Source organism: Phyllopteryx taeniolatus, chromosome 17 (genome assembly GCF_024500385.1).
Source record: "Phyllopteryx taeniolatus isolate TA_2022b chromosome 17, UOR_Ptae_1.2, whole genome shotgun sequence".
Lineage (NCBI taxonomy): Eukaryota > Metazoa > Chordata > Actinopteri > Syngnathiformes > Syngnathidae > Phyllopteryx > Phyllopteryx taeniolatus.
In genome coordinates, this window is record NC_084518.1 from 19504473 (window position 1) to 19727849 (window position 223377).

The 223377-nt window shown below is 41.3% G+C and overlaps 1 protein-coding gene across 3 annotated transcripts; it reads left to right on the forward strand.

Annotated features, from left to right (window-relative positions):
• Positions 1–4836: 4836 nt before the first annotated feature.
• On the forward strand, positions 4837–217545 carry tmem132e (transmembrane protein 132E). 3 transcript variants are annotated; one of them, XM_061751910.1, is made up of 9 exons: positions 4837–5633; positions 156972–157929; positions 189545–189685; positions 194257–194449; positions 196815–196958; positions 203722–203927; positions 210087–210366; positions 212823–213017; positions 216158–217545. In XM_061751910.1, exons 1-9 carry the CDS (start codon positions 5567–5569, stop codon positions 217262–217264), a joined length of 3291 nt encoding a protein of 1096 aa, XP_061607894.1. In that variant the 5' UTR covers positions 4837–5566; the 3' UTR covers positions 217265–217545. The 3 variants fall into 3 exon arrangements, with proteins under 3 accessions (XP_061607894.1, XP_061607893.1, XP_061607895.1); XM_061751909.1 differs by lacking the exon at positions 4837–5633 and adding an exon at positions 155345–155763; XM_061751911.1 differs by lacking the exons at positions 4837–5633; positions 212823–213017 and adding an exon at positions 155345–155763.
• The last annotated feature ends 5832 nt before the right edge of the window (positions 217546–223377 follow it).

A 223377-nucleotide genomic window follows, 5' to 3' on the forward strand; every position in this document is an offset into this window, starting at 1 on the left:
CGATGGGGGGAAAAAAGAGTATATTTAGCCAAGCAAGGTATATTTAATAAGGAGTTGTGCTTAAATCAGTCTCACTCAGCCAACAGCACACGGGAAGGAAGCAAACATAAAGGGCGTGATGGGTCATATAGCAGGTATCCTAGCGCCTCACTGTTTCACAAACATAATAGTGCACTGAGGACATTGATAAGTCTCTCAGCAATAATAATAAACATAAAATAAAATATATAACATTAGTACGGAATAGTAATTTTAGAAATAATAAATACAATGATAAAAAGAGTAAGGTACATATTTAGGCAGAAAAAGATGAGATAGATGAGATTGGAACACGAATGGATGTGCAGTGAACCCGCTTATATTTGCACTTTGGCATTCACAATTTCGCCAATTCACAGATTAGTTTTTTTGGGGAGACTCACCTATTTGCTTTGTTTAAATTCAGTTCAAAGCCATGTCTAATAGAAAAATGTTGCTTTGGTGCTATCTTGTGGCATCTTGGTTCCAAGCACCTCTAAAAGCTTTTGAGAGAAAAAAAAAAGTGTCACCAGATGGCGGCAAAGCACTACTTTTGTCCAAATGAAACTCGACTCAATTCAACATAGTTTCTCAGCACCAGGATGCCACAATAGGGTGACAGCACTACTTTTTGTAAAATCACAATTCCCCAACTGCAAATATGCGGCTGGGGTTCACTGTAATATTGTGCCAATTTGGATGAAGGGGGCCAGGGTTGTAAAGAATGTACGGCGCGTCTGCAGCTGGCACACCTGACAGGCGCACCTGCTCCGCGTTGGAAATTCTTTGTGGCGTGTTTCACAGCAGCGCAGGTGGCGCAAGATGAACAGGCGCGGAAAGACAGGATCTTGACACGGGATCAAAGGGGAAGGTCAAATACGTGCCTGTTAACATAGCTGCGGAACGCCTTTAATTAGCGTTTATCGGCACTGTTCCACAAAAAGCATGCATCGCTGCATTTTCGGAGCAAATATTTACTTGAGTGAGAGTAAGAAAGTACTCAGTGAAAAAACTACTAAAGAGTAAATGTTGAGTAACTTCTTTTTTAAAAAAATTAAAAGCATGTACATCAAATAAAATAAAAAGTAATAATATACGGGAGTCCACACACACCTGCCGCTATTTCAAATTTTAAGGGCCCAGAAACCAACAACACATGCATTGGGCCCTACAGAAACATTATTCACTTAAAACTCATTCACTGCCAGCCTTCCCAGTTAACATGGATATTTGACTTCTAAAGCCGTCAATGGCAGCGAATGTGTTTACAGAAGAGACTTATTGATATCGAGAGAGCGCGATTACAGCATGGCACCTATCCCCAAGAAGCATGTTTTACAGTGACTAATGACCGTAAAATATGGTTACTGTTGCCAGAGGCACTGCCAAAACAACAATAGAAACATCTGCAACTTACCACAAGGTGTTTCCTCAAGCTAGAACTGGGCTTAAATGTCCACGTTTAGGCAGACACTGGACTACATCATAATCACCCTCTGCATTATAAAACTGTTGTCTTTCGGAGTCTTTAAAGTAAAGATTCGTGCGGCTGTATTTGATTGGCCCGCGAAGGCTTTCAAGTGCGGTCACGTGACTACCCTTGTGCCGTTTGATTGTTGAATCGGAGTCAAATGACACTAGTGATCACGCTGGATTGGCGCAAGGGCGCCCTATGCGGAAGTCTAAAAATAGATCGCACAAGCAATAAAGGATGAATAAAAGTAGCGATCGGCATGGCGATCATTGTAACGGAGTAAAAGTATCGATTCTTCTGAACATAAACGCTCAAGTAAAAGTACAAAGTATGGTGCATTCAAACTACTCGGACAAGTGCAGTTTATCCAAAATGTTACTTGAGTAAATGTACGTCTGCCTTTAAACGACGGATATATGAACACAAAGGGTGCAGCAACACGTTGACAGACACTATAACAATACTCACAGGCATATATTCTTTATCGTCTGCGAAGAACGATTAATGTGACTGCTGCTTACAGAGGAGTGACCGCCTCCACGTATTTCCACATGTATTTAATCCGGTGAGTTTAATTGCGGAACAGCCGCCTATTAGCTACTATTTGAGGTAATTAACAATGTAATTAATCATTGGGATTCAAGGAGGGCGTGTATATGAGGTGTGGCACTTATGCAAGTGAATGTGACAAATTGGAAATGTAGCAGTTTATTTTTTCATCTGTAGAGTTTACCAGTCGTCCATTCTGGCCAAGGCATTTTTTTATTTTTCATAATTGTGACACCCCACCTGTTCTTTTTTTCTCCAGGCATCTATCCGAGGTGCGGCTCTTATTAAGAGAAAGTGTTGGCGATTAGTTCTGGACTCTAACCACGGAGATTACGAAGCGACTATTAGAGGTAAGGCATTCAGTCGTAGTAGTAATTACCCACAAGGCCTTTGCCGCTGAGTTAAATCGCCTGTTAATTCCTTCACGCTCAAATGGAAAACAAATGATGTACGACAGCTGTTTATTAGTTTTTTTGTTTTGTACATTTCTGATGAAGCACGCTGTCACTTGGCAAGCACGCCACATGCAAGCGGCGAACAATTAAAAATCGAAACGACTTAAGCCGCGAGTTAATTTTGTGACTTCTGGGCAGCTCAGGCGGGAACACGACGCGCCGGTGAGTCGGAACTCAGACGGAGGAGAAGGAGAGAGCAACAGATGCAAAAAGGAAATGTTTTTTTGGTTGTTTTTTTTTATCACCTCGCACTGACGGAACAGCTGTTAATTCAATTGAATTCAATTTCAATTAATTTAGTTTAATTTGCGTTAATGCCTTAAAGACTGTGGCTTTTAGGCAACAGTATTAGCTTGTCATTATCAAAAATGTTTTTTTAAAGATCTAGTAATTTCATCAAATAAAGTTTTATATACAATCCCAATTCCAATGAAGTTGGGACGTTGTGTTAAACATAAATAAAAACAGAATACAATGATTTGCAAATCATCTTCAACCTATATTTAATTGAATACACTACAAAGACAAGATATTTAATGTTCAAACTGATCAACTTTACTTTGAAATATTTAAACATATTTGTTTTGTTTGAACTATTTGAAGATATTTTTGTGAATTTAATTTGTTGCTTCGTCATCATTTTGTGCACTTTGGTTCTTTATGAAAATTAATATCAATGACAAATTGGAACTCTTTTATTGTAATCGTAGCAAACCAGACATGAAAGCATACGGTCAACGGCGGTTATTATACGGTATATAGTATTTTTATAATAAAACAATCACACAAACACCTGAACAATAAACATTTACACACCGTATCATCTCAAAAATGTGAACAACAATAACAATTGACGGTTTAGGGTAATGTTATTTTCATTGTCAAAGTAATTTTTTTTCCCCCAAGAAAAAGTTTAAAACATTTGGATATTTGTGGGGCCATCAAATTCAGAATTTTTCCATGAAAAATCAGATTCTTAAGTTTCTTCTAACCAGGATAGGCGGTGTTGAAGATGGATGGATGGATGGATGGATGGAGGTGGTGAAATTCTTTACATCTTTTTGGGGGGTGGGGGATAAAATTCTGAGTATTAAGTCTCGAAGGCAAACTGACAACCATTAAACTTAAGACTGAGTGTTTTAAGATGCACTTAACTTATTTTTACACATGTAAATGACAACTGAATAGCCATTAGCCTCACCGTTAACATCTGTAGTCTCAGTCGTTTGACTTCACATATCCGGGAAAAAAAGTAATTAACAACATGGGTACTGCTGTAGTGCAATGCAGCCATTAATAAAACCATTAGTTGCACTGAACCATTAAATCAATGCTCCTTTCATCAATAACGTCTCACCATGTTAATTCAATAAAGGACAATCAGACTAGCTGGCTCGTCCGCACCACTTTCAAGATTAATTTTTTTTTTTTTTTTTTTTGTGTCCTCAAGTTCGTCAAGCCAAAGCTGGGCAATTTCGGAAACTGGACTTTCGGTTTATATAATAAAAGCACACCTCTCAATCAAGGACTGGCGGTGGCAATTCGGGTAAAATTCCAATTAATACATGTCGAAAATATTATTTGGCATTGCCAAACTAATGATTGGCATTGGTAATTAAATATTGGGAATGTTTTTTTTCTCCAAAGGGTGTTACAGAAAAGAAACTACTTAATAGCATTATAAAGCAAATATGCTCATAAAAAGAAACTTCATTGTTCAGATAATGGTTTTCGTCCCCTAAAGCAATGGCTCTGTGAAAAAAATGCAATCAATTATTATGTCATATAATTTTAAAAAGTACATTCTTATGTAGTCCAGCAAGCCAATTAAACAAACTAAACAAACCAATTACTCTTCATTATTCCTATGTCCTTTATGTATTAAAACCTTTGAATCATTATATAAATTATAAAAACACAATCGCGACTTCACCTATTTGCGATTTTTCTTTCTGGAACCTATCCTCCGTTATTCGCCCCAAAAATCTCTCATTTTAGCTGTTTTTTTTGCTCAGGCCAAAGCAATAAAATGACTTGTGGCATGTGCCAAGGAACTAAGTTGAAGTGAATTGAAGAAGCTTCATTGAGACAGGCTGGTGCTTTGCCTCCATCTTGTGGCATCTTGGTGTAAGTCCAGGGGCCATTGTATTCGTTAAAATAAAGAACATTAGTATTTGTATTTATTTTATGAGCGTAAGTTATTATGCTTATTTGTAAAACAGCTGAAGACAAGGAGTTACAAAAATATACATAAAAAAAATTATTTTCCTAATCTCGATTTTCTCGTCTTTATTTTGACAGCGCCAACCGGAACCCGGCGGTACAACAACATGGCGGACTTGACCACTGAAAGCAGCTTTCTTGTCAGTAAGGTGAGCACGTTCACTTTGAGAGCGCTTCGATAGGCGGAACCGGCGAAGCCCCGGTCCCCTCCGTTATAACAGCCCGGTCAGACGACCAGCGGTCCGGGTGTCCATGAGTCAAAAGACCGCTCGAGTTGGTGGGACTCTCCGGTGACCGCGACGATGCTCCGCGCTGCCCGCATCCACAGCCCCAAAGTAAAACGGGTATAAGCGGAAAAAAAACAAAAAACAAAAAAACTCGCCGGACTTTCCTCAGTTCTTTTTTTTCTTCTTCCCCCTGAACAACGAGCGACACCGAGCGAGCCAGGGACCCTCCGAGTCGGACGTGACCACCCAACCGGGTTTGTTTTCCTCTCAGAAAGGCACTTCCAGCCCTTCGTCCTTCCTCGGAAGAAGCCCGGCAAGTGTGAGTGACAGCTCGGCCACGGCGGTGCGGATTCACCCAGTGTTTCTTCACCCTCAAGGAACTCATTTTTTGAAACATTTCTTACAATTTCCTCCAATTTTTCAAATTGAATTAAGGACATTTTCAGCGCGGACGACGACATTGTCTGTGTGATTTATGATTTTTGGGGTGTCGCTTCGGAACTTCCAGAGGGGGGGCCGCGAACGCTCTCTTTTGGCCGGGAGAAGATCGCATCGGCGGGGCTCCGGCTGGTGATCCACTCATTCTAGGATTAAAACCTCCACCTGCTGGGAATTCTACCATGTCAGGTGCACGGGATTGCAGACGGACGCTCCTCATCTGTGTGGTGGTGGAGGCGCTTTCATGTGGTGAGTAGCCCCCCGTTGGGGTGCCCCCCCCCCCCCTCACTTCCTCCCAGTGGGGTATCACATTTGTGTTGCATAGAGGAGTGATAGTGCCAAATTTGTGCAACTGCAGAGGTAGCTGCTGCTGCTCTGATTGGTCACTCTGGGAGATGGACATATTGCTGTAACACTTTTGTTTTTTTTGGGGGTGGGGGGGTGGGACTTTTTGATGATGACACAAAGTGAATAGGGTGGACAAACATACACATCACAAATATAAACACCGGCCATGTCACAATTGTATTATCGTAAAACGATCCTTGTTTTTGATTTGCTTGCTGTCTCTTGGTCCCTCTTATACAAGAGATAATCCGAGTAGTCAGTCCCACATACACTGGTGGATGCACAAAGATGATTTTTCAGCGTAATCCGGAAAAAGAAATCTTGAATCCTTATGCCAAGGCAGAGAAGAAGAGTGGTGTGGCTATTCGGCACGAGTTGAACTGCAGGGAGGGGACTAAGGCTTGGATGAAGGTACGGTGGCAAGGTATGGTTATCAGGATAGGACTAGGTGAGAAATGTCAGTAAACGGGTATAAGTAAGCGGTATGGACAAGGGTATCAAGAGTGGTATAGGTGCTATACTCAGCATCTAACAATTAGTATTTCCATCAAACAGCACAGTAGTCTACGTAACGATCAAATACTGTACTCCAGGGGTGTCAAAGTCATTTTTGTCACGGGCCACATCGAAGTTATGACTTCCCTCGGAGGGCCGTTATTACAGTGAACCCGTATGAAGGAATTATCACTTCATATAATTAGATATACACAACAAATTGATGAGCAACTAGTTGTGAAATCAGAAGGTGATGAGTTGCGTTTTTTGGGAAGGAACAAAGGTATGACGTTTCTCACTCAACATTCACTTCTGCCGCGGCGGGCCCTGCTGTTTGAGCGCAAAGAAGTAACTGGACCTTCGACTCCAGCAGAAAGACATGATTCCTTGGTGAAAACTCCAGACTTTGGCTGAGGCGCATATGTGTGACTATGTACAAAAATTGTAGACTTATATTTGGGTGCAGGTATGTGACGTTGACCATGGTACAATTACTGTATACCTGGACTCTGGCACAGGGATTAGATTTAGACTCCAGCAGAGACATAATTCCTTGGTAAACCCTGTTGACTTGGACTCAGGCGCAGGGATGTGACTTTGACTCCGGTACAAAGAGGGTACACTTGGATTCTGGCACAGGGATTGATTGGACTGACTCCATCAGAGATGATCCCTCGGTAAACCCTGTTGCCTCGGAATCAGGTGCAGGGAAGTAACTTTGACTCTGGTACAAAGGTGGTACACGTCGACGCGGGACACGTTCTGACGGACGTTTTGCCCGACCGCAATACATTCATCAACGGGGGGGAAGGGGAGGTTTAAATGCCCGCCGAAAACCTTTTACTGATCTGTTTTAGCTGTTGTTTCAGAGAAAATCCTGTACATGTTTGCAGTGTTACTTCACAAAGACGCAGCACCAACCAGCAGCACGGCATGGGCATTGCAGCCTTTTCAGTCGTTATCTTGAGGGCCAAGAATTCTTCCGACGGCTCGACTGCGATTGTAGCACCTGAGCCACAGCGGCTCCACTGCCTCGTTGCCTCTTCCCGTATAATTGGCTGCATAATGCAGTTTGCACTGTGTGTATCGGCTGCGCGGTGTGCTCCCATTCAGGCATGGCTTCACAATTGCCCCTCTGTCTTACTCATTTTCTTGCCTCAATTTCATTACCGCACAAAAGAAACTCCTACGTGCGCACAAAAAAAAAAAAACCCCAAAAGAAACCCCAAAAATTATATGCTCTCCTTGACGGCCTCACACAGACACACACACACACACACACACAAACAAACGCGCATGGTGATCAGGCCACTGTGGTCAGCGTTGTTAGCGCCACCTTCGCTGGACAACCGCGCCGCCGCTGTCAGGAACAATCGCGATCAAGGGTTTGGCACGTGGCCAGCTGCCTCTGAGCTTCCGGGGATCCGCGCCTCAAAAGTTTGACACACACAAGTTAAAATTTACAATCCATTACGATGACAATATTTTTGTAGATAATAGGCCTTTGGCTTCCGCAAACTAGTCGAGACTTCCCACGGAAAGTTTCTGATTTGGAATATTACCACAATTATCCTAGTTTAACTTCCCATGGAGATTTACCAGCAAAAAATCAGGACATTTACTGAAGGCTTTCCACCCATTTGCAACCGAATTCAAGTGTTTACTGTATATCACACGTAATGCTCTGTGACCACCAATTTTGGTTAAGTCTCCACCTTGTCCACCATTTCGGGAAGTTGACACTGCTTTCATGTCGATCAGTGAAACTGGTGTCGGGGGCTACATTTATTTCAAGGTGAGCTTCTGAGTGAGTTTTGGAGGAGGGCTCACTGGGAGAGACCAGTGATTTCTGACCTCCTTACTGGGCCAGACATGAAATAAGGTCTGATTCCATTGGGCTAATTTGCAGTGTATTGTACATCAGTTCAGTGGCCTTGGAAGCTTGAGGTGTTCTCGATACCCTTCAATGCGACAACCGCATCAATTTGTTCTCTAGTTTTTGTATTGAATTCTAAAGAGATGTCTTTCATCAGAATTGAAAAGAAGCTTTTCTCAAGCACTTCGATTTAAGTGTGCTCCGCGAGACATCCAAGCTAAGGCCTCGGGAGTACTGAAAGGACAGCAGCCCTTTTCTGGCCGCGAGTCAATTGTTTCAGTTTTGAAGCATTATGCGAGGATATGCCGTGTTTTTGCCCAGAGCAAATGTTTTATTCTATTCAATTTACCGGGTTAGATATACAGTAGCCTGCACGCCAAGTTCAACCTTCTGAAAAGAACTGATTCTCGAGAGCTGTGATTAATAAAGCATTCATTGTCGGTCTCAGACTCTTCAGTTGGTTTTTCGACGGCTCACGTTTTCGTTTTAGCGATCCAGTATAAGCTAATAAAGAACTTAACACTGTACATGCACCAAGGCTGTCAACTTGATAGTCAGTCACCTCCGCTAGCTATTCTGTTGGTGTTTCAAACACGTACCAAAGTGGCCTTCAAAGATCCCGACTTGCCGCGTATGAACGCAAAAAAAGATTGTTGTACATTGCTGAGCGTATACCGGTCATGGTGGATTCATATTCATATCCGGCTTTCATCCACGTACGATCAAGGCCAAACTTGCTTAAGAGGATCTATGATTGTGTGCGTTTTTTCATCCTTAGCACTGCCTTGATGCCGAGAGGTGGCAAAAGTACTCACACTCCGTAGTTAGAGGTAGCCTTGAAGTACCGCAAGACTGGTAAAAGTAGAAGTACCTATTCAACTCCTGCATTTTGAAAGTTAATCATACACAATACCCTTTTAAATAACTTGTCACAATGGAAAAACAAAAAACCTGCACACGAAATAGTTTACCTCTTTTAGTAACTTCCATACAAACGCATGACTTTGTGAACTGAGTAAAAAAACAAAATAAGCTAATTTAGTTGATAGTAACACTTGAAAAATCCATCCTGTGTTTTATTCAGATTAGCCGGATCTTATTTGAACGCCAGAAGCTGTTTTTTTTTTTTTTTTTTTAAATTTACGGGTTGCACAAGACGGCGCGAGTTCGCCAAGAATCATTCTTGTAACCGACAGCATCAAAAAAATTATCGTCAGTAAGGCCAGATGGGCTTCTCAGAATCTTTTGAGTCATCGTCCTTAATACGTCCTGGTTTATTTTCCCATAGGTCGCTTCTGTCCCTATTTTCTTAATCAACCGATAGATTTCAACTGCGGATGACTTTACCTCTCTCTATTACCATCTTTTTTTAGGCGTGCTGTCAACGGTGGAGGTTGAAAAAGTAACAAACCTATTTTGAAGACGTGAAAATTGCAGATATCTGTTTTCAAATATGGGGAATCAAAGTAAAAAAGAACTAATTCTGAAAAAAATACACAAGTACAGATACATGAACAATCTTTCACCATGGCATAGCCATATCCGCATATCCAAACCGTGCCATATCAGAGAAAAAAAAATCCCCCCCACAAAAGAATGGCGTCGTGGTGTTGTCCGCACCATATGACCACATATTCGTAACAGTTTGTACTGGACTAAAGTAGTTGTTACCTTGTTTTGATACGCACAATCACACAATCAGTAGTCCTTTCTCAAGACGAGTGACCCCTTCAAGGGCAAGTCATCTTTCCCATTTTTTTTCTTCTGGGTTGTTACGCCGGTTTAATGGCCGTATGTCTAATTGTGCCGTTCCTGTGTCGCGACAAGGCCCATACATCAGCGCGTTAAATAAGTTATCACTCCTGGCACAAGTGTGTGGGAAAAGGTTAAACTGAAGGTGGCCCCCTTTTTAATTCCTCCAAGCGTACTGGTCGGAATACAAATTTGAACAGAGGCGACGCCGCTTGACATTTTCTCCACAAAGACGTCAGGAACGCACCCGAGGAGCCTTGCAATTTAGCTGTCTAGAACACCTGCTGCCTATCGGGGCTCATTCGGAATTAAGAATCTGAACTTCCTTACGGGAGTTTGTCTAAATCCAAGCCCAAAATGGCAGCTTCAAATGAACTCACTAGGCAATGTTTGTACAGTGGACGCCAGCTATTCGCGAGGGATAGGGACCGGGCTGGACCGCGAATCGCGAAAATCAGCGAATAATTGACGCCCATTATACAAACAAACAAAAAAAAAAAGATAATTGTTTTTAACCCCCCGCACCCCCTCCCAAAAAATCTTTAATAAGCATAGATAAACTGCCACTAAGCGTTCTTGGGGTTGGTTCCACCACCAAAAAATAAAAATAATAAATAAAATGTGGGAAAAAAATTGAAAACAATTGGGATTATTATTATCTTTTTTTTTAAACAATTGAAAAAAACATATCTGCGGTTAGGGCGGGTGCGGGAGTAGGCATGGGCACACTGTACGGTGTAACCACAAACCTCAAACCTAGAATGGGGTAATAGAGGCGGGAGAGGGGGGGGGGGGGGGGGTCGTCTCATACAGCCGATTGTCCATTACACTACAGCACTTTTTTTTTTTTGAGGCCATATGCAACTATATTACTGTACAGTACAAAATAAATGTTTTGTAGGTTTTTTTGTGCTCTGAAACGCCGAGTACAGTACAAAGTTATTGGAAATAAATATTAAAAAAAGCTTGAAAATGTTTGAAAGTTTAACATTTTATCCAAACTTACCATGCCGGCGTGCTTGGTCATCGTAACATTGTTGACGTACGGTACTCATCATAGGCGAGTCGCTTTCATGAGCTTTGAGGAGTTAGTGTGCTTCTAGTTCCGAATCTGTTGCCAGAGGCGAACGGCATGACAAAAAAATATTGTTACTGTACCAAAAATAGCATGTTCCAGACTCCAGAGACTTGTTTTGCACTTTTTGTTTTGAGTTATCGCCGCAGCCATGCCGCTCTCTCTCTGCTCTATGTACAATAGACAATAACTATAACCATTGTCACATGGCCGCCACGTCAATGCCCCACATTCAACATGGCTGCCACGTAGGCACCTCTTTTGTAATTAAGTATTAGTAATATTTTCTTTTTATATTTAGTGTCTACCGTATACATTCCCGCGGTGGCCCAGTTGGTGGCGCAGCGCAAATCACGTAGCAGGAAATGACGGCACGGAAATGAGGTATTTTGCCGAGCAATTGGCGGAGCACAGTTGTAAAACGCTCACTAAATATATTATTTTGTGTGTCTGTAGCACAACATAGACATACAATAATTACTTTGTAAAAGGAAACCATAATAAAAATTACCGCAAAGGAACAACATTTACCTCTTTTCGAGGCGCCATTGCCTGCCAGCAGCTTAACCAACCTATTATTTCATAAAAATCTTACTTTCAAAAATTTTGTATGTACATTGTTTATTCTACTAATATTTTTTGCTTGAAAAAATTGCAAAAAAACAAAACAATTACGTCATATAATATTTTTTACAACTAAATTTGTTTATTTTTCACACGTTTTATTTTTAAAATTACTCGCACTAAATTAATTAACCATTTATTACATGGAATAAATTAATATAAAATAAATAGAAAATGAATACATAGAATTTCATTAACTAAACTTAGGGGTGAAAAATGGCTTTATTAATCCAACAAATAATATAGGACTGTCCTCGATAATGTAAATGCTTGGTGAGCTGGATTAAAGCCACACCCCTAGTCGTCATGCCAACGAAACAAAAGGCATGAGACACGACCAACCCCTCAAAACAGGCTAATTGCAGCAAGGGAAAAAAAAAATAAAAATAAAAAATGCACATCTCTTACGTTTACAACTGATGACCCTCGAGTATCTGGAGGAAGTTTATCAGAGAAGGTTTACAGCTCTGAAATTAATTTTTCTTTCCTGGAATGTAGGCTACTACCCACCTCCGCCAAAGAATAAAAACAGCAGTAAATGCCTAAAGCCAGCGTTAAGTAGGTGGGCAGATGCAAAGTATTTTTGCGCATAATGAGGCAGGCGACGCTGGAACATTGACGGCCTACAAACCTCAAAGCATCACGATCGGGAAGCAGCTAAAGCTATAATTAAATATCCATTTGCAAAAACTGTTGGTGCGCTCGGAGGTGTTCATTTTAAAGGTGGTCGTTTAACCTCTTTTTGTGTCGTCCGGGAGGAAACAACTCGAACGTCGGGATGCAAGTAATCAGCGCAATGGCTATAGTATGGATAGCGCCGCACGTGACGGCGGCGCCGCGATTGCGCCGCTTTGAAACGTTCTGCTGCTGGAGTCAGGGGAGCTTTAATCCATGTCGGCTGGGGGAAAGCTACGCTGTGCTTGACCTTAGCCCCTTAGACCTTAGTAAAAAAAAAAAAAAAAAAAAAAAAAAAAAAAAGGCAGGATTTTTCTTTGAAGTCAAATGCATAAAGGCAGTGCTTAAAAAAAACAAAAAAAACAACTTAACTCTCCACCATAATGACCAACGTTAAAATACATTAACATAGTAGGCCGTAGTGTTCATCAAAAACGAGGCAGAGGGTGTATTCCTTAAAAATATATGAATTATTGTAAGCCACTGTAACATTAAAACACAGTTTAAGCATTAACCCTGATCTTAAGTATAGGAAAATAAAAACGATACTTATAATACCAGCACTTTAAGTGCACTTTGTTCTTGTATTATGTTGTGGGTATTGTTGTTTGAAAATGCATTTTTTTTTTTTTTATCCAAGTACTCGATTAATCGCTGGGATAATCGGTAGAATAGAATAGGTTCTTAAAATACTAGATAGCCGCAGCACTACTCGGGAATTCACCTATTCGCTGATTAAATTTTTTTTTTACATTTTTTTGGAACATATCACACATTATTCGCCAAAAGGTTCGCCTCTTTGCTTTCTGAAAATCCCTAAATTGCCACAAGATGATGCCAAAGGCCGTCTAAGAGAAAAGTAGGACTATTTTTCTATAAATACAGAGCTTTGGCGCCATCAAAATGGTGGCCAGGGTTTGTAGACTTCCCTAAATGAATGCCAGGGTTGACACCTCAAGGTTGAATGCGAAGTGGGTCCACTGAGCTTTAAAAGGCTCAGAAATGGGCGCAATTTACTCATGTACGGAAAAAGGGAGTCGTCCTTTCAGCCATCCCCAAGCCTGGGCTTAGATATCTCAGAATCAGAATCATCTTTATTTGCCAAGTATGTCCAAAACACACAAGGAATTTGTCACACTGTATACTTAATTGAAGTTCTTGATAATAGCATTTTTTTTTCACCGCGAATGAAAGACATCTCTCTTTAGAATTCTATATAAAAAATCTAGAGAAAAAATAGTGACGGTTACATTGAAAGTTCTTTAAAAAATAAATACATAAAGAGCATGTAGTGAAGGAGTGTGTTAGAAAAATAAAAATGAAAAAAATCAGTCCCTGGCACTAGTTTCACCATTCAACACGAAATTGGTTGGACATATCTATCATAACAGGATGCACAAAAAGGTCTCAAGACCCATGCCCAAAATTGAACAGAAAGTTGGCCATTTTGGTTTCAAATCGGCTATTCTGAAGAACTCCCATCGGGGAATTCGTGCTCATGACCCCCGACCACACGCCATTAGCACAATCGCTCCTATTGTGTCTAAAAGGACTGAAAGTGCCCTTTTCCATCGTGAGTTTGATGCACGTATCCACCCGTTAACCTGCTGTCAGGACGCTTTTGTCGAGCGTGCCTTTAACATGACAGCGTTGAGCGCTTTGCTGACGTTTTGAGTGGCAGCCCACTCCATGTTGTGCCCGTTTTCTGTACGGAGCCACATACTCACTTTGTCTTTGTTGTGTAGCACGGCGGGGAGTTGTGATTATGACACCCAAAGCTTTCACTCGATTGTTTTTTTTTTTTTTTTTTTTATACTAGGGGAATTTTATGTTCTGGAAAATGTTTTTTTCGTTTATGTAACCAGTGGTGTTTGACTCTACATTGTGTATTAAACTAGTTTTGATGACGCCAGGATTGCTTGCTGAACAAGTCGGCACAAAACAAAATCCTCCTGTCAAAGGTGGCGATATAATATGCCCCGACACAAATTAAACGACACAGGGATGTATTAGAATACTTAAATAAGCTTGTAAATAAAAACAAACAAAGTTGCTCCAGCTGTAATGGTGCTTACCTCGCCGATGGAGGTCGACAGAAAAAGGGGAGAATTAAAGCTGCGCTCGCGCCAACCCAATTTAAGAACTTTTGATATTGGAGGCTGCATTAAAAGAACGCGTCAGGTGACATAGCATTAAACAGATTTTGTGTAATTACAATACAAAAATAACATATGATACATATTATTTCGCAAATTAGTGGAGATTAGAATCAACAGCGCCTCTGCTGGTTGCGCTCACATTTTTACATTACATTTTTGTCTAAATTGCTGAAAAAAAGGGAAATGGATAAATGATTTAGTGTAGTGTGTGCACATCCCCTGGAATTACATTTCAAGTCTTGGTCGTATTGATTTTAACGCGCGGAAACAAAAGCCTCACAAATTAGGCCACCCAAAAAATCGACCACCGCTGATTCGCCTGACTTCCAGTGAGCGTGTTTTGTACAAAATGACAAAACCAGGCGCCCACCCATCTTTTTCTTCTTCTTCTGGTCTTGCCATGTTTAATTCAAAGAGTCGTTCTTGTTCTGCCGACAATAGGGAACTTTTTCAAAGCCTCACAGAAAACTGTGATGGGAAATGACACTGCATGGAAATTGAGTGTCGTTACCGATGATTGGGTACAATTCAACTCAGAATATCTTTCTGTCCACACGCAAGCTTTATTCCACTTGAGTAGGTCAATATGTCTAAACAAATCAAGGCGAGATTAGCTAGAATTTGTAATCAACATTTACTGGACTAACCATCTTTGATAAATATCTAAAACTCAACAAATAAACCCGATTCTCAACCTTAAACCCAACATCCTAACCGAAACCCTTACACTGAACTTAAACCCTCAACTCTAACCCTACCCGAACCCTGACCCTCAGCTCAACCCTAACACTAAACCCTTAATCCAAAATCATAAACATTAACTAGGGCTGTCCCGATATAAGCATGAACATAGTACGGGGGATTGCTCCGAGCGCATGGTAAACAATACATTTACCTCGTTATTTATTAGTTTAGCGTGTGTCTGAAGGCTGTAATGTTCATGCAGCTACAGAGTTGGTGGGACACGTCACGTGCGTGACTGCGCTCATCTCCAAACGACACTATTGATTGCTTGTCAATAAAGTAATTGACACTTGTTAAACTTCTATTTCAAGTCGTTTGAATTTGTCACATCTTTTTCACAGACGCTTCTACATGTACTAAAACGACAACAGAAACGTTACATTGTGTAATATGAAATGAAGCTAGTACTGTTCCATTTGGCTAGATCTTTGGACCTTTGGATTTGGTCACTTTTTGACACTTAAAATGTCAGCAAGTGAATAAAAAATAAAAAAATCACATGATCAACCCCGATTTTCGATCACATGATCGGATCGGGCCATTCCTAACGTTAACCTTAAACCTAGCTCTAAATGCTCTTGGTAGATAGGTCAGTAGATACTTTATTAATATTAGGCTTTATACAATCAGGATTTTTGGGGCCGATGACCGATCACCGAACAGCGAGTTTAAAAAATCGATAACCGATCGCTGATCCGATCACAAGATGGAGCAATGTGTCTTATTTAAATGACCTGTTCATTTACTGTATATACTTGTGTACTTAATTGCTCCAAAAATTATATTTACAATTAATAATGTATCTTTGTTCATCTATTTATGCCAGTGAGGCATAGTGACAGACACAAATGAATGGTCTTCTATTAGATGGCAGAAAGTACATACAGTAATTCATGTATCCACTTTTTGTGACATTTTTGTTTGTTGGTGTGCCGTGAGATTTTTCAATTATAAAATATGTGCCTTGGCTCCATAAAGGTTAGAAATCACTGCTCTAGTCAGATCGTGTATTCTAATCAGTCAGGTCAAACATACAACAATAATAACATATAAATATATAAATAATGGGTGCTAACGTACTGTAATTAAATTACTTTATTTTTAATTAAATTACTTCACCCACGGCAAAACTTTAGAGCATGATTCGACAGAACGGCGGCAGTCGTCGCGATCCACTCTTGTTGTCGTCGCCACGGTAACGAGTGTATCCGGTCGCATTTGAGTTGACAAGATAAAGCCAATGATCGTAAAAAAAGGGATACGGTGGTATCTGAATACAAGATTTTATTGCAGTAGTCTGGCATAGTGCAATCTTGAAAGAGCAAATTTGTCTTCTAGTCTGATCGGGCATTACGTGTTGTCTGTCCCACACTGCCGACATGTTTTTTTTTTTTTTTTTTTTTTTTAATAACTTTATTGGCCGTCAGATATTTACAGGACAACGCCAAAAGACATGCGACAAGGCTAAAAATAAAACTAGCTTTGGGATTCAAATATACTGTGCACGATGGCGACGCGGAGTAAATGTCTTTTGCGGAGCCGATCGGATCGGCGAATTATGATATTAAAGCCGGTCAGCATAAAATGCTAATTATCGGTGGAAAGTCTAATTAATTAATATTGTAGGAAATTATAGCCTAAAACTAATCCTTACCTCTAACCCTAACCCTAAATCTACACGTAAACTCAATAACTACCCAAAATAAAAGTAATCCAGTCGCATAGGGTCCTCTCATTAAATTTACAATCAGGTTCTGTGTGACAATAGGTGCACACTTGGCTGTTCTCCCGTCTCCATCTCGCTTTTTTCTTTGTCCTGCACAATGCTTTGCATGTTAATATGCCCCTTGTGGTGTTGTTGTTGTTGTTGTTGTTATTTCTTTTTTTTTCTCCCCAAAATAGAATTATGGATGGAACCGGGCACAGTGTCCTCACTTGTACACGGTTGTTTTTGAAAACAAATAATCTCTGGGATCAAAACAATCCCGCGGCTACACTTCAGGATGTGCATTCAAATGCTTTTGACTCTATGCCAAAGCAAGCCCTAACACCATGGTCATTTCGGCCATTCAGAAGCCTAGACCAAAGTCCATCCATCCATTTTCTGAGCCGCTTCTCCTCACTCGGGTCGCGGGCGTGCTGGAGCCTATCCCAGCTGTCATCGGGCAGGAGGCGGGGTACACCCTGAACTGGTTGCCAGCCAATCGCAGGGCACATAGAAACAAACAACCATTCGCGCTCACAGTCATGCCTACGGGCAATTTAGAGTCTCCAATTAATGCATGTTTTTGGGATGTGGGAGGAAACCGGAGTGCCCGGAGAAAACCCACGCAGGCACGGGGAGAACATGCAAACTCCACACAGGCGGGGCCGGGGATTGAACCCGGGTCCTCAGAACTGTGAGGCTGACGCTTTCACCAGTCGGCCACCGTGCCGCCTAGACCAAAGTCATTACTGGAAAAGATGAAAAATGATCAAATTGACCTAAACAGTGTTGTTTTTGTTTTGGGTACATGCTGGTTCTGCCAACAGTCCATTGATTTCAGGATATCATCCAAACTGTGTCAAACGGAAATTCGTCTTGGAATCATTAATGCTAATGAATGAAATTCCCAATCAGAATCTGCTCACCCATTTTTAAAGAATTTTTGTTATCAATCCATGAGAATGCAGGTGCGTCATAAAATGGCTATGGGCAGGTCTGTAAATATTATTTGGTCCGCTTGTTCTGCTGTAATACGAGTAGAATTTTCTGTCCTGACTTGGCTCAGAGCTACGTTTTTACCACTCGTTGCGCGGTCTATGAAAATGTCCTTTCTCTTACCCCGCAGCCCGTTTGAATCGATTCTTTTTATTAGGCTGCATTGGCTTTGAGAGAAAAGGAATCCCGGCGTGTTGTAATAGCCTACCTAGCTGACATTTGTCATCTTTTTAAACACAGGTCTCTGAAAGAGGATTTAAATCACTGCTAGCGTTTCTATATTTCTTCATTTGTATCCACATCTTTTGGGTAAAGTAAACAAGCGTTTTAATACACATTTTCTGGTCTTAACCATCTTTAATGAATGCATAGATTACAATAAATAACTCAAAGCACAAAGCCAATAACTCTTGAACCAGAACCTAACCCGTAAAACTGAAGCGAAAACCCTATCCCTGACCCCGTAGGTAGGTAGGTTGGTTCTATCGAAAATTCTACCCTAAACCTTAACCCTAGCCCCAAACTCAACACGAACCCTGAAACCATAGCATTAAACCCTAACCCCTAGGTAGGTAAATGGGTACTCTGCTGATCCCGTGGGAAATTCTACCCAAAACCTAACCCTAAATCTAACCTGAATCCTAATCCTAAACCTTATTCTTAACCCTATACCTTACCCTAATGCTAAACCTGACCATAACCCTTACTTCCCTTCCCTAACCGTGCCTGCGCCTGGTCTTCCCCCAGCGAGTGACCCGATTTATGAGCGTTTAGTTTTTCGGGATGTGAACCGTCGGTTGCCTTAACGTCCGCTAGCTGAATGCTAACACATAATGGGAAATGCCTTTGACGGGCTAACAAAAAGCATCTGCATGGCGGTGTTACTTTAAGCAACAGATGTTTGAACGCAAATGGTGGAGCAACTCATATAGACAAGACAATATAACAATCCTTACATGAATATATTTGTTATCCTTTGTGAAAAATGTCTAAGAAGGAGCAACACAATGTTCATTGAATTGTATTTAAAATGTGGCATAAACTGTTTCATTCTTTACATTCCATTTAATTGTGTCATTAGTGTATGTTTTTATCAAAACTAAAATGACAGAGTGGTATTTTTCTTATTAAAAACATTTTGTTTGAATGCTGTCACAGATTAATGGAATTTTTATTCATTTCAAAAGAAAAAGATGATTTGACGTTTGAGTTGCGACTCTGTGCACGGAATGAATTTAACGCTTATCTCAAGGCACCACTATTTTCTGCAGCTTAACTTCCCGTGAAAATATACCTGAAACTTTCTGCAAATTTTCCAGAAATATTCCACCCATTAGCAACCCTGTAGCGTTACTAACACGACATTGGATTCAGCAGTTTCAAAATATAAGCCCTTAGGGCATCACCTTTCGAGATTTGGATTAGAAGTGGCACTCTGTGAATATGAAAAGCCTCAAATTGCCTGCCTCGCAACACCCAAATTGCACGTCTCGAGGTTCATTACCCGCACGTTTTGGCCTCCAGATATCCCAGTGCTAATTTGACAAGTTTATATATTTGTTCAACTGTGTGACCTCCAACAGGCAACGAGCATCTTGAAACGGCTCCAGCCGAGTGTTTGTTTGAGAGGGCCGGTGCGCAGATGGGAACATTTGTTTTGGAGAGCGCAAATCTCAGCTTCCGGCCAAGTAATCACAGAGTCACTGCTATTGATTAAAACCCTATCAAACTCCCGCAAATAGATAATAGTTTCTTTTCAGCCTTGGGAAAGGGAAGTCTTATTTCTCCTTTCGAGTAGCGCGCCGCTGCGTTCTGTTAGCGCGTGATTAATTGCGGAGAATAAGTCCGGTGTTGAAATTTGCATAAAGTGGCAAAATGAATGGGACAGCGTGGTTGATGACGAGAGCTAGCCGACTAGCCAGCCAGTGACCTAGCTAGATAGAAAGGAGGCGGTGGCTTGGCTGTTTTCTCAGAAATTGAGCTACCTTCTTACACCCCCCCCCCCCCCCCCCCAGCCCCCCCAACCAACACACGAAAATGACTGTAATTCCCACACGAATGGAAAAACAGATTGCTTAAATCCTGACTCATTTGGGCTCGGAATGAAATTGTTCCACATTCCTTTGTACCCCGGTGATCATACCGCTTTTGAATGCTGAGCGTAAGAAGGCTTATAATGATGAATTAGTCATAGAGATCTCCGGGGACACACGTTAGGGTGCTTTGGTGGTGGTGGGGGTGGGGCTGGGGGTTTGGCCTAAATGCGCAACGTTTCATCGTCAACTTCATTAGTCTAATTCCGGAAATGTGTTTGCAGTTTACTTTAAATTGGACTGAATTTCCAAGTAAAAAGGATAACTATATTCCAAAAGGCTCCAAACGAAACTTGAGGGCGGGTTTGTTTGAATATTAATTACCATCAGTAGCAAAGCTAAAGGTCCTGCGCAATCTGTTGCCATGGTCTACAAACACCAAGAACGTTTGTGTTTATTGACACTTGTTACTCGCCCTCCAGAAAAGAGCTGGCTTAATATATCAACATTTGGCAAAATGCCCAAAAAAGCCAAAACTGATTGACTTAAGAGCATCTTGTTGCATTGAAAGTGTCCGTTAGAACCCATGGGATGCGGAATTGAGGCTTAACCACCCATTTTTTTTCCCAACTCAACATCACTGGCGTTACGATTCGTCGTCGCCCTTGTCAAAATATTTTAATTAAATCGTCATCTCGCCAAGAACCCGCTTTCCCATGGATGAGGGAGCAAGACTCCCTAAGGCGCTCCGTAGGGCAATCAATACAAACATCGTCTCCGAAGTATTCCCTAATTTAATCACTTTGCTTTTCCAAACGATGTTATCAAATATGGGGGGAACATGTTGCAAATTTCTGCGCAGTACGAGGGCACCCATCAAAACACTCCATCATCTGTTCCACCCACTCTCCCACTTTAGAACGGCTGCCAAAGTGCGGGGTAATATAGCTGACCGATGATGGGGCGCATCATTGCCATAATTAGTTATTAACACCAGATGTCCGCTCCAAAACTCTGATGCGGTTAGCATTATGTCAAATGGCTCATCGCTGGGTGAAAAAGACTTTGATGACAAATACAGCATCAGTATAGGGAAGATGAGAAGAAAAAGTGGTGGAAAAATTCTGGTTAATTTCAATGGGGAGTTAAGATGGAGAATTTGGGAAATAAAGTGAATTTATTTGCAAATTTGCAAATATTATTTTTGCGCACGCTTGTGGCATCTTGGTAGCTGAGGAGCTTCATTTAGTCAGGCCATAGCCTTGTCTAATAGAAAAACATGTTTTATCTATTGGTATTTACAAACCTTTTTGGGGGGGTGTCAATTACTCGCGGGAAATGCAATATTCCAAATTGAAAATTGTCCATGGGAATTTTAGCAATTAATGGGAATTAACTGGGGATTGTGGGTCATTTATTGGAAACGGATCATATTGGCGGAACACGTGCAGTAAATTTACAGCAAGTTTCCAGTAAATTTCCATTGGAAAAATATTCCAAATGGTCAGCTTTCCATGGGAAATACCTGGAAATTTATTAGAAATAACTGGGAAGTGAGGTTCATTTCATGGAAAGGTATCACGTTCAAGCATAAAATTTTTTTTTAAAAATAATAATAATGTTTTGCTATAAGCAGACAATGCGAACCAGATCTCCTTGCCCACATGCGAGGGGATAACAAAGTAGAAAACTTTATGCGAGCCAAAACTTAAGGTATTCGCAAGCTTCGGATACGCCGCCACTCAATTGAAGTTAAAAAAAATAACAACAACAAAAAAACAGTGCAATTAAGGTACTGTAATGCCCTCGCATGTGGGCAATTAGGTCTATCGATTTTGCATGGATGCTAGTGACAAAAATTTATTTTTTTATATTTATGTATGAATGTGATACATTTCCATTAAATTACCATAAATAAAAAATAGTCTTAAAATTACATCAAGTCCCTTTAACCTGATGGCTGTGATAATAAATTAGTCCATTGTTAATTTTTTTTTTTTTTTTAAATCTGTGAATAAAAACAATCAGTCGAGAAATTGATTAAGAATTTAAATTTGGAATATTTCCAAAATTCCCCATCTTAACTTTCCACAGAAATTTACTGATAATTTTCTACCCATTTGCAACCATATCAGAACAAGAGGAGGAAGAAGAATCGCTTGAAATCGGAAATGGTATTTTCGTTGAAAAAAATGAGCGATTTTGTTTTAAGGCCCTATCAGCTAACTGTAATGTAAATCAGCGAATGGACAGGAATTGAATAGCCGGCTGGAAACGACGTCATCCTGCCGCCTATAAATATCCCCGATGAAACGTGGCGTTGTCGTGCCAAAGCCGCACCGTTTAATAAATCAAAGTTAGAGCGCCCTCCCGGGAACTCTTTCCTTCCGCGTGATGACTACGAGGGCAAAGCATCCCATGACCGAGATTGAGGTTGGGTAAGAATCGACCCCATCTGACGTTTCCCCGCCCTGTTTGTCGAACGCATGTCGCATTTCCAAATTGTGTCTGATTGGCCTCGGGGGGGGCGGTTGTCGCAGCATATGCTCGTACATCATGCATCTTTCATGCTGATGATTGCGGGTGAAGGGACAGTCTGCAGGAGCGTGAGCAATGGCGCAAATGTTCTTCTCTCCCCCTTTTGCCCACTTTCATTTACATTTTTTTCCATATTTTTTGCATAGTTTTCAACAGTGAGGGCAAAAATTACATAAAGGTCTTAGATGTGGTATACCTCCAGTTTACGGATGGCTATGATAATTCATTAGTTGATTACTTGTTTTTTGAAAAATTGGTACAAATATTTCTGAAATAAATCTGTGAAAGATGTAGTATTTTCTGCCCGTAAAAATTGTAAAACATACATTTATAGAAATAGCAGTTAGTTCAATAGTTGAATATTCTGTACTTAATTACTACTATTAATACTAATGATACTTATTATTATTAATACTTAATTACTACTATTCTGTCGATTGTGTGTAATTGATGTAGTACTAGTTTCAACCAGCTGAGGTGCTGTTGATTCAGTCTCTACTACTTTGCGAGAAGAGAAGAACAAGGTGTCATATGGCCGTTTAATTGTTCAAATATTTGGTGTAAAATATTTTTTTAAATTCATACAACGGTGAAAAACATGCCTATATTTTCTGCTGTGTAGAATTAATGGAAAAAATGATATTAAAATTGTAATCGGTCAGTGAATTGTTAAGAATTCTGCCACTTGTGTGGAATTGTTATAGTACTTGGATGGAACCAGCGGAGGCACTGTTGAGCACATCACAAGCACATCACAACTAGTTTGCTATCCGGAGAAGAACAAAATCTCACGTATTCCATTTTTTTATGCTAAAATGTTTTTTAAAAAGATAAATATTCTCAATATTGATATATAAAACATTCTTGTACAACTATTTTCTTGCTGTTTAAAATGATCTTAAATTAATAAAAAAAATAACTAGTTGGTCGTGACGTGTGGGGGTTAGGTGAGTGTTAATTTTCCAATCGGCAATCAAGAAAAATTCTGTGAATGCGCTTTCCTACGTAATAATAAAAAAATATATATTAAATTACGGAACCTATACGTGTTTGAACATATTCCGAACTCTTTGCCAAATTTGCATGACTTATTACTATGCAAGGTTTTTCAAATTATTAGGCTAGCTTATCTTTGCACAAATATATCAACTGTGTTAGGAAAGTTAGTGCTCTTCCCGAAAGAAACTCTTTTAAATAGCAATGCCGCCAACACGCAGGGAGCTTGGCTTATACAAGTCGCTATACATTAGCTCAAAGTGTGGAGGCTAGCGCTTTTGTCAATATCTGTCGTCCATACGGACTGCTTACTCGAGCGAAGCCACCTTCCACTTGAGATAAACTAGTTTCTCACTTTGTTTTGTGGTGTGTGCATCTCCTTGGCATTACTGTTAAAAAAGCAAAAAAAAAAAAAAAAAAAAAAAAAAGCAATGTTCCGGTGAATGTGATTTCATGCTCGACTGGTCGCTTGAAGCCGAACAAGCTTGAGGCAGAAAGGCGGGAGACTTGCGGCAGAAACCCCCACTTCAGCAAAAAACACTGGCAGTCCATGTTTGAAATCATTGCAAATACAGCGAACCCCCGCATATTTGCCGATTGGCATTTAGGAATTCACCTAGTCGTGGATTTTTTGGGGGGAACCTATCCTCTGCTATTCGCTGAAAAACTAGTGTTTTCGCTGTTGCTAAAAGTATTTTGTTTGTAGTAATTTGTTTGCCCATGTGTGATGTCACGTCGGTTTGTGCTAGTGTGTTATTTAGGTTAGTATGCTAGCTAATACTATTGAGCCTCATGTGAAGGTGGTTTGTTTGTTGAAAAACTAAATGACTAAATACTGGCTCACGTGGGCAATCGAATTTGAATTGATGTCTGCCAATGACAAAACAAAATGTTTATATTTATGCTTGAATCTTCTTCTTTTCCTTTCGGCTTGTCCCGTTAGGGGTCGCCACAGTGCGTCATCCTAGGAGAGCCTATCTCCTGCATCCTCCTCTCGAACACCAACTGCCATCATGTCTTCCCTCACGACATCCATCAACCTTCTCTTTGGTCTTCCTCTAGCTCTCTTGCCTGGCAGCTCCATCCTCATCATCCTTCTACCAATATACTCACTATCTCTCCTGTGGACGTGTCCAAACCATCGAAGTCTGCTCTCTCTAACTTTGTCTCCAAAACATTGAACCTCGGCTGTCCCTCTGATGAGCGCATTTCTAATTTTATCCAAGCTGGTCACTCCGAGAGCGAACCTCCACATCTTCATTTCCGCCACCTCCAGCTCTGCTTCCTGTTTTCTCTTCAGTGCCACTGTCTCTAATCCGTACATCATGGCTGGCCTCACCACTGTTTTATAAACTTTGCCCTTCATCCTAGCAGAGACTCTTCTGTCACATAACACACTTGACACCTTCCTCCACCCGTTCCAACCTGCTTGGACCCGTTTCTTCACTTCCTGACCACACTCACCATTGCTCTGGACGGTTGACCCCAACTATTTAAAGTCCTCTACCCTTGCCATCTCTTCTCCCTGTAGCCTCATTCTTCCCCCACCACCCCTCTCATTCATGCACATATATTCTGTTTTACTTCGGCTAATATTCATTCCTCTTCTTTCCAGTGCATGCCTCCATCTTTCTAACTGTTCCTCCAGCTGCTCCCTGCTTTCACTGCAGATCACAATGTCATCTGCAAACATCATGGTCCACGGGGATTCCAGTCTAACCTCATCTGTCAGCCTATCCATCACCACTGCAAAAAGGAAGGGGCTCAGGGCTGATCCCTGATGCAGTCCCACGTCCACCTTAAATTCTTCTGTCACACCGACAGCACACCTCACCGCTGTTCTGCTGCCCTCGTACATGTCCTGTATTATTCTAACATACTTCTCTGCCACTCCAGACTTCCGCATGCAGTACCACAGTTCCTCTCTGGGTACTCTGTCATAGGCTTTCTCTAGATCTACAAAGACACAATTTAGCTCCTTCTGACCTTCTCTGTACTTTTCCATCAACATCCTCAAGGCAAATAATGCATCTGTGGTACTCTTTCTAGGCATGAAACCATACTGTTCCTCGCAAATATATTTATGCTTGAATATGACAATTTAATGGTACATTTCCACCCGTCGGTTATCCTAATGGCCAGCAGCTTTAATAGGAAAGTAAATATGTGATCATCTGCACGCCTGGTGCTAACACAAGCTCAGCTTAGCTTTGTTGCTAATGTCATTATCCGGGGCCTTCCGCGTATGCTCGAGGGAGTAAAACATGAAAGACTAGACACCCACTCTTGTCATTATGTCGATCGGCATTATTTTGTGTTCGCACCACCGGTGGTCTCATGTTGTTGGGCTAGCGTCCCCCCGCTGTGCTTTCTGGGGCTTGCTAATTAATTAGTGCCACAGCGTTAAAGTCGGCCTGTCTGTTCACACGCCGCGTCCCCCGTGTAAACGCTCCTGGCGTCGGGGAAGCTCGGGAATTTTAAATCGTGAGTCAGTGGCTAACTAGCAGTTAGCATGAGGCACTTCAGGTAGCAGTCTACATCATCACGCCTTTGTTCGCTAACAAAGAGCTGAATGGCAAAAGACAATCTGGTGTTAAGGGGCAGTCCTGTCTCATTTAAATGAGCCACTGCTCAGCCCCTTTACTCCAGGGTGTGCTCAAGCCCCGAGTCTTAAAAGTGAGTGTAACCGTGTGACTTCTACTTAGCGCCACTATATTTAGCGAGTATTCGGACCGACTTTTTGTGGTGTTATTGGAAACTTTTGGTGACTCTGAGACTGCAGTCAGAGCAGATGTTCGCCCCTTCGAGTGCAAACACCCCTCACCAAAGTTTTTTTCCTAAACGGGACTCCCGTCAAGATTTTTGTGCTGTTTTTGGAGACTTGGTGACTCACTCAGACTCCCTCCCGGCTGCAGTCAGAGCAGGAGACACTCGCCCCGCAACCGTGTTCACAAAAGATTGACTTGGTTGTTTAATTTCACACTTGATGGGTGTGCATAGACTCCAGAGACCCAACCATTAGTATCCAAGCAATTAGAAAGTCAATTTGCCATAATTTGTTCCCTCTAAGACGTTCCATCGCGGCTTAGCTTGGTGAAGGTACTTTATTCAAACCTTATTTTTTCCATCCGCCTCATACAATAGATGTGGCGCTCCTCCCGTGGGTGATCAATCCCTGACATGTATTGTGGCTTTACTCATCAAAATTTGGTCTTTTATAATCCAGCCTCGCCTCGCCTCGCTGTCGTGCGAAGATTTGCAGGGGATTTGACAGCCGTCAGAGACAAGAGAGAGTTATCCGGAATGAACGATGGGAGGTCCGACTCCCTCAAACAAGACCGCTGTGCCCCCCACCACCCTGCACTTCCCCCACCCCCCCCTAGGGAAATTAAAGGAGCAAACCGGGGAGCGGAAGGTTCATCGCCGCGCTGTTGAACAAGCGCGCCGTTTTCTCCGGGTGCGACGGCCAAGTGAACTCATGGCGACTGCCGCGGTTTAATGAGGATTAAAAGGCTGCCGTTGCTCCACTTACGGATTCCCCAGATGCCGCTCGCATATTTGTTGAGCCGGAGTGGCCCCGGAGCCAGTGGTGTCATCGCAGATTAAAACCGCTTCGTTATTTTGATAAACGCCAGTGGTGGGAAGTAACCAAGTACTGTACTAATACTTGGTGTATACTACGCATGAAAAGACAGGAGTATTCAGCTACCAGATAACATTTCTTGATGAACCTAAAATTCACTAGAATCTTTACAGATAGCCGAATTGACCCACGAAGCACAAATACAGCGTTACTGTACTTCACAGATGTATTTATTTATTTTTAGATATCTGTACTTGGTTATTTTTCTGACAACTTTTGACTTTTACTCCATACATTCTACTTTCTCCTCCTTATTTTGTCAAAATAGCCTGGTGCCTTTTTTTCAACTTCCGCAGATGACGACACGAGGTAAAAAAAGACATACAGTGGTAGCTTGACTTATAAGTTTAATTCGTTCCAAGCTTGCACCTCAATTTACTCAAACACGGAACTCCAGCTTATTCGTGGCGCGGCATTCGTGAATCCACCTAATTGCGGATTTTCGGGAACTTTTTGGGGGAAATTCTTTGGTGCCGTCCAGTGTCATCTTGGTGCCGAGGACATAATTTAAAGAGAGTTTTTATTTTATTTATTCTATTTATTTATCAAGGTAAGACAGCCTCAATTAGACAAAAGTAGTTATTTTCCACCCTCTTGTTACATCTAGAGGCAACTACGAACCCTTTTAAAGGGGAATCAATTACTTGCGGCTTTTCAAATAGCGGTGGTTCACTTATCAAATCAATTTCCCGCATTGAAATGAATTGAAATGCCATTAATCTCTGTAGCACCCCAACCTTCCTATTGTTCAATTTATGTGAAGAAGGGATTTGGTGCGAAAGATGTTTGTAATATCTAAAATGACAGAAAATGTCCAATATTTCAGAGAGCTCCATTTACCAAGAACTATGAAGCAGACACTATTTTCGTTTGAGGGCTGCCAACAATTATGTGGCTGTCCCCATCTGGTTCTCGGGTCTTGAGTTTTACACCTGTACCCTAAACTGTAACCCAAACTCCTAACTCTGGAGCTAAACCTGTGCGCTAGAAAATCTGATACTGTTTCAAAGTCAACATGGTCACCAAGTCAGGACTTGTGAGGTTATCATCGGACAGAGACGTTAATGTTTCTCATTAAATGGCGGACAGGTGGTTTACATCATCTGTTTCATCTGGTGAGCTTTCCGCCCCGAGCTAATGCAACACATATATCCGAACAGGATGCCTGGCTAATGGCAAAGTCAAAGCCTTATTTCCATAGCTGGTCACGGCTGTAATTTCCCATTAGACCAGCGCACCAATAACCGATGACCGCTGTATGATCGGACGCTAACGGCACGCCAAGAAGCGCAAGCTCCAGCTGCTGTTTAGCACTTTAGTTGGTAGTTGCTAGGTAGTGCGTGGTGGGTAGGGGGTGGGGGGGGGGGGGGGTGCGATGTCTCCAGATGGGGCCCACATGCCAGCAGCGTTGACTTTGCAGGGAAACATCTCCGCGTCGTCAGTCGTCAGCGCGCACTCATTAGCATTCCGCCGGCGTCTTTGCGGCGTAATGAGATGCTAACCGGGATGCTTCTCGCCGTGACACGTGTGCCCATATCGATTTGTCGAGGCGAGATCGCCTTCATTGTTTTTAATGTGAACTTTAATTTATGGATATAAGACCTTCGCCCTGCAAACGCTGAGATATTACCCTATCATGAGTAATATTGGCTAATTGGCGATCCTGGATTTATGGCTGCCAGCTCCTAATTACCTCCCTCAGGGCCCTTTGTTGTCTCAGAAATGATAGGATTCATCAGGTACAACATTCCTTGTTGTCTGACTATACCAAATATAGTGGTGTCTGTAATTTGTATATATAAAAAAATCCAAATATGGGCAGTTGGACTCATTTCAAACTGTCACCATCATAAATCCTCTCAAATTTGCTTTTATCATTGACTGTCATGCAAGTCCAACAAAATACTATTAAGTTTCTAGAAAAATAATGTATGGATAAACAGTATAGAAAAGGAAAGATGTGGATCCTGGACCATTGGTCGATTTTTTGAAAGGTTGTCCGCCCAGGAAACAATCGAGCCGTAAATAAAAGGTAAAATCGATAAAATGAGTTGTGTTGTGAATTGCAAAAATCTTGCATATAATATCGATGTATTACATGGTGGTGGTTTGAACTCTGAATTGTTTTTGCAACATATTCCCCGCCAAAAAGGTTTTGAGTAAAATTCTCAACTTTTTTTGGCGGGATTACACAAAACCGATCTTACCGATTTAAAAACAATATGATCCAATAAGTGTTTGCGATTTCTAAAAAGGTTTTTCGCATTGGAAATAATAGTCATCTACTTCTATGTATTCCACATAGTTTTGGCGATGTTGACAGCGATGTGTGGGCCACATTTGGTTCATTCATTCATGAAATCGTTCATTTAGGGTTTGGAGTGGGAGTGCAAGTGACATGTGATCCGCACTTTATCGGCCTTCTGCTCCTCTTCACTGCCATCTGCTTGTTAATCCACTATAAGTAGGTATTATAGTACACTGTTTTCACTATTCTCCCTTGTTTTTTTTGTTGTTGTTGCGGGGGCGTATTTCACCCACAGCTCGGGATTTGCTATTCATTCTGTGCTATCTTGAAAATATATGTAGATTACCAGTAGATACTAACAACATGCGTGGAAACTGAAGTGCGAGTATCCCGGGGAAAATATAATTCAGTTGCGCCCCCTGGAAAATCGTTGCAGACGAGTGGAAGAAAAATCCCCATTGAGCACATTTTTTTTTAGGAGGGAAATTATTAATACTGTACATCTAAAGAAACCAAATGAATTTTTTCTCCAAGCCTTGCCATTTCAAATGGACACCAGGGAGCTTCACAGACGGGAAGTGACAGCTTTTTTTTTTTTCCACTCCCGAAATCACTCCTCGTGCTTCGAGCAATGCCCATTTTATCTATTATTTAACTTTCTTTGTTTTCCTAAGTACTATTTCATCATTTTAAAATAAACACACTCAGGGGGGATTTCTTTCAACATGTGCACTTCCGACAACTAATGTGACAATTAACGATCACAGGAGTCGTTTTGTCTTGAAGCATTCTGGTGCTAAATTTATCCTGATCAGCGTTTTGGGTATTGCCAGCATCGTTGTTTTTTTTTTCTGCAGTAGATTGCTATAATAGTAATACAATAATTAAAGCTTCTGGATTGGATGATCATCAGATATTTTGCAGTTTAGCGTATTGTATTGTATATGTCGTTCAAATTTGGCAGCATTGAGACAAAAATTTTAGTACTTTTGCTTTTTGAAGGAACTCTGGAAAAGGCCAAAATGATCTAAGATGGCTGCTTCAAACTGAAATGGCTGACCTCCTGTTTGTTTTACAGCATGGGCCCTGATACTTTTTTGTGGGTCAACTCATGCTAGACAAGTCTAATTTGGAGGCTGAAATTTTTTGAACATTTCTTTTGAGTTTTTGAGAGAAGACGTTTAGTCTAGCTGTTTTATTAAGAGCCATCAAACTTAGCCGCCATGCTCTGCCCACACACAATGACGAAAACGCAAATATTTAGCATTGCTCATCTGTGTAGTAAATGAGGTTCAAATTTGGTAGCAATCAGGGAAAATCTATAGGACAAGTTCAATGGAAAATGGATCTTTGAAGGACCCCTGGAAATGGCCAAAAGGACCCAAATATGGATGATTCAAACCAAAATGACCGCTCTCCTGTTCGTTTTACAGCATGAGGCCTTGAGACCTTTTTGTGGGTCTACTCATGACAGACAGATTACCACATTTATGTTGTTAAGTTAAACTGGTTTCAGGTGCTGGATTTCAATCTTTTTTTCAAGATTAAATTTTCATCAGAATGAACACACGCCTGCAAAAAGTTACGTGACATTTTGAGTGCAACCAAGCCGTCAAAATGGCAATTTATTTCCTCTATGAATAACGACAAGGAGAGAACGAAGCTATTTCAAGAGAAACGTGTAAAGCGTATCCAATGAGACGTGTAATTAGCAGGTACGGTCACGATAGCCTTCGGCAATGCTCATGATTGCTTTAAATTGCAGCCACTGTAAATACCAAGGTACGAACAATTGCTAGTCGATTGAATTCAACGCGCATCCTGCGGGAAGCGCTTTCATTTACCACCCCAATTCCAATGAAGTTGAGATGTTGTGTTAAACCTAAATAAAAACAGAATACAATGATTTGCAAATCATGTTCAACCTATATTTAATTGAATACACTGCAAAGACAATATTTAATGTTCAAACTGATAAACTCGATTGTTTTTAGCAAATAATCATTAACTTAGAATTTTTAACGTTTATTGAATGTTGTTAAAAGAAAAGGTGATGTAACACAGCGGTAAACATGACCCTGTCCCAGCTTTTTTGGAACGTGTTGCAGCCATGAAATTCCAAGTTAATGATTATTTGCTAAAAACAATCAAGTTGATCAGTTTGAACATGAAATATCTTGTCTTTGTAGTCTATTCAATTGCATATAGGTTGAACATGATTTTCAAATCATTGTATTCTGTTTTTATGTTGAACACAACGTCCCAACTTCATTGGAATTGGGGTTGTATTCAAAGCGCCTCTCTCAGGTCGACTTTGTCTCCACTTCAATGGCTGCCTGTGATGCTTTTGTGCACCCATGTCGTCCGAACCATTCCCTGTGATATGTGCAATTTGCTGCTTCGTTACGCTGTATCTGGACAACAGAATGCCGAACAGCCTGGATATTTTGCATTCGTATTGCAAGGCCACCACAACGAAGATTAATGATTGTAATTTGGGGGACTTTTTGTATAAACAACTCTTAGAATGGTTGTTTCGGAGCTGGAATGACTGTGAAAGAAACCACTCATTGATTCTTTCCCACAGAGACCTTGCAAAATTACAGAAGATCCGTCAATAAGACCGATTTTGGCTAGCAAAGGTGAGAAATTACCACGACTGTGTACATTTTTACTCAGCAACAGGGTAGGAGAAGTGTGTGTGTTTGGCATTCCCAGAGCAGTCTCACCTTTGTTACGGCGGAGATTCTACCTCCGAAGGCAGAATATTCTATTTTGGGTGGAGAAACGTAGCTGCTCATGTTTCCTGACAGTTTGAAAGCGTCGTCGGGCGGGTGTACGGCGTGGAAAAACAATAAATACATTTTAAGAAAAGCCAAAAACCAAAGGCGCGGGAGGCTGTAATGTTCACACGGGGAGCAATGGGTGTCTGACAGCAAATCCTTCATTTTCTATAGAGTGCCTCTCATGGCACATCTGCAAGGGGGCTTCTAGCCGTAAAGTTGAAGTGCAGGAAACTTTACGACTTTGATGCAGTTTCATGGCATTCTGTTGGAATTTAACAGAGCACTCCTCAAAAAAAACAAAACAGTACAGTTGTTCCATTTCAATAAATTAATACCGAATGCCAAATAAACATCTTATTTTCTGCCCCTATCAGGGTAATTACGCTTTGGTAAGATTGATACCGATATTGGTAGACATATTTATCACAACACGTAGAGCAGACATTTAGAGGTGGGGTTTGTATTGCAAAGCTGGCAAAAAATAAATAAATGTGGGATTGCAAAAGAACAACTAAAAATTAAACGACGTCTGCCTCACTAGCGGGTGGGGAAAACAAGTTAGCAAGGAGTTAGCAACGAGTTAGCATTGACTTAATCCGGAAAAATGATATAAAAGAAAGTGACACAAAACATTTATTTTAATTAATTATCACAATTTATGGGTTGGGGAAAAAATATATATAGTTGAACCTCCAAAGTCATGCTAACATGCATAAATATCATACACGTGTAAAGAGAAGTTAAGCAGTGTTTTTATGGTTGCTTATAGATGCCAAGAAACGGCGACAAAGATCTACTTTTGTTTCAGTGAAGCACCTCAACTAACTTCAACATAGTTCCTTGGCGCCGATTTGCCGCAAGATGATGTCAAAGGACTCATCCTGTCCAAATGGAATTCCTCAACACATTTCAACATAGTTCTTTGGCGCCAAGATGCGAAAAGACGCTGACAAAGCACTACATTAAGCTCCTCAACTCATTTCAACCTTAGACAACACTAGTGGGTTTTTAAGTGAATAACAAATGATAGTTTCCTCCCAAAAATCTGTGAATCCAAACTAGTGAGTAGTGAATCGCGATTATGCACAGGAACACTGTGTCACCAAAATGTTGTCATAATGTTGTCATTTTCATGCTAGCTAATAGCCATCATGCTATTTACGTTAGCATCGGCTTGGTAAAATTACGTTACTTAGGTTAATTAGTAACGTTGCCCTCATCTTTTGGTATTACACCATTGTCCACAGAGGTTTGCGCAATATCATCCGTAATGCTATATTTTTTGGCATGATTTGGTAAAGGTACTTAAAAAATGGACTCTATTGTATTCCGATGAGGCAGCACGGTGACCGACTGGTTCGAGCGTCTGCCTCACAGTTCTGAGGACCGGGGTTCAATCCTCGGCCCCGCCTGTGTGGAGTTTGCATGTTCTCCCCGTGCCTGCGTGGGTTTTCTCCGGGCACTCCGGTTTCCTCCCACATCCCCAAAAAAACATGAATGAATTGGAGACTCTGAATTGCCCGTAGGTGTGACTGTGAGTGCGAATGGCTGTTTGTTTGTATGTGCCCTGCAATTGGCTGGCAACCAGTTCAGGGTGGACCCTGCCTCCTGCCCTATGATAGCTGGGATAGGCTCCAGCACGCCCCCGACCCTAGTGAGGAGAAGCGGCTCAGAAAATGGATGGATGGATGTATTCCGATGTATTTTTAGCAAAATCAGTTAGCCGACCTTCTTCTTTGTCAAATTAATGAATCAGCGATTAAGATTTAAACATGCCCCCTGGTAGACAAAAACATCTTACTCTCAGGATTAAAACACCCCCTACCCCCTTCCCTTCATTGCTATCCACCACCCTCGACAACAGATCCCCCCCCCAAAAGTATCTTATCTCCTTGGAGTGTTTTTAGGCAGAATGATCTGCTTGTTGACTGTTTTGATGCTCTTAGAGAGAAAAACATGTCACAGTTCATTTCCTGGATGAAAGTAATGCGAGCGAGCCCGAACTCTTGAGTTTTTTGGAACGTAACGAGACATGTTTCATTGGACAGCTTCCCAATTCCCAGTCATGCCTCGCGGTCATATATTGGAAAATAGAATAGAACTCGCTAGAGTAGAAAACGCAGACCTCGGCAAAGGCTCTATCATTCTAAAGTGGACCAGAAACTTCCTATGTGTGCCAGAGTGCAGAAGATTTACATCCATTTTACGAAAAAAGCCATTTAAGATAAAAGGCAATGAAGCCAATTGATCCTCATGCAAATTGAATTACATTTGTTGTACCTTGGACCCTGCTAACAAACGCAATTGTGATGGAAATATAAATTCCTTTGTGGAAGAAATTGAGTTTTTAACTAGTACCTTGTGAAATCTGCCCATACATTAGCCCCTGACTACAAAACTGAGGAATAATAAGGAAAATATTGAAAAATGAGAAAAAAGTATTCACATCCTAGCATTCTTTGCAGAGGAAATTGAGCTTTTCTACATACTCAAAGTATTCTTCATTTTCTACTAATTACGCTGCACACATAATCATACAAAATCCTAATAATGCTTGGCAGTTTGGGCCCTCAGATTAGCCCTTGAGAATCTTAATCTTCATTTTACAAGGCAACCGAAAAAAAAAAAATATTCTGTCATAAAAAGGAAAATATTGAAAAATGCTACCATGGAAAAATTCCATGCTAGCAACCTAACATTCTTTACGGAGGAAATGTACATTTTTTTCCAAGTATCTGAGAAATTACATTGCTCAAATTTTCATACAGATTCTTCCGAATTCCTGAGTTTGCAACCTCAGATTAACCCTTTACAATGTCAATCGTAACTGTACAAAGAAATATAAATTGTATGGAATAATAAGAAAATATGGAAAATGGTAGCGTCAAAAAAAACCCAAAGAATTCGCAACCTAACATTCTTTGACAAGGATATATCTTTTTCCCCCTAAATATTGCGTATTTTAGTACAAAATCCTACTAGTTCTTGTGAGTTTTTGCGCCTTGAGATTAGCCCGTGAGCATGTCATTGCTAACTGTACGAAACAATATAAAATATGGAATAATATGGAAAATATATTTTTAAAAAAAACAATAGTTGCATTCTAACATTCTTTGTGGAGGAAAGTTGTCTTTTTCCAAGTATTCCGAGCAATGACTTTGCACAGATTTCCGTACAAAATCATCGTAATTCTTGTGTGTTTGCGCCCTCAGATTCACCCTTGAGAACCTCAATCTTATCTGTACGAAACAAGAGAAACAATGCGGAATAATAAGGAAATGATTGAAAAATGCTAACGTGGAAAAATACAGTCATCGCGTCATTCAACATCCTACTCGTTCTCCACAGATGAATCCGTATGTCCGTCAAGAAATGTATTTGCTGGCGGCAACCAATGAACACGTGACTCGGCGTCTTCCGACCTCAGGTGTTGCGATGCGCATAATGTACGCGTATGTGCGACCAAACAAAACGGCCTCCCATAGCGACACACACGTGCTTTTACCTCCCCCCCCCCCCCCCCACCCTGCAGTCAGTGCCTGTCCTAGATTCATCACTCTCCCTCTCCAATGCACACTTTCGCTGGCTGGCTCAGTCATTCACCCACTTGAGCTACTTGTGGTGGTCTCCCACACTACTCAGCACTGATTTTCTTTTTTGTGTTCTGAGCTCTGGCTGCTGTGAATCGAGGTGCAATTAGCAAAGAAACATGCACGACTTTGAGGCTGTTCAGATCAAAATCACTTCCCCCCCCCCCCCCCACTATGTTTTTGTTAAAAGAAGTTTGTTGTCAAATTGAACATAAAATAAAGAGAAATACATGTCTATTTAAAACAATAATATGGATGTTGGATGTGTGCCTTTATAGGGGCGTGGCCTAATAGGTGATGTCAGAAGTCGGGTTGTCTAAGTTTTGGCCTACTGCTGCTCCTTGCGTGTGTCTTCATTTTGTATCTGTGTGTTTGACTGTTTGTCCCGTTCAATAAATGGCGTAATAAACGATTTAATAAATTTGTGTGTATTTGTATTTGTGTGTATTTTAGCTATACTCACGGAGTCAAGGACATCCACTCCAGTGGAGTTTAATGAAATACTTTGTAATTCATTTTTATATGCATCTTGGCAGTCTGGACTCAAGCAGCACGGGATTTTTCTGCCGTCTTCGACTTGCAGATGCCAGAAAATTCTGACGCGACCCACACGGCTGTTCGCTGTTTTTCGGGTATTAAGGTCAGCAGTTTGGAGCATGACAATCCTGACTGATTCAAATCTCCCAAGTCACTCATAATCTTGAAACAAATCTGCTTATGTTCCCCCCCCCCCCCCCCATCTCCTCCACCTACCACTATCTCGCTGCCTTTCAATTGTTTAGTTGTATTTATTTTTTTTATTTTTTTAGCTTTTTGTTTTGAACAGCTCCCAAAGCACTCTGCATTCCCTAACCTGTTCCCAGCTGGTTCGGGGAAAAAAAAAAACTCAAATCCTGATGTTATTTTTTTGGGGGGGGATGTCATCTGGACGGCTAAAACTCTGAGCGGTCAATTCAACAAACCCGTTTAATATCTTAATATTAAAAGACGTCATCTGCGCTGGAAATATCTGCCTGTGCTTGGAAGATCGGCTTTTACTAGCCTGCAAATATGTTATAGAACAAACAAAAAAAGAAAACGATGTTCATTTTGATAACAGGGGAAAGAGTGTCCATCGGAGGCTCTAAAGTGCAACACAATCAGATTATTATTTTATAATAGGAAATTTAATAACTTAGTGAAACAGCATATGGCTCATTAACCAGTATTAATTTTGTACCCACTTTTTGTGTCATTATTTTTTTTTATATTGTATATTATTTTTGGGATATTTGTGCCAACTAGCTACAGTGGTTATTCAAAAGACCTTGTATGCTGCATTTCGTCTGCTCGATGCAAACCCTCCTCTAAAATGCAACTCTGCGTTTTCGCAGTAATCGAGAAAAAAAAATTGCTACGATAACCCGCCACCTACAGCCCGAAGACGTGTGAACTAAACTTGTGTGCTTTTTAAATGCGCAGTAATTACTTTGTTAACCCGACTACCCTCCATGGGCATAATCCTGTCTACTATGGTTAACGTAGAATAAATATCCCCTGCGTTAAGTGGATAGCGCCGTACCCCGAAGCGACGTAACCCGGCGTTGTAGTCGACTGAAACGGCGTGCGGCTGCTAATCGGAAGGGCGGAAATGGTTTAATCTAACGAAAATGTCAAAACATGGATGTGATTCGCGTGGCTAAACGGGCGCGACACTTCTACGTTTGTATTCTCGCCTGAGGAAACGTCAATGTTAGAGTTTAAACGTAGATGACAGACTGATTTATTCTTTTTTTCAAAGGGGACATATTACGGAAAATTTAGTTTATAATAGCCTGTATACAAATACTGTCGTTTGGTCTCTGGGGTGCCTGCCCAGCCGTCAAGTGTGAAATTAGGCAACCAAGACAATCTTTTGTGAGTGCGACCTTGGGTGAACATCTCTTGCTCTGACTGCAGCTGGGAGGGAAAATAATCATGATTACAATCGATTATTCTACTGATTATCCCATCGATTAATCAGAAGAAAATAGGTTTTACATTGTTAAAGAATTAAATGCATGTGTAAGGTGCAGGTATTATTGTTCACCATTGACTTATTTGGGTTGTACGATTAATCGTTCTGGCCCTAAATTTATAGTGATAAAGTCGCGAAGTTGTCCTCGCACTTCGCGAATAAAAGGGACATAATATAGAAAATCCATCCATCCATCCATCCATCCATCCATCCATTTTCTCAGGCGCTTCTCCTCACAAGGGTCGCGGGAGTGCTGGAGCCTATCCCAGCTATGAACGGGCAGGAGGCGTGGGTACACCCTGAACTGGTTGCCAGCCAATCGCAGGGCACATTTAAACAAACAACCATTCGCACTCACATTTACACCTACGGGCAATTTTAGAGTCTTCAATCAACCTACCACGCATGTTTTTGGGATGTGGGAGGAAACCGGAGTGCCCGGAGAAAACCCACGCTGGTACGGGAAGAACATGCAAACTCCACACAGCCTGGGCCGGGGATTGAACCCTAGTCCTCAGAACTGTGAGGCAGACGCTCTAACCAGTCGTTCACCGTGCCGCCATATAGAAAATTTATATATATATATATATATATATATATATATATATATATATATATATATATATATATATATATATATACATACACATATATATATATATATATATATACATATATATACATATATATATATATATATATATATACATACATACATACACATATATATATATACATACATACATGCATACATACACACATATATATATATATATATATATATACATATACATATATATACATATATACGTATATATATATATATATATATATGTATGTATATATATATATATACGTATATATGTATGTATGTGAGATGGTGAAAAAGAGTTTTAAGGCTATATCTCAACATTTCAGTACTTTGCATATGTTTCCAGCACTTTGTAATTCTTACTTTTTACATCTTTAGATGACATCTTTATATGACGTACTTAGCCATCCGCCATATGGAGAAAATGTGGGGAAAAAAGTGCAAGGGTTCATAAGGTGCCACTCAACTGAACGACAGATGTAATCTGCGTTTACTTCCTGCCCTTCCCCAGTTTTAAGCCTCTTTTACACTGCAATATCCCACACTATTTATTTGATTATTTTATTGTTCGTATTCAGACCCCAAAAAAAAAAAAAAAAAAAAAAAAGGCAAAACCACTCCAATCGGAGGATTTTTTATGAGCGGCGACCCATCGCTTTAAGCGAGTCAGAGCTCACAGTGGGATTGCGCCGTAATGCCCTGTAGTTAGTAGACAATGAATAGAGTTGTTGGATTACACTTGAATCTCTTCGGTCCGACACAATCGCGGGTTTTTTTTTTTCTTGTCTTTTTCTACAGCTTATCCCATTCAAGGTCACGGCTGAGTTGGAGTCCATCCCGGCCGACTTTCTGGCGAGAGAGGCGGCGTCTGCCCTGGACTTGGGCGCCAGTTAATCGCAAGGCACATACAGTGGATATAAAAAGTTTACACACCCCTGTTCAATTGCCAGGGTTTGTGATATGAAGTAATGAGACCATTAAATGTGACCTAAAATAAATCTTTTTGAGATTGGAACGAAAAATAAACAAGTGAGATAATGTGATTGCACAAGTGTGCACACCCTCTGATAACTGGGGATGTGGCTGTGTTGACAATTAATCAATCACAAGCAAACATGTTTAATGTCAGCACACACCTGCCTCTGATTAGCACAAATAAGGTTCAGCTGTTCTAGTAGGTGTTTTCAGACATTTTTTTTTGGTTACCTTGGTTAAGTTACTTAGGTACAGTTACTTATTCACAAACTGGGGATGTGGCTGTGTTCAGAATCAACCAATCACATTCAAACTCAAGTTAATTGGGAATCGGCACACACCTGCCACCATTTAATGTGCCTCCGATGATTGAGTTCAGCAGTTCTGCCAGGCTTTTCCCAACATTTACAAAATGTACTGAAGTTAATTTAATTCAGTGAATCATTAGATAGAAAATATTTCGCATATTAAAATCCATTGATGTGTATGAAATTATTGTTACATGAAAATAAAATTGTCCTGGCAACCGGTTCAGGGTGTACCGCGCCTCCTGCCCAATGCTAGCTGGGATAGGCTACAGCACTTGTGAGGATAAGCGGCTCAGAAAATGGATGGATGGATGAAAATAAAATTAGCATCAATATATTTCGAGGCTTTTCTTGAAAGTAATACAAGACATACATTTTAAGGTGGTAGTGACATTTTTAAGGTGGTAGTGACTAATTCAAAGACTCCATGTCCAGTGGAATTAAAAAACTTTATTATATGTATAACTTAACATGAATTGTGGCAGTCCTAACCCTGCTTGAATGATACTTTTCTATTTATTTTTCGACTCGCCAGATGCCAGAAATGTCGTATGGTTTTGAAAATTCACAGTTTATTTTTTTTTCCCTCCATAATTTAGCGCGGCTGTTAAATGGTTTAATGCTGCTGCTGCTGCTGCTTTTTCTCCGACGTGCGGGGACGCTAATGGCGAATGAAAAAAACCTTATAATAAAGCCCTGCAGTGTGTTTATTCAGAGCAAGAGAAGCTGACCCCTTTGGTGATTTCTGCACCTGGCAGAAGAGCGTTATGCAGCGTATTAACACGCCATTGTAATAAATGCAGCTATTAAATGTTAATGTATCGTGCATATAATGCGTCATTAAATGAAGCTTCATTTTTTTCCCAAGCCTCTACACAACCCACATGAGAGCTGGCCCAGGCTTAAGAAAATAGCAAAAAAAATGCGCAATGCAAAGAAAGAGGTTATACATGCTGTATAAGCACATGGTTGTCTAGTTTAAACGTGAATTTTATGCAATGCCTTTTTAAAATTTGCCTTAAATTCAGAAAATTTTCCTTTTCAAGTAGGATGTGTCGACAATTTGGCCGTTTTTGTTTTCTTTAGCAATGACCCATTGTTCATAAAGCCATGGTTGGCTACAACAGAATTCATGTTTACTTGCTTGTTGTAAAATAAAATTCATCAAAACATATTCTTCCATATAATATTAATTTAAAAAATGCAGCAAAAAAAAAATCCATGTCTTGAGTGGGTTGAGTATTTAAAATTGTTGTTGATTGTAAAAACTATTTCATACTAATATTGTTTTGGTTTAATAATTAATTAAATGCTATCAAACTAATATAATAATAGCAGTGACAGCTTGATTGATTAACTTAATAAATGACAAAACTATTATAATAATAGTAGTGATTAGTGGATTAAAAGAATTTAATAGAACATTTTTTAATGTAAAGTATAATAATTTCATAAAATCGTTATCAGCTTCATGACTTCTTGATTAAAATCGATGACATTGAACTAATTACTATTATTAATAAAAAAATAAGGAATCCTTTTTACATTTCTGTGGAATGTATAAACAATTTCATTAAAAAAAAGAGGACGGCGAGAGTGATGCGCCGCCTCCTGTTAAAATTTCAATTTTCCAGCTCAGAGGAAGTTTGCTTCACATGAAAATGCATTTCTTGCGGGTTGGGGGCGTGGGGAATGAAACACCTTGCAGGTTTGAAGTAAATGCTGTAAATGAGGCAGAGAATGGGTGAAAACGATTTGGAAGCCTCCTTTTATATATATATAATCATTCAAATTTGGCAGGTTTGTAAACGACACGCTTTTCTGTGGTGTGCCAAATTTCGAAGACATTTATTTTGAACGCCAAACCTCACCTTTTTCCTAACCCGAACCGAAGTTTACGAATACAGTACTGCTCACCATTTTGTTTGCATTACTCCAAGCCGCAATTAATTAACAATCAATTCCACACTATTTTCCTGAATTCCTAAGAATCAATCAATTGATCATTGATCAAAAGACCGTTCTGTTCCGGACATTCAAAGGCATCTTTTCTGCAGCCGATTGAGAAATCCTCCATGTCTTTTGAAACGATCCTTCGTACCTATTTTTCAATTCCCTTTCAAATCTTTGCTGCGTATTCAGTAGACCACATCCAAACCTTGACGTAACGTTTGGCTCAGCCTGTCAGGGGCGGTCCTACTTTGTTTCACGCCACCTCTCTTCACGTCCACCGCTGACCCCCCCCCCCCTCGGCGTGAAATGATCTGAAATTCACCAACCTCCGTGCTAGCTAGTGAGGTGCCACTTCAAAGGCGTAGACGCCCCTTTATAGCTGCGGGACATGGCCCACTTCCTTCACGCTATTCCACCCGACACTGCACCCCTCCGCTTGTCAATCCCGCTAGTGCTTGGCAGGGGCCGTCATTCATGAAATGAACTTCTCTCCTGCCCGGTTTAGACAATCCTGTCTCTGGCAAGGACTGGAAATCCTCTGATGGAAGGACTTTTCAATTGTTTCCTTCGTGTGCCGTGACAGCTTTCATTACGATGCTCTGAAAGTCGAGTGAGCGTGGCTCTGACCCTTGATCTCTGACCTGACGTGAAAGGTTTCTGCAGAGACATGAACAGCAAAGCTGTCAAAACTGGTCAGTCGTCTGTGGTGTATATATTCTTTGTGATCTGAGTAATGTTTCCGTCAAGCAATATGGTGTCATACAATTTGGTTGGTTGAGTTTACGTTGTCAGAGGTCGTAAAGGTACGTAAACGACTAAAATGGAACCAAAGTACCCAATTCTCGGTCACCAACCAATCGCTGTTGGTATGGTATGTTGGTACATTGGCTGGATTTCAAAACATTCAGTAATAAAAGTGCATATGATTCATGCTGATATCATATCGGATCAATATCGGTATCGGCCAATACTCAAGGCTGCAATATCGGTATCATGTCAGAAGTCAAAAAGTTGTGCGGGGACATTCCTAAAAATAATTGCTCTCGTAACCAACCTAACTCTTTTCACCAATGAAAACATTTGCTGTTTGTTAGCATTACGAAAAGGCTATGGCTACGCTACGTCAAAGTTACGACAGGCTAAGAGCTTCGTCATTTCTCTCGACGATGGTAGGGAGTAATAATTGCTGAATTTGTTTAATCAATTTGATAAGCATTTTATATGACCATGTCATTCGTTCAAAAGATGGCAGTGGCTGGAGAAACAGGAGTTCAGAACATTCAGAGAAAGTTAAAAACTTTGCCGTATGTTGTCTAATTGCTATGCTATGTTGTTTCTCATCGATGACTATAACGATGGAATAATTGGTTAAGCGATTCGGTAATTGTTAAGAATTTGGAATGGTTGTGTTCACCGGCACCGGTGTTCACACAGGCTTGGAAACGGGTTCAGAACATTTGGATAAAGATTCTCCCGACCTATTGTTTTATGAACTTTTCCACAGTGTATTTATTTAGTTACATGCAAATCCCTAATAAGAACAAAGTGAATTGTTTTGGATCATTGCAAGCGCCAGTCATCCATTTTTCACTGGTATGTCATTTTTACGCGCAACTTCAAAGGTGTCTTTAGCATCCTCGTTCCTCCCTTTTTAGACGCATCAAATATAAAATGACATCACATCTGTGTGGGAAAACAGAAGCGCTCGGAACAGCTTTTGCATATTTATGAACGCTCTCTTGCGCTCACTCTCTTTTATTCCCTTTCCCTGTGTCAGGGAAAGTTTTACAAGATGCCTTGACAAATTACAGCAGTGCCGCGCTATTGAGTATTGAAGGACCAGAGCGTAACAAAGCACCAAAGTCAACTTTGAACAATAGCGAGTGCAGTTTTGACACCCAGTTGAAAATGTTCTCTGTGGAACGAAAGCTGGTTGACCATGTGAAATTTAGTAGCCATGTCTGTCAGTAGACTTACGAAAAAAGTCTCAAAGCCATGCCCGAAAATTCACAAGAAGTCTGACATTTTGGTCTGAAGTGGCCATTTAAGGACACGTTGGCCATTTACAGGTTGGTACTCTGCAATTATTATTTTTTTTTAATTCAGCCCCCGAAGTAAATGTCACTTAGCAACATGGAATTTGGTAGACATGTCTATCATGAGTAGACTCACAAAAGTCTACAGTAGAACTCATTCTGTAATACGATCAGGAACTAAATTAAACTAGACTAAATTACAAAAAGTTTTTGTCATTGCGCATGCGTGGAACATGTTGGCAAGTTTGATGGCTTGCAATAAAACACAAAACTTCACCATTTTGAAAATGTAGGCCTTAAAGCCGAACTTGTCCTCCAGATTTTTTTCCAATTACTTCAAAATTTTAACCTAATATACAAAACAGATAGATGACGCTAAATTGCCAAACATTTGAGTTTTTTGTCAGGCAAATGCATCTTGTTGATACATTTTTTCCCCAGTTTTTTTTCTTCCCGTCCAACTTTTGACCTGTCCTCGAATAAGATAAATAAAAACTCCAAGCTCCATGCTGCTTATTGCACAGCAGGGTGTCCAGTATATTTACCACATAATACTCTGGGGTGAATCAGCGTGGACCATGTCTAGCGCAAAGATTTCGGTTATCACGCATACGGTCCGACGGAGTTGCTAGGTCATCGCAAATTCCCGGGAAGCCGGCGGGGTCATCCCACCGGAGACTTAAGTGGGAACTCGCATTCCAGGGACACGGGAATTACTCTGCACTTATCTCTAGTTCACACTCGTTGCGGCTAATCTTATCGAAGCAGGCCTGCATTTAAGAGCACTCTTGTTATCCACAGGTAGGAAGGGTTTGGGTGCGTTTTTGGATTTGGATGAGGGAAGGATTAGCGATTTGAAATAGTCATTTTTTTTTTGTTTTCTCTTTTCAAGTGTTTTTTTTTTTTTTTTTTTTTTACCCGCCAGCCTAATAGATAATGAAGTACTTCAGTAGAACTTTACAGCAAGGTTGAAACATTGTTTATTTAATGTGGGAAGCTTGTTTGGAATTAGTTCAGCATATGTTTTATCCAGATTTTCCCAAGAGTCGAATACTGATTGTTAATGAAATACATGTATTTCGGATAAGAGATTATGCTAGCCTTTTAGAAAAAAAAAAATCCTCGGGGAGTAACTCACCATATGATATTATTGCAATATTTTGCTAACAATAAATATAAATGATCATGTGAAGATACAGCCATAAAGATATTTTTCGCCATCATTTCCATTACGATTTTGTGAAAAATGGAATCGGGGCACTTAAGATCGGAGAGGACGCTAGCCTTATGACGGGGGGGGGGGGGGAAGCTTTCGAATTATATAAACAGTTTTTATAAATGAATAATTTATTTTACAATTTTATAAAAAAAATTTTGGGAGGTTGGCACTTACTTTTTTCACTCTTCGTGACAGGACAGGACAGGACAGGGTGCTTTTCAAATGACGTAATTTCACTACTATCAAGTAGTTGCGATCTACGGCGCAAATTTGATGTGTTGGATTTGCATTTAAATACAGTCATTTTCGACGGTATGCGGTACAAAAATATTTTTACATGTTGCATTTGCATTTATATATGATAACATCTGCTTGGCGGAATGTGACGGCGTAACTTTAATATTTATATCCAATATCCAAACACTAAGGGCTTAATATGAAGGGCAGGTCTTAATACGAGGTTTTCTTGTCACTGCTTGCTTCATGAGCAAATAAGCCTGGGCAACATTATCGCCTCGGATCAACAATATTGTATATTGCTTTTTTTTTTTGCTTTTTTTTCCTTTTTTACTTCTTTTTTTTTTTTTTTTTTCTCGGCCATGTTACCATGGTATTCCACCATCCCTGACAGGCCTCTAGATGCATTGGCATGTCGCACTGATCATATCTGACAGCTTGTTTGCCACCGTGATTCTGCGTTATTTTCATCCTCTGCGGCACCTTCTTGGATAAACAAAGATCGTCCACGCTCTTTATTAAATACCGAGGAGATGATGGAGTGTCACTTGGTGGCAACGCGTGCCATGTTCCACTTGACTGTTAATCATTCACCCCCCCCCCCCCCCCGGGAATTCGTTTGGGGACTAACACATGGCATGCAGGCTCGCTCGCAAATGCACGTCTGTTGTGACGGCACATCTGTCTGGATTTGGAATGAGGATGCACTTATGTTTTTTCAGCTTGATAAAACAAACGGCCAGAAGAGAGTCCTCAAATGTCTGGAGATGTTGTCTGGATAGAAAAAGCCTTTTGTTGATATGCAATGTGCCGTGCTCACTGATAAATTGGCGCCTCCGAGGCGAAACCGTAGAGCCGTCCGTGCCTTTCAGACCGAAGTCGTCCAAGCAGGACGAAATGCGCGTTCGCAGCGTAGCCGATGCCTGTTAACAGTCTGCCCTTTAGTCACAAAAAGTAAAGGATTAAAAAACTGGAATTCAAGGTCGTTTGTTGATAAAGCCTTCCAAAAGCCAAACTAAAGTCCTTTGTTCACATATAATTTTTTTCATCAGTTATTTGTTCATAGAAAGTAATGTAAAAAATCCATACCAAACCCCAAAACGATTCATTAATTGATTGGAAAAAAAAAAATCATAAAGAATGAAGCCGATTGATTCCCAGATAATTACTAGGAATACGGTATTGTAATTTTGTTCACGTTTTCTTTCCCCCCCATCTGTCAAACGTCAAAGGTGTTGCTTTAAACTGCACTCCACACCTTCAGAATTAATACGACTGCATATTATATATACTCTATATAATACGTTTCTCACATAAGATAATGAAACCGTGACATTTTCCCGAGGTGAAAGTTCATCTGCACTACGTAATCATAACGTTTCGCTCCGCTGCCTCTGTGGCCGTAAATCAATAACGCCTCGCTCTTGCCAAGATGAACTCCATTAGACTTGAGAGGTCGCCGATGACCTCACGTTTCTTCTCCGACTCATGTATCAACACTCACTGATTAGAAAAAACAAAAGTTGCTAAGTACTGATGAGAAAAACTGAGTTTAAAAAAAAAACCCAATCTAAATAAAATGCAATTCAATCTAAATAAATGCAATTAAAACTTAAAGGATAACAAAATGTGTCATTAGATTATCCAAGATTTTCACCAAATTTACTCTTTTTCCAATAACAAGATTAAAACGTTCTTTTTTTCCCCATTATTTACCCGCCAAAAATGTTTCCAACCCTGAAAACGTGAAACAGGAAGTTCTTGAAAAAATCACGACATCAGTGTTAGAATGCCAATGGTATGGAAGTACCGTATTTTCACGACCATAAGACGCACATAAAAGTCTTACATTTTCTCCAAAATGGACGGCCCCCCGTCTTATAATGCGGCGCGCCTTATGTGTGCACCGAGTTCCAACATCTATAAATGTTGTTGTGTGATGAGCGCTCCGCTTGCCTTTTTTTTTTTTTTCGTCTTTTTTTTTCTTTGTCTTTTTTTTTTTTTTAAGCATTTCCTGCCGATTAACGGGGATCTTTTCGTCAAGGTTATACGTGAAAAAATACGTTTTACAAGCTCGTCGTCGTGAAAACCGACTGAGGAACTATGGTGATTAAAAGCCTCCCCGGCCAATCGCTCGCTTGTCTGACACTTGAAAGAAAAGATCGAGCCAACAATTTTTTCCCACGGATCAAATTTAGAAACAATTGAGCCCGTCAAGCTTTCGATTCAGGACTTTGACATCTGGAGTTTGGCGCCGTTGCTTTTAACCTACTGGCCTTAATGGAGTGGCCAGATTGGACTATCTTTTTGTTTGAGAGTAAGCGGAGCGAAGCCGATGTACTGGAGATTGAAGGGTCTGCGCTGCGCTCCGTCCCATTGTCAAAGTTTTTACACATTTTTTGGGGCCCGGGAGAAATACAGTAATTGGTGGCTCATTTCCTCTTCTTGTCACAAATAAAGCTAGAGGATTTTAATTTTTTTTTCCCACAAGGAAGCAACATCATAATGGGAAACTTTCAAAAACGGCACATCAGGAGTACAGTAATCGTTCAAACGATTAATATGGACAATGCACACAACATTGTGGACCAACCATGTCAATATACCGGAACGGTAATTGTCATGAAAGATGCCTTCTCAGCATTCTGCAATATCATCTTTAATATTATTTTCTCGCTTGGGTAGGTGCTGCCGTTTTGGTTGGCAGCAGAGTACGGACAGGTTTTGAAGACAAGTTTGTGTCTTACCGTTTGCATCTACGAACAAACTCAAGGGTGCCATATCGGTATCGGATCAGAGCTTGAAGAAGTTGGATCAGGACATTCCTAGTAATAATAACGAATTGCAACGTTTCGTAGACTCTGAAAAAGAGTTCCCAGACAGACTGTTGACGTGCAGAAGTGCTGCTGTTTTGGTTAGCAACAGAGGTCAAGACGGGCCCAGCAGTTGACCATTTAATGTCCGTGTGTGGACAATAGTGTCTTTTATCAATTGAGGTAATTACACCTACTGCCATTTCTTCCAATTTGCAAGACTGGCTTTCAGGCAGGATGTGATAAACATGCCCTGGTGGTTGCAGTAAACAACAAACCGCCAACAAAAAGCTTTTCACGCAATGTTTGACAGGAAAAAAATAGGTTTCATATTGCGCCTCGCCTTTGGGCCGACACGATGGTCTCTCGTGTTGTCATGCCGGCGAGGAGGAGAGTCCAAGTTGCGTGTCGTTTCAATTAAAATGACTCATCACTGAGCTGTCGCGTTGCGCCGGGCCGCACCGCCGCAACATGATTTACATTCCAAAAACATGCACACTCCATTTTAATTAACAGCCACGCGCACTCTGGCAGCCGAGCGCATTGTGGAGCAGAGTAGAGAAACGTGTGTATTGGACACGTCACCGTCATTGTTCTGCATCAGTCGTGCTTTAATTGCGCTGAGCTCTCTGTTTAGTCTGTCATTGAATTCGGGGGGGGGGGGTCAAGCGCTGGGGCGAGCGGTCGTACCGTATCTTGTTTTGTGGCGAGTCATCAGACTTCACCGCCATGCTCCGCCCACACGCAAAGACGAAAACTCTACATTTTCACAATTTAGTGTCGGCCATCTGTCTGGTATATTAAATCCCAATCTGATAGCAATCGGACCAAATCTGTACGATGAGTTGGTCTTTGAGCCAAAATTGTCTATCTCCTTTTTTTTTTTTTTTTTTTTTTTTTTTGGCACGGTTTTTTGAGACTTTTTTCGGGGCCTGTACACAAATTACAGAGGTGGTTTTTCCAAACATTTAGTTTTTTGGCGAGTCATAAAACTTGGCTGCCATTCTCCACTAGTAAAACACTCGTTCTACTCGTGCGCGGAATATCTGGATTATCTCAATTAAGATGGATATCAAGGATATGGGATAAATGCTCAAACGGCTATAAATGCTTTGACTATGCGTGTACAGTTAACTGAGATCACTGACATAGTTTTAATTTGTTCCAAATCTAATACGTCCCAATGGGAAATTTGTTTGAAAGTCGATCGTAACTAGAGGTGGAACCCCCCCCCCCCCCCCCCCCCCCCCACCGCCGTCAAGTACCTTGGCTTTAGCGTGTAATTTTCCATCAGTAGCATTACCTTAGCTGATCGAGTACTCGTGTCTTTCATCCCACACATCCTCCCCTAGCGTTGCTCAAAGCCCAGCCAGCTGCCAGCGCGCAGGTTTGCCTTGTGTCAGGGATGGCGGCCATATCGCGGATTACGGGCCCCCTCGGGTGGGACGGCGCCGAGCTCATCCTGAAGTTAGAGTTACGAGCCACCCCGCTCGTAACAAACGCCACCCCTCGCATTGATCTCTGGGGTGTTGCGGAAACAAGCTTTCTTTTGCCATCGCCGCCGCCTGTGTAGTCTGCACCTGAATTACCTCCCGCCCTCTCGCCGTTTATCACGTCACCGGTGTTGCACTTAAGAGCCCACACGGACTCGGACAAATCTTCGAGGCTTTGAACCCACTCGCTTTGACAGGCAGTCTCTCAGTCTGAGTGTAGGTAGTTTCTTAAAATACACTCGTCTCTCCGCTGTACTTGGAGCGACAGTACTAAATCCCCAAATCCATGTATTATTTCTTTTTACCATATTCAATTAGGAGCCGAAAATCTAATAAGTGACCCAAAAAAACTATGCAAATTGAATTTGAGCCTCAGATCAAAGATATGAAATTTAGGCCACAGGACTGAGTTTGATTGTAATATTTAATTGATCGTGTTTACGTGACCCGGAGGTTTGCTAACAAGAATTAGTAATACTACATTAGCTTGTTGGCTGCCACAATCAGTTCGGAGCCTGACCACGATCCATCGTATGATCCATCAGCCATATTATAACATGAAGAATTGAAGAAATGATCCGGGCATGGGTTATTGAGACTTTTTTGGGGGGGCTACTCATGATACATTTGCTTACCAAATTTCATGTTGCAGAGTGGAACTGGCTGAATTTTCAAAGGTTTGTCACGCCTCTGATGCGCTAATTTTCCGCAAAGGCAGTGTTAAAAGGGGCTCACATTAAAAAATGAGCTGACACTCTACGTCAGACCTTGGATTTATTTTCCTCTCGGATCAAAATGGCCGCAAAGTTCACTTTCCGTCACCCCCTACACTCTTCTTCCTCCTACCCCGCTATTAAGGGGCCGCCTCCCAAATCTTGTGCCCAGTGGGCGGTCGGCACCACGCTGAGGCCATAGTGCCTAACAGATGCTCGGCTGTCGCTAGGCCGTCTGCTCGCCTTAATGTTTGATAAGTCGGCGTTTAGTCAATGGCGGTGCCTTGCCTGTCTTTAATTGGCCAATGTTTAGACAGTGGGTGTGAATATTTCATGAGCTAGTCAGACTGAATGCACTCGACAATTAACCGCAGATGGCTGATCTCCAAAGACGGTCCGGTGTATTATCAAACACCTTTTGCATACCCAAATCAGATTTTTATATCGTTTCAGACGGAGACTCCTCGAGTGACAACTTTCATAAAAAATTACCGCCAACAAATTTTGTGACTTTTTGTTTGTTTGATTTCTGAAAGTGCCAGACAAGTGATTCACTTCGTGTTTTGGTAGGAAAATTGCAGATTTTTGCCTTTGTTGCGATTCGGATAAAAAAAAAAAAAAAAAAACTAAACAAAGAGCGTAGGAACATTTTTCTACTGTCTCTGCTTCTCGTCTCACTGCTATTACATGACGGGATTCAACAAATTGGCCTCCACTGCTCTCGTGACACGGTGGAGGAAATTACCCACTTAACAACGCTTGCCTCTTTTAATTTACAGCTTTTTACATATTTAATAATCAAATTACCCTCGCCCCACGACGGAACAATCTAGTTGTAACGCTTTCTATTGGCTTGCCGTCTTCACCGTAATTAACAGCGGAGAAGTAATCAAAGCCCAAATGATTGGAAGTGATGGAATTTTGCTTCGTAAGTGCTACCAGTAATTATTATATAACTTCAACTGAAAGACGCACAGATTTGATGGCAAACAACAACCTTCAAGATTGATCATTTCCCGTCACTGATTCGGTCGACTTCGAGCAAAACTAGACGGCGACTTTGTCACAGAGAGACGCAGCCGGCGGGCAGTTAAGAGAAATGCTAACCAATGGATGACACACTATGAATTGATGGAGAAAAACATCACGATGACGGTAAACACACGCCAAAAGGGGAAATAATACATCTGCGGAATGGCTTTGGCTTTTTTGTCATGTGCCTTCGTGATAACAGCAAGATTCTTTAGAGGGGATGATATATCGTCGCTGTTGCCTGTGGTTGCTTCATCTTCCCAACCGCTTTCTCAAATGTCTTAGAGCCACGAGCTGACTAAGCAAATTAATAGGCGGAAATGAATCTGCAAGTAGTTACCTTCGTGGCTGACCAGTTCCTTCTGCACCGAAGCAATTTCAGTGATATATTTTTAACAAAAAAGGCTTGCTCAAATGTATCTAACCTTCCATTTTTAATCGTTATCTTTCACAGTTGTGCATTCAAAAGAGAGTCTATAAATTTGTTCTCAAGCTATTTGACACTACGTCAAGAAATAACAGACGATCTAGGGACAGAATAGTATCGGCGTGAACAAATATTTGGACATACGGGGTTTCCGCCTGACAGCGACGATATTATGGCCAAGGGACTTTTTGTTAATAGCTGGGACTCTGCACATGGAAGCACAGTTAATGACAAAGCCAAAAGATGAGCAGAGCAGCAATTTTGTCGGATGCACAGTTAGCTTGTTCTAACCGGTCGGTGACAGGTAGCAGTCACTTGCAGAAAAACCCAAATGTATGTGCCGATAAGTAAGTAAACATTGAGCATGTAAGGCTTTGTTCCGCTGTACCTTCTCCGGCAGCCACGTTTCTCCCAGGATTCAGCTCGGTCGTTGTCATGGCAGCGCAAAGCCGCATTCACGGTTGTTCTAGATCACGGGTGTCAAACTCATTTCTGTCTCGGGCCGCATTGTAGTTAGGATTTCCCTCAGAGGGCCGTTAGAACAGTGAAATGTTTCATCACCAAATCATATTATTACCATTACACAACAAATTGAGGGATAACTAGTTTTGAAATCAGAAGACAAGGATAATAGTTTGTTCAAGTATTGTTTACTTTGCTGTAGAAGAAGGGTTTGGTAACAGAAAAATGCAATATCTCAACATTATTGTTTATTATTATGACAATTTGAAATTTGGGTACAGATTTTAGCAAAAATCACGGAAGTTGACGAGCATGATTTGCTTTCGCGGGCCACATAAAATGATGTGGCGGGCCGCTTCTGGCCCCCGGGCTTTGAGTTTGACACCTATGTTCTAGATCCTCGAGGTAGGCATTTTATAAAGAGACATATTGTGCATTTTTTAAAAACAGTTCCAGGTGTCTTAATATAATATCAAATTACAATGCAAGCTATTAAAAAGTTGATTTAATCGATATTTAACACTCACAATGTTGGTCACACGTATAAAAAAAAACACACACAACTCGTCCAGTCTTGTTTGCTAAGTTGATTTACAAGGCGGCCTCCACTCCCAATGTGTCTGTCTGACCACGCAATAAGCTTCCAGAGCGATGAGTCTCTTCGCCGTTCATCAATCACGGCAGATAAAGAGAGCGGACGCCCAACGGAAACAGTTTCCGTTCCCCCCGGAGAGATCGGACACTTTTTGTGTTATCGACACGGTGGAAGCGGCAGTGGCCTGCCGAGGCGACCCATTTTGAAGCCATTAGAGGGAACATTCACAAGAAAATAAGGAAAGTCTTATCAGCGTAATTGATGGCCGTGAGGCTTTTATTGCAAAAACAGCCTCGGCGTGTCAGCGAGGCTAACGAGAGCGTTAAGTGTGCCATATAAAAAAGGAAGAAACCAAAGAAGGGTGCGATATATATATATATATATATATATATATATATATATATGTATTTATATATATGTATTTATATATGTATATATTTTTTATGACACTTTGCTGTTTAGTAAGTTGTTAAATGTGGCAGATGGAAACTCCTTGCCTGAGTGAGCTTGTCGCTAAAAAGCTAGCACAAGTCAGCGAGAGGTGTGACCAAGAGGCGCAAATGCTAATGCGCTTGAGGAGGACAGAGCTTATTAAAAACAGACCGGGCTAATGAATGTAGCTTAATGGTCGTTTTGGAAGCCGCAGAGCAGTCGATAAAGATTCTGCCGATTGATTCATCTTGTCTGGCAATATGGGAGGGCACCGTTAACGCTGTTGATTCACTCTTAACCAGTTTGCTGGCTAGGCTAAAGAAGCTAATGTTAGTTTAGCTGCCGCCACAAACAATCGTGACAATCAATTTGTTGATTTTATATCTCGTAGACTGCAAAAATCCTTACTTGTTAAAAACTGTTGGGGGGGGAAAAATAAATAAATCAACAAATTTCAGAAATCAACCTGATCGTTAATGAAAAGAAATCCATTTAAGGATTTTCCATGGTCAATCTAAATCTTGAAAGTCAGATTGGAATCAGTTTGATTTCTGATTTCACAATTAAAGAAACAAAAAAAAAACAAAAAAACAAACAAAAAAACTTTTTAAAAGTTCACTCATTTCTTCTCAGAAATTCTGATCAACCATCCGATTTAAATGGAATGTACTGAACTCCTACCTCCATGCCAGCGTGATAGTGAGCTGAAATTTTCAACATTTTGATCAGGGATGAACCTTTGAGTCAATTTTCTTGATCAACAAAGAAGGATCAAATTAAAATATAAATAATGGATTGATTAGTTATTTTGAAAATATGATATTAAATCAGATGATAGAAATTCTCCCTTTGGTGAGTTCTGAATTCCTGTATCCACACCAGTGGAATATTAGACCAAATTTTTTCGAAATTTTGATCTGGGATGGCGCCACATTTGACACTTTCTCTCCCTTAGTTGTCATGGTAACCAAAGCTGTAGGCGACTCGCTGTTAGCCTCGCAGGAGAAAGGGGTGGGGAGATCAGGACAGGACCGCCCACCCCCAAAACAAGCTAATTTCAGCAAGGCTGCAAAAAAGCTGTGGAAATGATGCTGTAATTCTTGATCCTTGTGGTATTTCGATGAAACGTGTGTCAGGAATGTTCTGAAGACACCTGCGATCTGCTTTGAATTATGAAAATACACACTTGGCCCCGGCGGCCCGACAGCCGCCGTTTGTCACGCGTCTCGACGACCCCATCGATTAGCCGACAGAGCCGAGTCAAAATCCATGAAGTCCGGTCAGAGTTCGGTCAATAAACTCCCGACCTTTCCGCCGATCTCGAGGTGTCGCCGGGCTAATCAGATGAACCGCCCCCCCGCCCCCCCACCCCGGCGTGGCCGTCGATGTACACAGTTGTGCCAGTCCAAACAAAATAGTGTCGGGACTGAGCCTTCCTCTCCCTCCCCAGAGTACCGCCCGGATTAGCCAGCGGTGCGAGGGCAGCGTCTGAATGTGGGCGATAACGCGCACAGGCAAAGGGAGCGGTCGTGCGGGATCATCGCTTCCTGTCGCCACAACGAAGCCTGACTTCACTACTAAATAGATCCGTCAACCCGATGCGCCTCCAGACTCCTGAAGGCAAAAGCAAGAAGCGCGCGCCTCAGGCCCAGGTCGATACGGTACAGTGGTACTTGTATGCAAATTTTTCTGTGGAACCTATGCCCAGTCTATTGGCTGAAAAACTCACCCTTTGTGGGATTTTTTTTTTGGTGCTCATTCTGAAATGCCCGAAGATGCCACCAAGGCCCTGTCTAAAAGGAAGGTAGTCTGTTGATTCCAAGGAAGAATGCCGAAGTGATACATCTCGACTGAGAGACAAACTTTGCACGTTTGAGTGGAGCTAAATTTAGCCTGGGTTGTAAGCGTAAATGTTTGTAAATGTATAGCTTAAATGTAATGGGAGAATCACTTTCTTGGAATGTTTTGAACTCCTGTTTACATGCCATTGTACCATTTCGGGGGTGTTTGGAGTTCAATCGTACATGCATAACTCGGCTTTATTATTTCCAGTAATACTGCTGAAGCGCCAGGAGGTGACGGCATCGCTTTACATTCAATCTCCATTAGTCATTTGTCGTCAAACAAGTCAGTATTTTTGCTTTATTGTGGTTTTATTTAGTTTCATTTGGAAGCGGCTAACTTCTCTTTGTGCTCGACTGTAATAAACCCTCCCTCTCGCTTTAACGTGGCCATTGTAAATTTGCTCTTTGGGATTTTTTTAAAAGTGGCTTTAAATTTAGCTCCAAAAGCGCTAAGAGTTTAAACAGGTGGAATTCATTCCCCTGAGGTGTGTGAAGATATTTAATGCAGCCAGCTCGGGAATCATTTCTCTCCATTACGGAATTTACACCAAATCATGCCTCGGTGAGACAAATCTTTTCAAATGAACGTGGCTTCCTAAATGTCAACTTGTGAATGTACGCATCTATTGCGCAATGTTGGGGGAATAATTGATATTTTTTGGAAACCTGCGATATATATTAATTACCACGTGGGGGGGGGGGAATGTGACAACCAGCACACATTTCTGTTTTTCTCTATTGTTTTGACAGTTTATAATAGATGAAAATAATAAATATAAAAAAACTATGCTTAACAGAGCACAGAAGTATACTGACTCATTTGTGTGAAGTCTACCTCTATTTAAATGCATTGTAGTATTGAGGAGGTAAGAATCCAGCCAGACATGAAGTTTCTTTATTTCTTCAACATCACCGCTTTTGTTCATCATAATGTCCAAGTGCAGGAAGATTTCTACTATTTCAACTGGCTGTTGTCTTACATTGAAAGGGGTTGTTCTTCATATCGATCTTGCCTCGGTCTTTTCATTGCTGACGGAGATCAAGGCTCGAGAATGCAGCCTTGCAGCACAGCAGTCTCAATGCTGAAGAATTCAGTATTGCCAGTTTTGCAAGTTGAGTTGCGTTAGATGTTACGAAAGATGCCGGTGAAGTCTTGTGGAATACCGTAGAGTTCTGTGATTCTCCGCAAAGTCTAAACAAATATTTACAAAAACAGGGAGATTAACGAAAAAAACCATCCTGTTTATGATACGGCTCATATCGACCCATTTTTCATGGTGTTCAACTTTCTTTTTGATTTATGAATGGAATATAAATGATAGCATTGACAAATGAATATTTCTGGTGTGCAAAGAAAGGCAACAAAACAGGAGGGTTAAAGAAGAGGCCTGATTAAAAGCGAGAAAGAAGACATGGAACGCGGCCTCGCTAAAGAAAACGATGTGAATCATGCGCTCTGACCTTTCCACGAAATAAAAACAATAACCAACCAACCCACCGCCTACGTGAGATTTGGGTAAGGACGGCGTTCGAGTCTGTGCCAAGCAGCCCCCAAGCGCTTTTAGTGCAGCTCAGTAAAGACCTTAACAACAGTCAACAGTTGTTTATACATTAAGTGCGGGTATAGGGAATATTTTCCAAAGGTTTGGAGAAAATGTGTCTCCAGGGATGCGCTGGAGTTATGAAGTGCAAGTGTGTTTAATATACAGTAAGCATTTAGATATTCACTGTCATGCACACTTGATGATTGAAGTCTTGGCTTTGTCCATTTGTGTTAAACTTCCAGGTGGTGTTTTTTTTGTTTATCTTCTTTGTTTTTGTTTGACCCTTGGTAGTGCAAAGAAACTGGGATCATGTTTTAATCAGTGTTGTTAAATCCTTGATTTTTATTGTTATTTGTCTTGTTAGGATTAAGTAAAATCTGGGGTCATATTTTGATTGCAGGTAGTAGGATTATGGAACAAAACAAAAAACAAACTTGCATTATGTCTTGGATCAATGTCAGTGATTGCGATAGTTAGGTAATGAGTTTGTAGAATCACATAAAAAAAATATATTAGTATTGATTGGCATAATAACTGATTTGTTAAGAATTCAAATACTTTGTTGTGTAATCGTTTTGAAGGCAAAATGGAGTGCAGTCATCTTCCAAATAACAAATCAATTGCTTCTGATTACGAGGTGGCTCCATGTTGAGTCTGATTGCCGGGCAAAACTAAAATCTGTGATTAAATTCCTTTACAGGTGTAAGGCGCGGCGATGCGTGATTGATTGAAGACGACAGCTACGTGTGGTAAACAGCCAGCTTCTTGTTGTCGTGCGGCACAAACAACCGTTCCCGTCGAGTGAGGAAAGAAAGCTCACATAAAAGGGAGGCGGGCAGCCTTCTTTAGGAGGAAAAAAAACAACAACAACAAAACCAAGCAAAACAAACCAGATACACAGTAAGAGAATGAATGAACTGTTTTTTTGTACGTGTAAACAATTGCAGCGTTTCTAACAATAAGAGAAGAGCAAAAGCCCCAAATCTACAAGTGTGCGCTCTCTCTGGGGGAGGACCTGAGTGCGAAGAGCTCCTACCGCATGAATATTAAGTCATTAGTAAAGCTTATCTTTTTCTATTAGCCTCACCCCACATTGTGTGTCCTGTTATTACCTTAAAAGGAGCTCATTATATCCCCTTTATTTTGTTCACTTTATAATCGAGTGTAGTGTCGGTCCCCCATTACCTCCTCCGGTACAGTGAGACCCGAAGCTTAATCACAGTCTGCTGCCCAATTGGTTGGATCGCAGGAGGATTTCAAAACAAAACAAAAACTGGGATCATGTCTTTATTACAGTTGCTTAGTTAGTTATTCAGTTACTTGGGTCGTTCGTAGGATTACACAAGTCACGTTTTGATCACATTTAGGAAGTCATTCTTTCTGGGATTTAGTCTGTTGCGTGGTCAGCTGCTTAGTTAATGAGTCCATTACTTAACATCATAACTTAACTGACAACTCGAATCGGTTAGTCTCTCAGTCACTTAGGTTTTGTTGGTTATTTAGTCAGTAGGATTATAGGCAACTGGAATCATGTTTTGATCACAGTTATTCACCGTTAGTTGGACAGTCAGTTATTTAGTTGTTTAGTTGGTTACTTAGATAATTTGTTTGTGCATAGGATTACAGAAAACCCAAGTTCATATGACCTTAGCTACTGTAGTTGGTTGGTTTACGGGAAAACGGAAACTGTATTTCCGTATCAATCAATCACTCAGTTAGTTATTTAGTTCATGAGTTTGTTGTTAGTAAGTTTGTAGGACTATGGAAAACTAGGATTATGTTTTGATTACAGTAAGAGAGTCAGTCAGTCGGTGATATACTGAGTTGGGGAGTCAGTTGCTTGGTTAATAAGTCCAATAGTTAGCAGGACGACGGAAAACTGGTAAAATGTTTGGATCTGTTAGTTAGTCAGTCAAACAAGCCAGTTACTTTGTTGTCAGCTTATTACTGAGGTTAGTAAGTCAACTAGTTGTAGGATTTTGGAAAACTGGAATCTTGTTTGTTTTTTTCCCCCCCCAATCACAGACAATCAGTTGGTTAGTTGGTTTGTTAGCTGTTCAGTTAGTGGCCTGATACAAAACTGGGATCGTGTTTTGTTCACAGATAGTCAATCAGTCAGTTAGGTTATTGGTTGGTTAGTTAGTTACTTAGGATGACAGAAATTGGAATCATGTTTTCACCACAATTAGTTGTTGTTAGTAGTTTATTTGGTTGCATTACTTACTTACTTGGGTAGTTAGTAGGACTATGTATGTTGAGATCGCTGTTCAATTACATAATAGTTTATTCGGTTGTGTGTATAAGAAAGTGGGATCCCGTTTTGATCACCATTAGGGAGTCAGTCAGTCAGATAGTTAGGTAGTTAGTAGGCTTATGGAGAATAAGATTATGTTTGGAGTGCACCCAACATATAGCAAGAATAATAAAAGCTATAACAAGAGAAAGGGTGCCTGACACTCCATGTTGTGTGCGTGTGTTAACAGGAAAGGAAGTCATTTTTTTCCCCACACAGCTCCTGTCCCGTCATTAGCCTCCACCTCCTCAAGGTTTTCTCGGGCGGACCACCTCCCTCGGCGTCCCGCCCGCCCCTCCGCCGAGCGACGGGCACAAGGCGGGGTTCTCTCAGTAGCGATAACCCGGGTGCGGCGTCCATCCGTCTTTGACTTCATTAAGGCGGGCTGCCACGTTATCGCTGGGCCGTAATGATCCCACAGATCTGGCTCCCTTTTTTGGGAGATGTCATAAAAGAGAACACATGAGATGTGCGGGAAATGTGCGTGAATTATTAATTCCTTCATGTCCCTGGAGGAGGTTTGTACGTATGTGTGTGTTATGTGTGACTCTGCACACACACACACACACTGCTGGCTACTGCTCTCCACTTATACAGGTTGATTAACAATTTATGTTGCATCTTCCTTTGGCACAAGAGAGTTATTGCAGGGAGGAAAAAAAGGAAAGAGAGAAAGACAAAAAAAAAAAAAAGTTAAATGAAAGACTGCGGTAATGCGGTTGAGATGTACGGCACGCTGCGTCGTCTTTGCGTCCCGGGAAGCAAAATAGACGTAAGCGCAGGGAGAAAATAAAAGAACAAGATGAGGAGCTCACGCCGGCCAATGTATACACGAGTGAGGGTGCAACAGTTTGATGTGCATAGAAAAAAAAAAAGGGAAGGACAGTATGTGGTAATCCGGTTAGGCGATGATTAAAATGAATGGATAGTAAACAAGTTGTTGTTTAATACTGTGCTTGCTTATTGAAATGTTCTGAAAACAAGCTGTGTTCTATGTTGTAGGATTTTGGGAAAACTGGAATCATGTCTTGATTCTTGTTGGCTCGGTCGTTAGTCGGATTACTGGGGGGAAATGATCACATTTTGATGTTAGTAGGTCTCCGTTGGTGCAGCTCTACTTGTCGTTCTTTAGGGCCGTTAGCAAGTTGGTTAGTTAATGTGAGTTACTCATCTTATTAATAAGTTAGTGACTTAATTAGTTCGTTTTATCTTTTGTTTGTTAGTTAGATGAAGGAAAAAACTGCGCGTGTTTTCATCACCGTACGATAGTGAGTCAATTAGTCAGTCGGTTAGGTAGCTAGTTTGATAGTTGAGTTGGATGAGTTGGAACTCTTTCGATGTATTTTTGTCACTGTAAAATAGTGACTCAATTATTCAGTCCATTAATGAAATACGATACTAAGTCAGATTATGGGAGAACTTGATCATGTTTTGATCACCGTTTGCTAATTAGTTAATTTCGTAGTTTGTTGGTGACCTGGCAAATTTGGATCATGTTTTGACCACCGTTAGTCAGTCAGTGCGTTGCGGACAGATTAATCACGGCAATCATTTCTTTCACTGGAATTAGAACAAAAAGTTCCCTGTGCTGACGTGAAGAAAAAAGATAGCAAGAATAGCGTTTTTTTGGGCAAAATGTAGCGCTAACCAAAGCTACGCCACAAAAAATGAGAGCTACTTAACAAAAAGGTTGCGTGGAAGCTGGGTATATTTTAGGCTGTTTCACACCACTTTTTCATTCAAAGCTTAAATGAAATCCACCAAATGCGACATTTTATTTATTTTTTATTTTTTACACTTCACGCAAATGCAATAATTAACTGCTACCAGTCAAACAAATAAAACGCTTGCTCTCCATTTAGCCTGCGGTGAAATTAATGCAGTGACAAATAATTGGGGGGTGGGGGTTGTGGGGAGTAAAATTTCCGAATGCCTCCGGGTGCGTATGCGAGGGGCGGAGATGAAAAGCTTTTCAGACCCCGGTTACGATGAATAGCGGCGTTCAGTCCCTGAATTACGCTCAAGATCGGGAACATTCGAGTGTGTTTCATCCTATCTGAAATGTACCTAGCCGCAGTTTATTATTTATCCTTTTTTTGTTTTTTGTGCAGGGGGGATGATTTTGGTGTCTCGCCAAACCTTTCCACTTTGTCTCTCTCTCACACACACATTCACTCACACGGCGATTTCAAAGCGTTGCTGGAAACCATGAATTTTTAACGTTAAATCTGACCAGCGGCAGTCAACATTAATGCGTTCCGCAGCAGAAACATCGGATATCTTGCTTTGTTAATATTTAAGCAGAGAAGAACGCGTGTTGGAGCCACTGTTGACTGAAAATAACCACACAGCTAGTTACGTGAAAATTGTCTGTGCTTCACTATGCAATTCGGAATTGGAGCAAAATTATTGGAATACAGTCGTAAAATATGCATGAATTTAAAGTAAAAAAAAAAAGCATCCTCGTATTGGAAACAGTTGCTTAAGATCGAGCTGGGTGTTTTTTTATTTTTTAAGTCTCTTTCCCGACTTTTTTCTGACCTCCGTTCAGCAAACGTCCATCCATTTTCCGAGCCGCTTATCCTCGCAAGGGTCGCCGGGAGCGCTGGAGCCTATCCCAGCTGTCATCGGGCAGGAGGCGGGGTACGCCCTGAACCGGTTGCCAGCCAATCGCAGGGCACACATAAACAAACAACCATTCACACTCGCATTCACACCTACGGGCAATTTAGAGTCCCCAATTAACCTCGCGTGCATGTTTCTGGGATGTGGGAGGAAACCGGAGTGCCCGGAGAAAACCCACGCGGGCGCGGGGAAAACTTTCAAACTCCACACAGGCGGGGCCGGGGATTGAACCCCGGTCCTCAGAACTGTGAGACAGACGCTCTAACCAGTCTTCCACTGTGCCCAGCAAACATTTAAAGCTAAATTCAAAATGTTTTGCTTTTTCTTTGGCTTATATGCAAAAGGTCTATGTGAATGTTTTATCATTTTTAGGTTTTATTCATTCTTAATTCCGAATAACAATTAGCAGTTTGACCATAGTTTTGGGCAACAATAAAATGTCATCACTTACCCTTTTTTTTTTTTTTTTTTTTTTTTTAAACATCTAAAATCTCAGATTTCAAACAGCTTCATCACTACTTGTGATTAAAATTCTAGTGTATTTTGGTCTTGTTAAAAATGATTATTTTTGTATTTTTTGTGACAGTTAAAAATATTTTAGTTTTGAGTTAACATCAGTTGTCTTGTTTTTATACTTGTTAAGTAATACAATGTATCACAGGAGGTCCTTGGTTTATTACGGTACCGACATACGACGTTTGAAGGTATTTGCTGTAATTAAGACTTTATTAATGCGTTAGCGATAGACTATTTCATACATTCCGACTTACGTACAAATTCAGGTTACTTTGTTGTAAACCAAACACGCGAATGAGCGGCTACTTTATAATGCCGACAGTTTATGGATTACTTTGTTTATCGCGGGGATAGATTCCCGACCCAGGCGCAGTAAGTGAAAGCCCGCAATATATAGAGAAACCATCTAATTTTTTTTTTTTATATATCTAGTTTCATTCCTCCCACACACGTTAAACACATTTAAACTGATCAAAACACACTTCAATTTATTTAAACACACTTAAACGTAGTATTTCTCAGCGCCTAGAAGACGATCAATTCTACCCAAAAAAGCTAAACATGCTTTTACTGTAAAACTGACACATGTAACAAAAGAGAATTTTACAATGTATATTAAACACTACAGTAAAATGTTCAACCAAACCATACAAATTTGTGTAACAAAAAGTCTGTTAATGCTAACATAATGCAAAATGCCATAGACTGGCTAACAGAAAATAGCATAATTATAAACCTTCAAAGAAGTGCTACTTTGACGCATCCAAACGGAGCGGTCATATATTCTTGTTGCTGAACAAACTCAACGTACCGTGTGCTTCGTGTCAGATCTTAGCAGTTCCACCATATTAAGGCAACGGTGTGTACCTTATTTGGATGTATGGGAACGTTGTTGTTCTTTACCCGGGTGTTGTTATGCATGGTGGCTTCTATGTAAATGCCAGGGGGTATATGAGACAGGCCTGACCTTTTCCCGCAGAATCCTTAGTTACCTCGACCTTCTGTCAATAAGGCAGCTATCCCGCACCTGACTTTTGTGCCGCTCCATCACACCGCTGTGACGCTGCCACTTCCGGGCTCGGTTCTACCGCAATCGGTGACCTTTTTAACCGAGGGAAGAAATGGGAGTAATGTATTTGCAACTTGTCTGACAGCCTCAGCGCTGTTCAGCGAGGTGTGTTATATTTCACGCAGTCAAGCGCCGGTGATCCATTGTCATTTTTGGCTTTTTTTTTTTTTTTTTTTTATAAACAGTTTCATCGCTCGGCCTATATCGATTTTACTATCGCAGGACAGGGGTGTCATTTTACACGTCGTCCCGGCTTCTTTCCGTCTTCACGGGTAGTTTCACAGGCGGCTGTGTGAACGGAAATAGTGGAATTCTGAGACAGAGGGTTGAAGAATAAAAAAAATAAAAAATACATCGAAACAGAAGCAGTAGAAGTAAGTGTTGGGAGTTCAACGTAAGACCCAGGTGCTGGAATTCCACACAGTTCCCTTTCACAAAGCCGCATCCCTGCCTCTGACGCTACCCTCGAAGCCGGAGAATTTCGACTTTTTCCAGGCGGTGCATGTCTGTTTTAATGAAACACTTTCACAAATAATAATCGTTTAATTGTGGCTAATAAATCCTTCCTCGTTTTGTCTTTTTTTTTTTTTTTTTTTTTTTTTCTTTCATGCCTCGTCGTGACGTTCCGGGCCTGCGACACAGGTGAGTTAACTGAATTGTTCATTGTAATAACAATACGAAGAATCCATTGGTTTGCGTCTCTTGTTCTGAGTGTCGACGTTCAACAATTGCCCTGAAGCGACTGCTGAACTGATCTCGCGAGTGACAGCTTTTAGTGGAGTGGGGGACATCTCATTTAAAGAATTTCCACGGCAATTTCTTTTGATCATAGGTGTGTTTCTTGAAAGATATGTGAAGTTTGACGGAATGTGAACCACTTTGTACATACACGATGAAAGTAGCTTTGCATGTACAAACCAGGAACAACGGCTCTGTTGATAAAACAGAACTTCTTTCAACAAAAGTTTTGCGAATGTGTTGGTCTACCAGGGCAATGGCGAACTCAACATAGCTTTTGTGATAACTCTGAAAGTAATAATAAATATGAGGCATAACAATCAGTTCATTAATGGAACTATTGTTAAAAATCTGGACCGTTGTGTGGAATTGGGTGATGATTAATCATTTGTTTATTTTGACTGAAACAGGTTTTGAGTGTTCCATAAGAATCAAATTTGATATCGACCATAGCTAACTAAATATATAGTTGTTGTAATAACACATAAAGACTACATTTGCGCATAATAATCAATTGATTGAGGAAATAACGTTAAAAAAATTAGGATAGATTGTTGATTCATTGTGCCGTGAAGTAAAAAAACAAAAACAAAAAAGTGACCTCGACAGAACTGATGTTTTTTAGTTTTGCCTATGCAACAAATTTCGAATTTGTCGGCCTAATGTTGGCAGGGACCATGACAAACTGCAAACGAAACTTTTAACATTCGATTGTTTGATAATCCACCGTGCTTCAAAGGGGGAAAAAAAGTTAACATTTGTTTAAACTAAACTTGTTTTGGGAGTGCAATAAGTTACGAATTTGACGGTGTAACGAGGAAAATAACCATGGTGACGAAACTTAAGTTTTTATTTTATTGATTTTTTTTTTAAATAACAAATGGAAATTATCGTTACAAATTTGGACAATTGCAGGGAATTCATTATTGAACTTTATTCTTCAAATATTGTAATTTTCTTGTGCATTGTGATTTAACTGAAACTTTTTTCCTCGTATAGTTTTCCTTGTACAGTAACAGTAAAGTAAGACTTAATTTCCATGCACTACTTGGTTTCTACCAACAGGGGCGCTGTTGATTCAGTCTCATTTAGTTTGCTGTCTGTAGATGTGCAACATACTACGGACAAGCATCCTTTTTTTTTGTTGTTGTTACAAATCAGACAATTGTTGTCAAAGTGCGCAAACACTCAAAACATAAAAATAAAACACAACAAAAGTCAATTAATTTTTAAAAATCAGCAATTAATGGATTCATTTATTAACAGGTCGGCATATCTGCTGCCCCCAGTGGTTGACCAATGAACATTAATAACGACTCCCAAAGCACATAGTTTGCACCCTCCATTGCCGTTCCCCTAATAAGATAGACATTTAACGAGATTTCACGGTAAAGTTGTGATCTAGTATCTTGTTGTTTTTTATACAAGCGCTAATTGCCTCTGAAACCCAGACGGGAAAGCACACAAGAATACGCAACGGAGGTCATAAAGCGGGGGAGCCCGGAACCAAAAAAAAAAAAAGCCTGTTATCGTCTGGGTTGTTTAGTTGACGGATGGTAATAGCTGCGAAAAATGCTCCCCGAATAGCCAATAAAAAGAGCTCCGAGATGTCTGAAAAGGGGAAATTGGAGGAGCGGGTGGGCGGGGGATGATTGAGACGTGTTGCCCGCCAAAAAGTTTGCACCGTCAGAAATATGCAAATGCTTTCACGTCCCCCCGGTGAGACGACGTTTGTGTTTTTTATCATTGGGAATGTGACAAAGCAAACACATTAGTTTTATGGCTTTGGGCTCCTAATGGACTTGGAAACCCAAATTGATCATTCAAATCACAGCGTTAAAAATGGATGAATGTACTGGAAAACACATAAATAACATACCTGAATGTACGTATTGTCATTTCTTTCCTTTGTCGCATGTCAGATTAAGAAGTTAGAAAATCGGGGCTGTAGAAGAGCGTTCTTGTTAACGTTCTCGTAGTTGAGCTTTAAATTTGCACCCAGCTTTTTTGTTTTTGTTTGTTTTTTTAACGTCAGCCAAGTGGAAAGTGCTTCCCATGCATTTATTTTAAAGAGAGAAAAAAACATCCGATGTCAACATTTTTACAAAACTTTGCAAAGGTTGTCAACTTGTCACCATTTTGATTTGTCAAGTAGGGGTGACAAGCCAGGGTTAGGGTTTCAAACCAGGTTTAGGGTTTCAAATGAGCAATTTAAGACTGCGTTGGGGTTTTAAGATAAGGTTTCAAACAAGGCTCAGCATTTCAAGTTAGGTTGTCAAATGAGGGTTAGGGTTTCAAAGCGAGGTTTTGGGTTTCAAACAATAGTGAGAGGTTTCAAAGTAGGATTTCGAGTGAGGGTTTGGCTTTCAAATTTGGGGTTCGAGCCTGGGTTGGGTTAGGGTTTGAGGTTAGGTATTGAAATTAGGAGAAGGGTTTTAAATTAAGCTTTAAAGCCAAGGTTTGGGTTTGAAGCCGGGCCTAGAGTTTGAAGGACGCATTGGCATTTTCTGTTTGTCCAACTCGACTAATTCAGGCCCGAATCAACGACGACACGGAAAAGAAGAACCCGTTTGCGAAGCATTAATGAATGTTTATGATTGCTTGTCGACTTGCTGCTGCTTCTTTTTTTGCTGTTTGCAGTCTGAATCGCATCCGCCTGATTTAAGGCGGCTATTTTGCATGTGTGCGTGTAGCCTCATTTCTACCCGCCGTTTGAGTCCACTCCCTCTTTTCGCAAATCAAAGTCGGCTTCATCGAGAAAATGTTTTCAGGCGAACCGGCCAGTTGATGCGTCACCGGTGGCACCTACATGAATTATTCACGTCAGCGTCGTCACGCCGTGTTTACATTAGACACATTTACGTTTGGCGGATGGAACATTAGCGGCGGAGCAGTCTGCACACGCGCTTCAATTTAGGCTTTCGAGCACGGGTTAGCGTCGCCCACAATGGTGAGGTTTTAACATTAAGGTAAAGTAGGCTTTCAAGCTGGGTTTAGGGTTTACATCAAAGGTTTGGTTTTCACGCCAGGGTTATGGTTTTAAACGTAGTGATTATTAGGATTTGAAAGCAGCATTAAAAGAAATGGTTAGGGTTTAAAGCCTGGATTAGGGTTTGAAAGTAGGGTTTCAAGTTAGGATTTTAAGACTGGGCTAGGCTTTCAAACAGGAGTTTTGGTTTCAAATTCGGACTTCAAGGTATGGTTAGGGTTTGAAGTTCGGGCTTGAAGTCAGGGCTAGTCTTTCAAACTAGGGTTAGGATTTCAATTCTTGGTTATGTTTTCAAGTTCTGTTTTCAAGCCAGGGTTTAGGTGTTCAAATGAGGTTTTACAGTAGGGTTTCACAACCTGGGTTAGGGTTTCAAGCAACAGTTAGAATTTCAAATTAGCGTTTCAAGTGATATTTTGGGCTACCCAAAATGTGTCTCTGCAGAGAGTGTTTACGCGCTCACGGCTCCTTTTAATATGCACTGTTTTTATTTTGAAGTCGAAATATATTTGTGTGCCTTCATGCTGCCTTCAGGTGTTAGACAGACAAGCAAATCAGCTGCCTGTCATGTGACAATGCACTTGTCACTCTGCAGCATGGCGATACGGGAATGGAAGGAAGGCATTCTGTCCAGAACAGCATTTGAAGTCAAATGAGTGCAAGAAGGGATAGGGTTTCAAATGAGGGTTTCAAGCCTGGGTTTCAACCAAGGGTTAGAATTTGAAGTGGGGTTTTAAGTCACTGGTCACTTGTGTACTAAGTCGGGGAAAAATGTACTCTATAGGGTTTGAATCAGGCGACTGACTTGATTGACTTCAAAAGGTCTTGTTACTTTCACAGCAGAGAGTACGGGAGATACTTTGCCAGATCTTGTATCTTTGGTATTTGAAGAAACATACTCTATGGGGTTTGCGTCACACCACCCATGTGATTTTCTGCTTCCGGAGGCGAGATTTTAAGAGATGATCTTTTACTGTCTTTGTTTGTATGCAGTAAGTAGAAAAACATGCTCTGTAGGGTTTAAATCAGGCCACTGACTCGATTCTTTTTTTCCTCTTGACTTGCTTTCAGAGCTCAGGTTTCAAGTGATATTTTGCCAGGCCTTCAGCTGTTGCTTGTTAGGGGCTCTTCCTGCCTTTATTTGTATTCAGTAAGTGGAAAAAACATGCCTTATGGGGTTTAAATTTGGCCGCTGATGTGATTTGTTTTAGCTTTAAAGAGTTTTCCTTCAAGATAGCGCCCACGCAGGCCCTCGCGCGAGCCTCTGAGAGACGAATATACTTGGATAATCTTCCTCCTGGTAGCCGAATATGCAATGAGCGGCGTCTTCGCTTGTGTCGCCTCCTCCCTGGAACGTTTTTTTTATTTTTTAATATATATTACGCTGCTCCCTTAGCTGCATGCTAATCCAATCATTATTTTAGTATCTCTTTTGCTGATACTGCTTTGACCTTCCCTGGCTCATTCCTCCCACCCCCTCTTCTTCTTCTTCTTCTTTTTCTTCGTCTACGTCCCCTTTCTCTCTCCGCCGGGGAGAGGAATTGGCGGCCAAACAGAAAAGCTTTTAGCTGGCTCGCTCCTGAGGACAAGCGAGGCCGCCCGGGCAATTCCAAGCGGCCGTCTCGGCTGCTGGCAGTGAGGTGAGCAGTCGGAGGAATTAAAACACGCGAACGTGGCAAACGAGGATGCTGTACTCGAGTCTTGAAAAATGTCAGCCGGCGTTTGGCGTGACTGGAAATGCAGAAGCTCCCCCTTCACATACCGATGAAGTCTCCTCTGCGTTAAAGGGCAGCGGCCTTGTTGATGGCGTTCCTTTATGTGAATTCTGCCTCGTAAAACAACAGCACCAGATGCAAACCAACAGCGCCAGCAGAGTGAGGATGCATTACAAATGTCAGAAAATGGAGCACACTTTTGGCAAGAGAAGTGGGAACAATTTCGAGTTTGCAATTAAGATAACATGCATGTTTCTGAACGAACAAGATGCATTCCAAATTCAAAAACTCATATTTACCCGGCCGATATACCAGCTGAATTTTAGTGTGAGAAGCCTAACCTAACTATCGTGTTTTTGGAATGTAATAGGAAAATGGAATCCAGGTTGAATCAGAAATGTCTTTAAAAAAATCTGAAAAATCACATTCACATGAGCCTACATACCAACTGACTTTTGGTGAGAGAAGCAGGGGTAAGAGAATGCGGTATTTTGAAATGTGGGAAGAAGTCAGACTCCCCAGAGTGAAAAAAAAATCCACCAAAGGGGAGAACTTCGGTTCACAGTCCCGGTTGGGTTTGAGTCTATCCCAGTCGACTTTGGGTGATAGAAGTGGGGGAAATCAGTTAACCTAACACCACCTTTGGAAGTAGTATCAGAAGTGGGATGCCGCCTTTACGCCCTTTCACAATACCTGTAAAACATGGCGTTTTCCCGTCTTTTTTTGTTTTAACAGCACCAAACTTTCCTTAACAGAGGCGGAACGCTGGAAAGCCTGAGGTTTAGTACCCCACTTCTCACACCGTTTTGAGTCGAAAGCAATTCCTGCCGTCCGACGAGTATTCAAAGATCGCGGGGGCCAAATGGTACCCAGTCACAGCGGCGTGGCGCAATCCAATTTGGCGCCACGTTCGCCGCAATATGTGCAACTTTTCAAACCTCCCGCTTGACCGTAATCCTCGTCAATCTCTCGACCATTTAATCCCTCTGTGTGACTTTGGATTGTTTTTTTCTTCTTCTGTCACAGGAACAAAAAGCTTACGCGAGCAGACAAATAAGGACGCACTCACGCATTGTCGGATTAAGATTATTATTCTCTTGACATGAGCACTTCCCCCCCCCCCCGCCCCCCCCAAATAAACTTTATCCAAATTTCAATTTGGGCTTTTTTAAGTAATATTTTCTCTAGCGGATCTGAAGATAAAGACAAATTGAGTTTTGCACTCTTGAGATTCTGATCATGTAATTAAATTTTTTTTTTTTTTTTTTTTTCCCCCTCCCATAAGATTACTGCTCATCCATTTTTTTCTGAAGATTTTTTTTAAACTTTAAATATGTTTTCTCTCCTGTGAGAGGACTCTCACATTTTCTGGAAAAAATATCAAATCAAAGATATCCATCCAAGAATACAGTCAACTTCCTTAGTTTTTTTTTTTTAGAGAGAAAACGGTTCAGCACCTGAAACCATCAACGAGCTGTCTTGACTCAATACCATCTGACTTTTGCAAAGCTATTGTAAAGTCTATGCTATCTGATTTGCAGCAAATAATCAATTGCTCACTTCAGTCAGGCGAGTTTCCTAAAGCTCTTAAAGTAGCTGCCATTAAGCCTCTGCTAAAAAATATGTTCGCAAGATATAGACCCATCTCAAATCTCCCTTTCATAGCCAAGATTGTTGAGAAAGTTATTTTTAATCAACTCAGCAATTTCTTGAACTTGAATGGACTTTTTGACAAATTTCAATCAGGGTTCCGAACTCATCACAGTACAGAATCTGCTCTTACCAAAGTGCTAAATGATATAAGGTTGAATACTGACTCGGGGAAAGTTGTCAATTCTGCTCTTGTTGGACCTCAGTGCGGCTTTTGATACAGTAGATCATAATATACTGCTGAACAGGTTGGAAAAGTGGGTAGGACTAAATGGAACAGTCCTTAAATGGTTCAGGTCCTACCTGGAGGAAAGGAATTATTTTGTAACCATTGGAAGTGTTCAATCTCATCGAATGACAATGCTTTTATCTCAAGTAGACTTGACTATTATAATGGTCTTCTGACTGGACTCCCTAAAAAGAGCATTAAACAGCTGCAGCTCATTCAGAATGCTGCGGCTCGGGTTCTGACCAGAACAAAGAGGTCAGAGCATATTACCCCAATTCTAAAGTACTGGCTTCCAGTCAGCTGTAGAATAGATTTTAAAGTTCTGCTACTGGTCTATGAATCACTAAACGGTTTAGGTCGTGGCGGCACGGTGGACGACTGGTTAGAGCGTCTGCCTCACAGTTCTTCAATCCCCGTCCGTCCCTGCCTGTGTGGAGTTGTTCTCCTCGTGCCTGCGTGGGTTTTCTCCAGGCACTCCGGTTTCCTCCCACATCCCAAAAAAATGCATGGTAGGTTAATTGACAACTCTAAATTGCCCATAGGTGTGAATGTGAGTGGGGATGGTTGTTTGTTTGTATGTGCCCTGCGATTGGCTGGCAACCAGTTCCGGATGTACCCCGCCTCCTGCCCGATGATAACTGGGATAGGCTCCAGCACGCCCGCGACCCTAGTGAGGAGAAGCGGCTCAGAAAATGGATGGATGGATGGATGGTTTAGGTCCTGAATACACGAATGAAATGCTAATGGATTATAAAACCAGTAGGGCTCTGAGATGGACAGACTCAGGTCAAATAGTGGAGCACAGAGTCCAAAGCAAACATGGTGAAGCAGCATTTAGCTATTATGCTGCACACAAATGGAAGAAGTTGCCAACAGAAGTGACGTCAGCCCCAAGTGTGCATGTTTTTAAGTCCAGATTAAAAACTCTTCTTGTTTTCTGTTTTGCCGTTCAACAAACCGCAATCAATCGTACGTTTGGTGCAGCATGGCAAAAACAAATCTGCTGCATAATCAGAATCCGAATCATCTTTATTTGCCAAGTATGTCCAAAAAACACACAAGGAATTTGTCTCCGGTAGTTGGAGCCGCTCTAGTACGACAACGGACAGTCAATTGACAGAGAACAGAACGTCCGTTACTCTCCATCCGAATAATTTCATGACATCTGCGAGATCCCCGAGCCGCCGCGGGACTCTCGTTGTGAGGTCTCCGCAAACGTCAAGCTGCAGTAGGTCAAAAAAAAAAGTTAGCGCTGCGTGCCAAGATGACACGAGTTCATACGACAGGCGCTATATCGTGTTTTATTGGAGTGATGCCAGCGCGTTGGCCAAGAGCGCACATTCGGAACGTCTGCGGTCGGAGCAAAGTTTGGGGTAAAAATACAAAACATGTCAGCGTTGATGTAGAGCGTTGATACATCGTTTTATCAAAAAGAGTGTGTGAAACAAGTCCCAAATTGTACAAAATGTTAAGGCTGCTTTTAAAAATGTAATGTTGGTCCAGAAACACCATATATTCCTCCTCCCCCCCCACCCCCACCCCCCCCCCCCCAAGATTATGACTTTGATGAAGAGAAAAAATAAGACAAAAGAAAAAATCTGAATTCTTCTTAATAAAAAAAATCCGATATCTATTTTACGATATCTTTTGAATATTTTTTTCTTGTCAAATTAGGATTTTCTTGCTTGACAAATGCATCATACAGAAAATCTATTCTGATTTTTGTTCCCCCCAAGAAATGAGGCAAAAAAAGGGTCATCTTTTTTCCAAAAATTTTTTGTCCAAAAATAAGACAAAAATATTTTGTTCAAGATTATGACTGAAAATATACAACTTTATTCTTGTGAGATTATTTTGACTTTTATTCTCAAAAACATTTGACTTTTTACAATAATTGTTTTTCTTGAAATTCCAACTTTTTTTTCTTGAAAATATTAATAGCAAAGAAATATTTTTCACAAGATTAGGATTTGCTTTCATCCAAAAAAACAAAACAATATATATGACTTTATTCTTGTAAGATTATGTTTTGTTTTTATAATACTGCACAACATTTTGTGTACATTTTATTCAGAAAGAAGAATTGTCTGGGAAATAATTATATAATTATTTATAAACTTTTTAAAAATCTAAAAAGAATTTTTGTTTATTTTCTAAACTGAATTTCTTTTAAAATAGCGACTTTTTCTTCTAAAGTATGTAACGTATAACAAGCGTATTTATGTTAGCCTTTGCATGTTGTTTGCTTGTCGATGTAATTTGATATTCTTCTTAGTAGTGAGCAGCCAAAGCTTTTCTTTTGTGCCTCAATGCTGCCTTGCTTAACCAGTAGGGGGCGTCAGGGCGTATCCTCCAGCTAATTGCTGTGGGCCGGCACAGCTGCGACGCGGCCCGCTTATTACATTTCCGCGGGGCGTGCGTTCACTCCAGATGCGCTCGTGACAAAGGACGGCGTCGCTGGGCGGCTGACGGCCAATCGCTTGGAGTGAAGTGAAAGTGAAGGTCGTTCGGCCTCCTCTCGCCGGCCGGATGTCCGCGCAGGAAGATGTTGATTGACTGCACGGCACACGTTTGTTTGCCTCTAAATCACCGCGACCGCCTATGAGCTGCAGTCTGCGTCCATTCACTTCGCTTGAAATATTCCTAGGGAATGACGTCGTCGTAAAAGCTTTTATTAACCCCAGCGGCAATCTTTTAAGTAACATTATGTATGTTATATAGAACCAAATTAAAGGGAAACTACTCAACCTTGGAAGATGCCAAACGTTTAAAAAACTTGAACATTTTTCACATTTTAAGAGATTTGTTTTTGTTTTTTATGCTGGGTTGGGGGAAGGGGGGGGGGGGGTTTAGATCAGGGGATGGCATCGATCTTTGTCAACTGTGGGCCTGTGAAGCCCTTTGAGACTCTTATGGGATTAAGGGCAATACAAATAAACTTGACATGACTTGAAAAAATCTTAAGAAAGAGCTTTTTTTTGTTAAATCCCAAAAAGATTTTTTTTTTGTTTAAAAAAAAAAAAAAAAAAAAAAGATTTTTAAATAACGTTTTTTTTATTGTAAATAAATTTTATTATAAAAGAAGCATTTTGGCGTTGTTGAAAAAAACCCACCAATAGTGAGGATTTTTCTTCTCGTAAAATTGTACCAAAAAAAATTTTTTTTTAAATAGTTTAGAAAAACATATTGAATTAAAAAATAAAATAAATGTTGTAAAACATTAACAATTGTTCCTAAAAAAATCAAAACAGTAATTTCCAGCTCCTTTTTAAAAAAAATAAAAAAGGGTACAAAATATCTTTTAAAAAAAAAAAACAGAAAAATAATTTAGAAAAAAGTATTTGAATAATTAAGACATTTTCTTTTCCTTGTTTTGGCTTTAAATATTCTACATTTTTCTTATATCATTATTTTGTTTTCTTGAAAATTAAGTCATTTCAAAAAAGTTTTCTAATCCCAAAATATTACCTATATTAAATGAAGCTAATACATATTTTTCAATCCAACATACACGCGCCCCCCCCCATAATACAACTTAAAAAAAAAATCTTTTTTTTTTTTCCCTTGTTAGACTATCAACTTTTTCTCAGAAATACTAAGAAAAAACGAACCCTTTTTGAATTGGAAAAACAGATTTTGTCCTCGGAAAAGATGTTTTCCAGCAGATTGTGCTCGAAACCCAGCCAGCCGTCACTCTCGCATTCGGCTCGGATCGGATCGGATCCAACTCGTGTCGCCGTCTCCCGAGCGTTTGAAGGTGGAGGTCGGGCACCGCGCTCGCCTCTAATCTAGTGCAGATAAATAAAAGATGACTTCTGTGTTTATTCTGCTTGAGTAAATTCCCAGCGTCAAGGTTGAAAACATTGATTGAAGAATCACTCCTGTGCTTCCTGTTGTCTTTGTCCTCGCGTCCCGTTTGCCAAATTGATTGCGACGTCGGCCGTCGTTAGGTGTGTGCGCTGTGTGGTGTGTCGCGCGTGTAAAATGGTGCTCGCGATCCAATCCCAATCCCAAGCGCGGATCCGTTCCGAGCGTGCGCGGAAACGTCTCATTTGTCAGCCAAAGTAAGCTTCTTCTTGTCTTTTGAGGGCTCTCAAATGGATGATAATCTTCGGCAAGAATTCAACCCGGACGAGACGGGAGTTGATTCACGCGGGAAGTTTTCCGCCCTAAAATCTCGGAAGATGAGCTTCTTTTTGCTAATCTCCTTGGAAATGGAATCTCTCTGAATATTCTCGACTTTTGGTTCCAGGTGGGGGAACTATGACATTGACTCTTCAAACATTGCGACTTTATTCTCGGAAGATGACGAAAACTTGAAAGAAAAAAAAAAGATGTTTTTTTCCTCTTGAGTTTATGATGCTTTGATTTTTAAGAATATAAAGCTTTTTTTAAACTCTCTTTTTACATTTTTGTTTCTCAGAAATATATTTTCTTACACATTTTTTTCTACATAACATTAAAATCGATTTTTTTTTTATTTTAATTGTAATTTTGGGGTTTTTGTTTTTTTTTAACCACATGACATTTTTCACACCATTCCAACATTTTTAAGAAAAAAAGTTGAAAGTCTGAATTTTATGAGAAATAAGTCTTACATTGTTCTTTAAAAAAAAAAAAAAAAGTTACTTTAAAAAAAATACATTCTTATAAAGATTACCTTAAAAAAAAAGAAACAAAAACTAATTGAAAAAAACTTTTCAATTAAGATTCAAACTTGAACGTTGGTTGAAATTTTGTTTTCTTCTCAAACAGACAAAAATCTGACTTTTCACATGATTCTGTTTTTTTTTTTTGGTCAAAAGTTTTTCTCTGAGTGAAATAATACATTTGTGCACATTGAGGCTTGTTTTTAGTACATCAAACCACATCTGCAAAACAACTTCGGCATTCAAAGTGAGGATCCAGGCAAGGACAAAGTGACGCCACAAACAACCGCAGCTGCTGCTTTGTACAAAAAACAAAAACAAACAAGCCCCCAAAAAAGTCCTATTGTTGCCACAAGGTGAAGTTTTCCCCCCCACAAAATGAAATTGCCGCTTTAGTGGGCGAAAATGACACGCTTGATCCGAGCTGATCTTTATCCAATGTGATCCGAGGAAGGACGTTCTTGACTGGAAAACATGGCTGACATTTAATGTTCCCGTTCTCCGCCGCCACACCGCCAGCGTGAATCCCGTCGGGAGTTTTCCATGCGATGTCCCGCCGCAAAAATATATATATTTTTTTTTCTGAGGGGGGCTCGCCGGGTAATTGGGGAAACAAATAAAAGCTCAGCGGAAGTGAAAGTTGAAATCTTTTAAGGGAGAAACTCACAAACGCTCATGATGTCATCATTCGTCCAATTGTTGAAAAAAAAGGAAATCAAATAAAAATGAGTAGTAATACTTTTTTTTCAACAATGATACTTTTTTTGCATTAAAATATACATTTTTTTTCTAAGAATAAATTTTGGGGAGGGGGGAGTACAGCTGTTCCCCCCCCCCCCAAATATACAATTGCTTTTTGTACAATTGCAAAAAAGCTTTTATTCTATTTTAAAATATATATTCCTCAAAAATACATATTTTTTTCTCTCATATAGCTGCCCTTTTTCCTTTTTAAAGACAAACATTATTCCCTGAAAACAGATTTTCTGATAACAAAAAGTTACAATACAACTTAGTATCTCGTCAAAATAAGTCTTTATTCTTATAAAGATTGCAACTTTTCACAAAATTGCAACTTCTTAGTCTAATAAAAGGACCACATTTTCATGAATTACCACTCTTTTGTACAATTCAGACTTTATTTTCATGAAATTACGTTATTCTTGTGAAATAAAAACATATTTCTCTAAACATGACCTTATTTTTTTTCTGCAAAAAAATTCATTTGTACCTGTGATTTCTGACTGATTTTCTCTTACCTTTTTTCTTTTTCTTCCTCTTCTTTTACTTCTTTTAATTCTAAAAACAATTTTTTTAATAATCAAACTTTATTGTTTTTAAGATAAAGTAATGATGTTATTATCCTAAAATAAAAATCGTTTTCTCTGTTACCTCTTAAGTGTACATTGCCACTTTTTTCTTAGAAAAAAATGATTTAAAAAAAAATGAGAATACAGTCGTAATTTTCCCAGAACGAAGTCACAATTTACAAGAATAAAATTGTGATTTAACTGTAATATGGCTATAATTTGATGAGGGTACATTTATAATCTTCCAAGAATCCAGCAGAAATTTAGAAAAAGTTGAAATTTGTCTGTAGTATGGTCGTAACTTCATGATAATGATAATCATTGTCATTTTATAAGCGTAAACTCATAATTTTACGAGAATCAAGTCATAATTTTAAAGAAGAAAGTCAAAATTTGACTGTAATATAGTCGTAATTTTTAAACTGTGAATTTGTTACCATACCTCTGCGACATTCATTTTTTTTTTATTTTTTTTTTTAAATAGTTTTACTGCCTGTGGTATTCAGGGTTACGGACATGGCAATTATTTATTCAGCGTTAGGATTATGAGGACAAAATTCTCCCCTTATTTGGAATCCCTGCTTTTGTACCTAATGAATTGTCCGGCGATCCGGCCGTGTGCCGAGTTCGCTCCCTGGCGTGCGCGCGTCTTCGTTTGCTTACAAGCACCCTCTAGCGGCTGTTGTCGGCTAAAAAAAAACCGAACGAGCGACGGGCTCGCAAATGAAGCCGCTGGCCATTAAGCGAGGCGCGCTTCCTCAATTAGACGAGAGCGGCCCACGTCCGAGTCTCAAGTGGTGCAAGACTGCTGATTACAAGCAATAAAAAGTCCAGTTAATGGAGCCATTCCACCCCGCTGATTGATGGCTTTATTAATTATTTTCTCATCTGCAAACCGACGCGTCCGAATAGTCTCCCTCCAATCGCCGCCACGAGACGTCCAGCAGGGAAAAAAAAACAAGCAAAAAAAACCAAAAAAGACAAAATCACCTTAAATGGTCAAAATCTTCAAAGATGTGATAATAGCATTTTTTTTTTTTTTTTTTTTTTTGCGAATTGATCGCCTCGGGCTTCATAATGGACTTTAATCCGGCCCCAAGTCAACGACATCATTTTTTTTCGCTCGCTTGCATTGCACATGACGAGGGGAGAAAACAACAACATCCATGGCAATCAAATTGTCATTTTGTGAGATTAAAGTAACAATTTTTACAGAAAGAAAAGTACATTTTATATGAGAGTGGTCATTTGAATATGGTCATACTTTTACGGGAGTAAAAGTCATAAATCTACAAGACTCCGGTCATATTTTTCCAAAACTCAAGTCGTACTTTATGAAAATAAACTCGTAATTTGACTGGATTATAGTCGTAATTTTATGATACTTGAGTCATTATTTTCCAAGAATCGGGTTGTAATTTTAATGGAAAATAAAGCTACATGTGGGGGAAAAAAATGAATGTAGCTGTAATTTTACAAGAATTAAATCGCTATTTTATGAAAGTTAAGTCATAAATATATGAGAATAAATTTTCCAAGAACAAAGTCGTAACTTTTGAGAGTGGGGTTTTTATTTTATGAGAGTAAAGTCATATTTTTATGAGAATCGAGATGTATTTTAGCGACTAATACAGTTTTATGAGAAGTCATAATTTTGCGAAATGTAAGTTAGAATTTTAGAAAAAGTAAGGTGTGATCTTTAAAACAAATTATGTTATGATTTTACGAGAAGAAAGTCAAAATTTGACAGTAGCAAAATTTACTTTTACACCAAATTTTTAAAAACGTTAAAAATCGGAAATTTTATTTGAATAAAGCTATCATTTTATAAGAATAAAGTCACGATTTTACAAGAATGAAATCTTTATTTTTCAATACTAAAGATGTAATCTTGTAAGAATAAATTGTACTTTTAGGAGAATATAGTCGTAATTCATACAAGAGTAATATATTAATTTTGTGAGAATAAATTCCTCATTTTACAAGAAGGTGCAACTTTATGAGTGTCGTCTTAATTTTATGAGTATAAAGATGTAATTAAGCAAAATATAACTCACAATTTAATGACCATTAGGTCGTACATTTGTGACAAGTCATAATTTTAAATCAATAAAGCTGTAATTTTGTGAGAATAAACCGGTGATTTAATAAGCCATAATTTTACATGAGTTTTGGGGAAATAATTTAACAATATAATTTTATTAAAATAATTGAAATCATAAAAATAGCAACAAAAAACATTTAATGTGATTTGTGAAATTAGGTTACTTCACCGAAATAAAGTCTCAATTTGATGAAGAAATTTGGAATTCTGACAGTAATAAAATCTTAATTTTATCAAAATTAAGTCATACTTTTTCGAGACTTAATCTCTTATTTTTTTACGGAATGTGGAATTGAAGTTAACTTTTAAAAAATTCAATGATTCAAAGTAAAACGAAGATGAGCTTTGACGGATGTTGGCTGGCGTTTGGAGACTGATTGATAAGCGGCGCGCGCGCGATGCTTTGTTACGCCTCGGCCAACTCACTCACTTGCCACGCCAACCCCCCCCCCCCCCACCGCTAATGAAAATGTATGTGACCCCCGCTTCCTGTAGTGCGTCATTCGGTTTTTGTCAAATGAATTTCACCTCATTCAGATTGTTAGGTCTTGTTGCTTTTTTTTGTTAAGGAGGCGTGAACGGTATTCATCATGCGGTGGCATTGCTGGATCACGTGCGACTAAAGTGAAAGATTAGATCGTTAGTAAGAAGCATTAAGGTTTTTTTTGTTTTTTTTTTAGCAGGATAACTCACATTGATGAATGCGACCCTGGGAGGCTTTGACAGTGACTGAGTGTGCTCGTCGTAGAGCTGTAGAATTCTTTTTGAAAATTCAGCCCCTGAAACTAGATTGCCTTAGCAACACGTTGCTAATTTGGTGCACAGCCATTTTTTTTGGGTCATTTTGGCCATTTTCAGGAGCTGTGGTTCCCTGAATTTTGGGGGGAAAATTTAGCCCCTGAAGTCAGTTTTATTTTGCAACATGAAATTTGGTGGGCATTTTTTTTTATCACGTGTAGACCCACAAAAAAGTCCCAAGAACTGATGTCCGAAAAGACCCAGAAAGCCTGGCATTTTGGGTTGAAGCTGCAATTTTAAGATAAATTTAGCCAATTCCAGGTATGAGTCAAACACTCATTTGTTGTTTCATTCTCTTTTGCGTTGCGCTCTGCAACCCCAAACCCTTTTTTTTATTTGTTTTTAAGTTCCCACATTGAGTGCCCCCTCCTTTGAATCCAGTGAGAATAAATTGAATGTGTTCATTCCCAATTAATCGCCGGCTCTAAACCGATTTATATGCTAAACCACTTCCCTTGATTCGTGGAGTTAAAACGTCTTGGCGCGTCTCGCTAACGACACGGAAGTGAGCGGCAAATATACTCCCGTCATCTCGCTTTATTGATACCATATTTTAACGGGGCCATATTGAACGTTTGCCTTTGTCGTCTTGTTTGTTTTTCCATCATCGGCCAAAGGTCTAACGTGTCATGGGCACGGCCCGTGTTCCGGAATGGTTGATGAGCGTCGGCGCGCGGCTTCCGTCGTATCTCGCCGGGGGGGGGAAAGGAATTTGATCTTACGACGGGGACAATTAACATAAGTATTTGCGGAGGCTAGCAGAGCGAGGCCATTATCACCTGGCATGCTAAGTGGTGGCAAACGGAGGATGGGATTGAAGCTCAGTCACGGTCCACTGAAGCTTTTAGTTAAGTGTGTGCAAATAAGAAGCCACAAAAAAAGCTGGCAAGCTCACTGAGCTTGAATATTTTGATATATTATATTTGTATTTCTTATATTTTGAATCGTGGGATGTACTGAAATACGGACTCAAATGTGATATTTTGGTCGAAAATTATTAGTATTATTATTTTTAAATATACAAAACCTAAAGATTAATAGAAGAAATGTGTAGGGCAAGAACCCCCCCCCCCCACACACACAAATATTTTTTATTTCAAATACTTGAATAAAATCCAGCCCCTGAAGCCATTTCCACTTAGTAACACGAAATGTAATGTCTATTATGAGTAGACCCGTAAAAAGTCTCAGGAAGCCATGCTTGAAAACGCACAGGAAGTCTGCCATTTTGGGTCGAAGCCACCATTTTAGGTTCACGTTGGTCCTTGCCAGGTGTCTTTCAAAGATGAACTTGTTCTCGAGATATTTGTTCGACTGTTTTTTTAAATTTGAACCATCTATACTAGACAGATGGGCGACACTAAATTAGAATTTTTGCCATTGCTTCTGGCCAGAGGATGGCAGAAAGTTTGGTGCCTGAAAAAAAAAAAAAGTTTCCACAGTTTGGAAAATTTAGCCCCGAAGCTAGATTCACTTAGCAACATGAAATGTGTTACACGTCTATCATTAGGAGACCCACCAAAAAGTCTCAAGAACCCATTACCGATAATGCACAGGAGGTGTGCCATATACCGAACATATGCCATGAAATGAACACAGTGATTATTTTTATTTGCTATTTTTTTTTTTCTTCCTCACATCACCTCTGTCGGAAAATCCATCTTGGTCTTCTCCACGGGGTCCTGCTTTTTATTTAAAAAATAATAATAATCGTTTTGCATAATGGAGCCTTTCCAAACATCATTAACCGTACTTAAATTCACATCTCATTGAATTTGCCATTATTCATGCGATTAGTGTAATTATCGGGTGAAAAAACTCTTTCTCTCACTCCCTCTGGGAAAGGTCTTTTTTTTTTTCTTTTTTTTTTTTTTTGCGTGCGTCTGCACCATTATTCAAAGGCCCGCATAAATAAATCTCAGCAGTCACTCGTGTTTGCTTTTCAGCCGTGGACAAAAACATCAGGGGGACGACTTTAAAAATAGCTTTCATGCTAAGGCCATTGCGCATGGGTGGTCGTAAATGTGTTAATATTCCGCCACGGGAAGAACAACCGGTTTGGAGCAAGTGATTAAACTACAACATAGCACACCCCCTTGGAAAGTGGAAACAAAAAACAAAAAGACTCGACCATGTTGGTTTGAAGAAGCCATTTTGGAGCGAATTACACAGCTCGAAAGTTGAAAAAAAATTCAAAATAATATCCCCCAACACCAGTTTCACCGATCAATCTAAGATTGGGCAGACATGCCGATCATAACGGGATGCACGAAAAGTCTCAATGACTCTTGCTTGAAATTGAACAGGTGGCGATCCATTTGCTCGATTTCCAGGGCCTCTACTTGAACAAACTCCGAACCAGTTGAGTCCCGAATTAATCGACTTTTGGTTGGCTTCAACATTCCTGAAAACTCACCATTTTTTTGCAGTCTTATCCTGGTGAAAACGTATTTTAGGGTTCCCAAACACAACCCCCACGCCGCCTGGAAAGTAGGAAAAATTAGCCCTCGACACCACTTTCGCAGATCGACAGGAAATTAGCTGGAGCCGTCGATCATAACGGGACGCACGATGGAGTCTTGAGGACCCGTGTCCAAAGTTGACCAGGAAGTCGGCCATTTTGGTCTTGTACTTCTACTATGGAATTGGGCCAAATGAGCCCCGATCGGAAGCAGGCATCCCAGCTGGACGACGATGGTTTGCCATGGAAAAAGTGGGCGTAATGGGCCCCTTCATTGCCGCTTGCGGCTTGAATTGTTGTCATTACTTAAACCAAACACGAACGGTCTACTTTGCGAACTGCTAACATTTCAGTGAGACGAGACGCTGAATCTGTTCTCCCTTTTAGCAGTCTCGTTCCCGTCTACAAACATGACCATGTCTTTTTTTCAGTTTAGATCAAAGACGAGATGATCAAGCGTTTTAACTTTAGAACAATTTGCCTGGAGAAATGTGCTGAGCTAACGGAGGGAACTTTTTTAAGGACGCGACATAAAAGTCTTTGTTTTTTTTTTTTCTTCTTCACTTTTTCGGGAAATGTTCACCGGCTGCTACTATGGCTGTCAGGTGGTTCTGTTTTACCATAACTCGCTGCCATTTAGTTCATGTTTTTCACATTCTGCTTAAGATTTCCCGGTACACTTGACTTGACTACCTCTTAAGAAGGAGATAAAAAAACAAAAAAAACAAATCCATGAAATGGGCGGCAGACATTAATGCGTCTCCACCCATAGTTCTCTTGACCGGGAAGCTTTTCAGACTGTTAAAAGGCTTTGAGTGCAGTGTGTTTGTTGTTATTGAACAGGATGGAGGCTACCGGTTCATCTTAGTATTACAGTCTTGTTTCTGGATCCAGTTTGGCCTGAACTGATGGGAAAGTAGGAGGTATGAAATGGGCACGCCAAAGCAAACTGGCAGACTTCCTGTGCATTTTCAGGCGTGGCCTCTTGGGACTTTTTTTGGGCGTCTGCTCATGATAAACTTTTGGACCTGATTTCATGTTGCTAAGCCCTAGCGGCTTCGGGGGCAGACATTTTGAAAGACGATTTCGGTTGGTTGATTAGCGTTTTGTGTTTTATGGTGAGTAATCAGACTTTGCCGACATGCTCTGTCCACACGCAATGACGAAGATTTTCACAATAGCGCAGGCCATTTGTTCCAGACAGTTCTGGGGCGCTAACTACCTGGAAATAGTTGAAACGACCCTAACACGGCCGCTTCAAGAGCAACTTCCGGACTTCCTGCGTCTTTTTGGGCATGGCTTCTTGAGACTTTTTACGGGTCTACTCACGATAGACATGTCTGCCAAATTTCACGCCGCTCAGCAAAACTGTCTTCGGGGGCTGAATTTTCAAAGCCCTCGAAATGGGGATTTATTCTCATCTGGCCTTCTATGACTACACTGCTATGCCGCTCTCATCGAATCAGCTCACTCACTTTCTCTTACCTCCCCCACGTTCAATTACACTTTTGGAACCGCCGTCGCAGCTCTGAATAATCCTTATTATTTTCTCTTCGTGAGTCGATACAAATTACGTAAGCGACACGGCCGTCATCTTCCCGCCGCGTCTGGCACACGCTGCATCACATTTGATTGTATTACAATTTTCTTTTTAAAGCAGTCGAACAAGGAAACCGGAGCAGGCAGCCCAGTGGTGGCGGTGTTTGGTGTTGGGTAAATTAGCCCAGGGCTTTGCCAGAATGCCAGCGGACCAAATAGAAGCAGGCAGATGTGTCGTCCCTGCACTTGGGGGAGGTTATTTCACAAACAGTGGCGAGAAAGTGCAAATGAAAAAATAAACTACTGCAACCTTTCGACTTCATAGACTCTTTCCAACCCAGATCAGACTCGTCGGCTACATAAATTGCATGATGGCACAACGTGGAATTCAAGAATTGAATTTGTTTTTAACAAATGTAACATGGCAGCGGGGACTGTGTTTGTTCTTTTTAAACAGGATGTGTTTTCCACTACATTTCCTGGACCATGTAAATATGTTTTGAAATAAATGTTTATAAACTACATTATTGATTAATGATGCATGTCGTTTTAATTAAAAATAGTTATTATTCCATTTGAAAATGGTAATTAATACTTTAAATAATATTGAATATTATTTGATGAAGAAAGAATTGCTTTAAAAATAAAATACATTAAATATAAGTATAATTAAACAAAACAATTACAAGCATGTAAATATTGCATTTTCATTTGAGTAATTAAAAAGAATGAATGAATGAATTAATAATAATAATAATAATAATAGCAATAAATATTATTACATTAAATTACATACATTATTCATTTAAATATATTTAAAAATGCAAAAAGTAAAAATGCTAAAAGTAAAATGTCAATACATTATGGGATTCTAAAAAATATATTCACTAATGTAAATATTAAATTTGTGTGCAAATAATTGCAAAATAATTCATGTAAATGTTTTATTACATTTCAATTGACATTTTTATGATGATTGCATTAATGAATACTACAATAAAATGAAATATGTAAGTAAAAATATTTTGTATTTAAATGTAAATATGAAATTACAATTATATTAATTAAAACTACATAAATTAAGTATGTAAAAAAAATCATGTAAATATGAAATCATTTTATTAATTTAAACAAAAAATATAAAATATAAATGAAATGTCATTCCATTATTGAATTTAAAAAAAAAAAAATAGAATGACAGATTAAGTATTAAATAATTTAGGGGTTATTATTATTATTACATTTTGAAATTAAAACCCCAATGAAAGAGTACAGAAAAGCCAGATCATTTGGCTCAAATGTTTTGGGTCTGTTTACAATGGAAACGTGAAAAATGAACAGCAGTGAGTGAGTGGCGCCACACCAATGAAGGCAATGGCAATGAAGATCGATCGGTAAATATTTTCACCTCCGGAGCGCCTTTTCAGGCCGTAGCAGTCGTTCAACATCTACTTCTGTTCTCAGTGGAGCGTAGACAGCCTCAAGTAATCCGACATATCTGAAGACCCCCCCCCACCCGACTCCATTGTGCTAATATTAATAGTGATAATGGCTGGTGTGGTCTGGTGTTCACACCTAATCGATCCTTTATGAAGCTGTCAGAGAAGCTTGTTCTTTTTCCCCGAGAGTTCCCTTGTTTCACTTCCACATTCATCTTCATTAGCGCCAAGCGCAATTATTCACGAGCCTTCCCTTTGACATTTCCCGCCGTGATTTATTTGCGCTGCTTCCCGTTGCTCTCCAGATTTCGAGCGTTCAAAAGAAATCAAAGAAATACAAAAAAGAAAACCCTCACTTCTAGTGTTCTCCGGCGGAGTAAGTAACTCCTCATTCCGACGTCTTGATTTTCCGACAAAAACGCAGCGGAGCCTGTCTCTGGCAGCTTTGATCTATTCATCCCGTCGTGTTTGGGACTTGTCAGCTTGGCTTTAAAGGACTCAAGATGTTTTTTTGTTGTTGTTGTTTTGTTTCCTTATTTTGGCTGAAGCTGCTGTGCACCTACCTGCTGTCGTGCCACCACCGCCGCTCAAGTCGCCATTTGGGAGGGATTCGACGGAGCGTAATTACCATTGTGACTCATTCATGTCCTGGAGCTCGCCATTTTTGTGGGGAAAATCTTTTTTGTGTTCCCTCTCCAAATGTGATAACACACCAATTACTACGCGATTCTCAGTGACGCTATGTGGACGTCCGCATACTGGTAATCATTTTTGTGTTGAAAATCTAGTTTTTCTCTTCTCAACAAAAAAATGAACTTGACTATGCAATTTTGGATAGAGCTGTGCATAATCATTTTTGTGCCCCCCCCAAAACAGGCACAACTTGTCTGCTTCGAGATTTGCCTGTTAATATTAATAACATATTAAATGAATATTTAAACAAACAAACACCCAAACCAAACTATAGATGACGAGGAGCGGCGGCGATTTGTGCTGATAACATTAGCGTTTTTGGATCTATTTGGGTAACCACTTAGCTTTATCCACAGATAGGAGCGAGGCCTCACTTTAGTAGCATTACGTTAGCATTTTGGCTAACAACCTTCCATTATGCTACAGATAACGTGCCCCCCCCCTCCTTCTTCAGCTAGCACGTTAGCGATGTAGCGTGGGAGGATGGAGCCTCAGCTAATGAGCATAATGAGCTGATACACCGGAGGCGTATTAACAAGCCTTCCATCAAGGATATGACCCCGTGCGCCGCTAATGGCGACCAATCCTCAAAGCGTTAATTACGCGGAGGGGTCTCGGGAATGATCACGGCCTTCTTGTGCTGCCACATTGTTACTAACAGTAACAATGATAAGAACATTTATCAAAAGGGTGACACGTGCCAAGTGGGTGTTACAATGTGAGGCTATTGTCTTCCTGTCGTACCTCCTGTGTCCTATCAACACCTGGCATAGTTGGGAAAGTCGTTTCACCCTATCTTGCCCACGCTGTCATTAGTGAAAGTGTCGTCACATGTAAGGAAAAGAGCTATTAAACCTACAGAGTTAGACGGAAGCTATAATGAGCCCTTTAAATGACTCCATTCTCGCATAGCTTTACCCACTGTTGCAGTAGCTTAACGTTAGTTTAGCATTACTTTCAGACCTAATAGCATAAGATTAGCATTTTGGCTTTATACGAATGACCGCCTAATATTATCCAGATAGTAGGATAATATTAGCTACAGTGTTTAAAGTGTGGCTGTTGATTTTTAATTTTCAAAATGACTATGCAAACGACCGCATAGCTTTATTGACTGATAGTAAGTAAGCCTCACGTTAGTTGCGTCGTGTTAGCGTTGGCGTTTTGTCCAGATGACCGCATAGCTTTACTTACGGGATGGAGGGATTTATTATTCATGCGGCCACATCTGAGAAAAAGAAAAAGCTTTGTTGCCTCTGAGGTTTTATGCGAAATTACAGATCATGTAAGCTGAGAATGAAACGCTGTGGATGACTTTACACTAGTAGCTCTCCAGTTTAGAGCTGGCGTTGGGTCATGGCCGCCCCAATGTCTGCGTGGGCGGCGAATGCGACGTTCTGTTGATGGCATCACTTGTGGACTCTTAGGACGTTTCTCATATATATAAGTGTTAGTGTATACTGTATATAAAAATGCCTTTTTGCTGTAAACTGTGACTGAAAAAAACTAACTGACAAATTACATTTTGTGAAAAAATATTCAAAATTATTCGCAGCTTTTAAGTTTTTGGAGTACATCTAGAAACAAAAGAACTTTCTCACTGGCTAAACCTTTATTTTTCCTTGCAGATGAATATTGATTTTGCTATCTGACGGCCTGTGTGTGCGCGCGAGTGAGTGCACGTGTGCATGCAATCATGATTGGATGTACTGTCAACTGTTGGTGTGCGTGTGAGCGTGCGTACTTGTGTGTGTCTGTCTGTGTGCGAGTGCTGTTGTTTGGACGTTTGTGTGTGTGCGCACGCGCCATTAGGCTCCAGGCGGGAGTAAACAAGGAAAAGTGAAACCCCTCCGGCAGACTTCATCAGGCGTAGGATGCTATTGGAGAGCCCCGGTGTTATGGTAATCGAGACGTCCCCGCAGCCAGCGGCCGGCCATCGACGCCATCGATTTTGCGCAGATATTCTCCCCGAGTAATCAAAGAGCTGTGAAATCCTTACTCGCCGGGCACTCGGCGCTTCAGGGAGCGCTAACAGGATTGCTTTCTGCGCCCGGGTAAAGTGATACGTCTTTCAACGTACGCGCGCTGATTGGATCCGAGTGCAGCGTTTTACCAACTTTGAGGAGAAACAAGGGTCTCGGTATTCCAGGCCGTTGCACCATCTGTGTTTCCAATGAATTAAACAAACAAAACAAGATTCCTTCCCTTCAAAGCATTTGTGTTGTCGGGTCTGATGAAACCAGCGGTAACAAGCGGCCTTTCTAGGCGGGTTCACATCACATGCAAATGGCCACCGCACAGTTTTTGGCAATAACTGGATTATGTTGTGGATTTACATATTTTAAAAAAATGCAGCAACAATGTCCTGGCTTTGAAGCAGGGTTGAGCAGGGTTCCAATTACATGGGAGGAACTAGGAGACAAGCGCCCACAAAGTGCACTTCAGTGCCCACGCAGTGCACCCGAGCCCCTAAGTGAACAGAGACCCACCAAACCCCCCACAATGCGCACCTGAGCTCCTACCACACAGTGCATCGGAACACCCACAAAGTGTACCTGGGACCCCATGAACTGAACCCAAGCCCCTAAAAACCACCCACAAAGCACACCAGAGCCCCTAAAACTCACAGTCATCTAAAAAACCCAAAAGAAAAATAGCCTTAAATTTACCAGTCTCGAAAAAGCCCCCCACCAAGCAGCATCCAAGAGCCCCCAAAATGCACACCCTCAGTCCCCATGAAGCCCACCAAAAAGTACCCACCCAAGCCCCTAAAAAGTCCCCATAAAACCCAAGCACTACACCATACCCACTCAAAAGCAAGCTTCACGAAACATACTGCAACCCCCATCCCCTTAGAAGCCTCCACATAGCGCACCCCAGCCCCTAAAAAGCCCGCCGAAGCAATCAAGCCCCCCAGAATGCACCTGAGCTCCTGAAAACCCCTCAGAACTGCACGCCATCACCCCCCAAAAACTCCCGGTGTAGTCCCACAGAACCAAAGAAGCAGGTGTCCACCTCGGCACGTTCCCACAGCCCCTGCGGCTTTGCGGATTTGGATAATTACATGTGGACAGGGGCGTGGCCATTGAATCTCTGCTGTTCAAGTTGACACACAATGCAAAATTCGCTTCATACTAGTGACCCTCGCGGATGTAGTTTTTTTTTTTTTTCCTGAAACCTGGCCATGTAATGGCGATTGCGGATGGTCGTGACCTAATTATGCCCGCATGTAATAATGCAGTGTTATTTTTATTTTATGGCTGGAGACAGGGCCTCGGGGTTAATGCCATCGAGGAGCCGAATCGTTATCGCTGCTCATCTTCTCAGCCATTGATCGCCCAGAGCGTATTGGATTCTCTGTCGTATGGGCTCTAAAATACGCACGTTCGTCATGTGTGCCCGGACGCATATTCCGCAGTTTTTATGTAACAGAAGGAGGAACCTTACCATTTAAGTCCCGAGTGACCAAATCCCAGTATAGTCTGAAAAATTTGGGGGTGCACTGGTGGGCAAAACAAACAACTAATGAGTTAATGTAGTTTTCTATTATCACCTAAAATTTTGATTCGGAATAGTTTGACTTTTTTCATGTGCTTTGTAACTGCCAACCTTTGTCGCCCACCCCTAGAAAACATTTATTCCTCGCGCCCCCTATATAAGTCATTCCTCATTAAAGGTGTGCATTTTGTTTCAGAATTTTGGATCCAGACTAGTTTTTGGACTGTTTTATTTTGGTGACAAAAGTCTGTCGGTCCGAAACAGACCGATTTTGGATTTCGATCGAAAATGTTCGGTGGCCGAAAATTTGGGGCATCACTAGTAGTTGTAGTTCAATTAATATTACACTTGTCTTGGTCCGTAAAGAGACATAAGTGCTTTCAGTACTGTACAACTAATACATGCATACCCCACCGACATACCCATTTTATCCCCTCCAAAAAGCTGCTTAGCGTACAACAGAGGCTTTAGTTTGCATCACAGATGAAGCGGCCACCGAGGACACAATTTAATGACCATGTAGGTCGCATTTTATTCCTCGTGCGTTGTAGCTTAGTGCGGTGAGTTTGCCGCACAAACTTGGATTGAAAAACGTTTGGCGGGGCTGCGTGCAAGGGGGGCTAAGCGCTCTCATAACCAAACAAAAAGCGGCGCAGGATAGATGACGAAGTGAGTTGGAAAGAGAAAGTGTACTGCCACTATTGTGTATTCCATTAAGCACTATTTCATGGCAAATAAGTTAGGTAAAGTGAGCTAGAGTGAGAAAATACAATACGTTTTCCAAGTTTTGACAGTGGTCTTCGTTTTACCTGTGCAGTTTTTACAGGATTTACGGTAGTCTTACTTTTAACTGAAGCACATTTTTTTTTTAGGGCATCTGAATTCATCTTATTTTAGGAGATATTCGGTAGTCTCATTTAAAACTGGACTCCACTGCTCGAATTGTGATCTTGTCTTTGATGCAGTATTTATGTTGAAATAGATCACGCTAAACGCTGCCCTTTCTCAGGCTAACTCTGACTAACTTGCGCAAACCCCATTCCATGAAATGTGATCCCTTCGGCTTGGCACTAAACGCCTCGCCGCTTGCCAGACAGACAGACAGACAGAGACAGACACCCGTGGCTACATTAGCGCTTCCAAACAAGCACAATAGTATGTAGATCACGTCGGTGTCTTGTTCCTTGCCAACGCAGTGCCGTTTATGGAAAGCCGTTTAAGCAATTATTCCACTTCCCCAGGAGAAATAGTAGCCTACTAGTCCTTGGACCCTAAGATGGATATCAAATAAATGCTCAAACAGCTTTTCACACCTGTCCGATTAAGCACAGCACAATTAAAATGCAAAAAAAAAAAAAAAAGACGAACTGACTCCCTTTTTTTAAAAGAGTTTTATTGAATGTGATCTCTAATTGCATCCCTGCAGTTTAAAAAGCTTTTCAGGAGTTATCTCACGCTTAATGAAGTTGCATTTAATTGCGGCTCTGCGTCTAGTGATTGAAAACAATAAAGATTCCCGTAAGTTCTGACTCAAAGATTAAAGTGAACCTCCTGTGGTTTGCATTTCATTTGGCTGTTTTGTGACGCCGCTAAAGAAGGGTACCGGCGATGGCAACAAGAAGTCTGACGATAACCAGGGGCGTCGAACGGGGGGGGGGGGGGGGGGGGGGGGGGGGTAACTTTGACAACTGTCAAAGGAGCCCTCACCATTCTGGGGGCCCTGTGCAGATAGAAATAAGACTACCGTAATACACCTGAAAAGATGAACAGGTCAAAATAAGACTACCACACAGTTAAGTCCCCCTGAACTACCGCATGTTACAACAAAATTACCATACCGTCGCGTTGGTTCAAATTAGCAGAGGTTAGCATTTTAGACTCCCCTAAAAGTTGCCCCGCTTGAAATTAGACACCTGTAAATCGCACTAAAAATGTGCCGGATAAAAGAAATACCCTAAAATAAGATGAGTAGGACGGTCGGGAGTAGTAATAGAAATATTTTTGGATGTGCAGATGTGAATGCATCGCCTTCTGTATTTCTTCAGCTAACTTACAATTCCATTGCAACATGTCGCCAATTCTTTGTCGTCACATTTCTCTGGGGCCAATGACACATTACTCGTGCACTCACTGTGGTAGTCTCGCCACGCTGCACTATTTGCATATCTGTTGCTGTTGACCAATACTGGCCACTCATGCCGGAGTAGCATCTGCACCAATTGCACACTGACTGAGGAGTATCTGCAACATTTGCACAATCGACATTGTCCCAGATTATCATTTTAAACTGCGAACACGCCCTTTGCACAACGGTCATTGCACCGGACTATTGCCATATTTGTCATTCAAACCGCTCTAATTGCCGGAGGACTCTGCATCTTTTTGCACAATTGTCAAAAAACAACAACAACAACAACAAAAAGTACTGGCATTACCAGATTACAAGCAACCTTTTATTGCTCAGTGTTTTTCTCGATGTCTTTATGTCTCAAAATGATTCTCTGTCAAGTGACTGTTGTCGTACTAGAGCGGCTCCAACTACCGGAGCCAAATTCCTTGTGTGTTTTTTGGACATACTTGGCAAAATCAAGATGATTCGGATTCTGATCGATTCCAACCATTCCAACTTGTAAATATTTCAATTTATTCAATTGATTCAAACAATTTAACCATTCAACCACCAACATCAAGTGTCACATTATACATTTCAACAAATTCTCCACAAATTAAATTGTCTAGTCGGTGGTACATTTTTGGTATAGGCCATGTAGGCCCGTGTTTGACATTTGGCCCACCAATATGGCCGGTTCATGATTTATGGATTCCATTAGCAGTAAGTGCGTTTAATAGCGGGACTTTTGGGTTAGCGGGTGGTGCTCTCAGCCTCAGATCAATTCGCCGCGATGGGACCGGGACACAATTGTCTTGGGACGGCGGTGAGTGCAAGTCCCGTCTTCCAGAGCTTTCTTTCTTTGTTCTTCCGCTAGCGAGACCCCCACCACCACCTCCGCTTCCACCTTACCCCCATAATGAATCCGAGGGCGGTCGAGAGGCACTTACGGCCACGGCTCCGCAGACGCTCCCAGATGATTTCCAGAGCCAGACCACAATTAAAATTTCAGAACACAATTCAAAGCTGGTGCATTATTAAAGCGTCCAGAGGCCGAGCGGAAGGAACAATGGAGGGCTGGGCCGCGTGTACAGCTTTGATACGTAGGACTTTGCTGTCCTTTTAGGTTGTTTGAATCGACCCGTTTGTCCAATTCTTTTTCCATTAATTGATTCTGAGCGACAACCTGGCGACAGTTTCCTAAAGGGATCAAATTTCCCGATACAGTCTGGTTCTACCTGCACGACTTTTATAGATTTTACGGTAGTCTTGTTTTAACCAACGCAATTCTGAGGGATTTATTTATTTATTTATTTTTGCCTGCACAACTTTTAGGGGATGTACGATTGTCTTGTTTTTACCTGTGCGACCTTTCTGGGATTTGTGGTAATCTTATTCGAACCTGTGCAATTTTGAGGGGATTTACAGGAGTCTTGTTTGTAGCGTTAGAACTTTTGTGGGGTTTACGGTAATCTTTAACATGCACAACATTGGGGGGGGGGTTATGGTAGTCAACGTTTGGAAGATTTGTGGCTAGCTTCAAAATTGCACAAGTTTCTTTGATTTATTTATTTACAGTTGCCTTATAGTTGCTTATGTAACCTTTGTGGTATTTGCATGATCCCTATTATAACCTGTGCAACTTTTGAGTGGATTTACTTTCATTGTATTGTAACCTGCACACATTTTTTAAAGATATATGTTAGTATTATTTTAATCTGTGCAATTTCTTTTTTTTTTTTGGGGGGGGGGGGGGGGGGGGGGGGGGGAATTAACTGTCTTCTTTTTTTTAAACCTGCACATCATTTTTATGATTACCATAAAAACAAAATGAAAGTTAAAATCGCAATTTGAATAAGACTAATGAAACCTGTGTAGCTTTTCTGGCAGAGCGCAAAGCATTTTTGTGTGCTGTTGACCTTGCTTGGAAGCGTTTTCCCTGAACCTTTGGACCTCTGCCTCAGATGTTGTACCGGTGAGTTATTTCAGCGGCTCCAAATTCTTTTTTTTTTTTTTTCAGCTCCACTATTTTTTGCACCAGGCAAAGATATCGACAACCTAATTGCAGAAAAGGAGCGCTCACGGGCAAGAAGGAAAACAATTGTTTTTGGCAGCTGGTTGGCAGCTGTTTTTCTTTTTCCTTTTTTTGCTAGCGTAAAAGCTCACTTTTCTTCAAGTGTAAATCACGGTTCCCTGTTCAGAGTGTCAAAAAAAATCATTCACTGAGAGCCGTTTTAGAGCGTTTTGACTGATCTTTCAAGACCGACAGAATGTGTTCTGTGGCAGTGTCAGCACCGATGTTATCAAAAGAAAGAATACTCGTCTTTCAAAAGAAAAAGAAAAGCTTGTTGCTAGCTTTTTCTGTTGTCCAGTAATCAGCAGTAGCACACAAGTTGCTTTCACCAAAACCCCCAGTTTTTGACCAAGAAGTGGAGAAAATGAGCTTATTCAGAACAGTGACTTTGATGCTACCACTTTTTGCTTTTGTGACACCTCAAATTAATAAAACAAAAAAACGAGACTAAGAAAAGGCCTTTGATGGTTAAAAGAATCATTTATTTCCAGATACACAATTATGAAACGCACCGTGAGCGATGCTGACTCACCGCATGGCTCCATTTGAACGTCGGTGGCATTTTTGACTTGCATAGTGTCCCTCATTAACTCACTTGTGACACACACTTTCCACTACCTACCACGACACATATACTATATTTATACTATTCAAACACAAACTCTGCTCAAATGTGAGGTGCCAAAACTTGTCCGACTTACGTGTTGGCTACAATGTGGTCAGTGGACAGCTTGTATAAAATCTGCAATCTTTATCTTCTACTCAAAAGCTGTGCCGTTCTCAAATCCAAAGCGATGCAACGCTGCCATCTACTGGGATTTGTTAGTCATTACAGTGGTTTACAAACCTGAATGTCACAAACAAGCTAGGCGTGACACTCTTCAACGCCTACCTGTTGGAAAGCTTACTTGAAATATGTTCAACTGCTTAGCCTGTGAATATTAGGCAGCTAACATTTGGTGAGAAAAGCAAGGTATGAGGGTTAATCCAGTGTCCAAAAAATAGTCCAATTTAGTTTGCATAACCCTATAGAATACGGTATGATATATTTCATCTCTGCTCTGACGCCATTATAGGAGATGAAACCTCTCTCTCATGAGGCCTTTCCACTTTGTGGCGGCCCCCTGTTTAGCGTACCCCGGTTAGCTTTAAGCACATTGCCCGCGGATTGAACTAATCCACTCAGATAGATCAGGTGTGCCAGCTGTCACACTTGGCAGAGGCCAGAAAAGAAGACGCTCCCGACCCGACCCGACAGCCGGCGCGCAGCCGCGCCGAGTGGTCCCGTTAAATAATCCATTATCCGAACAGACTCTTTACATGTGGTACACTCGCAAAAGAGGGGGGAGGAAAAAAATAAAATAAATAAAAATTTGTGGTGGTGGTGTTTTTTTTTTTTTTTTTTTTTTTTTTTTTTTTTTTTTGGTCACTGCTGCTCTGGTAGCTTTTCTTTTCTTTTTTTTTTTTTTTTTTTTTTTTTCCTGTGTGTGTGCCAGGTCACGGTTATGGAATCGCAAGTGGCGTATCTGGAGCGAGCCGATCGCCTTCGAGATGGCGGTTGTGTGTCGCCGTTGTTAAAGCGCATCCTCGCTCGACAAGCACAATTTATAGTCGGGCGACTTAATTAGCACTCGGCTAAGTGCGTTGCTTGTGTGTGTGTGTGTGTGTGTGTGTGTGTGTTGTAAAAACAGGATTACGATGCGCGTTAGGGGGAAAATAAATAAATAAATCATGTACCCACTCCTTGTGGTCGTATCTAGTCAGTCCTTAAACCCTCAGGCCTAGCATCAGTTCTTATCAGTACAAAATATCCATTCTTTTTTTTTTTTTCTTAACCCTTCAAATTTCAGTTTGTTTGCACAATGCTCAGGGTGGAAATCAATCCCAAAAAGTAAATTAACATTTTTTATTTTTCCAAGAAACAATAATTTTTTTTCCCCTTCTATTGCTCTTTCTGCAGCCAACAGATGGAGCTTCCGTTTCTTAAATTGAAATGTAATTCTTTTCCACGGTCAGCAGAGGGTATCTCCACTTCCCAGTCGAAATTGTTTAATTCATTCGCTTCACTGGAGTGCGATTAGCCCTGAAACGCCCCTTTCGGAAATTAAGAATATTACATTAAATTGCTCCCTTGTTGTGAGTGCACCCCTTATGTGAAAATTTCCAAATTGGGCCCCAAAGTGTCAATATTTTGTGTGGCCATCATGTGGAGGGAAAATGGCTAGTTGGGCAAAATTTGGACATTTTCATCTAGTGGGGAACTCAGTTTTGTTGCCAGCAGTTTACATGATTAATGGGTGTGTGCTGATTTATTTTGAGGGGACAGCAAATTTCCACTTTTATACAAGCTGTCCACTGACTACCCCTCCTTGAGCCGTCACCTTATCGTGGTGGAGGGGTTAGTGTGTCCCAATGATCCGAGGACCTAAGTTGTCTGGGGCTTTATGCCTCTGGCAGGGTCACCCATGGCAAACAGGTCCTAGGTGAGGGGCCAGACAAAGCACAGCTCCAAAAACTCCTATGATGACAATTCAGGAAGACGTTTTCCCTTGCCCGGACGCGGGTCACCGGGGCCCCCCTCTGGAGCCAGGCCTGGAGGTGGGGCGAGCACCTGGTGGCCGGGCCTGCAACCATGGCACAGCCCGACGTGGGTCTCCCCACCTGTGGGAGGGGCCATGTGGTTCTGTTTGCTTCATCAAGCCGTGATCTCCCTTAGAGATTGGGTCAGAAGCTCGGTCATCCGGGAGTATCTCAGAGTAGAGCCTCTGCTCCTCCACATCGAGAGGAGCCAGATGAGGTGGCTGGGGCATCTGATTCGGATGCCTCCCGGACGCCTCCCTGGTGAGGTGTTCCGGGCAGGTCCCACAGGGAGGAGACCCCGGGGACGACCGAGGACACGCTGGAGAGACTACATCCTTCAGCTGGCCTGGGAACGCCTCGGGACCCCCCGGAAGAGCTGGATGAAGTGGCTGGGGAGAGGGAAGTCTGGGCGTCCCTGCTAAAGCTACTGCCCCCGCGACCCGACCTCGGATAAGCGGGAGAAAATGGATGGATGGATTTCCACTCAGTGTCATTTATTTAATGTTTTCCCATGGAAAAGATAGTGTCTTTTCCATATTTTTTTTAATTGTATTATTTTCTTTTTCATATAATATTAACAAAAATTCTCACTTTGAGCACACGCGTGCCGATGACAAAATGTCTTCTACTAGCCTGAGGCCAAATTGTCTTGCGATGATGAAGTCCTCGCTAACGTTTCCTTCCTTCCTTCCTTCTTTCTTCCGGAAATTGCGCCCCAGCTCCGACGGCCGTCCCGACGACCGCCACGGGCGCTGTGTCTAAAATTGCTTCGTTCAGGTTTTTTCCTCGGTAGCGTTTCCTCTCGGATCAGATCGTTTGATGCGGCGGACGGATGCGGGGTGAAAAAAGGGGAAGCATTTTTTTTGTTTCTTTTCTCGAGTGCCGATGGAATGAATAAAACAAACGCAACAAAAATCGGAACAGGCGAGTGTGTTTGCCTGCAGCCTCGCAGTGACTCACCGCTACCTTCGCCTTGCCGCCTTACAATTGGTCAGTTTGCCCTGACGGTGAAATGTCCCGCGATGTCACATCAGCACGGCACGGATTTCATATAACAGTTGAACTTGTGATGTTTTATTCCAATGGTACTGACACACACAAGGTCAAAATCATACAAATGATTGAAATGTACACAGTGAGCCGCTGATTATCACAGCGGAAGCTTTTCAGACAACACCCAATCAAAATCCGCGATATCGAGACCCCAGATTTAAAAAAAAACAAAAACAAAGAAAAAGTTTTACACCTACCTCACGTCAAAACACATTTCAACTTATTAAAACATACTTTCAAGTATTACTTACAGTAGCACCTGTCGTCACTCCCTTGATATCAAGAAATGGGAATAATATAACATCACCTTTATGAAACAAAAAGAAGACTCTCACTCGAGGCAAAGCGTGCTTACTTGAAAACTGAAACATGCAGTTCAAAAAAAAGAGAATGAAACATTATATATTTAGATCACACAATATTCATTTCATTTAACGAAAGTCTGCTAGCTTAATGCTAAAATAGAATGCAATACTACATAGAAGGGTTAATGTAAATTAGCATTGATTTTACAGTAATTATAAACCTTCAAACAAGTGCTCCTTTAACGCACACTGAGCGGCAACACATACAAACAGAGCATATACAACAATCCTCAACCAAGCCATATAATAACGAAAGTCCGCTAGTTGAATGCTAACAAATAATACAGAAGGTCATGGAGGGGCTAATGGAAATTAGCATAGATGTTATGGTAATTATAAACTTCCAATAACTGCTACTTTAACATACAAACAGAGCGGACAACAATACTTCGGGGCATATATTCTGTCTGCTCCGTGGAAGTTTAATTCGGGACCTTCTCTGCCTCTTCTACGATACATCGAAGGTACGCAACTCTAAATTCAGGTTTACCTGCATACTGTAAAATCCCATAAAAAATGTCACTTAAAAATACGCAATGTAGCGGTGGCGCAAGCGATTAATCGCTATTTCATTGTATATTATCAAAAACGTTGTCGTGATCAGTGGATGTAAACTTCTCACCATTAGTTAAATTAAACTTCACATCATTTCATTTAAAGCGTACATTCCGTTTTTCTCCCCCCCACTCAAAAATGGATTACATTAAATCAATGAAAGACTCTAAAGTGGACTTAAACCTCCAATAGATTGAAAGCAGACTTTTCACGAATTAAAAGTTCACGGTTAGTCCATCTTAAATCCAAGGTGACTCGCCGGCTCTTTGGGGATGATGAAAAATGATACAAATGGTGGGTTTGTTTGCTCATAATGGAGTATACTGCGTAACGGCACAATGATGTCCAATAAAAAGGACATTTGTGGGGCAAAAAGGCTGTCATAAAAAGAAGGACACATTTTACAGCTAATGCATATTAAATGCACTAGAGAGAGTAAGGCAGGACGTCGGATGTTTTAGCCCATGAGGAAATGACTTTTCGGGGGTCTCAGCTAGGTTTTGTACAGACTAGCCGACTAGTCAGCTTCGTTACTCCACACAGATGTTTAGAGCGTGACGTCGACGAGTCACTACTCAGGTTTGTTGAAAGAAGGAATTTTAGAGGTCCCAAAGACGTTCCACCCAAAACTCACTCAGTAGCGCCCCCTGGAAATGTGGGAAAAAATGAGCCCCTGACACCAGTTTCACCGATGGACAGGAAATCAGGTGGACGGGTCAATCGTAACAGGATTGCACAAAAAAAGCATCAATGACGATGAACTCCGACAAGGGAATTTGCCCAAATGAGAACTGAGACATGAGAATTGGAAGCGGCTGTCCTGGACGAACGAATATATTGCTAAGCTCATATTGAGCAGAAGATCGCAAATTTGTAACCATCAGTCAATCGATAAAGTGATTATAAAACCCATCCCTAGTGGAGAGATCTATTTTTAGACCAAAATGGGGACTGTCATGTTTTTCCAGATGCGCGCTCAACCTCCCCGACACGTCTGCCAAGAGATGAAACGGAATATCATCCATATTTACATCACCGCTGTTCCTCCCGTGGTTGCTTTACTCGTAATTAAATGATACCCAATTGTGAGGTTATGAACCGTGATAGATATTTTTTTCCTTGGGGCGGTGGGGCTTGGTCAGTCAACTGCCGCAGTGGTCCAATTTAGCCGATATTCGCGCACTGGGGTTCATAGCCGCGTGTCTGATACGAGATTCTCCTCCTTTCTTTGTGCGCTGGCAGGGCATTGTGCACTGACCATGCACTGAGCGGGCCAGGTTGATCTTCAGCCGGGGGAAGAAAGCCTCGTCCCTTCATCCCATCCTCCTCCCCCCTTTAGTCTCCTGCGTTAATGGCGCGCCCTGGGGGTGGGCGAGGAATCTGAGATGCAGGATGAGTGAGCAGCGAGAGACTTGAGAGAAGAGACTGATGTAAATCTGAAGAAATAGGCTGCATGGATGAAAAAGTCGCTTTTTAAAAAAAAAAAAAAAAAAAAGGTTGCGCTTGGGCTTGTCAAAGCAAAGATCACAAAACTCATTTGATCGCAGCTGGGAAGATGTGGAGCAATGTTGCTGTGTCGCCAAGCTGAAAGAAAACATGCGGCGCTGTCCCTGGCTCTACCACCATTGAGTTGGCATCGTCAGTCAAAACAATGCTTATGAGAGTTCCGGGTTTTATGGCGAATCGTCAAACAATGACGAAAAATACACTTTTTGCGGGGGCAATTTAGCATCTCGCGTCTGCCTGTAGTATACAAGGTTCAAGTTTGGTAGCAATCGTGTCCAAATGTCTTAGACAAGTTCGTATTTGAAGGACCCCCGGAAATTGTTAAAATGACCCCCAAAAAGCAGCTTCAACCCAAAATGGCGGACTTCCTGTGTCTGTTCTGGCATGGCTCCTTGAGACTTTTTTGCGGCTCTACTCTTGATATACATCTCTCCCAAATTTCATGTTTCTGAGTTCAACCGGCTTTGGGGGCTGGTTGTTCTTCAAGTTGTGAGTTTTGTGCTTTATGATGAGTCATCAAACTTTGCCGCTGTGCTCCGCCCACACGCAATAATAACCAAAGCTCAAATGTCTGTCAATTTAGCGTCAACCATCTGTGTCGAATGCAAAGGCCAAGTTTGGGAGCAAGCTGAAAGCAAATCTTTCTGGCAAGTCCGTATTTGAAGGACAATTTTATTTCCACTGCAGCTCGACATTAGCAATATACCGCTAATATTGTTTCGTATCGTTTCCCCCCAAAAAAAATTCTTACAGAAATGAAAGGCTTCCTCGTCTAGACACAATTTTAGTAAGTCTCCTATATTAGCAACATATTTCCACCAAGCGTGTTGATAAAAAAAGTCCCAATGTTGAGTCCTCAAGTTGGAGAAGGCAATAAAATCCCGCCCGACTTTTCCCCTCCGTTCCCATGAATCCGCTGTAAGACCAGCTCTTCTCCCGTCACACAAAAGACGATTTCCCGGCTAACTGCGAATTACGGGCAGGATGGATGTTTCCCGCAGGCAGGTCTTATGTCACCGCTTCCGAAAAAAGCCGCCAAAGTTACCCTAATTTATCTGCCGTAGATCAGGCGGGACTACGGCGCTTTATCGCTTCACCTGCTCTTCACCCCGATTCCGCGTAACGCTATCTTTCGCCCGGCACTTTCTTCAAATGCCTCCGCAGTCCGAGGCTTATCACGCTTTTAATTTGGTGTGTTGAGGTGGCATCTGCGCCCCCGACCTTGACGCTCTGGCTCGTAGCTCTCTAGGCTTAAAAAAAAACAAAAAACAACAAAAACAGTATAATGGTGCTCGGCGGGAACAGGAGACTGCAAATGATCCCGCCGCAGTTTTCGTTGACTGGCTTATTAAAAGGACAGTTGATGTGCTCTGAGGCCGCCTGGAAAGTGAAAGAAAGACCCACTCTCGGAACAGGAAGAGCAAAAAACTTTAATGACTTCAATGGGGAAAATGAGCTGTGAAGTTAAATATCGCAAATACCCTGCTAAGATCCCCATAAACGTCGACACGCACAATATTATGGAGCGACCACACGTCAGAGTTGAGAACAACATTTTCAACAGCGGGACTATTGTGGAGAAATGGCGAGAACTGAGGCAGACGAGGTGGAACAAATAGCTTCCCAGAACATAAACACACGACATCGCGGCGCGATCACACGTGTCAAGAGCTCACTAGAACACTTCTTCTTCATCGCCATTAACTCATTTGCTACCTTGGATGTTCATATTTGGAATCTTAACAGTTTACTGCCACCGACACAAATAGCTGTCAAATATGTTTTTCAGTGGGTAGGTGTGGAAGAGGGACTCGCCCAGCTTGTCTGTGAAATTCAGGTTTGTAAAACCCACTGTAATGACTAACAGATGCCTGTAGAGGGCAGCGTTGCATCGCTTGGGATTTGAGATCAGCACAGCGTTTGAACAGACGACAAATATTAGGGGGTGAATCTCGGTTCGTCACGAGAAATGCCAACACGTCGCAATGCGGACAAGTTTATGCACCTGACGCTCGAGCGGAGTATGTGTATGTGTGGTATAAACAGAGCATGTGTCGTGGTATTTGGGTGAAAGTTTGTGTCCCAGTCGTAACAAAAGATTCATGGAGAATGACGACCGGCGTGTCAAAAAAGCCACCGCCGTTCAACTCGAGCCAAGCGGTGAGTCAGAGTTGCTCACTGCGCATTTCTTTGTTATATATCTGCAAATAAATTAGCGTCAAAATCATTGCTCCGCTTGACTTCTTTCTCGTTTTCTCTGCGTTTTGGTCAGTGTTTTTGGTGAAACCAATCCATGTTCTACTGCTGATTAATACAGCGCGGGAAAAGCTAGAAACCAACTTTTTGATTTCTGGTGAAAGAAGAGTGGCTCGTCTTTCTTTTGGTAGGTTCGGTGCTTAGTTAGTAAGTCGAGGTGCCACTACGTTATGAGAGGAAATGTTTGCAATGCTAGCTCCCATCTGCAGTTGAGTCAATGAATTAGGTTGCCGCACTGCCACGCAGCTGCTTTGTTTATAGCGCGCGACAAACCCTCGCACTGTGGAGCTCTGGAATCGGGTCAAGCATGTCCCCCAAGCGCCGGTTGGCCATGCAGAATCTGCTGCGGCCGTACTGTCGCATGGGTCGACTGCGGCGCGTTTTCTTTGGCCTTGGCCGCCTTTTGCTATCAGGACGACCGTAAAACGGAGCCATCGCCGATACCACTAACACGACTTTAATTATTTATGATGGCGTCAGCAGATTCCCTCGTTTTGTGACTCCGTCTGGAATCGCCGGATGGGTATGTTCAGGGCGCATTAGTGCCGTTATGTAGCGCAGTGACATGTTGATTGGATTCAAAGCTGGAGCCCGATCCCAGCAGACGTTTGGCGAGAGAAGCGGGGTAAATTAACACTCGTGTTCTCACCTACGGGCCGTTTAGAATCTTTGGGACTGTGGAGGAGGAGGTAATCTAACCTAATTTTGATTTCAGTGTCGATCAAAGGTATGATGCGCGACCAACGCCCGCATTCGGGACAAAGCATTCGAAGGAACTTTAAACGTCTACAGTGTCTTTTGTTTAACACACGATGTCTTCAAGAGCCACCAACGATGACAATAGCCCATGTTTAGGCTTCATTCGTGTTTACAACATCATCATATTTGGATTAATAATTGATACACACATTATTTAACTGTTTGCTGAAGACACCAGCCATTAAGAAAAAAACTATTTTAGCAAGTTCAGGTTCAAACCATCGGGTCATCAACATGTTGTTTTGCTAGTTAATTGCAGGCGGGGAACTTGTTTTCCAGGTTTGGTCACATGACGTTGGGTGTCAGAAGCGGGTGTCAAACAGTAGACGAGGTGATCGATATTCAGGACAGTCTATTCACTCTCAGAGTATTGTTGCTTTTCAAGGATTTACAGTCATGCCTCATTTATCTCGGGGGTTCCGGACCACCCCCCGCAAAAGGTGAAACCCACGAAGTAACAACCTCATTTTTTATTTGATTATTTATAATGAACCCCACTTCTATTAACCCCCATCCTACTCTAATGCACAGCAGTACTGTACACTATATACATTTTATTCCCTGTAATAAGAGTTGTCATTATTTATGTATTTATTTATGTTAATGTTTTAGGCTCGGAAGCATTTATTTTACACCCCTCCCCCCCAAAACAATTAATGCATGCATTCAAATTCCCGTGACATGGTAAATTATGCGCCATATGATTATGAAAAAACACATTACAAACATGTATTTATTGATTGATTGATTGATTGATTGATTATTTTGGGAGTAGGGGGGTCTGGAACGGATTAATAGCATGTCCATTCGTTTCAATGAGCAAAGATGGCATCACAATGGATCGAATGCAAAATACGCTTAACAGGAGAGTAATAAGCAGATAAAACTCGCCTTCCACTTTGGAGCTGGCACAAAATATCAATATTTATACGTTTGATATCTCTCCACAGCACTTTTTCCTCAACAGTGAAACAAATCTAATCTAATCCCTCCGACACCCTCGCAGGCCTTTTTGGTTTTTTTATTTGAGGGAGCGAATCCAACAACTAAACCGACCATCTGCCGAGCACCCATCGCGGCTCAAATTAGTCGTCGCACCGCAAATAAATCCACGTCACCTGTCACTCAGGTGATAACACACACCGCAACACTCCCGGAATGGATTCTGTCTCCACTTCGGAGATGAAGTTCACTTTGTTTTTCATATTCTGTGAAACTGTATTGCTACCACAAAAAAAAAACTTGGGTGTTATTCAACGAGTGGACGCTATTCTTGCTTTCCCAAAAATTCTATGCGGGACACGCGAGGATGGATTGAACGTATGTAGAGAAATCCACAAGGACGGGGGGGGGGCTACGGCTCGGGGCCGCAAAAATATAGCGCTTGGACCGTGGCATGAATAATTTACCATCTCCAGTCCTAAAAAAAAAAAAAAAAAAAAGAAAAGAGAAATGCATAAACACGGTCTTCCTGCCCCCCCCCCCCCAAAGGAAAAAAAAATCCTGCTGGGTTTAAGCGGAGGTGCTTCCGACACGGGCCGCACTCCCGAAAACATTCACGTGATGTATTCCTGTTAGTAATTACTCCTGGAGAAAGAGACGGAAAGGGTAGCGAGTCGCATTAACCTTTTGGCTGGAAATCAGTTTTTGAAAGTCTGCCGTACTGTGCTGCCTGCAAAGTAGCTGCGAGCCTCACCGGGGGCCTCGGTCTCCTCGACTGCGTCCATTTCCAAAACAGTGTCAGAAGTGGGACACAGTGAGACATCCTCAGAAATTCTGAAGTACCATTGCGATATTGCCGACGTGTCAAACATCTGTAGCTAACCTTTGCTCGTTTTCTCCCTCTTCTTTTCCCACTCATGTTTCCAACCTGAAAACAACGAATCATCAAACAGGTAAGTTCAAGTTCATTTCTATGTTATTCATAAAAAAAAAAAATGCCACTTTCAATTCAGTCGAAATTGTGGTCTCTCCACAATGTTGTGTGCATCCATGTCTGCCTCATTTCTGAGCGTTTCTATGCATTCTTTTGCAAAATAATCCGTCTTTTTCCCAGGAAACCCTGACACGTGGTCTCTCCACAATGTTGTGTGTGTGTCCATATATATATAGACAGTATTTTCTAGCGCACTATCCTACTTGCTGTTCCTATTAAATTTTCCACAATAGTCACTTTTTATTCAGTGGAAACTGATGTGTGTTCGCTCCACAATGTTGTGTTTATGTTCCAGTTAGTTCCAACAAGTTTGCCTCATTTCCGTCTGTTTCTATGTATTTTAAAAAAAATATATTTTTCATGTTTAGTTAAATACTATTTCCCAGTATACTCTGACATGGGGTCACTCCACAATGTTGTTTGCGTCCATGTACAGTATATGCAGTATTTTCTGGGTATCTATGCCACTTATTTGTTCTTCCCAGTCTGCATCGTTTTTGTCATTTCTATAAAATTTGCCATACTAGTTACTTTTTACTCAGTCGATGCTGATATGTGGTCGCGCCACAATATTGTGTGTTTATGTTCCGAGTAGTTCCATTTGGTCAGCCTCATTTTTTCTGCCTAGTCTGCCTCGGTTTTTGATGTGTCCCTGAATTTGTTTTTAAATCAGTAGGTGCTAAAATTCAGTCGCTCCACAATGTTGTATGTTAGTGTTTTTGTTCCAGGGGAGCTACACCACTGATTAGCTAAGCCCAGTCTGCATAATTTCTCTCCATTTTTTTTCATAATAGTCCCGTTTTTTTCTTGTAGACTCTGACAAGTGGTCGCTACACAATGTTGTGTGTATCCATATTAAGAGGTCGAGATGTAACCGTAGACGACATGCGCACGTTTACTTTTCATTCTGCAAAAAAATGGGGTAAATAAGCCACCCTGCCAAAAAAAATGGGAAAAAAAAAAATTTATTCGTCCAATTCCGCCCCTCGCTCCCGAGATTCCGCAATGCTCGCTCTCATCTCAGGTTCATCGGATTTATAGCGATTGTTTGGCCCACCTCCTCCGAAAAAAAAGAAAAGAAAAGTCTTCGTTTTGACGCTGCTCACATTTTAATGAGCCTCCAGAGAGGATGAGGAGGCGGTCTTGTTTACTGACAGGCGCCCGGCTTTACGCGCAGGTATGGAATATTGACGGTGCGTGTGGACAGACACGCGCGCTCACACACACACACACACACAAAACACCTCCTCCCACTGCAGTCGTTATTTTACAGCGCCCATAAATCTTTAAAGGCAATTTAGATTCTGCTCTTTAGCCTCTTGTCGCATTAATGCAAGCGATTTTTGCAATGATCCTATTTATTTATTTTACCCCTGTGTAGAATTGGCACTGCAAATGGTGTTTTCCCATTGAAATGAATTGAAATGACACTAATTCGTTCCAGTCCTCATAAAAACACAAACAAATTGTGTTGCACATTTTTAAAACATTTACTGCCTGGAATCAAATTGTTTACTGCCGCCGAAGAACGTATTCGTTAAGTACATTTTTTTTAACGGGTAGGCACGGAAGAGGGTCTTGCCCAGCTTGTCTGTGAAATTCAGGTTTGTAAACCGCTGTAATGATTAATAGATCCCTGAAGATGGCGCCGCTACATCGCTTTGGTTTGAGATCAGCACAGCTTTTTTGGAGAAGACGAAGATTAGGGGGGGAAAAATTTGAGAAACCCCAACATGTTGGAAGCCGAGCAAGAAACGGAGTATGTTTTCCGATAGATAGTAGAAAGTGTGTGTCGCGATTTTTTTCAAAAGTATATCTTTAAGCCAAATAATTTTACATCAGACTTGGGTTGCAATATAACGGTAAAAATGTTGTCATATTTATTGAAATAGTTGACATCACTTTGGGATATTTTGAATTTCCCAGTGGCATTGAAGGAAATCTATAATTTCCCAAAAAGCTCCTTATGATATTTTAGAACCAACGCTAACTTAGCGAGTTAACCTTAAAGACTGCAATCCAAGCCTCCGAAATGTGACTCCAGAGTCGGTGTCTTTATGTTGATTCCGCACGGGTATGTGCTGCAGGTTTTTGGAGACAACATCAATGCCGTCTTTGATATCGTTCTGCAGACAGTTAGCGGTAATCTCGGCGGGCCCCGAACAACACGTTTTGATCCGATTTCCACAGGCGCTCGTCCGAGCCTCCGGGAGGCAGCGTTTTTTTTTTCCCCGCTTCAAAAGCACGGCGACCGGCCTCCGACGACTTGCGATGATCAACCTTAAGTTCTTCATTTGAACACTGTTCGTTTTTAACGCGCACTTCGTATGTTCCGGGTCAGTTCTGACTCATCATATTTGTCTAGATCAATCAAGGAACTAGAGCTTTTCGCAACTTATTAATAGCCTGCTTGGCATTAATAAATAGATGACTAATCCTTGATCAATGCTTCAGAGAAAATAGAAAGTGTATTTTTGCAGGTGCGGTTCTCAATTGTGTATCTAGGGAACGAACCTGTGCAAATGTGGCGGGTACACAGACAGTTCTCCAGACTGTCTTATGTTCTGTTGTTGATTTTGCAATCCAATGTTTCTTTCTTCGTGTTGCTTTTTTTTTTTTTTTTTGTCAACCTGTTCAATCAATAAAACTATCTCCTTGGTGTTTGCAGCCATGTTGTTAGTGTAAGCAGGGCATGTCAATGGGGAGTCCAAAAAAAAATGTATTTAACAAAAAAAAAAAAATCCTGACATAAAATCTTCGATTAGCTCCTAAGGAAGTTTAATTTGCTGGAAAATGTCGCTACCACGTGACTTTCCCCCCGCACACAGGAGGCGTTTTTGACAGGTGGCAGGTGTAAATAATGACATCGCTAATAAATTCCACACGGCTCCTTGTGTTTCAACCTGGGCTAATCGTCGTCCTCCGTCACATTGTCCAGGCTGGCAAGGTGGTACATTAGCGCAAAAAAAAAAAAAAACACCATTGTTCGAATTCATAGGAACACCTGTTTTCTACTCCCCACGTGACCTGTCTTTGTGTGCCGGTGGGAAACAGGCTTATGCCTGCTCTGCTGGGGAAAAGCAGCGGCCTGCAATAGCTGGTCTTTTTTTGGGAGCAAAAAAAGGAGCAGATATTTTTGAAAATACACCACGCACGGGCAACAAAAAGAGCACTCGGCGGAGCGTAGATCGTAGCCAAGGCCAAACAACAACGCCAGATCGTGATAGATTTTAGCCTTGACGCTTCTGTACTACTTGTTGTACAAAAGAAAAAAAAAAAGTCATACAGTGTACTTTCATAAAAGGAAAAATGTGAAAAAAACTGGGAGTAAATTTTAGCGCTTGTGGTGGATGATGTTCCACTGCAGTCCTATAAAGTCAAAGATGGTTCCCAAAATGGACGTACGGTACAGTGACAGTAATTCTGCCAATCTGACAGTACTTGGTCAAAATTGGTGTTAGAAGCGGGCTGCTCAGCCTCTGGAGGTGAGGGAGGCGCTCGGATGTGTGTCCGCTCTGGGTAATACCAAATAGACCCTTGTGAAAAATCGGTGTCAGAGGTGGGATGACCTGTGTGTGGTAATATTGACTCCCAAAGCGTCAGTGATATCCTTGGGAATCCATTTTACCACCACTAATATATAGTAGTAAAAAAACAACAAGCCTTTAAGCTATTTTGGGCCCCGGGGGTCATCCCACTTCTGACACTGAGGCGTATACGCTATACCTGGATTCAAAGTCACGTTTACATGTCCAAAGGTTCCCTGGCAACTGGAAACTTGTGACCCAGTAGACCGGCAGTTGAATCTGGGCTTAAGATCCAACACCTCGTACGTCTGTGAAACAGTAGTGTCAGAAGCGGGATAACCCATTGGACAATAGATACTGTTCACTCTCAAAGTCATCAAATCATCCCAAAATCATCAGGGATGTCCTTTGGAACACATTTTCACCGCCACCAGTGTAGTAAAACTGCCTCAACCATCCACGGACCCGCGTGTCATCCCACTTCTGACACCAAGGCTGTTGCCTAGTACCCGCAACCCGGTTTTGATATTTTTTGTCCCTTTTTTTTTTTTCTCCAAAAAATACAATGAAAAATGTAAAGCGAGCAGGATATTTAAATGTTTGTTTTTCGATTTTCAAACAGGTCATTTTTAAAAACAGATTTGCAATGTGCCCGCCTTTTGGAGGCACTCGACAAAAGAGAAGCATCTGGTAAATGAAAAGCAAACAACATGGAAACCGCAGAGGTTCTTTGACCTATTTTCCATACGCCATCCACGCGCCACCTGGGTGATTGTATTGTCACGGCACAAGCGGGAGGCGGCGGCGATCATCCGAGTCACGCCGAGCGGCAATGCGGGACGTTCGCCGTCGCGGGAACAACACCGGGACCGGCCACCAAAGCCGAACCGTTGCCATTTGGATCCACAGTCACATATTGTCAATTGTGTCATTTTGGCGTAATTCTTCCTCCTATCAAAAAACACAACCTCCTTGGCGGAGGTCCAATAAATCGGTAATAGGAGATGCTGTCAGCTAGTTAGGGCCGCTTTTCTGTCTCGGCTCTGCGACAAACACGCCGCAATGCTAATAAACGAAATCAACGGAGGAGAATGAGGGCCTCCCGACACCCAAGAGGACAATGAGCATCGCCGCTTTGCTGCAGCGATAAAGCTAACCTTAGAATGTGTAATGCAGGTTAAGCGAAAACATCGAGGTTCGACAGGGCGTGCAAAAGGCGTCGTCCGGCCTCTGATACTACCGCCGAAGCCGGAAAACTGCGGTGGAGTTTGGCTCCCCATTCCGTGTCAGTGCCATTTATACGGAGTATTTGTCAGGAAAATTCCACTTATTAGATGCGAGTGAAAAAAGAGGACACAGGCACCGTACTGCTACTGATACAACCTCCCATGCCAGCTTTGGTTTCCCTATTCTGTATCCTCCATCCATCCATTTTGTGAGCCGCTTCTCCTCACAAGGGTCGCGGGCGTGCTGGAGCCTATCCCAGCTGTCATCGGGCAGGAGGCGGGGTACACCATGAACTGGTTGCCAGCCAATCGCAGGGCACATACAAACAAACAACCATTCGCACTCAGAGTCACACCTACGGGCAATTTTAGAGTCTCCGATGAATGCATGTTTTTGGGATGTGGGAGGAAACCGGAGTGCCCGGAGAAAACCCACGCAGGCACGGGGAGAACATGCAAACTCCACACAGGCGGGGCCGGGGATTGAACCCGGGTCCTCAGAACTGTGAGGCTGACGCTCTAACCAGTCATCCACCGTGCCGCCATATTCTGTATCAATGCAGTTAAAAGAGAATGTCTCGTTAGGACAATGCCAGGTTTGACGGGGGAAAAAATGGAATACTGGCACTGCCTAGCCTGTTACACTACCTTTTAAGCCGTACAATTTCTGGGTCGACTTTGGTTCCCCCATTCTGTAAGGTGCCATTTATAAAGAACATCGAGTCAGGAAAATGTTGGTTTTTACTGGCAGTGTAAAAGGGGATAAAGGCATCAGCCCGCCTCTGATACTACCTCCCGACCCGGAAAATCAACCAAATGTCTTCAGCCTCTTTCACCCAGAGATCCTGTAAAAATGTAGAGAAGATCCCTCAATAAGAAGCCATGAGGCCAAGATTGGTTCCCCCATTCTGTGTCAGTTTATACAGAAAATGCTGTTTTACAGACTGTAAAAGGGGATGCTACTACCTTACTACAACCTCCAGTTATCCACTTCATATATTTCCTCTCACAAAGGTACACGTTGTTTAACGTAACTGTTTTAACTACTATATTTCAAGTCGACAGCGCTACTTTTTGTGCCGTAGACTGTGTAGGCGCTACGCCGCCCTTGAAATCGGGTTGACATTCATAATTGCACTGTAAAGCATTTCAGTGATGATATAATCGGCGCACGTCTAACTGGAGGTCGCCCAACGTTTTGAAATTTCAAGCTTTCGGATGTTGGTTGGGGTCTTTTGCTACAGTGTGTTCTCCACCCTCCACCTGAACCGGCGGTTTATTGTTTGAATTGCTCTTCCCACACTCGATAGCACTCCTTTCGCCTCCTCTGGCGGAGTAAATCAACGCAACAGGACCGCTCGGCCTCGCCCGCCAAGGTTAGAGATTTCACAGCGACAGAGTGGCGTTTATCATCTTCTCCAAAGCAGAGGGAAAGTGCTCGCGAACCTAGTCCATTGCTGGTAATGGAGGAGAGTAATCATAACAAGCGTTACATATTTCAGGCGGGGCTTCAGACAGTACAGTGGACCTTGATTTAACGGACCTGGAAACAACGGACTTTGGATTTAACGGACAGTATCCGCAATCATGGCACTTTTCGTGGCATGATTAGATCATCACAGCAATGTTTAAAGGTAAGTTGAGGTCATCTTACTGTACATTTATTTACAATGGATCCCCATGCCACACAAATTCAAAACAGAAATGTTCTAAACTTAGACAGAGGTCAGGAACCTTTTGAGAAAGGTTGGGACCCACTCCTCCCAATAGACGTACCCCCCCCAAAGAAATTTTTTTTTCTTTTAGAATGGATATTTCTAGTAGCATTTTTAGAGGACTTTATAGAGTGCCGGCCGTGGTCTTCGGTTCCGAATTCCGTTTTGGAGGGCCTTTGGTCTTTCTACGGGTACTCTAGTTGTGAACTGAGGTTACACTGCATCCTGTTTTGCTAAATTCTGTCTCAAAGCCGATGGCTGCTTATTGCCGGAGCTTCTGTTCCGGTTATTTTTTTTACAGGATCTTTGTGTATAAAGAAGCTTAAGACATTTGACATTTCCGGCCTGTTGTCTTGACCAGAGTCTGGACTCGGGATTTGGAGGGTTAAACGCAAAACGTGTTATTCACCTCAGTCACGTGCAGTATCTCGTTCTTCCGCTGACGGTATGAAAAGAGCAAATGCACCCTGAAGCGGATGTCAAAGCTCTTAACATTAAAAACAAGACATTTAATTTATTTACTCTCCCGTGTGTTGTAATCCCCCTCCAGGCTGTGGACGTGCACTCGGTGGGGCTGACGCTGCTAGAAAACAAATCTGCTACCCGAGTAGCACCGCGGGTCACAAGTCCTTCCTGTGTTCTACACACAGAAGCAAAGGGGTGAAGGGGGCTTAGGAGGGGGTGGGTGTTTAGTACTCCCCGGTGGAGACCTCACTCATCCTATTTGCGCTTCCCCGACACATCAGCAAAGTATACCCGAGCCGGGAGAGATAGCGCTGCATCTGGCAACCGGGCGCTGAGGGGGTCACCACTGGGCTGTCGCTGCACGGCATGGAATTACCTTTCCCGTTCTTTCTTCTGCGCGGCCTCCGGGGGAGTGCGCTGACTGCATTGTCAGTGAGCGCGGCAGGGACTATTTCCCCGCGCTTCGCTAGCTGTGACTGTGATGTCGGGCAAATGACGGCATGGCAGCTTGCCTTAATTCTTTGAAAAGTAAGAGGTTTTCAGACAATGTCATATTGGGGGAAATCATTATATCACAGAAATGAAACAGTGTTGTATTACTTCTATTACTACTAGTCGAGCCATATTATGCGTTTTATCCCTCACAGTTTAAAACAGTTGGGTTCAGTGTCACCTTTACTGCTGGGCTTAAGGTCGGCCAGCATGAAAGGGGCCACTGCGTTTCCGCAAATGGACTTGGCTGTAGTTTCTAATGCTTGTAAGGAATCGTTACACGGTGATAGCGATATGCAGTTATAGCGCTATAATTCATGTAGCGGGACAGCAGAGATTTTTTCTTTTGATTTTTTTCAGACGGGAGGAAGGGAGGCTTAAGAATTATAAATGTAGTCCAGACCACCATCACTCATAATTCAATCAAACCACACACGACGCTTTTCCAAACCTCGGCCTCGTCAATCAATCGTCCGTAAGCGAGTAAGGCACCGCTAGGCTGGGCCTCCAACCACCGTCAAGTTCATGTTACAAATCACGGCGCTTGTCGTTAGGAGCTACGCGGTCGGAGGTTCGACGAATAAGATCTGACGTCGACGTTCAGGCCCAGATCTCCTAACAAGAGTCCCGTCAAACGGAAACTACATTTCTGACTTCCCAGTTTTGCGGGGATGAAAAGCTAGTATTTTAGAGCTCTACTGTTTTATCACCACTATTGTTGACTATTAACTAGTTGGTGTACCTTTCAATGCACTTTTTCTCATTGGCGGGGCCGAATTTTCATCCACAGCGTCATCATTGCTGTGTGAGTTTTCTTTTTCTTTTTTTTGATGAAAACACTTTTATTGTGAAACGCTAGTATTTTAGCTTCATCATTACTGTGTGATTTTTATTTTTTATTATTTTTTTTAAACTACACTAGCTGGTTTAGATCAATTTTAAGTGTGTTCAAACCCACTTTTCCCATTTGTAGGTCGTGAATTTCCTTATTTTTTTGTAAAGATGAAATGATTGTATTTAATTGTGAAAACCTACTATTTTAGTAGCAACATTTAAGGGATGAAAAGCTGCAATTTTGATACCACCATTTGCTGCTTACTCCTTTCTACAGTAACCGGCATAGGAATTAAAAAAAATTTTTTTAGATGAAATGCTTATATTTTATTGTGAAATGTTACCATTTTAGCGCCACCATTGTATGATTTTTTTTTTAACTACAATTAGCTGGTGTACATTGATTTTATGCTTAAAAAAATATATATATTATTTTGAATTGAGTTCTAATGCGCTTTACCCCGTCAGAGGGAGGAACTTTCGTAGTTTTAAAGCTGTGAAAAGCTACTTTTTTTTAAAACCAGAATTTGTTGTCTGACTACTTACTACCAGCCAGTGTACATCAAAGTTAGAAGTGCGACTTTGGGTGGTGTTTGTCGGCACTTTTCCCAGTCGCAGGTGTGAAATTTTCCCGTTTTCCTGATTTCCGCATAGGTGATGACTCCAAACAAGCCGCCTTCCTTTCTGACGGGCAATAATTTGCAGGAAGCGAGTCAAGGACATGCCACACTCGCTAACGTTTCCAGCTGTAGCCTCTTCATTTTTATTTTTTTTTACCTCTGCCATCTGGTGGCATCAATGGATTTTCTGAGTGAAGAAGCGAGGTACAAATCTGCCAATTCCCCCCCCCCCCCCCCCACCCCCGCGCCCCTCCCCCCATGAAAAAAAACAACAACTCCCTTTTAGGTATAAAACATGAAGATTTTTAGTGCACTTTTCTGCCGCCAGTTGGACGGTGGAATGCAGGAGAGCTGGTTCGCCATCTGCGAGGCTTTCCGGCCAACTTGACAAGTGGATGGCGAGCGGACAAGAAAGGCTTAGCTTTTCAAACCCCATGAATACAAATACTCATTAGAATACCAAACAGAACACACAGGGTGGTATTCTATACACTTTCCTTGCGAGCATTGTGATAATTAATAGGAATCTAATTGCGGCTATGCAAGCTAGGTCCTGCGGGGTTTACTTTGTGACAATAAACAGTGTTCCAGAACAATCGCACACCTCATTTATTCCCCGGATTTACATTTGCATGCATACACAATACTTGGGGAGCACATGAATAATTCACGCTGCTGGGTTTACGTGCCATTCACCGCTAGGCTATGTAGCATAATATTTGTTTCCCCTGCTATTCCTGATGAGAAATTGCATTAATAGCAATTTTAAAAAGTTATTATTGGAGGCAATCAACAGGTGGCGCTGTAAACTCTGACCTTTTGACTATTGTGGCTAATTGGAAGTCACTTCCGTAAAAGGCACAGGTTGGCATTTCGAAGGGGGGGGGGGGGTCCATTATGGGGGAGAAAGTAATTAAATGCGAGCAGTTGGCTTTCTTCTGTACTATTCACTGCTAGGCTACAGTGAGCATTTTTTCCTCAAGTTCAATTAATGGGATTAAAAACAGACAAAACATGACAAAAATGTACAACCTGACAATTGAAAACATCAAGTGCTGCTATGAAAGCTAACGTTTTCCCTGCTGCGGCTAATCGGAAGCACAGAGAAGAACCCATGGAAAAGTCACACGATGGCATGTTAACCCAATATTGGCCCAAAAATATTCTAATAATAGTTTTTTGTATGGATCTTTATCGCGTGGACATGGTTTCGGGTGCTAGGCAGCGTGCGTCTCCAGTATTTGCTGACAGTGCAAAAACCAAACAACGGTTTAGCACTTGAAAGGGACCTGCAAACACATCTTGCGACTCGGGTAGCATCAGCTGCTGATCGGAGCTTAAGTTCAAGACAAACGTGCCGCCGGGTGGATGTCGATCCGCCGCCGTTTCGTCAATAACGCTAACACCGCTACATCCGTCCCTCCGTCCATCTTTTCCTCACATTTGTCCTCAGAGAATCCTGACTACAAGTTATGCAATTACACTTAACTTGTCCAAAAATGGCTAATAATGTTGTAGAAATGTGTCGTAGCTCAATGAAGGCTGGGAATATGGTTCCAAAATGACAGGAAACTTTCCGTGAAAATTTATGGGAAGAAATCAAGAATTAAAAAAAAAAAAAAAAAAAGAAAATCAAGGTTGGTTCTTAAATCATTTACTGCAGGTTTAAATTAAATGTTTTTCAACGGGTAGGCATGGAAAAGTGTCTCACCCAGCTTGTCTGTGAAATTCAGGTTTGTAAACCGCTGTAATGACGTAACAGTTGCCTGTAGAGGGCGACGTTGTATCGCTTTGGATTTGAGATCAGCACCACGTTTGAGTAGAAGATAAAGATTAGGCAGTGAATCACAGCTTGTCAACGTTGACTATGATGTCAACACGACACAAGTTTATTCACCTGGCGCTCGAACACAGTATGTAATCTGTACGGTCCTAACGCAGAATGTTTTGCAGTAGGTAGTAGAAAATGTGCGTCGCGATTGTGAGAAAAGATGATGCAGTTCATGGAGCGAATGGCAAACGCCATGTAAAGCACTGACGTTCAACTCAACAATATTTCCGAAACTGCCATTGAATTTTACCAGACAATATCCGGAACATTTTTGAAAATGTTCCCTTTTCAGCCCTCGTTAGTAAGCACTCGTCTAATGACGTCTCAATTTCATGTCGTCTATGAAACACTTGGGGTAAAGAGCTCCTCACACACACGCGAACAAAAAGCCAACCAGGCCGCTGCCCAGAATCGTGCCCCCAAAATGCGACCAAGCGCTAACGCGTCAGCATAATGGAATTAGTGTAGTGTCGTTAGCGCCGCCGCATTGTCCTTGTTCATGTATCCCCCCCCCCCCCCCACCCCTTCTGCAGGATATCGCTAATGCTCCACAATGGCGGGATTAGCTGAGGACAATGGGGGTCTGAATGTCAGAGTCCAGCACCTGCCGATGGCCTAGCCACGGACAAACGGCAAAATGTTGCTCAAGACAGCTAAAATGCTTCCTGCGAGGCTTTGACAATCGAAGGGGCCGCACAGATTAGCTATTAAAGGCTTTATGCTTTATAGTAACATCGCCGTAATTATCGATGTTGCAATTAAAGCCTTGGCAGAGGTTTCCCAAATGTCTGTTTTCTTTATGCTGAGCGATAAAGGTTTCAACATGTGAGGCAACTTGCTGTTCTTACAGAACACTGAGGCTTTAAAAGGCGCGTTTCATTCAAGGTGGACTTAAAAAGTTACTGGCATCAAATGCACCTACAGCGTATCCACTGATAAATGCCGCTACCTCGAATAGACGCCGAACCCCAATTTGTCATCATCCTAGCGATAAAGGTTAAACATAAAACAATGGGTCTCGCTATTTTCCTACACAAGGACATGAAAGAAAGTTGAACGGCGCACACGGTGGTGCCAGTTAATAAAGTCGATCCTGACCAAAACTGATCGGCAGCCAACATTGGCCGCCAATTAAGCGACAAAATAAAACAAACATTTGTGTCACGGACGGAGGCCATTTGGAAACCGCGCCAATCGCCACCTGGCGCCCGCCGCCGCCAGCCTAACTCCCGACGTGGAAAAAGCTCACCTGATTGATGCCGCCGGCGCGTTTTAATAGGCCGCCTTTGCCGGAAAGAAGGCGAGCCATCCTTCATTTGCGGCCGGCTTGTAATGTCACATCACAAGCGCTAATTCGATAAACCAGAAGGCATTTACTGGAAGGGAAGGCTCGTAATTTAGCACTCGCCGCTGCGTCAAATCAGGAACTGAACCCCATTGGTTGCCTACTCTTGAGTTCAGAATCGGTCACAGAACTCTGAGGGGGAGTGATTGTGGGATAAATATTTCTTGTTTCCACTTCTGCTTAGGGTGAATTTTCACCCCACAGATCAACCAATTTCCGAGGCATGTCATAATCCAGACTTTGAACCCACTTCTGACACCAAAGCCCAAAGCCAAAGGTTCAAAGCCCATCAAACGCAGTATTGGGGGAAAATATCGCAGCAGCAGCAGCAGTTTCAGTCGGTTGTTTTGAAACGGGCCAAAAGTGTCCTGGTAAAGGGCAACACAACAAAAAGGCAAAGAAATAATGATACCAAAAAAAAAACTTTGAAAATTGAGTATCTATTATGTGGAGAAAAAAACAACTTTGAACGCTTCCACAATCCCGCCAGGTGCAACAGCAGTGATAGCATTTCCAGCCCAAAATGATAAAAAAAAAAAAAGGAGGGAGACGAGATTAACGCTACTTTAACGGAAAAGGAAAGGACGCATAAATTAAGCCGCAACAATATTCAGAGCTCTGGAGAAATACTAACCTCAAACTATCCTTCTTTTTTCTCCCCCCCTTTATTAGCCGGCGTGATATATTGCGCTCTCGCTAATGCTTTTATTGTCGCAACAGCCGTTTGATCTTCATCTGTTCATTTGTAGCTAACCTCCAGCCGAGCAAATGACATTACAGGCTGATTTTAATTGTCGCAGCATCGGACGTAATTGAGCAAACGTGCACGAGGAGTCACAACGGCTCGCCGTGGACGACGACTCCAGCGGGAGATTTACGCACTCCCCCCCAAAAAATCGAATTCTTCCTCCACTTTTGCAGTTTCCTGCAATTGTGAAGGGATTTTTGGAGGCCGATGCAGATTCCGATATATGGCAGAATAAAAATCTGATTACTGATTAAATGGGAGATTAATAAACCAAAAAATATCTAAAGAATAAAAAAAGAAAGAAAGAATTGTCCCTTAATGCTTACAGCATTAAAGATACTAACACTTTGTCCTTAAGTATTGAACTTTACAACAGAGAGAAAAATCGGGAAAAATCAACTGGTTTATTTTTTTCGCCAATTTTTCCAGATTCATTTTTTTTTTATGTCATAATCTTTGTCTTATTTTATAATATGTTCATTCATTCATTCATCTTCCGTTCCGCTTATCCTCACTAGGCGGAGCCTATCCCAGCAATCTTCGGGCGAGAGGCGGGGTACACCCTGAACTGGTCGCCAGCCAATCGCAGTTTATCGCATGTTAATATGTTAAAAAAATATATTTTTTACAAGGGCTTATGTCAGCCGACTAAATCGGCCGGCCGATTAATCGGTCAGGCTTTACTAAAAATGATCTGCGATGCGTGATTGGAATTAAAATTTGCGAAAGAAAAAAAAAACAAACGCCACGACTGCACTCACTTTATATGTTGCCTCGAGCTGGCTGCCGAATCGTGCGCTGAACTGAAATATTCTTTCCAACGATGCCGGGGTAAAACATTGATCATCCCACTTCTGACACCATTTATCACAAAAAAAAAAAAAATGCTAATAACAATAGTCGACGTAAACTAATCTACCACTTTGATAGGCTACAATCTATGAGCAGTTTTGTTTACTTACCAATATTACCAAAAATCACAAAGACAACAAAAAGTGATTTTAATTCAACATAAAACATATAGTGATCCATTCTCTATTGAATGGATCACTATTGGACCTTCGGAAAGAAAACTGATAACATTTATTCGTAGGCTCATTTGTAGGCGGATTTTCTAATGGTAATAAGCTTGTAAACCCCGAGTCAAGGACACAATCAACATTCCACTCGCGTTGTTGCAACCTGACCTTTGGTTGTCAAAATATCTCCTTGCCCCCCCCCCCCCCCCCCCCCCAAAACGAGCCAGGCAGCGAGCGAGTTGCTCCGCTGCCTTTCCTCCGTCATGCTAATGCCCGCGCTCGCTTTAAAACAATCAAGCCAAATATAGAGTCACCTGCCTGACGCCTTCTCGTCACGTCCAAATTAGCTCGCCAAAATGAATGATTTCATACAAACGACTTCATTAGTTGACAGGTGGGAAGAGATGAAGGTGGCCGCCCGTTAGTACCGAATTATCCAAGTCAAACGCGGTGCTTCCGAGGCGAAAAAAATAAATAAATACACACCATTAATCTTCTTGTCACACACAAAAATAGGTGGTTTCTTGTTTCCCCCCCAAAAAAAGCTCATTGTTCTTTGGTTTATTTTTTACCACTCCTGAGCACGTCCCCAAAGTACGGCAGCAAACAAAAAGTAAATTAAATGTCAGGCCGGCGCAAACACGGCGCCCTGCCTCCAGTCGTCTGATTGTCCTGTAACTTTGATTTCTCAGTCTTCTCTTAAACTACACGTACAACTTCAATGAAGTTGACACTTTTGATAATAACCCCGCGACATTCCTTGAGTTTGTTTGCTAATTAGATTAGCCGTCTAAACTGACACCTGTATGCATTGCAATTCGCACAGAAGTTTCCAATTCAAATTTCCGGAACTTGAACAATACAAAAGCAGCATTTTTCAGGTAGAATAGACCTCGAAAGTTTCACGAACGTTTGATTTTGAATACATCTACAATTTTTAAAATCAACCAAAATTTGCACAAAAATCTTCCCTTTGTTGTACAAAACTTGAGAATTTGATTGTAAAAAATGTGTTTTTCACAATTTAATTACCCCCAAAAAAATCGTACAATTCAACCCAAATGTTCCAGGAAACAATTTGCCTTTTACCTAAATAGCGCAAGATCGGACAGTTCTCGAAAACCAACGTTCCCAAAATCGTTCATCTCAACCAAAATCTTACCTACCCAATATCGCACAATACGGAATTTAACTCCCTCACAAAACTTGAATTTGAATGCTCCTCCGAGATCATACACTTCTTGAAAATATCCCTAAGATGGTACAATTCAAACACGCAAATGACGTGCCGCAGTCTTGTTTTTCCGACAAACTTTTTCTTTGTTTTGTTTTTTATTGAAGTTTAATTTCTCAGTCTCCTCTCATCGCCGCTCGTCACTTTTTTCTAAACGACTCGAGGAACTTAAGTGAAGTTGACGCCTTCGTAATAAACTCATGGCATCCGGGGAGCTCGTTTGTCACGGCGCTAACGAGATTAGCCGTCGAAAACGACACCTGCCTGTCACTCATACGTTGCGCTGGGTTTCTTTGAAAGTGGCTCGGCTTGAAAGGCAAACATAACCGTCACATGCGTTGAGTGTTTTCCATTGAAGGTTAAAATTTTGGGCGTTTAATAGCTTTTGGACTCCGAACTTCGTTGACGAAACGAAAGCCGACTTTGATGATTGTGACGACGATGATGAAGAGAGAAAAGCCTCGAAGGACTCAATTTAAATATTCACATAGCCACGAGAGTAGCGGATCAAGCTGTTTCAGAACATCACAAATGATGGGAAGCAGATGGCGCAAGGGATTATGGGAGATTTGGCAGAAAAAAAACTAAGTCAAAGGCAAAACAAAACAAATACAAACAAAGCAATGAGGCAAAAACAAACTGCGTTCTGAGTGTATTTTGGAGAGAAGTGTGTGGTGGAGCATCCACTTTCAATGTGCGAAGGATATCCGACCCAAAATTTCTGCCTTAAACGAGCATGAAACGTCAACATTCAAAAAGCCCCAAATTGTACCATTTGATCAACGTTTTTTGGGGGGGGGAAAGGTACTTTGTCGTCGTACAATTCGTGAAAAATATTCACGACAAAAACGTTACAGTTGAACTACTCCAAAATACCCCAAAAGACATCACTTTGTCCAATTTGACCAACATTTTTGGAAAAAAAAAAATCTCCCTCCAAAGTCACACAACACTTCGGAATTCAAAAAGGGAAAAAGACTTGAAAAGTCGCACAAAATTTCAGAATTGAATCCTCCCATGTATAGTCGTACAATTTGGCCAACATTTTCGGGAAACAGTTCCCTCTGTCGTACAAGAGTTCAGTACTTAGTCGGATTTTAACTTGTTAACTTTGTGATTCAAATCTTCAAACAAGCCAAGCATCATTTTCAGAGGAAGAAAATCCTCGAGAATCGTACAAAGCTTCTGAGTTCAAATGTCCCCAAGTTCATACAATTTGGAATTTGACTGCTATTTTCTGGCAAATTCGAAAACTCACAAAACATCAGAATTCAAATGTCTCCCAAGATTGTACAATTCAAAATTTTCAGGACACAAATGTCGTAATTTTAATATTTTGGGATAAAAATATGCCTCGAAACTCCCACCAAATTGACAAAGGTTATACAATTCGGCCAGTATTTTTTTTTAGGAAAATGATGCCTCTTCAAATGGCGCAAAAATCCTGCATTTCACGATATGACCAGCAAATTTTGCTAAGAAAATATCTTCCCCTGAAATTGCGCAAAACTTTGCAATTTGAACTTCCCCAATACTGTCAAATTTACCAACATTTTGGAGAAAAAACAAATGTGCCTGGAAAGTTTCACAAAACTTTGGAATGTGACTGCCACAAAGTTCGTACGATTCAGACCTGTATTTTTTAGGAAGAATAAGCCACTTCAAATGTTTATAAAATCCTGCAATTCGGAATTTGACCGACATTTTGGAGCAAAAAAAATAAAAAATCTCCTAAAGTTGCGCGGAACTTCGGAATTTGAAAGTACTTAGGAGCTGCCAAAGTTTTTTGACGTTAATGTCATCTCCCTTTTGTCGACTTAAAAGTTGAAAAATCTCAACGGGGGCTTTGCCCGTCCAACAACTTCCCGTCTGTTCTTTTCTCTGCCGTGTTTGACTTTGTAGCAGGTGTCAGATCGCGCTCGCTTCCTGCCACCGAGCGGGATGACGCCGCTTCTTTGCCGGGGTCATCTGGCGGCGCTCCCGGCGGTTTTCCCCACCTCGCCAATATTTCCTACATATAAAAAGGGGAGGACCCTTAACTCGCAGATTGTGAGTCGTTTAAAAAAAAAAGCGACTGATTCTTGCTTCTCCTCTCAGGGGATTTGTTCCATGTCAAGCACCTAATAACACTTGCCGGATGCCTTTGATAAATCCTGAAAAAGTGGCGAGCAACCACAAAAAAGTGCGGCGGCGAGGAAAGGAAAACCTGTCAGCGACTTCGGGGTGGCATATTAATGAGCACAAATACGACCATGTGCCGCATTTTCATTCCCCATGTCAACTGGTACTATTAGAAAACATTTCAAAGTCACTTTTTAATATGCTTTACTGTCGTATACAAGTGTTAAAATAAGATTTTACTCAACATTGAAATGAAGCAAAACTACTCACCTTACTCAAGGTACAATCTATTACATTTAGTAATAAATAAATTGCAATTTGACCAACTAGAAATTTACAAGGGACAATAAGTTGTAAAACAATATTTATAAAATAAAGGAGTATACAAATCTAAATTTTGAAAACATGAATAAAATTGTCTATAAAGTAAAATATCTAAAATGTAAATAAAATATAAAAAGCCCACTTTTTAAAGTGTATAGATAATCTACAAATAAATTATAACTTCTAAGATTATATAACGCAAAACTATATATAACTAAGTGCAAACATTTAAATAATAACCTAACATATAATTGAGCCCAAGTACCCTCGACAAAATAAAACAAAAGAAATATAATTTATAAAATTAAAAAATGTATAATTTTTTACATTAAAATAACCAAAAACACTTTAAAACTAAAGCTAACATACAAATTGTGTGTAAAATAATATACAAGGTACATTTATGAAATATAAAATCAAATAAATTACAGTTTGTAAAATGAAATAATAAACTGAGTACAATTTATAAAATTAGATCAATATACAAGGTACATTTAAAAAAAAATGGCACTGTAGAAAGTAAAATGTGTGTAATTTAGTAAAACTTTATTTTATTTAAAAAAAAAAAACTATAGAAAGCAAAAATAAGATTGTACAAAGTACAATTGATGAAATAAAATAAAAATATATAATAACAATAATTCATTAATAATAAATGTACTATTTTGAAAATTGTACGACACAAAGTACAATTTATAAAATGATATACAAAGTACAATTGTAAAATGAAATAATATTCAAAGGACAATTCCTTTAAAAAAAACAAAAACAAAAAAAACATTTTCTAAGGACAGTTCTTAAGCTCTCTCAAGGAAATCTTTGGATGTTTTTGCTGCTCACAACACAACAACAAAAAGAGCCCGACACAAGCACTAAAGCTATTTATGATTGCCACAGTTTGACCCTGGAACCGATTATTTCGCATTCACTTCTGCCCTCAGGTGGAAAAAGTGAACAAACGGGAGGTTAAACGGCAACCTCGGCTTGAAGGCGCCACAGTTTGACGCCTGGCGGGCTAGTGAGGAACACAACCTTTCCACTCTGTACTACCAAACCTCTCGTATTATTTGATTCTATACTTTGTGTCCCACAGAGTCCATCAGTGTCGTATTTTTAGGCGTCTTTGAAAACAGGAAGATTGAAAAGTGGCACTAAAGGAGAAAAGCGGAGAGGGGGCTTCAGTCCCTAATGGCTCTCATGTAGTATTTAAAGGGACAAAGGAGGGGGGTTGCTGGAGCCGCCCGCACACATTCTGAGAAGACTACGAAGGTAATGGCACTGCGACGACATCTGCCCATCCTTTTAACCACCAAATCGATGTTAGCCTGCCTTAAGGCTTGCTGCTTTTTTTCTGTGGAAACTATCCTCGGCTGTTCTCTTAAAAAAAAAAAAAAAAAAAACTCACCTATTTGCATGTTTTTGTGCTCGTCAGTCTCGCCCTAAGATGCCACAAGATGGCGCCAAAGCCATGGCCAATGAAATTAAAAATGAGTGTCGAACTCTGTTGAATTGACACATCTTGACTGAGGGATTCAAATCTAAACGTATCTCAAGGAGAAGCTAAGTTTAGCCTTGGTCAGGCTAAGTTAAAATACAAGTTTGGTCTGCTGGGTGGACGTTAGCCATTAGTTATTCATTTTTGGGGTTGATCTTGTAGGATGAGTTTGAATCGATATTTAAGTGTTTTAGGATCGCAGCTTGTAATATATTTATGGTTTGAACCACGAATATATGCCATTCCAAACATGTCATCAAATTAGGAATAGTTCTGGTAAATGTGACGTGGTAGTCTTAGTAAAGGTGGTGGTACCAGTGCTAAAGGTGATCATAGTAAAGGTGGTGGTAGTAGTCGTAGTCATGGTGGCGGTGGTAGTCGTAATAAAGGTGGTAGTAGTGTTGGTACTAGTCGTGGTAAAGGTAGTGGTAATATTGTGATAGTTGTAGTAAGGGTGGTGGAAGTAGTAGTAAAAGTTGGTGGCACTAGTAGTAGTAGTAGTAGTAGTAGCAGTAATTGTCAACTGGGTGTCAAACGCCTCCCTCAAATACACGCCAGGTTACTGCAGAGCCCCATTTGAACTCTGTTGCTCACACAAACAGCAGCACCCGAGCAGTCTCTCAGGTGAATTCAAGTGCAAAGTCTCCCCAGGTGTTTACGGAAGCCCTCTCTGCGAAGTCGCTCATGCGTACGATGCGCGGTGCTTTGTGTTGAACGTCGACGACCACACAACAACAGCTGCAGTGCTGCGGGACTATTTTAATTGGAGGAGGTAGACGCATGGTGTTGTCATAACGCTCAACGCATCACATTAGCGTGTTGTCGCTTTGGCGGGGAGGCATCTGCCGCGCTGCGGGGCAGCTGACGTTGACGCTTGTCGGAAACCAAACACGGCATTTTTTCCCCGTCCTTTTTCAGTGGAAGACAAAAGCAGAAAAAAAATCTGGTTTTTACAGGAAGTGTGGAAGCAGCTTTTATTTACATTCTGTGCAGAAATCTGATGTTAGTGTCGCTAATGCTACCTCCACAGGTGGGGAAATTGTCAGGTGGTCTTTGTTGTTAGCATTAGCATTCCACAGACAGCTGAAACGGCTTCTACTTCGTGATATGTTTTGACAGTTTGAAAGCGCCTCAAAGGGAAACTGACCCTGCGTTCTATATTCCTTTTACTCACCTGGAAAAAATCTATAGTAAAGGTCCGAGGCAGGAGTGAATAAAGTGCTTTTTAAATCAAATGAAAAGCTGCGCCGGATCAATAACAAACCAAATTGGCTTCTATTGGGAAAATATTAGCAGAAGAATGAAAAATATTGAAGATTGAAAAAAAAAAAAATAATAATAATCCTCACGCTGTGTCTATTGACTTCTTTCAAGTGCACTTATGCTAGCGCGGCGTGTGGGCGGGCGGATGCTCCATTTACTACCTGGCCGGCTATCGTGTTACGCGGGCAAAACGCTAACAAATAACACAGAGCGGGTGGACGCCAAGCTGGATGAGCCGTAATAAAGTTACGCCGGTCTCGCGGCGTTGGCGGGTAATCCAGTTATGGCCCCACATCGAATCAAAAGAGAATGCTACCGCTTACCCATAAAGGTAAGCTTTAAAAGGCACAAGTTTATCACAAAATATGAAGGATTATGAGGGGAACCGAAAGAAATGAGGCAGACTGGGCAGGGCAAATAAGGGTGTGACTAAGTGAAGAAGGACATGTCGCTAGTTAGTTTGTATTACAATTTATGTCAGGTGAAAGTGGATGTTAAAGCAAAATATAAAATATAACGTAGTCAGCAAAAAGCATTATGGGTACCCTGAACTCATTGCGGTGAGGTTTTAAACTACACTAAACTGTAGTTGTAGTTATATAATCAAGTTAAAAGTCTCTCTTGACGTGCATTTGTTCCCGTCGATATTGTTATGAGTGTGAGCACGCGGTATTCGTCGGGCTCAGCTTGGTATTTGTGAATTTATTTCATGAAACCCTGACCGTGGCTTGTGTTTTGAACGGGCAAGGTACTCGCTAAGGTTTCTTTTGTGCTAAGAACGGGAACCCAGTCGACCTTCTGTGAGTCATTGCTACCACATTGAAATGGCTGACTGCATCAGAGATGTGCCGCTGAGTAATTGTACTACACTGACCTTAAAAAAAAACAAAAAAAACGGCAATGCACTGAATCCGTAATAAATGAAGCGCCATATAGCAAGGGATTACGGTACCGTACTATTTACTTCTTGGGAAGTGAAGGCTTATTAAGGAGAGTACAAATATGAAGAAATATTTTTAAAAAAACATCAGAAAACAAGTTAGACTAGGCTGGACGAATAAGACCGACCCCCGGACACAACATTGTGGAACGGCAACATTAGAGTCTACTTGAATGCATTTTTTGCGGTAATTTTACATCATGTTAGTGATATTTCATAATTAATGTCAAGTGGAAGTGCAGTTTAAAAGAAAGTATGAAGAATTATGAAGGAACTCGATGGTCCCCCCGGGAGAACACCGGCTTCCTTTGGGCTGGAATTGGCTTTTGGGCAAATTCGATTTATTGAACAAGTCTTAAGTGTCGTAGCAGCTGCTTACAAAGCCAGCACAACGAATAAGCCCCCGAAACTCCTGGATGCCAGTTTATAAAGGTTTAATTATCTGGGCGTGGAATTAGCCCCGCCCCTGGGTCGTTCCGCATGACCATATTTGGAGTGTTCCGCTGGCCACAAGGTGACACTCTGCGTCCGTGAAATACCCACACCCGCCTGCTGGCGTCTAACAGACTGGCCCGGTGCCCAAATGGTACCCTTATCTCGTAAGATGCAAATCAGTCCTCTTTGAAGACTCGGACCTCTGCTGTAAACCAAAGACAAGTGATTGGCTGAGAAGAGAAGGAAAACCCTAATAAACGTACAAATGGCTGAAGGAATTCCTTTGATGTAGAAAGACAAAGAAAAGATGCTTGTCTTGAAGACTGATCTCAGAACACTTGGAATTCTGACTTGGGTACTATTTAAATATACTACACCTGTGCAGGGGAACTTGTTTGTTTGCAACACATTTCTCTGTGGATGCTGTTGTTTTGGATAGCGACAGCGTCCACATGGTCTCAGCAACTTGAGACTCTTGAAGAATACCGTCTATGAATTGAGGTATACGGAGCTCCAAGAATAGTGAAAATCTGAAGTATGGGTTCCAGATAGTTCCGCACCATTTTCCCCTTTAGAAGCGACTCGATGAAACGGAGGAGGCGTTTCGGGGAGCCGATTGTCTTCAAAGCCCCCCCCCCCCCCATTTCGTAGAATGTCTGTTGAAGGCGATACGGGATTATCCTCCTGTAGATTTGTCTCTTTTTTTTTTTATCTGTACATTTCATTCCGCCCTCCCTTTTTCAGCGACAAAGGCCACAGTACCTAAACAAACTGGTAACTGGAGCGGGTGGCGCAAGGAGCGCGGGGTCCTCTAGGTGGGATATTTCTCTCTTTGTAGGAGGATAAACGCAGCGGCGACGCTTTGACATTTTCCACCATTATTTCCAGCAATCATGCTGCCAAGTGGGTTCAAATGGTGGACTCCCAGGCACAAAGCGTAAATTCTTGTCCTTGAACCAGCCTCATTTAATTCCGCTTTCTACGAGATTGGTTTTTTTGGGTTTTTTTTTTTTTTTTTTTACTGTGAAGCTACTGGTTGTGTAAAATGCATTCATTTGTTCCATCATTAACCCCCCTGGAATGTTGCGGTTCAAACTGACCCATTTGAAAATTTGGGAAAAATATATACTTTTTCAAATGTTATTATTATTATTTATCCTGTTACATTGAAGGTCAGATTAACCCCTATGAAAATCTAGATAATGGTATGTATTGACAAAATGATGATTAAATGTATTCTGCTATTTTCTTCTTTTAAAAGAAATCTCTATTTTTTGATGATTAAACCGAGAGCGGGGCACATTGACTCATGAACATTGTTGCTTAGGAACAACCACATCAGAGGGGTTAATTAAATACAATATAAGCCACTTAAATTCCTGATCATAATATTAAAACCCTCCTGCTGTGTTGTGGGTCATATTGAACCATTTGAAAATCGAGAAGAAAAATCTTTTAAAAACGTTTTTGGTTTTAATTAGGATTGAACTTGTTCCGCTTAGTTTTTAACTTTAGTTACTTTACTTACTAATTTTGGCCCTACTTTCTTTTTAAGCAATTAAAACCTGAAAGTAATTTTTTTGATAATTAAGATTTGAGCGGGTCACATTGACCAATGCACATTGTTGCTAGGTAACAAACAGCAAGAGGGTTTAATTAAGCCCAATGTGAGCCACTTTTATTCTTAAACTGATTGATTATATTAAAAACCCTCCTGTTATCTTGCGGGTCAAATTGACCCATTTGAAAATATTTCTATACAATTTTAAACTTGTGTGGCAACAGGAGGATTTTACTTTACTCAAGCCATTTTAAGAATAAATGATCTAAATGTCTTTGGGTCACATCCGTCCTATTGACAGCGCAGCACACCTAACCTTTAAATACAGTTCATTTTCCATGCACACGTTGTATGTTCCGGGTCATTTTGACCCAGGCCAAGAATGTCCTCATAATAACTGTCTATATCAAATTATGAGCTACAGATCTTTTCAAAATGTATTAAAGGCCTGTCCAACAATTTGACAGTGTTGGTCAATTCTGTCCTATTTATGGCGCGGCCCACCTACGGTTCATTTTCCATGCGCATGTTATGTGTTCCGGGTCATTTTGACCCAAGCCAAGAATACACTCATAATAATTGCCTTTATCAAATTACAAACTACAGCTGTTTTCAAAATGTATCAGTAGCCTGTCCAACAATTTGACCGTGTTCGTCAAATCCGTCCTATCCGGTGCACTTAACGTGATGCATATGACTTTTGGGTCACGTGGGCCGTGTATCGGTGTCGGGCGGTAACCGTTTGTCAAAAGCGTCTCGACAAGGCCAACGAATGCACGTCACACACACGCCGACCGCTATGGTCCCGTCACGTCCTGGGGCGGGAGGGTGGGGATGCTCGAGCCATCCACGAGGGAGGCGCGAGGCTGCCAAAAGCAAAGCGAGTGATCTGAACAGAGAGGAGTCAAGGCGACAGGAGGGATGAGCGGCGGTAACAACAAGCGCATGACTGATGAGGCGCAGAATGGAGAGGGAAGGCAGGCGCGGGACAGGGGGGGGAAAAAAAAAAAAAAAAAAAAGAGGACGAAGTTGGAGGTTAGAAAAACAAGATGATGAAGCACGATAACCCCGAGTGTGGCTGGTAAATAAACACATCAAGCTTGTTGTGGGAGGTGGGGGGGACGCAGCCTCGCGGTTACGGTGCGCCTGATTAGCGGCCGCATGCTTTGAGTCAGCCGGCTGTGGCTCGCATTTCAATAGCGGCCGCGTTTTATGTTGACTGCCGAGGGCCATATCGGGAAAAGCAGGAAAAGTTGCAATGTTTGACCGAATCCATTTGTAATAATAGGTTGAATTAATTGACCGAATACCATTTGGGTCATGCAATGTTCTCAGAGATGTACATGAATTTGGGTCGGGGTTAGAGATGGGGTTGGATAGAACAACCCACACTGCATCCAGAGTGTAATCTGTTGATCTTTAATATGCAGTGGAACCTTATGTTTTTGTGATCCAAAAAGTCTAAAATCAAATTAAACAAAAACAAAAGCAATATTTCCCATAGGAAATGATGTAAATCCAATTAATCCGTTCCAGACACCTAAAAATATTCAGAAACACTGTGACAGGGCACACGCGAGAAGTAAACGGACCGGAAAATGGTCGCTACGTCCATGATGCATTGCGGCATGACGATGCGTTCACAAGCCCGAGAAGAAAACACTCAGTAAAGTTGCGTAGGGGCGGCTGAGTACGGACCATTTTCAAACCGACGATACCCGAGGGGATGTATGAAAACCAGGACATTTCGACAAAAATTAATTGGCGAAAAGCGAATCTTACAGAAAATGGGGCATACGAAAACTGAGGTTCCACTGTAACTTGATAGGAAGGTCCTAGTAACCTGATTCCACTACTTTTGTATAATCTACCCTGCTGAGCTGTCAGGTTGGGGTAAGGGTTTAAGGTTGGGGTTGTCATTTTGGGATAGGGCTGGGGTTACGGTTTGGATTGGTATTTTGGCAATGGGGATTTGAGTTGGAGTTGGGGTGGAGGTTTGGGTTTAGGGGTTGGAGTTAGGCATTTTCGTCCCACGTCGCTGTTTATTGTGAATGCCGTCGACACAGAACTGGCGAAGAAAGAGTCGACCTGGCGATTTTGTGGCTTCGAGGGTCTTATCAGATCAATCTTGTGGCGGCACCGAAGTTGCGCCGTATGTTTAGGAAATCAAAATGGAAGACGGCGATTCTGGGAATAGCGCTGCCGTCAAGTTTGAGGGTGCGAACCGTGTTGACAACGGAATCAAGTGCTTCCTGCGGGAAATAATTAGTATGGACAGTTTTGAGTGTTGACTCTTCTCTCGTTTGCTTTTCCCCCACACTTCCTGTCTTGGGAGAACATTTCAACGTCAGTTTAAAGACGTCCAAAGGAAAAAGTGTTCTTTTGTATTCTGCGGGAAACGCGACAAGCCGCAGGCCTTGAGCCGCTATCACTCGTCACATCACTGTTGTGGCTGTTGAAACGACAAAACTATTCAAGCAAACCAAAATTGTAACTTCGTATGAGGAAAGTCTGCTAGCTTCATGCCAGCTTATAATGCAAAGCACCATAGATGTGATAATGAAAGTAACATCGATGATAGGCTAATTAGAAAAAACAAATTGTTCTTTGAACTACTTGACAACATAACTCCCAAATTTCAAATACAAATATTAGCATTTAGAGCATTTATTAGCAAATATTAGCATTTAGAGCATTTATTTGCAGGGGGGGGGGGGAATGGTCAAAATCCCCTTTTCAGGCCCTTTCAAATCTCCACGTTCGAGGTATTTAATTTCAACACATTCCTAAGGCTATTCCATAGTTTAACTCCCAAAACTGAAGCACATTTACGTAAGATGTTCTATTAGTTTTCACTTGACGTGTTTCAAAAATACATAACCTTCTTAAACAATACTTTGCTTCTCATAATTAAAAAAAATATTCAAATGAATACAATCTGGAAGGCTTTTGCCCTTAACACGGATCATGAGTTCGAATTTAGTTCATTCTTACCATGGCTACATGGAGCCCCAGTTGTGAGGGTGTGCACACTTTTGCAACCACAGTATCTGCGTTGTTATTTTACTACCCCTCTTGAAAGATTGATTTTTGTAATTCAATTGAGACCTAAAGGCAAAGTTCACAAAAGTTTTGAAATGATCTATCTTGGGTTTAAATTTTTTTACACCACAAAACCATTTGAACAAGGTGTGTAGACTTTTTCTATCCACCATATTCAAACAACATATTCATAATGTTTTAACTTAGGAAGTTTTTTTTATCCTCCAAATAAATCCTTTCCAGGTCAATATTTGGTGGAATTTATGAGTTACATTGTCAGTCGTTTACAGAATAAAACCAAAAAAAAAATATCCATTTTACTCAACAAATAGCAAAATCAGAGAAACGGCTCATTTTGCAGTGGCCTCCCCGTGTTTTCCACAGCTGTATATCTCAGTCTCTCCTGTCCTTCCGGCCTTGTGGCAAACACTTTAATTACGCGCCTCCACCTCTGCGATGGAGGTTCCGCGACCCCCGCGGTGACGAGCCGCCAGCACGGCTGTCAGCCGTCCTGAGCGATGACGGACGCTCGGGCCTCCTCTCCCGCCGGCCGACATCTGCCGGAGCAAAGCGGTTGACGCCCGTCCCGACAGCGGTGGGGGAGGACGCAAGAGCAGCTGGACAGCTAGACCACTTTGTTTGTTCTTTCCTGGAACACTTGTACGTGAAATAATGCTGTGCTGTTGCTAGCTGGTGAACCAAATTGCTAACGTTGAACGGGAGGCCTAGTCACGTGCCGAGGATAAAAGCTACGCGGCTGTCTGCATAGATCCAAAAGCCAAACGTTATGCTACGAACTGAAGCTATAGTCCCGTTTCCCCCCCCCCCCCCCCCCCAGAGTAGATTCTGCCATCAGGTAGCTCCGCAATGTTGTGCGTGTCCATGTTTATGTTCCAGGAAGTGATGGGACATTATTTCCACCTAGTCCATCTCATTTCTTGCTGTTTAAATTATTTGATTGGTAAAAGACACTAACCCCCCCCCTGCCTTTTTTTAAATTATTGTTTCTATGGATTTCTTCCTGATAGTCAACATTTTTCCCAGTAGATCGTGACATATGGCCGCTCCGGAATGTTGTGTGCATCCATGTTTATGTTCCAGGAAGTGACCTGACTTATTATTTCCATCTCATTTTTTGCTGTTTCAATTCAATAATCGGTAATAGTATGTTTTTTTACCTGTAGATTCTGAAATGTGGTTGCTCCACGATGTTGTGTGCATCCTTGTTTATTTTCCAGGAATTTATTGTATATTTTTTATTTTTGTTTTATTATTTTTCGCCAAGTCCATCTAATTCTTGCTGTTTCAATACATTAATTGGTGATAGTCATTTTATTCCACAAAATTCTGACATGTGGTCATTCCACAATGTTGTGTGCCCATGTTTATGTTCTGGGGAGCTCCGGAACTTACTTTTTCAATCTCGTCTGCCTTGGTTCTTGTTGTTTCTATGCATTTTTCTATAATAGTCACTTTTTCCTAGTTGACTTTGACATTTGGTCACTCCACAACGTTGTATGCCTCTGTAGTTATATTCTGGGGAGTTAAGGGACTTCCTTTCCCCCCCACCTAATCTGTCTTGTTTCCTGCAGTTATTTTCTGTGGAAAAGTCACTTTTTTTTTTAATCCAGTAGATTTTGACATGTGGTCGCTCCACAATGTTGTTCCCGGGGATCTGAACATATTTTTTGGGGGAGGTGAATGACAGCCAAAGGAAGTGTCAAAATCATCTTTGAACTTCAACCCCGGCTGTCAATAAAAACCCCGCTAGAGCTTTCCCGGCGCCTGTTCTTTGCCTGCTTTTAAAGCACCATCGCTCTCAGTTGTGTCAGTCACTGTCACCTCGCATGGGCACAGCGGCGGGCTGAGAACAAAGCTGGCACCCCGAAATAAGTTGCTTATATTTTATTTACGCGGGGAGAGAAAATCCCTTTTGTTTGCCGATGCTGTTTGGCCAAAATCTGACAGCTAACGAGTCACAAACCGCATCAGTTAGTGGCAACGTTTTGATGTGTCAATTCTCTTTCGTTTTGTGAGTTAACTTTTTTTTTTTTTAAACAAACAAAATGTTATGGAAATGCACCAGTAAACCCCAAGGGGAAGTCGAGCCTAATAAATAGCATCGTGGCCTGAGTCATATTTCAACGTTTTTAGAAGCATATTGGTATTTCGTATTGAGGAACCAGCTACCAGTAAGCTAAACTTTGTTTTTTGGGAGACTCAAAATGCAAACATTTGACAACGAGTGTCAAAGTGAATGTTTTTAAAGTGGATATATTCTTTAAAAAAAAATAAATAAATAAAAGGTGACTTTTTAAGTCTTGCATAAACTCATCAAGTGTGAATTTTAATTTATTTGAATTTATTATACTGATTATCATCCCCCAAGGGATGATAATCTTTTCTTTTTTCTTTATTTTTGTCTGTCTGTACTTAAATGTTCCCATTTTTACAAGGTCATCATCACGTAATCGTAGCCTTGAAACATTTGCTACGACCAACGCATGAAAAAGAAAAGCGCAAAAAATAATACATTATTTCCACAATGTAATTGTAAACTATTTTAACGGATCGTCTCTCAATCCGAAAGTCAACCATCCTCCAAATTTGTCATTGGGCTGGGAGCTCTGCGGCGCATTCCGTGCACTTTTTGTCAAAAAGTCAAACAAGGGATTCTCACAAAGCTCCGCCTCATCACTTCTATTTTTACGTGAGGTTTCGGGGGGCTAACGTGCGTGAGGGTGGGGGCGATGCTGGAGGTGTTTTTTTTTTTATTATTTATTTTTTTATTATTTATTTTATTTTTTTTTTGCTGACAAAACAGCAATTCCAAACACACTCTTGAAATGACCTATTTAGAGAATTCCATCAGTTCAAAGCACACAATGTATTCCTGCATCACTAGGTAATATAGAGGTTACACTACATATTGGCAGTAATTCAATTATATGTGTGAAAATAAGCTAAAGAAAAAGCAAAACGTGTTAATTTGATTTCCAAAGTTTCATGTCAACAGGTATTGCAAAAAAGTGAAGGGGGAAAAAAGCCACAGAACGAGCAAAAGGTCATCTTTTGTTGGAAATCTGTTTTGTGTGAATAAACGTCTCAAAAGTGCAAAAAAGTCAAAGAAAAAGTGAAGCACGCCTTCAGAGTTTATCCTTAAATAGAATTCCAAAATTTGGTGCAAATAAGTGTCACAAAAAGCCAAGGAAAAAGCTAAACACATGCCCACATTTTAATCCTTACTTAGAATTCTGAAGTGTAGAGAGAGAGGAAAAAAAATAAAAAATAAAAAAGCAGCAAAAAGCCAAAGAAAAAGCAAATTCCACACATGAAATGAATCCTTGGTTAGAATTAGTTTTTGTGCAAAGAGGTCTTGCAAAGAATCCAAAGCGGAAGCAAAATATGCGCCCAGAGTTAATCCTTAGTTAGAATGTTTTGAATGAATAATTCAAAAAGCACACAAAAAAGTCAAAGAAAAAGCAAAACATTCACTCAGTTAATGTTCAGTTAGAACACCAACATTTTGTGTGAATATGTTGCATAAAATGCAAAAACAAAAAGCCAATGAGAAAGCAAAAAGATGCACTCAGAGTTAATCCTTATGTCGAATTCCGAAGTTTTGTGTGTACCAGTGTCGCAAAAAAAGCTGCAAAAAGCCAAAGAAAAAGCAAAACGTGGACCCAGAGTTGATCCTTAGTTAGTCCTCGGGGGTGCTTTTTATAGCTCACTATTGCTTTTTCATCATCGTTATTATTTTTATTATATGGTACATAAAGCAGCTAGCGTATTGTTAACCTCAGACCAGCCGCCATAAACAAGTGTAGTTTTGTATTTTAAGAGGATTGATTCACGATCCTTCAAGTGAATAAAATTAGCATTTTTTTTTGTTTTGTTATTGTAACAAATGACACTAGAAAAAGCCAAGTCATAAGCAAACGTGCAACAAGAGTTGAGTGTGATGCTTGGCAGCAGTTAGAACTCCAAATTTCGTTCCAATAAATCACATATTTAAATGAATCCTTATGCGGACGGCATGAAGGACGCAGTTGCGACTAAGTGTTGCAAAAAAAGGAACAAAGCAAAGGTGTGCGCAGTTAATCGTGGTGTTTATATCTTGTATTGTATGATGGCGGGTTAGAATTCAGAAGTTTTTCTGCGAATATGTTTTACAACGTCAGAGGACAATCAAATCACACACCTGAAGTTAATGCTGAGTTAAATTTCCCAAGCTTTGTGCAAGTGAGTGTTGCAAAACAGTCGCAAAACAGTCGCAAACAGCCAAGTTTCTTTTTTTTGGGCAATAATTGTCACAAAAAGCTCAAGAAAATGCCAAACACGGCCCTGAAGATAGTCCTTAGTTAGAATTCCAAAGCTTTGTGCGAATAAGTGTCGCAAAAAGCCAAACATCTACCCAGATTTAATCCCAAATTATATTTTTGAATTTTTTTGTGCAAATTAAAAAGCAAAATCTGTCCAGTTACTCCGTAGTTTGAACTCCGAAGTTTCATGAGTGTCGGCCAAAAGCCTTCAAAAATGCTTCACGTACCAGTTAATCCTTAGATAAAATGTTGCCGTTTTGTGCAAGTGTTGCAAAAAGCCAAAGAAAAAGCAAAACACACCGGGCGTTAATCCTTAGTTGGAATTCTGAAGTCTTGTGCAAAACACACCCAGCGTTAATTCCTATGCATGAGGGCAGTTCAAATTCGGAAGTTTTCTGCCAGTAAGTGTCAAAAAAAAATGAAAAAAGAGGAAAGTTCTTCTTGATGCTGTTAGACTTTCGAAATTTGTTCACGTCGCTCAGATGAAAGGCATTCCATGGGAGACTTCCCACGAATCATTCCCAACTTTTTGGTTTTGATTTCAAGTAAAATAAAACAAGCAGCGTATAACGTAAGACTGCGTAACCTCTGCATTGCTACATAAGTTTTCCAAAGTAGTGAAGCTCTCTCGCTCTCTCTCTCTCTCTCTCTCGCTCGCTCGCCCAAATCCCAAATTGAACGCCGCCAGGAAGTTCCAATGCGTAGTGTGTATATCAAAAATCCTTTTAAGTGTGAAAGGCAAACACGGCCGTCCCTCTGTTTGGTCCACGGGGCTCGCTCACACAGTTTTGTTTTTTTGTTTTTGTTTTTTAAACATTTTTCATTTTCATTTTTCTTTTTTTTTTTTTTTTTTAACAATTATCTATACGAGACACTCACTTGACCATAATTGTTGTTTCACTCCGCGCCGCTTGATTAAGATAACATCATTTAAATTGTGACGATGTTTATCATCCTTTCAATGGAAGCGTATCTCAGAAGAGGCCAGTAAAAAAAATCAAAATGCGAAGTTTAATGTTAGTGTTAAGTTAGCATTCCGAAGTTGTGTTAGAATTAGTGTCACAAAAAAGCCCGAGAAAAGCCCATGCCCAGAGTTGTGCGAATAAGTGTTTCCAAAAAGCCAAAAAAGAAGCAAAACGGGCTCGGAGTTCATCCTTATGCATGGCGACAGTTAGAATTCTGAGAGTTTTGTGTGAATAAGTGTCACAAAAAGCCCAAGAAAAAGCAAATTGCTCACTGAGAGTTCATCTTAAGTGTCCAGTCCAACCACCTGCTTCCGCAGACGTATTAGCCTCGCACGATGTCACCCATCAAGCTAAACTCGTTAATACTTTGAATGCTCTCAATGTCTTAAATTGTAAAAAAAGTGCCGCTTGTCGCCCCTCGGTCACGCTTTTATGCAAATCAGACATGCGTGCGTTTAAACCCTTCGATTAAAATGAAGAAGAAGAAAAAACAATCCTCTAAATTCCGAAGCACTCAGTGGTTTTCTCGGTCCAAAGACGGCTGATGAAAATGACAAAATGTCGGCGTTTAGCGGGCTTTAAATTCAACTGGGATGCGTCTCCTGATTCATGTTGACATCAGTAAGAACACCAAATAAATAAATAAATAAATAATAATGAGAAATAATCACTAAATCGTGGTTAGTCCCTTGCGATATGAATTCCGTGTACCATTTCAGATGGTACCGTGTCACTTTGTACACAGTGCTACAGTAAGATCAGGATTTGTAGGTTTAGGAGTGAGGGTAAATTGGATTAGGGTTATGGTTAACAGGGTTGGGGTGGGGCTAGGGTTAGGATAAGTAGGGGAAAGGTATGGTTAAAATTCATGGTTAGTAGGTTTAGGGTTAGGGGTACGGTAGGGCTGAGTAATAGATCGGTAAAAACGTTCAATTGAGTTTTTTTCCTCCTCAATCGATTTTTCGCCACTGCGGCTGTTTACGCCGAAGACAGCAGCAAACAGAGAGGAGCTAGTTTACCAAAGCGGCACCGTTTCATCAGTCATTCTGCATTGCTTCGGTTTTGCATCGTCAGACAATGAGCTGTTGAAACCAAAGCGACTAGCGCGGCCCAATTATTTCAGCATTTGAAGCGGAAACACGCGGCGACACGTAAGGGAAAACTCGCGAGCGGAATCATTTTCACATTTTTTTTGCGCCTAACAAGAAAGGAGCCAAGTCACAGTCGATTGTGCTGAACATCGGCAAAGACACGGTGCCCATTTGTACGCTGCAAAAGCAGTTATTTACTGACGCACGCTAGCGGCATGAAAGAAACTTCCCACAGTTGAACAATATGGACGAGAAAAAAAGCGTTCTATCTCTTAAGTGCAAAGGCAGCGTATTCCTAAAGCCTGATGTTGCAGACATGTTTATTTGCCCTGCATCGCTTCGTAGGTTTAGTAGCTTTAGAGGTGAGGATTAGTTGGTTTAAACATTGCAATTAGTCCCGATCAGTGTCAACATGCATTCCATGTAACATGTTAATTGATAACGCGTGGCGTCGTCATCTTCGTCATCATCTTCATTTGTAGACAATCAAATGTCTAGGCCTCCTATTAATTGGGCGTCTCAGAGCGGCAGCTGACAAACTCTCAAAGCGGCGAGAGAAAGGTGGTGGGCGGCCTGACGGGTGTGAAGGATATTTGGCCATTCTTTTTTTTGTAACATCTGTCGTGCGCGTCAGCAGAGATTCGTAAACACGATAGAGAAAGAGCTTTGAGGTTTTGCCATTAAACCCACAACAGAGTTTGTTAGGGTAGGGTTTCATATGTTAAGATTAAGGTTCGAAGGAGTTGGATTGTAGGGCTACGTTTTAACAGCGTTTGCTTTAGTCGGGTTGATTAAGTGTTAGTAGGGTCAGGGTTGTTAGGGTTTACTACTAACCCCAGTAACACTAGCGATTTCTGGTTAGGGCTGATTACTGGCTAACCCTACTCCGACGCTATTAATCAGATAAGGTGAGGGTTACTCACACAATAGCCCTAACCAGATAAGGTTGGGGTTAATAGATAACCCTAACCAACACTACAAGCCCAACTCTGGTAAAACCTAACCCAAACAATCCTGACCCTACTAACTGTAACCAACTCTCCTCACCCGAAATCTGGTTGTACCTAACCCTAACAATCCTTATCCTAATAATCCTAACCTAATCATACCTTAACAATCAAAACACTACCAAAAGCCTACTGAACATAATCCACCCTACAAACCCTAACTCCTAACTCAAGCCCACACGAACCCTAACCAAACAAACCCACCTAACCAACCTTAACCCATCTGAATAACCGTAACCCCAAACCCTACAAACCCTTGTAACTTGTCGATATTCGGATCTTGGTTAAGTGTCAGAGTCAAGGTGGAGACGGGATTATGAAGGATGACATCACAGGCGATGAACTGCCGCTCTCGATGACTGGTAGAAACTCTCTTTCTCTCGCTCTCTCGCTCTCTCTCTCTTTTGCTTGTTTACGGAGCAACACGCAGCCTCGTCAGGCTTGATTACAGTCGCACCTCCCAGCGCAGATGCTAATCGCCTTGAGATTGCTGTAAATTGTCTTGCATCAGCCATTTATCATACGCCGCGCACTAAAGTGCTGCCATGAAAAGCATAGCGCTAAATAAACGCTCGACACTGAATTTTCATTTTTGGTGCGTGTTGCGCCGAGTTCCTAAAGCTATAATATCCTAGGCCACAACTGTAATCCTCAAGAGGCATGCATTATCAGATTACTTTAAACTCTCTACCAGATGACTTGGCATCTCTTTTTGAGCTAACCCCTCTCTCTAGACTTTACAGTCAGCGACATAAGCCGCTAATATATCCTCATGACATCAAAAGATGCTGCCTTTACAAAAAGAATACGGCGCTCACTTTTGATTGACATTATCAGAGTCGGATGTGAAATGAAGACAACACGAAAGCCGCAAGCGGCGATGGACGGGACTCCTCGGGGCCAGACGGGCCACTCGTTTGAAGCAAATCAGAGTTATTGTTTCGATTAATTTTTGCCAGAGGGAGGAGCCCATGAGCAGTAGCGGTTCCTGGCGTGTGCAACGTGCAGCTGCAAACATGCCTCCAAGATTTCATGTCGCTACGTGAAACAGCCTTGCAGGGCTACATTTTTACAAATCGGAGCTTTTTGTGTGCCTTTGTTATCACATACAGTATGTATGCCTGTGACTAATGTTGTATGCTCGTGAAGGTTTATAATTACTCGAACATCAACGTTAGGTTCCGTTAGCCCATCTCTGGCGTTTCGCATTATATGTTAGCATTAAGCTAGCTGACCTTTATTATTATATGGTTTGGTTGAGTAAATGTTCACTATTTACGATTCAAAATCATGTCGTGCGATTGTTATGTGCAACCATTTAGGAACACCTTCACGATGACGGCGATCCGAGGCCTTTAACGGCGCCGTCGGCGGACGCGGCTGCCGCAATTGCCGCCATCCGCCTGCACAACTTTATCGCGTTCTTGTCGTCGATGAGCGTGACAGATGTTTGCCGTGAACCAATCAGCGCGTGCTGTTAAAGAATGATGGACAGATGCAAATATCCTTCAGACCCTTCAGGCCACCCACAGCCTTTCTCCCGTCGCTTTGAGCGTTTGTCAGCCGTCACGCTGTGACGCCTGATTTAGAAGAGGCGTGTTGTCGTCCCCCCCTCCTGCATCTTATTGCCACTCCCAGTTGAAGTTTACTTTAAAACTAACACTAAATAAAGATAATTATATGTTCCATGTTTAACAATTGATTCAATTGATTGGCCATCGATTGCAACAACATCCAAAAATATTTTTTACTCCACAAAAAAGTGGAGTCGTGACAGACTTCTTTGTGTCGTTTCATCAAATATACGTATTATCAGTGTGCGTGCACCACACTGCCCCTTGGAGGCCGAGGTGCACACAACAGAAGCAGCACATATAGATGGCGTAGGATCCTTGTCAACTTTCGAAGTGTTCGATAAAAGTGTTGTGTTTTCTGAACAATATTTGTATTAATGTAAAACTCATTTTCAAACATTACTAACCCTAATCCTTCTAACCCTAAACCCAATCCCTACTCATCATAACTTTACTAACCTCTCTAGCATTCGCATTAGTTGGGTTAGGGTCAAATTAATCAGGTTAGGATTAATATGGTGAGCGATTATTGGGTGGGTTACGGTCATTTGTAGGGTCAGGGGTTCACGTGAGTTGGGCTGAGTTATTAGGATTATAGTTAAGGTTAGTATGGTTATGAGTGGTGTTAGTGGTTAGAGATTAGAGGTTCTTGTTGAAACAAATGTGCAGATGCTTCAACAACTGTCTTCACTTCTGTGCCCATGTGATACTGTTTGTATGAATTATTAATGCTCCCATCCCAGTTTCTTCTCTCAATTCTGACTCTTGGGATCTCATCAATGAGATCTAAAAAAAAGAAAAAAAAAGAAGCTGACAAACTACCTTCGTCTCTCACGGAGAACACAGCGCCCCCCGCTGTCTGAATGCCATTCACGCTTCCTTCGCCTTCACTACAGCTTTATTATACGTCCCTCCTCTGTACCGCACAGCGATCGATGCAGGGATGAAACCTTAAAAAGTGCGGACAAATGGAGTATGGTTTTCCGCTTGGATAAGCCAGCGTCGAGATTTAATTGTGGTGTCAATCGTGGCCTCGTAGGGCATAGATGCATTCAGGTGAGAGTGTTTCTCGGGCATAAAGACACCATAGATACTTTTTGCGACTTTGAAACTACCTCCGAAGGTGAAAAAACTGCTGGGTTGACTTGATTTTGATCATTCCGTGTTGTTGCTCTTTATTTGGTAACAGATCAAAGATGGAAAAATGTTGTCTTTTACAGGCAGTATGAAAGGGGCTTCAGGCGTTACCCCGCCTCTGTTTTATGGTTTTAATACTGCTTATCAAGGCGGAATACTCGCAGGTTGACTTTTAAGACCCTCACTTCTGTGCCAAAGCCGTTTATATCAAGAAGCAAGAGAAAAAAAGACAAAGAAATGCTTTTACAGAAAGTGTGAAAGGGGTCTGTAGGCATTATCCCATCGCTGTTACGATTCTGATATTACCTCTGAAGTCGGAAAATTGACGGATTAGGCAAAACAGCAACACTGGCTTTTAACATTTCGACGTGGCTACAGGTGCTATCCTGCCTCTAATTTCTACGGCACCGATACTACCACCAAAGGCAAAATGGTCCCATGTAAGCTATCCACCCCCAATGCCGTGTTGTTTATATACACCAGCAAATAAGCCAGAAAGACATAACATTTTAAAATCAGTAATAGTATCTGTACGAAATGACCTGGTCGAATTGGTACGCCTCATTCCATGTCGTTGCTTTTAATACAGAACTTTAACATGGAAAAAATGTCAGCTTTTGAAGGCACTTTAAAAGAGGCTACAGGCATGTCCCGCCTCTGTCACGGCTCTGCTACTGTCTCAGAAAGTGGAAAATTCCGTGTCGAATTTTTACATTGTGTAAAAATACCAGTTTTTACAGGCAGTGCCAAAGAAGCTACTGATTTTTCCACCATCCATCGTTTTTACTGTAATTACTTCCCGTTATTCCAGCACAGATTAAATTTCACCGGGGGCCGAGCTAGTTTTTATCCGCTTCGTCCCGCTTGATTTATTTTTTTTTTCCTCCCGCCGTCACCCGCTATGGAAATTGTAGAAGTTAATCTTTGCGTGACCAAGTCGATTAAGTTCGCAAAGCTAACGGTGGCAAAGTTATTGTTGAGGCTACTCCACTACCTTGTGTGCAATATGTGCGTAAAATTTGCAAGTATAGTTTGTCAGTCACTTAATTGGTCGGTCAGTCAGTCAGTCAATTAGTCTCTGAGTTTGGCCGGTCAGCTAGCTAGTAAATTAGTCCATCACTTAGTTAGTTAGTCTGGTAGTTAGATGCTCGGTCAGGTAGTCATTTTGTCAGTCAGTCTGTAAATCAGTCAGTTAGTCAACCGGTCTATCTGCCAGTCGGTTAATTGTCTGTCATTTAGTTGGTCCGTCTGTCTGTCAGTTAGTTTGTCATTCAGTCACTTCGTCCTTCCTTCAGTAAGTCTGCTAGTTTGTTAGTCGGTCATTTGTCAGTTAATCATTCATTTAGTTTGACTTGGTCTATCTGTCAATCAGTTAGTCTGTCTGTCAGTCAGTTAATTGGGCCCTCTGTCCGTCTGTTGATCGATTAGTTAGTCTGCCACGTTGTTAGTTGATCGATGGATCGGTTATTCAGCTAGTCAGGCGTTGATTCAGTCAGTTAGTCTGTCAGTCAGTTCGTCTATGGGTCAGTCAGTCAGTCACTCGGTCAGTTATAGTTAGTCTGTCAGTCAGTTAGTCAATTAGTTGATCCGTCAGTCATTCAGTTAGTTGGTCGGTTGATGTGTTATCTGAGCATTGTGAACAACAATTTGTTTAGTTTTTTTCTGTTTGACAGAAAGCAATAGAATTAATTAGCTTTCTTCTTTTTGACACACCATGAATAAGCTTCCTAATGATATGATGGTGGCATGCCCCCCCAGCTCGCTCACAAACTTAAAGTGTGGAAAGAAATATGTAAAAAAAAAAAAGAAAAAGGGTTGCATTCAAAGAAGGGGGCCTTCAATGCTTCTTTGTAGTGTTTACGTGGCGTCTGGACGCTCCTCGCGCCTGTCGCTCCGCTAGACGGCGGCGGACAAGTAACGCCGTCGCAGCTAATCTGTTCTTGACATTTTGTTTTTTGTTTTTTGACTTGACTTGTGGTGGTTGTGTAATACCCCATCCTCGCACTCGTCCCGCCTCCAAAAACACAATCGCTGTTTATTCAGCACCTCAATTTCAGGCCATTGAAGGATTCTTTTGATTTTGTCGGAGACGTGTTGGTTTTTATCACTGCGCACGTAGAAGTTCGCCGCAATGATGTGGATGTTCACGGCTCAGCAGGAGCGAAACTCAAAGGAAGCTTTTTGTTGTTGTTACTCTGCCTGTTGTCGGAGAAATAAGGTAAAAGAAAATGTTCGCTTCTGGAGCTTATTGACAGTATGTTAGGGAGTTACTGTATTTAGTTAGTAATTGGGTCGGTCATTCATTTAGTCAATCACTCAGTTAAGTTTTTCAGTCATAGTTAGTTAGCGAATCAGTATGTCAGTTAGTTTGGGAGTTAGTCATTTCACTTTGTCCGCTATACTTAGTTTATACATCAGTTAGTTGGGTGGTCAGTCAGTCAGTCAGTCAGTTTGTTAGCAGCCGAGTCTGATTTGTTTTTCTGTGAGCACTTTGAGCAACCCTCTCCATCATCCATGTTGTGGAGGCTCTGCGAGCAGCAACCAAACAAGCGAACACCCTCTGTAACCCGCTCTTCATTTTTCAAACTTAAAGCCGCCGTATCTCCCCAGACGGCCGGCGCTCAACCCCGTACAACCTTTCCGCACACTTCCACGCCGCGATAGCGCCTATCCCGAGCATTCCATTAACCTCGGGATGGCGCTGCGTTAACCTCGGCCTCCTTGGGGAGCAGCGGGAATGCTTCTCCCCTCTTTCCGTTTTCTGTACGCTCCTCCGCTGTGTAAAAAGTGCCCCTTTTAAACGTTTTAAAAATAACAATCACAGACTATTGTTCTGTCAATCAATAAAACATAAGCCTCTGCATTTTTGGGTGTGAATATTTAATCAGGGGCTTGTTTTTCTTCCAAAGCGAGATCATTGACTTTGGATTGTTTCCTTTCATACGAACCATTTCAGGCAACAATGGAAGCTCCACGGGGACTACAAAGTGCAGATGTGCATTGTCACGTGACTGCATCACCACATTGTGTGTGTATATGTACTGTTTGTCTGTATGCGTGTGTGTGTGTTTTTATTTCACCTGGCGTCAGCCCATCAAAAATGTGGCGTTTAGCCTTAGGAGCTCTGTTGTTAAGCACCCTAGCAATGCAATTAACTGCAATCAATTACTATGGAATTTGCTGTTTACACATTCAACCTTTAAATGTGGTCTAATGAAAATAATACCAGTGGTGAATACAGGTTTGTCATGGTGGATTGCTACATGGCGCTCAAACTTGTAGCGCAGTGGTTCTCAAAATTCTTTACACAAAATACTACCGAAAAAAAAAAATTTTTAAAAAAACTTCTTGGCTCCCGGAGTACCACCATAATGACTAACATTTAAATACAAAGTACAGGAATAATATAAATACAGTGGGGAACTACTTAAATAATTATTCATTTGTATTGCGAATAAAAGTTAAATGAAAAACTAACCTAAATAAGTATTGGAAAACAAACAGTTCTAAGATATTGAATGCAAATGTATTCTACTTAAGTTAAATTCAAGTGGACTGTATTTACCAAATGTGCTGTACTGGATTTTGAAAAGCTTTAAGCCACTGTAACATTATGCACTGCTTGAACATTTAATTCAGTGATTTCTCACAAAGAATCGTGTTTGTTTTGTTTGGTTTCGTAATTAGGTACATAAATATGTCGTAGAATTGGAACTCTGTGAACATCTGAAGAATTAGCTCCATGAGTGCGCTTTGCTTTTCCTTTGGCTTTTTTGCGACGTCGTCGCTGAAGGGTTCCCAAAACGTTTGACAATAACCATATAAACAGGAAACTTAACTGAGACATAGGAAATGTGACTGTTAATTTCCGGATGTGAAGCGTATTGATGAGTTAATTAGAGTTGTTTATTAGCTAGAGTTAGCTAGTTAGTTAGTCGGAGTAACCACGTAGCTTTCATCAAGAGCCACGGTAGTAGCATCATGTTACCATTTTGGTTCTATGCGGACGACAGCATGGCTTTGTCCAAAGCCACGGATCTTAACTATAGGCCGTTAGTAGCCTAAAGTTAACGGATGACCGCGTAGCTTTACCAGACCCACAGATCTTCATGTTAGTAGTGTAACATTAGCCTTTTGTTTCCATGCGGCCAGCCGCGTAGCTCTAGCAAGAGACACGGGTAGTAACAAGGTCGCGCATGAGACGGCCGCACTGGACTGTAAATCCAGAGCCGCAGTCACTAGAAGTCACTAAATATTAGCAGATGATCACATAGCTTTATCCAGAGCCACTGTTAGAAAGTAGGTTTCACGCCTGTGGCATAACGTTAGCCTTAGGTCACTAAAAATGGGATATTGGCACTTCAGACCTGCCTTGGACTTTACGACGGGAAGTTAACTCTCAAATCCCGCGGACCGAATCTGTCTTTTAATAGCTGTCGACACATTTTGTGACTTTTAGCACGTTGTCGCCTGATGTTTTACAGCACTCGTTTTTAATGGAAATCGCACCCGTAAAAAGATTTATGGCGTTGCTGTAGAAACGCTTGCGTTTTTTTTTTTTACACCGCTAGAAATGTCATTAACCCCCCCTCTTGTTGATTCCGATCCCTCCAACCACAACATTTCCATAATCTGCTGCTGGTACATTGTCTCAAGATCCTCCTAAAGTGGAGGGGAGCACTTTTTCCCAGGCCTCCTTACCCCCACCTCCCCCGTCATTCGTTGTTATGGTGATTTGGTAGCGAGTTGTGTAACCTATCACCATGAGAACAAAAACGATCACAAACCGTGTGTGTGTGTGTGTGTGTGTGTGAGACGGCGATACGAACGATGTTGAGCCAAAGCTAGTCTTCGCTCAGCTGAGTCACTTAGAAAGCTGCCGCTGTGAAGAGCAGCTGGATAATAGACAAACTCGGCCGACAAAAGAGAGCCGAGGCTTCTGGTTTCGACAACACGACGGGGGGAGACAACCAAGAGTTGTCTTGCGAGTTTATTACTGGCGAGGAAGATTGTGCGGCGCAAACGCAGGGAATGCTGCGCGCGGAACAAAAACTTGAGCTAAAAATTGTGACTGTTTACAGTGATACAGGATGGGTGCTTATATTAAAAATTGCGATCACAAAATTCGCAGTTACTTGGAACGGGGCGTTCAAAAATGGGGGCAGAGAGCCACATGCTGCTTCACCAACTCTTAATACAAATACATTAATAGGCACACAAACAGAGCTGATCAGAAATGTTAATACCTTATTTATGTGAAGACCTTATTATTATTATTATTATTATTATTTTTTTACATTTTAGTAATCTTATTGCTAGGAGCCACAAGGAGGTCGCATTTTCATTTCGCCTTGAGGGGTAAAAAAAACAGGGAGATAATATTCATAGACAAAAGCTTGCGCAAGCTTTAGCTGATCGCCCATAAATTATAATAATAATGAAGCATTTTTATTTCCAATTAAATGTTAACACTAAAAGTAATGCGTCCAGAGAATTGCCAAGACTGGGCTGTGAATAATTTCACCATCAAGCTGCGACTCTTGTAAAGAAAAAATGTGAAGAGCAATAAATAGGCGGTGAAGAAGCTTTACGGTTATTCTAAAAGCCAAGTTTATTGTGCGTTTATTAGGGTGGTGTGAAGGTCCCGTAAAAACTACTCAGTAGCGCCCCCTTGTATAAAAATCAGCCCCCAATATCAGTTTCACCTATGACCACGAAATTGCGTGGAACTGCCTATCATAACAGGACACGCACAAAAAAGTCTCAAGGAGCCATGCCCGAAGTTCAACAGCGGCCATTTTGGGACAAATTCCAGGACACGTATTAAGGAATTGGCCCAATTGAACTTTTTGGTGGCCCTCAAATGCCCGACAACTCCGATGAATTGTTTTGTGGATTTACCCTGAAAAATGGAGAACATTTTACATTTATAAATATGCATTGACAGTCATTCACTATATATATAAATGTATAGAAATATATTTAGTTAAAAACACTGCATGTGCTCCTGTTGTAAATGCATGCTAATGGAGCTGAAATGCCCCCCCACCCCCCCCCCCCCCCCCCCAAATCCACCTTTTCCAGTTATAAAAGTTGTTGAAGCCAATACCTTTTCCATCATTTTTTTTTCTCGCCGTATGTAATTAACGCCTTCACTTGTTTGGGGGTGAAAAAAAAAACTCTATTGTTGTTTCCTCAGCCAAACACATGTTCTTCCCCCAAAGGGCCTCCTCAATTAGAGCAGCGCGTGTCCTCCAACCTACAAATGAGCCTAATGCAACATTAATTCGACTCACTGTGATGATTATGCTGTGAAGTCAGAAACGCCACCTCTGCCAGGGAGCCTGAAGACAGAACGGCGTCACTTTCGGTTATCCGTAGATCAAAACAACGCCCTGAGCAGTATCGTGTTTCGCGTTTGTTTCTGTTTTGTTTCTCCTTGTCAACAGCAAATTGGTCACAATGATACTGTAAAACCATAATTGAATTCGATTCAGTAACCTGTTTTTAGTCTTCACAATAGCTATAATTTGGCTGCAGTGTTTGTTTAAACCTTTTTGTGTGCATAGAAGTTTTTTTCCCATTGTGCCACAAATATTGAAAATCCGCAAGTAATTTGGCCACCCAAAAAGGTTTGTAATTGCCTATCGATGCCACAAGATGGTGGCAAAGCACTTTTTTCTATGGTCTATGGCCTGACTAATTGAAGCTCTTTCACATAGGTCCTTGTCACCAATATGCCACAAGACGGCGTCAAAACAATATTTTTATATTAGTGAGTTTTTCAGTGAATAACAGAGGATAGGTTGCCCCCTCCCCCCAAAAAAAACAGTAAATAATTAAAAAAAACATAAAACAAGGAGAATTACATGTGTATTTAACCACACCACATAACTTTGTCAGAAGAAAGTTAGCTAGCTTAATGCTAACACACAATGCAATATGCCATAAGCTAGCTAACGAAACTAACATCGATGTTGTTTTAACACATTGACAGAAAAAATAACAATGCTCACAGGCATATATTCTTTATCCTCTGTGAAAAACAACTAATATTTACTCCTGCTTACTGGGCAGTTATTTTGACTTCCCCCTGGTGGCCATGGCACGCATATCATTAACACAATAAATGCATGAAATTGTGACGTACAAACTTCTTATTTCTTGACATTTTATTGAATCTTGTTATAGTGTACGTCTTTATAAAGTACAACACTGCAGCGTGCTCTTTTCTCAGTCACTATCTGACAAGCTAAACCAGCGTTAAGTAGATTTCATATATTTGTAGCCATCAATGGCGACTCTGATGCAATCTATAAGGGCTCCAGACACGCAGGGCTTTTCCCATAGGGGAATACTTCGTGTAAGGTAAACTGAGTCATGGTGGTATCGCATGGCCGCTGCTACAAAGGGAATCGTGGAACAAAAGGAATGGTTGCCTTCATTAAATACAAGCAAGTTTTCACATAGGCTGTTGGACCTTTTCAATTCTGAAATGTGCACTTTCGGGAAAGTTTGAAAAAAATCAGCCCCAGACACCAGTTTTGTTGGTTGACACAAAACTGGGTGGACATGTCTATCATAACAAAATGCACAAAAAAGTCTCAAGGACCCATAACTGGAATCGAACAGGAAGTCAGCCATTGTGGTTTGAAGCGGACATTTTGGGCAAAGTCCAAGGCTTTGACGAACTCCTACTGGGGAATTTGCCCAAATGAACCTCGACAGAACCATTTTCTTCTCGCAATGCCCAGAAACTCAAACGTTCTTGCAAGATCATGTATTCTGGTCTAATTGTATACATTTGAGGGATCTTGAAAGAAGCGCCACTGGATAGTTACAAAAAAAAATCAGGCCCTGACACTAGTTTCATTGGTTGACACCAATTTGGGTGCACAGGTCTATCGTAACAGGATGTACAAAAATGTCCGAATGACCCATGCCTGGAATTTAGCCTGGAAGTCTGCCACTTTAGTTTGAATTTGAAAATCTGTAACCCATAAACGGCTTACAGATTTAAAAAAAATACACAAGTGTGTGGGTACATGCAGCGAAGACTCTCTCTAACTTTCACTAACAACCCAGGCTAAACTTAGCATCCAAAGTTTGTCTCTTAGTCCGGCTGTATCACTTTAGCATACTTCCTTGACACCAATTCCTATTCAGACGGGGCTTTGGCGGCATCTTAAGGCATATCAGAAAGAGCACAAAAATGTGAATAGAAAAATGTACCTCGTGGTGAACCATGAATATGCTGAGGATTTCTAAAAATATTTTTTAGTTGTGTTTTGCACTTACAAAGCATTTTGAACTATACCTGGCATTAGCCATTCAAGCTTTTTAAAACTCAAGGTCAGCACATGATCCGTCGATTTAACCAATAATATGTTCATTAAAATGCCCAATGAATTGACATCCTTTGAATTCCTTTGAATTGACATCCTTATGAATACCAGGATTTATTTGACTTAATGGTCGCCGAGCACAACCTGTACAGACGGTACAAAACAAAAAGCCGCCAATGTTTCCGCGTCCTTTCAAAGCCACCCGATGAATATACATCTATAGCTTGTTATGAAACGTCTATTACCTGAGTAGCTTGACTAATGGATGGTGTCTTTCATCGGGGCGCCATCACTTTATGTCTCAGCCACCCCCCCGTCACCATCTAAACAGCCTCCGCCGGACCAGATAAGGCGGCTGTCAATATAAATTATGGATGATTTTATGGGTGAACATAAAAAGCTCAATGATGAAAAGTTCCCTCTCCCTTGGCTGGTGTCACACTGGTTATATATTCTTGCTTTTTTTTTTTTCTTTTTCTTTTTTTTTTATAAAGCTTGCAAATTATGTGTGATTAAAGCCGCACTGTGTATAATATAATGTTACATTATAAAGGGGAGACGCTAAGAAAGAAAAGCCTTCATCTCTGCTAATTAAGACCCTCAATCACACCGGGGTGTATTGTACTTGTTATAATAGCTGACGGAAGATCCTAATTTAATTTGGTCAAGTCAGCGACTAATGAATGCATACTAATTTATTTTACCTGTAAATCCGTATAATCATTTGTCATGTTTGCGAGTGGGACTAGGTGGGAAAACCTATTTGCCAAGAGAAACTGGAAACTGTTGTATAATTGCGATAGAACAACTTTTATTCTGTAATTGGTGTCAGAAGTGGGATGTTTAGCCTTGTGGAGGATTGTGCTTCTATGCCAAATAACATAGTTAGCATAGCATGATAAATACGGATCGAAGTTGATAAGAATTGAACGATTCCAGTGCCCTGAGCGATAAAGCTTAACAATCCAATTCCTTATCGATTGTCTTATAGATACTCGTTGGGAGAGGAAACATAAAGTAATACAAATAGGTTTTATTTTCAGCTTTGGGCAGAAGATTCAGCATATCCAGGAATCTGTAACATATCCTTTGGGAAAAGAAAGAAAAGTATGGGACTTACTTCTCAAAGTGTGTCCAGAGACCAAAAAGCTTAACATATTCACTGCCATTAACGGCTTTAGAAGTCAAATATCCATGTTAAGTGGGAAGGCTGGCTGTGAATTTCGTATAGTTTTTGCATACCTTACAAGACATCAGCGTGCCTTAATAAATTGTCCTGTTTAGTCCAGAGAAAATGAAATATTTGGGGTTTTACAACTTTAAACAGTGAAACTGAGAACTGAAACTTTCATGATTCCTGCCAGGATATCAGTTCTGTTTTAATCCACCAGTTAATACCTTTCACTGGATCATTTTCGGCTACTAACATTTGGCAATATTACAGTGTTCATTTTGCATTCAACTTGATCCAAAAACAAAATCAGGCATAACACTAAGCATTGTTCTGTAAAATATGCTGAATTTTTGTGAATATTTGGAAGTTGGAATGGTTTGAATTGATTGAGAAATGTGGAAGGACAAAAGTAAAGCAAAAACAAAACCCGAAAAAAAGAATTTTGGTACTTATTAGCCAGTTGGCTAACCATGTCAGCATCACCTACTGAGGCACATCCACATTCTCGAAAGCGTAGGGACGAGGCTCTACGACGACGATTCGGTCGAGTAAATAAACAGATATTATGTTAGGCTGGGATTTTCCAGTTCAGCTAAGATTCTCTTTTTTTTTTTTTTTTTTTCCCCCCCCCCCCCCCGATTTTTGGAATTCAAAGCAGCTTCCGCTACGTCCCATCTACCGGTTTCCTCGTCGCACGTCATGATTCCCGAACACACGCCTCGCCGCCGTCATACGTGACAGACGGCCTTCGGGATGACTGGTTTTCTTCCATCAGCGAAGGGATGATTTGATGCAAATTCAGCCGTCCCCCCCCCCCCCCCTCCACTCTCACCTCCTACTGAGCGATCCGCCCCGTGTCTGACTGAAACGTTGTCATTTGATGAAGGGGAGGAGATGAAACAAAAGGGGAGAAAAAAAATAAATCAATAGGGAAACCCTCGGTGGTGAAACATTAGTATTGCCTGGAGAGTACGCCTCATTTCGACAATCTCGCCCTGACCTTTTCGCTGAAGAGACGTTTATGCACTTCTCCTTCTCAAGATCAAATGTCTCCCCTCCTCATCACATCCTCTCCATGCTCTCACTCGGGCTGTGGTTTAATATCAGTCGGCTGTGTGGGCCACTCCTAAATCCTTGCGGAGGTGCATTTATCCACCCCAAAGCTGATTTTGGGACTAACAAGACAAGAGATCTGCATTTGAATACATTTTCTTGATCGACTGTCGGGGGAAATTAACAATTAGTGAACAGTAGTTTCATATGGGAGTATAAATGTGGTTTTCTATTTCAGGGATTCCCGACCACTGTGATATCACACCGAATATACAAATTTACAAATTTAATTTTACATTTTGCATTGTTTAATTTTGGTATAATTTATATAAATGTGTAAAGAAATTATGTAAATACTGTGGACCCTAGCTATTTGCGGGGGATAGGGAAAATCTGTGAATAATTGACATTTCCTTACAGTTGCCATTATTTAAGAAAATAATTGAATAAAATGTAAAATACGAGAAAGCGGGTGTTCGGGGGGGTGGGGAGTGAATAAGTAGGGGTTTCAGTGTATAATCCCTAAAAAATCCACAAATAGGTGAATTCGCAAATGGCGACCTGTGAATATGCAGGGGTGGGGATCCCCTGTAATAAATGATATTATTCCATATAAATGATCAGTTGCAATTATACAAAATGATCAAATTACACTCAGATGATGTGAAAAACATGATTTATTTATTACAAATAATGTATCTTTGTTTGGCTATCTATGCCAGCGACATAGAGTGACAGGCATAACAATTCAATTCCTCTCCACTCAAGGACACAAGGAACATGATTTACTGTGATTTGTGAGTAAAATGAGATGGTTTTATCATTATTTCAGGAAATAATTATCCTGCACTTTATGACTACTTTATATCTCGCTCTAGCGCAGGTTTTTTTTTCTGTAAAAGAGGTTGCGTCAGTCTTGTATGCCAAATAGCTTGGCTGTGCAGTGTATTGTGTGAGAAGAGTCCTACGACTTGGAGTTCCTTAATAATTGGTGTCAGAAGCGGGACGTTAAGGATTGTGGTTCTACAGGTTTTTCTAACTGGTAGACCCGGTTTTGAGGGTTCTGTGCCTCAGACTTGTATTGCTATTAGTCTGGCTCTTTGGTATTGTGGTCGGCGGACACGTCAAGCGCAGTGCAACTTAGGTTTATGTCGTAATTGGTAGCCGAAGTGGGATGTTCAGCCTTGCGAAGGAGCTGCGACCTTGCTATTGTGCTAAATAACTTTTCACCCCAAGACTAGACTTGGGTCAAATTTACCCCGAAGGCTCCACACCTCTGAGTTCTGTGATAATTGGTGTAAGAAGTAAGATATTAAGCGTCCAGTGGCGATGGATTGCGGTCATCCACAGTATTTCTAGTTGTGATTGTTGTTCATGTATTTATTTATTTTTTTTGGTGCTCTCATTTAGCCACAGCAGCTTCCAGACCTAATTAATCAACAACAAATTTCAACTCAATTCTTTACAATCAATTAATTGGTTATTACGCGCATGCCTTAACAAGACAACAGAGTTGGGACGAGTTATTAAAAAGGCTTTAACACCCAACCTGATGTTTATTAATGGCTTTGAACCGACTTAATAGATAACTGCGCGGCCCCGTTTTCCCCAAACCCCCAACAACAACAGATGTTCGGTGTAATGGGAGCGCGACAGGAAGTGAATTCCATCCCACCTGGCCCGAGGTCTAATAGGACATAAGGGAGAAGAGGGGAAAGGGAATCGGGTTACACTGGAAAGCGCATCTGCGTCGGATGTCGTCTGGACGGATTTGTTTTGATGGCTTTCAATATAAAGCTTTTGAGGGTGACCTTGACATACGATGTCAACGTGTCAGCGCGGTTGTTTGTTTACAGCACTCAAGGGGTTGCCCCCGGCGAGAAAATATTCTGGCGGGCCAACGCTCAGCAGATAGCCCGCCGACCGCGTCTGTTGCTGCTTGAGGTTGTCTGGTTACGTTTTTGGTTGTTTTGTTCCACCAGGACACGTCGACTTTGGAGTTCTGTAACACTTAACGCTTTACTCGTGAACCCTGCCCGATGGGCTGCTATATCTAGCTGAATTCATTAAGAAATAAAGTTAGACTCTAAATATGAATCGTGTAAGGCTGCAGTTATAGAAATAAGCTTCTCTAGTCATGACAGTGCATGATATGCTGCTTGCTATTATTCCTCACTTTACCCGTGTATAAGACAATACATATTCCCAAAGATCTGAGGAGTAACGGACCCTTAATGGCATCATGTGATTGAACTATGGAACAAGATAAATGCGTGTCGTCCACACAGTGCATGATATGCTGCTTACTGTTATTTTTTGCTGAACACCGAAGAGTTCATCCACGACGTCCACAGCTTCCAGCTACCTGTGCCGAACGGTCGTAGCTTGCTGCAGTCTGGAATGATTACGCGGGCTGTCTCCAAAGATGTCGCGCCAGCTCGTAATTTAGTGCCCATCTGCAGCGGCGAAGACATGGAGATTAAGTTTCCGTAGAGTGTTGCGTGGCGCTGGGTTCCTCCCTAAATCAGCCTTTGCGATGTGATAAAGGGGAGAGAGGCATCTTCTCGACTTCTTGGTCTTATTCAGTGATGCTTGTCAGAGGTGCATTTCGACTACATGTAGAAAGTCAAAACATTCTGTTAGCAACTCCAATTTCCTAGTTGGCCACGCCCAACCAGGCTTCACCTCCTGCAGAAATACCACATATTGTTTTTCATATTTCGTGAAATATTGATAGATTTACGCTATTGCGCTCAACCTTTTTCATAAACTAATTATTAAATATCTATATTACAGCACAACTTTAAAATGACACATATGGAGTTAGCCCACTCTAGTTCTCAGCGGCTCATTTTGATTGCGTGCACTCCTTCAAAAGTAATACTGCGTTTAGCAACGTTAAGTCCTTGTCAGCGGTGCATTCCGATTGCGCATCGAAAGTCTTTCCGCTCTGTCTGTGCTGCCGATGCTAATTACTTTGTTTGCGCTCCCGCAGCCTGTTGATCTAACAGCGAGGCGACTGTGGCCCATCAGTGACAATGCAAACAGCCCAACTGTGTGTTGTTACGGCCCGGCGAAGTCGCACGCAAACACATCAGACGCAGGCTGGTTCCTAATGGCGTTCTCGCCCTTTTTCGCATGAGCAGATGCCAGTGAGAGAGTGCGAGAGAGACAAAAACAGTGAGTCAATGGCTGAATTAGCTCTATAAAAAATAAGCTTTTAGGCGTTTTGTGGTCACTTGTGTGAACAGATGCGTTTCCTTTAAATGCCTTGCTCAAGGCCACTCGGACTGTTCAGTCTCAGTAGTTCTTAAGACGTGCGTTTACTCTGCGCTGGAGGCTAATGCTAAAGACAACCAAAATAAATCAGAGAAGCGTTGGCGGAATGTTGTTTTGAAGTCGCTTTCAGCCTTGTTTTTGTACAGTTAAGTGCAGTGATTTTTTTGCTTTTTGCTTTTTTTTTTTTTTACCTCAAAACACTCTCTCTCTCAAATCATCTTTCCCCATTGAAATTAATGTAAATGCAATTAATCTGTTCCAGCCCAGCAAAAACGCCCACCAAATTTTTTGCAATGTTTTTTTTTAAATCGGAAAAATAACACTTTACATTACCACGCACCTTGGCAGTATAAAACCCACAAAATACACAAAGAGTTTCACAACTACGTGACTCAGTAAGCTGCAGTAATATTGGTTTTAATATTAGTTGTTTTAACATCAAAGCCACTGTTCTGCTTGACATGTTTCTTTTCACCAAAAAAGCTCGTTTCCTCCGGTAATTGGTGGGAAACCAGTGTTTTTGGTGAAACTACTGATTACTAAAAAAAAAAAAAAGATGGACACAAACTTGTTTTTTTCTGTTGAAAAAAGAGAGTGCGCTGTACTCTTCTGGTAGGTTTGGTGCTTATGTATAATATGTGGCTCCTGAAAGTTTAGTTAAAATACTCTAAAATGGCTGGCACTTAAAGTTGGGGCACCTCAGCACCCCCAACTCTTAATTTTAAGTAGTTTTCGGACAGGAATTACGTTTTTTTTTTGTTTTTTTTTTCAAAGCAAGAAACCGTGGAGGCGCATTCGGATGAGTTCGGTGTGGAAGAATTAGCATTGTCGGTGACTTTCTTCGCAATATTTGCGCCTTTGAGGCAAAAGCGCTCGCGGGAAGCCGTTTCTTCCACTTCTTTTGTCACTTAGCGAGCGAGCCCACCTTTCGTGCACAAACACACACACGAATGCAAGGAATTCTCCTTCTTTTATAATGGGAATTCCAAGCGTGTGAGGTTTCCCCCTTCCCCCTCCTCCAGGGCGACATGCCTCCCTTCTCATGGATTTCCCACGTGGGTTGCAGGAGGAGAAGCCTGGCTAATTCATCAATAATCTTGACCTAATCCTTTCTTCTTCAACTACTATCGCCTGGAGCCTGGAGCAACATCCCCCTGCCTCACATGCGTCCATTGGGAAGCCTGCGTGCGTGTGTATGTGTGGCCGGCTAACAAGAGACGAGGTGTGGCTGGGATGGGGCGGCGTCCCGACGCTTTGTCTGCGGCACGGCCCACCGGAGGAGGGGAAGGGAGGGGAAGGGAGGGGAAAGGAGGGGGTCTAAACTCCGACGTCTGCACCCGGAGCCACATCAGATTGGCGTGGGAGCCAGAAGCAAACGCATACACGACTAAACTGGGAATTGAAAGCCACAAGTTCACCAAGACGAAGAAGTAGTAGTAGTAGCAGAAGAAGAAGAAGGAGCAGAAGAAGAAGAAGCCTGCATTTGGTTGGCAACAGGAACTAAGAAAGTCGAAGAGTGCGTGCCGGTGCGGTTGCGACTGCACGACAACAAAGAAAGTTGTCAAGGTGGACTCGTTTTGCCTTGGGGGAGGACGCAGGAAGAGTGTGGTGGTGGGGGGGAAGAGGGGATGTGTTTTTCAAAGTAAAACTTGGAATATGGGATTTTTAATCCATGACTTGGACCACGGGGATGGCAAGTGGCGTTTCCGCGCTCCGGTCTGGATCATTTTGATAAGTAGGTTGACACTGTGATGCTAAGCTGCTAATGCTAATTTGGCTGTTGGTTTCCTCAAACGGAGTCAAAAACGGGTCTTCTGTTGCCACTATTTTTAGTTTAGAGTCAATATATGCCAGTGTTGTGATGTATTTTAGCACCGTTGGCTACTTATCACCTGTGTTGCTCACTAAAACTGCACAAGGGATATTTAAAGAGTTAATGTGGTGCTTTACATTGCTATTAAAAATGATGTTACGTATTCTTCCTACAGCAAAAAAAAAAAAAAAAAAAAGCTTATTGATCAATGTGACTCACTGCATGTTTAATAATCCTGAAAAGGTTAATTAAAAATAATGCATAAAAGGGGAAAGTAACAAACTAAGGCCAGCATATGACGTTTTATTCTGATTATGTTCACATTTTAAGATATTTAATATATTTTTTTGAATTTAAAATTGAGTCAGTTTGACCCATATTGTAACAGGAGGGTAATTGAAAACCTTACTATGGGGGAGCTTTTTTACAATTTCTAAACTAAATTATATGAATCAAACAATAAATTGTCAAGTTGGACTAGTTTTGCCTTGGGGAAGGACACAGAATGGGGAGGAAAAAAGAAGGATATGCTTTTCAGAGTAAAACTTTGAATGTGGGATTTTTAATCCATGATTTGGACCACGAGAACAGCAAGTCACGTTTCCACGCTCGTTTTTGGATTAAGTATGTTGACACTGTGATGCTAAATTGCTAATGCTAATTTGATTTACTGTGCAATTTGTTTCTTCAAAGTGACGATGGCAGGAGGAAAATGGGTTTACTCCATAGACACTATACGTCACTGTTGTGGTAATAAATGTCGTATTTGAGCACTTTTGGCTTTTTACTGAGCATGCTAAGCTAATGTGATGCTTTACGCTGCTATTGACCCTGCAAATCCTAAAACGCTCACAGGTTAATGTGACCTACTGCATGAGTAGTCATCCAAGAAAAGGGTTAGAAGAAAAGATTTCAAAAAACAATATGGCCAGCATAGTTTTATCTGGATTTTTGTCACATTTTTTAAAACTTTAAACTGGGTGGATTTGGCTATTGACTCAACCCTGTGATTGACACATGGTCCCTCCAGGTTGAACTGCGCATCAAGTGCTAAGTCACCTGAAATATGATCCCGCCCCACGAGTGGTGCTCGCTGCTTGGCTTTAACTTAGTCATTTCTTTCTTGGCAGCTCTTGCAGGCAAAGTCTCGCCGACCAGTTCCGATGCCCTCCTCAGTTCCTCACCGGTGACGGCCAATCCCTCGCCGCCCGCCATATACCTGCCGGCCAGCTTCAAGATATCCAACGTGCAGCTAGCCTTCTTCTTGCGCGAGGCTGCGCAGGCGTCGGGACCGATCGTGGGCGGGGGCGGCGGCGGCGGTCCGGGCGGCGGGCACCCCCTGCAGCGCTCAGAGAGTTTTGTGGTTTTCCAGACAAAGGAGCTCCCGGCCGTCAACATCAGCTTGGGGCCGTTTGCCCGCGACCAGACGCTGTCCAAGGAGCTGCTCCAGCCAACCAGCCCCCTGGACATCCCCGGCCAGCTGACGGTCAACTGGAAGGTGCGCGCCTTTATTGTCCAGTCGCGAGTGTTCTCCAACAACCCCGCCGTGCAGGTCTTCTTCTACATCGCCGGCCGCGATTGGGACGACTTCAAGGCGCAGGACAAACTGCCGTGCGTCCGCCTGCACGCCTTCCGGGACGTGCGGGAGATTAAGACCTCGTGCCGCATGAAAGGCAACCTGGCGCAGTGCTTGGCCCAGCTGGACCTGCCGCCGTCCTGGTTCAACGCCAACGTGGCTCCGCTGGGCCGCCGGAAGGGCTCCGGTGGGGACGGGCTCCTGGACGGGATGACCGGCGAGACCCTGCAGGCGGAGCTGTACTACACGCTGCACGAGCCCAACGCGGAGGGCGAGTGCGGCGAGGCGGCGGGTCACCGGGGACCCCGGGGGGAGGTCCCGTCGCAGCACCCACTCCTGCGCATCGGAAGCATCAGCCTGTATCAGGCCAGCCGGGAGCAGCTGTTAGTCGACAAGCAGCTGGACAAGAACATGTTCCTCAGGCTGCCCGAGAAGCCCCTCAAGCCCGGAGAGACCCTCAGGATCTTCTTGTACTTGATGCCCAACTCCACAGTGGAACAGTTCAGCCTCAAGTAAGTCTCGCATGAGTGCTCCAATTGCTTCTACATCATGTACGTGTCCTGTTAGCGTGTGCTGAAAAGCACTTCATTTCTTATGAGAAACGTTGCCTTTTACCAAGAAAAAAAAATATTATACGGCGGGATATGAATCCGAATCATCTTTTTTCGCCAAGTTTGTTAAAAACGGAAAAGGAAAAGGAATTTCTCCCCAGAAGTTGGAGTCACTCTAGTGCTTTTGCAGACCCTATAACGAAATATTCATTTAAGATGCTACATCTTGATATCGCAATAACGATACTTTGTGATATCTGCAGATAACAAATTAGTTAGGAAGTTCCACACGAGTCCGCCGATTGCTTCCTGTTTGTGTGCATGTCCTGTTTCTGTGCTGAAAAGCAGTCAATATCTGAAAAGTAATGTTTTTCTAAGAAAAAAGTCATATTTTTTAAGAAGAAAACAAAAGGGTGGAGAACTCGATTCACATGACTCAAGTTAGATTTAAGTTGCCATTTTTAGGACTTAGGAAAAGACTCGATTTGACTTTGACTTGGTATTCATGAGCCTCCACTTGCTTATGTAGCAGTCACACTCAAACTGTTGTGCGTTTGGTTATTGAGTTCAACTGCTAAATAAGCCACCATGGGGCCAGAGAAAGTGTGGTGAAACTGCTATTATGCTGCTTGCTTTTATTTTGAAGGTCTGAAAACCGAATCGTGCGAAAACTGAGATTCCACTGTAAAGCTTTTACACCTCCCCCACACTTTAAATACATTAAAAGAACTTTTTCAGCACATTGTCAAAGTACTTGAATGGACAAAGAAATTGTCTAGAAAATAAATTATGCTGCCGGCTGCTCTCTCCGAGAACGCGTTGTGACCAGCAGACTGCTTAAATGTTCATTATATCATATACATATTGACATTTTACTATATTTTAATCAATATGTATATGTCTTCAATATTTATAGTAACAGAAGAAGCTGTGAAAGCCCATGAAAAAAAACGATCACTATTAACCATCGATTTTCAAGTTATACAGTAGCGGCGGGTTCGTAGATAAAAAGCCACAGTCTTGGGGAACCACATTATAGTGGGGGAACACCATATAATGAAATTTAATCTATACAAATAAATGTCATATAACCACGAGCACGGAAGTGGGACTAACTCTATGGAAGCTCATTCCGCGCGTTATTATCCATTACGCTGTAGCTCTTTTGTAGTTGCAAAGAGCTTAATGAGCATGTAATCACTTTATTTTTATTTATTTATTTATTTTTAAAAACACTACCCTCATCTTTTGTGCCGTGCCGAGTGGGGAGGAGGCCAGGTTAAAGCGGGGCCCGGCCCGGTAATGTTATCGCTTTGGAGCGGTGCCGTAACACACGAACGTTTGCTTCTGTTGGCCCTCTCGAAAATGCTGCTCGAAGCACTTTCATGTATGAAAGAGCACAAGGTGTGCGTGCGTGCGTGTTGTTTGACCAGATAATGCTTGTGTAATTCTCACTTCAAATAAAACCAAACGAATCCTTCAAGGAAGAAAAAAAAAAAAGCCCTGTATTTGTGTTTTTTTTTTTTAAAGAAAAAATAAGTCAAAATAGTTCTACTGTATCTAAAAATTCACCTTATATGCTCCTCACCTTATATTTAATAGGGGAATATAATACAATATTGGATATATCGTATTGGACACTATCAATGTATACATCGATACACCAGTAAAAAAACATCAATATTATGATGTATCCCATGTCCAGTATCGATACAAATATCAACATTGTGATGCATGTACAGTATCGATACGCCATAAAAATATCAATATTGTCACGTGTTGTTACACCCTCTTGAACGTTTTAATATTGTGATATGTTATGGTACGGTATCGGTACACCATCGTAATTATAGTTATATGTTGTTGATGCCTTTTTCATGAAAATATCAATATTGTGATGCATCATACTATATAGAGACACTATCATAAAAGTATTGATAAAGGGATGTATCCTATCAATACACCAGCCTAACAATATTGTTATTGGGATGTATCGTACTGTACAGTATCAATATACATTCATGAAAATATCAATATTGTGAGGTATGAAATACACCATAAATATACAGCATCAATACAGATCATAAAAATATTGCAATGTATCGATTTGATATGCTTTCCTAAAATATATGTTATGATATGAGGAAGAGAGTTATGATTATTAATAATAATATAATAATTATTATTATGACTGTGAGTTGTGTGCGATATATTAACCGCCCAGTCAGTTCCGTTGTATGCTAAACTAAGCGTTAACTGATGTCTTATGCCGAGGCCCCATGCGGCCCACGGGCCGCCAGTTGCCCATCCCTGTTCTAGCTAATCTGAAGCACAATTATACATTTTTCGCTTTTGTTCGAAAAAAATGTTCCACTCAAGAAGAAGCTGTTCCAGGACTTCCAGAATACAAATGGTAGAGTTCCTTCATTTTCGTGTTGCTTTCAGACTGGAAAATATTAGCCGCTAACTTGAGGCGGGATGATGAAACAGCCTGCTAACGCTTTATTTGTAATCATAGCATAATCTCCGGCACACACTTGTTAAAAGTCGCAGATTTGCTGAATAATTATTAAGCCTGGCTGACTCATTAAGCCTCAGTTGGGGGGGGGGGGGGGGGGGGGGGGGCAGTATTGTTTCTCCCCGCAGACACTCTTGGCATTAATGGTGATTTATGCTAACAATAAAAAAACTAAAGAGGGAAACTTAAGCCCCAAATTAATGAAAATCAACAGCAAGGCTTGTTAATTTTTTTTTCTTTTTTTTTTAAATGGGGGAATGTGCCTTCGTAAACAAACCGTTCATTGACATTTCGCAGCATTTCTGCGCGATAACGTGTGGTGACTAACGCTAGTTTTCCCGTGTGGAGGCAATTATTTTTTTCCGATGTAAAGCCACCGATAAGAGCTGAACAGCAGATGTTTTATGTATAAGTCCACTTTGGATTCGTTTACAAAGAGATTAGATGAACTAACCTTGTAGCGCCCTCAAAATGTGAATTGTTTAAACACTTTTTGTTCCTTTAATTAATTTAAATCATAAACGAAGCTCTTCCAAGTGTGAGGTAGAGCAGCATGACAAAAATTGAGGGAAAAAAAGGATTTTCCAAACTTTCGAGCCCAAAAATAAATCCGGAGAGATGCAGCAGCTCAAGAAAAATAATGTAAACAATTTTCTAAATCTGTAGACACTAGACAACTTCAAGAAAGGTGCAGCAACTTGATAAAAAAATAAAGAAAGAAAGAAAATAATTTATTTTTAAAACTAAAAGCATCCCACAAGACGGCCGAAAACCACTACTTTTTCCTAAATGATGCTCCTCTACTCACTTCAACATAGTTCCTTGCCACCAAGATGCCACACTTCCTAAATGAAGCTCCTCAACCCAATCAAACATAGTTCCTTGGCACCAAGCTGGCACCAAAGCGATACATGTCGAAATGAAACTCCTCAACTCACAAGATGGAGGTAAAGCAATACTTTTATTGTGTTGACCTGAGCACAAAAACAGCTTACTAAAAGGTTTCCAGCGAATAACTGAGGATAAGTGCCGAACCTCAAACGTGGGGGTTGACTTGGCCTGTCACGATAATTACTATATCGATTTAACGGTCGATAAATAAAATGAACACGATAGTTTTTCCGGACTCAATAAATTGTCATTGTTGTGGTGAGCCGGCGAGGGGATGACAGGGTGAGCCGACAAGAGTTGGACGACTGTGTCGTTAGCCGCTAGTGGGCTCACGGACGGGGCGGGACTTAATATATGAAAATATTTCTGCCGGGGCCCACAGTGGCGTCAGGGTTAGAATTACGTAAACTCTATCTGCCAAACAATGCAACGGCACGCTCCCAAAGTAAAATAAAACGTTTCAGCGAAAAAATAGCACCACTGTCAATCACTGATGTGTGCTTTTGTCTTTTTTAATGTGCGTTTGTGTGAGGCTGCTATATATCATTAGCCTGTGTGAATGGCAGCCGCACAGCACATGGCACCGCTGAGCGAGGCAAAATGAAGCGCGACAAGGAGACAAACCTTTCCGAAAAATGTTGTTTGCTTTGCTTAAAGACGTTAGTAAAATGTCAATGATTGTGTTGTCTCTTGTAATTTTGACCAAAGAATGAGTGGCTTCTAGTGAGCTAACATTAATAGCTATGCTAGCTACGCATCAGACGATCGGTCCATATTAAGCTCAGGTATTGTCGTTGATGAATATGCTTTATTGATCCAACTCAACTTGTCCGGCGAAATGTTTGGTGTGCCCTGAGTGAATTGTAAATAATTTGGCGTGGAGATCAACGACCAAAAGAGGCGGGGCAGGCTCAGTCCGCTGGAGGGTGGGCCTTATTTTTCCTGATTTCAGAGGCATAAAAAAAACAACGGCAATAATATCATCACTTATTGTGATAGTTTTTGGGAAACTATATCGCCTTAAAAAAATTATTGTGACAAGCCTACTATATTTTTGACCTGAGGAATTCAAGGAGAGGTGCAGCAGCTGGAGAAAAATACGGAAAAATCATTATCTCTCGTTAGATTTTGCCGGGAAATGAGGGCCGATCAAACCGGGGGAGTTGAAAGGGGAACGGACAAGAGCAGGCGGGTGGAGAGCAAAGCCGAGGCCCTTGAGTGACGCTTGATCTTGGGGCTTGAATTCCTGAAACTGTGGAGGCCGAGTGCCGTCCTCCGGAGGAAGGCCATTAAAGATGCAACAAAGGAAATCTTTAAAGATGCATTAGGACGCGCCTCCTTTGAATGTCACTCGGGAGTCGTCGCTGCTTTGAAGGGCTTGTTAAAGCCCTGTGACGTCGAACGCTTGCTGGTATTGTACGTACTCCACAGTCTCCGCTTTCCTGCAGTGCTCAGTTTTCTCGCTGCACTCTTTTTGTAATACTTGAGGATACACAGCTGGAAATATCAAAAGCAAGTACAAGAAGGTACGACCTGCTGTTCGATTTCTGTTACACTGTAGTAGTTTACGCCACAGTCTCCACTTTGCTGCAGTGGTCCATTTTCTTGTTGCCCCAGTCTCTTTTTGGAATTTATTTTTATATTATTATTTATATTTACATTTGAAGATACACTGCTAGAGTTGAATGAATAAACATGCACGCTAATGTTAGCGTTAACCTGTAGTATTATACTCCACAGTCTCAACTTTGCTGCAATGGTTGTTTTCTCACTGCCCTTAGTCTCTTTTCAGACAATGTAACATTTTTTGGAAACACAACTAGAAATAACAAAAATAAACATGCACACTAAAGTCAGCTTACACTGTTGCTGTGCCTCTGCATTATTATACTCCACAGTCTCACCCTTTGCTGCAATGGTTTGTTTTCTTGGTGCTTTCACCTCTCGGGTGAAACTCGTCTTGTTACCAATAGCCACGTGCTGCCCAGAGTCTCCTCTCAGATAAAATGTCTCTCTTTACCAACAGGCGCATGCTGAGAAATACATACAAACTAAAAAGACAAAAGTAGTTACTAGACAGTACTGTAAAGTTTCTAGTTCCTGGTCAGTCCAGTATCTGCAGTCTCCATTTTTTTCTCATTTGCCCTCAGTCTCCTGTCGGATAAAATGACTCTGTTTACCAATAGATGCATGCCAAGAAGGATACATAATGTAAAAAAGACAAAATCAGGTACTAGAAGGTATTGTGTGAGGTGAGGTTCCAAGCAATTCATCATGGCTGCCCGTAGTCTCCTCTTGGATATAATTTGTCTCCTCACCAACAGCCACTTGTTGAGAAGGAAATACAAATAAAAGCAGGTTCTAGAAGTTACTGTTTTACGAAGTTTCTACTTACTAGTGAGTGGAGGGACTGCTGTGTCCACAGTCTCCACTTTGCTGTAGTTGCGCTCCATCTTCTTTCAAAAACCTGCATGGCAAGAAGGAAATAAAAAGAAGAAAAGAAAAAAGACAAGCACGTAGGAGAATGTACTACCAAAACTATCAAGCAATTTTTCATTGCTCCCCTTACTTAGTCTCCTGATAAGATGTTCCAAGTTAATACAGAAGGCCATTTTTTTCTAGACAAACTGAACGCTTGTGGATGAAAACAGGAAGGTTTAAAAAAAATAATAATAATAAATTCCGACGTGGCTGCCACCTTAGGAAAGTTCAACCTGGCATATGGCGACTGGAGATGAGGCCTAGCGGGGCAGATCCTCCATTCAAAGTGACGCCAGGTCGTCCACAATCTGTCACGTCATTAAAAACATATTTTAGTGGTCGCGTGTGCCACCGCCGTCGCGCCATGTGGCTCGACTTGAGCTTTCGCCCCCGCTTCCAGATTCTGTCAGCGCCATCTGTGAGCAGCCTTGACGGGGCTCTGTTGCTTTTTTATTTTTTTTATTTTATTTTTTCTATGGCTCACTCTGATTGTTTTTAGCACTTATGAAATGACTATTGCTATCGTTACCATCCATGAAATACATAACCTAATGTTTCACGCAGTGTAGTAGTTTCTATGGAGACTTAATTAGAGGGTATCAAAGGTGCAAGTAAGTAGCTTAAGTCTTCTCACAGGTCATTCCAGGCAAAGTCTTTCCCTGAATTTGCTGAGTCGCCACATACCCGTCGTGCTACACAAAAAGGCTTACGAGCTAGACTGTGGACAGATTCCAGAGTTCAAGTGCCCCCCTACCCGTCAAGTATTGGCATTGCTGCGGTTCCTTATAAAAGCTTAACGGGAGAAAAGCGCACCAGATTCCAAAAGGAGAGCTACCCAATTTGAGCACCCTTTTCAGCCCTTTATACTGTACGGTTTGCTTCTGTACGGTACGTCTACTAACAATCAGAAGCACAATTAGACATTTTTCGCTATTTATTTTAGAAAGGTATGTTATTCTCTTTTTGCCGTTTGAATCACGATGGAATCGTTGCCGGAACGTCATTTTATTTGAAGCAGTCAGCATTCTGTTGACCAGAAGGACAATTGTAAATGTTTCACTTTTGTTAGAAAAATGTCGTTTGAATCACAGTAGAACAGGTAGAGTCCCTGTTCCTATTATCTTATGTTGCTCTCTAGTTTTCCAGGATATAGCACGCTAATGAACAATGAAAAGTGCAATAATACATTTTTCACTTTTGTCACTGTGTGCAGGAGCTCAAATGCCACAGTCCTGTTTGTCCATTTCTAACATCTTACATCCTTATTTACACACCAGGACATTGTCTGCAAGCTAACAATCAGAAGCACAATTACACAGGTTTCACTTATGTTATAAAAATATTCAAATCACAATGGAACCATTCCTGTTATGCGACAATACAAATGGTAAAATCCCATCAATCCATTCCTAGCCTTATTCTTTGGAAACCGAGAAGTATCCTGCTAGCTAAGAATCAGAAGCACAATTATACAGTTTTCACTTTTATTAAAATGTTAAAATCACGATGGAACCGTGCGAGTATTCAAATGGCACGGTCCTTTCTAACATCCTACGTCATTATCCAAGAATCAGGAAGTAGTCTGCAAGCTAATCATTGGAAGCACAATCACCGGTACATATTTACCGGTGTATATTTTTCACTTTAATTTTGAAAAATGTTCGAATCACAATGTAGCAATTTCCCCGTAGCATGAGTCCCTTTCAGTCTTTTCTTTACGTCTTACGCCATACTTTGTGAACCAGGAAGTAGCCTGCTTTCACAATTTCAAGCACAATTATACATGTTTCTCTTTTGTTGGAAAAATGTTGATTGAATCCCTATAAAAATGTTATCCCTTTGTGACAATACAAATGGTAGAGTCCGTCCATTCCCTAACATCTTTTATAGTTTTTCCCGTTCGGAAGAACAAGTGTGCATTTTCCACTCAAATTTTTGTCTCTTTGCCGTTCAAATCACGATGAGACTGCTCCTTCGTGTGTGAAAATACAACCGGTAGCGTCCCGTCCATCTATTCTTAACATATCACGCCACGGTCATGTCATCATCCTGCCTCTCTCACAATAATCTCAGTAGCTCGTATGACTCGCAAAGTCGTGCCGCAGCCACGGGCCGTCTTGTCAGCTCACATCGAGCGACACCCTCAGCTGATTTTTATCAGTACTCATATCTCCAATAAAAGAGGACGAGGTCAGGAGAGCCTCTAAAGAGCTTACAAGGTTCGGTTCATCAGTGTGCTAGTGCAGAGAATCGATTCATCATGTCTTGAATGCAAAAATTTAGATTGTCTAATCTTTTGGGTGCACTCAAGAAAGACAATACTGAGAGAATTCTGAAAAATTGCATGTGATTGGTTACTCATGTTTTGAAGAATTTGTGTTAACGTCCTAACAGAGTGCAACAATTCCAATCATATCATTTATGCTGCACAGACACTTTAAAATCCGTACCCAAAAAGTAATGATTACTTTTTAACAATGCTGATATTTGTGTGATTAATTATGTATTCGTGAAATTGCGGCAAAACATAATGCGGACATTTATGTGGAAATGATAACAAATTATAAGGGAATGAGTTAATAATGTCTGTTATTAAAGTGCGGCAGACGAATGACTTTATCATACTTCAAACGAAATAATTTTGCACCTGCACTAATGAGGGTACGTGACAGCTCGGCAGGAAAAATAATCCCACGAATGCTGTTTTCATGACAGGTAATAAGGAACGCTAAATTTCGAGCCAGTGTTTTTAAAGAGGGGCGATTGTTCATCTCGTTGGTTACCGCCGCTAAATATCCCGCTTTTGTACAATTGAAATTATTTTAATTAATAACGCGTAGCAAGGGAATTGAGCTCAATCAATGCCTCTGCATGCTTCACATCACAGATTGGCAAACTCTCTGTTTTTTCTTCTCAATCTCTCGACTATGCCGCCCTCCTTTTGTCGATTTATTGTAGGGGAGACAAAATTGGGGCAGCGGGGGGAGTTTTTCATTTGACTGCGACGATTTATCTCGCTCATTTCACTTTCTTGTGATGTCTCGAGACGGCCACACAGTCTGTCTGATCTTTTTTCCGATATTTTGGGTGGTCCGTTCAATCAAATGCTACCAAGTCAGAACTAATAAGAGCAAATAAGTCACATTGTTCCCTGGGAGAATAAACAAAGACACACACACAACAAGTGTCAGTTAACTGGGGGAAAAAAAAGTGACTATTATGGAGAAACGAAACAAAACAGCAAAAAGCGAGGCAGACTAGGCCGAACAAATAAGTTACTTAGCTCCCTGTAACACAAACATGGACACACACAACATTGTGGAGCAGCCAGAAAAAAAAGTAGAGAAATGCAAATGTCCAATGATTAAGAGTGCTCTGATGTAATTTAAGGCAAACTGAGGTAGGAGATGTCAGTTGGTGATGGGTAACAATAACGTGCGACTCAAAGTGGAGCTATGCGACTGGATGCGTGGCATGGCCCCGAGAGCTTTCACGCTCCGTCCTTATCGGATCATTTCTCGCCGTCACCTCGCGTGTTTATCTTAAATACCTTCAGGTGTTTAACGGGCAAGATGAGCCCTATTTTCACGGCCTGTCCCTCCTTCCTTCACTCGATCGCAAATGTTATTACTTTCTGATTTTCTTCTTGGATTTGTTATTTTTGCCTACTCCTTGGGCTACAAGTTTGCTTGGCCATAATCATAGTTTTCTTTGATTATCGATTACCGATTTAGCAGGGTACACCATCCCAGACTTCTTGGGGTGAAATAATCGATTTCGTTGGGCATAATCCTTCATTCTGTCGGGCATAGTCAAAGATTTAATTGGGCATAGTCATCCATTTTGTTTGGCATTATTATGAATTGTTTTGGGCATAATCATTGGTTTCATTGGGTATACTTAGCAATTTCTTTGGGCATCATCAATTCCGTTGGGTATTAACATAGATTTCTTTGGGCATAATCCCAGATTTCCTTGGGCATAGTCATAGTAGTACAGCATGATTATGAATTGTTTTAGGCACAAAGATGTATCCTGTTGGGCATAAGCCAATATTTCATTGGGTATAATCATAGAAAGATCATAGAAAATAGATGGATGGAAAATTGATTTCATGGGCATAATCACTGATTTTGTTTGGCATTATAGTCATCGCCATCCAATGTAGTCATCCATTTACCCCCGAGTTACCTCGGAGTGCCCGTCTCTGTTAGATCATATCCCGCCGTCAAGTCGTGTGTTTATCTTCGACACCTTCAGGTGTTTAATTTTCCCTCCTTCCTTTGTGCTGTCCCACATTTTATGATGGACATGACATGATAGAATGTTGCCGCCCAGTGGGCTCTGGCTTCAAAGCAGGCGGCATTGGTGGTGGAGTAGGATTTTTTTGGCTTTTTTTAATGATGTCCTCTCCGACTTTGGAGAGTTTTTTCTTCTTCTTCTTCTTCTTCTTCGAAGCCGTTACTTCAACTCCAGTACACAAGGATCAAGAGATGCACTGTTTACTGGCCCCTGAGAACAGAATTGCGTTGGGTGGAATGAATTCCGAAGACGGGGAAAATAATTGGAGTTTCCTCTAACTTTCTTGCTGTAAAAACGCTGATTTAGAAAAGTTTTGCGCCAATTTCCGTTTAACTGTACAAGAATGATTACATTTTCCACAACCTGTAATGACCGCCTTTTCTCGCCTTTGTGTTGCTGTTCTGTATACATTTAAAAAAAAAAAAAAAGCACAAAGTCGACCCGGAAAATTTGAGTTTGGAGGTAGTATCAGAGCTGTAACAGATGCATGCACGATGGTACTTTTCCACCTTTTCTTCATGTTGCTGTTTTGTATGTTGTAAACACCGACATAGAATGTGTGTGACAAAGTCGACCTGGCAATTTTCCGCCTTTGGTGGTAGTAACAGAGGTGACATGGGAAGTGTAGCCTCTTTTACGCTCCCTGTAAGAAAATGCCATTTATCATTTTGTCCCCATGCTACTCTTTTGTATAAATGCCCCCACCACTGATCGTGTGGGACAAAGTCGACCCGACAACTTTCCATTTTTGGTGGTAGTAACCGAGGTGAGAGGGCACCTGTACCTTTAACGTTACCTCTAAAAGCTGTCATTTTATCAACTTTTCCACTTGTCGCTGGTTTGTATCAACTGTACTGATACAGGTGGGGCCAAGTCAACCCAGCAACTTTCCGGCTTTGGTGGTAGTAACAGGTGAAATGGCTCCTTTTACCCTGTGTCTAAAGGATGTCTTTTTTTTTTTTCACCTTTACCCTGTGTCACTCTTGTGTATAAATGTCACCGTCACACAATGGGTGGGACAAAGTTGAAGCTGCAATGTTCCACCTTCTGAGGTACTGTAGTCTCTAAACTAGGATGATACACTAAAATGCAGCATTTTCTCTGCCTTTTTCTGTGTTGCTCTTCTGAATAAAGGCCACCAACATGGAATAGGTGGGATGAAGTTGTCGACCGTGCAATTTTTCACGTTTGGAGGTAGTATCAAAGCCCGGGCCATGCCTGTAAGCTCCTTTTACACTACCTCTAAAAGCTGACCTTTAAAGGACTTCCAGGGGGCCGCCACCCACGCCCCCACTAAACCACCTTTTCACCCCAACTCCAGCTCCTTTGACATGTTGCCGCCATTACGACCAACGCCGGTTGTGTAACCTCCCCGCCACCCACACAGCGAAACTTGGCTCCTCAGAGCACCCGAGTGGGGAAGAAAAAAAGTCTTCTTTCATCTTTGCTTCTTCTTTGTGCATCTCAGGGGAGAAGTGGGCTTCGGAGTGGAGGTATCTGCTTGCTGCCGGAAGGGAAAGTTATGTTAGACTGATTTAAATTAGAATAATTCCGAGCACGGATGTTTCCCAGCCCGAACGGGACGCGTTTGTTATGGACACTTTGTTAACACCCTCTAAGGTGCCAGTTGTAGCATTTTTTTTGTTTTGCTTTCTCGTTTACAAAATATGGGTAGTTTGGTACAAAATTTGCATTTCATGGCAATGAAGAGCACGTATATAAAGTGAATTGCTGGTAAGGTCAGCGATCTCTCCCTATTCCTCAAGGGCACAGATTCCTTTGGGTATGAACATACATTTCTTTGGTCATAATTATTTACTTTTTTGAGCATAATCCAATATTTCTTTAGTTAGTTCGAGCTCTCAATGCCATGTGGCACATTAGGCCGCAATTGCGGTTTCTGTAATCTGATGTTTTTGGCGGGAGCAGGTGATTGCCCTACTGCCCAACCCCAGCACCTGGTATTCCTAGGCGGTCTCCCATCCAAGTACTAACTAGGACCGACCTTGCGTAGCTTCCGAGATCGGATGCGATCTGGCAGCATGTGGGGATTGGACCGCAAAGATTTCTTTGGCCGTTGTGATTGATTTTGTTGGGCATAATTTTCTTTGGGCATGATTATTAATTTAGTTGACCATATTTTAATATTTCATTGGGCATACTCATCAATTTCTTTGGGCATTATTATTTTGTTGAGCATAGTCCAAGATTCTTTGGGCCTATATATATATATATATATATATATATATAGTTGTTTATTTATTTATTTATTTATTTTGGGAGGGAATAATCAGTGTAATGATTTCTTTTGTTGATCATAAACCAATATTTCTTTGGATGTAATGATTTTGTTGAGCATAATTCTAGATTTGTTTGAGCATAGTCGATTTCTTTGGGTATAATCGTAGAATCGTTTATTTGGTATAGTAATAGATTTTGTTGGTTATAATCATCAATTTTATTTGGTATAATAATGGATTTTGTTTGACTTAATCATAGATTTCATTTTGGCATACTAGTTAGTTTCATTGGGCATAATCAATATCAATTTCATAGACTCCAGTTGTCCTAATGAAGACAAGCCATGTAGAAAATGGATGGATTATCATCGATTTCACTGGGCATAATTCTCAGTTTTGTTTGGCATAATCCTCAACTTCTTTGTTCGCACTTATTAATTTTGTGGAGGAGGGTGCATAATCGTAGATTTTGTTAGGCATTATCATCAAGTTGATTGACTGGTCAGCCGCGATCCCAGTTAAGACAAACAAGATACAGTAGACGATGGCTAGATATTCATCGATTTCTTTTGCCACAGTCATCGAATTGTTAAGAATTAACACCGTAACAATATGCGTTTTGTTTCTCAACGTGGTGGTCCGGACTATCTGAAATTGTATTGCTACTGGACCAAATTTCCCCCAAAAATTCCCGTCAATTCCTGTTATGTTGGATAATGGATGGTGTCAGTTGTTAATGAAATGCCTGCCGGGAAGCACACTGTCGCAATCCCCCCACCGGCAGTGCCAAAAACACAAATGACAACCTACCAACAACCCCCCCAAGCCCTCCCTTCCCAGATACAAACCAACGTGCGCATCCTGGCTGTGCCTTAGAAAGCTGCGAGCCTTAATTCTATTTGCATCCACCCTTTAATCCCCCGACATCCAGATTGCCAGATCAAAGTGTGTTGTGTATTATGGAGACGAATCATTCTGATGCGAAAAATTATCCGTATGCAAAACAGCTGTTCAGGAGGAGGCTGCGTGCGTGTGTAGGGGGTTTACAATTTTTAATGTATTTTTTTTAAATGTGCTTTGACTTTATTTTATTCATTATTTCTTTTATTTATTTATTCTTTTGTATTATTTAATTTTCAAAATGATTTTAAACCAATCTCAAAGATGCAAAAAATATGAATATTTACTATATTTTTTGTTCATCTTGTTTTTGAGTATTTTCTTTGACATTATTATTTGTTTATTATTTGTTTAATTAATCATCTATTTTATTTTTCAGTATTGTTTGCATACACTCATACACTTTTAATTTGTGTATTTTTGTGTTTGTTTACATATATTTGTTTATATTCTTTACTCAATTGTTTTATTTTTACTATTTATTGCTTTATATTTCATTTTTTATCATTTTAAAGCATCACAAGTATAGATAATATACAGTATATTAATTTATTGATTCAGTTTTAATTGTACTAACATTTTTATCATCCTTCCATCCATCCATCCATTTTCTGAGCCGCTCCTCCTCACGAGGGTCGCGGGCGTGCTGCAGCCTATCCCAGCTATCATCGGGCAGGAGGCGGGGTACACCCTAAACTGGTTGCCAGCCAATCGCAGGGAACATACAAACAAACAAACAACCATTCGCACTCACGTTCACACCTACGGGCAATTTTAGAGTTTTCAATTGACCTACCATGCATGTTTTTGGGATGTGGAAGGAAACCGGAGTGCCCGGAGAAAACCCACGCAGGCACGGACGGGGAGAACATTGAACCCGGGTCCTCAGAACTGTGAGGCTGACGCTCTAACCAGTCGGCCACCGTGCCGCCACATTTTTATCAGTTAATGGTATTTTATTTATTGTTTGTTCTTTTCATTGACTTTATTAACTTTATTTTTTGTTATTTACTCACGAATACACAGTACATAGATGTATTTACTATTTATTTTTCATGTATTATTTAGTTGTATTTGATCAAATATGCAATTTATTATTTATTGTAGTATTATTTGAATAATTTTAAACTATCAGAAATATGGAAATGTGTACAAACATATCATCTGTATTTCAAGGGTTAATTTGTGTTGCGGGGTCCCACGTTAACATGAATGTTTTATCAAAATCAAATCTAGTCAAATGCATGTACATGTTTTATTTATATTTTAACGTGGTCGTAGTTGCCAGCATGTATGCAACGGAGATGACTAGCAGCCCTCGGCAGCACGTCGTACATATGCATACTGACCGTATGTAAACGTAATGTTATGCTAATGTTGCGAACGCCGCTTACTCTGTAACTCGTGACAGTGAAGGATGCTCTAGGTTACCCTGGTAACGCTACGTCTCTCGGTCGTTTCACCAATCCTGACTCGCGTTAGCTTATTAAATAAAAATGAAAAGAATAAAAATTAATTCTCTCCAGGCCAAATCAGGATTTGACAATTCGTGCGTTACCAGGCAACAAGCGCAAGCCGAGCAAGCTGTCTGACTGCATTTGTTGATAATGTTACCACTTGATTTGCTTAAGGAAATTGCTACATTTCCGCATGTGGGGACTAATTATTGTCGCCTGCTCAAAGGGCAAATTTAATTCGTAGCGAGTGGCAAAAGAATGTTTGGCACCGGGTAGTTTTCTTAAGCACAGTAACAGTGGTACAGTATAGCTAGGGGGCATAGGTAGGTCGGATATTTGTAAGTACAGTTGGAGATACTATAGGTAGGGTAGTTGTAGGTAGATCCACTGATGCCGTTTTAAACAAGTTCACACGGGTTTGGTGTACTACAAAAAACATATCATGAGTTGTGTAGGCAACAAGCCAGAGGCTGAGCTGCACTGTATTTGTTTACGGAGTAGACTAGCGTGTTACTCTTCCTGTGGGGACTCTATATGCCTCTGTACCCTACCAGAAAATCCGAATAGTAATACATGTAAAAGTATACCCCTAGTAGCAGGTAGGGGTGTTTTAAGTAGGTGTAGGTAGGGTAGTATAAAGTAGAGGATGGAGGAATGATAGTTCTAGGTAGATGGTGTAAGTAGAGGTAGTCTGTATCGGTAGAGTAGATGGTATAAGAAGGGTAGATGTTATAGGTAGGGTAGTTGTAAGTGGAGGAAGAGTAGTTGGTAGTAGATGGTATAGGGTTGTTGCCGGTAGATAATGTAGGCTGTAGAAATGCGGAATAGGTAGTTTTGTATTTAGCAGCGATGCATTGCTACATTTAAAAATGAAAAGTACCCCCCAACAAATCAAGCGATCTCATTAATTCATAAAATGGAACACAAGGTCTAAAGCGTGCATATTCAATGTGTTGACATCTGTGTCGTACACTCTAAAAACAGCCTTAACCTTTTAGCGCAAGAAACCACAGCGATGCATCATCGCCGTTCACCTTTGGATGCGCGCTCTCTCTCTGCAGAGGGAGCCCTCCCATGCGTGAAAACGCCGGCGGCAGCGGCGCATCGCTCTACGGGGGCCATCGGAAACACCTTAAGTGGCCAGGTGATCACTGAATGAGTCATATTTGTGGCATATGTGGAGCAAGGACTGGGGGGCAAACACGATTTTGGGACCTGGCTGCAGACTAAAAAGGTTGCGTGAGAGGTAAATGTCGCGGCACCAGCTGCGGAAACTCGTAAACTGCCGGACTTGCGCTGACTTTGACATCGGGTGGAGCGTTGTTCTTCCGGCTGGTCGCTCCCGTGTTTGTGGGACGTCCAGGCTGTCGCTGTCGAGGCTAATATCCACACGCTTTGCGCACACATACACAAAAGTGAGTACACTCCTCACATTTCTGTAAATATTTTATTATATCTTTCATGGGACAACACTTAAAGAAATGACACTTAGCTACAATGTGAAGTAGTCAGCTTGTATAACAGTCTACCATTACTGTCCCCGCATAGTAACTCAACAAACAGCCATTAATGTCTGAACCACTGGCAACAAAAATTAGTACACCCCAAAGTGAAAATGTCTCACTGGTTGCAGCCTTGTAGTTTTACGTTCAACATTGAATTATGAATCAGGTTTAAGTGGTTGTTGGGGTTGAAAGACAAGCAATCGCTCCTGTCAATTGCAAATACATCCACATGAGCAAATGTGGACAAAGTTGACCCAGCAATTTTGTGGTTTAGGAAGTACTACCGATGCAGGATTACCGCTGTGCATAAGGGAATTCCGCAATGTTCAGCACACTGCAGCAGATAAAAAAGTTAATTTTTCCCCTTGTCCTCTGTTCTAGCTGAATGGCGCCAACACCAAATGTGGGGGAAAAAGTCGACCTGGCAATTTTGCGGCTTTGGAGTTAGTATTAAAGGTGTGGTGGTGCCTGTAAAAGCCGGTATTTTCCCCGTCTTTTCCTGTCACTGTTCAGTATAAATGGAATCAACATAAAATGAGGTGACGAAGTTGACCCTGTAGTTTTTTCGGCTTCAAAGGTAGTATAAGAGATGTTGAAAAGGCAGGAGTGCCCTTGTAGCCTGTAACATTTACACTTCCCGTACATGTCAGTATTTGTAGCCTTTTTCCCCATATACCTTTGAAAATTTACTGACACAGAATGGGGCGACATTGTCGACCTGGCATTTGTCCGGCTCAGTAGGTAGTATTTCAGCGGTGACCCGCTGTCTGTAGTTTGTTTTGTTTTGCTTTCTTTAAAAGCTAGGGTTTCCCCCATGTCGCTGTTCTGCACACAAGGAATAAGGGGATGAAGTCTATCCTGGAAATTTCCTGGCTTTGGAGGTAGAATCAGAGGTGGTTTGCACAACAAATGTATCCATTAGACTTTATACTTTCATACACTGAAAAACATTTGTGTCATGCAATGTTCTCAAAGATGCAGGGCAAGTACATGAATTAGGGTTATGGTTGAATTTGGCAAACGACAAACTATGAGTTCCCTGTGCAATATTAAAGCCACCGAGCTTGCAGCTAAAAGAGCAGTCTACACATACATTTTCATACATTGAAACCCTATGACAAACTTTACAAGTTCCCTGAGCTACTGAGCTAGCGCGAGAATCTAATGTAGCTGTGTACATCTTCATTCAGTGAAGCTCCAGTGAAACAGATGGATGACACCAGTGGCAGAAAATATTTGGGCATGCTTTTCATTGACGTATTAACTCCAAACTTTACGAGTTCCTTGCATACTATTAAAGCTACTTAGCTTGCAGCTAGATGCTATTGTCGCAAGCTACATCGTCACTCCGTGCTCCATCTAGTCAAACTGATTGACTCACACAAGTTGACGGTTTCCTTGATAAAATTCTGGGTTTTTCGCCTAAAAATGTGAGCTAAACTCCAAAATGCACAACCTCGGAGGCGTTTAAGGTCCTGCAGTAAAAGCCCAGACCGTCCGGCTCTGCCGTTTGTACCAAATCCTACTCAGAAATCCAATCAATCCCAACCCAGCATTTCTGTGACAGGCGACAAGTAGACACAGTAAAATAGTCATTAGCAGACGAGTGCCATCTGCCCCTATGCCGCGAATGCCGCAAGTACATTAAGAACCTTTTGGCAGGCTTCGTGCGTGCGCTACATCTGTTGTTCCATTTTTAAGTCTTTTATGAAGATAGCCTCACATTTCATGGGGGATCGTAGCGGGCATTAATGTTGCACGAGCCAGTTGGTGCAACCAATAAACAAACAAATCATGTCCCCATCTTTTGTTGACACGGTGGCCATCTCAACTAGCTGTTTTTTTGTTTTGTTTTTCTTGCAGACTTGCCGACAATCCGGATCGTTTGGATTTTATTATTTTTTTGTTTTTATTGAACACCAGCGGCAAATCTTTTTGGTTCGTCTTTGTCCAAATTCATGAGGAACCATTTCAATTGCTCCTAGGAAAAAAAAAATGGCTGGTGACTGTAATTATGTTGAGCCCATTTGAATGCTGTCGCTAACCAAAAAAGCAGTACATACTATGGCAGTCTTTTGCAGTAAATTTCTGTTCCAATTGTCCACAAATACAAATAAACGTCTCCCTTAAATAGACTCCTATATAATACAAGTAGTTATCCCACTTGACGCAATGAAATAGTTAACTGTTGAGCTCAATTGCTAACCTCTATTGCTAATCATAATAGCAGCACCTACCCACGCAGATAAACAGTCGTTCAGATGAATTTGATAATGATGGAAACGAGACGTTCCTTGCACACACATGCTTAAAACTGCTTGGCTAGCAGCTAGAAGCTAACATAGCAGTTTGTCTTCACTCAGACAGACTCCCCTCGACGCGGAACAGCCAGCGCCTCTGGCTTTGAACACCGTTGCTAACCCAAACAGCAGCATCTCCCCAAGTACGTCAAATCAGAAAATGGAGACTTCCCGCATAAACATAAAGAAGAAGTTCCATTCATTAATAATTAAAGCTATTTAGCTAGCGGCTAGAAGCTAACAGCAGTCTACGTTTTCACTCAGATGGACTGAAATTAGTAGTTTGCTGAAAAAAATGGGTCATAGCAAATTTTTTGGTCACTCTTGAGTTCCCTGCACATTATTAAAACCTCTGACCTTGTGGCTAGCACGAGAAGCTTAGCAGTCTGCGCTTCACTCAGATGGACTCTACCAGTCGTTTGTTCACAAAAGGCCAGTTATCATGGCTCAGACTGAGAGTCCTATTCAGGGAACAAAAAGAAAAGCTACTGAGCCAGCCGTTAAAAGCTCTAAAGGTAGTCTACATTTCCCCTCGAATGGACTCAAATGGAAGTTTTTTGTTCAGTGTTGTAAACACTTCCCCCTTTCTTCTGTGGGTTTTTCACCGTGGCCGTTACATTCTGTATGCAGGCGGGCGAATGTGATATTTCATTGCTTTTCCGCCAAAATTGCTCCACCTGACATATTCACTTGAAATTAATCCGCCGTGGTTATTTTGGAAAAGGGCAGCGCACTGAAAAAGACTGAGCAGATGGAGTAGTAGTATTAATCGCTGGAATAATAATACCCATGAAAAAAAATAACTTTAAGGTTCAAGTAAACAAAACCAAGGTCGGTGCACAATTTCTGACGATGGGTGGTTGGGGAGCACAGGCTGACCGCTTTCTTATTGTTCCGCCTCTTGAGTCGAGAGGCTTGAAAAGAAGAAAAAAGGGAGGGACTAAATGCGGGAAAAAGCCCACATCTGAGAGGTACCTGTGACTGGTGAACCATAGATATTGTTACCGGGCAACCCAACAAACAAGCAAAAAATAGATTGGGGCTTCATGTGATAGGAATTTGAAAACCTGTTGTTTTAAAGGTGCACACACGTGTGTGGCAGAACTTTTCTTACACTCTGTTTTGTTAGAGTCCCCAGAGAAAGTTTTACTTGGAGCGCTCCAATTTGAAAGAGAAGGTCCCCTAGGGAAGGAGTGCGCGTGAAGCAGCGGAGTACATCAGGATGTCATCCTCATAACAAGAGAATTCGTAGACATGATGTAGGAAGGGACCTAGAACAAAGCCTTGGGGAACACCAAGTTTCACTAAAGCCAGAAAGTGTGATCGAAAGTGGAAAAACCTGAATTTTTGTGGGGTGTTTTGAGGGAGGATGGAGGTAGATAGTAGTCATCAACTTAAATGTTCTTGAACATCATAGACAGTTTTGAGTTGGACTTTTTGACTTCTGTCGTGTGATTGTTGAATTTTTGAGACAGAATGGAAGAGTGGTAGTCAAACTCAGTATTATCCCAAACGAATTGTGGGAACCCTGTGTTAGGTGTTAACAATGAAGATTGGGAGTGGACTGAGAACAGAGCCCTGAGGAAAACACAACAACATTTTGAGTTGATAAAAAATGGAAAAGCAGTAGAATGTTTGAGGGTTTTTTAAAGTGAGGATGGAAGAGTAGACTTGGAGCCCGGTATAATCCATGTAAAAAGCGAAAGTGGAACCAAAATTGTCCTTTAAAGAATTTGGTAAGCATGTGTGACGTAAACAACGACAAAGGCAGGGACCCTGAAAAGAGATCCTTACTTTTGTATGACAATTAGGAGGGGGCGTAGAACAGAGCCCTGAGGAACACCAAATATCCTTTTGCATTGCTAGAAAGTAGAAAAAAGTAGAATTTTTCTCTTTTTTAGGAAGGATGAAAGGGAGGCTGAGATCCCTGTAAAATCAGTGTAACAATGGAACTGGACACTATCTTTAAAAAAAAATTATAATAATGATGATTAATCAAATCTCATGCAAATGAACCACTGCTCACTTCACCTACATCTACTGTGAGCTCGACACTGTTGCCAACTTTGTCGCAATACTTGGCGATTCTTTACCTCCCCAAAAAGTGACTACCAACAAATCCCGCAACTTTTTTCTGACATTATTGGAGACGTTTCTGTATCAAATGCCAGAGTTTTTTCACGTAACTTTTAAAGCAATTAGCGTTTAGGTCATTTGATAATCATCATTTGTGATGAACGCTTTTTAGAGTCCACTTTTTGGAGATAACGGCCCAGTCTCCCACAACGTGCGTGTTGATGCCCACAAGCCGCCTGTGTACTGCTTTTTGTTGTTATTGTTGATGTCCCTCATTGACTTGAGAATTACGGCTGGCTGCCAAGCTCCGGGAGTGAGATACATTTGTTACGGTTCGTCGTAGTGAGCGCCATCCGTTCTACACTCGCCTTTCTCTGGAATTGTCGTTTGAGCTAAGTGATCAATTTGGTCGACACTAAGGAAGCCCATTTTTGCAAACGTTCCCCCAGTAATATTTAAATACAACCGCACTACTTTGCACGCGTATCCAATTCTCTCCCAGAGTCATTTATGGTAAGCGGAGTTGGCGGCTGGTAAAAGGACACAGGCAGAAATGTTGACGGGGGAACTTTTTGTTGGGGTTCGCTGCTCTTATTCACAGGCTGTTTATGTCATTTCCACTTTTTGTATCCCGGGAATTCGATATTTTCTTCTAATCTAATATGTGAATGGACAAATTGTTATGGCTGTCTGAATGTTCTGAACTCCCGTTTCTTTGCATTTCCACAGTGCGTGGATGGAGACAAAAAAAATAAAAAAAGTCCTTTCAAGTATTTGAGCTCAAGTTCGAGGCCGTCGGCTGTGTGATCATTAGTTTTGCATAGTGGGGCGCTGAGGTCCATTCCTTTGTGATTTGTCATATTCACTCTGTTAGTGTGTGTGTGTGTGTGTGCGTGTGTGTGTGTGTGCCAGAACTTTTCTTTCAGTCATGTTTTGTGAGCATCCCCAGAGAGAGTTTTACTCGGAGCGCTCAAATTAGAAAGAGAAGGTCCCCTAGGGAAGGAGCGTGTGTGAAGCAGCGGAGTACATCAGGAATCAATGCTCCACCCACCCTTTTTTGAATTTCATCCGCAGTTCTTTGATCTCTTTCGCGATCATTCTAGCTCTGCTAAGGAGTTTTTATTGCTGTTTGTGAGTCAGCAGGATTACACAGGATCTAAATAAGCACATAAAAAGATCTAGTCGTACTCACGTTTGGACACTGCAGCGTTATACTCCACATTCACCGCTTTGCTGCGGCACTCTGTTTTTTTTTTTCCGCTGCCGTTGGTCTGCTCCTGGATAAGACTAGTTTAAATAAAATAATGTAATCTAACTTGACTCTTTTCTAGGGAAAAAAAATATTTGAATGAGCAAGTAACTCAATGTTATATTTTTGTATTGAAATAAATACAAATAAATGAATAGATTAAAAATAAGTGTGAATTTAATGGAATGAAATTTGTATTTATATTTTTAAAAGTATCTTTTATTTTAAAATGAATTTAAGTTTTTAAATGAAATATAATTTCATAAAGTAAAGATTGAACAATACTGAGAATACTTTATTAATGTACATTTAAATGTGAAACTATATTTAACAAAAAGTAACAAATATTTTTGTATTAATTGCAAATAAATTTTAATTAATTAGCATTACATTGTCAAGTGAATATTGTATTAATGTACATTTTAATATTGTAAAAAATATATATTTTACAAAAAGATGTTTTAAAAAGTACATATTTTCCTAAATTTAAATTTCAACATTTTCAAATGTTTTACTTGAAAATTATTTTAAATTTATTTTATTGTAAATATTGAAAAAACATTGCTAATTAAAAAGAATTCTATATATTTAAATACAAAGGAATATATAATATAAAAAAGATGTTTTCAATATCAATAATTTTCCTTTTACTGTAAATATGCTGTTTTTGCGATATGTAGTTTGGTTAAAGTTAACGGTTAAAGTATTTTAACCGTTATTTTAACATTTTCCATTGTTACAACAACAATAAAAACCTTTTCTTTTCCATCCTTTTGTGCCCATTTGAGTGTATTCCATACTATATATATTTCTACCTCTATCTCCACTTCCACTGCGGCATAATCATTGCTGTCAAGTCACGCTCCGGCGAGCGCTCCGGCTGTAACGTAAACGTAGTTTTGAAGCTTGAGTCAGTGCAGCGTATTGAAAGGCAACCGCTGTCCGCTCAACCCTGCTCGAATTATTATTCTTATTACAGCGCAACTCTGAGTGTGTTCTTTGCCCCTTCTGCACATCTGCGCCCGACTGGCTTCATCAAATAAATTGGACGCCGGCGACTTCTCTTACTGTGGGTCGCCCCGAGAGTCTTAGAACTCGGAATAATAATTGACGTCCGAGAGTGAGCTTTCCACATGAAATGCACAACTCAGAGGGAAGATGTCACTAATCGTTGTATAAAACAATTAAAATCTCTGTGACGTAATGGGATGACGCCACCAAAAGTATGGTAATCCGGCCGAGGGGTTTACTAAATTCGCTGTGCGATTCACCGGTTTTCTGTGAGAGTTAGCACTAAATGCTAAGCTAACTTTAGCCAAATCCCTAACACATGGCTTAAGTCGCATTTGTTTTATTTACAGTAGCCAGGTGGAGACATCCAAGCTGTCTTAACATGCTGCTCCAATGCGCTGGTTAAGGAAGGGATTAATAATCAAGGAATTGAATGCAGTGCCCCCTTTTTGTTGATTCACTCTCATCCTCAAGCATGCATCAACATTTGATTTTTGTCTTAAAGTCACACAAATATATATATATATATATATATACTTTTAATAAATGACAAAATATTGTGTTTGACGAAGTAATATGGCTATTCTTGTAAGATAGTTTGTTTTAAAACAAAAATACTTTGTTTTCCCCCAAAAATACTTTTGTTGAAAAATGCCTTCTCGTAAGATTGCAGTTTGTTCTCGGGAATATGACAAAAATGTAAAAAAAATAAAAAATTTGAAAGACAACTTTTCCTCAAAAAAATGAGAATTTTCTTGTTTAAGTTTTTTCCTAAAAGAAAAACGGTATTTTCGTAAGATTACGATTTCTTACAAAAATAGAATTGATTTTCTAATAAAAATGTTGACTTTCTTGAAAATATGAATGTTTTTTAGAAAAGAAAAAATATTTTAAAACATTTCTCATAAAATTTAATTATATTTCCTCAGAAATACAATTTGTTTAGCTTTTTGTCTCGAAACAAAATGCAGCCTTAATCTCAATAAGATTGTTTTTTTTCCTCCAAGAAACTAAAAAAAAACCAACACATTTTTGTTTAAAAAAAAAAAAAAAAAAAAAAAGAAAAGAAAAAAAAACATCATTATTCTTGCAAGATTGCAATTTTCTTTCCCAAAAAATCTCGCACTTTGTCTGACTTTATTGTTGTTGTTTTTTTTAAAAGAACTTTAAAAAAAATTATGCTCCTATTTTTAGTTTTGGGGAAAAAACAACAACACTTTTTTTTCTTTTTGTTTTAAAAAACATACTTTTTACTAGAAAAGAAGACTTCTAAAAAAAACTACTTTTTTCTTAGAAAAAAAAGGACTATTAAATAAAGTACAATCTTATTCTTCTGATATGTTTTTCCAAAAACATATATTCTTAAAATGTTTTTTTTTTTTGTTTATGTAAAGGTTGAACTCTTATGTGAATGCTTTATTTTTAGAAAAACCTCTCTCTGATGTTTGACTGGCCCGCTGTAAACCAAACAGAAGACTCTCAAGCGCTCCCGTCCCTGATGGATGGCGACTGGAAAGTAAACAAACAAATAAAATGTCAGCACTTAAATGCCCGAGAAGCACTCTTTGCATTAGCGCGACTTGGCAAAACAACGGCTAAAATTGGACGCTAAAGCTTCTTTTTTCATCCCCCCCACGTCTACGCAAGGAAGAAGCTCCATTAGTTCCCTTGGCGAGACACTTTGTGCCACTGCCGACACGACAAATTTCATTGCGGCAGGATATGTATAATTCAAACTAAGTGCACGTTCTTATTTGTCCGTGAGCTTTTATGTGCGCGGCAGCGACATGTCATTTGTTTTACTTTTGAAACGGCCCGCTTGGGACGGACACAGCGATTTGACAAATAAACGCTGATTGCGTTACTCCATTGTGAACCGTTAGGACGACACCAACATCGACAACATCCAAAATGGCGGCGTGACTTGGCGACTGCGTAAAGGAAGCAACAGACATGACTTTGTTAAACAGTATCATGGAACGACATTTCCACTTTATTCTTGAAAGATTACGACTTTCTTCAGGATACTTTTTCGGTTAAAAAGTTTTTTCTTGAAAAGTATCTGTCATTATTTTTAGCATGAAAGCAATTTATATATATTGATATATGACTTATTGCTCACAAAAAGATGACAAATACTAGTTATTTTCTTGGAAAAAAGAACCTGTTATTCATCTTGTAAATTAGCTTTTTTTTCTCCCCAAAAATAACATATAATAAACAATTTTCAGGAAAAAATACGGCTTTGCCAACATGCGGGAAGGTCTTATTGTCTTTCGATAACACAGAAATCAGCGCAGTTCCGAACACAACTGAGTGTTGAGGCGAGCAGGTGAAGTCTTCATCATCTTCCTTTTCCTCGTCATCCTCATCATCATGATGATCATGAAAAAGCATCCTGGCTCATCTAATGTGACCTTTCCTAACGACTGTGCGTAATTACTACTACCTCCCAGGAGTCCCGAAGGGGCGGAGGCTATTTTTAATCACAATTTCCACAGGCGCACTCCTTGATTAATTGGCAACAATGACAGAGACATTTTGTCTTTATCCCGCAGATGTGACATTTTGTAGTTTCAGGGTTTATGCCCCCACCCAGTGGGATCTACTTCCCCGGTGGGCGAATGCTTGCGCTTCGCAAAAAAATGAAACGGAAAATAGATACACTCTGACTGTGATAGTCAATTTGTCACCGTCGGAGGTTGGATCAGAGCCGTAACAGAGAAGGGATGCCGACTGTGCGAAAGGATATACAACAGTCGCGGCAATATCGAGTAAAAAAATGAATTGAATCTTGTCAGATTAACAACTGTAAATATCAGACAAAGATAAACCAAGTAAACATAAAATGCAGTTTTTAAATAGTGATTTTATTTATTAAGGGGGAAAAAACTATTCAAAGCTACCTGGCCCTGTGAGGAAAATGAGAAATAAAATAATTGACATCTGTCAGTCTGGAAAGGGTTAGGAAGCCATTTCTAAAGCTTTAGGACTCCAGCAAACAACGGTGAGATCCATTATCAACAAAAGGAGAAAACATAGAACAGTGGCAAACCTTCCCAGGAGTGGTCAGGCTACAAATATTACCCTAAGAGCATAGCGACGACTCATCCAGGAGGTCACAAAGGAACCCAGGACAACATCTGAGGAACTGCCGGCCTGTAACAGCATTTCAGACAAAGAACATCATACTAACAGTCAACAGCGGTAGTGTGATGGTCTGGGGCTGCTTTGCTCCTTCAGGTTCTGGACGACTTGCTGTGATTGATGGAAATGTGAATTCTGCTCTTTACCAGAAAATTCTGAAGGACAATGTTCAACCATCAGCTTTGCGACCTCAAGCTGACGCATACTTGGGTTCTGCAACAGCATAACAATCCAAAGCACGCCAGCAAGTCAACTTCCAGATGGCTTTTTTTTTTAAAAAAAAAAGAAGGTTTTGGAGTGGCATAGTCAAGGTATGGAATTGAATCCAATTAAAATGTTGTGGCATGACCTTAAAAAGGCTGTTAGTGCTCGAGAACCCTTCAGTGTTGCTGAATTAAAACAATTCTCCAAGGAAGAGTGGGCCAAAATATCTCCACAGATATGAAATACTCATTACCAGTTATAGAAAACACTTAATTTTAATTGTTGCTGCTGAGGATGGTTCAACCAGTTATTAGGTTTAGGGGGGCAGTCCTTTTTCACACAGGGCCAGGTAGCTTGGAAATTTTTTTTTTTTTTTAAATAAATAAAATAACCATTAAAAAAAACAGCATTTTACGTTTACTTCAATGATGTTTGTCTGATAGTTACATTTGTTTGATGATCTTAAACATTAAAGTGGGGAAACAATAATTTGGGAAGGGGGCAAATAGTTTTTCATGGCGCTGTATGTCATACGTTTATCTGGACGTTGCCTGAAACCCCACAGAGTTCCGGAATTATCCTCCCTTCACCAGGTTCTGTGAAATGGAATTCCTAAACCTCCATTTGACAAGTGGTATGAAGTCAATTACACGCGTTGGTAAAAGTGAGGTTTAAAATGTTTTTTAAAAAAAAAAAAAAAGCTAATTTTTTACCTTCAGGGAATTGTTGGCAATCTTGCTGATCAACACTCCATGCCGCTTTCTTCCTCCCGCACCCCCCATCGAATCTCTTGTAAGGAAACTTTATTTCCCCACATCTTGAGGTAGAACTTGGGTGAGTGATTATTGCAGCCGGCAGAAACTATTAACAGGTGTCCCATAGGTGCTTGACTTATTGGCGAAAGCTCCGATTTAATCGCTACGCTCGACTTTTGGATAAAGTGCTTGGAATTATAAATACTGTTTTCCTTTTTGCAATGACTAGCCAGCACAGCACTGTAGCGTGTGGGCGGAAGAAATAAGTGGCATAGCTCCCCGGTTCATAAACATGGGTGCACACAACATCGTGGAGCGACTACATCAAGTCAAGTCATTCTAAATTGGAAACTTTCCATGGGAATGATGGGAATTCATTGGATTTTACTGGAAACTGAGGGTAATTTAATGGAACGATATCACATTGAAGCATAAATATAGATGTTTTGTTTTGTCCAAAGCAGATACGTCGACCAGGGGGGAAAACTTGACTGTCAACGGGGCCCAACCATTTTGGGGGCAACACTACTAAGCGTGTTACTACACTAAGGTTTGAAAAATGAGATGTCAGTTCATCTCGTAGTTGACCGAAATATTAAATGCACACAACACTGTAGAGCGTCCACGCATCTAGAATGGTTGTTTAAGACCGGCCGTGGTGGTGGGGGGGGGGGGTTCAAAAATGACTTCATGGTCGAGCGACTCACATTTCTCCATTCCAGAGAGACGCTATAGGGAAAAAGGAGCCTCGGCTCAGTATCTGGTGTATCTTTTTATTATCAACGTGAAATAAGAGCTGTACAGTCATGAGCTCCCTCACGAGAGGGGTCAGCGAGTCTACATTTGAATGGAAAAGCCATACAATTCAAAAGAGAAGGATTGTAACTCAAAATTATTTGAATAATCAATTAACCTGCCCAAAATTTGGGGGGATTAATCGATAAATCGGACAAAAAACATTTTCATTTCTGTTACTTTATGAAAAAAAAGGACATTATTTGAAACTGATGGTGATGAAAACACGCAAACATCAATTGATTATGATTCGGTTAGTGGTTTTGTCCGTAGCGTCCATCAGAAAATGGGCAAAAATGTTGATCATTGTTTTACAAAGTAAAAGCGGATGTTTGCAAATGCCTTATTTTAGTTCAACACAAAGATAATCAGTCTTCTTTCCTGGAGGACTGCAGAAATCAGACAATATTTATTGTTGAGCGGCTGAAATTCCGATTTGGACAAACAATGTCTCTAAAAAATTAATCGATTATCACAATAGTTGATTAATTTGATAATCGATTAGTTGTCGATGAATTGATTAATTGTTGCACCTCTAAAACAAATATATTGGCATTGACTCTTCATGATGTAAGATCACTTAAAATTATAAATTTTTCATACCTCTTATCCTCACTAGGTTAGCGGCCGAGCTGGAGCCTGTCCCACCTGACTCTCGGCAAGAGGCAGCACTTAAAAAGATATAAAAAAAACAATAAAAAAAAAAAACAATAAACAATTAAATATGATTAAAAGAAATAAAATATTCTTAAAATACATTGCAGGAGTAAGATAATTACAAAAATAAAAAAATAAGACAAATAAAATGTTTTGGCGAAATAAAAAAAATATATGTAATCAAAGTAATATTTTGACCTGATCATACTGAAGTAAGATTTTTAAGAATATGAATAAAAATATATATTTAAAACAGACAGATTATACTTAAATCAATATTCATTGATTAACATTTTTTTTTAAATTCAAAAATGTTGAAAATAAATTCAATAATTCCCCCCCCCCAAAAAAAAGAAATAATGCCATGGTTTTGTCTTGCTGGTACCTCAATAAAATGGGAACTACAAATAGTTCACAATCACTGACAATGTAAACACCGGCAGATTACGTTGCAACGATGCTTCGGTTGTGTAGCAGCAGCCTGCCTACATTTCCCATGCGTCCGCATCACAGCTGCTTAATGTTCTACATCAGCCTGAAGCCGTTCTTCTCATTAATCAGCGTTAACGCTCTTCGAAGGGGAGTCGGATTCCATGTGGTGCTCCCGCGGGTCCCGCTGTTTTGCTCTCATTTAGCAAAAACCAACGCCGGTTTGTCAGAAAAAGCAGCATCTGATTCTTACAAAAAAAACAAACAAAAAAAAAACAAATAAAATATAAATGAGGTGATGAATACACTGGTCTTTACAGGCTTAGCGTTAGTGAAGGCAATGAACAGTAATGGGGTTGGTCGTCGGGTGGGGGGGAGCGTGTCGCTGCAATAAAACGTAATAAACATCTGCTATCCAAAGTATTTGCATTCAGTAATCAAGCAGCAACTGGGTCACCTTGTTTAGCCTCTTTTCCCTCACTTTTTTTTCTTTCTAAGATAACATCAAACGCGAGATGATTTGTTCAGCGTTACATATTTCCGTTTCATCTCCGCTCAACTCGTAGGCTAATTCGCGCGTGTCGACTGTAATGAGAGGTGCAACAACAAGAAACAATGTTCTAATCGCTGCAACCTGTGACAGATGCTTACACTCGACGCTGTTAAGTCGGACAAAAACGAGGATTAACGTTTGTTGAATCTGCCGCCCAAGTCGAGTCCTGACGACCGAGCCTCCCGAAAATATTATAATTAGATATTTTGTTGTGCTTAGTGCACCCTTGGTGGCACGGTGAACGTCTGGTTAAAGTGTCTGCCTCACAGTTCTGAGGACCGGGGTTCGATCCCCGGCCCCGCCTGTGTGGAGTTTGCATGTTCTCCCCGTGCCTGCGTGGGTTTTCTCCGGGCACTCCGGTTTCCTCCCACATCCCAAAAACATGCATGGTAAGTTAATTGACAACTCAAAATTGCCCGTAGGTGTGAATGTGAGTGCGAATGGTTGTTTGTTTATATGTGCCCTGCGATTGGATGGCAACCAGTTCAGGGTGTTCAGGGCCTCCTGCCCGATGGTAGCTGGGATAGGCTTCAGCGCTCCCACGACCCTTGCGAGGATAAGCGGCTCAGATAATGGATGGATGGTCTACCCTTGTTACAGGTACTCAAGCACTTGAAAAACATATATCGTGGTGCCTTGAGATAAGAGTTCAAACGCTGGTAACGCAAATCACTCGAATTTCAAATCATCTCTCCCCATTGAAATGAATGGAAATGCTGTTAATCCATTCCAACCTACGCCCCCAAAAAATTGTAATGCACTTTTTTTAATAAGGAAAATAGCACTCTATAGTATTTTATTTTATAAAAACATACAGTAATAACATAATTAAATATAATGTAATGAATTAAACCGTTTTTGCTACATTTTTTGCTTCAATTCAATGGGCATTGTGCTGCTGTTTCCGTCTGTAATGCAAAGACACGAATGAATATACATGGAGACGGTCACAACTGCATAGTAAGCCGCAGTAATATATTAGTCATCCTTTGCAGAGGATAAAAAATATATGCTTGTGAGTTTTGTTATTATCTGTCGATGTGTTGTCCTGCCATTTGTGTTCGAACATCCATTGTTGAAAGGGTTATAACACCGCAACACTGATGCGATTTGTTAGCCAGTCTATGGCGTTTTCCGCAGGAAACTGTGCAAATGTGGTGGAAGCACGGTTAGTTCTCGGGACCTTTTCAAACTCCCCTCGTGAACACCATCCCCACTGTCCCATAAAAATACACAAGTACATGAATTGGATTCGTTCACTGTTTTGAGATTCCCTCATGACCCTTCAAAGACCAACAGGTGGCTGTTTCTGCGGGAACCTTTGAATGGAAACGTCATACAAACTGTTTCAACCTCCCTGGTGAACACCGTTACGGCTGTCCCATAAAAAAATACACACGTTCTTCGGTTTCAAGATTTCCACCGGGATCCCTGATTTAACACACACTGGTAAATCTTTTCTCCATTTTAGATGAAATTTGACACGACAGAAAATCCGTTTGCGTGTCCCCATGCTGGTTTGCATCCTGCCGACAACGCCAATATGTCGTGGATAAACAATTGTCCGATACTCAAAGATTGACACAGACAGACTGGTACCTGTACAATACAATTTTAAATGTTTTCATTTTTTAAAATGTATTTTAGTTTACTTTAGCAAGTCCTAAAATTTCGGGGTAAAAAAAGAAATTTTGTGTATTTTCATTGCTGTCAAATTTGATTACATCGGTATTTAAGTACCATAGCAAAGTATTTGTACATGGTTACGTCCCACGACTTTAAAGGGTTGTCGATGCATGGCGGAGACCCGTCCTCCATTTAATACCGCACAAAAGCGTCAGCGACGCACTCTGACCTGAGAGCGGTCTCAGCCTTTTCCGCTCTCGTTTATCTCCCCCGCCACTGTCCTCATTCATCTCACTTATTGATTCATCTGCGGAATTGCTTTGGCCGTGACGCCAAGGCGCAGAGGCGGGCGGCCGCGCACGGGACGGGGCGTCAACCTCCGACCCCGGACATAAATCGTTTCCCGTAATAAAATTGATCGGTGTTCTTTTTTTTTTTTTTTTTTTTTTTTTTTTTTCCCCTCACTACTACCCCCCACAGGGTGAAAGCCAAGAAAGGGGTGAACCTGACCCAGACCAAGTCTAAGAACGCCCAGTGGAAGGTGGAGTGGGAGGTTCTGTCCGGTGCCAAGCATTCTATCACGACCATTGATGTGAACAAGAACACAGCAGTCAAGCCAGGGTGAGTCCACACTGCATCCAATAATGATGATGATAATGTTTTGTAATAATAAAACATTTTTCTTGCAAAATTAGGACTTCGACGTCGCAACAATGTAATTTCACAAGAATATAGTTATAGTATTACCAGAGGGAAAAAAAGTTATATAACGTTTTTCTGGTAAAGGTATGTTTTGGAGTTTTGACTTTTCGTAACATCACAACTTAATTATTGCAACTTAAGACAGTAACATTGTAATATTACAACTTTTTTGACTAGATGAGGATTTAAATATTGTAACTTTTAAAAATATATAGTTGCACTATTACTAGAAACCTTTGACTTTTTTTCCCTAAAATCGTGACTTTTTATTTGTAGCGTTACACCTTTTTTCTCATAACATTACAAACATTTTTCAGACTATTGAGTTGTCATTATCATAACTTCAAAACCAGGCAACTTCACAATAATAAAAAAAAAGTCATAAAGTTACGAGAATTAAATAATGATGTTACCAAAAGAAAGTTCAAAAAAAATTTCTCCTAACAGTTCGGTATATATATATATATTATAGTTTTTTTTGGGGGGGGGGGATTTTGTTTTCATGTTGCCTCATGCCTTTTTGAAGAAATTGAAAAATATGTAGCTTTTTTTCCAACAAACAAGAAAAAAACTTAAGTCTCCAAAAATGACATACACATTCACTGCCATTGACGGGTTTAGAAGGCAAATATAGCCATGTTAATTGGGAGGGCTGGCAGTGAACGAGTTCAATCCACCATTTAAAAGCATGAATTTCATGCTACAGACTCCCCCCCCCCCCCCCCCCCCTCGTGAGGTGAATTCAGCGAATGACAATGTGACAAAGGCTCCCGATGTGAGCGCTTGTCATAGAGCGGTAATTATGTGAGCGGCTTCTGGGGCAAAACTTGGCTCATCCATTATTTAGACGACAAGGCGAGAAGGTGCCGCAACACCTGCATTTGACACCGAACATGTGCAGAGACAAGCGCACTAGCATCACGCCTGTCCATGTTATTTATTGTTGTAGAACCTCACGATACCAATACCACTGAGTTGTTCATAAAAGTTTTATGATGACCGTAGTTTGATCCAGGAATTGATTTTTTTCCTATGGGAAATATATTTTGGAATATGGACTACAATGTTACGAGTGTGATCAAAGGTTCCACTGCTAGTTTTTTAACATAATAGAAAGATAAGAGTTAAAAAAAAAAAAAAAAAGATTTTTGCTGAATTTTAGCATGATTAGTAGTGTCCAACATAGAGAAATAATTAAAAAATTAGTTGGTTCAAAAAGATGTTCCAGGGCAAGATGTTACCGCATTGCCGTAAAACACTTTCTAAGCATGTTGGAGAGAATTCTAGCCTCTAGATATTATTATTGTCTTTTATCTGTTGCAAAATTTTAGTACAAATAACAGAACCGTCACGTCAACAAAGAAAAGCCAAAAAATACATTGGATCTAAAGGAACATCAAAGGCAAGATGTCCCGGAATTGCTTGAAAATACGTTTTAAAGCATGTAGGAAAGAAATCCAGTCACTATGTATCAATGGTGCCTTTGATCTTTTGCTGAATCTTCAAATTAATGAGTAGCAGCATTGTGACGGATCACTATCTTATAGTGTAAATAACCAAAAATGTCTTCACATGAAAGCGGTCAGTGGGGTTTAAAAGTTAGTGGAACACTGTCTTTATATTAAAAAATCTATATATTTTAGAAGTATTATATCATGAATATACATGGCCAGTACCGCTTCTGACAGGGTCACCACAACTTGGCTCACTCAAAAAGGTTTTTTGCCGGACCCTGGCTTCTAATGGGACATCAAAGTCGAGATGCCCGAAAGACTTTTTATTTCAGCGCGTTGCGGCGACTTCCAGTCACTAGTTATCATTATTGTCTTTGATCTTTTAGTGAATTTAATCATGATTAAAATCACTTCTCAAAGGACAATTTGAAATGGACTGCTGCGATAAGCCGCAATGTACCATTCAGCATTACTTGTATTTTTCTTGTTCAGTCGCTTTTTCCTGGCCTAACAAAGCCTGCGCATTACAGCTAATAATACTTTAATGCTTCAGTTAGCGTGTACCAGCAAACCCTGTTCTCTTTTTATGATATAGTCTTGTAAAGAACATTATATCCTTTTTCTTCCCCCCGTCCCTCCCTTTCACGCTTGAGGTGACTTTACGAGTCAAGCTTCAGGTGTTATGGAGGAATATGCGGATACTTTAATGGGATGCCCCCCCACCCCACCCCCCAAAAAAAATATACATATCCCAAGGCAATTATTCCCTTTAGTACCCTCTTAAATTCTAGTAATGTGTTAGGAGTATCACTAAAGAGAATTAAATATGTTTTCTGCTTTTGTCCCCCGTGTAACCCGCAAAGGAGGTAGCGCCTCTCGCGGCCGATGACGAAGAGGTTCCGCGCCGCTGATCTGTTCTTCGCGTTAATCACATCATTATTCTATTTTTGCCTGACGTTTTCTCTTCATCAGATCACACCCGCGGTTCATTTATCTTCCGTGACCCTTTTCCTTTTTTTTCTCCATCTTTCCTCACGGTTGAGGCGTGTGGCCGATACATTATTGATCGTGGTCAATGGCTGTTCCATATTAACGCCGGGGCAAGGGGGAAAAAAACAGCCAACAAGGTCGTTACTTCTTTTTGGGGGGGGCAGCTGAATTATTCAGTATTATTTTTTTTCTCAAAAAAAAAAATGAAATGTCACCGTTGGTAGCTTATTTCGCAAAATGTTTCCGGATGGGATAAAGGGAGTTTGAAGGCACTATGACTTGAAAATAGATGATAACAACTTGGTGTCAGAAGTGGGATGTAAAACCGTCCTGTTGTTACACTACAATTCCAAATTGTCTGGCTCTGGTGTACAACTTTCTCAACTAAATATAATCCTGGTTGAAGGTACTATGCAGACTTCCTTGACAAACAAATGTCAGAAATGGGATATTTGGCCCATAGTTGACATGTTTTTTGGGGTTTTTTTTACACAGAAAACTAGCTGAGGTTTCTTGTATCAAGTTTGTCCTTCTTTTGACTTACAGTTTGGGGATACACATTGGGTGTCAGGGGTGGGATTTTAAACCTACCGCAGGAATGTGCTGTCATTATGTGATTTTGAGTTGCGTGATAATAAAATGATGTCAGAAGTGGGATCCTAACCCTTGTTGAAGGGCTCATTGTCGTATATATTTTTTTTGTCCCTAACTCAAGAAATCTGGTTTTGTAGGTACTATGCTTCAAACGTCCTTAACCATGGTGTCAGAAGTGGGATGGTTGACTCATAGTCAATGTTATACAGCACTTCTTTAAACAGTAAACTAATGGTAAATCCTTGGTTTCTTGGATCTAGTTTGTCCATTAATTAGCTACTGAATGAGTGAATAATTCGACTCGAAGGTCACCATGTAATCCCGAAGATCAGATCTCATCAATGCCGTCAAAATGTCAAGTGTGTGTAATTACACCCAGACGGGAAAACAGCTTTTCTGTTTTCTGCTTTTCTTTGAAATCCAAGTTTGAAATCCACGCTTGCGTCGACCCCGCGGGTCTTATCGTCGACACGTCTTCAGCGTGATTGTCGGCGAATCCCGCCATCGTCTTCCCGGGAGGAAGCTTCTCGGCGCGATCTGACGTTTTCATTAAGAGACGCTCACGCTGAACGGCTGTCCGTGACGGACTCGAGTTAAACATCCCGCTCAGGTTTTATTTGCTGTTTTTTTTATATACGCCGGTGTGCTGGATGACAGACAAAAGTCAATTTGAAATCGCTTTTTACAGTCCAAGGACGAAGGGAGGAAAATAAAGAGATCGATCGGTGCGGAGAAAATGGGCAGAAACCTTGCAATTATTTGCAAGTGAGAGGCCCCAATTTAAATTTGCAATCTCCCCGAACCTCTTTTTGTCTCTGGTTGGCGTCGGAGATTAAGGTGCAGTGATTGTTTATTGACGAGAGTTGTTTTCATCAGCGTACAGGGGCGGGGCACTGATTAATTCCTGGACATTTGATACGGCAGTCGAATCCAGCCACCGCGGCGTTAAAAAAAAATATTTAAAAAAAGTGCCAATCTCTGTTAGTGCTAAAACTGTCAATTTTGTGTCATTGTACTCTTGTGGTCAATCTGCTAGGACAGTGCTTCTCAAACTTTTTATATACAGTACTACCTAAAAAAAGGGAAAAGACTACAACTACAAAACTGGATTATTCCTTAAAATAATCTTTGTTAATGTAAGCGACTGTAACATTACCCACAGTTTAAATTGTAACGCTATTAGAAAATTAAAAAAAGTGCTTAATGATTGAATTAAAATGTATTTTTAGGTTGTTTTTTTTAACATGAATAACAGTTTCCAACAAACGGTTCTTAAATGTGAAATGCATATTTATTGTACTATAAAGTGGAAAAACAACAGAACTGTACTCAGACAATGAACGATTCTTTTGTGTACCACTAGAGGGAGCCCATGTACCCCACCCCACCACAAAGCTATTGTAATTCCAGCGTTTGAATGGAGCCCTTTGTGATTTGGCTTGCGTTTTCCAGGGAAGTGTTGGGCAACGCCGAGGTGATGCAGCTGGACTTCGAGATGGAGAACTTCACCAGCCTGTCTGTGACGCGCCGCATCAACTGGAACATCGACTACAAGGGCCAGAGCCCCCCGTCCGAGTCCGAGAAGGTGGTCACCGAGCTCACCGTGGTCCAGCGGGACATTCAGGCCATACTACCCCTGGCCATGGTAGGTTCAACACCCATCACATCATAGATGAGATCATTTTTGTATTGTTTGCAACAATAATTATTATAATAATAATTTCCAACATACTGACAATGTTGTATTTTATTATCATCATAGAATAATGGGATGCATCAACAAATGCACAAACTATACTACAAGCATTACATTTGTGGTGTAATTAGATATTATTTAAATCATTACACCGTTTTTTAAAATGTATTATATTGTATTGTTGTAGAACAAGCCCTAATAGTAGCATTAGCATAGCATTCAACTTAATTTTTGTATTTAGTAATTGCATGCGCGAGTGCATACACAAACAATGGTTGGAAGTCACACTGCCATGTTTTTTTCCCCCCATTTGTATGCTTCCAAGTGTTGCGAACCCCATTACACATTCTCCACTTGGAGTTGCACATCTGCCGCAAACATACCCGCCAGCCACTGGGCCCCCTCGACATTTGGGGAATTAGCATGCGTCTTGTACGCCGACGCGTGTGCCAAATTTTACACTCCACGCCGCCGTGACTTTTACTTGCAGTTGTTTTCCTCGGCTGCGTGCCCACCTGTTCCTGCCGTGCTGCGGGTGTGCGCTGCTTTTGTAGTCGTGTCGACTAGGCCGGGGCGGACGCTTCATTAGGTACATTAGCTGCGTCAAAACAATTCTGATTGATAAGTAGGTCGGTATGTAGGTCGGTGGGGAGTTATTTTGGGAGATGGGTAGGTAGGTGGTGCAGGAATGTTTATGTCGTAGTTGGGGTTGCTGGGTCGGTGGGTCGTTCCCCAAAGTTGCGTGCCTCTCTGTTTATGTTCCAGGTAGTTACGTGTCTTGTTTTTTTCCACCCAGTCTTCCTCATTTTCTTGTCATGTCGATGAATTTCTCCGTCATAGTCCCCTTTTTCCGGTAGAGGTGTGGTTGTGGGCGCCCATGTTTAAGTCACTTCTTGCCCTTGCGCTGCATAAATCAACTTTTTTTGTTTTTTATTTTGTGCTTGATTGGCAAAGAGCTGGCGGGTGTCATCTTCTGTTTATCATCACGTCTGTGTTTACCTCATTTGCATACTTTTCGTGCTAATCAGTTCTTCAGGAGATGTCCCCTCTTTTTTTTTTTTCTTTTTCTGCCCCCCTAATTATCCAATTACGTAACACGCACACCTCCTTCAAGGAATATTGTGGAAGCACAGCACGACAATAGAGAAGCTGAGCGATATTAACGATTGGTGGCACGGGGGAGCGCGGTGGTGGCGTGACCTTATTCATCGATCGGTCAACACGCGGCGGCTCGATTAACATAAGAGTGTCTTGACAAAGCGTTTGTTTATTACTTTGCTTCCTGGTTTATTTGGTGCAGGGACGACTCGGCGTTTTAATGGACTCGACTTTCCTCTTAATACACGCCGTGGTGCTTTCTCCACCTCTCACTAACCCATCACAAAAACAATGTGTAATTGTATAACTTTTACTTTTTAAAAGTTATTTTCTCAATTAGATGACAAAAAAGGTAAACGAGATATTTAAAAATATAGAAATAAATTAGTAATCATGGAAAAATCACCATTATAAAAATCAGCAGCAGCCATAATCATAAAAAATCAATAGACTAATAAATAAAAAACCTTTAATCTAAAATCTATTCATCATCATGACCATCAAAATGAATACTGATAAATGAAAAGTATTACAATAATTAAAATGATCATGAAGCTTTAAAAAAATCGATATAGCAATCAAAAATTAAAATATGCACATAAAATGTATCATTATTCTATGAAAAAAAACCTAGAAAAGTAAGAAGTTGACACAAATCAATCATATTGTTTAAACATTTATAAAAATACCACATTCTTTTAAAAGATAAGGATGCAAGGAATTTGTCATACCAGCACACATTTACACATGAAATGCCACAAAATACGATACTCGAGTTCCCAGATTAGCCCAAACAAGTTCAGAGACTTGTGGAATATGAATAGAATAAGAGCATGAGATCATTAAAAAAAAAGCATCATTAGCATCCAAAATCAAATACATCTACAAAGTAAAAAGAAAAAGAAAAAAAAACACCATTGTGCCACAAGTATAGCAAATTAACAGTCGTCCCATGTGCTCCTGCTATCTCATCCACGCTCTCGACACAATCGGCGGTGATGAACCTTCGCTTTGAATTAAGACACCAGACTCACCGCAATAAAAAATACATTTAAATAATGCCTTCTTTCAACTCCACCCTTTTCATTTCTTCTTTCCATCTCCTAACTACAAAAAAAAGTGCATTTGAAGTAGTTGATGAAATCCACTGAAAGGCGTCACCTTGCCAGGACCTGTTAGGTTTTTATCAATGCCTCGCGCTGCCTTTTCCCCGCAGGACACGGAAATCATCAACACGGCCATCCTGACCGGTCGCACCGTGGCCATCCCCGTCAAGATGGTGTCCATCGAGATGAACGGAGCCGTCACCGACGTCTCCGCCTTCGTGCAGTGCAAGTCAGCCAACGAAGACATCGTTAAGGTATCGGAAACCAAACATTTTTCCAAGAACCCCCTCATTATCCTAACGTCAATTAAATATAACTACCAAGTGTATCCCGAAATCCCATATGAATAAAACACTTGCCTATTTTAGAGGGGGAAAATATGCAATTTATGAGAATAAAGTCGTATTTTGTCAAGAAAAAAATAGTCATCATCTTTTCAAGAACAAAGTTGTATTTTGTCTGGGGAAAAAAGGTCAGAAGCTTATGAGAATAAAGTCTTATTTTTGCATTTTTCATCTTTACAAGATAAAAGACGTGAATTTTATGACAATAAAAATCATCTTTACAAGTACAAAGATGTATTTTAAGTCGTATTGTGTTAGAATTTTAAAAAAATGCAAAATGACAAGAACTTAACTCTTTTTTCAAAGAAAAACAATGTCTTCTCAAGAACAAAGATGTATTTTTTCAGTATTAAAAAATGAAGTCCTATATTTTCACAAAATGGTTTTTACAACAACAAAGACAACTCTGCCATAATTTACTGCCAATTATTTTGCGGACCCCCAAACTTTGGCTCATCGAGCCCCTGATTAGGTCCGAGGGCCTCAGTTTGAGAACCACTGCCATAAACCCGTCTCCCGTCTGGCCGGAGAAGTCAATTTGGGCCGAGTTAATCCCGTTAGGCGGCTGCAGCGCATGAGTGTAACCCCCACCCCCATGCGGCGCACCTTCTCAGCCTGTACTCCTGATTTGATTGCGCAAATAAAATCAATAGTTCATAAAACGCGGCAGATACATCAATGCGGGAAAAGCAGTAAAAAGCTCCCTGATGTGCTCGGTCGGCCCTGTGTACTCCGGCCTTCCATTGTTAACTTTAGTGCAGTGGCGACAGGCGAAAAATAAAAAATAAAAATAGAAAATAAAATAGAAATACGGTAAATAAGAGTTTTTTTTTTCTGGATGCAGAGAATTTCTACAGTGCCATGTTCTTGTATTGACAGATTAATAGGTGTTTAGCAGGTGTTCCGTTTGGTGAAATCGATTCTTGATGTTGCTCGTCTCGAAGCGACTGAGGCAAACTGGAGGGCGGTGGGCTATGTTGATTTAGTCTCGACTAGTTCGGCGTCGAAGAACATCGTTGGCAAACGATCAATAATAAAGTACATGCATTCCCCACCCCCCCAAAAAATATATATTTTTTCAAATATTTAAACATTTTTAAATAAAATAAATCAAGGGGATCAATCATAAAAAATTAATCAAGGAAGAAAAACGCTATGGGAAATTGAGGCACATCCACTCAGACCTTTCCGATCAATAGCTATCAATCGGATACACAATGTAATGTACGAATAATCAGAACAAAGCCTGTTGGTATCGCATCCACGCTCTTGACACTGTTCAAAATTGATTCCGAATCATTGCACTCTGACTGCCTTGTGTTTCCCATTTATTATGTTCTAGTATTTACAGTAACTACATATAATGTCTAATGTTGGCTTCATCTCAGTTCAGGTCTGCGGAGAAGAGAGAGAAAAAAAAAAAAGAAGTTACTTCCTCATCTTCAAAGGCGCTTTCAAGTGGACAACCCGATTGATTTGTCATACGTGGAGCATATCGCGCCGCTCCGTGTCCGTGCGCTTCTTTTGTAAAGTTTGCGAATTTAGTTCCACGCCGGTGGATCGAGCTCAGTGGGGATGCGGAGGCCTCGTGTGAGTCACCGTGAGCACGAAGACTTTTCAGCCTCGTCGCCCAATAGCGGAAAGATCTTCCGATTGTTCCTCGTGGCAGATTTTTGCTGCATGAAGGAAAAACATATTTTGGGGATTCAGGGCCTTACCTTGCGAATCACAGTCTCTTTGAAATCCTGACAACCTTTATAGTCAAACTGGGTGGACATGTCTATTGTGACAGGATGCACCAAAAAGTCTCAAGGACCCATGCCCGAAACCGAACAAGGATTTTGGGTGTATTTCCTCAGTGAGCCCCAGTCGGAAGCGGGTATCCTTGACAGATTGTCGGAACTAAACGCTGAAGCTTTTTCGCCTACATCGACTCATCGTTTTATGTTATGTCGTGGAAAAAGAGGCGCAGGGGCCATTTTTAACTTTCAAGCCTCGTCTCGAGCGCCATACTCGGCCCCCCCTTCACCCGCCTCCCTTCGAATGTTAAATTATTAATTGAAATGGATCCGGAGGGGCTTTGGGGCTCCCGTCTAGTTTTCGTCCAGTGGTTGGGAGGTAATCAGAGGATCTAATCTCCTGCAAATGGAGTTCGGGCCGGCCGGGCCGGACTCCTCGCAGGTGCAGGAGATAGATACATCATAACCAGGGAGGCAGAGAGTGTTGTCGGGTAATATATCCCGCCTCTCTTCCATGTAGACAGGCTGGAAAATCTCACTTCTCGTTGGGTTAATGCAATTTTGCAGGGAATTGACCTTACGTGTGCAGCCATCTCGCTTTACTGCGCCGTCTGCTGATGTGTATCTGGACGACGGGAACAAAGAGTCAACGTAATTCACCGCAACGGCCGCAGCGAGCCTGATGAAGGGAGTCCTGGCCTGACACTTGAAATACTCGCCGGAGCTCCCGCGGCCATTTTCTGCTGATAAATTTGGCCCACTAATTGCGAGTTGAAAGCTGTTTGCCACTGCAGCGGGTGTTCCACTCGCCGGGGTGGCTTCCCACCGCCCTCCGCCTCCGCCGCAGTGCCGCTAATGCGCTGTGGCATCCGCCGCGGTGCCAGCAGATTGCTCGGGCGGGGACGCGTCACATTGTGTCGTATTTAACGCGGGATGAAAAAGTGGCGGGGTTAATAAGGGCGACGCCACCCAAGGACCTTTTTCACACACATCTATTCCATTACATTAACGGCTGAAGGAAGAAGCGTTTGTCCTTCAAACGAGCGATGCTTTATTGCCGTTCAAGTCGTCAAACTTCGCTCACACGCAACGGCACAAATTAAAATGGTTCCCAATCTACAGTAGAGTCGTCCATTTGTCGTTTATATGTGGCTCAAATTTGGCAGCGATCGGGACAAAATGTGTAGGAAAAGCACAGCTTGGAAGAATTTCTTGCTGTTAAGTGCAACTGGCTATGGGGGCTGGATTTTCTCATGCATGCTCTGAAATGGCTAAAATGGTCACTTCAAAGTAAAATGACAGACGTCCTGCGCGTTTTCAGGTTTAGTTTCTTTCTTATTTGTGGGTCTGCTCTTAGACATGCCTACCAAATTTCATGTTGTGAAGTGCAACTGGCTGAAATTGACATGAACATTTGCTGTTTACAATCCTGCGACCCGTCCACGCTGACAGCTTCCTGACATCAACAAACAGGCGGGGAAAAAATGACTTTCCCGCTTGCTGCTTTCACACCTTTTGGGACAAACTCGCCAGACTTTTAACATCCAAACGCCGGCGGCCACTGTCACTAGTACTTTTGTAACTGAATGAGAACAAAGCCCCGAAAGCAGTTTCCCCATCTTCCGACTTTTTCTTCTCCCTTTTGTCGAGCCAACAGATCATCTTTAGCCTCATTAATCCGAGTAACAACAAGCTAATACATGTGTAAGTGCGTGTGTGCGCGTGTGCGTGGCCGCTTAGGCTAGTGCGGCTAAATTAGCTCACATCCGTTTAACACACATCCATCACGGCGACGGAAGCTCCTTAGCGGCGACACTGTGCCCACTAATGCCGAGCCATGTGTCAGCTTTCATTCCATTTAACATGCCGTCGCTTGGGGAGGGGGGTGGGGCGCTAACCCCCGCCGCCTTGGGGCTGGCAATTAATCAGAGGATGTCGAAATATGAGGAGAGATGATGGCGGTTTCTTCTTCCCACATATCATTCACACATTCATTTGTGACACTTCCGTACAAATTGAAGGAGATTATGCGCGTGTGTGTGAGTGTGATCCACTTCAGCGATTGCAGGTAATTAAAGCGCGGCAGCATCTGGGCACTCACGAACACAAGTAGCAGTTGTTGAAGGACCGGCTGTCCTGAGCTAGGACCGCCCTTTCTAGGTTGGAAACAATATCAGTCAACATAAATATACACTCCTGAGATGTTATTGGCCTTATTTGACAATTTTTCATTCATTTGTGTATTTGATTTTATTTTATTCAAAAATATTATTTTTTTTCTCGTATTTTACTTTGTTATTGCAAACCATTTTTTAAATTCATTTGTGTTTTAATATCTTGTATGTATTTAATTTAATTATTTTTCTTTTATCAGCATTTTATTTTTACTATTTTAAATAGATTTGCATTCTATGTCTCTGGTTTTAATTTAATTTTACTATTTTGCTTTAATTTCTTTTATTCTACTGTTTAATTTATTTTTAGATTAATTCTCAATTTTAAATGTATTTCGATTTTAATTTCCACCTTTTATTATTTCACAATTTTCTATTCTTTTGCTTTAGTATTTTTTTACCCTCTTAGTGTAATGTTTCATAATTTGTATTCTATTTAACTATTCTAATATATTAGAATTTTATTCTATTTATAATTAATTTGTATTTTATTATACTATTTTATTAAAATTGTCTATTTTATTGAATTTCATTTGATTAATTATTGTATTTTAATATTTTGACCTTGCTTTGATTATTTTCTTACCCTTTTGTTCTCATGTTAATAATTTATTTTATTTTATTTCATTATTTTTATTTTATTTCTATTTTATTTTGCACATTTTTTATTAATTTGTATTTTATTGTACTTGATTGAAAAGTATTTTCATTTGGTGTTCCCATTTTAAATGTACTTCTATTTGGGGGTGGGGTATTATTATTTTTATTCTGCATCTTTTTTGATTTATATCTATTTTTAAAATTGCTCCAAAAATGCGTCCGCGCTTGGTTCAGGTAGAGTACCGCAGGCGTGCGATGTGACGGGATGACACAAGGCCTTATCTCTGCCGCCTTCGCATGGCGTCTGTGAGTCACGGCACCCGAGGGCAGTGGCGGGTGGGGGGGGGGTCTGGGGACGGCGGTGGAGGGGTGGCACGCGTTGGCCTCATCTTCTATTGACGTCGCATGCACCAACAGAACTGGAGCGAATAATAAAAGTACTTTTTACCGCCAAGGTGGCCAGAGCGTTTGTTTACTCGACTGAAGATGGGCGGAGGCACACAACATTGTGGAACACGAGCCTCCTGGAATGCTAATCACTGTTAGCATGAGATCATTTTTCATACTTTGCGTGTTTCCTGATGGGGAAAGGGAGCTGTTTATTTGTCTGGCAACTCTTGAGAGATGGATTTTATTTGAGGAAATGTAAAAATATGACTGAATTTTGAGGCATGAACTGCTGTGACCACACTGCTGCTCAACCCTATCTGCAACTACAGCCGCAACGTTCCAGGAACTTTTAGTTCTTGTTTCTAGGCGGTGCCAATCCGCAACTACTGCCGTAACGTTTCTGGAACTTGAAGTTTGTGGTCTTAAAAGGTTCCGATCTGATATGTTCAGAGATGCGGACCCTATCCCCAAGGTTCCTGGGACGGTCGTCTTCTAGCCCGGCCGGATAAATGATCCCAGAACTACTGTAAGTGCAGATAGTTATTGAAGTGTCAAGTGTATTTTCCGTGCCTGAAGGAGTGCTATTAAATTAGCAGAGGCACGGTTAGCCAAGCGAGCACGCTCGATATCACACGGCTCAGTTGCTTGTGGCTGTAATGGATAATGAAAAATGATAAACGACGTCGGCGAGACCCCTCGAACGCACCGCAACACCTGTTCCTGTCTATTGATATAGATATAGATAAACTGTAGTATGCCAGTCGAGGGCCTCATCTGCATATCACACATACTTGGGTTGTGTTTATTCAATTCATGTGCATACACGACAACAGAGGCGGGAAACAAGGTGGCACATATGGGTCTTACGTTCACCAGCACGGTTTCGCCCAGTAAACTCTTACGATCCGTCCCGCCTCGCCCGACCTGAAGGACACAAACGGCTTTTATTATCCTGCTGCCCCATATGGAGAGCTACCGCCGCCAAGGAGTTTATCTTGTCATTGCTGCTTGCGAGTTGGTTTATGGCCCAAAAAAGTAGATTGATTGATTTCTATGTCATAATTAAATAGAATGTGAAGAATTAAGCATTTATTTTGCTTCAGCTCGATGGAGATTGTGCTGCTCCTTCGAATGTGCAAGCCTTGGCCAACTGGGGGCAGTGTAACACAGATACACAGCTATACGAAGACTGTCTCAGCTCCTCAGTTAGCCGCAGTTGTTAGTCGTTCTTTGCAGACGATAAAGAATATACAGTATAGTCGTGAGTGTTGCTATATTATCCAGCTACTTGTTACTCCACAGTTTCATTTGTGTTCAAAAATCTGTTGCCACCATGCAGTGCTTGTATCTCAAATTTTTGCTCACAAGTCAAAGCAAAAAAACAAACAAAACTCGTAAGCCAGGTCACTAGTATCTTTTGGCACTACTGTATTCTTTAAACAACCACTGTGTACACTGCTTTTTGCCGTTTGGTTGTCGGATATCCAGGATCCACGATATTATTTCATGACTTTGAACACTAACATTCCTTCAGACTTGTTTTGTGTGCCTTGTTACGAGGGATGTCCAATGATTTCTGAGCTGCTGGTGGCTAATTTTGCCCCTCGTAGTATATTTTCTGCACATCAAGAGTCAAACCTTGAAACAACAAATAAATTGCGCCGTCGACAGCCGCTGGTGTCCCCGCTCTGTATATCATCACCCGCGGTGACCATGACCATATAGACCTATGCGCCTTCCCTTGACCTTTACCCCTGCTCTGTGCGACAGGTCTCGATGAATTGCGACTACGTGTTCGTCAACGGCAAGGAGACGCGAGGCTCCATGAACGCCAGGGTCATCTTCAGCTACGAGCACCTGAGCGCACCCCTGGAGCTCACCGTCTGGGTGCCCAAGCTCCCCCTGCGAGTGGAACTGTCCGACAGCAACCTTAGCTTCATCAAAGGGTGGCGGGTGCCCATTCTGCCCGACCGCAGGTGAGGAACGAGGCGCTCAAACACTCGGTAGGATCCATATAGGCACTCGGATCATCACCAGGTAGGTGCCATTTTTGGGACCGACGCAGAGAACCGATATATTGGCCGCTATATGAAATACCAACATCGATATACGAAGGATATATACTAGTGTACATGACCACAATACCCAAAATGATTCACGGCGAAGAAGTTGGAACCCTACAAAATTAAAATAAGGAACTTAATTATTAATACTGCACTCTAAAATGTACCAATAGTCATAAGATTACGGTGATCATGGGAATTAACAGTTAAAACTTGCCAGTCGGGTCACGCTCATCTCAAGGCGTCGCTGAAGCAAATTATCTTGCCTCGTTTTCTTTTTGCCTTGATAACAAACAGACAGCACATAACTTGCCTTGTTATGCTACTGATTAATTTGGTTTGTTGACAGTCAGTCTAATCCTGTCAGTCTTGCAGTGTTCCCGTTTGAAAATGGAGGTGATAGGTTTCCGGTAACCATGTGAACGATGGCAGCCATCTTAATGTCGGCGTGTTACAGTACCTGAGCTATTTATAGCGTTTCAAGGGTTTTCTACCTTCACGATGCATTTTCCTCACGACTTTATTTTCGCTGCACTCATTATCCAAAGCGCATCGAACCTGTTAGTCAAAAACACTCGAAAGTGAATAGCAGGAGTCTTTTTTTGGTCTTGTTTTGTCCCAATTAGACAGAACACGCCGCGAAACTAGGCTCCCAGGTGCAATTTGAGCCGCTTTGTCATGTTTGCGTCGGAGCCCTCACGACGCATTTAGCTGACGAGGCCGAGACGGAGACTTCATTAGCGCCGCGAGGATGTGTACCCGAGCCCTCTTAGAACAAACAAGTGCTTTTCGCAACACGGCGGGGAGGATATAGGCTTGGCTCAAAAACAATCGCGTTGAGGATTGTGTTTTCTCTCTATGATAATGGCATTTAACATTAGTGCTGTTACATTCTGGCATGTTGTTTTTTTTCCTTTTCAATGTTTACCATTGGAGATAAATGCTTTTTTGTTAGCTTGAGCAATTCAAGTCGGGATAAGCCGCTTCATATGATTGTGATCTTGTTAAAGTGCAATTAAAAGCAGGAGAACCTGAGCAGTCCCACTCTAATTTGAACGCCACAGACAAAGTGCAGTTGAAGGTAAGATATGTTGCGTTGTCTTTTCTCCGCTGTTCGGTATCTTACCGAAGCGCAAATGAAGGAAGAAAATGCTGGTTCAGATTTTTCTTTGGCCAAAGCACAATCAAAGGGAAGATGTGTTGCTTTGCTTTTCGTCATACCGCCAAAGAGGAAACGAGGCAAGATATGTTACTTGCCAAATTTGTAAATGAAGGCAGAGCATATTATGCTTCAGATGCAAAGAGAAGATATATTGCTGCTTCTGATTATCTTGACAAAGAGGTAACAAGGCAAGGTTACTAAAAGTGTTTATTTTGTAATCCACAGTGCACAGTACAGTACAGGTATGTTGCTATCTTGGCAAAGTGCAATTGAAGGCAAGATACGTCGCGTTGTCTGTTTATCTTGCCAAATGGGAAGTGAGGCACGATATGTTGCTTGAGCTGTTTTTTTTCCAAAGCGCGATTGAACGCACACATTTGTTACTTTTGTCTAGTTGTTGTCCTGCCAAAGCGCAACTGAAGGCAAGATACAGTCATTTGCTTCCTGTTTATCTTGGCATAGTGCAAGTGAAGGTAAAGATGAGATTCTTGGTCTTTTTGCTGTCATGCCAAAGTGCAAATAAAGGCAAGATATGTTGCTTCGTTTCTTTGCCATATGGCCAAAGGCGCAATTAACATCAACTCAACCCCAGACGCCGAAGACAAAATAAGTCGCGTGACCGTTTAAAAACAAAACGGCAGCCAACGGGAGATTGAGGGCGTCCCTCCAATGACAAACGGCCTCGATGACAATCCCGCGCAGGTGCTCCGGCATGCCGGTCATGCACGGCGCAGTAACAAACAAGCCCACAAGACTTCATTTAGGAGATGTTTAATGGCGACATTAAGATGGGCGCGCTTGGCTGCCATCCTCCCCGCTGGAGTACATCACCATCCACCCAAAGCACGCGAATGAACGCGGAATACAAACGGCGCGTTTAAGGTGCTTTGAAAGGGACGGGGGGGGAGGAGGGGGGACTTCAAATGACCCTGAGCGCCTGCAAAACATATTGCATAGGCTCCATGTTTTTCTTTTTTTTCTTTTTTATATTCCCACTAGCGTAATTATTCACTGAACCCTCACTTATTGCGGGGGATGTGTTCCAGAACCACTCAAGTGATCTTGCGACATAGACCATATCAAAACTTTTTGGAAAAATAGTTTTACCCCTCCCACACGCTTTAAGCACATTTAAAGTCAGTTAAACACACTTTTTTAAAAATATTCCTTCGTGCCTCTTCTCACTCTCTTGCGTCAAAGAATGGGAGACTGTTGTATAACATCACTTTGACAAATTAAAAAGAAGACTCTCACCCGAATAACTCAAACTTTTCCTGGAAGAAAATCATATTACGGGAATAAAATCATCGCGTCACAAGACTGACTGAATGGAATTTTCCTAGAATGAAGTTTCTTTCAAATCTGTAACATGACGAATAGCTTAAAAAAAGTAGGGCTCTCCTGCCATCTTGTGATATTTATAGGCTATTATAAACCTTTCCAGGCGGTGTTATTTACTCATGAATTGTCACCTTTTTTCATGGGGCAAGACTGTGCTATAATCACTTCGATTTGCGCTTCTATTGTCGTTAGTAGCCTCCAGTCTTGCCTCTTCCCTCGACACGACCTCACTTCCACGTTGAGTGGCACACTGTGGACCTTCACTCACTCCCACAGCAACAACAACAACAATGAGGTCTCCTGGTCCGCTGTGTCTCTTTGTTACAGTCAGTGGCTGCATTATCCACCACTATGCCAGACCCTAATCGGAGGAGACAGTATTCATCTGGCCGAGGAATAATATGAACCCTATTGAAGCTAATCCAGAGCTTGAGAGCGGTTGGACGTCTTTGACGGAGACGGAGCGCCTCAGCGTCTCGGCGGTTTTTACCCAGGCTGCGTTTTTAAGTGAATGACTCACGAGTGGTCTCAGTCTGCTGTTATCGGCGAAACTCACTTACCTGATCGCGCAGTGGCGAGTCGTGTCGGGCAGGCTCCTGTTTGAATGGCGCGAGACGCAAAACAAATCCCAGACGACAGCCAGGCGCACGGAGCGACTGTAAACGGATAGAAAAGTATGGTATCACGTCATCATAGATGGTGATTAGGAATTTTGCGGGAAATGGTACCCCCCCCCCCCCCAAAAAAAAAGGCTGGAATAAAGTCACTTATTACATCAAGAAATGAATTTTGTAGGAAATGATACAAAGAATATGCATTAAGTTACTAATGACATCGTGGATGGGCCGTGGAAAAAGTAGATAAAGGGTTTTTGGAGGCAATCATACAAAACAGTATGGCATAAAGTTGCTGATGACATCATGAATGGTCACTAAGAATTTAGTAGGAGATTGTACAAAAATAAGATGACAACATAAATGGTCATTAAGACTTCAGCATGAAATCATAAACTAAAATTTAATGATGTCACGGAATTTTGTCAGAAATTAAGCAAGAAACGTATGGCATAAAGTCTCTGATCAAATCATAAATGGTCACAGAATTTAGTGGGAAAGGATTTTTAGAACTCCTATGGCAATAAGTCACTGAAATAAATGGTCAACAAGAATTTAGTAGGTAATGTACGGAATTATGGCATTAAGTCACTGATTACATCATAAATGGTCATTGTATTTAGTAAGAAATCGCACAAAAAAAAGAGTAGTATTAAAGTCAATTCAGTATAAAATCACTTATGTTGTCATAAATGGTCTTGAAATGTGGACAAAATATGAACCAATGTATGACATAATGACACTGATGACATCGTAAATGGTCATTGGGAATGTAGCTAGAAAATCATACAATAAAGGTATCGCAAAAAGTCACTGATGACATCATAAATGCTGATTACATATTTTATTGGTAATATTATATAAATAGATTGCAAAAAAAAAAAAAGTGATGGACAAATTAACAATTCAGTTGTAAATTGTACAAAAAAAGTCCTGCCATAACATCAACTACGATGCCATAAATGGTCGTGAAATTTAGTGGGAACTTATTATTAGGAATAAAATCATAGAGGATGTCAAAAATAGTCATGGAATTTAGTAGGAAATGTACCCCCAAAACATTGTCTCATTAAGTCAGCGATATTGGCTGATGACAAAATACACCTCCTTCTGAGTTAGTAAAAAGCGACACTAACGTGTCACGTCTTTAAAGTGGGCAGCTGCTGCCAAGCGCTGAGATCTGCGCGTCTCAATGTGCGCGCCATCTGTTCTTAAGGGTCTCCGCTCCGTTTTGGAATTTGTCATCATAATGCTGATGAGATGCTCGGCACTCGTCCACCGTCGCATTATCCCGTCTTGATGTCGAGAGGGAAGGGGGGTGAGAGAGGGGGGAGAAAAAAAAAAAAAAAAAAAAAGTCCCAGTCGGGAATAAGCGATAAGCAGCTGCTATTTGGACGCGGGCCCTGTTTGGGCAAAGCGGGGTTAAACGTGCCAGGTGCTTCCCTGGCTGAGCGCAATCTGCTCAACACCAAAAGATGAGTTGCCGCAGCACAACTTGACAGGCTGCCACTTCCTCCTCCCTCTCCAATGATGTCATCAGTGACTTCATGGCTTGTATTTCCTGCAAAATTTGTACGACCGTTTCTGACTTGTGCCACACATTTTTGTACATTTCCTACTAAATTTCCCAACCATGTATGTCCTCAGTGACTTTATGGCTTTCATTTCTCCTGAATTCCATTACCATTCGTGACATATGTCACACTTTTTTGTATGCCGTCCTACTAAATTCCATCACTATTTATGATCATAAAGTCACTGATGTCATCTTAAATGTCACATAAGAATTTTGTGGCAAATTGCACACAAAGAAATATGGCTTAAGGGATTGTGAGCCATTTTGTGTGCATTTTCGATTCAATTCTCTGACCATTTATGAAGTTTGTGATGCCATACTCTTTTCCTACTAAAGACCATGACCACTTATGATACCATAAGTGACTTGATGCCACGCCTGCGTGCTATTGGACCATTTCTGACAACATTCCGAACGACCGTTTCTGATGTCATCAGTTACAATGATGTTTTTGTTTGTGTTTTTGCTTTTATGCAATTTGTTACCAAAGCGGGCTGAATTGTGCCGCATGACAAGGTGAGCCACACAAGTTCCCGCAGCAGAAGTTGACAGGCTTCGACTTCCTCCTCCACCTCAACCTCCTCCTTGACATTCAGGAGGCGCAGCGGAGGTGCGACAAAGTCATTGATTCAGGGAACAGGTCCAATTATAAGCACTTGTGTTCTAGTGGCGCTGACATGATTTAAAAGGAGCCGCCAAGCCAGCGCAGATTGAATAGGACCTGAAATACGGGCCACGATGTAATCAGCACTGGTGGACAGGTCAATCTGCATATCAGTAAGATTGTTGCCAATGATGCTGTTGATCATTGCATACTTCTTCGTACTAATTCCTTCTGAATTTCATGAAGTGAAATGATGATTTTAGAATGTCTTTAGTGACTTTATGCCCCAATTTTTGGGACATTTGCTACTAAATTCCAGACCGTTTATGATTTCATACTAAATGCCATGACCATTTTTTTTGCACATTTTTCTACAAAATTCAAAATATTCATTCATGACGTCTACTTTTTTGCACAATTTCCGCCAAAATTCTTATTCACAATTTATGAGGTCACTACCGACTTAATGGCGCACTTTTTGTACCATTTCCTAGTAATTTTTTCATAACCATTTATCTTGTCATCTCCTTTTTTCGTACAATTTCCAACTAAATTCCACGACCCATTTCTGATGTTTTCAGTGACTTAATGCGACACTTTTTTTCCACTGAATTTCATGACCATTCCTCATGTCGCAAGTGACTTTATGCTGTACGGTTTTGTACAATTACCTACTAAATCAAATCAAACGAATCTTAGAAATTCCAGACTATGTAATTTAAGTTAAGAAAATGTCGTAAGTGGGTTAATTAAGCAGGCTTGTTTTTCCCCCAAGGAGCACCCGGGACAGCGACGCCGACGAGGACGAGGACGATCGGCGGGTGAGCCGAGGCTGCACGCTGCAGTACCAGCGGGCCCTGGTCAAAGTCCTGACCCAGTTCCACACCACGTCCACCGAAGGCACCGACCAAGTCATCACCATGCTGGGGCCCGACTGGCAGGTGGACGTCACCGACCTGGTCCAGGACTCGCTCAAGGTGGCCGACCCCCGCGTAGCCGAGCTGGTGGACAGGACGGTCCTGGTGGGCCTGGAACTGGGATCCACCGTTTTAAAGGTTAGACTCGCCGCCCTCAGTCTCCTCTCGGATAAAATGATATAGATCAGGGGTGTTTTTTTTTTTTTGTCTCGGGCCGCATTGTACTTATGATTTCCCTCAGAGGCCCGTTAGAACCGTGAAACCATATAAAGGTTTAATCATCATCAAAACATATTATTACCATTACACAACAAATTGAGGAATAACTAGTTTTGAAATCAGAAGACAAGGATAATAGTTTGTTCAAGTATTGTTTAAGTTACAGTAGAAGAAGGGTTTGGTAACAGAAAAATGCAATATCTCAACATTATTGTTTATTATTATGACAATTTGGGTACAGATTTTAGCAAAAATCACGGAAGTTGACGAGCACGATTTGCTTTCTTTCGCGGGCCACATCAAATGATGTGGCGGGCCGCATCTGGCCCCTGGGCCTTGAGTTTGACACCTATGATCTAGCTGAAACTTCCCGGCTGCGTTGTTGTCGTTTCTTCCACCTGTAGTTCCGATCGTTGCCTTCAACGCGGGGTTTGTTCTCACGGTTTCAAAGCGGCAATGTTTTAAAGCGCTTCAAATGCTTTTCCGCGTATTACGAGCCGCTGTGCCATCGCGGTGATTGACAGCTGTTATTCTGAGGTCAAACGACGACACGTCACCGACACTTTCGAAGCTTTCGCCGTGTCGTTTCGAGCCTTCCGCGCAATTAACTCGGCCTTGCTCCTCGCCAAGCCGCCGTCGAAGTCAAAGTCGGCGTCGTAAAAAAGGTAAAGCGCGCATAAAGGCGTCAACCGAAACGGGTTCAGAGGTCCTTTATAAAGCGAGTTACTACCGCGGCCAGGCTGATTTACATTTAGACGGGGACGGGCGAGGAAAGTTAGGCCGGGCGAAAGTTTTGATCACCGTGAGAGATGGCGTTCCAACGCTGTCAGGGGCGAAAGCGGCGGCCTGATGGATGGACGCCAGAAACAGGCAGGAAAGATACAAGGTGCCCATCTGTCATTTTAAACGAGTAATTGATCATTTGCAATCTGCCCGAGGCCCGGCTGAATCTGCCGCCAGATGTAGCTCGCCCATGTTGAGGAAGCATTGGCGTGTTCAGAAATGGTTTTGATCCTGCCAGTCACTTTGCCGTGCCATCGTTAGATTGGCACGCTAACAACGGCCAAGAGAGATCAGTCAAAAAATGTTGTTTTTACAGTAGCTGAAATCATACAAGTCGCAAGATGACTGATATTTTTGTGAAAAATATGCCCGGGGAAAAAAAAGGGGGGGGGGGGGGGCGACTGGTTGGGGTGTGACCTCTGAGGTCACACAAATTTCTCGCCAGATTCAAAACATAAATGAATAAAGTTGTAATATTAAAACAAAAAAGAGAGAATTAAATAGAATAAATTTGCAAAAATATATATCTTTTGCAATAGTTGTACTATTACATGAAAAAAGTCCATCTGTGGCTTTTCACATTATTATGCAAGCATTTAGTTAGATGAAATGATGTGGTTTGGTTGAACATTTTAATGTTTAAACATACAATGATTAATTGTCTTTTGTCTGTTTGTTTCATCAAAGTGATTTTATACGATAGTCTTCCTTTTCTTGACAGCGAGAGAGTGAGAAGAGACGCTTCGGGATACTTGAAAATATTTTTTAAAGTGTGTTTTAGTACACTTTCAAGTGTCTTCATATGTTTAAATGCGTTTAAAGCATGTGGAAGAGGTTCAACTATATTTGTACGGTCACTGTGTGTTGTGGATTTTCACCCATGGTGGGTGGCTCTGGAACATATACCGTATAGTGGGGGAACACTAGTAACGTTTTGATATCATTTTGCGTGCGCGTCCTACTGCGCCTTGGTAACTCCACAGCATTCATGCATCATCGTCGGGGAAGCAACTTGACTCCGGCGGCCGTGCAGACGCGTCTCGCTTGCATATGGGTCTTCTGGTGATGGATTCATGTGCCAGAAATCCAGGAGCCCCACGCTTCACGTGGCAATCCACACACACACACACACACACACACTGTTTATGTGACAGGCTGAGGTCTTACAGGAAGCAAAGTTTTCCAGTTAGTGGTATCGATGGATGGATGGATGGAGGTGAAAACCCGTGAACGGTTGACGGAGGGAACCCTTTGTGTGCTATCGATCTTGAGCTATTTGGCGTCTGGCTCGGGCGACTGTTTTCGCCAGCGGTTCAAGTGTCCACATTGAAAACGGTTTGGGTGGTTGTTTTGATTGTGTCTGAGTAAAGTTGGAAAGTTACTAGAATTTCAAAACCAGAAAAATGAATCAAGTTGAGAAAATTAGACGGACACTGTTGTTGACACATCTCTTTAAGACTTGAAGGGGAGACGCTGTTGTCGCGTCGACTTTACGAGCCGCCCGAGAGGGGAGGATGACGTCGTCGTCGTCGTGTTTGTCTCCCCCGCCCGCGTACGCAACGAATAGCCGCCCTCCCGTTGTGTTCCCCCAGGTGGACTCTCCTCTGGCCGTGGACGCGGCGCTGGGCCGGGCGGCCTTCTCCGTCACGGACGACAAAGTTTCCGTCAGCCAGCTACGCGTCCACGTCGTGTCGGGCTTGAGCCTGTCGCTGCAGCCCAGCCCCGGCAACAGCCACACCTTGGTCGCCAAGGCCGCCGGCCTCCAGACGCTCGGCGCTCCCAAGCAGGTATGCCGACGCCCGCCTTTTGGGTATGATTTAGCAATACTGTTTTTCTGAGGAGAAAACAATATTAAATGAGAATAAAGTAGTCAAATGACAGGGGAAAAGGCTTTTTTTATTCCCTGAAAATATATGTCCTAATATTATGAGAAAATCGGGAAGAAATACTTATATCTAAGATTCCAAAAATAGTCCCAGCATCATGGCACATCTTTTTTAATGAGGGAAAAGTGGTAGCAACACAAGAAATTGGGCAGAATTTTTGCGAGGGGAAAAAACCCTGAAAATAAGGTCATTTTACAAAATTAAAGTCCTGAAATCATGAGAAAAGAATATTTAATGAGAATAAAAATTAAAAAGATTTTAATTAAAATTGTATTAATACAATTACGTGGAAAACAAATATTAAATATTATAAGAAAGAAGGCAGAACTTTATGAAAAACAAAATGGGTAAAAAACATAATATTGCAACAAAATGTTTTTATTTTGAGAAAAAAGTAATATTATAACAAAAATACATTTCATTGAAATGAAGTTGGAATATCATGAGAATGTCTCATTTTATGAGAGTAAAGTTGGGATATATATTTTTTTTAATTATGAGAATAAAGTTGTAAAGAATGTTTTCATGTGTTTCATGAGAATTCAGTTGGAATATTGTGAGGTTTTTATGCATCTAATATATATTGAAAGAATATAATTTTATTCAACCATAATATTAGAAGAAAAATACATTGCATTACAATAAATATTGAATATTATCTGAATATTTTGTTTCATTTTATGAGAATAAAGTTGAAATATTACAATATGTAATCTTCCCAGGATAAAGTTGGAATATTGTGAGAAAAGTTATTTCATTTTTATTAAAACGAAGTCGTAATTAATAAGAAAAAATATAACGTTTCTTTTTTGTCTGTTTTTATTTTACAATAGTCTCAATATTACAAGGAAAAAACATTTTTGGAATAATGTTGGAATATTCTGAAGATATTTTATTTTATGAGAATCAAATTCAAATATTACAAGAAAAAATGTAATTTTACGAGAAAATATTTCTCACTTTATTAGAATAAAGCTGTAATATTACAAGAAAAAAAATACATGTATTTTCATAAGAATAAAATTGGACAGATGTCTCTTCACATAAAATCTAAAAAGTTCTTTCCAGACGAGTCTACAGAAGTCATTGGCAGCCGTTCATCACCCGGAGCGGCGTGTGTGACAATTCAACAACACGCGCATCCAGCGCAGCGAGGCGGGCATTCAATTCCATTTTTTTATTTTGTGCTTTACGCTTTCCGGCCACCTTGAAATGTAATTATTGTAATGTAGTGTTCTAATAGTAGTGCTCTCCGAGGCCGCTCGGCGGCGGGTGTGCGGGGGCAATAAAACTCAGTCGGGGGGTGGGGGGGGTCCTCTCAAAGGATTCCGGCAGCCTTTTGATTGGCCGGGAAACTTTTCTGACGTCCTCCGTTGCGCTTGAAACGAGTGGAAAGTCGGCTCGTGTACACAAACATCAAGGTCCTCTCTCAAGTTCCAAACGGAGTACGGAGCCGTTTTCATGTCTGTCAGTTAGGTTTGTTTATCATACTGCGAGGCCCCTCGTTATTACGACGGCGTATTAGGGTCACATAGCGAGAGAGAGAAAAAAACTGGATCCTCTCGTCAATTGTTGACTTTAAATCTCATCATGACAACTTTATAAGTCATCGTGATGACTTTAAATCACATTATGACAAATTTAAACACGCCTCATCTCTTTTTTTTTTTTTAGGTGACCCTAATGTTCTTAAAACACTGTCAGCTGTAACTCTGCCAGTCTTGTTTTCTCATTAAAATGTGGGCTTTTTAGGAGTCCTTCCCCAGAGCTTGTGATTTCCTGTTCCTGTTTTTGCAACCCCGCCAGCCCCAACTTTGCTATTTAAATAAACACGTCTTATCGTCATTATAGTGTTGGAGTCATTTGATTTTAGTGTGATGTCATGTTCCTGTTCCTGCTCCTGTTCTGGCAACAACATTAGCTCCGCATTTGCAGATTTACTTTAATCTAAATGTGATTATGTATAGTGCTGTTTTCGGAGTCATTTCTATAATACATGATGTCACGTTCCTGCTCCTGCGCCTGCTCCTGTTCTCGCAACAACAAGTTGGCACTTAGCGTTAGTTTTAAGTCGACAGGTATAATGGCTGCAGTTTTGCTTTTGTTGTCATTTCGTTAGGGTTCAAATTCCTGTTCCTGTTTATCACTTGGTACCTATTCACTTTTTTTCACGTTTGTCATTTCGCTCTACTTTTTAGTTCGTGTCTGTACTCGTTATAATGCAGTTTTTGGAGTCGTTTCTTTTAGCCTGTGATGAACCTCGAGACTAGAAACATAAACACAAGTCCTGTTCCTGGTTTTTGCTACACCGCCCAGCAGCAAGTGTTGCCATTTCCCTTTAGGTTTTTTTGTTGTTGTTGTTGTTATAGTTCAAAGTGTTTATTGTTGTCATTCAAAGACTTTCACCTGGTGGTTATTTCGGGATGACGCTCTTAAAACTCGGAACACGTTTTAATCTTGTCTCAATCCTGCTGAGATCGGTCCACCGACTCCATCTGTTACCACGGCGACAAGCGCCATCTCCGAGTTGAACCTCGAGTTACCTCGCTCACCTTCACACGACGCAACAGATGGAAGACAGCCTCTGAAGCGGAAGCTTTGAATTAAACATGCGGGGTGACACAACAGTGCAAACTGTGGTGCGAGGGGGTGTTTTGACAGAGAAAAAGAAAAAATGTTGTGCAGTTATTACTACTTCCTTCTCTCATTCAGGTAGCTTTGAATGTTTTTTTTTTTTTTTTTTTGATTCATAAATAAAGTCCCCATTTCAAAACTGAATTTTATATTTACTTGGGATGTCTTGGTCTTGTATTTACATTTGTTGGATGATCGTAAACATTAAAGTGGGGAAGCTATGCAAAAAAATAAGAATTTGAGCAATAGTTCTTCACATCTCCGTACCTGCAGAGAGGTAAAGTTAAGCGTGGTTGGGATCTGGATTGATTCAGATCTTGGGGGGAAAAAAAGATTTACCATTTATATTTTGTTACTTCCCACCACTGGTTTAATCCAAGCGTGTTTTGATTCTGGTTTCCCGACAGGAGGCCAGCTTGTCCGTGTGGATGCTGTTCAGCGACAACACGGCTGCCACGCTGACGTACTTCGATCCCAAGGACTACAACTTCAACGCGTCCACGCTGGACGACAAGGTGGTCTCCGTGTCTCAGGAGCCCCAGCAGCGTTGGCCCGTGGTGGTGGCGGAGGGCGAGGGCTCCGGGGAGCTGGTGCGCGTGGAGATGACCATCGGCGAGGCCTGCCAGAAAACCAAGCGCAAGAGCGTGATCGCGTCGGCCGCCGTCTACGTCAGGGTCCGCTTCGGCCCCGAGGAGGACGACTCCGACGAAGAGGCGACCGCCGAAGGCGAGGCGGAGTCGCCGCCCGGCGCCGGACGCCCCGCGGTGGCCGACCCGGACTCCGGCGGGAGGATTTACGAGACGTCCGACGAGCAACCGGCCAGCGTTCCCATCGACTACACCGATTTCCCCACCGCGGGCAACCGGGAGCAGCCCACGGAAACGGACGACGACGAAGAGGAGGAGGAGGAGGAGGACGACGAGGAGGAAGACGACTTCGTGCACTCGCCTCGCAACATGACCGACCTGGAGATCGGCATGTACGCCCTCCTGGGGGTCTTCTGCCTGGCCATCCTGGTGTTTCTCATCAACTGCATCGTCTTTGTGCTCAAGTACCGCCACAAGCGCATACCGCCCGAGGGCCAGGTCAACATGGACCACTCGCACCACTGGGTCTTCCTGGGCAACGGCCAGCCGCTGAGAGCCCAGTGCGACCTGTCCCCGCAGCAGGCCGACGGCCCCTCCAACCCGCTGGAGGGCGTCCAGACGTGCTGCCACGGGGACCACCACAGCAGCGGAAGCTCGCAGACCAGCGTCCAGAGCCAGGTGCACGGCCGCGGGGACGGCAGCTCCGGCGGCTCGGCCAAGGAGAGCGGCGAGGAGGCCAGCTCGCCCACCTCCAAGCGCAAGCGGGTCAAATTCACCACCTTCACCACGCTGCCCACCGAGGACCTGCCCTACAACTCCATCCCCGTCGCCGACGAGGAGGACATCCAGTGGGTGTGTCAGGACATGGGCTTCCAAGACCCCGAGGAACTGCACGACTACATGCGCAGAATAAAAGAAATCGCCTGAGAAAGCTTTCCGGGGGAAAAAAGGCTCCTTTTTATCACACACTGAGAGGAGGGGGAGAAAAAAAAAAAAGGCCAACTGTCGTTTCAGTTAGTTTGTTACGTTTAGTTTGCACAGTGCTGTAATATCTTATCACACTAAACAAAACAAAAAAGAAACGGACGTAAGCCAAAGACTCGACGACCCGGAGAGAAGCGGCGGCGACGAACAAAGAGGCCTTTGATGAACACTCCAAAACTGTCAAAGACTCTCGTGTAAAAAAAAAAAAAAAAAAAAGCTTTTTTTCGGGTTCTGGTTGTTTTTTGCCAAAATAGGTACTTCCCCCCCCCCCCCCCCCCCCCCTCCCCCCATTGACCTTCTTTTCAATTATGATTTGCTCACATTTTTCTACACGTCCCGGCCATTCCCACGACGACTCCCTCCCCTTTTTCCAATGCCTTACAAGCACGGCCGCTCGGAGGCGCTGTAGCGTCGACTCGGTAGCAAGCAGCTTTGTGTCTGCGGCGAGGATTTTTCAATCCGAGTAGCTAGTATGTACGGGGTTGCCTATATTACAGGTTACGTGCGACGTGGGTGACTGAATTTGGGTTACGTCAACCCAAGGTCATTGTGTGGGTTTCGTGTAATCTGGTTTGCACGTAATAGGGGTCATTTCCAATCCAATAACAAGGCAAATCTGGGTTACGCGGAGTCTTAATAACAAGAAAGTCATTCGAGGAACGTAATCTGGGTAACACAAAATCGCTGAAATTTCCAATCCGGTTGAAAAGTATTATGGGTTACCTATATTAAAGGTGTAACGTGTGACGTGGGTGATCTGTACATGATCCGTGTGACATGCGACCTGATAGACACATTTGAGGTCGCTTTCAATCCTGGGTTCCACGTAATCTGGTTAACGCAAAATGGGGACAGTCTGGGTAGCGACTACTCATGGGTGGACATGCGAGCTGTTTTTTGCAGTCTGTTTAACGCGTGGTCCAAGTTGCATGTAATCGGAGTAACAGGCAAATCTGTGACAGGCGTTACCCGAGAAACGGTCATATCTGCGTCACATGTAATCAGAATAACAATGTCATCTGAATAAAAGGCCATCTACACATAATCTGAGTAACGAGCAACTCTGGGCATCACATAATCTGCATTACATGTCATCTGAGTCACATGCCATCAGTGTTACATGTCGTGTGGGTAACACAACATTTGTAAATGTTTGTACTGTACGAATATAACCATTCCGTACTGACGTAATCACGCGCATGCCATGATGTCACGCCGGGCCCACATACGTGCAAACATTCCTCTGTGGCGCGTACATCCATATACAGTACGTACAGTATATATGCACTCGCCAGTCTCGCCTAAGAACTTGTTACGTCCTATTTCCCCTCTTACAGAGCACAAGATCAGCAGGAAGGTTTTTTTCTAAGCATCTTTCGTGCCACGTGTGACGTTTCAAATGATTTTATTTTGCGCTTCTTCTGAATGAATCTGATGCAACTCAAGACAAGATGGCTGTGTGTGTGTAGCGTTTAACCTGGCTAACGTGTGTGTGATCCCCGTTTGGGACCTGCGTAATGTGTAATCAACATGCATTACCTGTAATCTGGGTAACATGTCATCTGTAGTAAATGAAATCTGGGTAACGCGTCGTCTGGGTCACCGAAAATTTGAGTCAAGTGTCATTTGTGTTACACGTAATCTGAATGACTGGCTAACATTTCATCTGGGTAACGTGTGAGTCGGCGTCATACAATATTTTGTATGTAATCTGGATAACAGCAAATTTACAGGACATGTAATTGGGTTAACAGCTAAATGTTATTTGTAATCTGGGTTATATGTCAAATTGCTCCTATGTAATCCAGATACCTTGTAGCATAGGTAACGTGTAATCCGGATAACCCAACTGCAGGTCACTTGTAATTGGGTAAACATGTAGCCTGAGTTACATCCATCACGGACGAATCCGAGTGATTGAGGCCGAAGCGGTTTTACGGGTGCATTTTTTGAACGTTATGAAAAACGCGAACGTGAACACGATGAGTTTAGAGAGAATATATATAGCATGTATAGAGAAAGAGACGACGTGTTGTTTGAATAAAAGCCACCAGCGGCAGCCGAGCTAATTCCATTTCTAATTAGCGGCGGCGGCGTGTCCCGCTTTGGAGGCTGATGTTCTCAAAGCCCATAAAACAAGCTCCTCCTTTTCAAGCCTAATGAAGCAACCATGAGATGAAATATGCTTTTCTCATGTCACTTTTTTTCCTTTCATTCCAAAGGGCATCTAAGGGCTCGGGTGTATTTATTTATTTTTGTTTGACTCCTTCTTCGTGGCAAGAATTAGCCACATTTAATCGTCACGGCACCTGAAGCTTTATTAAAGACCCAATCCAGAATTGTTCGTCTGTAGCGTTACAAATGTCAGATGATACATTTTGCTTTGAAAGTCTTCAAAGGTAGAGAGACCAAGGACTCAAGTTTTTGCTACATTAATTTAATTTCTCCACGGACGGTAGCACACGTCTCCTATTTCATTTAGTCAAGAAATCACTTTACCCTGACAAAATGCGCGCCAGGAGAGTCTCGACCGCCAGCGAGTCCGATACACGAAAATGCTACTTTTATGTTTGATGAGGTTTGTAGTCTTGTCTTTTTTCATAATCTTTGCTCAAATTCTTATAACTACGCAAACATAACCTGCTTGGCTTTGACACGCACAAACTGAATTAAAGCAAGCGGAGGTGACAGGGGGAAGCGGCAGTAAAACAGCCCAAAATTCAGATGTCAGGGGTAAGTCAGGGCAAGAGGTTATGATAGACATGTCCAACCAATTTCGTGTCAAGCGGTAAAACTGGTGTTAGGATCTGATTTTTACATTTTTTTATTTTTTTTTAAAATCTGGATTGGTGCTTTAAGGGCTTCTGGTTCCCTGCTTGCCTCAGCCATCTTTCAAACATTTTTGTCATTTCCCTGAGCCGTCCGTTGAGTTTTGCTCTCAGGATGAATGTAGGCTTCTCCGTCAGTTCACTAACGAAGAATTCAACTCGGCTGCTCTGTGTTCACTGTAAATCCCGCTCGGTCCGCTGTACAGAACAACTGTCTACTCGCAGCTTTCACACCAGCTTCATTTTGTTTTCTTTTTTTATGCATTCATGTAAATATGTTTCCACCAAGTTCTTGCCTTTATTTTTCTTGTAACGCTGCTTGGGTGCACTCGTTTATTTATTTTTTTTCCCCCTACAAGCTGCTACTTGGAACTTGGTCCTCACCGCTACCGCCGCCACACTGACCACCATGTTCATGTACAGAGCACTGATCTATTTCCTGTATTCTCTTGGAAGCAAATCCTTGTATTTTCCCGTTCTATGTAAAATACTAAAGAAAATGCGATACTGCACGAAATGTCTGATGGGTTTTTGTTGTTGTTGTCATTCATGTACTGTGTGTATAACAAGGTGTCTTTGAAACGTTAAGAAATCGGGTTCCGTTTCAGGTTTTATGTCTTCGTACACATCAGCATGGTCGGTTAGACATTACAAACTTAGTTAAAAAAAAAAGTATTAATTGTTCTTATACACTATCATGGTCTTAGGGTTCATACAGCAAGTGCAATTTTGGTAAATAAGTATGAAATCATCATACACATTAGCCTTGTCTTACGGCTGTGAGACAAATACAAACTTGTTTTAAAAAAAAGTGAAGTTGTCATGCACATCGACATTGGTTTTAAAGTTTACACAGCAAGTGCAATCTTGTTAAATAAGTATGGAATCATCATACACAACCTTATTTTACAGTTGTGAGACAAATATAAAAAAAATATTCCAAAAAAAAGTGCTGTTATACACATCGGCATGGTCTTAAGGTTTATACAGCAAGTGCAAACTTGATTTAAAAAAAAAAAAAAAAAAGTCTTGACACACATTGCACATGGTGTTAAAGCCATGCAACAAGTGAAAACTTTAAAAAATATATATTTAAAGGCTCCATATCCAGCGAGATTGTGTGGTGAGTGAACAAAATGTATAAAGTGTTCATACACAGTGGCATGGTCTTACGACCGTGCAGCAAGTGCAAACATGGTGGAGGGAGAAAAAAATATTTTTTTGTTTTGACTAGCAACAGTTTAACTCAGAGACCGAAACCCAGCAAAACAGAAGAAAAAAAGAAACTCGAAATGTCAAAATGCATCATGGAAGTTTTTAGAAAACATTTTTTTTATCGAGTTGAAAAGCAGGCCTGACGCGGCGGGCGGTCTGTGATCACCCGTCAAGATGCTTTCTCGTACGGCCGCGACGGAGCCTGACAGCCCGAATATCTTTTTAACGCTGTAAAACATAAGCAGTAAATGTGACATTTGGGCATCAGTCCCTGTAAATCCCACTGAAAAACTTCTTCTTCTTCGAGACGCGTTATTCTCACTGGCTTCCAACAACAATACATCACAATGCGATGTTCATATGTTTTAGAGGGGAGGCGGAAGTCATAAGCAGACGTCCACCAAGGCACAACGGTCCTAAATACATTTGTCTGACGTGCAGGGCCGTCCTGCTCCACTCTTCTGGATTTCTTTTGAGGGGGGGGGTCTTGTCTGGGGTGGAAAATTTGGCAGCAAAGTTCCAGGAAGTTTGGGGTAAATCTCCATGAAAAGTTCAGATATGGAATTATAAAACCATTAAAAATTGGAAACTTCCCATGAGAATTATTGGAAATAACGGCAGGAATTGAGTGTTAACTTTATGGAAAGGTGTCTTATTCATGCATCACTATAAACCTTTTATGTATCCATCCTTGCCCACATGCGAGGGCATTACAGTATCTTCACTGGAATTTGCCCCAGAATGTTTCGAGGATGGGTCCTTGAGACTTTTTCGTGCGTCGTGTTATGGTAGACATGTCCACCAAATTTTGTGTCGGCCAGTGAAACTGTTTTTGTTGAAAACATTGTAACGAATGAGAATATTGTTTGTATAATTTGTTTTTCAATCATTCTGACCAACAAATGGATGAACGAAGAAATCAGTTATGTAGTTTTTTTTATTTTTTATTTGCTCAAATGTGGTAAGAAATGACAAAAAAAATAGCTGTATAGGTTTTGTTTAAACCATTCTAATTAACAAAGACGTTGCCTAGTTTTTGTTTCAATCATTGTAATGAGCAATTAGACTATAATTCTGTGAAATTTCTGCTAACAAACAAAAAAATCAGTTGTATTGCCAATTTTTGGTTTGGCTCCCCCTACTTTTAGGGAGTATATTTACGATGTTAAAACAAGTGGGGAGTATTAAAGGAGTAACAAAACCTAAATAAGTCCAATGCATGCTAAATGCTAATGAAGTAAAAAAAAAAACAATAATCAACATTGTTTGGACATTTTGATTGATGCAAAGGGGACCAGGTTGGTCGACCAAATCACTATTATTATTATTCCAATCATTTTTAAAATGGGTCCCGAAAGTATGTGTTCAGAGTTGTCATGACAACGGCAGCTATTCTCCAAGCTCATACAATCAGCTTGAAATTTTAAGTAATTGTCAAAAACCTCTTTTTGCCTAACTGCTCCTTTGAGTCTATAATAACGGCTTTGACTTCACACAGCACCTTGTGTTTTATTTCCCCTCTCAGTGGAACGAGCAGAGAGGGTGATTCTTTTTTCTCCCCCCGCCCCACCCCCCACTTGTTTTATTTGAGCTTTGCAGTTTTTGCAGCCAAGGACAAGTGAGCCATTTTTCATCGCGCAGGGCCGGCAGGGCTGCACTTTAAAACGGCACCTTTGTCAAGTGTTACCTGTTTGAACCCTGATCAATGGAAGCTCAGCCTCCCTCTCAATCCTCATGATTACACTTTCAAGGATTTTTATTTATCTTCTGTCTGCGTGTGCGTGTGTGCGGTACTAAAAAGCGACTTCCAAGCCTTTTCGGAATGTTCGCCTTGTGCCAGGAGACAGCAGCGACACGATGCATCCAGTCGTCATCCATGTTTTATGAACGCCAGGGTGAATTTTTTTTTTTTAGAAAGCAGCACACACATTTGTCAACATGTCCTGTCCTATAAGGGCTTTGAGGACACTGTTCAGCTATTTATTTATTTATTTAAAAGTTTACTTACATTTC

What these genes read in the sequence shown, in the direction of transcription:
- tmem132e (XM_061751909.1), top strand. Translation starts at nt 155,685, where the DNA reads ATGGGATTTTTAATCCATGACTTGGACCACGGGGATGGCAAGTGGCGT. An exon ending in CCAACGAAGACATCGTTAAG is followed by an intron (nt 196,959 to 203,721) that starts GTATCGGAAACC and finishes TCTGTGCGACAG; the next exon opens with GTCTCGATGAATTGCGACTA. An exon ending in CCCATTCTGCCCGACCGCAG is followed by an intron (nt 203,928 to 210,086) that starts GTGAGGAACGAG and finishes TTTTCCCCCAAG; the next exon opens with GAGCACCCGGGACAGCGACG.